At 39.1% G+C, this 288,358-nt stretch overlaps 1 protein-coding gene and 1 long non-coding RNA gene across 2 annotated transcripts; one reads left to right on the top strand and one right to left on the bottom strand.

The window, feature by feature from the left end:
* Positions 1–1,750: 1,750 nt before the first annotated feature.
* LOC148184393 (uncharacterized) lies at positions 1,751–4,156 on the bottom strand. Its single transcript, XR_015772364.1, has 3 exons — positions 4,048–4,156; positions 2,755–2,822; positions 1,751–2,004 (listed from the first exon to the last, which is right to left on the bottom strand). It is a non-coding gene; the product is annotated as an uncharacterized LOC148184393 (long non-coding RNA).
* Positions 4,157–45,360: 41,204 nt separating this feature from the next.
* On the top strand, positions 45,361–276,374 carry EDIL3 (EGF like and discoidin domains 3). The gene is made up of 11 exons (XM_088054435.1): positions 45,361–45,570; positions 111,042–111,170; positions 140,246–140,275; positions 161,429–161,557; positions 179,828–179,941; positions 206,488–206,669; positions 221,528–221,683; positions 222,776–222,920; positions 227,747–227,931; positions 262,592–262,747; positions 272,483–276,374. Exons 1-11 carry the CDS (start codon positions 45,504–45,506, stop codon positions 272,630–272,632), a joined length of 1,443 nt encoding a protein of 480 aa, XP_087910561.1. The 5' UTR covers positions 45,361–45,503; the 3' UTR covers positions 272,633–276,374.
* Positions 276,375–288,358: the final 11,984 nt, after the last annotated feature.

Below are 288,358 nucleotides of genomic sequence, written 5' to 3'. Positions count from 1 at the left end.
CATTCACACAGTTCTGAAAGGTCTGGAGCTTTCCAAAATGCCATTTGCACCACAACTCTGGGTCTCAACTCAAACCTAATCTTGCAGTCTGAATAAACAGAACAAGAATTGATAAAGGCATTTCAGATTATTACTTTAGGGTCTGTGTATGACTTGAAATTGGTTATGGAAAATGAAGTGCAGTGAATCAGTTGAAGGTAAAGGGAATGTGCCCATGCTCATATGAAGAGAAACAATGTCACAGGAGGAAGTGGCTCTAAAAAGACTCAGGTCGTGACAAGAAACATAAAAAGTCCTTCCATTTTTAGTGGTGATAATGCATATTTTCACTAAAAGGTACTTTTTCTTTCCTGGATTTGGGTATCTCATAACTGTCCTCAGCCTTTCAGTCTGGACCTTGAATCAGTGCAAGGGACACTAATTCATGAGTCTGTGATAATTTAGTAACAATCCTCATTAGCCGAAAAAATAACCTTTAAGTTTTCTTATCAAAATTATTATATGTGCAGTTGTTCTAGGATTTGTGCTCGGAGTTTGCATAAAATGTCTGCTGCTCTTCTGAATGTTCAAAGAAGATAATTCCTGTATTACCCATCCCTGGAAGTGTCCAAGGCCAAGTGAGATGGGGCTTGGAGCAACCTGGGAAAGTCAAAAGTGTCCCCATCCAGGGATGGCACTGGGGGATCTTTAAGGTCCCTTCCAAAACAAATCATTCTGGGAATTTGTGAATGATAACATGAATCTGTGATTACAGGATTCCATGATATTTGGGTTCTTTTCAGCTTATGTGAAGCTCAACTTCAGAACAAAAATATACTTGTTTCGTTATCCACTTTTCAAAATTGCCCCTAAGAACTCTGACAGTGACTAAATGCAAAATTCATTAATCTCCTATATACAGAAGAAAGAAACAATAACTTGGATAGAAAATCAAGATGTAGTTTTACATCATTTTGGCCTCAATTCTAGGCATTCCCTGCATATAAATTTGTATTTACCATATGACAACATTTTTTGGCACAATGCTCACAGTTAGACATCAAAAATTCCATTCACAAGAGGATTTTGTTATTTTCCCACTTGATTTCGCTTGGAATCAAATTATTTTCAGAATTCCCGATAAATAGCAGCCCTAAACTTTGCCTTGATTTATATCATAATAAAATCTTTCAATGAATGAAATACCTAATGGTGTGATTAGGTAAAAAAAAGCAGACAGAATCAATGGTATCAGGGACAAGAGGCAGTGGGCACAAATGGAAGGACAAGAATTTCTACTTAAGTGTAAGAAATTTACTTTGAGGATGTTAAAACATAGAAGTTTGGATAGTTTGGAGACTCTCCATTCTTGGAGACCAGAGTCATGGACAGTGTGCTCTAGCTGACCATTTTTTAACAGGGAAGTTGACCTCAACATCTGGAGAAATCTCTTCTAGCAGCAGTAATTCTGTGATTGGAAGAATAAACCCATCAACCCCAGCAAATAATTTGAGTTGTGCAGATTTTTTCAGTCAGGAAGACATCTATTCCTGATTTAAAGATTACGAGATGTCACTTCATCCTTGGAAAAAATTCTTATTTAATTAGTCATGCTCTTTTTCATAAAATTGTATTTTATTTCCAACCTATGTTTTTGTAGGTTTAAAAAAAAGTACTTGATATCACAATGTCATTCAAGACATTAAGGTATGCTAACTTTTGCTATCATTGTTGTCATTCTAGGTTTCATGCAAAGAAAGTGCTCTAATATTTTAATAAATTTTATTGTTATTTTTAATTTTTTAATGTCCCACCCATTTCTCCAATTAGAAGATGCAAAAAGCTTCCCCTATCTTTGTACACAAAATATGAGCATACATGCAGAATAAAGTCCTACATGACAAAATATTCTGCAGGTAAATGGGGCCAGCTGGGGCCTCAATTTCCACTGGATTTTGAATTTTTGTCCTTTCCAAGGAAATCTGTCTTGCACGTCAATCCAACTTCCCTGAAATGCTTTAATACCTGAAATGACAAGAAATTCTACCATCAAATGTAGGAAGTTACAGCTTTTCCAGACCTAATCACAATCATTATTTAAAGGCTTTTATTTTCTGTACAATGGAGAGGCAGATAGACATTATTTCTAAATCCAAACATCTCACTGACTATCTTTAGTCTCTTCACACAGACATTTTACCATGTTTTTTGTGGATGTTAATTTACTTTTTCCTATAGTACATTTTTACTTTATTTTTAAAGCTTGTTGTAAACTTAGAAATTCAATTGTCCAAATACTATTACTATACAAAAATGGGATACAAATTAAAGATTGCTCTTTTTAGGTCAGCACTATGTTTTAACCTCCAGAGAGATTTTAATGTTGCTTATAAAACTCTTAATTTTCTTCAAATTAATGTAGAAATAGCAATCAGCTAGTAGAGGAAGAATTTACTCTTAAGGAAAAAAAAAATCTTCAATTCCATAAACAACATTTTAAAAAATCCAGAATGGATCAAAAATTATTATTGTAATAAGATTGAAAGACTACAAAATGAAAAAAACCCAAATATACCAAACTAAAACAAACTAAAAAAAAAAAAAAAAAAATCCAACACACCAAAGCAACCAGCCAATGAAAAAAATCCAAAGCCTGTAGTTTTGACTGATGTAAATTACTATTACTATAATTCAGCTCAGAAAAACTCCAGCTCAGCTCAACTTCAGGAGAGCTACATGTCTGTACACAGCAGCTGATAAACTGGCACTGCTTACCACATTATTTTATTTCCTTGTCTCATGCGACTTCTCATTAAATATTATTGTCCTCTTCTGGCACTGAGCTGTGATAACATGAAAGCAATACAGATAAGAAATTCATTTGTTAAGGATGAGGGATTCTCCTAATTGGAAAGGAATATTCCAAAGAACAATGTTTCGTTGACGTGGGTTTAATACCTGACTGGTTTGATAAGGTAAATAAGACTCAGAACAATTTAGACTGCCAAAATGTAGGCTTCACAAAGGATGTGGTTGAATTCAGCTGAAGTTAATGAAACTCTACTTATAATTTAAGAAAAAAAAAAAAACCAACAACCATGCCATTACTCTTTAACACATCAGATGTAATTGGCTGTAATCCACTCAAATGAGTAAGTATTGTTGTGATATAAAGAAAATTTGCCATCATGCATAATTCTGGCCTGCAAAATTTTCACAGTTGCCTTAAAATATGCTGCTGCATTAATAGCCAAAGGGAATACGCCAAGTTAAAGATACAGAAATTTTATTTTTATTTAAATGTTTCTTGAGTTTCGACTCAAAAATTTCCAAAACACTGTGAAAAACTGTAGGTCAAAAGTAAGGTTATCTGAGCTATGACCTACATATTTCTACCTGTTTGCCCATCATTTCCCCATCACAGCTGTAATGAATTAAAGAGAAAAAAACAGAAGCAGCAACTCATTAAAAGAAAAAGTAAAATTTTTCTTTTACCAAAAAAAAAATTTTGTTTTACCAAATGACTGACTGAAACATTTCTTTTCTGAAGCTGCTTCCTGTTAAATTTTTTTTTAATTGTGTTTCAGTCAATATAATTCTTCACACAGCTTACTGCAGTGTGAGGAATACCTGTGGAACTGAGACTTGATAACATAGCATTTTAATCTTATACCAACATGGAATTGTCATGTATTCTTAGCCTTTAAATAGATTTATATGTGAAATGACAGTTATTGATGGTTCAGATACATAACTTTAAAGTTTAGGTCTCTATTTCTTTTTAAGCCTGACTTACTTACTAGAAGTAAAATTACAACTTTGCAATGATAAATGATTAAAAATTAAATTACTTTCAAGCCCTTTTTTCCAAAAGTCATTAAGTGAAGAAATCACAGTATTTTAAGTATATTTTTGGTTTTAGCAGTGGAATTAAAAAAAATTAGCTTTAAAATCTAAATATGTATTTGTAATAATATTTCCTTTGAAAACAAATCAAGGTTTGCTAAAACAAGAAAACAGAAGACATAGATCTCCATGCATAGGTACATGATTTTTAGATGTTATTACCTGGTAAGTGCAAATATTTCTGTCAGAATACACAAAATCTTCAGACTATTGGTGAAAACAAGCGATCTGAGAGGAAAACCAAAAATCACTGAATTCAGCAGTGAACAAGAGCATTCTGTGAATGAAGAACAAGAAAAATTAATTTAACCTGTGCTGCTAATCAAGGTGAATGAACAGGCAGGAGTGTGAGATGGAGCAATAAAACCACCTGGAAGCACTTGGGAAGGCTTTTCATGCAAGCAGCAAAGCATGGCCCTGCAAGACTGCAGTCCTTTCCATGCTGCAGTTTCTGATAGCATAGTAAAATTCTGGGTTTAATTCACTGGAGTCATTGTGGAGACCTGTGAAAATAATAAAATAAACACTTGTTCATCAGCGTGGAGAGCAGAAACCATCTCTCAACAGGCCACAGGATTCAGAACCGGTTGCTATGATGATTCAATCCCATGTTACTGGAAAAAGTCTTCTCAAGTGGACTGAAGGGACTTTTTTTTTGTCATAAATCCAGACTTAGAAATTACCACGGAGTTTTTTTTTTTTTTTTTCCCAAGAAACAATTTTCCTGTTGGCCTGATGCTTCATTTTATTTTACACAATTTGAGGCAATATTTGAGGCAGTGGCAGCACCCCAGACCTTACAAATTGAAGAAGGTAACTCCTTGCAGAGGGGATTACAAAACACCTTTTCATGACCTTCAAGAAAATAGTAACATTATCCCTGGAATATGATTGTATATAAGTAGAGCTATATTTAAAAAAAAAAAAAAAAAACCAAACACCTTCCTCTCTATGACTGAACAAGAAGAAAAAAATAAAATAAAATAAGGGTTTTGTTTGTTTTGAACTTTTCCATTTTTAACCTAGGTTATACTTATCTGTAGAGCTGTGATGGGTTGACCCTGACTGGACAAAGCTGAAAAATGTGCTTGAAAGCTGCTTCAGGCTGTGGCAGTACACAAGAACTGATTTTAAAAATCACACTAATGCACTGACAAAATTGAGAACCATTTTTCCTCTCAGCTGCTTTCTTTTACACTTAGTGACAGATATATGCATAAGCCTATCTTTGTAAAAAATTAGCAGCGAAAACAGAATGTTGCTTCCCATCTTCAAGAGCTGGAGTGCTGCACGTTTCTTCTGGGCTCAGAGTGATGATTTGGAGTAGGAGGCTGTGCAAATGTTAGAGGGAAGACGAGCGTTTTGGGATGCTTTTGGTCTATTGAATTGCTGGTTTGGGCACGGAGAAGAGTTATGCTGTGTGATAATGAGCAGAAATCCAGTAAATCGTTGGAGGCAAAGCTTGCACAAATTTAAGAGGAAACTTTGAAAGTATTTGATATCCTGAAGCCCAAAGAGAGAGATACCAAAGTGGTGGTGGTGGGGTGTGTGTGTGTGTGTGTTTGTTTTGTTTCTAGTTTTTTCCCTGCATACTTTAATTGTACGTGGCTTCCCAGGTTCTGTCTGCACCAGTTGCTGATGGTTAAAAGGGGTTTTCTCCTCTTCTTCAAAAGATTCAGCTGTGGTCTCAAAAGAGTTCTGAAAGATAAACACTTTTTATAGGACCAGGAATGGGAAGAAGGTTACAATTCCCTTTGTGGGAAGAGTCATGACCACACCTATGGCTCAGCTGTATTAAATTACAACATGCCCCTAGCAGAGGGAAATTTCACCACCTATAAAGTTTATTAGCAGAATTCTCTTTGCCTTCTGTTAGACTAGTGAATAAGGCTTGGAGGAATAATCAAAATCATAAGGATTAATATGTGAAAAACAGCTTGCACGTTTCATTTTAAATGGAAAATCTTCTTTGTTCTATACTTGTCTGAGTGCAGGTTGTGTTACTGGATCAGAGGAAATCTGCCTGTTCTGCTGGCTTGCATCAGTATTTACGAGGATTTTCACCCTTCTGGTGCCCTGTAAAGCTCAATGTCCTTCGTTTTCCTGCCTTGACTCTAATGTGAGGTTCCTGCTTCTCGCAGAAGTGCAGCACCACAACACCTGCCTGTGAGAAGCTGGCGATAGCAGCAGAGTTCTAGCAGGTCCCCTGAGGTCCACAAGTGTTCAGCGAGGGCAAAGCACTAGAAAATGAACAGGTTGATGTAGTTTTAGAGGTCTCTGATGCCTAATTATTTCAAATGATGTCACTCTCACAGTTAATACTGGAAGAAGTTAACCAAAGTTAATTAACATGTGCTTTGGCAGTCTGCTCAGTTTAATTACTCTGCTGCATTCTGTTAGGGCAGACTATCCAGATAGTAATGCTGATAAAAATTCCTTGTAAAATTGCTATTTTGGCTGAGGGTTCTGTACCATGAATGACTGCTCTTGTGCCCTGGCTGCTGAGTGGGGCATTTTTTTATGAGTTACCAGCAGACTCTGTTTCTAGGGATACAGCTGCCAAGGAAAATAGTAGGTTAAATAATGCTGGGATATGAGGAAAGGCACTGGATGGCCTTTAAGGTCCATTTCAACCCAAACCATTCTGTGATTCTTCAGCTCCCTGATCTTGATTCTTACAGCTGAAAGAAAGACAACCCCACCAATATTCCACGTCTTATAGACAAACCAAATGGAAGAAAGTGATGTTTTAATGACACAGCAATCTGTTTAAAGTTTCAGGAGGTCTTTTGGGCCAAAATCCTATTCAGTTACCATTTTTGCACCACTCGAAAGAGTCTCATTTTTTGAGGAAAAAAATTGTTTTTGTTGGTTTGGGGTTTTTTGTGTTGTTGTTGTTTATTTGGTGTGTTTGTTGGGTTTTTTTGGTTGTTTGGTTTTTTGGTTTGGTTTTGGGGATTTTCATGCTATAAGGTGAAATACATCTTTTGGGAATGGTTACTTCATGAGGGTGGAAATTCAGAACAATTCAGTATTTTGCCAGCCTTAGCAAAAAAATAAATATTTAAATTTTCATTTCTTTTTCCACCTGTAAACAGTCCAAAGAATTTTTTTTTCATTAGTCACAAATAAATTACATACAACTATGATCCTAGTAGAAAAAAAACCCCACAAAATAAAACATGTTTTTTATGTGTTTCTTCTGGGTCACACTGTACAGATTGCCTTGAGCTGAGTTTCTGATTTTGCTTTCACTGAAAGCAAAAGAAACCAAAACTTTGCATCTTACCCTTGCACCTGAAGACTCCTCAGGAAGGTTGTTTCTATGTTACACTCCTCCTCAGGGCAGATAATATGCTTTTGTGACACAATAATGGACACTCACCAAATCTTCTCTATTTAGAGCAAAAAAGACTGCAAGATTTCTGAGGAAATACAAATGAACCTTAGAATAATAAATTTACCTGGCAGAATAAACACTTCCAAGCTCTGTGTCTCAGCAGTTGAGGTTTTTGAGGGTTGGTAAGTGTTGGCTGAGGTCTTCAGCATTCCTCAATGTTCTGTTTTCCAGTGAGAAACGTAGATTTTTTTTAACTGAAAAGATGGCTTGGCTGTGTATTTCAGAATTTTCTCAGTCTCTCCTGACATCCAGGCTGGAGTGATGAAATTTTCAGAGTTGTTAATCCCCCCAAAAAAAATTAAAAATAAAAAGAATAATAAAAAAAAGATATCTAGGCAGTGTGCCTGCATCAGTGAGTTTGCATGCAAAATTGAGGACAGAATGCTACATGGTGCCAAGACAAAACTGTTCGGTGTTTTACAACAGAATAACGCCCAGAAGAAAGTTAAATCTGCAGCTGACATGTGACAACCTCCCACAGCTGAAGATCCTGCAAATTTAGAGGATGACCAAACCAATTGATCTAGATCAGAGCATAGATAGAAGTGGAAGGATATTCACCACTCCATGGACCTGGCTTTGAGAGATGATTTATGGTCTGCAGCCTTGAGTCCAAAAGAGTTTTCATGCCCAAAGAGGTGTCAGGGAGGTGGTCTCACACCTGCCCAGTCGCACATCTCAGTGCTGACAGGACAGCAGAGTTTGCAGCTGCACACAGAACAGATTACAGAAATGTCGTGGGTTAAACCCAGCCCTTCTTTCTCAGGCAAAAAAAAAAAAAATACTATTTCAAGGCACTTCTGCAAGTGAAAATGTATCTTCTTCCTGCTTATTAAAGCTCCTTGAAATTCCTCACCAACCCAACACGTAGCAGCTGCAAAAGACCTCTTTTGGAGAGTTTCAGCTCTCTTTCTCACCCACAATGCCCTCATCAACTGAGCTTGTACCTCAACAATTGAAATGAATTACTTTTACTCAAATTCAGATAACTTTTTCCATCTGGCATCCACTGCAATCTTGTTTTCCCTGTTGCCCATTAACAAAACACATTAGGAAAACCTCTGGGTACCTTTAGGGAATAAGTATTGATTTACAAACTTCTATGGAAGAAAAAAATTGTTTCTTTCTGAGAAAATGATCCCCTCTGAGATGTCAGACTGTTTTGACACTGAATTGATGGATAACCTTGTTCTGCTCTAACAATTACAATCTAAAAAGCCTCACTGATTAAAACATGATTCCTCTAATTTGGATTTGGGACTGCCACATGTCTCTTATTCAGTCTTTGCAACAGAGCCATCGAAAGTCAACATAAATACCCTTGTAAGCATGAGAAGAACATGGTTGTAAATTTCCTTTGGGTCAAAAAGATTAATTTGTTCTATTAATTAGCATTCAGGCCACTGAGATTTAAATACAACTTGTGGAATGCTAAGCAAAACAGTCTACAAGGATCTAATATCTACTTTGTTCTACTTGATTAAACACAACACAAGTGCCACTAGACCTCTTGGAACTACATAATATACTTTTATACCCAGATGTCCCAGTTTCTCCTTCATTTGCATTTACTCAGACTTTTAAACGGCAGTAGTTGCTATCAAATCTCCCATGCAGAGAGAAAGTCTGAGAGAAATTAGCTTTCTTCAGCCCACTGCTTTTCCCCCCCTTTTTCTTTTCAATTTTTTCCTTTTTATTTCCTTTTATATTTTTTTTTTCCTTCCTTCCCAACCTTCCTGGATGGCCTAAACCTCGAATTAACATCAGAGAGAACAGATAAGCTGTAGACTGGCTTTATTGGTATCCAAATATATCTATACCTATATCAATATATATATATCTTTATATCTATATATCTATATATTGATATATGTACATTTGGATATATACATATTATGTATGCATTTATACTTATCTAATTGAATAAGTAGATTATGTCTGCTAATTCACATTGAGAATCACACAGACACAAGCTCGGCTTGCCATGTCTTAAGTGTTTTATCCACTGGAAAAGTATCACTGCAGGACTTTTTCTTTTTTTTTTTTAACTTCTTATTAAACATTAAATAAAGCAATTTTAATCATCTTTTTCTTGCTTAAAACACATTTCCTATTATGACAAAGCCTTTTATTGTTTCTCCTTTCTTTGAAAAAAAAGAAAAGTCACCGTTTTACCTTCAGGTTCATCATCTTTTATTAGCATATAATATAGTCAATCACCTTAATTGTTTATTTTTTAGTTGCATGCCATAAGTAAGATCAGGTAAATCCTTGTTGTCTTGTTGGTTTTGTTTTTTTTTTTTTTGTCCCTCATTTTTCCAGCTGTTCTACCTACATTGCAGTAATATCTGCCCTACTTTATTCAGACTCCTAAATCCAACATCATCCCTTTGTAACAGCTTGTGAACGGATTCCTGGGAACACACAAAATAGGCCAAAGGTGTAGGGTGAGCCCTGGGGCAAGTAACTGAAATAACCACGCAAATATGTGACAAAATAAGTGTAAAGTGTCTGAAATTATTGAACTGTCTTATATCTGGAGAGTGAATAAAGGTTATATGCCCATAAATTTTTCGTGAGATTTTAGTGTCAAGGCTGTATTTATATGTTTTCATGGTCATGTGCATCAACCTCCTATGCAGAAAAAGAAAAAAACTTGTTTTCATTAAGAATACATTTTTTAGTTTGGCTATATTAGTTATAATCCCTAACTTTGGAAACTGTAACTTGGAATGTTCCAGAAACAAAACAAAATAAAATTAATGGTTAAGTGAAACTGAAAGGTGAGCACCTCATCTGCTGAAAAACTGAACTTGTCAGTGAAGGGTGTAATCACTACTAAGTAATTCAGGTTTCACATGTGTTAGGACCTAAAAAAAAATCTCATTTAATTACCAAATCCTTCATTTCAACCTGAGTGAGAAGCAATTCAGAGAAAATTATAGTGTGTATATTACATAGTTCAGATTTTAATCTTAGGCAAAAATGTCCTTGAAGATGTACTCAAAAGGACTCAATATCAATGTTTCACTAGTTTTTAGAGCTGAAAGCTAATCTGGGCAAAATCTAGCTAAAATCTAGCAAAAGCTAGCTGGTCAAAATAGGTACAGCTCTACACTGTCCAGCTTTGGATAAAATATATATGAAGATGTAAGACCAATATGTAACTCTCCACAGACCAGTGCCTAATTATCTGTGTGATCAGGCATGAAAATCTTATTATTCTCACCAAAATTAACCAATGTTCTTTTGGCCTTTTAAAGTCACAGGCTTGCACGACTGTATTAGCTGGATGTAAGTTCCTCTTTCAAGTGCAAAAACACCCCCAAAAACCCCATGTGCATTTAAAGAGGATTTCCATTTTTTTTCAGCTGTACATATTTTGTGAATTTTCATTCCCCTGACTGCAGTGTGATTAGTCGACTGATCTTTTCATTTCTCTTGGAAGAGACAGCAAAACCAGGGAAATGTTGTTTATTGATGTATTGCTATCATTGCTGCAGTGGCAGCTTTAGTCATACTCTATGTGAGAGAGTCATTAGCCAAATGGAAATCTGAGGCCAAAAAACGTTCCTGATGTTCAATGAGATAGCTCAGTTATTTGAAAAACAGCGTGTATTTCATCACAAAAGCCTCAGATTCTTTACCAGGGTAATTTATTTTTCAGGCTTTAGAATTCAAAGTAGTGCTACCCAAAGCCTTCCAATTGCTTCTCAATATTTAAATGGATTGTGGTGGAACATTTTTTTCCATCCAGGTCTCTGCACCTGCAGCAAACCTGTGTTGTTTGGACACTTTCATATCTGTGGGGCCCAGTTCCATGTTCTCAAATAGGTTTTATATGTGTGCAAAAGCAGAGAACCAGACTGTAAATTTTTACAGCCTGCTGCAAGTGAACACTTTGAGAGTTGATCTACAGCAGCCTAAAATTAATCTGGAGCAGAAATAAGCTCTTGATATTTTGCACTGAAACAACCAACACAGAGTACCTCTTCTGAGTGGTACTGGTACTAAATTAATTTTGTTATTCTATTTTCTGATTATCTGAAAAAGCCTTTCTACCCCAGTCACCTCATGAGTTCTGTCTTCCTTTGCACAACTGCAGGTTTAAATGTCATAAAATTAAATGTGAAAATACTCCCTTCCTTTCATTCCAGCATTTCAGTGCAACTTATCTTGAACAAAATTGCTTGGAAATGGATTGTATTTATATAAAAATAAGAACCATTAATTTTTAAAAACCCACAAAAAATCCCCCACAAACAAACAAAAGCTTTTAATAAAACAGTTGTTTGAGACCCACCGACTTTTTGATGCAGATGTAATACAAAAGTAGTTTCTGATTATCATTCTCCTTTAAAGTTTAATTACTCCTCAATCCATTTCTCCTATTTTTGTTTCAATATTTTCTGTTAATTTCAATAACTTTACTAAAAGTGCTGTCCACACTTTCCCATCTTACTCCAAACACGCACATATAACTTGTACATTTGTACTAAAGAATTGAATACCTTTCCAATGATCCAATTACTAGAATTTGTATTTTCTGTCAAAGTTAAGAAAAAGAAAAAATACCACCATATAAGAGTTATTTTTATAATTATGGACTTTGCATCATTCTTAGATGCAAGAATGTTAGATGCAAGTGTTATAAAATTATCAAGTTCAGTGAACTAATTTCATATATTCATTAAAACCCAGATTATAAAGCTTTCAAGATTTCTGATATCAAAATAAAAACATTAATCTATTAGAATACAAAGACTGTGCATGAGAAAATTCTCGTGAATTCTTGATAATGATGAAAAATTTCTTCCAGTGTGGCCTTCCGCCTCATTCAAAAAATTTCAGCCACTTCATTACAGACATTCTCATGGGTTTCTGGCTATTTGAAAGGAATATAATGCTATAAAACATTAATGTTTATAGTAGAGGTCCTTAGCAAAACAGATTTAACACTAAAGAATCAACCAATGTAAGAAGCTTAGGGTCTTATCCTTCAGAAAGCAGATGCTGGTCTGCAAAAGCTCAGACTCTCACATTCCCTGGGCCTACTGCTCTTTCAGGCAGATCTACTGCTTTGGTATTGACCATAAAACATTGCCCTGCTAGAGGCTGGAAAGCGTTTTTCCCCCAAGCAGTTCATCCCCACTTCACTCACGAGGCACAGAAACTAATTTACGTTTGGGAATAAGCGTGTGCAGGTGTACTTTTCTTTAGGTTAGACACAGGCTGATGGCCGGGCCCAGAGAGAGGTGGGGACTGGTGCAGCAGGCATCTTGTGGATGGTCACTTCTGCTGCTCCCTGGGGCCCAGCACTGGCCCAGCTCTGTTCAATTTCTTTATTGATGATCTGGATGAGGAGATCAAACCCTTCCTCAGTGAGCTGGTGGGTGACACCAATTTGGGTGGAAGTGTTGATCTGCTGCATGGCAGGGAGGTTCTGCAGGGGGACCTGGACAGGCTGGACCATGGGCCTGGGGTGTGAGGTACAAGGCCAAGTCCCAGGTCCTGCTCTTGGGTCACAACAACTCCATGGAGCGCTCCAGACTGGGGGAAATGTTTCTGGCAAGCTGGGGAAGGCCCTGGGGGTGCTGGTGACAGCAGCTGGAGCAGGGCAGTGCTGGCACTGCTGAGGCCACACCTCGAGTGCCGTGTCCAGCTCTGGGACCCTCCTGACAGGGAATTGAGGGGCTGCAGCGTGCCCAGAGAAGGGAACGGAGCTGGGAAGGGGCTGGAGCCCCAGGAGGGGCTGAGGGAGCTGGGAAAGGGGCTCAGCCTGGAGAAAAGGAGGCTCAGGGGGCCCTTGTGGCTCTGCACAAGTCCCTGGCAGGAGGGGACAGCCGGGGGGGGTCGGGCTCTGCTCCCAGGAACAGGGACAGGAGGAGAGGGAACGGCCTCAGGCTGGGCCAGGGGAAGCTCAGGGGGGACAGCAGCAGGAATTTCCCCATGGAAAGGGAGCCCAGGCCTTGGCACTGCCCAGGGAGGTTTGGAGTGCCTGTCCCTGGCTGGTGTATTCTGCACCCAGTATTCTGGGCTGGGGACAAGGTGAGCATCAGGTACAGCTTGGACTTGGTGGCCTGGGAAGGCTTTTCCATTTTCTGGGATTCTGAGGTAAATAACATATCAAAACACACCAAGCTGCAGATATATGTTGGAAAGTATGTGTTTCTGTGCTGGTATCACCTGTAATTGTGAAGTATGACTAAGGCAGGCTTGCCGATGTAGCTGAGGAAAATGAGGATGTGTTACCATCAAACCAGGAACCTCCTACCACATGTGGACAAAAGTCAGAATCTCCCAAACTCATCTCAACGAGTCATCCACCAATGCAAATTTCTTAAGCAGGCTTTGAAGGTCAGCATCCTAATGGCAGAAATCCACATGTTCTCTTTTTCTCTTTTTTGACCTCAAAATCATTTGTAAGAACCTTCTGGAGAAGCTGGCACTGCAGACAGATATCTACCCAAGGTGGTAGAGTATCTTCTGTCATACATTAACAATGGTTAATTCTTAAAATATATTTGGCTTGGAATCTAAATTCTGTATTTACATACTGGTCAATGTTTATAAAACCCCATTTCTTAGTTTTTTTCTCTGAACTATTTTCCACAAGATTAAAGCTCTCCAGGGTGAGAATTCCAATTTTACTACTGTCATCCATTTTCATTACTGTCATTTTCAGAAATAATTGAGGGAAACTATTAAAAAAGATGTACAGAATATCTTATTTACTGCTTCCGTGAATACATTTTAATCATTTCACAGGAAAAGACACTTTGCAGGGTACATTTCCAAAACCTACTTTTATTATGGTACATTAAGAACTGGTTAATTTTGTGAATCTCTTACAAATTGTAAATTCACTACTTATGTCAACCTGTAAATTAGTAAATATTTCTTAGATTTTACAAGGGGAAAAAATAATGGAATGATGTCACTGCTATTTAATTTGAGGTTATTAGGAAATATGTTTGGGGAAGGAAAAATATTGCTCTGGTCTTAAAAATAAATGTCAGGGTAAAATTTGTCTGGTACTTTCTTTGTCCATTATTGAATTTCCTTTTAACATTCCATATAATTGGCTTATTACATTACTTATATTTTCTTAATAGTCAAAATCCTTTTATTTCCCACAATAACAGAAGAGCCATGTATGACTTATAAAGAGCTAAAATCAACTTCAATAAAAAGTGTGCAATCCTGCTGATTTCAGAACTAGCTGCAAAAACCAACTTGGCCAGTTTGAACAAAATTTAACTTTGACATAATAAAAGAAAGAAAATTCCTAGAACCTTGGCAGGATGGTGGTGAGTTGAACTAGTTTTAACGGAAAACTTAAGGACTGTCAAAAGTAGGTGCTTAAGTTTATTTTAATTGTAATCTTACAGTGAAGACAAAGAAGAGTTTTGTTTCAGACCTAGATGAGGTTCAGTATTGGGAACAGTGGCACATTCAATATCAAGTATGTGTTACCCTACAGCACTGGTATTTGACCAAATCTATTTTTTATTACAGTTTAGGTGCCCTATAAGGTTGAAAAGTCTTTATGTGATTAACATATTTGCCTTGGGATCCAGAGGAAACCTTGGATTTCTGAAAATAAAAATTAATGAGAAAACCTTAATCAAAATATCATAATGTCCAACAAAGGCTTGACCTAAATGAAGAAACTAATGTTTTGGTCAGGTCAATCAATTTTTTTTTCTCAGCTCTGTATCACAGTGCCACTACTTAATCAGTCATCCCCTGACAAAGAGCATTTGGAAATTTCTTATTAGGACTGAGATGCAAGGCTGCCAAATTAACGTCCATCAATTTCCCCAAAACTTCCTGAAGCAGCAGCAGAGCATGAAGAGAGCTCAGTTTGCAAGTGTGCATGCAATGATGGGATGGCATCCCGAGGGACCTGGGCATCCCAGGAGTACCCCAGGGGATCTCAGGAGGTTTAACCCAGCCAGGGGCCAGTGCTGGCCCTGGCACAGGGTGCCCAGAGCAGCTGGGGCTGCCCCTGGATCCCTGGCAGTGCCCAAGGCCAGGCTGGACATTGGGGCTGGGAGCTCCTGGGACACTGGGAGCTGGCCCTGCCGTGGCTGGGGTGGGAATGGGTGGGCTCTGGGGTCCCTTCCAACATAATCAATTCTGTGATATGTAAGTTAAAGACTGCATTTTAGAAACTGAGCTCCAGCTCAGCACAGTGGACTCATTTATCCCAGTCTTGTCCAGAAAAGCAGATTCCAGCTGCTTGGGACCTCAGTGCTGAGGTCCCAAACTCCTGCCTCCCCTGGGCATGAGACACCACTGACCCCCTCCCCACAGGTACCCCGAGATGGAACTACATGATTAGCTTTGCAGGCTTTGCAGCACAAATGAGAGAAACAATCTACAAATAATCTTCTTGATAACACAGGTCAATTAAATATTAAATAATCTGCTTGTTTAATAATCTACTAAGGAATTTTGATGTTTTCTGCTGCTCAGTTTGGCTATCTTAAGGAAATATGAGAAGAGGCCAGAGATTCAAGAGTGGTGTTTTAAGGGACGTGGAAAAATGTCCTGTTTACTTCCTGTTAAAGGCTGCAATGCAAAATTGTAACATCTCCCGGGCTAACAGCACTTGAGAAGGCTGTTACACTAAAATAACACCACTGGTTGGTTCTTACATTTCTCTACTTCCAAATACTTAAAAGGGGCTCCAAGGATTTACTGTGAAGTCAAAATTTGTAGGAGCAGAAAGGAACCTCTGCCAGCCACGTTTCATTTATCCCCTGTCCATAGCCCTTATAATTATTATGAGTGGAAATGTGACAGTCCTGCATATTTAATGGCCTTGTTACATAGAGGATACTCTCCTGTGCTGTAGTGGTGCTATAAATCTCCTTTTGGGGGATTATTTGCATATTTATATAATTTATATTATATTATATATATTTATAATATATATTTTATAATATTATATATATATTTATAATATTTATTTATATAATTTACAATACCAAAATGACAACATTTGGAAGATCATTGGGAAGTTCTCTAAAAAAGAAAGAACTAAAACTTTACACCCAGCTAAAAGTTTTTTAGTATGAGAGATCCAGCTCCCATTTGGTACTCAGTAAAACAATAGCATTTTTAAATGTATGAGGAGGAAAGGTTTCAAGGCCCTACAGATACTTAGGGGAAAAATCAATTAAAAACATAACCTGAATTAAAGCATTTATTTTCAATTATATATTTTTGTTAGTTATGCTTATTTCTAGCATTCATTATATATATTTTAAGTAACAGGAACATTAAGTATAAACATAGTGGTTCAGAAACTATTTTCATTTTGCATACACTATTAACAGCTCATGATTGCCTGCTTAAACAATTTCAAGGTAATCCAATAAGCACAATTTTTTTTCTGCAGACATGGAAAAAAAGAGTGAATTTGACTTCATTCAACAGTTAATTAAAAACAGTATTTTCATAGGTCTAAGCTCAAGCTAGGCAATATCTTCAAAATGGAAATATGCCTTTACTTTGCTATGTGATTAGGGAAAAAAAATTACAACAAAAAATTATTTACAGTAGTCACTCTCTTAACAGTAAGAAAATTGTCAAAGATTTTTACATGAGAGGTAAAGAAATTTTTTTTTCTCTCCTTATCCTAAGTTTTACTTTCTTCCCTCTTCTTTCATGCTGTGTTTTGCAAGGCTCTTTAAATAGTGCCCCAGAATCCTGAATTCAGTGGGAAGTTCATCACTTGCTTCAGCAACAAATGCTCAGTAGCTGAATCATTGTGAAAATCCCACTACACTTTAATTATATTCAATAAGCTGAAAACTTTTTTTTGCTCCTTTTTTTTTTTTTTTTTTGACTATGTGTCTTTTTAACTTGTAGGTGTGAATCACACACTTGGATTCCACAGGTGGTTGGTTCTCTTGGTGAAACAGAAACAGAAATAAATTCTGCTACTAGGAACATGATCCAGAGATTTTTATGTTTTCAGGAAAAAAAAGAAAAAAAATTCAGATTTATTCTTTTCCTGTTTTAATCCCTGTCAGTTTTTGCTTATTAGAATGGTGAGGGGGGCATAAACTCACATTATCTGAAGCTGAGGAATAAGCTGTTCTTTAAACACAAATAAAAAAAGGAAAATAATATCCAAACAACATCAGCATCAAGTCTGAAATCCTTTTTACAGAGTTAAAAATACTTGGCAAAGAAAGACATTGTTATATGAGCACTGAATTCTGATTCCTTACCCACACTTCAAATCTTGGTGTCTTTTTGAATGCTCATTTTTACAAAAATGTAAAAATAAATAAAAACACATTTCAGAATATTTAGCAAACTAATTTTACCTATAGTATATGGTACAAGATTCATCCAAAGCATATAATACTTTTTTTATTAAAAATTGAGCCAAGTTATCACTGTGTGGTTTGTTCTGTCAATGTAAAAGCCACTTACCAGTCATATAACTCAGAGATACTTACTTTATTTAAGATTAACATGTTCTAAAGAAACTTAGTAAGATTTTGAGTCTTTGGATAAAATCTAAAAAGGGATCTATGAATCTTCATGGGCATATTTATGTAATTAGTCATGGTTAAAATTTAAAAAATTTTTGTCTTGCCTTTTCCTAACAGCACAAATTAAATTCATAATTTTCCTGCTTTCCAGAATTTTAACAACTTACAAAAAGTTTTGAAACCCAACTTTAATTGTGCTTTAAAAGTGTCATACCAGGCATTACAAAGAACCTGTATGCTGGGTATTCAAACCATAGAAATACAAACCAAAATATTTCTTCTGAATATGCATTTCTCAATATAACCCAGAAGAATAATAGAGAATGGAAATAAAAGTATCCTGCAACGAGTGGACCTTTGGTCAAAAATAGCACATTTTTCACTAGGAAATGGTATTACACATTGGGATTGTGCCACCTGAGGGGAAGGCATGGGCCAGCTGAGCAAAGGGGATGGGAATAGTCTTCCAGAAAGAAAATAGAGGTGGGTGAAATTAAGAAGAAGATGATGCAAAACTGATTTGCCTTGACAAGATATCCCAGTGATCATGGTAAAATGAGATGTAGAAATACTAATTTTTGCTGACCTGAGACTTATCAGTAGATGACCTACTTGTGAAATCTTTATTTTTTTAAATTACTGGAGGAAAAGTTGTCATTCAGATATTTATATTTTATATATATATAAATAAGAGAAGAGAGGGAGGATTTCTGAGGGTGGAATGATATGCCTGGAGCACATTAGGAGCTTAATTTTTAATTTAGCCATACTATATTCATTTAAAAAAAAATGCTATTTTTCATGGAAGAATACTCTGCAAAAGGAAAAATAAAATGTTAGAAAGGTTTCTAAAGCCAAAGGGTTTTAATTCAAGTCACCCAGAAAAAGAAAGAATAATGCAAAACTTTCAAGTAAAAGTGATAGATGTTAAATTTAGCAAATATTATTCTGGCCATAAATAAAGTATCTTCAAAGTTCAGGTCTGATATTCTAAAACAATTGGAGAAAAATAAAATGTGGAATCTGATAAAGCCATTAATTCCGACTTATAGATAAAGAAAAGAATGTGAATTTTTTTTTCAGGTGAGCCCAGAAAATGGAATCTAAGAAGGATTTTGAGATTTTGTCTTCATGGTTTTGATTGTCTGATCAATTAAATATTAAATTTATTTATAAATTTATTATATACTATATAATAATATAATAATATATACCATATAATAGATAATATTTATATAATATAATATAATATAATATGCAATATATGTAATATGTAATATATCATACATAGTAGTCTATAGTAATATAATATATATTATTATTTATTTCTATTTATTTAATTTATTATATCAATTATATCAATATAAAATATATAAATTGATATTATATTAATATTATATCAATTAATTAAAAGAGCAGCGAGAATTTTACAATGATATAATGTCTTACTTATAAAACTTTCAGCATTCAGATTTCCTTTCCATCTTCAGAGTGGTTGGTTTTGTGGTGCTTTTTTGCTTGTCTCATTTTTCCTTTCCCATGTCCCTCTGCTTCTTCAGGTATAAATTTTCATATGCATAAAAATTTAAAGGGATGCAGTTTTTGCTTTGAGGTTCTGACCAAAGATTTCAGAGGAGGATGCATTTAAACATCTGTTGAGTCCTATCAGCTCAGAATGACTGATATTTTTGTTTCAGAGGTTATATAAGCAAGGAAGAATGTTTTGATTGGGATTTTAGTTTTGGTTTGGCTGGTTGGGGTTTTTTGGGGTTTTTTTCCTGAGATTCTGAGCATCTTGGGGAAAGTCATAAATTCTCCTGACTCTCAGTGACTGCAGAGCTAGGCCCTGGTCTGTTATTACACAGGCTTGATCCCATCAGAGCCCCATAAAGTGAATAAAAAAATCTCCCTGCCAGTGATGGGCTTTGGAAAGTCCTTTTGCCTGAGATTGATAAAACAGCTTTTTCAAGGGCTTTTGGCATGCAGCACTGAGATAGAGATCACAACAGTGAATATTTAGGCACTTCGCCAAAGAGGAGAATCTACTCTGCCACACAGGCACAGGTGCCTTGGAAAAGGGCTCAGGGGAACTAGCAGAGATCTGCTTTGACTTTTCAAGAATAAATGAAGAAAGGATGCATAAAAACGTAGGATTTTCCTTGCTGTATCACACTAAAGCTATTGACGTTAAAGAAGAAAGCCAAGGGTGAAGGATAACAATTGCTCTTCACAGCTAACCAACTATCCTGTAGCTTGAAAGTGATGCCTCAAAATGCCTGCCCAGCTTTTAGCAAAGTTTAGGGTTTTTCTGAGGAAGAGACCAGGTTACGTCTTTAGTTTGAATTGCTTTCAAAGAACTTCTCCACCACATATCTGTTCATGCTAGTTTTATTGGTGGGCGTAGCTTCCTCCCCACCATTCCACCCTAGGTGTGTCACAGGCAGAGGAATGACATCCAGAAGGAATTAAAATGGGTGATCTTTTGCCTTAAAATTCTGTGCCTTGGGACACAGAGATGGGGTGATATCCTGATTCTCTACCTGGAGTGTAAAGTCACCTTTCCCATCAGTCAAATCTCCTCACCACAAGAGCACGGACTTGGGTTGCAGGAGCTTCAAACCCATCCTTCTCTCTGTCTATATGCATAGCCATTTAATTTCAGATAACATCATATATTTAGCAGCTAATAATCTGAAAACACCTGACAGATCAGACCTATCCCATGGACTTTGCTGGAGCTCTGCTGATGAGCTGGGCACGGGGATTTTCTTTACTGTGGATGGCAAGAAAAAGTCAACAGTTCTTCTCGTCCTTAATCTAAAACCTCATCCAACCTAAAGCAAATCAGATCATTTAGACTAAAATCCCTCTCCCTCGGCTAAGGAGGGGAATGTCGGTGTCTAACCCTGCAGCATTAAGGATGTGAAAAGTGGTTGGAATGATCTGGGTTTTTTTCTAAATAATTTTGTTGCTACAAACATCTTAAAACTCATGAAAACAACGTGACTTATTGATTTTTTTCTTCCAGTGACCTTATATTTTTTCATATATTTTTGTATTCTTGTCTACTTAAGCAGTTATTCACATATTTGAGTGCATACAGGGACTCAGCTCTGTATGAAATAATTTATGTCAAAACCCACTTGCATCAATTTTTTTTCTTTACTTCATATTTTTAACAACCATTACTGTATTCTGAGAATACACGAAGATTTCATCTTAGATAAATATAATTCTGATTTACTGTTTTCTATGTGGTAAATTGCTAATTATTATTTTTTTCTGGACGAGTAGAGTAGATTTTGTTTAGGATTATTTTAGATTAATCTTCTTCCCTGGGGAATCTTTTATAGGGGGAACCATGCTTGTACTAAAATAATGCCCATTAAGTTTTATAAAATTAATACTTTTAATACAATATAACATTTAATAATTATCAGAATTTACATTATTTTTGTAAGCCATTGAAGTGTTTTTCCAAAGTGTAATGGGTTATATTCACTTTTCTGACCCAATTCATGGATTCATAAGGACCAAGTTTTCACTAACTTGGATTATATAAACTGAACACTTTTACAATCTTAAACCAAAGCCCACTGAAGTGGATTAGTCTCAAAAATGACAGAAAGGGTAATATACAGAAGAAACAAAGAAAGAAAAATCTTAAGGATTCTATAAAGACTACAGAGAAAAAAGGGTTGGAGATATTGATTTGCAATAATTAAATGATGTAACCAGGAAAAAAAAAAAAAAAAGTCTTTTACTTAGGCAAGTTTAATTTAATAGCAAATAGGATTCTTGACCCCGCTAGCAAACTCTTGAACATTATGAAGTATATCACACAGAAAGTATTCTTGATTATTGACTCAATAAAAATGTTAAGAGGAAGAATGTAGACAGAACTGTGAGAAATAAGCATGAAAGATTTTCTGTCATAAAGATTCCTGACTGTGCATAAATGGGGATGTGTTTACCATGAACACCATAGGCAAATCTGCATTCCTATAATCAGAACTGCTCACATTACTTAATTTAGTAATTGATCCCCTACCCCTACATTTGATCCCCTTGATTTGATCCCCTACCCCTACAGCTTCTATATATACTGTAGAAAGAAAAAAACAGTGTTTGAATCTTTCAGGGACATTTTTTTAACTGGCAAAAGTGCTTCTTCCCAAAATGTTCCTTTGTTATAAAAGCAGTGGCAGTGGATTCCTATTGTTCTTTCATAAAATGTAGCAATTTTGGCTAAAATATTGTTTGGGCATTTATTTCACAAATTGTTTTAAGAATCAGAGTTATTCAGAAGAAAGACCATTTTTTCTGTTTTCCTCAGCCTCAAGTTACCCTCAGAAAGTATTTATTTTTAAAGTTAACAGGGGGTTATAACATAATCTGAAAATTTAATGTTTGTCTTTTATTCCAATTCGATGATAACCAAACAATGCTTAAAAAAAAAAAAATTGTTTATATCACTGCAGTATTTAAATCCCTGCCACAGCCTGTCATGATCTTTGAAATCGTGTTTTGAGTCCTGTCATTATACAACCATGTTTCACCCTGAGAAAGGGTATTTCCAAGATGTAGATAATGCTAAGATAATACTAAAATTATATCTTTTAGAACTTCTATTTCATTTCATAACTGCAAGAACAAGGGAGTAACTTTCAGTATAGGCAGAATTTTATTTATGTGATTGTTCTTCCAGTTCCCCTGAGAAAATGAAAACTATACACACACAAAAAAAAAAAAGCAATAAAAAGTAAAAATGCTTTTTTTCTTTTTTCCTGGTGATATAATTTCATGGAATGAAAAAAACCTTCAAGTATAGAACATAATAAGTAGGCACAGATATTATGCATTAGAGTTTTGGGGTTGCTGAAATAACAGTTATATTCCACTGCACATTACAAGGGAAAAAATTCAGGAGCAGGATATTATGGCTTAAATTAATTTCAGGCTACCTTAAAAAAATACAGTATTACATATCAGTAATTGATTCTGAGTTTACTTGCAAATATTAAAAAATCAGCTTCGTTCCAACAACTTGAATTAAAATTAAGACAGGAGTGTATGTTTAGGTTGACTTAAAGCTCAAACCACACCATCTCAAACTCTCTGCCTGTGCTTAAGTTTTCCAGTCAGTGATGCTGACTTTTTGATTTTTCGCCTGCTCATTGAGAAGAGGTTGGGTATGTGTAAAAATGGGTTTCTTTCAACAGGTGTTCAAACTTTTTTCTTCAAGTAGCACCCAACTTATGCAACAAATTCAAGAATTTACTTTAAATATACCTTTTCAATCAATAGCTATTCCCCCAGGAATATCAACACAATCTGTCTTACCCATCGAAGACTTAGATTTGACAGAGGAAACATGACAGAGTACACACTACAAAAGTAGCTAAATTTGTTCTAAATTTACTTTATAAATAACTTTCCTCTAAAATGTCAGGTATAAGAAAAAGATTAACAATACAAAGGGAAGGAAACAGGGAAGGGAAGGTGCGGGAAGGTGCGGGAAGGTGCGGGAAGGGAAGGTGCGGGAAGGTGCGGGAAGGTGCGGGAAGGTGCGGGAAGGTGCGGGAAGGTGCGGGAAGGTGCGGGAAGGTGCGGGAAGGGAAGGTGCGGGAAGGGAAGGTGCGGGAAGGGAAGGTGCGGGAAGGGAAGGGAAGGGAAGGGAAGGGAAGGGAAGGGAAGGGAAGGGAAGGGAAGGGAAGGGAAGGGAAGGGAAGGGAAGGGAAGGGAAGGGAAGGGAAGGGAAGGGAAGGGAAGGGAAGGGAAGGGAAGGGAAGGGAAGGGAAGGGAAGGGAAGGGAAGGTGCGGGAAGGTGCGGGAAGGGAAGGGAAGGGAAGGGAAGGGAAGGGAAGGGAAGGGAAGGGAAGGGAAGGGAAGGGAAGGGAAGGGAAGGGAAGGGAAGGGAAGGGAAGGGAAGGGAAGGGAAGGGAAGGGAAGGGAAGGGAAGGGAAGGTGCGGGAAGGTGCGGGAAGGGAAGGGAAGGGAAGGGAAGGGAAGGGAAGGGAAGGGAAGGGAAGGGAAGGGAAGGGAAGGGAAGGGAAGGGAAGGGAAGGGAAGGGAAGGGAGCGGGTGGGCAGGACAGGAGAGGGAGGGAAAGGGAAGGGAAGGGAAGGGAAGGGAAGGGAAGGGAAGGGAAGGGAAGGGAAGGGAAGGGAAGGGAAGGGGAGGGAAGGAAGGGAAGGGAAGGGAAGGGAAGGGAAGGGAAGGGAAGGGAAGGGAAGGGAAGGGAAGGGAGGGGAAGGGAAGGGAAGGGAGGGGAAGGGAAGGGAAGGGAAGGGAAGGGAAGGGAAGGGAAGGGAAGGGAAGGGAAGGGAAGGGAAGGGAAGGGAAGGGAAGGGAAGGTGCGGGAAGGGAAGGTGCGGGAAGGGAAGGTGCGGGAAGGGAAGGTGCGGGAAGGGAAGGGAAGGTGCGGGAAGGGAAGGGAAGGGAAGGGAAGGTGCGGGAAGGGAAGGGAAGGGAAGGTGAGGGGAGGGGAGGGAAGGGGAGGGAAGGGAAGGTGCGGGAAGGTGCGGGAAGGGAAGGTGCGGGAAGGGAAGGTGCGGGAAGGGAAGGTGCGGGAAGGGAAGGGAAGGGAAGGTGCGGGAAGGGAAGGTGCGGGAAGGGAAGGGAAGGTGCGGGAAGGGAAGGTGCGGGAAGGGAAGGGAAGGGAAGGGAAGGGAAGGGAAGGGAAGGGAAGGGAAGGGAAGGGAAGGGAAGGGAAGGGAAGGGAAGGGAAGGGAAGGGAAGGGAAGGGAAGGGAAGGGAAGGGAAGGGAAGGGAAGGGAAGGGAAGGGAAGGGAAGGGAAGGGAAGGGAAGGGAAGGGAAGGGAAGGGAAGGGAAGGTGCGGGAAGGTGCGGGAAGGTGCGGGAAGGTGCGGGAAGGTGCGGGAAGGTGCGGGAAGGGAAGGGAAGGGAAGGGAAGGGAAGGGAAGGGAAGGGAAGGGAAGGGAAGGGAAGGGAAGGGAAGGGAAGGGAAGGGAAGGGAAGGGAAGGGAAGGGAAGGGAAGGATAGGGAAGGAAAGGGAAGGGAAGGGAAGGGAAGGGAAGGGAAGGGAAGGGAAGGGAAGGGAAGGGAAGGGAAGGGAAGGGAAGGGAAGGGAAGGGAAGGGAAGGGAAGGGAAGGGAAGGGAAGGGAAGGGAAGGGAAGGGAAGGGAAGGGAAGGGAAGGGAAGGGAAGGGAAGAGCCTCTCTGTATCTATCTTTAAATATGTCTTCACAATTGGCTTAAGAAGCATAGTGAACTATGGAATTCCATATATTTTTTGTGGAATCAAGTCAGCTATTTAGCATGAGCTCAGTAGTCTAGATATTCAAGATTACTGTTTTTCTTTGTATTTATCCATAATGATGATTTAGAGTTTGGATTCTGTTCTGAGTGTCAAAGGAAAGAGAGTGCATTTTGATAAAAACCTGCTTTAAAAAAAGGTCTTACTCTTTTTAATATGTTTTAGCACGCTATGAATTTACTCAGTTGGCTAATTAGCATTTCCCAGGGAAAGTAATTAGCATCTATTTGTTACCCTGTATTTCTGTAGGCATCGTAAGGGGTGGAATGGAAAGGAAGAAAAATCCTTAAACAATATACTCACTTTTCTCCAAAGCCATTCACTGTATATTGGAGAGCTCACAATTTCTACAGTCATAATGATGATAAGAAAGATATGTGAGATACCAGTTTTTCCACTTCAAAAAAAAAATCTGGCATTACAGCTTTTATGGCTTTTAACACTTAATTCTATCCCTTGCTACGAAGATACCCTTTGATCCCAGGATCAGTGTAAGAACATTTGTGTGTCATGGAGTTTGAACAAATTCATCCCTCTGAAGCGTAAGAGCTTCAATAATAATAAGCCCAAAATAATAGCAACAATTTCATTATTTTGGGTGTGCACAAGCCATACCAGGCAGTTTGGGAACTGCAGTGGCCTCCTCCTGGTTGGGGCAGAGAGGGAAGTGCTGTGTAAAACCCAAAATTAAACCTGCCATTAAAATTTAAGTAGTACCACCATTAAATGCCATAAAATGACCATTAAGTGCCATAAAATTAAATTGTTCCACATCATTAAAATGCTTCCTGCAAGAAGACTGGAGGACAGGGATGCCTAGAGTGCAGCACCCCTACACTGGAAACTTCTGCAAGACCTGAGCTGACAAAATCTTAGGAATCATCTATAGCAGAAGCTGTATGATGGCACACAAAAGAACCTAGGGCTCTGTGAAACGTAATTTCTAAATATTGTCTGAGAGGAAAAAAAGAGAGAGGCTTTTTCCTTGTTTTTTTTTTTTTCCTCTCTCTCTCTTTCTTTTAATAATGAAAAAGAACTTGCTTCAAAAATTTACTTCTAATTATCTAAATATTATCACCCAAATAGGAACAAATGGCAAGCTACAGATGGAAGAGACTGCCATATCTTCTCTCTGTTCAATAAGAAGCAGAAAACCAACTTAGAGTGCTTCTGTAAAGCATTTAAAGTAAGTAATAACAGCATTTAGTCACAAAGATTATTTTCTATTGTAGCCTGCATCACTGAAAATACAGATATAAATCTATTATAATGTCTATCCCAGTGTCTCGATTAAGTGTTCTTAAGCTACTGGAATGGAGAAAACACCCTTAAACAGTAAATACTTTTAAAACTGCTCCATGGAGACTACTTCAGCCTCAAAGAACAAGGAGAATCTGTTGTTCCAAAGTCCTCCTCCACAGGGTAACAGGAGGAAGAAAAACACTCTGTTTTACCACTAGAAACACTACTGCATGCACTGCTCCTCTCCCAAATATCAGGAAAAATGCCAAATTGCCTTTTGAACTATCAAATTAATGAGCAACTCTTCCACAGGCTTGGGTAGGAGCAGAATTTAACATCTCTGATTCACAATATTAGGCATTTACAGCTAATGTGGGACTAAATTAATTAAAAACAAGTCCTTCACCTAGAAGTGAATCCTTTAACAAGCCTAACCCTCAAATTTTATTTCCTTTAATGTTAGTTTAGCAATATTTCTAGGACTGCAGCTAGAAATCAGTCTCTTTTTCTGCATGTATAAATTCTAGTTGCTGTCTGTATTTTCCTATAAGTAATGCCTCATTAGACACTGACGTCAGAGCAGACAAGATATTTCCTTATCTAAGCTCACTGAATTTTTAGAAGCCTGGGAATTGTTTTCTAACCTGGCTGATGCAAGTTTGTTTTTTGGGTTTTTTTCGGGAGGGGGGGGTTTAGAAAATATTTGTGATTCTCAATGAATTATTCAATGATAGGAAAGAGTAGGTAATTTTTTTCTACAGATCAGTTTAACAAAAAATTGTTGTTGGTTTGATTGGGATTTTTTCCCTTATTGATGGCTTTCAGGTTGCATTAATTAATTGTTATTAAAAGCTTCCATAATATTTTAATTTCTCCTGCAAAGCCATTATTTCTTCTATTATTGAAAGAAGTTAGAGTTCTGTCTTTACTGAGCTGTGGGAGCTGGGGGAAGCGATGTTTTTATGTCCTTTTTGAGACTTTTTGGGGATGCAGGGTTGCAAAGGCTGAATGTGTCATATGGTGTAGGAAGTCTTACATTTCCCAGATATACATTTTTGAATAAGCAATCCTTTATCCTTTATAAAAATTAATTACTGTTTCTCTTTCCTTGCTTTTATGGCAAGCATAGGCCCAGTATAAGATAAATCAAGTTAAAAGCTTTAACCTTCCTTCAAGGAATCCATTTCTTTCTCATCCAGAGGAAACCTGCAAAATAGGACCAAAATGGCACAATAAAACTAATGAAATTCAATGGTGTGAAACAGATTTCTGTACTAAAAATCTGCACACCATCTATTCCAGTGGTTTATATGGTCCATGAGAGCATGAGTTAAAATGTGTAACTCAGGATGGAAGGGGAAAAGGAAGGAGAAGGGGCAACTCCAAACATAAATCTAAAGATGTTTAAGTGTCCTGTGATTTTTGTATTAAAACATGGTAAATCTTTTCAGAATTATCTGTTTAAAAGATGAAGGGACAAGTTTTGGTGGGCTGCTTCCATTTCCCTGGCTGCACATAACCAAAATCTCTTTTCAACTACTTTTATTTCAGTTTGGTAAATTTTAATAGATTATAAGAAGTCCAAGAAGCTCTGCTTCAGGCCACAGGGGAAAAAAAAAAAATTAAAAAAAATATGTCCTTTATCTGTGAAATTGTTTTCTGTTTGGTTTGGTTTACATTGTGGTTTTTCCCCACGGAAAAGAAAAGACATTCAAAAGGAAAGTTGGAGGTTGGAATCCATCATTTGTGTTCATAGAGAGGATTAACAAATGATAATTACTGAATGCCTGAAAGAAAAATGTACAGGTAGTAACTCGTCTTATCTACACTAATAAGGTGTTTCAATGAATCTCTTTGATTTGACTTTATGACTGATGATGAATTTTAATAATCACAGCCAGGATAATTTGTCAAATTAATGAAAGATATAAGATTTTATCTTTTATCTTCTCTATGTTAATTTATTTGTCTCAGAAGTAGCAAAACTCTGGCAATACAAGTTAGAAACCCCTTCAGATTGAGAGAACCTAGTGAAGAACTGCCAGTCTAAATTTAATGTAGATAATGTCATGATGAACGGCTTGTTTATCAAAGTCCTTTCCTCCTTTCCATGGTGAATATCAGGATCCGAGGAAAAGCCTGAGTTCTATTCCCAGATACACAGCCCACACTTGACACAGAAACAATTTCAGTTCCAGCAATGCCATCCACTTCAGAGCTCAGTATAATTTTGATCTTTATTATTCTTTAATCCTGGAGGACGGCTGTCCAAAGCAAAAAAAAAAATAAAAATCATTCAATACCCCAAAAAATCCCCAAAGCAAACAAAAACAACCCACTAAAACTAACAAGTGAAACTCAAAACAAAGATACAAAAGGAAACCAAAGAAACATATGTTTTAAATCACTTTTCTCTGCAAACTATTTAATAACTTCCTTGCACTATTTTTAAAAGTAAAGAAAAATTTTCTATATTTTGCACTTTACAATATATTATAGACAGAATTTAACTAATGAAGAATTTTTACACTCACTTCTCCCTCATGTTTAATAAATAAAGCACAAAGTCCTTAATATTTTGTTTATGCATTTCTGAAGAAGTTTGACACACGGTGTGTGTGTGCTGTTTGACAAGACATAGCTGAGAATGTTAGAAATAATTCACTAAAAATCCATTCATCAAACATATAACATTTTTGGGCAGAGAAAATGACTTTTAAATGAATACATGTAGCTGTCACCATTTCCTTCTTTATACAAAAAAGCCTCTTAAAGGTCACAAACAAGTTTTTAGCAATAAACTTCCTTCATATTTCCCAGCATCGTTATGAGTAGTAGCACCTAACTGCTGAAAATAGCAAAAGATTTTGAGTTTCATTCTAAATTCCACCTAATAAATTAATGGTATTTCAAAGAAACCACTGGCTAAGGATTCACATTACTTAATTTCCCACAGAAAAGAAACATATGGCCTTTTAATGCAGCTTGCTAGATGATAGTTCCAGTTTGGTATTTGACAATATTTGCAAGGTTGTTCCTCTTTCTGCGTTGTTCCAGTCCTCCTGACATTTTTGCAGTAAATATCTACAAGAAGGTGCTTCAGCATTTCATTTAATGTCACTTCTGAGAGTCTCCCACGTATCTATTACACTTCAAAGTTGTTTGCCTGGTCAGGAATCACTATCACCCCATTTACAAAAACAAACAAACAAACAAACAAAAAAACCACCAAAACCCAAAAAAACCGAAAAAGCCACATGGGGGATCCATTTATTTTGCCCAGAGTGGGGTGATTTGAGATCACACTGGTGTTTTTGACCTTTATTGTGTAATTCTGCAGCTAACAGTGTCCTGTGGGATGTGCCACCTTGGGCTGCACTGTCAGAACATCAGGAGCTACAAGCAGAACACGTGAATCAGGTGAGAATTGCCTCTAGGAATCTATCACAGTACATTGAAAGACAAAAATAAAACAGAAAAATAAAATATAAAATAAAATAAAATAAAATAAAATAAAATAAAATAAAATAAAATAAAATAAAATAAAATAAAATAAAATAAAATAAAATAAAATAAAATAAAATAAAATAAAATAAAATAAAATAAAATAAAATAAAATAAAATAAAATAATTAAAAGAGAACTGAAAATTATGTAATGTTTTCCTCAAAGGTAGGTCTGTCATCAAGTCAGTAATGGAGGAAATTGTGTGATGGGACTCTGGAAATATAACAGGGAAAATTTGGGACAGGGAGCTGAGCTCCCAAGACCACAGTTTCTCTGAGCTGTCAATGAAGAGGGAATTCTGCCTCAGAAAACAATCAATCCCAAGGGCCCCAAACACCCAATAAAAACTTAGTTAAGTAACCTAAAAAATAAGACCCCATGGCATTAACTTATTAGCACTATTTAAATGACTTCCATTTAAGAGACATTTACGTTTTTTTAAATGGTAAAACCATGAGAATACCTATCTAAAACTTTCCTTCCTGCTTGTTTGAATTTAGAAACGTGCCTGAACCCCTGAAAAGGCATGCCAAGGGGTCCTGCAGGCAGAAATCCCTCTATTATCCCTCCTGCAGCAGCTTCCAACACAGCCCCAGCACTTCAGGTGTTTCAAGTGCCATGGAAGTGTGTTTCAGTTCAGTATAACAATTCCCAACATACAATATTAGCTGCAGGGAAAAAGGTTTTACACAGCATGTGGAGATCTCTCATTCCAGGCATTTCTCAGCTGCTTATATTCTTCCTATTCTAGACAACTTTTCACACACCTCAAAGTTAAAACATAGAAATGATATTTAAAAAAAAAAAAAAAAATAAAAATAGTACTTTTTAATGGGAACAAAACATCTTAAAAATGTCAATTTTGGGTTGCTTTCTACTTCTGAGAGGGATGATCTGAATTATTTACTTATGTTTTACTCTCAGGGAGAGTAACCACAACAAATGGGGAACAATTAGGTCTTCATTCGCTCCAGGACAAGGCATTGTGAATTCTCTCTTTATATGCAAGAAACAGAGAATCTAAAGATAATCAATTCAGGCTGCCCATAGTTAATCAACCCAATGTACATTAAAAAACAATAGTAGAAAAATTACAGCATGGGCCAAGTAGTTCTAAATAAACATTGCAAAGAATTTTAAGAACGGCAGCTGAACTAAAGAAATAAAATATTGTGGCATCATTAATCAGGTTTGATTGAATTTTGGAGGTATTCCTGATGGAGCACTGTGTGGGTCTTTGAACACTGATATGGAATGAACTCTACAGCACAATTGTTGTTGGAGACAGAGCGTATAAAAGGATAAATAATCCTTGTTTGGGGATTGGGAATTGATGATGCATTGGAATGCAGCAGAACTGAACGTAACAAGTTACAGCTGCAGGAAGCATATATCTGTTGTTGAAAGCTTTATCTGTTCCTCAATGTATCACACAGTGCCCCTCCCTACTCTAAATAATTTGGACATTTTTAAACAATTTTTCTTAATCTTGTTTTGCCTTAAACTTATTTCCTGTAAATCATGGTTTCAGGGGAAAAGGGGGAGATACTGACCACACAAAATAAATGAGAATAACTGTGAATCTATAGGCATTGTCTTGAAAGGGTAAATCAGTTTTTAAAACAAACAGAGGAAAAGATTTCATGATTCTATGTGGGTTTAGAGCAGGTGGGGAAGAATGTGTTTCTCTTTTATTAATTAATTTTAAAAAATAACATATAAATAATATAAATAATTGAATTATTAATTTGTGTTAACTATGATAATTTAATAAATATTGTATTATATTAATAATAATTAATTTATATTGTGTGACAAAAAAGCTGGAAAATTGCAGATGTTAGTAAATGCACATTCTCTAATCAGTGCATTTCTTAGATTTCTGCCTCTAAAATATTGTATATCATGAGGTTTTTGTTCTTCATTGTTCCTTCTAACTTCAATAGTGTTGAATGAATAACAAAAAAAAATTTCCTGTGCTTAGATTTCAAGAAATTGTTTTGACATTTCATTTCTTGAATATTTCCTGATTATTTTGAGGTTTGATTTGCTTGATTGTTTGCAATCTATTTCTTGCAATCAAATGTAACAGTATTTTTAAATTTCAGTGCTGGGGAAGAAATTATTAAAGATGTTACAAACGCCCTTTCAGTGTAGGAAAAAAAACAAAGACATCACTATGATTTCTTAATTGAACAGGTTATCAAAGATATCAAAGACGGAAGGAAACTGTTTTCTCAGACAGCAAACAGACGTAATAATTACCATTGTGTACCATAATGAATGTTCTAAAAGATGGGGTTTTTCAAGATCACTGTCGTGATGCACAAATTACTCCAACTCACAAAAACGGTGCTATTAAAGGGAATTCTTGCCTTGGATTGTTTACTCCAACTGCTGCCATTTAACACTACAAAGCATTACAAGTGCATTGCAAATTGCACTGTTCTTTGCACTGATGTTTTTGTTGTAATAATAATCATTGTAGGAGGAATTCTTGAGTGTTAGTGTTTATAGAGTTCCTGATTTTGCGGCTTAATCTTATTGGGACAGCAAGAACAAGCTACAGGAGGAGTTCTTTGTGGAAAGGCAAGAAGTTCACACCCCAACCTTCCTATTTTTCTTTTCCCTGAACCGAAATCATCAAGGGAGGGGGGAATTTTGTCCCTCTGCCCTGCTCAGGTGAAACTTCACCTGCAGAGCTGCCTCCAGCTCAGGGTGCCCAGAGCAGCTGGGGCTGCCCCTGGATCCCTGGCAGTGCCCAAGGCCAGGCTGGACATTGGGGCTGGGAGCTCCTGGGACACTGGGAGCTGGCCCTGCCGTGGCTGGGGTGGGACAAAATGAGATTTGAGGTCCCTCCCAACCCAAAATACTCATAGAACTACGACTCCATGAAACAGAATTATAGAAAGTTAAAATATTGTCCTAAAAGGATGAGCTCAATGGGTAACTTTTTTAAGTGTATGGAAATGAGAGGTGATAAACCAAAAAAACAGGCTGCAGATTGAATATATAAAGCATTTGAAGTTCAGCCAGAACACTAATTATGGGCTCCAGCAAATGCTGGTTGTCTGTACTGTTAAATAGTATCTATTATTTTTATTAGAGATTATATCACCAATTTTATGTGTAATAGTTTGGTTTTTAAAATTGCTGGCTAAATGTGTATTTCTGGCAACTCATCAAAGCATTAATGCTAACATTTGTTCATGAATGTATCTCTTTTGTTATTGTAGATAAAGGCAGAAAGAAATGTTTATTTTGCCTTTTCTACAGCCAGTAAGTCCATTTACAAAATGCGCTACATTTCCATTTCCAAAGCATCTGTATTAAAAAGCAATTAAACAAATAATTTCTCTGTAAGCAACAAAACTAATTATGCCTAGTTTTCTACATGTGTTGTGGGAACTTTTTATTTTTTTAATTCTGCCAAAATTAACTGCAATGTCTCTGTGACACTCCAATCATGAAAATATCTGTCCTCCACTATAAAGCCAGACTGCAGTGCCATCAGGTCATCACCTTCTCACAATTTATCCTATTTCTCCTCTGTACCATAATATTTCCTACTCCTTTAAATGCAATTATGCCCTCCTTTCACATTCCTTGGTCTTTGATGATGTTTCTAGTTATTTTCTGTGGCCCTGCAAGTAAAAGGAATGAGTGTCTGACCAGTCTGCTTCTCATGGAAGCATCTCAATTTTTCTTTTTATTTCTTGTCATTTTTATTATTTAGAAAATATTTTTCTTATTTGTATTTATTTTTCTTTTTAATTTATTTTTTTTCATTTTTTCATGAAGATCTCCTTACCCCTGTACTTTGATTATTCTGCACCTTCTCACCAGTGTGAGCAATCGCTGTCTAAATTTGTGGGGTTTTTTCCTCTCCATGGGGAGATATAACTGTCTATATTTGGTAACTGATCTTCCCAAAGTTTTAGGACATATAAACATCTAGACTCTAGAAGTTACTTCAAATAGTTGAAAACAAAAATCCTGAAGTTACTGTGGGAGTGTGGCCTCCCACAAGTCTCACATCAAACAGGAAAAATGCGTAAGAAATGTTCATCAAAGGAAGTAATCTTGTTGAAAATAAAAAAAAACAAAAACAAAAGACAATGTCAAAATAAAGTTAAAACAAAAAAAAATCAGAAACTCATGGAAAAAAAAAAAAACAAAGCAAGAAAAAAAAAACAAAGCACCAAAACGAAACCCCACCAAAACCCTAAAAGACTGAAGAATTTTGGATGAATGAGGGTAAAACTTTGGATGCTTTCTGGGTAGGACTTGCTGCAATTCAAATTCTCTAAAATTTAACAAAGAAATTATGTGTTTGCAATCCAAACTGAATATGTTAAATCAAGTCATTATTTTTTTCCAAAGATTAAAAAGACTTTTTTGTTCAGATCATCATCGGTACGTAATTCTTATCCAAGTATTTACAAAATTACGTGAACTAGGCAGATGCAGCAAATTTCCTTTGTGCAGCTCACAGTGGGGCAGTACAGCTTTGGGAGTCTAAGACAGATCAGGTACAGGTGTGATTTTTACTGTCTGATGAGTTTTGTTGAATCTCGGTGTAAAGGGTGTGTTTTCCTACGTTAGATCCCGTGGATCCACACAAACATCTCCGAGGGCTGCCAGAGGCAGGAGGAAGAACTTGTGTCCATGGAGGGGCAGAGGCCTGGAACAGCTGCCCAGGGAGGGCCTGGAGTGTCCCTGTGTGGAGCCATGGCAGCCCCAGCTGGGCACGGCCTGGGCTGAGGGAGCTCCACGGGAACCTTCCAAAACCAAACTATTCTGGGATTCTGGGATTTGGATCTTGTTTGGTTCCTACGTTGTTTGGTTCCTACGTTGTTTGGTTCCCGTGTTTGGTTCTTTGGTTCTAACGGGATCCCCTCTGGGCCTTCCCTTCTCCGGCCTGGCCGGGCCCGGCTCCCGCAGCCTCTGGCCGGCCCGGAGCTGCTGCAGAGCCCAAATGCTGTGGGCGGCCTCCCCTGGGCCCTGTGCGGCAGCTCCTGGGCTCTCCTGGCCTGAGGAGCCCGGGGCTGGAGGCAGCGCTGCAGAGGAGCCTCAGCTGGCCGGGGCAGAGGGGCAGGATCCCCTCCCTCACCTCTGCCCGCTCTCTCACACGGGCTCCCCGGGGTCCCAGGACACTCGGTCACCTCACGGCCACCTTGGCCCCCAGCGGCACCCCCGGCACCCCCAGGCCCTGCTGGCCCTGCCCGTGCCCCTGTGGGAAGAACCTCACTGGGTTTCTCTCCACCCAACTCTCCAGCCTGGCCCGGTCTCGCTGAGTGGCAGGTCAGCCTCCGGGTGGATCAGACATTCCCCCAGTTCTGTATCAGGCACAATGAGATAAACAGGGAAAAAATAAAAACTCTCTAAAGGACTGGTGGGCTGGGGGCACTTGTTTCATCTCCAGGGCCTTTAGTTGCCAGACGTAGGAATGATATGTGAGTCAACAAATAACATTTGGCATTGAAGCACAACTCTTCCCTATCCAACTGATGGAACGTGACTTTTCTTCAGGCTTTTTTTTTTTTTTTATTTCAGATACAGTATTCTTGTATTACTCTGAGGACTGTAAAAGTGAATTAAAACCTTGTCAGTGCTGAAGAAGCTGTTTTGGCACACAGAAAAATCTGTGTGTAAATGGGTCATTCTTATTTGCATGCGTATGTATGGTAGAAAAGCTGAATTTCAGTTGCCAACTTCTCAAAGTTTAATGATCAAAATTTTGTTGTAAAAAGTATCTTTGGTTGCTCTTACCAGCTTCTGCCCTTTTTTTCTCCTCTTCCATCTGCATCATGAAAAGAAGGATTTTGAGAATTAATGTTGTTCTTTAGCTGCAGTGCTCAATATTGCCAATTTGATTACCAAAGCTACAAAAGCTTACTATTTAATAGGTTTGATACACCACAGCAATTCTAGTGAATGAATTTACCAGATTTCCTAATCTGCAAGATACTGAAATATTTGACTGCTTATAAAAGAAAAAAACAAAGCCCAAACCAAAAAAAAAAACCAAAAAAACCCAAAAACTTGAAAAGTAGTAAACTTCCATATTATAGCCATACATAATTTATAACTGAATTTTATAGAAGTAATTAATCTTTCCTATTTATCTGACTGGGACCAAAAGACTTTAAAGAAAAAAACTACCTTTGTGAAAATTAAAATGATTGAGTAGATTTATGAATTAAACATATGCAGAAACATCCTTTATCGTAAAGAAAATATTTAAATGGGAAGCTTTTTCATATTGAGAGAAATGTCCAATGAAAATGGCCCTTTTATAGTATTCTTGCTTAAGAAACAGAACTCCCAATTTTAAAAAAATAAAGTTTTTTATGTGACAGAACCACCAATCAGGCAGCAATTCAGGATATGTGAAAGGAATAAATGGACAGAAAAATGTACAGACCTAACAAAAAAGGAAATATATACTTATTAATACATCATTATATTAAATTAACATATACTTATTAATGAATACTTATATATTTCAATGCTATTAGGATTTGTCCACGTTGTTAAAAACATGTAGCCATAATGCATTGTAAATTCTGTTGAATTGTATGCCACTGTGCCCCATGACAATGGTGTCATAAACATTGTTCTACATTCCTTTACTTAAATACATGCTGGCTCTCTGAGTCTATTTCCATTAGAGGATGACTACTACTACTACTACTACTACTACTACTACTAATAATAATAATAATAGTAGTAGTAGTAGTAGTAATAATGCTTTGTTGGTTTTATTCTTGTTGGTGGTGTTTTTTGTGGTGGTGGTTGTTGTTATTACTGTTGTATTATTGAAATTGACTGCTAAAGTAGTACTGCAGCACCCTCCTCCTCCTCCTCCTCCTCCTCCTCCTCCAGGGAGAGAGCTCCTGATTTTGAACCCAGAAAAAAAATAAAATAGATTATATTGCTGGTTCTCTGGGGCCTGCACAATCCTCTTGTGAGAATACAAATGTCAGTCTGAAGGCTGAAGGAGATTTTAACTCAGACAACACAAGTCATCCTCGAATTTTTTATATTTCCCCAGAGCTGCGTCCTACACAATTAACAACACAAAGAGAATTGCGTGTATAAATTTGACTTTGTCACAAAAAGTCATGTTTAATTTTACTTTTTCCCATTCACTTTGTTCCTCCACAGCACTTTGTGGTTTTGGCTCTAGTCTGAAGCTGTAAATTCCCTGGGGAAGGGGCTGATGCTGCTGCACCCCAGCCTGTTCAGCAGCTGCCTGGAAAAGCTGCTTTGATTGTCAACTGAGATGAAATCAAATGAGACAAAATGAAGATTTCTCAAAATTATAATGAGAACCAGAGGACTCATTGGAAAAGTAGAGTCCCTGAGGGGAAGGAAATAGTCAAGATATTTAATTGATATACCAGAGAGGCAGATGAAGCAGATGTATTGCTTGAGTTAGAGTGCAGGTCGAAATCTCAGCATCTTGTGTCAAACAAGTTTTCTGGCTGCTGTACCACTAACAATCTGAAAAGAAAAGATGATTCTTGTATCTTCTTTAGATGAGTATGCCCTTTTCCATCTTGGGGAAAAATGTTCTGCCAGTCATAAAAAATATTACCTTTCAGAAATGTAACTGGAACTCGCACATCTCTTTCCCTCAACCTTTTTTTTTTTTTTTCCTCCTCTTTTTAAAATTTTTTTCTGGGTATCTGATGAATATCAATTTATAATACACACTTCTAGCTCTTAACCTGAAGAAGGCAAAAACAAGAACAACAAAACCAACCAATTAAAAAAACCTCAACCGACCCAAGAACACTTAAGAATTACTTCCTGTGGCAAAAAATTTTTGTCACACATTGAGGCAGGATGGCTCTGTCAGCTCACTGCAGTGGCATAAAATTATTTCTAAAATCTCTCACCTTGTCAAATTCTGACATGAATCATCTACAGACTGTCACAATGGACTACCAGGTATCAGAAGAAACCATACTGGTTAGTTGTCTTCTTGATTGATACAGAACTAATAATTGAAATATTCCATGCATATGTGATGTTGATTTGAAATGCATCCCACCACAAGAGAATAAGAGTCAAAAGCTCTTGGCTCTAATAATATTCTCTGATTTTGAAATCACAAGATCTTTGGTTAAATCTGCAGTTAAATGCCTGAAATGCAGGTGGCACCATGTCCTTAAATACTTTATAGTGATTTAATGGTTCCTCCCCTGACTTCTAAAATTCTGAATTGTGAATGAGCATAATGAACATAACTGTGCATGATGAGCACTGAAAGTAAGACAAAGTAATTTCTAAAATTATGTTTCAAATCTTGTTCTCTCCCTCAGAGTAAAACAAATTAACACACAAACACAAAAAGAAAAAAACCCAAACAAAACAAAAAAAACCTGTTATTTATTGCAAAAATCTGCAAAAAGCACACAACCTCTGACACTGTAAAAATTCCTTAAAGTTTAAATGGTTGAAGCATATTCTTGCTAACACGAAAATATGTTTTGTAGGTGTCTGAAATGAACTCTTTCACCAAGTTCATTATATGGTGTTCTCCTTGAAAATCTAGTATAAATAGCAGTAGGATAAAGACCTTGGTGCAACACATTTAACTTTGCAAAACAGCAACTTCAGCACTAGAACCAAAACAGCACCTTGGTTGTTACAAATTTAACACAGCCTCTGAAGAGCTGTGCTTGGAATTTTAGCAGCTTTCCTCTAGCAACAGCCCTTGTGTGGTTTGTAGAAATTGTAGAAAATTGTAGCTTGGTTCGCTTGAGTGCTGGCCAAACCAGGGAGCTCGGATTTCTGAGGCTGCAATGAGAGGGAATCCTTCCACCTTTAGCACACCTGGATCACTGGGCTGCACTTCAAAGATGTTCCCTCAAGGATTCAGGGTGCAAGTAGTTCCTGATATTGAGGCATCAGAGGCAAGAACAGCTTTGCTGGAGATCTCAAAGAGCTGTTGGACTCCTTTCCATAAGCAGCTGTGTGAATGACCCCAAACTCCCATTAATGATGGTAATTTGGCTCTCTTGTAAAAGGGAGCAGAAACAATCCAGAGAGGGGGGCAGAATGAGCTGTACCAGTGCAAAGCAAACACTGTACAAGTGGAAAATTAGGAATTGTGGGCTGGTGGAGAGAGACAAACTTGAGAAAGAGAGAAGCGTGTAAACTTGGTTTTGTAAAAACTGAGGGCTTTTTAGTCAGATAGTCTCTCTTACAGTGACTGATTTCCTTTAAGTACACATATTTGCAGCTGAAAGAGGTGTACAGGCCACCAAAGGCATGGGAATGTGATATCCAAGGTGCCAATCAGTCTTCCTCACTATGGAGTGGGATAGCATTTTAAAAAACGTATAGACAGCAAAGCTAAGGGGTGAAGCAGGACCCTCACATGGATGCTCTGGGTGCCCATCAGTCTCTCAGAAATGCAGGTACTCTACACTCCTCTGAGTTTTTCTGGGAACAGCCATCTCACAGCATCACCACCAGCTGGGGCAAGGTCCTCAGCAGAAATCTGCTCCCATGCAGAAGACCTCGAACTAACTGGATGGGATCTTGGGCAGGAATTGTTCCCTGGCAGGGTGGGCAGGCCCTGGCACAGGGTGCCCAGAGCAGCTGGGGCTGCCCCTGGATCCCTGGCAGTGCCCAAGGCCAGGCTGGACATTGGGGCTGGGAGCTCCTGGGACACTGGGAGCTGGCCCTGCTGTGGCTGGGGTGGGAATGGGTGACATTAAAAGTCATTTCCATCACAAACCATTTCATGCTACTATGATTCCGTAACCCACTGTGTGCAGCTTCCTGCACCTCTCACTTCACTGGGGCAAAACTTTGACTTTTTTACCTTAACTGTGACTCGTCAGTCAGAGGAGTGGCACTAATCTCTAACTCAGGACTTTCTGATGTCTGTAGAGAGTGGGAGAAGCACGTGGCACTGGTGCTGAACTGTCTGCAGAGGCACTGAACAGGCACACAGTGCACCAGCACTCAGCTTCCACATACCTTAGTCCTGCTGAAGGAACCACTATGGATCCCAGTTCCTTTCACAAGCAGGCAGGGAATAATCCCAACTGAAATTAATCAGTTTGTCAGCTTCAGGGGTGTGCAGAAGGCTTTGCAGAGTAAAACATCGGAGTGCCTCATGTCAGGGGTTGTGCTCAAACCTTAGCCTGTGCACTCCTCTCCTGTGTTCTTGTGCACTTCATATGTTTGCATTTTGGGAACATATGCCTTTTTTTTTTGTTTGCCTTTGGGAAGAAAAGGATTCTTTTTAAAACATAATCAGGCATTTAGACAGGATTCCTTAATACTATCCTCTGCAGGCAATAAAAGCTTGCTTCCAAAACAAAATAAATGTAATCAAACCAAACTATGATACTGATTTTGTTATAGCCAAAAAAAAGAAGAAGAAGAAAAACATCTGTGCTGCAAAAGTCTGAAAGATATATATATATATATATATAGATATATATATATATATATATATAATTTTTTTTTTGTAATGGAGTTTGAGTGTTCCCCTGTGTTGCACAGCTACTTTTCCCCCTTTCCTGTGATGGAGCATTACATGACAATGCTTTTGAACCAGAAAGGTTTGAGGGAAGCAGGATCTTCCACAAAACCCATGTTGATTTAATGGAAAACTTCACATGTTCAAGAAGTGGGGGATCAGGCTGTGCTTGGGAAGAGATAAAAGAGCCAACTGTTCCCTTTTTTCAGAGGCAGTGTCAACCCCAGGAATAATTCTGGTGGCGTTGCTGTGGTGGTGACAGACAGATGTATTATCTCTTCCTGAGTCAAACACACAGAGATGACTTGCAGAATCAGAGCAGCCGGTTATGGTGAACGGCGTCTGACAAATCCCTGAAGAACTAAGAACATATTATTAGGGAAAAAAAAAAAAAAAAGGAAAAGAAGAAAGTTAGTTCTGCTGCGTGCAGCAGAGGCTTTTTATAGCCCTAATTATAACGGAGGTGGTAATATAATCCATGCCTGTGCCGTCTGGGACTGTCCTGATCTGTGGCTCTAAGGAGGTTCTGATCTGGCAGGTGCTGTGATGGGAGCTGGTGATAAAGCTAATCTCCTTCACAAAGCCGGTAATCCAAGATACCCTAAAGGTGTTATAGGGTAATTGGCAGGTTACACTCACGTTGACTGGATGACATCTAAAAGTGGCAAGAGGTTGGCAAACAGGAAGGATCAGCTCTTGCTCTCCTACTGCTGTAGCACGGGTGGGAGCAACTTGGTTCACCTTTTGTGCAGCAAATCTTAGACCTGATGTCACTGCTATTAGCCATTAGCCATTATTCTTCTTTTATGCCAAAATCACCTCCATGTTATACATTCACACTTGCTGTCACTGTTCCTTTATTGATGGCTCTTTATCTAAGAACAGTGTGGCTGCCTACATTTCTACATATATATAATTTTATGGCTATAATTTCAATTTCCTTTTCCTGTTTTATGTACTGCAGGACTTCAAAGGGTTAATTGGAACATTCAAGGGAAGACAGGTAATAATGCAGGAAATGTGAGCTACTAATTAAAGTAAGACGGAGGAAAACAGTGGGGGCATTATGAAACATGGATTAGTTCCTCCCCAGTTGAAAATGTGTTGTTTGTTTTTTTTTTCCCTTGGAAAGGCAGCAGATGATTTGTTTCTCCACTCTACCCCTTCTACTCCAGAAAGTCTACAGGAATCCTTAGCCTAAGGGAGGGAGGGATGTTGCAGATTTAGGCAGTCTCCACGGTCCCTGTCTGGCAATCCTATTAGTCAGAAAATTCTGACAAACAGAGTTGATCATTAGATGGAAGAACATTAAAAAAAAAAAATGGATGCAAAAGAGTTCTTGATCCTGAGTGACTGGTAAACAAAAAAAATATGTATTTGTGCATTAGAGTCCAGCTAAGTAAAATTAGGCAGGAATTATCCTGAAGTGTAGGAGCAGTCTGGAAAGTGAAAAGTAGTCTTTGAGTTCTATGGTTGGCAGAAAAAGAAGATAGAAATATAGAGGATTAATATCTGGCAGTTCTTGAGCCCATTTCTCTCTTAAATTCCAAACCACAAAGCATATAATGAATCCACATGACCGGAGGAAGAGTTTTGCCTTAGGGGTAAATATCAAAATACAGATATAAAAATGTGATTTTATATACTGTGTATATATATTAATGTTGATATGAAAGGTAGAACATCAGCTTGAATTGCAATGGCTTGTGACATCCCAGTCCCATTGCACCCCTACTTCAGCAAAGTGCCTGCACCACTGGGAAGACAGTAAGGATTTGCAAATATGTAACCCAAAAAAGGAAAAGAGAACCTTCAGGGTGGCCTGAAGGTCCTCGGGTTTCCCACTCAAAACCGATATTTGCATACCTATTGTACTGATAGAGCCAGAAGGCAGGTTTTCCTGCTGTCAACGCAGCAGCTGCTTCAAGAAAAACAAAACATGGCAAAAAATGAATAATTACTGAACCTTGGAGGAGATTGAAGGACATCAGGTTAGAATCTTCACGAGAAGGTGAGGTCGGGGACAGGTCACTTTAGGGAGGCAGTGCTATGAGATGCTGCAACAACCCCAATGGCAGCAGTGTGAGCCCACAGCACAGCAGCGAAGGAACTCTTGGGTAAAACCTGCTGGGACAGTAAACAGCACAGCCTGGCTTCAGAAAATCCATATTAAGAACACCTAGATGCAGGTGATTGCTACATTTGGGTTGGAAGGAACAGCCTGCACCTTGGAGCCAGCCTCAGAGAGCTGAGCTGGAGTTGTGTTGCCCTGGTCTAAGGGGAGAAACTGGGGTAGAAGGAAGGTGATGGATGAAGGGGTCACCTGAAGCATCCCCCAATCCTTTTGTCATCCCCAAAACACAGGAGAGCAAGCAGGAGGAGGCAGCACAGGAAGAGGGGCCCAGCAGAGTGGGACAGCAAAGAAAGTCTGATTACTCTGAAGTAGGAAGATAGGTTTTGTTGAATAAAACTTATTGAGAACCTAAAAACAAAAAGGCATTGCACTTTTTAAGGAACCAGGCAGAAAAGCCTTTTGTTGTTTCATCCCTTTTGGCTGAATAAACAATGCCTAGCTTTGAAAAAGCTATTTCTGTGTCATTTTAATCAGCTGCTAGTCACAGGCTCTCAGTGGAAAAAGGCCTCCCAGTACCGAGTGTAGTTAGTCCCTTCAGATTTATCCTAATTGAGCAAATAAAGGGGCTGCATTACAGGATTATTCCCTCAAGAAAAATAAAAAAAAAAAAAAAACAAAACCACAGGCAAGGCTGCCACTTGGGGGTGCAGGCATGCTGGGCTGCCACAGCAGCCTCAGTGCAGCTTGCCTTGTAGTTGTGACAGCTGGATTCTTGGTTGTAAAACAGAGATAAGCAGTAAAATTAGCACTGTTGCAGAGAAACGATGCATTAATATCAGAAGCTTTTTTAAGGCTTCCTAAATTTCCACTATCTCTTTATTGACAGCAAAGCAACCCTCGGGGAGAAAGAGAAGTGTTTTCTTTGCTGGCAGTAGTTCTTCAGGGAGATCTCTGCCACGGAGACTGATGTGTAAAGTCCAGGTTGCTGTAGAGGTGGTGATGCAATCGCAGAAATACCTGTGCAATTCAGTGAAGGCCTGGCTGTAGCACACCTGAAGTACTGCCAGGTGAGTTGTGCTAGGGCACCTTAGGAGGGCAAGGAAGAGTTTTGCTGGATGCTACCAAGCTCCCATGTGTCCAGGGCATTACACTGGATTCCACAGCTCATGATAGCACATCTTTTCTGCTAGTGAGCTAAATTAATGTTAGGAGATTGGGTTTTTTTCCTTATCTGTCCTAACCTGCTGGATAACTCTGCACCTCCCCACCACTGCTGGCTGAGGGTCACCAGGAAGCCTTGCCCTGCTGTGATAGGTGAAGTGCACAGCTGATGTGGGCACCACTGAGCTGTATGCAAACAGAAAAAGCTATGGGACTGTGGGTGTCAAATGCTGTTTATCAAGGTGCGTCATTTCTGTTAATTTTGTGGCTTAACCAGCGCAAAGAAACCTCGTCCTTTCAAATCGTTGCTGACAATGTAAGGTGTTGAAACCAAAACACTTCCAGTGTCAAAGAAAAATGTGATTAATTGCCAGCTCAGATCTAAAACCAAACCTTTAGGCAAGCGCTGTCACCCTGTCACTGGCAGGAATTTAATGGCAGACAAAGGGCTTGCAAAATGAAATGCTGTAACTACTGAGAGGTGCCAGCCAAAGTAACCAAGAGATCAGACGACTTAACGGGTCGTTTCCACTCCTAATTTCACGATGTCTCTTCCTGTTGTCATGCAAGCAGCCTGGACTTTTAGTTTGTATCTGCAGAAATGCTTCTCAGCAGCGTAGTGCTGTTCAGTGCATCCTTCTCACTCGGCAAGTGCATTAAAGCTTAATGTAATATTTATATCTGGTCTTTCACTACGAAGGCATGTAGAGGGGATGCAAATTACAGATATAAAATATCTGGAGAGCCTTTTGACGCCCACTAGGCAATTAGTACTTTTTTCACTCTCGTGGCTTTATATACCCAGGTAGGGAAAAGAGATGAAAATAAAAACAAGTGTGTAGTGGCCTGACGTGAGATCTTCCCAGCCTCTACCTTGGGCTGTTTCTGAAATATCGCCACATCTTTCATTCTTTCTTTGACTCCCCTCCAGTTTCGGGTAGGATCCTACCCGAGGAGGGAGGAAGGGAGGTGGAAGAACGGACCTTGAATCTCTTGGTCTGATGGAAAGTGTCCCTGCCCGTGGCACATTGGGATGTGGTGATCTCTGAGGCCCCTTCCACCCCAAACCATGCCATAATCCTATGATTCCGTGCGAGCTCCCTGTGTGGATGTTCGAGAGGGATTTTAAGCAGAGGAAGCACTTGGCAGAGCGCAGGGCTTTGACAGCACATACAAGACAGAAGTTTGCGGAGGGCAAAATTCCTCCGCGGAGGATAAAACACCTTCGTGAACAGCGTCCGCTCCCTGATAGACGAGGGCAGGCGCCCACCCAAAACCAAACTAGCCCAGGACATGCCAGGGGGAGGAACCCCGGCCACGCAGACCTGCGCCCGCCGTCTACACAAACCGGAGCGCTGCGGGAGCATCCCCGGGATCACCCGGGGGCCGCGGGGTCCCGGCTCCGTGCGGGAGCCGCATCCCGCACCCTCCGCACCGCGGGGTCCCGGCTCCGTGCGGGAGCCGCATCCCGCACCCTCCGCATCGCGGGGGCGGGCCGCTGGCGGGGAGGGGCCGGGGTGTGCCCGGCGGCCCCGCCCCCGGGATCCGCGCGGGGCGGGCAGGGCAGCGGCGGCAGGAGGAGGAGGAAGAGGAAGGCAGAGAGGAGAAAGAGGGGGAGGAGAGGAGGCGGCGGGACACGGCTGGGAGGCGGCGGCCGGGCCATGCTGGAGGCGCGGGGGCACCTGGCGGGCGCGCAGGGCGGGGGGGCGGCGGGACGGGCTCCGCACCGCGCGTAGGGGGGTGGCAGCGGAGCGGCGGGGGCTGCGCTCGGCCGGGGGACGCTCCACGCCGCGCAGCGCCGGGAGGGACCTGCGCATCCTCGCCGCACTTCGCATCGCCTCACCGGGCGGAGGCACCGCCGCTCGCATCCCTCGGCTGAGGCGGAGGAGAGCAGGAGCAGGAGGAGGAGGAGGAGGAGGAGGAGGAGGATGAGCCGCGCGGTGCTGGCCTGGCTGGCGCTCTGCGGGAGCCTGGCGGCGCCGCGCCCCGCCCGAGGTGAGGGGACGGAGGACGGCGGGGACGGACGGGGGACTTGGGGTCGGGGTCGAGCCGGAGCTCCCGCAAAGTCGGAGTCCAAGTGCGCGGGGGACCGGGGAGGTGGCTCGCAGCAGGGTGCCGCTGTCTGGGCTCTGCTTTTCTCTTCATGGACAAGGAAAGGAAAAAAAGAAAAATACTTATCTCTGCATTTGAAATAGAAGCGGGCGGACTGTCCATCCTCAGACACGTTCTGTTTTGAAACTATGCTTAATTAGAGGGGAAAGAAATGCCGTGAGAGCTGAAATGTAATCCAGATGAGCGGCTGGGAAGATTTAATATCCGCAGAGCTATCCCCACCGCTTTTCCATTCCTGCCCTCACCCCTCCCCAGCCACCGGTCTTCATTGTAATTTGGAGGCTGTTAGCTCCTAGCCGGAGACCTAGCAAACCGCGGAACAGTTTGCGAACACGTTCGGGAGCTTGAGCATCTCGGCAGCAGCAGCAGCTCTTGCCAGGCGACCCTTTCGCTGCCTCCCTCGAATTAGGTCTTCTCCATCCTAAACACCCCGCAGCGCCTTCTCGGTGTCTCATCCCCTTCCAAAACACAACAACAACAAAAAAAAACTACCAAAACACCTTTCTGAAAAAGAAAAGACCAACCTTACCCCAGAGAGACAACTTTAAATCTCTTGGGAGTTCTCTTTATTATTTATATTCATCAGTTCTTGCAGGATACGGGGGTTTACCCTCCTCGCACTGAAAAGTTGTGTGAGCTCGTCGTGCGAGGAGCTGATGGTGGGCACCGTGTGGGCACGGTTCCCCCTCCGCGGAAGGCTCGGGGGGCTTCCCGGGGCGGTGCACGATCACTCGCTGCCCGTCCCGTCTCGTCCTGCCCATCCCGGCTGTCCCGCCCGGGCACCCTCCGCGCCCCTGGGAGAGGCGCTGGGCTCGGCTCCGGGACCCCCGTGGGTCCCCTTCTCCTGCCCGCAGCCCCCCGAGGACTCTCTCGTCCTCTGCGAGCTCCGAGCGTCGTCCTGTACCGCGGATGTTCTGTCTGTCTGAGTGATCCCACCCGGCGTGGAGACCTCTCTATCCTCCTGCTTGTTAAAACAACTGTTGTCCTAATGAGTACCAGAATATTCACACTGACTTTTAGACCTGTTTCCCTCAATATTAACTTTTTTTTTTAATTTTTTTTTGGTTTTTTTTTTGAGGTTTCAAAATGAAGCCAGCATATCAGTAAAAACTGAATATTCTATTAGCCTTAAATTATTCAGCACGGTGGCTTCTCAAAATCCGGTAGCATTCACACAGTTGCAGTGAGCATGTGATAGCTTATGCAATATGTCCTTGTACCTGCAGCTTATTCCCCAAAGTCTGTTTTAAGCACAAGATAACTGTATCTGCCACAAACTCTGGACTTGTCATAAGTGCTTTGCACTGAGCTTCTTTGGAACTTCTGATAGCTCACGTCTGTGATGTTTTCTCAATAAAGTCAACAGTTTTGCCATGTTTTCAGGTAACTTCAGAACAGAGAGAACTTAATAGGTTTTCTAGCAGAAGTGAAATAGGAAGGAAAAAAATCCATTTGCTCTGTGATTGCTTAAGCTGTGATTGTTCAGTTAAAGGTTTGTCCTTGGCTCTCGGAAAGAAACAGAAGAAAATTACACTGAGTCTTTTTTTTTTTGTGCTGAAACAGAGCAAAATGCTGCTTGACAAGCCTGATATAGCAGGTTAATTTTGGTGGCTGTCATAACATTTACTTTCAATAGATCCTCTCAAAAGTCGCAGTGACTCAAAGCACTGTAAGTAACCAAAACTCTTCCAAAAGCAGGTTTTGAACAGTGCAGAACTTGTCTCAACACTACTCACTAAGAGTCCATTCCCATAATGGTGTAGAATGAAAATCAGTGGAAGTGTCATCTGTGCAGTGGCTGATTCCCACCTGCCTCTCAGGGTAAATTCCAAGTGCAGAAGAAAGTTAAGTCATATACTTCATTACTGACCTGCATTTCAAGCCTTCTGTTAAAGAAAAAGACCAACTGCTTTTTCTGTTGGAGCTCTGCAGAGTTATGGTGAAGGTCGAAATCCTGTTTATTCATGATGTCTTAAAAGCACTTTTTGCTTTTTGTGTTTGGAACAAATACATAGTATGTCAGCAAGTCTGGGGTGGGGTTCTTTTTGTCTTTTTGCTGTTGCTGCTGGTTTTAAGGGAGAGAGAAGGGCAAGAAAGATAGTAATGGATGAAAAAGTCATCTCAGTGGGAGACTGTCACTTTCTTCTTCCTGGCCAGTCTGAGAAATTTGCAGTCTCATGCACTGTAACAGGAGCTTGATCTTCAGAGATGTGTTTATATGCAAGTACATGATGAAACCAACCTTCAAGGACTTTCAGCCCTTAGTTTACAAGAAAGATGCAGGTGCATTTTTAATAAGCAATGTCCTTTTATACATATTTAAAAACAGCTGTAAGCATTTACATTTGCTGCTGTTGCTGTTCCTTGGTTGAATTTGAATGCCGGGCACTCTGGTGCTTTACTCTGCGTGGACAGACAGTAACTACCAGAGTGACTACAGAGACTACAAGAGATTATTTCAGGAGGAAGAAACACAGTGCATCAAACCTGCAGTAATACAGGTTCATGAGTACCACTGTGTTTTTATTTTCAGGGGTAAATAAGCCAACAGCTTTAAGAACAGTCAGTGAAGATTGGGATCAGATGAAAGGAAAGCATGATTTAAAAGCGGTGGCTATTTTGGTTTCAAGATACACCTCTGGCCATGGTGTAAGCTGATCAACAACTGTAATGGGACTGGAGGTGCACAGCAGATCAGTGCATCCCACATCTTCATGATAAACATTTTTGAAACAGGACCTTCTGAAAAATTGCCATTTGAGTTGTCTTTATAGTGAAGCTGCTCTCTGGGTTGCATCGTGCTTCTCCACTTAGCTGTCTGCTGAGTTTTTATGTCTGGTTTGCCCAAAAATGATGTTGACATTTCTGAAAACAGGCAAGTCTAATTCTTTATTTTATCACCATGTCCTGTCAGCCTACGCATAAAACTGCAGAACTTTGAAAGAAGTGTTTCAAAGATGTTGCTTTTTCTCCATTACAGTGGGAACCAACCTTCACTCTCCCTGAGGCTTAGAAGTTTCTATAAAGCCCCTTTTTTGCAGCTGGAATCAGCTGCAAGGAGCAAAAGTGCTGAGAAACAAGAGAGGTAAACTGTAGCTTTGTTCTCATGTGTCTATACTGAAAAGCTGAAAAGATCACAGAGGCTTTTAAAGACCAAGATTCTTCTGTTTTACCAAATGCCTTTGCATCTTTGGACAGCATCTGCTTCTGTACAAAGTGCTGACAGTGTGACCCTGCATAATGATTTTCACTGTTCTTTTAACAAATTACATTTGTATTCAAATTGATTTTCCATGACTGCTTGTATAGCCTCCAGAAAGCATATAGTGGATATGCTGCTGTATTCTGTACGTGTCTGGTCAGCCTAGGACAAAATTTGATGTCAAGCCATGCATTATTACAACTGGAATTAATCGTTCTGGTAGTATTAGTTGTTTTTTTGGTTTTTTTCATGTGCCCAACCTCCTAATTCACTGCCCTTTATGTCCTTATCCTTTATGTCTCTTTTCAAAGGATATACTTCATACAAGGTTGTGTATCAATGGCAGCATAGCAGAAAGGGTCACTGTCTTATCTTCCCTCCTCCACATTTTTTCAATTACCATCCAGTTGAAAATCAAGGAAATGATCCACTGTGGAAGTTATTTCAAAAGACAGTAACTTTTAATTGAGATTCTTATGCCTTAAAATAGCTGTTTATGCAGCACATATCCCTACAACAGCAGTAACAGCCTGATATCCCTTCAGCCTAAGTGGTGATATCTGGGGAAGCTGTATTTAAGAAACTGCAATAATCAGAGAGAAATATCTGTTATTCTAGAATTTATTGTGAGTCACATAGGAGTTGGCGTGTTGTTGTTTTCACCTTAGTCTCTTAAACATCTCAAACTTAGGTAAGCCACAGAGCCAGGATTTCTCAAATCCTAAAGGATGGTCGATGCTGTGTTACAAGTGAGATTAGATGTGATGAAAAAATTTTTCCCTGGCAGGGTGGGCAGGACCTGGCACAAGGTGCCCAGAGCAGCTGGGGCTGCCCCTGGATCCCTGGCAGTGCCCAAGGCCAGGCTGGACATTGGGGCTGGGAGCTCCTGGGACACTGGGAGCTGGCCCTGCCGGGGCTGGGGTGGGAATGGGTGACCTTTAAGGTCCCTCCCAACCCCAGGCTCGTTATGTGATTCCATGATATTGGGCATTGTTGTAGCATACCTGAAGCCCAGCTTGAGTTTGAATAAATATAGGTTAAACAAAAATAGGTTAAACAGCATTAATTTAAGTTTCAGAACAAGTTCACAGTCAAAATACAGTGAAATCTTAGTCAGATGATGTGTTAGAAAATACAAGTCAAAAGTTTTATGTCTAAAGAAGTGTTGTAAGGACATTAACATCTGCAAAATTAAAACCTCTGGAAAATGCTGTTTTATATTGGAGGACTAAAACACATTTTGCATTTAAAGTTCAGGAGGGGAAATACAAATTCAGCCTAAATTTGTTGCATTATGTCAGTCTGAGGAATAATGGGTCTAAGTTTCCTTTTTTATAGGAAACTTGGATCTTATGTTTGAGGGAGAACAGCTCACTGAGTGTAGTGACATCATGGTATGGCTGATTTTCTAATGATCCATGTAGGGGGTAGAACAGCTTTTTTGCCATTCCTAATGTGGGAACAGAGCAAGGATCTGTCCAAACCCATACCTGCAGCTGTGGGTCTGTGTGCTGTGAAGAAAGGGATTGAATGAGCAGGGATCTGGAGGCACAGAAGCTGTACCACACCTTTGTGCTTTGAGGTTTTATCAAATCTCAGTCTTGCTGCTGAGGGAATATACTTAACATACTTGTGAGGTTTTCTATTCATTTGTTTGTGTGGGTTTTTCTTCCCTCTAATCAGCAAGTTGTGTTACCTTTCATCACAGCGGGGGTGTTCTTCTATTTTAAGTTCCGAAAGCTGAGAAATGAAGCAGACCATGATTATCTAATAAAGTCTCTAGCTAATTCAGCTAATAACTGTATGTGGTGTGTGTGTGTGTGTATGCGTTACCCAATGAAACACACATAAAAACATCTTAATTTTACATAATGTATAGCAGCTATGTGCAAATATACTGTACTTCGGGTATAATTTGGGTATATGTACACTCCAGAGACCATACGGAGGAATTGCAGACACTTATGTGCCTCACATCTGGTCTGATACTTAGAAGTGTAGGAAATGTTAGATAAGACCAAATCATCCTATGAATTCTTGATGCACAGCTCTGTGTTGGAAGCAAGAATTTGTTATATGCAACAAAAAGCACTGTCTAGGATTTTTTATTTTTTATTTTTTTTTTTAGGTTTTCAATAGTACTCCTCACCCCATGCACCTAAAACTTGTTAATAAGGGGTCATTTGTGGGCAAAAGGGGGTTTTATGACTTGTATATAAAAGACTTATGTCTATAAGACTTATATATTATGATTTATATATTTACACACACACATATATATAATATATACATATCTATGTATCTATGTATGTATCTATCTCTATCTATCTATCTATCTATCTATCTATCTATCTATCTATCTATCTATCTATCTATCTATCTATCTATATCAATTTTTGGTGAAGTTGTTTGAAAATGGACCAGTAAATACTGACTCAACCACAGAATATACTGACTGGGAAGGGACCCCCAAGGTCCATCTGGTGCAGCCCCTGGCCCTGCACAGACACCCCAAAACCCCACCCTGGCCATCCCTGGAGTGGTGTCCAAACGCCCCTGGAGCTCCGGCAGCCTCAGGGCTGTGCCCGTTCCCCGGGGAGCCTGGGCAGTGCCAGCACCCTCGGGGAGAAGAACCTTTCCCTGATCTCCATCCCAAATCCCTGCCCCAGCTCCAGCCGTTCCCTCAGGCCCTGTCCCTGTCACAGGAGCAGAGATCAGAGCTGCCCTTCCTCTTCCTCCCATGAGGAAGCCGTAGCTGTGCTGAGTCTGCCCTCAGTCTCCTGCAGCTGAACACACCAAGTGCCCTCAGCTGCTCCTCACGCGGCCCCTCCAGGCCCTTCTCCATCCCCACGGCCCTCCTTTGCACATCTCTGACAGTTTAATGTCATTTTTATTCTGTCAGGCCCAGAACCGCATGCACCATTCCAGGTGAGGCCGCCCCGGCCCAGAGCAGAGCGGGACAATCCCTCCCTGGCCGGGCCGGCCCTGCTGGGCCTGGTGCCCCAGGACAGGGATGTCCCTCCCGGCCCCAGGGCACGGCCACTGACCGGGAGCCCCGGTCCCTTTCCCTGGCTCTGCTTTCCAGCCTCTCGTTCCCCAGTCTGTCCCTACACGCGGGGTTATCCCATCCCAGGGCACAGTCTGGCTCCTTCCCTCGTTGAACCTCACACGGTTGGGGCTGGCCCAGGCCTCTCCTTTGTCACGGCCTCTCTGCAGGGCCTCCCTGCCCTCCAGGGAGTCGACAGCTCCCCCCATTTTTGTATAATCTGCGAAATTGCTCAGAATCCCTTCCAGTCCTACATCCATGTCATTTATGAGGATGTTGAGGAGCACAGGGCTGAAGGTGGAGCCCTGCAGAGCCTCACCAGTGACAGGTTCCCAGTCCCTATCACCCTTTGTGCCTGACCCATGACCCAGCTGCTCACCCAGCTCATGATGTGTTTATCCAGCTGTGGGATGCGCAGTTTGTCCAGAATTCTCCTGTAACAGACAGTATGGAAAGCTTTCCTGAAATCCAGAAGTATTCCATCAGCTGGCTTCCCTTGATCCACTGGGTGGATCACCTTGTCATGAAAGGGAATCAAGTTTGACAAGCAGGTTTGCCTTCACGAAGCCATGCTGGTTGTGACCAGTGACTGCCTTGTACTCCAGGTATTTTTCAATACCTCCCAGAATAATCTTTTCCATAGCTTCTCTGGACTCCCAAGACCACTCAAAAATCATCAAGAGAGGTTTTGTGATGGCATCCGCAGCTGTTTGAGGATGCTGGGATGAATCCCAATAGGTCCCATAGACTTGTAGGGATCCAGCTGGAGCAGCAGGCTGGGGTTAACTGGGTGTTGGTCATTCTCACACTCTCACAGTGCCCAGCTCAGGGCACTGGGACCCCCTTGATCCATCTATGTTAAAGGAGGAGGCAAAGGATGCATTGAACACCTCAGCCTTGTCCCTGTCCCTGTCTGTGAGGTGACCATCCACATCATGGAATGGGTCAATAGTATTTTTTTTGCACTGCCTACTGACATTATTTTATTCAGAAAATCTCTTTTTGTTGTCCCCCACAGTTCTGGCAGCCCCAGCTCCATCTGAGCTTTGGCCACACAAATTTTATCCCTCCACTGGCAGCAGTATCTCTGTGTTCTTCCCATGCCACCTGGCCCTGCTCACACTGGGGGGCAGTTTACTGCCTTATTTCCAAGAGAATATTCCCGTTCAGCCAAGCCATCCTTCTGCCTGTGCTGTTTAAGTGGAGAATCCTGGATTATCTCAGCTCTCCCAACTGTGGCAGCAGAACGACAAGTTCTGGGATTTAGGAGTTAGGATTTCAGGCGCAGTATTTAAAGCAGCAAGCTGAAGTGCGCAGATGACAGCAGGGAGGAGCAGCAGATGGATAAGGAGGCTCAAGAAGATCAGCGCTCCTTCAGCGGAGCCAGGGCAGGAGCTTGGCACAGCCCAGCAGGAATCTGATGATGTGAGAGAAATTTGAGGGTTTTGTGGGTTGTTCATGACCCTGGAGGCCACAGGGGACAGGGAGGGGAGCGAAGCCTCCCCCAGAGGAGGCGGGAGGTTGGGTGTGGGATTTTTCTGCTGCCTCCTCTTCCAGGTGGTGTGTGGGAGAGTGGGGTCAGACACAGGGGCATAACCCACCCAGGGTGCAGTTTCTGCATCAAGTGGTGCCTCTTGATTAAAGCTGATGGAGAAATTTCCTAACCCAAAATGCTCTATCAGAACATTGCAATTCTGTGCACACAGTAGTTTAAGCCTCACTATGGAGCGTAGCTTGCACACTTGGGACAGCATGAGCTCAGGTGACTGTTAAGTGCTTCACACTTTGGATTTGAACCCCACAATTCAAATTTTTTAATTTTAATGCAAAGCAGGGTGTTTTCTCAGCATTTTGCAAATAATCTTCTTCTTCCTCCTGCCCCTGACCCCTTGAAAATAATTTTTTCCTTGATTGTTTTCAATTCTAAACAACACAAGGCAATTATTTATGCATAGTCAGATTATGGTCCTGCTGTAGGATAAAGCTACCATTTAGACATAGAGATCTTTTTTACTCATGTCTTTGAGTACTCTCACAATAGTAACTTTTTGACAGGCTAGAAAAAAAAAACCCAAACCAAACGTGAAAGAGATGACTGCATTGCTAATTTTTAGCTGCAGCAATTTTATTCGCTGAGTTTCTGTGTAGGGAGGCTGAAAAAATCTCTGCAAAAAACTGCTTTCTTCCCTATCATTGTCAAGATGCTGTGTCAACCTGCATAATTATGGAGGGCTGTGACAGCAGAGCATAAATAACAGTAATTTCTGGCATCTGATTACCCATGTCTTAGGTTTCTGCAACAGTGATGCTACAACAGATCACACAAGAAACACTTACGGATAAGAAGACTTGCATGCGACAAGCAGAGGCATGAAGAATAGGAAAAAAAATTAATTAGATTTATTTTATGTTCAGTATTTGTTTAGATCTTTCAGTCTCTCCCTCATCTAGGAGAGCTTCTATCACTGCTGGGTGTCATTGCACACAATCAGCCCCTGAAATCCAGATTTCCTTCCTCATTACTCTGTATTACTGTTCTTTAGACCATCCTGCTTTAATTTATTTGCCAGGGTTTTTTTCTTTGGGGTTTTTACTCTATTTCCAGCTCAGGCTTTTGAAGTAGAGATGGAGAAACTATTACAGGCAATGTAACTTGTCGGATTCCTTGCTTGTGTGAGGAATTGCACAGGATTGCTTTGCAAGGTCTTTTCTAGGTTAAAAACTAAGACCCACTAGCTGATTGCTTTCAGATACCATTCCAGAACTATTTTAAAACCATGCAGTGCTATTTATTTGAACAATTTTAAGGGAAGATTAGTTTGATACTGTGAATAATGTACAGTGTGGATGGGGAAATGATGTGCTGTTGTCATGGGAAGTAGCTGAAATGACCTCGTAGCTCCCTTCTATGGTGCATGCTATATATGTTCCTTTAATGATGCTTTTGTGTAATTTCTTTAATGTCTTTTTTTATGCTTTACCTTCAGACCTTGTACAGAATGATACACTCCTTACAGATAGCCCTTCAGGATAAAGATCAACCTCTTTGATAATGACTTTCATTTTCTTGGGTGTGATCAAGCCTATCCTATTCTGATGCCTTGGCTTTCTTCACCAGGCTTCTCTTCAGCCTGGTATCCTTATTCAGGGAGATGAATTCTTTCAGAAATGTCTCTTAGAAAAGCTGCATTTTTGTACTGTAGCACAGTTACAGGAATGCTCTGGTTCCTTCCTAGGATGGTTTTACTTAACCTTAAACTCTACTCCATATGTGGGTCTTGTGATTCAGCTTGTCACTAAAGTAATATAAAAAAAAAAAAAAAAAGAAAAAAATTGAAATAATTGTAATTGAAGCAATGTCAGGCATAGCTGGGAATATAGTGTCAGATGTATCCTTTTTTGTGAAATCCATCAGGGAAGAAAGAAATCAGAGCAACATTTTGAACAAGAGCTCGGAAATCAGCTGGAATAAAGTGTGATTGACTATATATATTGACTTAATACCACATCTATATTGGTTCACACAGCAAGAGCTGTGATTGCTCTAGTATGCCTCAATATCTTTCAGCAAAGATGAATAATTACATTAAAATGTGCATTTTAAACCAGAGAATTATAGAGTTACAGAATGGTTTGGGTTGGGGGTGGGTCTTAAAGCTCATCCAGTGCCACCCCAGGCACGGCAGGGCCAGCTCCCAGTGTCCCAGGAGCTCCCAGCCCCAATGTCCAGCCTGGCCTTGGGCACTGCCAGGGATCCAGGGGCAGCCCCAGCTGCTCTGGGCACCCTGTGCCAGGGCCTGCCCACCCTGCCAGGGAACAATTTCCTCATAATAATTCATCTAAACCTACTCTCTTAGGTTGAAGCCAAAATGCTGAGTGTGAATAAAGGTGGAGCACCAAAAGGTGTAGCTCTGACTTGTGGGTCAGAACAGTTTGGTCAGGGAGGGGTGAAACAAGTATCTGGTCTGTAGGAAACTTCCCGAGTCTCCAAAATATTTTTCACTGCAAGACACACCTGAGACAAGCAACTGTGTGAGGTTTGATGGTTTGGTCAAAGCCCATCTAATTGCTCTTCCTCTGGCTTTTCCCTAATTCCAGCACTGGGGATGGATTTAGATGGACTCTTCCTCAGAACAGTAAAATTCTCTGGTAGTTTGCCTTCTTGGGATGGCTTAGGGCAGGAGCAAGTCAGTCCCAGTGATGGTGCAAGGAAGGGAGATGGGGACAAGGAGGGAGGACCAAGTGAAAAGGACAGGGATGTGGAACACTGTGTGTGTCCTCAGCTGGTTCATAACTCACTGGGTGAGTTATGGGTGGTTTTCTCAGTGCCAGTTTTACACATTTTCTTGCCAAGGTATACATTTCTGCACCAACCCTAAGACACAGGGTGCCAGATTTCCCCTGCCTCAAGCACAGCTGTGTATTCCCCCCCTCTGGAAATGCGCAGAAGTCAGATCCATGAGCATCCCTTGTGTTCCTATCTGCTTTGCCTTGGCATGGATGAAGGCAGAGGAGCAAATTCCACATTTTCCTGGCCATCTCCCAGTCCAAAGTGGCCATCTCACCATCCTGGGGCAGATCCAGTGCTGATTAACTAGTCTCTCCCAGCAGATTATTTTGTTGAAGACAAATTACAGTGGTTTCTTTTTTCTTCCCTAATTATTTTGTAGCAAATATTTATCTTGTGGATAAAGATTGCTCCCGGGCCACGCAGAGCAGGCGAGGCTGAGAAGCTCCCCATGTGCTTTCAGTGGAAACAGGAGGAGCTGCCTGCTTTAGAAATCCTGCTCTGGCTTAATTCCAAGCAGGAAATCTGTTTTAAAACTACCAGGGAATCGATGTGGTTCTGGCTCCTTCATTCAGACCAGCTGAGGACTGAGCAGGAATAAAGAAAAGGCAAAATGGGTAAAATAATTGTAAAATCATCAAAACTTCAGGAGGAAGAAGAGAAAACTCTTCAAAATGTCTGAGACCAGTGACCAACTAATTCTGAGCAATTAGCTCTGCTGCTGATTGGGGTTTTTGATAAAAAAATTCTTGAGGTTTTGTGGGGTTTTTTAAAAATTTACCATGGAGAGTAATAAATAATTAAAAATTGACACATTCATTTCTTTTCCAGTTGAATTCTGGTTAAAGCATTGTAATTGTAGAAAAATCTGAACAGAGTTTTAAATTCTATCTAAACATTTCCTATTTGAGGCAGAGGAGGGAAGGAAAAATATCTGAAAACTGTGCCCCAGCTTCACTGGAACAAAAATCACTGGTATGTAATTATAATTTTTGTGGGGTTTTTTGTTTTTTTTTTTAATCTAGAGGAGCACCATTTGCAAAGCTGAAGAATTACAGCAAAAACCTATACCTTTAATGGTTTCTGAGTTTCAGGAAACCACCCTTTCACTCTGTTAATGCTCTAATAATAATCATGAAGTCTTGTGCTAGCATCTTTCATAGCAATCTTTTGTCATTTGTGTCACATCAAGCTTTTTTCCTGTCGATGCCAGCCATCTCTTATCCTTGATGTGTCTCTACTTTCCATCTCTGAAGTCTGAAAACAGAGGTTGACACATCAAGTAGAAAAAGGTGTCTGCTTTTAAGAGAAATGATGAGTTTTGATGACTTATTCCTGATAAAAGGCATGTTTTGGGTCTCCTGTAGCGCCAGTTCCAGTGTTGCAGCCACAGCAGCTGCTTGAATATCCATCTCTTTTTGTGTGTGTGTGTCAGAGAAGTGTTGGTATACTGGAAATATTTACCCAAAGAGTTTCAAGGATCTCACAAACCGGGAATCATCTGGAAATGCTTTTTCAGGAGAGCACTCAGTTAATGTCATTCAGTGTTATTCTCACTTTATTACTGTGCATGCAAGAGCTTCTCATTTCTTTTTCGTTTTCAAAATGAGGTGAAAGAAGCTTTTAGAATTGAAATTGAAAATGCCTGGCCTGTTTGCAACATGGTATACTTATCTTGTAACAGTTGGGCTAATTTTTAAAAGCCTTTTATATAGTCTTGGAATAAATTTTCTTTAGGAAAAGCAGCTGTGGAACGAGCCTGGTTTTGCTCTGCCCCATTTTTCTGTTAAGATACAGAAGTAAGATTACTGAAGATTTTAGAGATATTACATAAGCTCTTTGGAAAAGAACAACATAAAGGACACAAAATTGCTGTTCTAGTAGATTACAGGCTAGAGTGTGTATCTGCTGAAATTTGCCTTATGGAAGGTGCTTCCTCAAAGCTGACATAGCCTGAAAAATAAAATACCAACTTCTTCTGCCTTGAATCACCCCTGCTCTTTGGCTTCACCCAGGGTTTGTGCTTTGGGGAGCAGTCTGAGGGGTGGGAATCATTCACTAGTGATTGATGAATTCCTGTTTCTTCTGTCAGGGTGAAAAGGGAGAGTATTTAGTCTCGATGCTCTTTGAGGCATAACAGACACCATATTCTCCTGCTGGAAGTGAGGCATTTGATGAAACTGCATCTCTCTGGAGTTTGGGGTGTGGTGCTAGTGTTGCTCTTAGGGCAGCACAGGTGTGTCCTCACATGGTCCTGTCAGACCTCATGGGGAATCTGGTTGAAAATGGCAGTGGCAGGAATTGTACAAGAATGTATTAGCTGGGGAGGAGATGTTGTTGCTGTACTACCATGCAATTTTTTATTTTTTTTTTTTTGGCTTTTGCCTTTTCCTAACATATCTGTAAGCACTAACACAGGACAGATCTCTACATTTTACATTTACATCTTTACAGAATTTACATTCTGCAAGTGTTCACCAAAAAGTGAAGAGTGGTGGTGATGTTTGTAGACAAAACATGTTTCTGCATTGAGAACAGCTATCTCAATCTGTCAAAAAATTGTCTGGGAATGTTCCTCTGCATTAAAAATAACTATATTTATCCTTGTTATCCATGTAGTGACCTAGTTTGTTTATCACTAACTACCTTGAATTTTTTCGACTGCATGTACTGTTGTCAGGCAGAGTAAAATAGAAATTTATTTCTATATTTACTTATTTATTAATGTACTTTTGTGGGAAGAGGTATAATTCTCTTCTGTTTGGCAGCATTTTTTTGTTTGTTTCTTCAAGCTGGAGGTTTTAAGGAAACCCTGATTTCTTCCTTTGCACCAAGGCTTTGCATGGAATTTTTCACTTTTGATGGAACTCTTCAGTTAATTGAAAGCTTTCAAATAGTTCTGATAATTAGCCATGCTACAAGTTATAATGGCCAAGAACTGGAGCCAGGTGCAGCTGCAGTACACTTGGGGCAGGAAATATAGACAAAAAGCTTCACTGTGTCAAACATGATGTTATTTGAAAGTGTTTTTAGGTTTTGGATTTACATTGCACCCTAAAACAATTCTGGCTTATTATTTTAGCTCCTTTTTTTTGTTTGTTTGTTTTTTGGGTTTTTGTTTCCATTCCTTAATTTGAACTCTGTGGAAATTCAGGATTTTTGATTTTTCAGTTGGTGGTTCAACGACTAAGGGCCCTGATAGATGTTAATCCAAACTTGACGTTGAAAGTACGTTGCTTTTCAGATTTAACTTTTTGAGGAATATGGATTTTTTTGTGGCTTGTCTTGATTTTAATAATGCAATGACACTTCTATTGAATACAGCCAGAATAGCTTTACACTGAAGCTGCCTCTAGATTAATGTCTGCAGCTTTGCCAAAACTATTATCTATATTGCAAGCTGTCACTTTATGTTCAAACGAAATAATTAAATCTTCAGATCAGATGTACAGTTTTTTATTATTATAGACATAGTTTAGGATTTTATGGTTTCAAAGAACCTTTGGGAAAAAAAGAACCGTTTTAAAGCCTACTGGAGACTAGGCTGAAACCTTTTTGAAATTTTTGATTGTTAAATTACATTCCTTGGTTTGGATTCCTGTTTTTCAGGCAAAAACAGAGATAAAAACTGCCAGCACTGAAATAGGTGTGCCCTGCTTTAAACACTGGGAGTCTCTTCATGATTTGGTCTGGGGCCCTTACTCTGAGTTGCTTGCCAGCAGTTATGTAAAACATTTACCAATTTATTTATTTTTTTTTCAATACCAAATGGCAAGGTCTTTTGCAATGTGCCAGTTGGGTAACACTATTTGTACCCAAAATGAACATCTCTGTCTCTCAAGTGTAGGTGTTGCAGGCTGCTGTTTGCTTTTGCCAACAGCTCCAGTCATGTGTTGTGAGACAGGAGGGAAATCTAAGGGAGCACCTCCAAATGAGCTGTGGGTGGAAATGTCCATGACAGAGGAAGCTGGAAATTCAAAATTTCTGATGTCACATCTCAGTCCTCTTCCCTGCCTCTGCTTTTGCAGCTGCAAGGGACTAAGCAAGAGGGGAAAAAAAGGAAGATAATACAACTTCCCCTTGGGTAAATGGGACAGGATGGACACGATGGGTTTCATCCAAGGGTAGAGGACCTGGGCAGTCCCTATGCAGGCTGCCAGCTCTGGGACATCCAGGGATGGCCCTGGTGCCCAGACAAAGGTGATTGCTGCAGCCACGTTCCAAAAAGCCCAAAAGGTCCGGGGAGGGGGAAGCTCCGGGCTGGCCAGCCCCGCTCGGTGCCTGGGAAAACCACGGAGCGCTCCCGGGCACGGGATGGAGGAGGCGCCTTGGGAATGTCAGAGGGGGTTTAAATCCCTCCTGACCCACCTGATGTCCTGGGGAGAGACAACTGGAGGTGTCTGGGGGAGAGCAGAGGGGGCTCCTGTGCCCAGGCTGGAGCAGAGCCTGGGCACTGTCGCTGTTGCCACGTCCCGGCTGGACAGGGATGTCTCAGGGGATGGGCAGTGAGACACGTGCAAATCCTGGTTCTGTGGTGGGACTCAGAGGGCAGTAGATGATCAGTCACGTCACTCTGGAGTTTTGTATCAAGTGGGTTCTCTCTGGGGCTTCCTTTGCTTCGTGTCTTCATGGGTGCCCTGACAGGTGGCCAGGGATGCCCTCAAGGGCAGCGGTGCCACGCTGGGGAAGTAAACCAAAAGGACCCGTAAACAACAATAAATGCACGTCCTGCCCTGAGGAGGGAGAACCCCTGTGAGTGCATGGATGTTTAGTTTTTCCATCCCCAGTTTAGTAAAGGGCTGTTTCAATGGGTGTGAAGTCGGGGAGAGCGTGGTGTTGTTGGGGTCCTGATCTCCTGCCCTGCAAACAGAGGGAAGTGTGGGACCAGGGCTGCGTCATTGCAGGGGCAGACGGAGGAGCAATCCTCAGTCCTGAGTCCCTGCAGAAGGGTGAAACTGAGGAGACAGACACAGCAGTGTGTGGCAGGAGAATCAGAGTCACTTTATAAATATGACCCACGTTCTCAGACTCCCCATCCTCACTGGGGGTGAGGTTGAAGTCTCATGCCCCTTGTAACCCCCATTTTTAATATCTGTGTGAGATAAAGCATTGTTCAGTTTCATGCTGCAGAACAGTCTCTCCTTTCAATGGAAGGAATAGGGTTATATTTTATGTAGATGCCAGCAAAATAAAAACTAAGATATGCAGTATGCATCTGGTGTTTTTTGGTTTTGTTTGCTCATTTACTTTGTAATTGTTGCTTATCATTAATAAAGTAGACTAAGCAACATTAAACAAGCTGTGATTTTCATTTTGCAGTTTTCACTTTATAGTCTTGCAGTTGTGTGGGCTGCCAGTAAGAACCCCAAACCAAAGATTTACTTGCATTATTAACCTTCCTTTATTTTTGTTTATGAAATCCAAATGGAAAAAGAAATGGGTAGCAATATGTAGAGATTCTTGTTGCACATGTTCCTCCTAGAGATGGTAATAGAAATGTCCAATTTCCAGATTGTGACAGAAAACCATGGCTTTTTCAAACACATTAGAATGAAGTTATGAGCTTGAATTTTAAAATGAATTCTGGATTTGGCACAAGAGATCTCAGATGAAAACTTCCTGCTGAGATGATGAGGTTTATAGATTTAAGATTCAGTGATCATGTGAAGAGTTTAACAACTCTGCTGAGTGTTGAGGGAAGAAGTTAAAATGAACTGAATTGGTGATTAATTTTGGTTACACTCTGGGGAAAGAACAGACATTTTCTAATAATTAATTATCTAATTTTAAACCTCCCTGTTTCTCGACTGAGGTAAAAAATGAGGTATTTTGTATAATAAAGCAGCTGATCTTTAAAACTAATGGAAAGTGGTTTTGTATTTTTCACAAAAACTATAGGCGCTTCAGTTCACTGGCTATGCCTCAGGAAATCAGTTTCAAGCAAATTAGCTAGTAAAATGAATGTACCCTGCACTGGTTTATTAATGAAAGCAGTGTGTAAACACAGCTGATCAGTATATGGCAACCTGCATAAGCAGAGAAATAAAAATCTGCGTGAATTAAATGGTTTTGATTACTGACCGTTGCTCATGAGCTGTATTTGGTATTAAATGTTTCTTTTGCTTGAAAAGTGAAAATGTGTCGGTCCAGTAAGCCAGGCAGTTTTCATTGCCTGTGATTGCCTTCGTTAGAGATTGAGAGAACTCAGCAGAATTTAGGAAAAGGCACAACCTTGCAGTGCTGTGCTTTGGGGAGGTGCGCCCTGAGATGTAAACATTGAACCTTTTATCACAGAAACTCTCAGTTGAGGATTGTGTTCAGGTTTAATGTTTGGTTTTCTGAACATGCTTACACACCAGGATACCCTCTCGGAGGGAGAGAGTCCCAAATATCCTGACCCATTTGGTAGGGGGCAAGATGTTCATTATAAATTCTCATTAGGCTGAAAAGAAACACCAGTCCATGTGAATTCTTATGCTTTATCTAGTTACCTTAACTCCAGCAATTAGCCACTATTAACTCTCAAAAGCTTTGGTTAACAAGCCCTTAAATTTTACAACCTCCAGCAACAAACTTCAGGTACCAAGATCTCAACTTTTACAATTACAATTATAAGCTCCCAGTCCTCTAAATAAACTTTGGTATGGAGTAAGGGTTAGAATAGGATAATCAGGAGAGATGTAAAGATGGCAGAGACAAAAAGAGAACAAGGATCACCAGTCCTTAGATGCCATTTTGGCCCTGCCATGTGAATGGTCCAGGTCTGGGCTCAAAAATGAGAATGAAAGAAAGAGGGAACTGATACACTTCCTTTCATAAGGTTTCCTTCCTTTCCCTGGTGCACATCTCAATTGTAAACCAGATTTTTCATGCCACTCATTTTTCGTGTTCCTGCACGTGCAGCTCCTCTGAGTCCTGCAGGAAGTGAGGAGCTGCTGCAGGTGCAAGAACGAGAATGTGTTTTATTTTTCATCCATTGGCTTGAAGTCTTGTTGTGCAAACATCCCATTGCTGCTCACACCATTTCTGATCTTGAGCACGAAACTGCCTTGCAAATGTTAAGAGCAATAATTGGGGTAAGTAGCACATCTGTCTTTCTTTTTTGCAAGAATATATATTGAATTCTTGTGCCAGTGATATGGCAAAAGCTCTCATGGCACTTCACTGAAGACCATGGTTAAGTAAATCTGTCTAATTCTGTGTTCACAGCATCTAGGGACATAGACATCATGGACTGTATTAGCCAACCATACCAAAAAAAAAAAAAAAAAGAAATGAAAGACTGCCCAAACCTTGCAGCCACAGCATAAGAGAAAAAGCTGCCTGAGCACAGAATGGAGCCTGAAGAAATGAGACTGTGATGGTCGAAGTGGCTACAGCCATCCTCTGGCAGAACTAAAGGTCAGGGGTATAGTGTTACACAGAGAGCTTTAAGGATGGGTTCACAGAAGATGAAAGGTAGCTTTGTGGGACCTCTTAAAAACATCTTTCCAAAGCTAAAAGGTGACGTGGGAGAGAATGAAACACAGGGTGCTTTGGTGACAAATTTTCAAATACATGGAAGGTTCTGCTGGACTTTTTGTTATAGAGTAATGGATGATGCATTAAGAGATGCTTCAAAGAGCTTTGAAAACGCAGAGGGGATACATGTGTGGGATGTGGTAGGAGACAGAGAGAAAATGGACACACAAAAGGACATTAATGATCAAAATGAAGAAAGAGCCCTGTGCAGCAGCACAGCATTTGGAAAGCTGCTGTCCCATTTGTGAAAGCCTGAGTGAGAGATGGCAAATTACTGTAAACCTGAGCAGATGAGAACTTGGGGTGATTAGCTGTGCCAGTGGCTAGGAAAGGAGGTGTCCTGGGCAAATAATTAAGAGGGAAAAGCTGGGAGAATGTCAGCCACCTCCTCACTCTAGCCCTTGTAGAATCAAGTGGCAACCAAAGTAATACTGGTCAGTATTTCAGTGTTATTTTGTTCTGTATAAGCTGTTATAATTCAGGATCATTCATATAATGGCAGAAATTCAAGGTTCCCGAAGGCTTGGAGGGAGTGGTTCAGTTTTTAATGTGCTTCTTGGAGACAGTGAAGGTTAGGGCTCAACTCTTTGTTCTCCATTATCCATATTTCTCTATCCAGCACTTCCAGTGTGTGTGCCAGGAACATGTCTTCTGTCTGCCCTTTGAAGGGTGTAGGAAAAAGGGAGAACTTTCCCTGATGAAGTTTCTAAACCAACTAGTTGAATATGTCCAGCTGGTTCTAATTGTTACAGTGTGGGCGAAAAATCTGCGTTGTAACCACACTGAGCTGATGGAGAGTGAAAAATGGTAATTTGAACAAGAGACAATGAATCTGTTCTAAAGGTCTTGGGGAAAAATCCAAATTTTTGTAGTTCAAGTTCCAGTCCCTGTATTTGTTCAAAAGAAAAGGGTGAGCAGGAGAGACTCTGCTCTAAAATGAGAGATGAGGGGAAATTGGGGAAATTCCACACTTTCAGACCCAAGAGTGTGTACATGTACTGCACTATGCTGGGCTGAGGTCTGAAAATCCCTTACCCTTCGTGCTGCCATGGCATCCTGCTTTGCAGTCATTTCCAAGGACGGGAATTTCCAAGGAATTGCAGATGCCTTGCTCTGGTCTGCTCCATAATTACTCCAATCTATTGTGGCTAATTAGGGGACTGTAAGACTTGGAACCACTCATGTAGTCAACTGAAAGATCACTTAAGATTTAGTTCATGAAAGTCAAAGTGTAAGTCATTTGGGGGAAAAAAAAGAAGTTGAAGGTAAAAAAGTATTTTTTAATATAGTTTTCAAGTGAATTAATGTGTTATATGCTATAATATTACACAGAATGCTGGATCAGTACTGCGTGCAGATCTCACCAGTCTTATTAGCCTTAAAAAAGCAGTCTGGTGTATGATTTATTTTGAACTGACTTAGAGAATTTTTTTATTTACTTCAGGCAACACCCACAAAAGTTTCAGATGGCCATGTGCAAAGACTCAACAAGCTCATTGGGCACTAGAGCATGTTTCATGAGAGAAAGAGAGGAGGGAATGGGATTTCATGTTAGGCAACATTAGTGAAGTTCCAATTTATCCTGCAGGAGGAGAAGCACATCTCTGGAATGGATTGTGATGAACAGCACGTCTTGGTAGTTTGAGGCACTGGTCTGCTAACCTAGGCCACAGGAAGAGGTGATTGCTCCCCATTAGTGAAACTTGTTTTTTTTCTGCTTTTCCAACCTTAGTAACTTCAAACAAACAAACAAAAAAACTGAAGAAACTCATACACACACACCAAAGGCAAAAAAAAGAGCACAGGTCTTTTGGAACATGAAAGAATCAAAGTTCTTACTGGCAGCTGAGACCATATAGAATAATTTTTGTGAAAACAGATCTCTTATCAATTTTGTACTTGCAGAGTCAGAATTGTCCAGTGGGAAACAAGACTTGTGAGTTAATTTGATGTGGGAGCCTGACTTCCATTTGTGTTCTATTTGCAGAGTCTGTGTTGCCAGAGGAAGATGAGGAGCTGTCCCTTTTGTCTCTAGCTCCCTTTCTCAGGCTATTTTAGTGTCCTTAAATAGTATTTGAAGAGCTGCATCTATTAAGACTTGTGAATAATTGGACTTTGAGAGAGCATCTCCTTATATTGTATCCTGACTGCACAAACTCAGGAAGGGTAGGAAAAGCTGCACATTAATTTGTTCAGTTCTTGAAGCAGTTGAAATTAATTTCTATTTCCTCTTTCAGATAAAAATGGCTTGCCTTAAACACTAGCTAAACTATATTTAAACAGCTGTAAATTTTTACCTGGATTTTTGGGAAAAGGTGATGGAATAAATCTTTTTGGCCTCCTTAACTTTTTACATCTCAGATTGTAAAAAGACCTCAAGTTTGCTCTCAGAGTAAACATAGAATGGAAGACAGATCTTGCCTTTTTAGTTCAGTCCTGCAGGAAAAAAATAAAATGGCAGAACATCTTTGTGGAAATAGAGATAGCACAGTCTCAGAGGAAATGAGCCAGAGAGGTAAAAGAAACTTAAGGTTATTTATGCTTTTGTTTCCATACCTTGCTGTCAGCAGTTGCTGTTTTTAAAAGCAGCCCTGCTTGCTTCTGGTTGGGAGCCAGAATTTTGGAGCATCTCTGTCCTCCAGCAGCTGAGAGTCTTGCCCCAGGTTTTTGACAGAGAGCAGCACCTTAAAGCACCTGCTGCTCTCTTCTTTTGCTTTCTTTTACAGACATGAGCTGTGCAAAGTTTGGGTACATGCAGGAAGGTAATTTTTTTGCCAGTGTTTGCTCCCTCTGTACATTTTTGCAGTACCATTCATTAGCATTTGTCTATCTGGGTAACAAAACAACCAACCAAAAAACAAACAAACAAACCACCCGCCCCCCCCCCCCCAAAAAAAACCAACCCCTCAAACCAAATAGACAAACAAAAGCCCCCAAATAAAAAAAAAAATCCAAAACCAAAAAAACCCCACAAACCCCAAGTACACACACACAAAAACCTCCCTAAAACCCATCCCCAAAACAAAACAAAAAACAAACAAAAAATCCCCAAACAAAGCAAAGCGAACAAAAAAACCCCACAAAACTACAAAAAACCCTCCTGTGTTAAAATAATTCCGTGTAACCTTAGGAGAAGAGTCTGGAAATAGGTTAAATAGCTGTAGAACATCAAGAAATGGTAGAATAAAGCCAAGATGCTTTTGACTATGTTGATACTGTAAAGTCTTACTGTATGAGCAATGTTTCAGGCATCTAAAGATGATATTTACTAGAATCAGCCTGCCTGGGGAGTTTCCTGCTGGGGCTGCATTCCCTGTGCTTCTCATATGGATCTCTGTATGTTGGCTTCTTACTCTTCCCATAAGGTTGGAACTGAAGGTGTTGTAATTCAAGGGCCATGATAAATTTTTTCTGTGTCATTCCAGCATATGTGAATTTTGATTTAGCAACAAATGAGAGCAGAGATGTGGTTTGATGTTTTTTTTGATTACAATATACTTATTTTCAATAGTAGATTACAAAAAAAAAAAAAACAAACCACAAACCAACGGACTTGTTTTCATTTTTTTAATCATGTTCCAGGCAAATTATGTGTCTACTCTATGGAGAAAGATGGAGCAACTTCTCTTTGAGGTCATCTGTGTTTTTGAGATCCTGAATGCTATCATGACATAGATTCCATGCTGTTTTCTCCAGTTTCTTTTTGACATTCTGGTGGTGTTCCTCCCTGCCCAAGTCACCAAAGTCAGTAAACCCAAGTAAAACCCATCAAATTGGCATAGACACATGGGATAGTTCCAAGATTAATACCTGAAGGGATTGTTTCTTGATCACCAAGACCTATAGCTTTCAAATATTTGCCCTTCAAGATCAGAGGTTTTAAATACACTCCATTGATTCAACTGTGTTAGAGTTATTTTTAAGCCATTTCCCATTTCTTTTATTCACTTCATAGTTACTGAAGTTTTTAGGAGTAAGAAAGTAAATCATACTGATTACAGGCTTCCATTAAACAGAAATAGTAATTTTCTGCACTAGAATTACAAGCATTTTTCATTTAAAGATAATTAGATGTATATAGTGGATCAGCTTAAAATTTGCAATTAAAATGACTGAGTAATATAATGGAAGATTTTCTTGGAGCAAATGAATTTTCAGACTTCCATAGCTATCTCTAGAAGGAAATGAATATATATATAGTAAATGTTTTCTTACAAAGGGTGATACTGTTGCTCTTCAAAGGCAGAGAGCAAGGAAAAATCGAGAATTTATATTGAGTATGCCATAGGAATTGGGATATTTCCCAAATACAGTGCCTAATCAAAAATGTCATTGTCTGCCTCTCACCAAGGTCTTAATGGTTATCAAGGTTTCAAATTCAAATATTCATCAAGCAGTACAAATCTATTGAAAATTGTTAATATCTGAGTGTATTTAAACCTAAAGGTAAACAGATAAATTCCCTCCCAGATTAATGGACAAACACCCAGTCATTCCAGTATTCCCGCTGTTGGCTGTCAGATGGAAGCTGAATTTTTGGCTGCACTTCAGGAGCAGCTTATTTGACCTGACAGTCCTCTGTATTCAGCAGTGATATCTGAAATGGGAATAATGTGTTTTTCTTTCACTAGTGTCGCCACAAGAGGATTTAAATCATCTGGCAGTATTTCAGTCGAGGGCTACTCCGGCAGGAAAACCTAAGGACAGCAGAATCATCAAAAGGATAGACTAGGACAGAGAAGTCAAAGGGATAAAAGGACTTAATGGTGCAGACAATCATCATATCATTTGAAGTACTTAAAAAATTTAAATGCCTTCTAAGTAAATGCAGTCCTCAAAATATATAAGCTGGGTTTGGGGCTATTTTTCACTTTAACCAGTAAAAAAATTGCAACTGTGTATTACAAACATATATTTGTGGGTGAAACTGAATCTGTTAAGTAAAAAAAAACCCAAAAACCTGACACCAGCAAATGAATCTAAAAATAAATTTGTTAGGTCTGTTCATAAGACCTCCTGCAGCACCTCGCTGTGTTGCAGTGGACACTTTCTCCTTGTTTGTTCACAGCAGAAGGTGGGGCTCAAGGTTGTGCAGAATTCAGAGATTTTTAGGAAAACCGAGGACATTTCAGTTGTGAAGTGTGACTGCTCATAAAAGGCAGGACTCTAATGAAATACTGGTTATCTTACTGGGACATTCCACATTCAAACTGAAACACTCAAACCTGGGTAATTGATGAAAATGTCCTTTTCCTGGATGAGAACCTTATCCAGGGTCTCCGGGTGTCGGCATTTGGGAATACTTCTTGTTTTGTGCTCCCGAAGCATTTGTCATGATGAAGACCTATTTCATTTGGACAGCTCATTATAGCTGGAGCAACAGATGTATACAAGCTGCTGTGGCTCCCTGGGGTCTTTTTGGGGATTGTGAGTGTGTGCACTTTGCAGGATTTTGGTGGACTGGCTATTTGGGGGGGAGGGTCTCATTTTCAAAACCATAAAACTCTTGCAAGTCTCCTCATGCAAGTTGCATCCCTTGCTCCTGGTAATTCTGATGCATGAAGCAATCCCCAGCTTCTTCTCAGCTGTCAGACTTACCTGAGAAACTCTGGGCAGCACAGACCTGCTCTAAAATAGTTCTGGGTCTGCTTTAGTAAAATGTCCCAGTGATAACAGGAAAACGACCTGGGAAGTATAAATTGCATTTTTTTGTCTCATAACTAAACATAATTACTAGCATTAACAACACCTGGATTAATAACAACACCTAACATTAATAACACCTGGAGAAATATTTGATTATATTGAGCATGCTCATTGATTTATGTGCAACATGCTCATTAATTAGCCAGTGGTTAGGAAGGCTGCAGCATGGTGGTCATCTGCAAATGGTCTGTGTGGAGCAGGCCTTTTCTTAAATTGAAGAGCTGGTGTGTCATGGGAGTCTTTGAGATAATCAGATTTCTTGAGTTTGTTGTGTTAAAAAAAAACCACAAAAAACAAACAAACAAGCAGGGGATGTGTGCAGAGACTCAAAAGAACGGATAAGAACATGCACTACAGAAGTTGAGAAGGAAAAGCCAATTTTTCCCCAGCCCAGCGCTTGCTGTGAGCCCAGAACAAAGAGGCTGGACACGTTTATCCCCTCCGTGTTGTCTGGTCCAGAAGTGGCTTGATGGTGCTCATCACTGCAGTGCCACAGGCAAGCTGCACATCCCTGCTGTGGGATGCAGAGAGGAAAAAACCTCACACAGGGCTGTGTCATCTGCAAAAACCAGCCCAGTTTCACTCTTGGCTCGGGGCTGTGCCAGAAGGCGCAGACCACTGCCAGGATTTTGTTCTTTCTGCTTTCTTGTCCCTTTTCTCCCTTTTTTTCCCCCCTGGTTCCTTCCCCTTCCAGTCACACAAACACACACCTCCTTGGTTTAGTATTGAAATGTGGAGGGTGTTTACTGGGACAGAAGGAGCTGGAATAGGATCCTGAGAGGAAATTTGAAAGCTGCCCTTTGCCAAGTGCCTATAAGCCATGAATCAGCAGACAGGAGGGACTGCCATAAAAAAGATGACCAGGTTGTTTTATCTGTGTAAAATCAGAAATGCTTGTCATGTTATCAGACAGCTGAATGTCTGCTGTTAATTCCTTGCTATGTATTAGGTACCTAGAAACCATACCACAGTATAAAATATTTAAACTGAATAATCTATTTCTGTGTAAAATTATCTTTTATATATATATATATATATATATATACTTCACACTTATTGTAGATTGTTTTCCTTCTTTGGAAAAAAGAAAAATTACTTAACCTGATAAATTCTATTTTGAATTATTTGCTTCTTTGTAGTGAAGAAATGATTTGTGTCCTTCTGAATTCACTGTCATGTTCTTGCCTTTCCCATAAACTGATAGTCTTGGTCACCTGAGGGTTGAGGTGTCAAAAAAATGCGAGGAGTTTAATAGCCTGGCTTCTGTGTGCTTCTCACACAGTTCTTTAGTCTCATGTGGGAGTATTTGAAGCGAATAAAGTAAATTCTCAGTAAAATTTTCCACTTTCAACCATGTGGGGTTTCTTGGGATTAATTTTTTTTTTTTATGATGAAAATCACTAAGTAAATTTTAGTTACTTCTATTAGTCATATCTGAAAGAGAAACACTATTTTAGAAGTGCTAAGTAACCCAAAGTGCAAGCTAAATTATTTTTGAAAGAGCAAACCCTGTAAGCATTATTGTATATGTTATGTACAGTATTCCAGGTAGTGGAGAACAGCTAGGCAGGGCAGTTTTACCTATTTTAGGGATTTTTTTGTGTGCATATGGAGGCAGGTCATGGAAATCTCTGTATTTGACCACTGCAAGTGATAGCCTTGTGACAAATTTATTTTAAAGGTCCCTTCTGTGCATTCTGCCATTCTGTTTGGACAGAGTGGAACCACTGTGAGACCTATAATTTCAGCACAAAATGCCTTGATTCGTGTTTGCTTTGCCATCACTCCTTAAATTAACAGGTTCATGAAAGCCAAACTTACAAGTTTAACACACACCCCTTTTCTCTACTCTGCTCTACTCTACTGGACAGCTAACACTCAGGTCTGCTGTCCTTACCCAGATGGATTGCTTATGAGCCAAAAAAAAAAATGTAAATGTATGCCCTTGATCAAAATCAACTGGCTCAGAGAAGACTGGGAAGGTGTAACGGGCACATGTATTTAATTAAGTTGAATATGACATAGATAGGTTGCAGATGCCTTGAGCAGTGTAACTCCAGAGTAGTCTGTGATGTCAAATAGGGACTGTAGGACCTGCACTGGATTTATTTCTTATTGGATAGCTAATATATATTATTTTTTTCTTACTGTTATTTTTATTTAGTGGTTTTCTGGCTTTTGATGTTTTTTGTTTTTTTTTTTTGTAAAATCAACATCATTAGGACTGCTTAGCAGCAGAAGTTTTGAAGGCTTTTGCTCATATAACTCAGGTGTCAGGCTGTATTATCTAAACCACTGTAACATAACTTTGGATGAACAGCAAGTGCAAGTTTAGAGGATTTTGTTCCAAATCAGACTTTCCCAGCCCTGAATCAAATAATGCCTTTATAGACCTGCCCCTTTTGCCAGTGTGTTTCACATAAACATGACAGAAATGTGTTCCTGTCTTCACCTGACTTGGTTAGTACTTGTGTACTGAGCAATAATCCAGCAGTTCCTGAGCTGGGTATTAGTAATCATTGAAAGAACATGCAAAAACCACTTCCAATTTTCAGACTGCTAAGTATGAATAATTTGCATGCAGGAGTGCTTGTGTCAGTACTGAGCTATAAACATGGAGGGAAAGCATCAGGAAAGAACAAGGGTTGAAATTCAGAATGTATTGTTGTTTTATCTATTTATTCAGGATTCCATGTTTGTGTCAAGCTGTCTAGCCCTCTGTGTGGGCCTAAATTCACTTTTAATCAGTGACCACGACTGTATATAATCCAGGAACTCACTGACGTCTTTCAGAAACAGATTTTTGGCATCTCTATCAGAAATGCCTCATTTAATACATCCTTAGTGTGCCACCTGCCTTTTCCATGGAGTAAAACCAGTATGGATCCTATGATCAATTAGATCTTTGAGTCCATAGCTCAGAGAGACACATAAATACCTCCATGCAGAGAACTGGCTCGTTGTTCTTCTAAATACTGTCCCATCTGTATCACTGTGCTCCCTGAGCCTGCCCAATTATTCCTCTTCTTCTGTATCAATGTATTGACTGCATTCCCCAGCTTTCTATCAGCAGCAAGGTTGATAATGGAAATGCTAAAATACCTATTTAGTAGCGTGGATCAGCAGCGTTTCTTTGCCAGAGCCACTCTTTCCAGCGCACTCATTATCCACATGAAGTCCAGATTCACTTTGCATTTCCTGTGCTAATGATGCTGACAGGAGGCCCTGCTAACACAGAGCTGGTGAATACAACTCCTCCAGCATCTTGCACAAAGAGCAGCAGCTGCAATTAAATCATATGGAGAACAAGGATGGAGCTGACCTGTTATGGTAATGATGTATTTTGGGGTCTGCTGTAAAAGATGATGGTTTCAGACACACATTAGACTCATTAGAATTTCACTGCAGAGTGTCTGAGACCAGAGAAGTGACACTTCTAATTAGTCTGGGAGGCACAGGCAGGATGTCTGTTGTCATGGGTGTCAGCATGCCTCTGATAGCTGGGATGTGAGGGGCAAAGCTGAGGGTTCTGATGACTCTGAGAGAGAAAGCATCCATGACATATGACTGTCCCTCCAGGTGTCCACTGCAATTATGGGCACAGCCTGAGAGCTGGTAGGAAAAAAAAAAACCCAAAACAAAACAACCTAAAAGAGCAGTGCAGATGTGCTCATAAATGTTATTGTCATCTGCATTTCAGTGGGGAATGGTGTCAACACAAAATGTGTTACCACACAAGTGAAAGATTTCCTTGGAGGTGTTTTCCAAGGGATGTTCAGACAGTGACACAACAAGACGTCTCCCTGGTCTTCAGCTTGGTTTTACTTTTAGCTCTCTCTATTAATGTGTTGTTTAGTGAAGGAAAGTCATGTGTGGGGAGGAGGAAGTAGAATGGTCTTCCTTCTCCAAGTGAAAGAGCAAAGAAATCGAGGTGGAAGGTAGTTGTGAGTACAACAAAAGATTTCAGCTTAGAAAAGTACACAGGGGAAGTGACAGATACTCACACACCCTCAGTTTAGATTATTTTGAGCCTCATTTTAGGTGATAAATTGTAAGATTTAACTGTATTTTATCAACAGCTCTGTCCTCTTAATAGACGCTTAGCTTAGGTATTATCTCAACCAGATTCTTCATATCATTCTCCATCACTCATTAGGAATATTTCTCTCACTTGATTCATCTTCTTTTTTCTTCCATGCCTACTCCTTTATGACATTAATGCATAACATTGTAAAATTCCATGTGAGGCTGTTTTTTTTCCCCCCTTTCTGATAGCATTTCTTCTCTTCCTTGTCTTCCTGATCCAGCCATGGGTCATGTCGGCAAGCAAACATTAAACAATTGAAATATACCATGGAGTATCACTGACAAAACAGCCACAAACAGTGTTAAAGAGCTCTGTAGAATGAGTTCCCACTTTAAACCTAATCCTGGGCATACTTCTTGTGCTATAAAGGGTCTTGCTGAGTTCAATGATGTGTTAGGAAGGCTTTCAGATGTCAGAAAGCATTTACTGCTTTCAGTGTTTGCCATAATATATTGGGGGAAAAAAAATCCCTTGCACCTTTTATTTCTTCATGGCTACAAGAAGTCCACAACAAACCAGTGAGTGGTGACAGTGTTTTACAATATATGTGGAAATAATATTTGAACTGGAATCTAACAGCTTTAAATTAGAACACTATTTTTTAACAGTTGAAGGAAGTTTAATGAAAAACAGGAAAATAAGCATAAAATAATCAGTGTAGCACATTCTTTTTTAAAACCTCGCATTTGTATTAGCATTTGTGTGGATTCCTGAGCTTCACCAAATTGCTTTTTTTTTGTTGTTTTTTCTTTTTTCTCTTGATCTACAGAGGACTGGTATTTGGCAGCTTCTGGAACATAGTCATGGGGTTTATACGTGTGGAAGTGAAATGTAACATTCCATGTGGTTTAATATGCTCAGACTGGGTAAACAGTGTGGAGAATAGACTGGTCAGACATTTTTTAGAATGTACCACATACTTATACTTAAAGAATGAACAATAACAGACATAAAGACATAACAGAGATCCCAGCATTTCTTATTAATACATTATATTTAATACAGAAAAAACAGAAGGCTTTGAAACCAAGGAGCTTATGGGTGTAAAACATGTTTTGGTACATGGTTTTATTTATGTGTATTTGGTCTATGTGTGAATTTTAATATTTCCAAGGCCAGAGTTTTTGAAAGGTAAAAATATTTCCAAGGTACTTGAGATCTTTGTTGCAGTAGTACAGACTCTGCCTCTCTACATCCCCTTTATAAACTGCAGAAAGAAATAATTTACCTTAGAAAGGGTAGGACAGCAGTGAAGCTGCTGTGTCTGTGGCTTTCACTTTTGATGTAAATTTTCAGCATTTTTTTGTTCTCTCCTTCAACTGTTTGAGCATGTAGTCAGGACAGATTCTGGAAGTGAAGCACATGAAAACAGACTTCTGTTCTCTGCACTCACATTTGCTAGACTATGCTTGAGCATACCTTTTTTCTCTCTTTTTTTTTTTCTTTTTTTTTTTTTCTGAATATCAGGATTTTTTTGTTTGGTTTCTGGCTTTCTGGTGCAGGTTATTTTATTTTATTTTTTTTTTATTTCTTTTTACATAGCAGCTGTGTTGCAGAGCCCCACTCACATAACAGATTGAGCTGCTGATGTGATTGATGTGAGGTTGCTGAGCATAAAGGATCCCAGGATGGTTTGGGATGGAAGGGACCCCAAAGCCCATCCACTGACAAGGCAGGGCCAGCTCCCAGTGTCCCAGGAGTTCCCAGCCCCAATGTCCAGCCTGGCCTTGGGCACTGCCAGGGATCCAGGGGCAGCCCCAGCTGCTCTGGGCACCCTGTGCCAGGGCCTGCCCACCCTGCCAGGGAACAATTCCTGCCCAAGATCCCATCCAGCCCTGCCCTCTGCCACTGGCAGCCATTCCCTGGCTCCTGGCCCTCCAGGCCTTGTCCAGAGTTCCTCTCCAGCTCTCTTGTCTGTGGGCTCCTGATGTTTGATAACTACTGAATAGAGGGTGGAAGGTGCTGTTTCCCCTGTTTCCTTCCCTAGCCCTGCACACTCAGCTGCTTCAGAAGTTGTGATGTTCCTTAATTCCCTCATCTACTCACTGGAGCCTCTCTAGCCTCACCTGGCCTGCTATGTAGTAATTCCTCAGAGAAAACTGGGATTTAAAAGCAAGAGAACAATTAACTTGGAAACTTTAGCTCAGGAATTCTACCTGCTGGAATGGAACAGATTTATTCCGCTGGCTGTTCAGCTTAATCATCTAGCCCATATAATTTCTCGCTGTGTAGGATTGTCTTCCTGCTGAACACACATTAGTTCTTAATGAGGTAACTAATTTTTAAAATTTAAATCATGTGTCAGGCACTGTTCTCTATCAGAGACGGTTCCAAGGCTTAATGTCAGAAGGAGCCTTTTGATTTAGCTCTGAAAAGACTGTCAGGTTGAGAAAATCTGCTTCTGGTCATTTTAATAAAACTGAAGAGAGGATATTATGAATTCTTGTATGACCCTTGACTGTCACCTCACAGACCTTTGACAGAGAGCTGGTAACAAGCCATCGTATTTGTTAGGAGCTTGCACGGGGCTCTGTTCCTTCATTTAGATATCAGCAGCATATCTTCTTCCATTTAAATATCTGTATCATTTCAGATGTCATCTTGTGAGTAACAAATGTGAATATATTTTCTAGCTTTTCTTCCCCCTATTTTTAACCAGCTCATAGTGTGTGTTCTTCTGTGTCCCCACTGCAAATCACATTTGGCTTGTCAAGAAAGCATTCTTAAAATATTTAAATACTTCAGTGAAAACTTTTCTAGTTAAGTATTTTGATTGCAAGAACAGATTTTAAACTGTTACTGGTATTTAGCATATTTATAGAGTGGGATGGCTGATAACTGATGATGGGTAATTGGGCTGTATATTTTGGCATGGAATGGGACACGATGTGGAATAAATTTTCTAGAGCCAGCTATTTTCGCCTCCTAAGGAGGTAACTATTCTGAATTTCTTAATATTCCACTCAGTGAACTGATGCACATTTTTAAAAATAAATTCAATTAAAATGCATACATATTTTTGTTTGGGAAAGCAGATGAAAACAGTTCTTGGAAATCACAGGGGGATGTGGGAGTGCCTGACCAACCACACCAAGGAAAGGTGCTATTTATGCCCAGGAGGGAAAACACCCAAAAGGAGCTGTAGATCCAAGGTCTACATGTTTGTGTGGGCAGGGGACACTGCACAAGAAATTGAACCAATTCTGTACATATTCCCCTCTCCTTCTGACTTAGAAACTTTCCTGGAAGAGGCAGCTTTAGTCTGTATGATGATGAAAATGTGTCCAATTTCCTCCATCCTTCTTTCATCCTTCAGGAAGGAGGGCTACAAGCAGAAGGAATATAAAGCTGATGTACAGGTTTATTGGCAGGTCAGCCCTGGGGGAAGAGAGGGGTGGAAGGTGGAGATGAACCGTGTGGGAAGAGAGGGCACAGCTCTTTGTGGTGAGCTCTGAAACAAAGGAAGGGGAAATCAAAACTCTCTTTTTTCCCCGGCTCGTGTTTGATGCGGAAGAACCAAGGGAGAATCCTCCTTATGAGCAGGGAGATGTGGCAGGTCTGCGTGAATGAAATTCCTGCCTTTGGAACTTGCAGGGAAATCATGCAATAAGGTAAAAAACCCTTAAAAGAGTTGGAGCTGGGAGAGCTGGGACCAAGCTACTTCTCACATTTGAGTGGAACAGAGTGGAAGCTAATGGAATATTTCAGTTGTGAGGAATCCACAACCATCATTTACTCCTGTTGCCTTCTTCTTGGCACTTTCCTCCTCTTCCTCTTCCTCTTCCCCCTGCTCCTGCTCATTGTCACTTCTGTGTAACTCAGATAATACTCCTTGCTTAGTGGTAATTCTCTTTCTTTAGTCTTTGTCATAAATAGGGTTAATAACATAAAATATTAAAAACAAAGCATAAAATGCTCTCTCTTACAGTAAAGAGGAGTGTGGCCACACTGGGGATAGATTCCTTCCCACACAGGTCTCATGATGAATGGTATTTCCAATAATACTGGAATAGAAACTAAAAAAAAACAAACAGTAATTGGATATCTGAGGATAGTTTTAACTATTCTTCTGTTAACTTTAAATTTTATTTCTGATAAAAAAATGTGTTTACTCTCTATCTGTGGCTGCAGTGGGAATCAGTGTCTAAAAATTCACATTATTATTTGAAAAGGCTTTGAGCTATAGACAAAGGTTGTTTTATTTTCTCTTCCTGAAATGCTGAAGTTAATAGCAAATGCCTTCATGCAATTAGCAGATTAATAATCAAAGTTTTTAAGACTACTCAAGATTAGGAATTTATCTCTAGGCTTCTGAAGTTCTCAAATGTAATCAGTTTAATTAGTTAGATGATTCCACCTTGAAGGATGTTAAAAATCATTGAGCATTGGGCTGTTCCTGCTCTCCACTTCAATTTGCTTCTCTTCAGAAGTGAGCTCTCAGTTGAGTGCTTCATTCCCAGTGAGCCACGCAATAATAGTAAAGTTTAGAGATTATTTTAATGGTTTTTAAATATAAGTCTAAAGCTAAGGCTTACCAAAATAACCAAATTTATTAATTGAGGAAGATTTTTAACTTGTTCTGTTCCTGGAAGAAAGTGTTTTCTGCTTGTCAGTGTTTTTCAATTTTTATATCTTTTGGTAAAGTCTGAGTTGATGCCTCTTTCCTGTTCAGCTGCAAAATATCTAAAAAAAAAAAAAAAAAGCTAAAGGAATATTAAATTTTCAGTTTGGCAAGCACTACAGATGAAGGAAACACAATGTTGTCTGTATGGCCTTTACTTAGCTTATCTTTGTCTTGTGATGTAATAAATGATTCCATGCTGTTTTCTGTTTTAAAAGTGGATATTTTTCTTTATGCCACAAAGCAGTGGTGGATGTTTTTTCACTCAGCAGAGCATCTCCTCATTCAGTAACAGCTGATTCTTCAGCAGCTCCTTGCATTTATTATTCTACTCATCATGCAGTGATCTCAGGAGCAATGCAGAATTCTTTTGAATATGAGAATAGAAGACAGCAGTTGTGTTCAGTGATTACAGATACAACCAGACATTTTTGTCCTCCCTTCCTCTCAAAAATGTGAGCTTGTGTACCTGTTGCTCAAAAAGTGAAACTTCTTTTTAAGTTCAGTGATTAAAAAAAAAAATAAAAAAAAAAAATTAAAAAACAATGAAAAGTCCAAACTTACTCAAAATTCTTCCTGGATGTAAATTGATTAATTCTTCCTGGATTGAAGTTGATTAAAAGTTTTGGCAGAAGATAAAAGACCTGAAAACAGAGACAGGTATGTGATAAAATATCAGAGTGGATTCAATCATTGTGTTGTGAGCACACATCTAGTTAGTTCCCCAAGATCTTGGACAAGATGGTCTCATTTTAAAGCAGATAGAAGTACTACTTAATCCAGAGTTTTGGTAAAATGTGTCCTTTTTGTCATGTTTTATTGCCTTAGGTTTATGCCTAGGTTCAAAAAGCAGTACAGACATACTCAAACAAGAAAAGTCTCTAACTGTAAATTGGTGGAAACTCAGAGTGTACAAGTACTGGGTTGCTTTTCACTGATTTTGTAAGCCTCTGCTCTAAACTGCTGTTGATTCTGATGAGAGCTTCTTTCTGCCCAATACTGAGCCCAATTCCACCTGAGCAGTGATTTTTCAGCTCCATCAAGAAATGCTTCTCAGACTGCCCTTCAGACCACTCTGTGCAATTCTGGTTGTCAGACTGGGACAATACCTGTCCAGAGCTCAAACCTGCATGAAGCTGGGCTTCTTTTCCCTGTTATTTATCTCAGAGTTGTGTCTCCAAACCCATTTGCCTTGTAATCACAGCAGAGTTAGGCTTTATTTATTGCACACTACTCAAAACCTGCTCCTGGAATAGAATGATTAATTTCCTTGCAGGCCTCATCAGTGTTTATCTCTGTAAAACTCTTTTTGCAAGCTTCCTGAATGTGTCTGAAAATATTTACATCCAGGTAATTGCACCTGCTGGAGAAGGAAACTGAGGCAGGGCAAGCTGGCTGCCTGATATTGTCACAGCATTCCACTTCTTTAAGGAGAGTTTTAAAAGTTCAGCTAACAGAGCTAACATTTACTGCAGGGCATTCACATTCTCATCAGTCTTGTCTGTAACATCTGGAGTTCACAAAATGAGCATCACAGGTAGCAACCCTTAAAGAGCAGTCTGGGTGGAAGACAAGGTAACTCTGGGGTTTAATTCCACTGTTTTAACCATGAGATATTTTTTTCCTTTTCCTGTAATTATCTGAGCCAATAATTTTGTATCATGTGGCACTTCCAGTAAATATAAACCCAGTGGTATCTCCAATATCTTTCACCACCGATTCATGATGTTGGCTTTGTGAATTAAGTGTTTTGCTGACCAAAATGGAAGGAAAAAGTTCCCCCTCCAAACTGAAAATGTGGTCTTTGTTTCCTGTAATAATACATTCTGTGGTTTTGGAGTGTTTTTTCACTTTGCTAAGGAAACCACAGCAATCACATTTCAAAATGAAATCTTGTTTCAGGATACAAATTGGAAATACTTATGTCATCTTGAAAACATTAAGATTTTTCCTCAGGGAGTCCAAATTCTTATTGAAGTTCAATTGTAATAGACAATTTTCAGCCCATTCTGTTTTGCCATGAGTAGTAATCTATTGCAGTATAACTCAGCTTGCTCAGCTATGATGCACAGGAGCTCCAGTTTGTGTTTTCACCATGAATTAACAAATCATATTCTCACTCGCCTCATTGGCATAGATGATTACAAGGTTTTCCTTCATTTAAATACTGTCTGAAGTAGAAAACCTGGAAGACCTCAGTCCACCAGAAAGCAAGGTTCTGTGGTTGTGAATGAGTGGTTGACCAGGACAAAGACAACAGGAAGGAAGTTATAAACACAGATTTATCACATATCATTGCAGAGCTGTTGTTGATACAGACACTGGGGGTCCTTTCCTCTCTTCATTTTGACATTCAGGTGATTTAAATATTTATTTAAAGATTTAAAGAAAGAAAAGATTCCATTTAAAGATGGAGAATAATTGGCACAACTTCCTGGTAAGTGCTTCTGCATTTCAGACTTTGCAAACAAGAACTTGTTCTTGTCAGGGCACTGCATAAAGCCACAGCACCTTATCCCTGATGAAGGTTCTGCTTCCTTCCATGTGCATTTGAGACTTCTCCTATTAAAAATCTGGACTGACTTCCTTTTAAAAATATTAACTATCAGTACTTTCTTGGCAGAAACCCATAGTTTTTCCACGTGTTTCCACTGACAGATAGAATCAGCCTTTGGGTTAATGCTGGTAATGTTTGTTACCCACAACTTTTAAATCCATTATTATTATTACTATTATTACTTATTTGATTGCTGCCTACCCCATACTTTATAGGGTGTTTCCTTATGTTTCCCTAAGATATCTCTGTCAAGAACTCCACACCTGAGGTGAGAATTGTCTCGAGACTCTCTAATTTTGTGGTATTTTTTTTGTTGAAACACCTTGGTTGTTCACCAGCTTCCAGATTCAGTGTGTACCAGCACAACAGCTCCAGGAGGGCAGTATGAAAACTCCTCACTTTTCAGGCTTTTCATTTGCTTTTTGTTGCAACAAATGACAAAAAACCCCACAAAATCGTGCTGCAAAGGGTAGAGCTCCACCCAAGTCTTGTACATGGAAGGCAGTTTGTGTTGATTTGTCTAAATGAATGAGTGAGAGAGAAATTTTTTATTTACCTTTCCACTTGCCCAAGATGGCAGAATTTCTGGGTGTTTTGGTTTCATAGAGGCTGTGATCTCCACAGGTAGCTGATACCAGAAAACAGGTAATACACATTTGGATTATTTGATGGTGAGTTAGCAGGAAGAGTAAAAGGGTATTAAAATCTTACACTCTTTTATGTGACAAAGCCTTAGAGGAGGATTTTGGAAATCCCTGTCATAATGTTTCTGCCCATATCAAACAGCTCTAGTATCTAAATCCAGAAATAAGAATTTATATCTTGCAGCATGCTTGCTTTCACATAGATATTCACACTCATTTCTTCTACTTAATAGTACCAGAAAGTAATAAACTGCTTTTCAACAGAGAGGAAATAACCCACGTTTTCCATCCAGTGGTGAGAAGGGGAGATATTGGAAGAACCAAGCTGGTTGAAGGGTGCTGAGGGATTGGAATCTGTGGACTCAGATTCTTTACAGACAAGGACTTCTCACATGCTTTTATTCAGAGCATCAGCAAGAAAAGCTGCTAGAAACACCAGTAAAAGCACAAATTCAGTGAAATTACTTTGGCATTTCTATCTCCAACCTAATATGGTAAATTCTACTGCATATTTTGCATTTATTTTTATGTTATCAAATTTCATGGTGCTACAATACGATTAACAAAACCAAGTAGTAAAAAAAACCTATTTTTCTGTATACACATAACCATATACTTCTGCTTCATCTGCTAAAAAAATAAAGTTATCCCAGAAACTCACGACAGCAAATATTTATCTTAGCATCAAGATTAAACATGAGAGGAAGAGCACAGAGAATAAGGAAAGGCTGTTGTGTGTCTCATCATGCTGAGGAGTTCTCTGCACATTAACTTGTATAGCAATATCTCTTACAGATTAACATAAAAATATTGCCCATGCATGGAGTTATCTGTTACAATTAAACTTATGATGGATGTGCCAGTATGGACAAACTGCAAGCTGCAGCAGTGGGTATGATGAGTTATCTCTTAAAAGTGAATGCAGTGAAAATTTCAGGGAGGTGATGCACTGTGAAGAAAAGAAAATGATATTTAGATAAAGTAATCATGGGAGAGTCTGTCTGGTTCATGAGTAAGTGCCAATCAATCCCCTGTTCTGCTCTCAGGTGGCAATTCAGAGTGTTGCCATGGCTGTCAGCCACTCAGGTGTAGCATGTACTCCTCTGTCTCACTAATTTCCAAGGGATGCAGGGAGGTTCTGAAATGATAATTGAAATATGTATGACAATCCAAGAAGGATCTCTGATGAGGAGGTGCCACTTTTGGAATGAAACCAGGATTAATTTACTCTCTTTGACTAGTGCAAGAGTCAGGATTGAAAGGATTTCTTCTATATTCAGGTACTGCCACCACTACCACCAAAAATACCCAATTTGCTGCACTCAAAAAAAAAAAAAAAAAAAGGAATGAAGAACATAGGGGGAAAATATCATTTGCTTAGAGAGACAGGAAATAGGAAAAAACAGTAAATATCTGGAAGCTCGAGGTGTAGTGTCCAATATAGATTTTGTGATAACCTCTAAGGCAGAGGACAAGTCTTCCTTTACAAATGTACTCCTTTCTAAAAAAAACCCAGCAGGCAAGAGAAGAACAAGTAATCTGAGGGGAAAAAAAAGCTATGAAAGCATTTTTCTTTCCTCCAAGGATTTTGCTTCTGTCTGTCTCTCTGTAAAGATTCAGTCATGGGGATGGAGAGATCTTACTCTGCACTCAATATTCCTTTTTTTTAACCTGCCCTACTGGGATTTTTTTTTTTCCTCATCACTTTGTCTCTGGTGACAGGAATTGCTGAGACAGAAACATGAGAATGACCACAGTGGCTTGTTGCTGTTTATTTGAAATCAGGTTACCTTGCAAATACCCTCTCTATTCCATATTTTATGTCCTTTCTCCCTGTGCCTGCCAGTCCCACCCAGTAATCCATGAAGAGGGAGAGCAGGAAGGGAGGAAGCAATCTGCTTGGGGATATCAGCAGGAATGGGTCTGAATACTTGTTTACTCTCCTAAATGGCAGGTCTGGGTGGTTTAGTGTTTCATCTTCTACGTGGACCACTGTGTAGAGATTTCAGAGCTTGTCAGGGAATGTGGCAGAATGAGTGGGAATGGGAACAGGCAGTGTTGTACGACACTAATGACTACCAAGTCTGTTTCCATTTCACATCTTGGGACTCTAAAACAACAAGGTTCCAGAGATCTGAGAAGTGCTCAGAGAAAATTTTATTTAAGTCTTCTTTTTTTTATCATTTTTTCCATCTGCCCTTAATTAATTTTTTCATCGCACAGAACCGAGGATATGCATTAAATCCAGAAGCATTTTCTAACAATATCAACATTCAATTCATGCATTTATAAAAAGCAGATGTTTCAGAGTAAGTTTGCATTGTTGAATAGCCAGCAGTGATTAAACTATCACAGTAAGTTGTCAGGAGGAAATACTCATATGACAAGCAGTGAGCTATCTATGCTGGGTGCAAGTACACAGTTTTGACCACCACAAGACAGAGCCTAAATTTCTGAAAGAGGTATCTTAATACTAAAATCAAGGCTTAAGTGTTCTGGAAGACACATTTTAGGAGACAATCAGCTTATTGCCAGTGCTGGAAAGTGATGTGATAACAATGTGTAAGAGTCCAGAACCTATTAAGACAAGGTTAAGTGATAATAGCAAGACCCCTTTTATGATTTGAATATTTCCATTTTCTTAAATGTTATCTTACTTTCATCTGCTAATGCATGAGAAAGTTATAATTAATGTTCCCATGCTCCACAACAAATATTTGTTACCAGGAGTAGCTGAAAACTGCAAAGATCAGCTCCTGAGCCCAGAATTGTCTAATCCATGGCTCTGTCTTTAATTTACATCCCAAAGACGTAAGATTTACATCCCACAATCCTATTCAGCCTTGTGTAGTTCCCTTTTTCCCCCAGTCTGGTGGAAATCTCTTACTGGTTTGCTGTCAGCATCTGTTGGTACACAGCAATACTCTTTAAGCTATTTGCTAGACAGATTTTAAAATGGAAACTGGATCTCCCAGAAGGCACAATCAGCAGAGATAGCAAAATATAATCTACTAAAGTATGTAATCAAATTTTTACCTGAAATAGACTGCAGCTTCTTGGAAAATGGGTATTGTTCTCATTCAAATGTTGATGACCGTGGAAATGAATCCACATCACTAATATTTATATAACTTTATAGCTGAGGAAAAAAAAAAAAAATAATTAGGGGAGCTTAAATACCCTGCCAGTTTGGATTATGCATCTTGAAGTAGGTAACACAGATTGGTTTTGTGTGGAAATTTTTAAAAATAGAAAATTTGTGCCTCTTACCGACCTTCCAATTGATGAAGATTTTTAGAATGGAATAGAAAGAAGAACCCGGGGAGCCCGTGTGAGAGAGCGGGCAGAGGTGAGGGAGGGGATCCTGCCCCTCTGCCCCGGCCAGCTGAGGCTCCTCTGCAGCGCTGCCTCCAGCCCCGGGCTCCTCAGGCCAGGAGAGCCCAGGAGCTGCCGCACAGGGCCCAGGGGAGGCCGCACACAGCATTTGGGCTCTGCAGCAGCTCCGGGCCGGCCAGAGGCTGCGGGAGCCGGGCCCGGCCAGGCCGGAGAAGGGAAGGCCCAGAGGGGATCCCGTGGATCCACACAAACATCTCCGAGGGCTGCCAGAGGACGGGGCCGGGCTCTGCTGGGCGCTGCCGATAATAAAATAAAGGGCAGCGAGCGGCAGCCCGGCAGGAGGAAGAACTTGTGTCCATGGAGGGGCAGAGGCCTGGAACAGCTGCCCAGGGAGGGCCTGGAGTGTCCCTGTGTGGAGCCATGGCAGCCCCAGCTGGGCACGGCCTGGGCTGAGGGAGCTCCACAGGAACCTTCCAAAACCAAACTATTCTGGGATTCTTATAATTTGTAAATTCAGGTTTTCAGCCTTGTGGAATGCTGTCTGACAGACCTGAAGATATCTGGGGGTATTCCAAATAGGGCTTGTTCCCCTTGTATATCTCCACACCCTTAAGAATGTTCTTTCCTGTGGTTTACAGCCCTTACGCCCTGGTTTGTCCGATCATGTCTTGCACTTTCTACAGTGTTTTAATTGATTACTCATTTTTTTCTTACCGCTCATCCTGTGGGGGAGGCTTTGTGGACATTTTTTCCTGTTTTCACATGGGACTGGTATTTCTGATATAAGTGACAGTGAGACCAAGGAAGACTAAATGATTTCATGATCAAGTATTGGATTTCTGCCCCTTCTTCACTGGGTGTGATGTGGACTAACTCTCTTCTCTCTAAAATCTTTTCTTCCAAAAGGACCGTGGAGTGCACTCTGGACGTCTGCTTTTTTCTCCTGGAGACAGAAATTCTATAAAATTGGCTTACTTTCTTGTCAGGAGAAGCATTTCTTTCAAATATGTCCTTAACTGTAGTGAAACAAGATGATTAGGAGGAAAAGGGTGAGGGAGATGTGAATCTGCTATCAGTGTAATTCAAAAGAAAGGGCCATGGCAGAGAAACTTTTTGCTTGTAAAAATGGTTTATCTGTGCAGATATTCTGATGTTCCTACTATGGTTTTGCAACTTTATTTCCTGTCCACTAACTGTTACTCTATTACTATTATTCTTACTCTGTTTGTCTGCTCTTGACTGTTGCATACCTGAGGAATTCATGACATATTAAATTTAATGTCCCCAATGCAGCAGTAATTTTATCTAAGTTCAGTTTTAGACTGTTTTCTGCTTGTATCCTCATGTTTGTGTGCCTTCTTGCAAATTAAAGACGGAAAGAGTGAAGTTAAATAGCAAGCTGCTTGCTTCGTGTCCATCTATGCTTTGACAAATCACCTGAAGACTATTTTGAGAAGCAGAAACACTGAAAAATATTTTATTGACAGCACTGACAAAAATAACATTTCAGTGGAGGAAGTATAATTTATTTCTTGGTTTTATAGTAAATAGTTCCTCTAGCAAGTCCTGCCATCTCAATGCTGTTCCTGGATGTATGGCTTGGGGTTTCTGTGCACTGAGTCAGGTATTTGTATCCTGTTGTTGTTGTTACAAGGTAGAAAATGTTAGACACACAATATAATCATCAAATAAATGGATTTTTGTAGCGATTTTTCAGATTGCAGCACCTGAAGGCTTATTTTGACTGGTAAGAATATCTCTGAAAAGTCAAAGCAATGTTGCCAATGTGGAGTGACACAGCTCTAAATCTACTCTCTTGAGAAGGTCAGAAATCTCAGAATTCTATCAAGTAGGATTTTTTTTTCTTTTTTCTTTTTTCTTTTTTTTTTTTTTGAGAGAGAGAGATACAGGCATTTATTTTGAATCTAAGAGTTTTGCTCATATTGCAATGACCTTTGTGAGTTTCTGTTAGTAAAAGGAGTCTGGCTTTACTTGTGCAGTCACACTCTTCTGTAGAAGCTATTTAAAAAATACCTGAAACTGAAATCTAGGCAAGCCAATGTGAGGTTTAAATGGGAAATAATTAATTTTAGAAACATTTCAGTAAGGCAGTGACAACAAAATAATTAAAACTGTACTGAGAAGCCACCAGACCTACTGACCTTCTCACCGGCAATTTTTGGCCATGAAAGAGGAAGAGCAGGTTGATTTGTCTGAGGTAGGGTTGTGATTTATTTCTGTAGAGTAACTATCCCGAGGCTCAGTCTTTCCTGAATTAGAGCTGTTACCACCACCTAGATCTTGATATACCCCTGAAAAATGAATAGGTCAAATAAGGACTTAGTAGGAATTGCATTTTAGAAAATGTGAGGCTTTCTCCACCTAGATAAAATGACAGTGCGTGTACATTTTAGGGATCCTTGTCTGTTTTTAGAGGTGAGAAGTGGACACAGAATACAATTCAGCTGAGTATCTGCTAATTAAGCTGATTTATGCAAGCCTGGAAAGCTCCTAGGGAGTAGCTGGTTAGAAGTTGTGGAAAACTAAAAATAGAGAAGTGAGTCCAATCTCATATGTTTAACGTATTTGGATGAGGACAGTCATTGGTTCTGTGGAACTTGTGGATTTTGATTAAAGAATATAACTACTGCACCTCTACTTGAATTTTCCAAGCTTGTGCAAATTTACCAGGTTTGTTATTTGAAATGCAATGCAGCACTTTAAAGCATGTAACAGCAGTATATTTTATATGCTAACATTTGTATGTTAGCTGGGAATCAGTGCTGTATGGATTTTAAAAAATATATCTTTAAAACCATTTCTTATAATGGCTGAATTTTATTTAAAATACAGGTTTTCACATTAAAGTAACAATAAAACTGCGTAGTATCAAGTCAAGACTAAACCCTCCTTTGATTTGCTCTTGCAAGCACCCAAAAAGCTGTGCCCAAGATTTTATGATGGATTGGGTTGTAATTTTCACTAATTCTTTCTCACTGTTTTCCAGAGTATTCTCAGTGGAATCTAGTTACCTACCAAAGCAGAAAAATATCCCAAATGTAGTTTATTGATAGGTAATGTATTTTGTTCTGCTTAATGGCCACAAAATAGGAAATGCTTCATTTGCCATTAAAGGAGATGGACAACATCAGGTAGTTCAATACATTTCTGTGAAAACAGATAGCATTTTGTTTTCTCTGTTCCAATGCTGTTAGATATCTAATTTTTTTTTTAAATTGAGGTAATCAATTTATATAATTCATCTGCATCTCAGACAATATTTAGATCTTCAGTTACTTAACCTTTTACATATTTTTATTTCTTATGCAGCACATTCTCACTCTAAAAAGTGGCAATTAATCTCTAGTACAAAACAACTTACACAGCTCACATATTCAATATTTGCTGAGCACCTGGGACATAATTTCACATTATGCTTGTCTGCAGGTATGCAACTGACCTAAGTGAGTTGCACAAATGAATTTGGGGCAGATACTTCAATAAATGTTAGTTTTCTAATTGAAAAAAAATTTTAAAAAATTGAATCAAGGAAATGTTTGTTTTGTTTCACTGTGGATATGACATTGTAGGTGTTCAAGGACTTGGTGCAATTCATAGAATCAAAGAATTATAAAATGGTTTGTGCTGGAAGAGACCTTAAATCTCATCCAGTGCCACCCCTACCGTGGGCAGGGACACCTCCCACTGTCCCAGGATGTTCCAAACCCCATCCAACCTGGCCTTGGACACTTCATTTTTTGTATATTCAGAACTAAGCAATTCTTAAAGGCTCCGAAAACCTCATGGCCCATACCTGCTCAGAGTAAATGATGTTTTTTCAAGCCAGACTATCACAGGTGGGGTGCTGGATGCAGCACTCACCAACGTGGGGTTTTCTGCCAGGGGGTTTTGTGCAAATTGTCAGATTTACTCTCAGTTCTGGAAAAAGTGTTTTGCTAAATAAAGACATTTCTAACACAAAAAAAAAAATAATAAAAAAAAATAAAAAGGAAATAAATCTAAGCTACAGTAGAAAAATCAGTTGAATTTTGCAGGTGTTCCTGGTTGCAAAATTTATTTGAGGGCAGAGCACAGACAAGCAATTAGCTGTAAACATTACAGCAAAGACTTTTGAGGTCAGGTGAGATTCATAACACCTCAATGTCATGTGGAGGGAACTCTGCCTGAAATCCAGGCTGCTTTAAAGGAAATTCTTGTAGCTCAAAGAGTCATTATTGCAGGTGGGACCCCTGATACCATTTCATATTTGTTTTCCTGCATGTTTTCCTAATTCCACCAAGTGATAATTGTTCTTAGCTCAGCCAGAAAGAAGCTCTTAAATGGATGTAATATTTCAGGCTGAGCTCAGAGAATTTGAAGCAATGCCAGATTCTAGAATTTAGGAGGCTCTCCTTTGTGGAAAATTCCTCGCAAACAATATTACACATGTAAAGTTTTGCTGGGTGAGTACTCACTTCTGTGGCAACCCCATTAAAATTTCCTCATGAACCACCTGAAGAGGAGGGTGAGGTCAGGAAGTCAGTCATGATCCTTGGGCATCCAGATCTGTATTAAATAATGTTCTTTTAGATGTTGTGGTAGCACAGAACTCTGTCTCACTTCCTCATCTTCCACAAATATATTTCATGTCTTGAAAGAATTATGGAAGTTTTTAGATTAACTTCAGTAAATGCAGTTCTCCCTTCACTGAATTTGAGAACAATGATCCTCAGCAACTATTTCCTGAGTTTCTTTAAACTGCTTAAATCCATGCTTTGTGAGAGTTTCAAAGCCATGACAAGATATTTTAATGAGAAAATCTTCATGTTTGTATAGTATTTATTTTAATGGTGAGTGGCCCAGACAAAAATAGCAAAAATCAATGGATGACATCTTTGGATTCTCTTTTATTGTGGCATGCAAAGTCCTGATGTTCTGACTGTGGCAAATTTTTTCATTCTCTTGGGTAATGTCACATGAATGTAGCCGTGTATATTTTGCATTTTGGATGTCTTTTTTATTGGTTTCTTTTGTTGTTTTTTTTGGTTTTTTTTTAATTTGGCTTTTTTTTTAGGTTGGTTTTTCATTTTCTTTGGAAGAAGACACTGTACTAATGAATTGATATTAATTGCCAATTAGTAAGGGGAGTTCTTTAGAAGGTATTTAGTCCAGCACATTTGCATGCTCCATTTACATTCCTGTCAGCCTGTGGAGGTCTTCATCTTGCATAAATAACCCAAGAATCTGTATTTACGGCAGACATTTCAAAATAAATGCTGTATCATAGCATGAATATACCGTACCTGTACTTGTGATTAAGATAACTTCATAATTAAAGACACAGATCCCTGAAATTCACCACAATAAAACAGTTTTGTGAGGGGGAAGAGACAAACCCCAAAGCAAGCTTGCAAAAATTAGAATGGATTATACCAGTCTGATTGAAATGTCTGGTGCACAATCATAAAATCCAGTCTGCAAGTTTGAAGCCCCATCAAAACCTCATTAGCTTTAATGAGACTTATAATATGCATTCGAGGAGACAGATTGTAAGGTTGAGGCTCAAATTAATACAGAGTTGTTGTATGACAACTTACTAATAACATTAATCTTTCCATGACCTGTTCTGACAGGGTATTTTGTGAAAAAGACAAGACTTTTATTTTATTTTATTTTATTTTATTTTATTTTATTTTATTTTATTTTATTTTATTTTATTTTATTTTATTTTTTTATTCCCCCAACTGGAGGAGTTTTTTGCCATGCACCTGATTGCCTAGGGGTCAGATTAACTTCTGGGAGGTTGTGTTTTATTTTTGTCTGTCTGTCCAAATTACACTCTGTGTGCTCCTAAGTAGATTCAAATAGCATGGTATAATTGTAATATTGTAATATTCCCCTCAGAAATTCTTGTAATATTTGCTGAATAATTGTGAACTCTGCACAATCAATCCCAAGGGGTCCTGTGTAGATTTAGAGTGAAATCAAATATGGGCCCTACAAAGATCATCCTTATAAGACTTGGAAGTCAGGATGTGATCATCTTGATTCTCCCAGTTTTTCCTTAGAGTTTTGTTTTGGCCAATTTTGGAACCCTCTACTTCAAAATAAGAAGTAGTAACTTGAGTAACCAACCAGTAGGACTGTAAATGATTTAATTTTATTTAATCTCCTTTATTTTTTATTCCTATTTTTTTATGATTATTATTACTCTCACCCCATTTTTTTTTCCCTGATCATTGACTGCAATGTTGAAGCATTCTTGGATCTGAGGAGAGAAATTGCATTCTGGTAGCACGTTTTGCTTTCTTCCACCCTTCTTACTGCAGTTTTGGTAACATATTGGTATTGCATATTTCATGGGGCCTCTAAATTAAAAAAAAAAAAAAAAATTGTTTAAAAAAAAAATAAAATTAATTGTTTTATTTTTTTGTGAAGTAATTATTAAGAAGAGGGTGCCCAGGAAGGGGTCTCTGTTGTGCCTGTCACTCTTGCTATTACAATGACTGATGCTGTGTAACATTCCCTAAATCTGTTGGTTAATGGGGGTGAATGAGCTGTTAGATAAATTACATTTGTGAACTTGATTGTTTGTTTGACTCCATGGGTCTTAGTAAATATGACAAGAAAACTACAGAATCATTTTTTGTCTTTGAAAAAGAAACAAAAACAAAAAAACACCCCACTTTTTTTATTCCTGAGTTGTGTTGGGTTTTTTCCTGACCCTTTGGTACGTGGCTGCTGTCTCACTGCTGCTTCTTTCTGTGTTTAATTAGCACCAGAAGAGTTCAGTCCCTACTTAATACAGTGTACAGCACCAGTGTTTCTGGAAAAAAAAAAAACCTGGAATTGAAATTGAATGGTATTGTCTATCTCAAAGCTTTTTAAAAATCATAAAATGTTTCATATCATGACTCAAGCTTAAGTCATTATGTGCTCACTTTGAAAAACAGAGTACTCTTGATTTTCTTTAATGTCTTGATTCAGTTTAGGATCATCTCTGCTCTCAGAGATTCACATGTGAGCTATAAATTTAATGTTATAAAGATGACTTCCAGACCTGAGAGGTACACTCAACTCCTTGCTTGTACTGAGGTATTTAAATAAAACACTGAAACCTCTAAAATTTGGGACAAACATTTCAGTCAATGTCATGTGGGAGGACAGTCAATAGCCACAGCAGGCTTTCATTGTCTGCCTGACAGAAAACTGAGTCATATCTGTATTTTAGCTCTGGCAAAGTTTGGAAATTGCATTGCTCATTTGTTTGATAGTTGCATTTTCTTATGCTGTGGTTTGAGTGAGCTGGGATTTTTATTAATTTACGTATTTTTTATATATATGCATTTTCTATATACATTTTTTTTCTATACAATTTTTCCAGTTCTTTAAAAGAAGTCTGTCTTAAGAGCTGTTTGCCTGAAAGGGCCAAAACAAAACAACAATGCGAATATATGATAATTTTGCTGCCTAGAAATATATTTTGGGTAGGTGCACTGATAAGAAAAGTATGCAATATTTAATTCCACGCTTTCACTTAGGTTGGGTGGTGCTGGATTAACGTTGAAAGAGCTGGGATTTTAGCATTAGTAGTCCACATGCTTTGTCTGTGGTGAATTATCAACAAGAATCATTCACATGCAGAGGATAACACATTAGATTATTTCTTTTTGTGTCCCTGCTTGTCTCTAAGAAAAAAATGAAAAACCCTGTGGAAAAAAATGAAATAGTTTAAGAGTTCTGCACCTGTATCTACAAAACACATTTGGGTGTGCTGTGCAGAGTTTCAAGGATTAAGAGCTCACAAACAGAATTTTGAATAGCTTAAAAATGTAGTTAATGCTGTGCTTTCATCTCACACATCAGGCTCTCATGGCAGCCCTGGAGAGTTATGAATTTCATCATAAATGACCATGATTCATCATACTAATTGTATTTCATCATAAATTACTCTGATTGTTCATTATTTCAGCTGTAACTTATATGTTTTTTGGATTTCACTGAAGATGCAATTACTTACAGGAACTCACTTGTCGCCTCTTATTGTATTAATGATAAATTAAATTTTGGACTCATTGCAGTGAATTGTTTTTACACAGCCTACCCTTTGCAGAATTAAAATTTGGAGAAAACTAAGAACTTGAAAGTTTCCATCGCCTGAATCAAAGCTAGTTTCTGGCATCCTAAAGGACCTTATTTGAGTAACTTAGACATAAGGCCAACGTTTCTGCAATCTCTGGAGCCACATAAATATTTAGATACTATTAAAGTACTTAATTATGTCTCACAGTGATGCAGTTTCTTGTGAAATACAGACATTTTATTAATTCAAATGGAAAGTCAGCTAGATTCCTTGAAAATTAAACTAGCAATCTATTTATTTGAACAATTAAATATATACAATTTTACACTGTATAAATGCAGTCTATTTATAATGCAATTAAATTTTGCTAGCTATGAGAATTTGTATCCTTTACATACCAACGGTGCTTTTCATTTAATTAATTTCTTAGCAAGGTCATTTAACTAAATTTCTAATTAAAATATTTTGTCACAGTAAGACTGAGCTAATAACAACATCAACACAAGTTTTAGAGTGAGACATTAAGGTTTTTTGTTTTGGGTTTTTGTTTTTTTTCCAATCCCAAAATGAAGTAATGGCAATTTAATGTCAAATTTAAGGGAGAAAAAACTCTTTTCCAAATAATTTCCATGTGGGACTTTTTGCTGACTGTGTGTGAGGTATATTGAGCAATACTGAATTAAAAACTGAATTAATATTATATTTATGTTGTGTTGTAGCAACGTTCATGCCCGTGCCAGAGCAAGATCTCAAAACAAGCTGCCATTCACCCATGATGAATTCTCACACCTGCTTCTTTAGAATACTCTGCTACCTTGATTTCTTCTCTCTTATTTTTTTTTAAATAATCCTCATTGACCTTTTAAAGGAAGAGAACAACATGATCTGACTGCAAAAAGCAAACAGTTTTGGAATCTATCCCTAATTATGGCCCAGATAATCCCTTTTGATTTTTGCCATGGAGAGGGTGATAATGACAGCAAACCTGTTGGGTGCCTGAAAATCTGTTGGTATTCAGACCTTGGCTTATCTGATGTTATCTTTTACTGCCTTCTGCTTATTTTTTCTCTCTTCCCTTTTTATTTTCTACATGCTTGAAGAGAAATTGAAATTTGAGATAGGACAAGAGATGAGAGAGACGTGTTATGGGTGGAAATGATGCTGTTGGCTCATGACATGAGATACATGGAGGGATTATTCAAATTGTATTTTTCCTACTTTAATGCTCTGCCTGGGAAGTGTTCTTGGACGGACTGAAAAAAAGGCCAGGTGTGAGTATGGTGACTTACTTGCAGTAAATGTGTGCTTAGTAACACTGCTGAACATCTCATTTCCCACGCAGGCCTGAAGAGAATGAGTTCAATTATTTTCCTCTTATTATTTATTCTTGTGTAAATATCTTTTGATGACTTCGATGGGGTTTTATGACTTTTTATATTAATATAGAACAAGTGAAACATCAAGATATGGGTGAGTGTAGACATTGCATGTGTCTTCATGCATTCTGAAACAAACAAAAGGATTTGTATTGCACACAGAAAAGGAGTTATTGAGTTGTTCATAATAGAATAATTGTCTTTATAACTTAATTAAATCAAGCTTTTGGCTTGTAGAAGTGTAGCTAAAGCATCACTAACCTGCCAGTAGCGCATCCCCATATTTTTGCTACTTTTTAATCCCTTTGGCCCTGAAGTGGAAAGTAACAACAGACTTTAAAGTCTATCATGTATAATTAGCACTTACTGAATGTGGTGGTAAAAGTGATAATTTTTTTGCCATTTTAACACAAAAATGTGTCCCATGGGATTACATTGCATTACATTACCGACAGAAAGTCTCACAAGAGCATTCTTATTGAAAAAACAAGTTTCAGGAGAGCATTGCAAACTCTGTAGTCAGTTTTTAGCCTCGTGAATAAGTAATAAAAACAAAGACACTAGCATCTCAGTGCATTTCATATTAAGAAACTAAAATTATTATGCCTTCTCCCTTTATTTTTTCATCATGCTAATCACAAAACTCCAGGAAAGCCCTGGAGGAGGAGATGTTATTTCACACCTACTACCTTCTGCTGTGACAATGAGAAGTGGCAGCATTTCTTGCACTACCAGCTGTTCCTCTGGTTGCTGGTGGCTTGGCAGTGTGCTTTTTTCTCTTTTCTTTCCATCTGATCCAGAAATTCTGCCTGTGGAAGGCCTGGCAGCACAGGATCAGCCACTGCTCTGCTAGTGTTTTCCACAGGACAGTTTTTTGCTGTCATTTATCACGTAATTAAGGGGAATATTTAAAGATGGTCTGGAATTCTCTCTGAAAAGGGGGAATTAGGTGGGAAAAGGCCAGAAATTCAGAAGCAGAAGGCCTCTGTGGAAGTGCTTGTGAAAGAAGATGACCAGGTAGCAGGAGTGGTGTTTGATTGAAGCTGGAATTTTGCATCAGGTTAGGCCTGTAATGAACATTCCAAACCCACTTCACAATATTGCAGAGAGAGAGTGAGGTGTGATGTTTCTAGGAGGCCCAATGCCTGCCTGTGCTTGTGGTTCCCAGCTGGACTGCAGGGAGCTCAGAGGACAAGGAGAAGAGGAGGACACAGAGAGACAGATGGAGAAATGGATGTGTTCCCTCTGTGCAGCTACAGGGAAGAGCAGAGAGAGAGAGATGCTCCAAATTCAGTGAAACCATAAATTACCAACCCCACAATATTGCTCACCCATTTGTTACTCACTATTTTGGGGCTTGTAAGCTGGAGTTCAGAGTACAGTCCAACTTAAATAAGCAAAACATTTCAGGTAGACAGCCTGCTTTCTTTTCTAGGAGGGTGCAGCCAAGTGGGTGTCACAAGCAACCACTGACAGGAGGAGAGGGGATGGCCTCAGGCTGGGCCAGGGGAGGCTCAGGGGGGACAGCAGCAGGAATTTCCCCATGGAAAGGGAGCTCAGGCCCTGGAACTGCCCAGGGAGGTTTGCAGTGCCCATCCCTGGAGGTGTCCAGGGAATTCCTGGATGTGGCACTCAGGGCTCTGGGCTGGGGACAATGTAGGGATCAGGCACAGCTTGGCCTGGAAGATCTTGGATGTCTTTTCCAACCTAAAAAATTCTGTGAGTCTGTGAAACACGATGGACATCCAAAGGAGATCTTGACACATCCTGACAGTTTTGTTTGTTTAAAAACAAGCAGCGAGGGGGAAGGAGGGAAGTGAGAGGAGCAGTGGCACAATTCCTGTGCCCAAAGAGTTTAGCACGCTGGCATTTGCTAAACATCTTCAATGCCAAAATGGTAATAAGCACCACATTTCTGAAGGGTTATGAATCTCAGAACTAAAATCAGCTATGTGTACATAGAAGTGGTTTGATTAGGAGCACCTGTAAGCCTGGTTTCCATTTATTTTGATGTTCAAGCCTGGGAGCACAAAACCTGCAATTTTTTACAGGAGGCTGCTTTGTATTTCAAGAGCCCCTTTGATGTCCACAGAACAGATTGCACTTTGAGTCAGGCAAATGTCTGAAATATTAGGATTATAGTGAGGCTTCTCCTTCAGCAGAACTAGAATTGGAATTTCACATTCAGGAGTCACTTGTGTGGCCACTCTTCAGCTGATTGTCAAGGCATCTAAACTTATTTGAGTAGTCTTTCTCAAATGCTGAACTCTATACCTTCTAACAGCAGTATCTCAAACAGCATTCTTTAAATAACCATCTAAAATAATACATGTTTGGATGTTGATGGGTTTTTTATTGGGACTTTTTTAAAATTTTCTCTGAAATCTTAGCAATTGATGTCTCTTTTTCTGCTTGGATTCTGGAAGGGCAGTGATCCATATCAAAGTGCCCCATCATGTAGGAGAATGGAAATGGTAGACCGGCTTTAATATCTTAATTCTTACAGAGATTATATTTTCCCCTTTGCAAAACAAAACAAAACAAAACACAAACAAACAAAGAAAAAACACACACACAAAATGAAAAATCAAAACAAATGAAAACCCTAAAACCAAGCAAACAAACCAAAACCCAACAAAAAAAAAAAAAACCACCCAAACAACAAAAAACGTCAAAAACCCCAAGCAAAAACAAACAAAAAACCAAAACATACAAAAAAAAGTGAAATAAAAAACCACCAAAACCACCCACCAAATAAGCCAAAAACATCCACAAAAAACAGCAACCCCTGCCAAAAAAAACCCATAAAGCAACCAAACAAAACAACACAAAACAACACAGTAAATATAAACAAATTCACTGAACTTTCAAACATTTCCACAGAACTATAGTAGAAATCAGTCAGTTTAACTAAAAAGTTTCACTTTCCTAGGGGGAAATAAGATGACTAATAAGGGGTGATCTCCTTTCTTTATGGCTACTGAGATTTTTTGGGTTTGTTCTGCCCTGACAAATGCCCTGCTCAGATTCTCTGCTGCAGTCTGTCACTGAAAAGATGAATGTTTGATACTTTTGCTCCTGTTTTATGCTCACCTGGAACTTTGACCTGCATGGCAATAGTGAGGTGCAGGCAGGAAACAAAATGAAACAAACACACCAAAAAAATGCCTTAAACCCTCAAGCTAACAGGAAACATCCAGGCTCTCACCAAATTTGTTCAGAGAGGAAAAAAAACACAGTTAAATCTCTAAAATCTTGAGGTTTCATTAGCAAAAGTGCTTATTGCACTGCTAGAAGAGGAATGTAGGGAGAGCCAGTCAGTTCTCCCTTTGTTACAAAAGCAGCAAGAACTGGAGGTAGAATCATGCAATCATTGGCTGTGATATCACAGAAAGGGGATTTTTGATGTCTGGAGAATCTCTGTCACTCACTTAATAAAATAGGTTCATTACTTAGAGCCAGGCATTATCCAATCACAGCCTCTGCTGCTTAATTTTTGATTTTCTTCTGGTCAGAGCTGGGTGATATCACCTACCTTTGGTATATGAGAAGTGTATCAACTCTTGGGCAGTGGGGTTTAAAGACTTGGAAGCAGAATTATTAGATAAGTAACCTGTGGGGACTCAGTACTGGATGTCATGTAGTTTTTGTGGGGTTTTCAGGCCTTTTTTGGTTTTGTTTGTTGGGGTTTTTTAAATTTTTTTTATTTGTTTTTGGGTTTGCCTGTTTTGTTTTTAGGATGGCCATAAGCAGAGGTGTGTTTGCTGGTTCCACAAACCATTTTTAATAGTCCTTGTTTGGTTCTGTTTACTCAGATTGGAGTTGCAGCAGGAGCAGGGCTTGGTAACAAAAATACAAAACAAACCCAAAACCAAAACCACACCAAAATAAACAAAAAACAAACAAAAAACCCTAACACCTCCCCAAAAAATCCAAAAACACCCCAAAACCTTCAAAACAACAACAAAGCAAAACCAAAAAAAACCGAACAAAAAACCCCACAACAAACAAACAAACAAAAAAGCCCACACCAAAATCAATAATCTTTGGACCTGATTTATTAGAAAGTATTTTTAGAAAGATTCATTTGGGTCCAGGTATCAGATGGATTGATGAGGAAGGGGATGATTGTGGAAAGGCACTGATAATTTTGCTGTTAGAAACAATGCAAGACACCAGGAAATAAAATGTCATGGAACTTGCATCTCATGCTGCTGAATAGATAAGCATTTCCAGAAATGCTTACAACTGCAGTCTCCAGCCAGTGATTTTGAAGAAAAAACACAGAGATCTCTAGCAATGATAAATGCAATGCTTTTCATGGTTTTGTTTACTTTTAAGTATTTTGATCCCAGTTTTTAATCTATTTCACTCCTGACAATGAAACTTACCAAATTTACTTCATGCTTAACTTTTATTTATTCATTTATAGCTTATTTCAATAGAGCTGTAGTGGAGGGCAATAGTGCCTGGCTTTGATCTATAATGACTCAAGATGGTTTCTATTGTGATGCCTCGCAGATTGCTTTCAATAGCTGAGCTTTTCAGACGCTGTTGTCAGCCTTCCTTGGCAGCTGCTGAAAGGAAAATATTCATATCACATTGTCTTCCTTTCAGTCACCTACCAGGGTAGGTGAATAAAGAAGAAACAGGTTGCAAAATGCTGAAATTGTTGTTTGAGCTGACTTTTCTTGAACTTCTATAAAGTATCCTGGTAGTTCAAATGCAGCTTTCGTAACCTAAATCACTTTATTTCTGAATAACATAGGAGGAGAATTCAGCAAATACTTTTGTCCAGTATAATAAATGTCTGCTTCCTTTTAGGCTTCCTTTTGTACAGCACAAGCAGGGGATTTTTATTTTATTTTTTTTATTGATTTCTCCAAATTGTCTTGCATACCTCTTGCATGTTTGGTTTAGAGCGAGACTAGAAGGAGCCATTTAGAGCAATTTCTGGGTTAGTAACCTGGCATTCTGAAACACCACTGAGACATAATTGATATGCCACTGGAATACACTAAAGGACTTGAGAGTTTCTGGATGCTTCTTAAAAATAATAGCTTTAAACTGCATAGCAAGAAGGCTGTAGAAGTAACAAGGGGAAAATGATAAAAGGCTGTACACACTGAAAGGCAAACACTGCCAACTGAGGCTGAAATAAAAAAAATTTTAAAAACCCACAAAAAAAAAAAAGTCTGGCTAAAAAGTAAAGAACTAATCAGAAACATATGAGAAATAGAAAATGTGGTTTAATCTTTGCTGGATGGAAAAATGAGACAGGAAATTGGAGGAAAGGGTAGAAGGAGTACTATGAGGAAATTAAAGCCCAAGAAATTGTCTTAAAAAATTGTGGTTCAATTAATGGAGAATACAACTCAAATACTGCTGCTGTTGGCAATATCGAGCTGTAGTAACACTACGGAGTTAATGGATTTAATTTGGGCTGTCCCCAGCATGAGGCAGGTACCCTTTGGATTTAAATGGATTCTGCTGATCTTGTTAGAAGCTGTTGTGTAACAGCTCATGGCCCAGCACCAACACTCTGATCCAGCTCCCTGGAAGAGCTTTTTTTTTTTTGCTTCCAACTTTGCTGGGATATTTATTGGTCCTTAAACCTGCAGGGGTGCCAAGTGTTACGCAAACAGTTATTTTATCATCCAGGATGATCAGTGGTGCCCTCGTCTTTGTGGCAGCTCCACCTGGGGCAGCAGTGGCTGCTGCCAAACAGAACACCTTTTGGGGCAAAAAGCTGAATTTAGGGCAAGGGTGGTGTCCTAGCCCCACCGTGGTGACTAACTGTGGGTGTAGCTGCCTCGTGGTCTGGGACAGCTTACTGGAAAATGAATTTTCAGAGAGTTAGTTTGAGGTCAAGATATCAAAGCAAGGAGATGGCAGCAGTTAAGATGTTTGTAGGTCCCAGCAATACAGAGAAGTGCATATATATATATATATATATATATATATGTATGTATGTATGTGTATATATATATATATATATATATAACTCTGTACTGCTGTACTCCACTAAATAAAAACTTCCAGTGGCAAATACATAACAACAATACACACACACAATAACAGGTGATTCCTTTAATGAGGCTCACAAATGGAGGGAAAAAGGAATTCCCCAGTGAGCCTCTGGGTGGTTTTTAATACCTTCGTTTGAGAAGAAATACGTTGAAATTCAGACTGGAATTTTATAATCTATTTATCAGTCATTTTAATTGTGGTCTCTTTGTTTGTCAAGATCAGGCTGCAGCAACATATTTGTGCACTCACAACAACTCTTTTATATGTTCTGTTGGTGAATAAGGAGGTTTCTCTAATCACCTGGTTGTGCTGTAACTACTGTGTTGTTTGCTGCTGGCATAAATTGTTGTGCAGCAATGGCAAAAGACAAAAAAATAAAATTTGTAAGTGTAGGGTGGGGGCTGAACTGGTGTGCATTTTGTTTTCTGGGTGAAGGGAGAAAACTGAATGAAGGTAATTCTATCAACACATTTGAAAATAAGCTGAAGTAGGAGGACAGGGAGAAGTAGGAGACTGGTGGTGATCACAAAAGTATGCATACCTAATACACATATTCCACTGGTCTGGTGCTAACCCCATACAAATCCATATACAGACATTGTTCTTAATCTGAAAAAAACTCCACAGTCTTCTGTTGTGGCATCCCATGTTCACAGATGAGGAAAGTGGAAAAGGATCAGTAGGCACTGATGCACACTTATAACTTCATTTGTACCTATTAAACTGTAATCACCTTCCTCCCTTTGTTCCTGTGCACTGGATGAAGGAAGGAATGAATTTGGTTGTTTTTATTTTTATAGCTTAAATTTATTTATGAATATCTATTCATAGTATTCATTATTCTCACCTCCTTCTTTGTATTTTCCCCTCCCTTTTGGATTTACTCTATGCTTGGTCCTGTGTTTAAAAAATATATATTCTGTGCAGATACAGGGCTGAGTTAAGTGTCAAAAAACAGCAATTGCATTTCAAACATGAAATGATGTGGACATCCCCTTCTGATTAACAGGGTTCGCATTGCACTGCTTCACAGCCACACCACGTTACCTGGGTGTAGTTAAAAAAGCACAGCTGCAGGGAAGAAAAAAAAAAAACATACAAACAAGCAAACAAAAATAAAGAGACCAGTTAGATAACCCTCCCTGTGCTCCTTCCCGACTTTTAAGTCAGGGTGGGAGACCATGTTTGCTTCCAGGACTCATCTGGGATGAGTCTGGGATGCTGAAGGGCAGGTTAATGACTTGGCCTTGTGAGTACAAGCAGTTATCATGCACTATCCTCCACAGAGATGTTTTGGCCATCTTGTGACGCCAGACGACAAACTGATTGCTTTAGGAACATTTGTCTGTGCTCAGAAGCTGAAAGAGAGTGGTTGTCTGGCTCAGTAGTCGAGGATCTATATGTACTGTTTTTAAAATATCATTTAAGCTCCCTGTTATGGTATAGTGTAGTAAAAGCATCACATTCTTGGTCACTCCAATTGTGAACATCTGTAATTTACTCTCTTTTCTGCCTCACTTCTCTCTTTTTCATCCTTTTTCAATGACTCTGCCCAGCTTCTCATTTTCATATGTTGCTCCATAGAAGCAGCGAAGATTTCCAACCTCTTTTAGGTTTGGTTTACAATGTACAGCAGATAATAAAAATAAATTAAAAAACCACCAGCAGGAATACAGGTTGGTTGTGCAGTGTGGCGATACTGAGATGAGGTTTTGGCACGTATAAACTGTTTCCTTACTTCATATTCTTGTAAACCATCCTGGTGTGGTTTACACCAAGTGGCTGTAACAGGGCGAGGCAGCGCCTACAACGTGGGAGCAACAAATGGATTTATCATAGCCCAGTTCACACCTTGGCTAAAGCTGTGTTTGGGTGTCTTCATGTCACGTGCTGCTGCGTGGATTTTGTGCCCTCAGAGGTTCACACTCAGTTCTTGGAGTGCAGTGTCCAGCTCCTCAGGACAGGAGGGATGTGGAGCTCCTGGAGCAGGTCCAGTGGAAGGGGGGAAAAAGGTGATTCAGGGCCTGGAGCATCTCCAGGAGGATACCCCTGGGTGTCCTCAGCTGGCACCAGATGAGCCACTGTGGTCCCTTCCAAGCTGACTCACCCTGGCTAGATTCAATGAACCTGGTAGATTCATTATTTAATCCAGTTTTATATCATATTTGAGAAAACTCCAGGAAGAAACCTCATTTACAAGTATTTAGTAGAATCTATACACGGGTGTTTTTAAGCTTAAAAGTTTTGGACTTCATTCTGTTTGTGAACAAGTTGGGACAAATGAGGCAAGAATTGCATCTGTCCTTTCCAGAGGCTCTTAGCAAAAATGACCTAGAGGATTTTCATCACTCATCCACAGAGCTTACATGGTACTGCCAGCTGCATTGTCCAAAACAAACAGAATCAGTTCTTTATTGCAGCTGATTGGTGTAATGCCCTTTCTGTTTCGTATCCCTCACACGAGAGGCACACATCTGCAGTGCCTAATTGATATTCTGAACATGGCCAGTAACATCACCTTCCTGTGAAGTCAGGAAGAAAATGATGAAAAGTGGCACTTCTGTTCTATCTCTTTAGGTGACGTGTCTTTTTTGAGAGTGGCAGGAATTCCCTGGCGAAAAAGCTAAAAATCCATGTGACCAAAAAAAAATGTGTGAAATGAATGTAGTGAGAATGGTTAACTGCAATGATGAAAAGCCACAGAATATTTTATTTTGTTCTCTTTATGCCCAGGGTTTGGTGTAATGGAAGAGGTTGTTGTGGAGGGTGCTGATGTAGGAAAGCCTGTTCAGATGAAATGTCCATCTGGAGTGCTGGTGGGCTTTGCAAGGAAATCTCTTGCTTGCCTCCACGTCCTCCACTCCTTTTACTCCTGCCTGCAGAGGGATTCTGGTGGGGATGAGATGGATTGATTCCCAAAAAAGGCTGAATTCAGGTGGAGGTTCTGATTGTGAGCCAACGCCTCGAGATGGCACGGAGGGAAGTGGTTAGACCTGAAGCAAAATCCACAGTCCCCATGTGGTGTAAATATGAAAACCATCATCACTTCAAGAGTGTTGGCACCTCTTGTAAGAACATGCTGCCAAATAAGGTGTTTAAGGGTGCATATCCAAAACTAGGAATCAATGAATACTTTTCAAAGTGTAATGAGAACATGCTTAGAACTTATATTCTATAGTATTTCATTTTGGTGAAGATAGAAGTGTGTAATGAAGTATAATCAGAGTTTTAAAAACTGTTAATGATGACTTTTTAATTGCTCAACTTTCAAATTTGGATTTGCTTAGGATGGGAAAAGATAAATTCACCAGTTCTGAGATTAATGATTGCCTAGCAACCAAGGAATGAATACATCTAATGTAGGGAAAACAAAGGAAGAACAAACCCCTTTCATTTCCATACACATAAAGTATGTATAAATATAAAAGTATAGAGATAAATATATGTGTGTGCGTGTGCACAAACATAGTCACACACCCTGGTTCTTCCAAACTGCCAACATGAAATGCTGTGGATAATAATTTAAAAAAAAAAAAAAGGGAATCTAAAGGCAAAACCAAGATCTAAGATGTGGACAAAAACTGGGAATTTTCATTTAAAAGTGATAAATCCACAGTAAGTGTTCGGGTTTTGTTTTAAATTGCCTTGTTTCACTGATGAAGTGACAGTAGAAAGTGGGAAGAGTCAAGATCAGTAAAAATATATGCATCTAAAAGCTCTTAAGTCTGTAGGGATAAGAAGGAAAGGAGATGTCACCTGTCTAGAGAAGATAATAATCAATTAGAACTCTTAATTTTGAAGGATTGTGCTAATGATTAAACTACATGCATTCATTTTTCCTCTGTGGAAAATGGGATAGGCAAGAAATATGAATATTTTATCAACTGAGACATTTCAAGTGAACACAATGCTAAAAATCTCCTGATCAGCTTTATAATTGAAGGACAAGCGACTGGAAATGATAAGGTATTTCTGTCATGACTCGGAATATCTTCTGAAAATTTAAATTGAACAAAACAAATTATCGGGGAGACAGTTTGGCCCAACTGCCTCATGCAGAAAGCCTTAATTAAGGTCTTATTCATTCCCTTTTCATAAGCCTTTTCACCCCACAGACATGAAATTCAGCTTTATTTACCTGAGTCTCAAAAAGGGGAAAAAAAAAAACCCTGTATGAACACAACTGAGGTGAGCAACAACCAGAACCAAAGGAAAGCGTGGGGGGACTGCCTGGGTAATTCTTGCCAGCTTTGTTGAGCATGCAGAGAGAAGAGATGTGGGGGACTGTGCTGATGGGAATCAGGGCATCTTCATTAAAAGCATTTTTCTTCCCTCTCCCTGGCTCTCCAGGAAGCATCCCTGCTGCTGGCTGGGGCTGGTGCTGGGGGTGGTGTCACCAGTGCTGTCATCTGAGCAGGCAGGGGAATAAATCTCTTTTTTCCTTTGATGAAACACTGTCTCGACTGATGGCAGCTTCCCTCAAATCCTCACAGCAGCCTGTGCATGAAAGATTTCCCACAAGTTGTAAAAATATTCAGAACTGTGTTACATAACCACATTCCCCCTTTAATCGTTTTTGATCCGTTTTTTACTAATGAAGATGTGAAATGACAGGAATAGTTCACATTCTTTTTTTTTCCCTGCAGAGCCTGTTGGCATAGAAATGAACTCTCTGTAACCTATGGAAGAGAGAAGAGTTTACTTTTTAAGCTGTTTTCTGTATCTACTTGTGTTTCATATTGTCAAACATCAGATGCTTGAAAGGTCTATAACACAGCAGGCTGAAGTGCAGTGACCTGCTGCTCTTTCACATTCAAATTAATAAAGTAGCTCATAGTGTAGACCTTTAGAAAGGCAAGAGATTATACTTTTTTTTAATGCAGGAGGGGATTTATGATGACAGGAATTAATCTCTGCAGACATTACTTGGGGGCTTTATTCTAACTCTTGAAGTAGGGACACACTTTTACAGTACTGTGCTGTTAGATTAAATCCAAATCTTAGGTCAGCACTTCATCTTCACCCAGGATTTATGTTTCAGCCCAGTCCCAGAGTGGGATTCAAACAGTAATTCTCCGCTTAGAATAATCTGATTTTCTTTTTGTAATGCCATCTCAGGTCTCGTGAAATCAGCTGCTGCATCTCCTCAGATTACAAGACCAGAAAAAGTTAAAATTAGAAAAAAAAATTTTACACCTGGTTTTACACAAGTTCATTGCAGTTTTCCACCACAACTACAAGCTACCTCCTAAGCAGAGTCTCCTGATCACAGAGGCTTTCAAAAGTAACCAACTTGATTTTCATGAGACCTGTGATAAAATAATGAATTTTTTTACTCTGAGTTTTACATTCTCCTGTAGTTTTCTTGTCCAGCAAATGGGCATTCAAAGTTAATATTAACGTTTCATGCATTCTCTAAATCCATTTAGACACTCTGCCAGGAGTATTCTAGCTAGAAATTTACCTGAACTTTCTACCTGCCTAGTAAGCAGATCAGCCTAGAAAAGAAGCAGAAGGAGGTAGATGAGCTATTGGTATCTAGAAACCTTATTTTTCAAATAATAAGCGAGACAATTTAATTATTCCAACTGTCTTTTTTACCTTAGGAGAAACAAATTAGCTGCCTCCCCATTAAATCTGAAGAAATGGCTTACAAATTTCTTAAAAAGAACTGCAGAGCTCATCTGTTTCCATGCTCACACTCTGCATCCCTGCACAGGTGTGTCCTCAACATGATTTATGGTTCTGCTTCTCAGTAGTGCTTCAGCTGTGGAGAAATAGGTGTGAACTTGGGCACTGTGCAGATGATTCTGCAAATCAGGAAGCTATTAAAGCTCTTTTTCTGAAAATTGATTTTAACATGAAAATGCTACAGATGGCAAGTACTTTCTCGGTCTTCTTCTGAAGTTTAGGTGCTCTTCTTGGCTTCATAGCTGGTGCTTGTTTTTGCTACATCTAAACCAGATTTCTGTTGACTGGCTGTTCCCTGGGCTGTTTATTATTTTTTTGGAGCTGCCTGGAGATTTCCCCTTTGGAACAAGTTTTATTCTGGTGAAAGCAAATGGCCATTATTTTCATTTATTTTGAAGGAGCTTTTAAAATAAGCCATATTTCTTGTATCTACACAGGAAACTGAGTGCAATTATGGCTGCTGCTTTAGACAGAAGTCATGGCCCTCCTCTTCCCATCGGTGGTAGAACCAAAATCTTGAACTTTAAAACACACACTGTATAAAATACAGTAAAGAGCATTGTGTCTCCCTAAAAATCTGTGTTTCTAACATCATAAACTCATATGTCATTCTCTTTGCAGCTACAGCATCAGCACATTTACCCCAGTATCAGCTGCTGTGAATTTCACTGCCTCATTATATAATGTATACTCAATGTGTTCATATTTATATTTAATGTCCATTACATGAAAGAATAAAGAGGGTTGATTTTCTTCCATGCTCACTTGCTATTTCACAGATTGTGCTCTATTTTTTAAATTACAGAAGGAAGCATGGCCCAAACACCTGAATGGTCTTTATTTAATCACTTCAATCATTACAGCTCTGAAATGTGAATTCACACTTTTTTCTTTTTTTTTTTTAAGGCAGGTTTCCTTCTTTATCATCATGCCATTGTCTCAAGCAGATGTCTCTCAGAGCAGCAGTTCTGCCAGAAACCCGAATAGTTATCATTCTAGGTGTTATAGTTGAGGGAAATTCTCTCCATTTCAGGCTAATGATGATGTGGATGGGGACTGGAATGTAGGCCTAATTCAGGATCCTGTACCTGAGCTTTCAGAAAAACTGTAACATTAAATAGTCAACAGCTTTAAGTCAGAGTAAATAATTTTTTTTCATGCTTTTCACTTCTTTTCTTTCATTGCAAATTAGTAAGTGCATAATAAGGGCAGCTGGGTGGCGTTTCTACTTCTAAAATGAGTGCTTTACAAAAGTAAAGCAGGTGTTTGTGGGGTGGAACTTCTCCCCCTGAACATCTCCTTCAGCCTTTACATCACAAAAGTTGTTTTCATAAACTGTGAATTTCTGCTCTTGACAAGGATTGATGGGCTAGCTGTTAACATCACAGAGTGCTGCATTATTTATACACACAAGGGTTGGGCTCCTTCTTTCAGGCTGTCCTTCGCTGTCAAGCAAAGAATTGAACTCCTCAGTCAGGAATCACGCAGTGTTCCGTTTTTATGGGGTTTTATGGGATCAGAAAATATGTTACATAAATGTTTAAAGTTCAGCAAAGAGAGGGTGTACAGCTTCTACTCAGCTCTCCACCTTTGACTTGCTTGTGGAAAGGAGTAATAGTTGTACAATAGTTGTAAAATTCAGAATTTTAGTGAAAAACGTATGGCTTAAAAGTAGTTATGTGATCACATGTAAAGCAGCATGATGGACTTGCAGAACAGCTTCCCTCTGGGTGCTTTTAATGAAAAAGATACAGGTTCATTGACTGAGTTACTCATTATGGGCAAAAAACCTTTTTATTTCTTAAAAAAAAAAAATCCTATTTTTTATTAGAGAGCAAATGCATCTCCATTTTATTGGAGTTCTGCTGTATAATTTTTCCTGAGTTTGGAGAATTAGGGAGAGTTCCTAATTAAAATTCTAATTTTGAGTTTGCATGGATCTCTTTGATTTTATTATTTTTGTCATGCCTTTTTTTATTCTTAACCAACCAAAGAGTTTCCGAAGAGAGAATGGATGATTTGCTCAGGAACTGATTTGACTTCAAAATCTTCTAAAGAAATTAAAGATGTGCCAAAAAATAGTAATAATAAATAAAATCCCACAGATTTAGGACCTCTTGATACTAAATCAAGTACCAAAGGTTTAGGTACTGTCTTCAGACACATTTTCACACTTCAGGTACACTTTTACACTTGAGTGGCCATGCAAAGAAAAGTGCAAGGTTAGTCAGACGTAGGAAAGACAAACATGAATTACTGGTTTTATTTGACAATGAATCTTACTGGAATAAAATTCAGAATGTCTTAACAAAATTACAATTATAATTTGTCTTTTTTTTTATTTTATTTTTTTTTTATTTTATTTTTTTTAATAACTGAATTTCTCCTGGAGTGTTTGTTCAGTTTTCAGAAATTTGTCAAATTATTCAGAAATTGAATAAAAAAATTCAGAAATTTGTCTGTTATACAGACAGCATATAGCAAACCACCATGGAAAGCCATCATCCTGCAAGATTTATTGGAAATGATATATTTCCTTTTTTGCATTTATTTTACTGTTCCATTTGCAAAATCTCTCAGGTTAAATTAAAAAAACGCTATTTTGGTAAAAGCTGTGTCGCATTTTAATGGCAACAAATCCCTTAATCAGTTGTGTTGAGACAAAATGCACCCATATCAGCTTTTCTTACTATTGACAGAGCCTTCAAAATCAAATTCTGTTCATCAACCTCAGTGGAATGCATAACAAATTAGATTTCAATATTTCAGCATGAACATCCTCTCAAGAGGCACAAAATGTAAATTGGAGAAGATATTTGTTGATTCAAAGGTGATATTTATTTTGTTCAGCACAATTTCACAGACAATAAGCTATAAATAAGGGAGAAAACATTTTATGTGATTTTTGCTAATTTAAGTTTCAACATTTGCACAGCCTGCTACCTCCTCTTAAGCATAATTGTGCAGCTTCTCATTTGTCTGACTGCATGATATTTGATTTTATACTATGATATAATTCAACCAATGTTGTTTACAGTGCAGACTTTTCCTCTTTAGGTCCTTGTTACCATTATGTGAGTCAGACAGGATAGGTTGTTTTCTGCTTGGCTTTTTTTGTTTGGTTGGTTTTGGTTTTGTTTGGGTATTTTTGCTGGGTTTTTTGGTTGTTTTTCTTTGTTTGGTTTGGGTTGGGTTGGGTTTTTTGGTTGGTTTTGGTTTTTGGTGTTTTTTTTTTTTAGTTTTAGGGGTTTTTGTATTTTTTTCCTATTGTTTTTGTTTTGCTGTTTTGTTGTTTTGGGCCATTTTTTTGGTTGGAGCTTTTTGTTCCCTGTGTTTTCTTCTTTTTCTTAACCCATTTTCTTTAGATGTGGTCTTTATTAATTTCATTTCTGTGATGTGCTATAAAGACATTACAGAAATCACACCAGTGACTGACAGGCCAAGGTGGTGGGTCAAAAGGGCAATTAGTGCAGTTATTTCCTGAACATGGAAATAAATGGCTGTTGACAGGGAAGAACATCTGCTTTATTAGTCCCAAACCGCAGGTCAGGTCACTTTATTTCAGGCTGAAAAAGCCAACATGAATTTTCAGGCAAATTAAAACCACTCAGTTGACTGTCCAGACTTTGGTTATTTCAGGAGATTTCAGTTTCTGGAAATGCCATGTAAAATTTGTGTGTGAATTCTTCTTGCCATTCAACATAAAATTTACAAATCCAAACAGTATTTTGGGGTTTTTTTGCCTTTTAAGCCAATGGCATAATGGAAATCAGGAGGACACCAAATCAGGAAATATGTAGAAAAAGTATCTTCTCTCATTTTAATCAGAATATCCATGTGGATTTGCATAATAAGTGTTCCTGCTCCAGATGCTATTTAGTTTAATAATTTAATTGGAGGTATGGGAATACAGTTGTCAGAGCATTCATTTAATAGTAGCTGTTCTTTCACAACCAATTGCCTAATCCCTATAAAGCAATAAACAAGCATCCTTTGCTACCCCAATAATGCAACAAAAGCAGAAAATGAGAAGTCTTGGCTTATTTAAATTCAGTTAGAAAATGTCATTTACTGTTCTCAAATAGCTTTACTTCTTCATCAGCTGGACAGTCTTTAAGACAAAACCTAATACCAAGTACATGACAGCTCTCTGTGTCACCCTAAAGCTGACAAAAAGTTAAAAAAATCTACAAATATCCCAACAAACTGCTGCACAATTCCATGAGTTCTGTGCAGCTGATGCACAGAATTCATAAGGGCATTTTCGTGCATCAGTTACATTCCTTAACCAGTGTTTAGATGGAAATTCTCACACCAAGGATTAATCTGAAATTCATGTGCAAGAAAGGTGTCGAAATCCTGAGCTGAGTTTACCACCAAAATAATCCAAAATATTCTCTAATGTCAGTACTGCTGACATAAACCAAATTCATTTCTCTATATCTTTTAAATTACATGGGAAAAAAAAACCCCAAAACTGGCAGTTTCCAATTAAAAAAAAAAAACACAGAAAATAATCTATTTGTTTTCTAATAATTATCTATCTGTAGATTGTTCCTTCAGATGCATTTACTGCACAAAATACAAAATAATGTATTATTTTATTTATTATATATTTATTTATATATTTTATATATTATATAATGTATTTTTATATATTATCTAATGTATTTATAAATGCTTTTCTGAGTAGTAGAGGGCACAAACCTGACTTTGAAGATGGAGACAGAGATAAATAAAAATGTATGTGAATATAAGATAAACTATCTGAGAAAAATTATTAAATTAAAGTTGACCAAAGCCTATGGGGTGTTCTTTAGGATTGCTTCCAGTTACCCCACTGGTGGCAGAATGCAATCCGTAGATATCCTGTGTGTCTTCAGCTTAGAAAAACTAAAATTTACTGTTTGCCATTGTCTTTTGCAAATGGATTGAGTGGAAGGCAACCACATTTTTATGGGGTGGAAGATTAGGAAAAGACAATTACGTGGAGTTCTGCTGTTAAATAAATACAAAACTGAATCAGCCAAAAGTCATTCAAAGGACATAGGAGTTCTTCATTTATTTCCATACCAAGTTACCAAAAGTCTGACTTGCTTAGAGCCTGTGGGCAAGTTTTGGCGACTTTTCTACAAAAGGCCTTGTTTTCTTTTCCCTTATCTGCAGCGGATGTGTGCGACTCCAACCCCTGCCAGAACGGCGGCATCTGCCTGTCGGGGCTCAATGACAACTTCTACTCCTGCGAGTGTCCCGAGGGCTTCACGGACCCCAACTGCTCCAGCCTTGTGGAGGTTGGTAAGTGCAAATCAAATCAAATTCCTGAAAATTTAATTGGGTGCCCCGCTAGCCCGCGGCTGGCCAAGCAGCGATCCCTCCCGTGGGCTTTTGTGAGGTGATGGTGATGCCTTTTTGGGCTACCTGAAATCAGAGGGCAGGCCAAGTGAAGGGAATAAAAAGCAGCTGTATTTGCTGAAGGGCCTTCAGGTACATTTAGGGCAGACAAAGCCCCCCAGGGCTGCACCCAAAATGGAGCAGGCCTGACGGGTTTCCCACTTCTCTAAGTCTGCTCCATTTGCACACCGGGGGTTGATCTCCCAATTGCAGCTGCAGGAATTGATGAAGCCATTCAGCCCCAGTTTGCTGCCCCAGCTCCCTTTTGTTTGCATTTCTGGGGCCTGAGGCACTGAGGTGTCCTTGATTGCCAGGCCTGGAGAGGAATTGCTGGGTCTGACCCCAATGGGGAAGCAGCAGCTGACCCTGCACATGGGGTTTGGGGTTCTACCCCAAAGACCTGCAGGGTTACAAATGCATGGGAAATGTAAAAGCTGAAATCCCCAGGCATCAACGGGGTTGTTATATTGATCATTATCGGGGGTTTTAACCCTGTATCTGTGCCACAGGCATCTCTGTAGTAATTAACAGTTGAAATGGCATCTGCAGAACGTAATTACTCAGAAAAGTCCAGTGCTCCACCTCACAAAAAAGTCCATGGTGGTGACTGAGAAGTTGCCAACATTTTTCAAAGATCAGTTCTAGATAATTCTAGATCATTCTAGATAATTCTACGATAATTCTATGTATCCTTCTTCAACTTATGGCCTTCAGATCTTCAGTTCTGATAATTTCATGCTGATATCCAGAGTAAAGACTAATTTCTTATTTAAATGAAGAGACAGGAACAGCAAAGGAGAAAACCAGAATAACACACAGTGGTTATTTGGTTGAATTTCAAAATAATTACCCATCTGGAGACTCTAATTAATCATTAGATGAGTGCATAGAGCACAAGTCAAATGTACTGAAATTTTGTGATGTGCACTTGACTCAAAGTAAACCTAAATTTGACTGGCAGATCCAAAACATCCAGCAGGTCTGGCCTCCTTAAGGAGGTATTAAGTATTAAGAAAACTTATGGAGAAAATCAGAATCTGAAGGAAAAGATAGCTCACTGAAAGTTAACTGAGCTCTTGTATTTTCCCAAAGAAGGCAAAAAAAAAAATATGTTTACAAAGCAAAATGGTGGAGCTGCCACAGCTGGGCTCAAAGCTGCAACTGTCCTAAATCTGTGTTGTTCTCATTTTTTAATAATGAATTAATCAATTTAATAAATACATTTTAAGAAAGCTACACAGGGAGAACCAGGGTTCTGTGGATTAAGCATATCTCTGCAATTAAAGGGAGCAGAACTTGGTCCAGCAACAAAGGGCTCTTCTTTTTATGAAGTTTTTTGGTGGATTTTCTTTTCTGAAAATGATGCTAGTGCTGTTCTGAGGGTGAACTCTAAGTGTCTGCATTGCAGTTTTAAGGGAATTTGGATTTAATTTGGTTCTTTTAAGTTAAACTTTCTGTGAAGAAATGGACCTAGATTCTCTGGGAGAATAATCAACCTCAGACACAAACTGTGTTTTTTTCTGGCTCTAAAATGTCGTTGTAGCTGGTTACTGCCTAAAATTTGAGTTGCATAAGGAGGTGCTTGTTGCCTTGGTGCAGCCACACAGGAAGCCAAGAGACACTGCCTCAAATCTTATTTTCCATCCCTTTCCTTATAATTTTTACCAGTGCTTGAATTTGTCCCACTGATGTAGGTCATGCTACCCTAAAACAGCCTAGACATGGCTTCACTTCAGGAAAATTTTGGATTTATTTTGTACTTGGCTGGTGGGAAATTGCATTGCACATGGCTGGGAGGATGCCAAACATGACTGAATCTGTAGAAGAAAATCATATTGTGATAATTGTCACTGTAATTAGCAGATGAGCATTAATAGGGCTTTAAAAAATACACATATACTTAACTAAAATCTTCAAGCACTTCAACAAAAACTCAGTTTGGTAAACAGACTAAAGCACAAGTAAATAACTTAGCAATATGTGACAATCACAGCACTTACAGAAGCAGGGTGTTACATCTGTAGCTTGCAATCCATGGGGAATATCTGCTGGACAACATTGGTTAATTAAATAACTTATTAATATTCTTATAGGATCTAAAATCCAGAATGTTAATTTAATTTGTGTTTGCCTTGTTTGAAACACATATGGATTCAGTCAAGCCTTGTTAAAAACTTTAAAAATTGATTTGAAAATAATCTTTTATGTTTTAGGAAAAGATTATTCTGCATTATGTAACCCTAGAACCAGTCACATAAACCACTGGGGAAAAAATGGTATTTCAAAAAAAATAATTTGATTTTTTTTTTCCTATGAAAATGATGATGATTGGCAGCCAATCAGCTCCATTAATTCAAATATTGAAGAGTTTAAAGGAAAATAATGTTGTAAGATGTGTCTAGAGTGCAGAACCCAGGAGTGCAAGACCCTGAGTGATCACTTTTACTAAGAGTGTTTATTGGATGTAAGATTTAAGAAGGAATACTAGCAAAGGTTGCTTCTCTTTGGCTTTTTTAATGAGTGTTTGCCCAAAAACTAATCTCTTAATCCCTCGTATCTCAAAAAAGGCTTCTTGGCTATTTTCTGTGTAGTTGAAAACACTAAATTAAACATTGGTATTTAGGATGTCAGGAGGTACCACCTAGGAAGAAAAGAGGAGGGTGAGAATAACAAAAAAACAAAAACAACCAACCAGCCAAAAACCAAAAAATAACCAAAATAAAACAGAACAAAAACAAAAACCACAGAAAATAAAACAAAAAAACCATCCAAAACCCAAAACAAACCAACAAAAAAACACAAAGAGCCTGTGTCATTCTGTCTCCCTCAAAAGGGCTGCACAGAAAATTTTAAAAGCAGCTGGGTGTTTGCATCCCCCTCATTAACACTCCACCACCAGACTTTGTGCAATGACAGGATGCTCTGCTGAACCCTGGGCACCAGCTGGGAAACCATAAATTTTTCAAGGGACATACCTTAAGCAGGAGGATGTTCACAGTAGAAGACAACAGGGATTTTACTTAATCATGCATTAATGTGGGTAAATAAAAGGCAATCCCATTCAGACAGCGAGTCATGAACTATGCAGTGGGAAACAAAAAAAAAAACCAAAAACCTAGATGCGTACAAGTACCCAGGAAGATCAAAGATTTAGGTAGAAGTCTTCCCTAAATAGATCAGCAAATACTCATGACAGTTTGGAAGCTGCATGGATACTCAAGAATGTAACTCCCTTTATTACCTTAATAGAAATAGGATTTAAAATAACCTGATATTGATAACGGTACCAATTTCAAGCTAGGAAGTTCAATTAATAATGTGCTTTTATAAATTTACTGATGGAAAAAAATATTACTTTTCTGCCATACTTCATTTTTTTTATCTGACCCTGTCATTTTGACTGTGTCTAAACCAAAATTTGTAAAAAATGGTTGTGACACTAATTTGTATATTTTAATTTTCCATTCCCATTCTGACCCTACTCTTTCATTAGTGGCAATCCCACTTTATTTCCTGTGTGCGCTTCTATCCCAAACTTTGTCGTGCTAAAAGAATTGAGATGAGGTGATCTGCAATACCACCCTATTTTGCAGCCAGGTTTTTCAGTGCTCTAACAGATTTTAAATATCTGATAAACTGGCAGAGGATAAGATAGGAAAATGTATGTTTTAGTTGTTTTCAGTACAGCACATCCTCTGGCGAGGTGGAAAAGGATTTAGCTAAACAGATAAAAGGTGATTATATCAAACATTCCAAATAGCAGGATGTTTTCCAGAGATAATAAGAACACTACAGTCCAAGTTAACTCTTCAGCAGACTCCTGCTTACATGTATGGGAACATTAATTTTAAACTACATTGGAACAAAATAATTTTCGATTAATTAATATTGGCATCAAAATGCATCGCAGAGAAGTTGACAGACTTGTAAATAACTCACAAGTAATTCTCAGGAATCATGTAAATTATTGAAATGCAATAAACAACAACTGTTACAGACAATTAATAGGAGTCCTTAATGAATTCTGTTCGGGAAAATTCTTAATGTGCTGCCTATTAACTTGGGTGTCTAATTAGCCATGGACAGTGCACGAAGGGATCTATAAAATGACACTGAGGGAAGTTTTCTTTGAAATAAAAATTACTCCTATTTTTTTTTTTTTTTGGTGTGTGCATGAGGGAAAGCACACAACCTTAATGACAAGAAAAGGAGTAGTTAACTTTTTTTATGCCATAGGGCAACGAGAGTGTGCTCCATGAGTTGACCATGTTCACATTTGAAATCTGATCATCTGAAAACTACTCAGTATTGATCTTCCAAATCTGAAATTCAATAACTGTCTGAGAGGATAAACTGGTGAACATGTTTAGTTTATTTAAGTGAAAAAAAAAAAAAAAACAACAGATGTCAAATGGGCTGCCAGCATCCTTTTGGAAAGTGTCTGTACCTTTTATGTCAGCTCTCAGTACTCACTGAGAGGATCTCATTATTGAAAAACATGGTTAAAAAAACGCCTGTGTGCATTTTGGAAAGCTGGAAAGGCAAGTTAATGATCTCATGGTTAATGATCAAGGGGAGCTTGGTCTAGGTACAGCGTGGAGGCTGAGAGAAGGGAGAAGAGTTGAAAGGTGAGCCAGAGATGCCAGTTTGACATCTTTATTCTGCCAAGTGATTAAGAAGTGATTTTAGGGTTCATTGCTTAGCACATTGCAGCTTTCCATATCAGTTCAGTCTTCCCAGTATCCAAAATAAACTTTTTCTTTGACAGCTGCTGTCTCTCGGCCAGGGACGCAGGAATCAGAGGGGTTCTTCCCTTTTCAGGCTGTTAAATAAAAATTCAGTAAGATGGATTAGGCCCAGAGTGATCTGATCTGTTTGCTTTGTGGCTTTATTTGCACAACCTAAGTCTCCACTTTTGCTTTCCTGACCTCTGCACTGACAGGACAAGGGCTTCTGGAAAAAAATTAGTGCAGATAAAAGTCCTGTCACTCAGTTCCTCTCAGTCTTGAAGATGCTTTTCAATGCCATGATTAGAAATGACTGAATGATTTCAAAGATGCTTTTATAGACTTACAATATGTGATTTTTAATTTCTTTTTTTTTTTTTTTTATATAGGAGGGTTGTTTGCACCACACATTAAACATGTGTAGTAATGGATTTTCCAAGGTAGAAATAGTGAAATGAACCTACTCTTACCAAAAAAAATTCAATTACTTACTGTCACGTGCATCTAGTATGCAACTGATATGAAGGTGTTCGCCTTAACTGTAAACAAGGTAGCCTGGAATAATGCAAATTAAAGCTCTAGCACTCACAAAAGCAGAATAGTTTAAGATGTGAGGCATTCATGGAGGTCTATATCCTAACCCCACCTCTCAGTGGATGATTCAGGGCTGCAGGTTTCTCAGGGTCATTTCCAGCTGAGTTTTGAAAATTTCCAGGTTTGGAGACTTCACAGCTTCTCGTGACAATCTTTGCCAGTCTTTGATCACCTTCACAGGAGGAAAAAATAAATAAAAAAAAGCAAGGAAACAAATGGACAATCCCCAAAATCCCAAATACACTTAAGTGTAATTTTGTGAAATATATTTGTTTTCTCATTGTGCTGTCACTAGGTACCAGTGAGAAGTCCCTGGCCCTGGTGTCTTTATTTGTATTTTCTTCTCCAGATTTGATTTAGGGAAATCATCCCTTCTCTTGGCCTGCTGGCATTCCTCTCCCTAGTGCAATACAGTTCTAGGTGCAGATTGCACAGGATATTGGGAAATAGAGTGTGGACTCCAGATTTCAGCATCTATTGTCACTTCTTTGGGTGTAGTGTCACCCAAATTGAATGTATTTATTCCTATATTAGCAAAATCTACGTGAAGGCACTTATTCACCACTTTTCTTATTGCCAGCAGGAAGACTTTATTATATGACTGTGAATTCTTCTTCAGTGAACCAACATGCTTTACTCTTGATACTGATTCATTGTTTGAAAAAAAAAAAAATTGCAAAGGAAATTATTCTCTTTTTGCTGATATTGGCAGTCTCGAAAAAAACCATTGCAGTAGTTCTGTTGTTAAAAGAAGATTAAAATCAGAGGTGAGGTGGGCCTGTGTTTATTTGAATTCAGCAAGAATAATCAGGTTCCATGGTTAAAGGGTAGTTTCTTCTGGGAAAAGAGTGAGAACAGAGTGGGAAGGGAGGGACTGAAAACAAATTCTTCCCTGCAGGGCTTCAGCATGTTGAGGGCATTTCTCAGTGCTCTATTCTGAAGCCTAAAACTTCACATTTCTGTTACCACAGCAGAGTTTTAGGCGGAATTGACTGCAAAACACATTTTTTAATCAGAAATTATCACATAATCAAGATGTTCTCATAGGTTATGGAGCTCTGTTAAAAGCAATCAATGCATATTAATAAAAATAATTTGACAAATTAGCCCCTAATGTTTAGTTTCTGAGTATCCAGAAGAGCACATAATGCACAGAAATCTAAATTGAGTATCTGAATTCATGCAAGCAGAATAGCTTGCTAAATGGCATTGATTGCAGGGCAGAAAATGTTGTTAGCCATAATTTACAATATACATTATAAATGTACAGAAATATACATTATTTCTCTCAAAACAATTGTCTTTGGTCTTGATTGCCAGTAAATCTTTTGTGAAAATAGGGCTTCAAGTCACAATTGGTGAGGAGGGTGCAATAATGGGAGTTCAGAGTCGTAGAATCCCAGGTTGGAAGAGACCTCAAGGATCATCTGGGTCAAACTTTCTTGGCAAAATCTTGGTCCAGGCAAGATGGGCCAGAGCCCTGTCCAGCTGATTTTTAAAAATGTCTAATGCTGGGGAGGGAATCCATCATTTCCCTGGGGAGATTATTCCAGTGGTTGAATTTCATGGTGAAAATTTTCCCTCTTCTACTCAGAGCTTCCTCAGGAGTCCCTTGGAGCCCTCAGCCCTTGTCTTCTCCATGTGGCTCCTTGCACAAAGGGAGTCTCCACCTCCTCTGAGGCCACCCTTAAAGCAGTGGAGCATGAGGGGAGGTGTCTCCTCAGCCTTCTCTCCTCAAGGCTGGGGCACCCCAGGTCTCTCAGCCTTTCCTCACAAGTCAGACTTCCCAGGCCTTGGATCCTCTTTGTGGCCCTTCTCTGCAGCCTCTCCAGCCTGCCCAGCTCTGTTTGGCACAACAGGGACCCAGCCTGGACACAGTGCTCCAGGTGTGACCCCAAGGAACACTGAGAAAAGTGGGGTCATGACTTCTATACCTCTGATTTTCCCTTTTTGGTGCCTCCTTGTGTGGGCAGTCCTGCAGTTAATTCCTTCTCCATCTCTGTGTTCCTTTGCTCCACGGTTTCCTCGTGCTTCTTTGTCCTGTGGAGCCCCAGAACCCTGCAGGTGTGTCCAAGCCTGCTGGCAGTGCTCTTCCTGATGCATCCCAGAATGCTGCTGGCAATTGTAAAAAAAGGTGGTTTTTACCCTTTTACCCTGCTAGGTTTCATCAGAGTATTTCTTTTTATCAAGCACTTTGAAACAGGTGACAGGAAAAAAGTGGCGCTGGTCAGTGTGACCGTGCACAATGTTTGTAGGCAGAGAAAACTTGTAACACCTGAATGAGGAATGTCCTGTTGAATGGACCCCATGCTGGAATTCATATCACATTTTCTTATTTTTCTGCCCACAGATTTGTTGTTTGAAAGTACAAACTGGCAAGGGATAAGCAGCTCTGGACACACTCTAGAGGGTGAGCAGTGGTACACTCTGAAGGAGATGTTATGCATTTTATGCATCTAATTAAAAGGGCAAATGGAAAACATCCAGCCTCTTGTTGGCAGGCCTACTGCTCAGGATGAGACCTTGCAAAGAAAAATAAGGTTTATGAGCAGGGTTTTATTTGCAAAAACACATCCCCAGTCCCTGCTTTCAGCTGGAGGGATGAAGGACTCAGTAGTGCATCGTGTTTTGATTAAAAGCTCCAACACTGATGCCAAGCCTTGCATGCAAAAATACTGAGAAAAGCGAGCATGTAGGTCATGGAGAGATGTGATAAACTGTGAGACTTTCCATCTAGGTGTTATTTAACTGGAAATTCCAAGTACACAGAGCTAGCTAAAGTCAGGGTGCCCCAGAAACAAGAGTTGGCACCTGCCTGGGCTGTGGGTACTGGAAGGGGGGCATCTCTGGTGAGCCAGGTCCATTTCCATGAGGTTTTACCCTGTTTTATTGGGTGAAGAAGAGGAAGAAAAAAAGAGCAGAGAAACAAAAATGAGAGCGGTTTCCCCAGAAATGTGTTGTGTCTATGTTCCTATATATTTTTTAAACCAACTTCAGAAGAAGTATGTAGAATAAACCAGTTATGTTTTGTCAGATCTGCCAGTGAAATAGGCAGCACATAAAAATGTGGAGAGCTCATGCTGACAGACAGGGGAAATTGCTCTTTGGATAGGTGCTCTTAGCGTTGTCTGGAAAGAGAAGTGTTCAAATAGTTCAAACACTCTGGAGGAAAGGAGGTCTTGGTGGGCAGCAGCTGCATGGGATTAAAGCAGCAGAGCACGTGACACATCGAGATCCAATGAAATAAATATTCTGGTGCACAATATCCTGCACATTTTCACATCCATGAGTACCTCTGGAGTGGTCTGAGTGCCTGTGAGAATCGCTGACACAGCTTCTGGGCTGTTTGTCGTGGTGTTCCATGTCATGTTGACTTTGTGCTTTGGTCTCCCTGTCCTGGTGTTTAAAATGAGTTATCATTATTATTACTATTATTTCTTTATGTAGCACTATTATTATTATTATTATTATTATTATTATTATTATTATGCCATATATATTTTTATTATAATATATTGTATATAATATATAATATATAATACATTGTATATTGTATATGGTATATTGAATGTGGTATATTGTATATTGTATACAATATATAATATATTGTATATTGTATATTTTATATTGTGTATTGCATATTATATGTTATATGTTATATATTATACAGTATATTGTATAGTATTTTATATATTAAATATATTATATATAGGTATATTATATATTTATATATAATATTTTTATTGTTCCTACTCAATTGTTACTGCCTTCTTTTAAGACAGTTTCTATTACCAGATAATTTTTTTTTTTTATGTTTGCCATTATCCCTGACAAATGCTAGTGGTCTTCAAGTTCCTGTCCAGTTCCAAAGAAATTAATCATTGCAGGAGTTTATGTACTTTTGAAATACACTACTCATTAGGAATTATTAATTCTTATAGATTAGGGATCACTAAGCATCATCATGCTCAGGATTAATTACTATTTGGTTTTGCTAGCAATGGGGTATTAGCTTTATTTTTGTGTTCCTTTAGCTTCTTGGCTAATGCAAAGTAAATAGTTTTGGTGATTTTTAAGAGACCAGACAGCATAATTTCTTATAAAATTTTGACTTAAGAAATGTTATTGAAGCACTGCCTCTGTTTGTTTTCCCATTTTATATAATATAGTTTTCTCCTGGATTTTTATGTGGAAGCATGTGACTCAACAGTATGGAAGCAACTTGCTAAAAAATAAAAGTGCCAGAAGGAAGCTGATTCTTGAGCTGAAAAAGCAAATTGGTCTTTAATGAGATGTTAATTCTGGCATCCTAGGAGATTCAGATTAGAAGATTTTATACTTAGGAAAAAAACAATCAGATGGAAAACCTGGTGGTGTTGAACTTAATGCAAGTTCTAAAAGCAATTTGGTTCCAGAGTAAAAGAAACACAAATTAAAAGCTGAATATTCAATCCAGAGACAGATGGACATTATTGTTTCCTTCTTTTCCCCTTGAAGTTTTTTACCAGATTTTTTTAAAAAATACTCTTTCTATAAAGAGCTCATTAAGCAGAGCAAAATACATCATGTTTTGGCACCACTTTTTCTTACTTTTTTCCTCTCCAGGTATGTTTACTTGTTGTTAAATAATGAATTAAGGATTATTTCATTGCTACTAAAAAATAGATGCAATAGTTCAGGAGCCCTTTTGCTTTTCTCCAGTAATAAAAATACTTCTGTTCAGAAGCAGAAGAATAAGAGTACCCAAATGTCTCTCCTAATAAATTTCATATTTCTAAGTGGGAAAAGTTGCTATTTAGACACTCAGAAATGTCTTTTCACTGTGTAACTCTCTCTGTGGTTCCTTTCTATGCCTATTCCTTTCTTTGATTTAAAATCTCTGTTAAGTCACTTGCTTAAGGGTCTTTGGTGTTCGTCATCCAGGTGCAAAATTCCCTTAAGCATTTAAAATACTGTGGAATGATACATCTACTGTCTTACAATTTAGGGTTTTTTTTCAGTTCCAGAATAATAAATGAACTTGTTGAAGATTTTAAACTGGAATATATAAAACTGGTATTGTCTTAAGCAAATAAACCTTATTCTTTAATATGTTGAGGACATTGAGCACTGTTGGTAGAGGTTTTAAGAGAATGTAGAAGAATTAGGGTGATATAGATTAGATGAGGCCTTTTAACTTTTTGAGCAAGGGATTAATTTATTCCCTTTATAAAAATCACATTTTTCCTAAGGGGAATAACTTGGGAAATGCTTTCATTCTTGATTGTTGTTTTTGCTTTTTTTCTTTATTTTTTTTCCCCAAATATAAGTGTAATTACAGGAACTCCATAACAAGTCTATGGCTGTATTTTTTTCCTATTAGGCTACAAAATTAATGCATGTTTTATTGCAAGGAATCAAGAAGACAGGGGAATTATAGATGAGATAATATCATTAAATATAATAAAGAATAACTAGCTATGAAAATTGTCAGTCAAAGTAGCAGGAAGAAAAATACCAGAGGGGTGTCTCACCTTTCCTACCCCATTTCAGGTTTTTAGTTTTTTTGTCTGAATTTATTGCTATTTAGACAGATGTGCCTGTGCTGTGCCAGTTCTTGTCAGGTGTTAATAACAACGCTGAAACACCCCCACTTTTCCCCCTTCATTTACCCTGTGAATTATCTGGGATAGTTCTTTTTGGGGTGAAAAGACACTACATGCCATGTGCTTATCTTTTTGTGCATTCATGGATAATGAGGATAATGAGTACTTGAGTGAAATGCTGACAGTATGAAGCATATGAATAATTCAACTTAGAGATACTGGTTTTGAGGCTGGTTTTTTTTTTTCAGGTTATATCACAGGTGTACAGCTTTCTCCAACCTGATGATGCTATAAAATAATGATTAATAATAATTAATTTATATTTATGTTATATTAATGGCCAGAATTATAAAAGCATGAGGTTTCATGCTGAATTATGGTTGCAGAGCTAGTATTTCATAGGCATTACTTGAGCTGAACACCTGCTTGAGAATTGACATTGCACCGTGAATTAGGAGAGTCAATATATTATTTTCTGTGGTAGAATAAATTAATCAATGAGATTGAAATTAATGTTTCAGCTGCTCCCCCGTGGCTATATCTGTAATATTAGAATACTAATTTGAGGGAAACATGCTTGAGTTATCGATACCTTCTTCACTTGGAAACATGCACTGGAATAGCTCCACTCTAAATCAGGGAATTATGAAGTCTGGAAAATTCAAAAGGTTGACTCAGACAAGACCTTAATTTTTTTGTCTCTGAAGTTAGGGAAAGAGTGAGGTAGAATTCAAGAGCTTCACGATTTGATGAAATCACGCTTCAGCTTCCTTGGTATTTATGATTCCTTTCGGTTTATGTGTCACTTCATGCATATTTGGTGCAAATATGTGTAGTTCCACTCTTCTGATCGTGATTTTGACAGACATCTAACTCCAATGTGCATGAATGCATGCCAGCTTTTAGTATTTTTCTTTTCTAATGGATGGGTATGAGACATGCACATGAAATCTGCTTTGTTTGCCTGTCCATATCCACAGCACTCTGATCACAGAATCCCAGGATGGTTTGGGTTGGAAGGGACCCCAGAGCCCCTCCATTCCCACCCCAGGCACGGCAGGGCCAGCTCCCAGTGTCCCAGGAGCTCCCAGCCCCAATGTCCAGCCTGGCCTTGGGCACTGCCAGGGATCCAGGGGCAGCCCCAGCTGCTCTGGGCACCCTGTGCCAGGGCCTGCCCACCCTGCCAGGGAACAATTCCTGCCCAAGATCCCATCCAGCCCTGCCCTCTGCCACTGGCAGCCATTCCCTGGCTCCTGGCCCTGCAGCCCTTGGCAATTGTCTCTCTCCACCTTTCCTGCGGCTCCTTCGGGCCCTGCGAGGCCACAGGGAGCCGAGGCCAAAGCTTCTCCTGTCCGGGCTGAGCAATCCAAATTCTCCCAGCCTTAATGATGTCCTACACTTACCTCCTGACAGGCTAACAGAGGTGGTCAAAATATCCTGGAATATTTAGTTTTGCCATTCAAAACATATCTTTTGCATAGACAGTGGGTTACAAAAGCTCAGACTTCAAATCCTCATGGATGTCCTTCACATACTGCATTTCCATTCATAGACAGCTCTTCCTGCCCCTTTCCCGCTGCATCAGTGCATCCACACAAACAGAGGTTATTGCAGGAAGATGTGTCTTCTGGGTAATGCGATTTTTTGCTCCTTTTATCCAGCCAAAAAGATCACAGGAAGAAGTTCCGGGGCTTGCAGATATTTATCCTGCTTAGGATCCCACATTGGGAAGACAGGGCTGGGAGTGATGTGCCTGTGGATTCAGAGTTTCAGAGGGGAATTCAAGATATCTGTAAATTCCAGAGTCCCCTCTCTAAATCCCAGCCAGTATTTTTTTGTAGCTCCTCATGGCTTGGAACAGCAATAATTTGGCTTCTGTTGAGTCTGTTTGCTCAACTGCTCTTCTTAAAAGCAGGTGTAGGGAAAACTAGGGAGGAAAGAGCTGCTGCTGCCACAAATCAGAGTTACTTATTGTTCTAAATATTAGAAATATTATTATAAAATAATTAATATTATATATAAATTAAATAAATTAAATATTATAAAATAATAAATATTATAAAACTTGGGAGTTTTCATGGAGTTTGGTGAGTTTCATGATGCAGACAGAACCAGGGCAGAAGAAAAAAATTCTCGTTTGCTGACGATGCCTTTGTGTCATTTCCAACACAGACTTGAAGCAACTTCAGCTTCAAATGCAGACTTAAAGTTGAATGAATTGGCATTAATTAATTAATAATAATTAATTAATGTTATGAATGAAGATTTTATGCCTGTGATAAAACCAAACCAACAACAAAAAAGCAGGAAGTTAAAAATATGTTAGTCCTCAGATTGTCAGATGTGTTGTTGCAAAAGCCATCAAATGGGGAGGTGGAAATAAAGGATGTACCTGAAGAACTGAGATATTTTATGACCATTTATTCTCCAACATGATACAAACATATTATTCATTATGTTATCCATGTTGTCATTAAAAAAAAAAAGTCTTGTTTCCTAATTTATTCAGCAGTTGCTGTGACTTGAGCTTTAGAAAGGGTGAAAAGCTCAGTTACAGCAACTTGCATTTAATGAAGATGAAAATTATATTCTCACAGAGAAACTAGAGTGAGTATTATGGGACTCAGCAGAATGTACTTGTCTAAATGCTAATGTTGATTAAAAGACCATAAAACACAGCCACACCATTTTCAGATTTTCCAAACCATGTTTTTGAGCTCAGTTCCGCACACAAAAGTCACGTTCTTATGGCAGATGTGACTTTCCCCTCCATTAACCAGCTTTCTCCTGTTGGGACAGTATGAGCTAAAAACATTCCTGCTGTGGCAAAGAGGAGTTTTCATCATTGGTAAAGACTCTTAACTACTTAGATGAACCTGAGAAATGTCTGTGAGATGTTTTTGCAGCCCTGTGCTAGCACAAGATCTGCATTTGCACAGGCAGAGGTGACATCAAGGCTTGCAACAGAACTGTGGTTGTGGACCAAGACTTAAAACCCCGAGAACCCAGTAAGAAAAGTATTTTTAAGAGCTAGATCTCAGTGTATTATATCACCATTATCTAGAAATACAAAGCATCCGGTTCATATTAAGCATCCAGTTCTGTCAAACTCAATTTGAATTTACATTAAATCAAACAGAAATAATTTTTTTGAAGTTGTCTTGGTTTTCCTCCATGTGTTAACTATGAGGGCAGTAAGGGTGTGAAATAACATGAAGACAGATGTATGCCAACATATTCAAGTACAAATGTAATCTTGCTGCAATTGAGGGAGAGAAGCATGTCTTGATTAAAAATTTCTATTACTTTCCTCCTCTTCTTAGGCAGGTCAACTTTTTAATCATCAGTTATATTGCTCATTATGAACAGTCTAATGAGGCCAGAATCTGGTGCTTTAAGATTAATTTTTGCAGATAGGAAAACTGCGCTGTCAGTGTCATTTGATTTACTCAAAAATATGACTGAATGGGCTGTAATTTATAAGGGGAACGATGACAGTCATAAAAAGAAAATATTTAATTTCAGCTTCTGCTTTTCCTGGCATGAAATAAGAAACATCTGCAGTAGTCATTAGCTTGTAGCTGAACAATGCATCAGCCAAAGTCAGCAACAAAAGTGAGCAGTGGATTAACTTTGTCCTCACTGGTGGCAACTTTGGGATCAGTTTTACTTTTATTAAAGCAAGAGATCCTGACCAATGTAGCATAGAGTAAATAAATATACCAATCTGAAAGCAAGGTGGTGGATGCTTCATCAGTGCCATCATCACTTGCCCTCTCAGGGTGGAAGAGGGGACCTGAGCAATTTAAAAGAATCAGTAACTCAAAATAAAATAGATTTATTGTGCTCCAGGCGTTGCACATGAATAAATGAATGCCCAAAGAGCATGAGATAAAAGTTTTTCTAAAACAAGGAATGTAAATATTAAACTATCAGGCTATGAATCTTGGTACTGATTTGAACTGGGATGTGTCAAGCATTTCTTTCATGCATCTTGCCATTAAATACAGAAATAATTAAATTACAGAGGTTTTTTTTCTGGCCTTGCTGAAATCAAACTGGTGGCAATACTTTAGGAGAAATACCTGACCCTTGTTTAGGAAAAAGATAGATTGGAACTACAATAATCTGGTTAATCAGTATTGAACTAAATGGCATTTTTTTTTTACATAATTTCATTTTCCACTGAAGTTAATTTCGTACTCTGTAACGGGGAGCGTTGCATCTGCATTTCTCATGAACTGTGTTCATTCAAAAATGGCCCACAGTGGCTGCACTGCTCTGCTTTGACTTGGCAGGCCTAAAATCCACATTTTCTGTGCTGAAGGCACTTGGCTTGGTGTGACAGTTCTGCTTGGAGCCTGAGAACTCTGCAGGTTGAGTAGGAGAGGAGACAGGACTTGTAGGTAACACCATAAATCTAGTTCATTTTCATTTTTACAGCAATTTTCACCACCACGTTTGGATAGGAGGGAGACGATTTAGCATCATAAACACAGAAAAACAAAATTTACGTGGGTTTTTTTTTTCATGTTGTTAGCCAGCGTGTGGTACCCGAATCACAGTGTCAACACCCTGTCTGGTGAGAACTGGAGCAGCAAAGAGGATGTGATTAATAGAAAACCAGAGTGCAGTGAAACATAGCAGTGATGGCCTGCCTGGTGAGAACAAAGTGATGAGGGGAGCCTGATTAAAAGGAATCAAAACAGCCTAGCAAAGCAGCTGAACAGCATCACAAGGGAGGGAGAGGGAAGTGACAGCACAGTTCAAGAGAAACTTCAGGGAAATTGAGGTTTTTTTTTTCCCTCAGTTTAATGGGATCTGTGGGATTGTATCAGCTTTTCCACTGTTTGGGAGCAGAGGAAGTATCAGGCTGGAGAAGGGCTACCAAACCCTTTGGCAGAGGAACTGAGGGCACAGGTGATGCATGCTCACAGAGACTAGAGCAAATTTTAAAAAAAATGCAAAAAATACTCTGTCTGCAGTTTAACACTTTTAACAGGTGTCCAGGGCCCGTTATTCACCAGCCTATAACTTGAATAGTTAGATTTGTGACTGCCTGTGCGGATTCATCAGCTCCAGGAGCAGAAGTGGCCATCATCACGGGCTCTGTGCCTCACAGCCCAAAGAGCCACCCCCAGGCTTTGCCTTGCTCACAAACAGGATAAATCCAGCCAGGGGAGGGGATTTAGAGAAGGGATTTTGATAAGGTGAGAGAATCCCATCTGATCTAGCTGACAGTCTCTGCTCTGGAAGCAGCTGGGAAATGGCATTGTTTAGATTATGCATATTTCTTTTTTTTTTTTCCCCCCCACTCTGTTCATTTATGAGTGCCATTTATGAGTGCCACTGTGGTACAATCTGCAGTTAAAACTTCTTCTAGAAATATCTCTTCTTGTTTTGAGGTGGACATCAAGAGTTAAGCAAAAGAACAAACAAAAACAGCCCTTCAGCGCTGGATTTGTTTTCTGTATATAAATTTCTGTATTTATTTTCTATCCTTTCTTTGTTTTCATCAACCAACAGAACACTCTAACCCTTCCTTCTGAGCATTTCTACTGTTCCTTGTTGTGGTAATTTTCTCTTTCTTTGACAATTTCAAGCCTTTGCTGAAATGCAAACACAAGAACCGGAAAACTTAACCCAAATCAGTTTTAAAACCATTTTAGGAGGCACCAAACTAATTTTACATGTTTACTTCAATTTTTTTTTTTAACATGTTTTATATATCAATTTTCAGGAATCTCACGTTTATTATGACATTATTTATCTTCATATTATTTATCTTCATATTTATTCTTCATATTTATCTTCATATTTATTCTTATTGTTGGAAAAAGAGTTGGGTGAGATGATGGAAAATGGTTGGTATAAAAAACAGCAGCAGGATTTGTACCAAAAATAGTGTGGCCAGAAAGACCAGGGGTTAGGTCACAGATTAGGCTCTGTAATCTTGAATTCTTTTCCAACCTAAATGATTTTGTGATTCTGTATTTGATCAGTGGGTAAACAGGAAATATTTACAATATAAAATATTATATTTACAATATAAATTGCTGGTGGACAATCCATTGAGCAGGAAAAGATGTTAATCTGGCCTGCAGACACTCAGCAGAACCCCTGTCATGTAGAAAACTGGAAGCTGCAGATATTATTCAAACCCAAATATTAGCAATGGCTGTAATTCAATTTAAAACTGGACAAGAAACTGTAATTTTTCAGTACTATTGAGCATTTTCAACACATTTTAGAAGGAATTCTCAATATAAGGTCATGGGAACTTGTAAGTATAATTTTATTGCAGAAGTAAGGAATTCTGATTTTCAAGGTTTTGATCAGAAGGATTTTTTTGATCAATAATTCAGATGGTTTTAAGGAAAAAAAAACCAGCATTCCCCTACACCACTATGTGGAGAGCAGGAAAATTGATCATAAATATCCTTTAAAGGCCTCAAGGTGTGTAAGAAAGGCCAGAGGATTTTAGAACCTGAAGAAGAACGAATATGGACAGAAAACACTTCCTTTTCCTTAAGTTTACTGGTTCAGTTTTTTTTGGGTAACATGAATAAACCATTAAAATCTTTCCTCCTTAATGTTCTTTGGAAACAAAGAGCATCTGCTATATTTATCATTATAATGGTATAATTATAAATATTTATATTTATATTTATCTGCTATATTCAGTTTTTACCAAGATATTCAATTTGCTGTCACTGTTTAAGTTGCTTGGTAAATCAGGTATAAGAATGAAGAAGAAAAGGAAAGTTCATCAAATTGAGCTTTCCTGTTCCTCAAGGAGAACAGAAGCTTCTGGAAGTATTTAAAAAACAAAAAAAACAGAAACAAAAAGCAAGGAAAAAAACCAAACCAACCAACCAACCAACCAATCAAACAAAAAAACCCCAAAAACCAACAACAAAAAAAACCCCCAAAACCCACAAAAAACAAAATAAAAAACCCAAACCAACAAAAAACCCCAAAACCAAACAAGTGAAAAACCTCAACCAACCAAAAAAATAAATTAAAAGAAGTCACAAAAGAAAACCACAAAAGATCCCCAAAACCCACAAGAACAAAACCAAACCAGCCAACCAACCCACCAACCAAAACCCCAACCAAAAATAAAAAACCCAACAACAAAAAACCACCAAAAAACCCCCACAAACAAAACAAAGCAAAAACCCAAACAAAAAAAAACAAAAAAAACCAAAAACCAATGAAACAAGCAAACAGAAAACCAAAAAAGGGGGAAAAAAAAATCTCTTTTCTTGGGACCTGATTGACGACTTTTATGCAGAGATGCCAGAAACTGCTGGCCTCCCCCAAACTTTTGGGGCTGCATGTGGAGAGAATATTGAAAATGTTTTGGGAAACAGCTAGAAAGAGCCTCACTGAGCCTTATCACTCACTGAGGTTTGCATTAGTGATGGCAAAATGGTAGCAAAATTTACATGATGACTTTCTACTGGGAAGGATTGACCTAATTGCAGAGGAATTAATTATCCTGGCGGTGTAAGCCGGAATTTGGTCCTGGCTAGGCAAAACTCTGGTGATTTCAGTGGGTATCTACATTTTAAAGCAGTGTGAGGGACCATTGGGGTAATTCTTGAGCTGCAAGGCAGTACAGTAAAAGAGGCACAGCTAGTGGAAGGTAATATAAATGTGTATTTCATTGATTTATTCCAGGTCAGCAGGAGACAATAAATTCAGTCAGTCACTTTTTACACTTACAAAATGGATCTCACCTAAAGAGCTTTGTGTGTTACAGAGAATCAGGAAGAAGATGGATAAGTGAAGAAAACCCAGCCAAATATTGGCTTTTTTAGTTTTATCAGACACTTTTCTCTGTCAGCTGACATGGAGTAGGGCATGGAGGTTTGTATGTATGTTTTTGTGTGTGTTTTTTTTAAAACCCATAACATGTCATTGTGTCCTTTAATGCAGAGTCATGGATAAAATTCACTAGGTTAAAACATGGAATATTTATGAAGTGGAACGATTTGTTCACTGGATGAATATTTCATGACTGCTGTTTTTTATTTCTGATTTCTTCGACGTGCCTTCTACTTAGTCACAACAATCTTTGATGTAGAAAGAGCTGGCAGAGTGCTGTATTCAGTAATTAACACAGACTTTAAAACAGGTGGTTTAAGGTAAATTTTAATATTCCATTGGATTTCGTTAAGAGCATTATTTTCTGTTTGGTGAAATCATCATAAAATTCCCAGTGAAAAGAAAAAAAAGGGAAAAATTAGAGTTTGGGATTAACTCCTGCCTTTTGCATTTTGTCTTTGTCTTGAAATCCTTGTTAGATTTCAGCAAGTCATTGACTTAGTTAAGTCAGTATTTCATGTTAACATTAATAATGCTGTATAAAGTTGTGCAATTGACAATGCAGTAAAACTGCATCTGTTAGCATTTGGATCACCCAACTCTGAACCTGAACTTTTCCTTGCATGAATATTAACTGGAAAGTGCCACGGGGGCCATGCAAATTATTCATGAGCGCGTGTTAAATTCAGAAGGAATTTTTAACTTTAAAAACAAACACATATCTTTGACCTAAAAACTAACAGAAAGAAGTGTAGCCTAAAAAAAAAAAAATAAATTGGAAAATATTTATGAACATTTGTTGCTTTCATTTTAATTTTTGAGAAAAGTGTTTATTGATGCTTAATTCTGAACTTTTTAAAAGAAAGAATGCTCTAAAATGGGTGAGTTTTTCTTTTTTTTTTCTCTTGAAAGGATTGAAGTTGAGTTGATTTACTACAAGCATGGAAATTTTTTTGGTTGACCCAAATAAGAGTTTTCTACTTCTACTTAATAGATAGTTCTTTTAATATATAGGTTCTGGGGAAAAAAAAACCACAAAACAAAACAAAACAAAGAAAAACCTGAAAAAAAATCAGGAAAATAAACAACAAAAGATTATTTTTCAGGTTTTTTTTCCTGAGCTAAGGGGTGGATGGGGAAGACAAGCTAGTAATTTCTTTTTTGTTAGTGTACTTAAATGTAATGGAAATCAATCGAGTTCCAGCCCAGGCTGTCTTGACCGTGTTTCTGCTGGTCGTTTTCTCAGATCTCCAGGATCACACACTCCATGTATTTACCCTGAATGCCTGAGATGAAGGCTGTGGAAGCAGAAAGGAAATGAGCCCTTTAAATTTAGCGTATTCCAATACCCATAAAATCCCAGGATTTTTTGGTTTAGAAGGGATCTCCAGGATCTCATCCCACCCCAGGCACGGCAGGGCCAGCTCCCAGTGTCCCAGGAGCTCCCAGCCCCAATGTCCAGCCTGGCCTTGGGCACTGCCAGGGATCCAGGGGCAGCCCCAGCTGCTCTGGGCACCCTGTGCCAGGGCCTGCCCACCCTGCCAGGGAACAATTCCTGCCCAAGATCCCAACCATCTTTTTTAGTTTGAAGCCATCCCCCCTTGTCCTGCAGCCCCAGCCCAGCTGTCTCTGCTCATGTCCCATTGCTTTGACGAGCACAAGCCATTACTGAACCCAGGAGCAAGGACAAAAGTATTGATTTCCATTGCTCTGACCTGAAACGACCCAAGTTAAAAGCATTTCCAACATCACCAGTGCCAAGGAGAAGAGATTATAATAGTTCTCCGTGTTTTTGTGCCGAGCTGCGGCAGCGTGCGGTGAGACGGGAGCGTGTGGAAGCGATGTAGCCTCCATCCAACGTGAGCTGGAGTAGTGCAAGGAGAGGTTTTGCCATCTGTTTACAGAACAGAAGAGAGCAAAATCCAAAATGAAGGGCAGAATTTTAGCACAGCACTCCAGAGCCTGGCAGCTCTTTCATTTTTTTATATATATATATTTTTTTTTTATTTTTCAGAGTGGGAGGTGCTGCTTGGGAAGGGTTTTGAATTGCAGCCACAAGAAAGGGCGCTAAGCACCCCTTGGAAACCCAAAACCCTGCACTGAAAACGAATAAATGTGCTCTGAGAAATGTGTGGGAAAGTAGGTGAGAGGCAGAAAAAAATCCATAGGCTCAGGATGAAATAAAAACATCTTAAAAATAAAAAAAAAATAAAAGAAAAAAAATGGAAAAACTCAAAATCAATAGGCCTGACTCCTACACTAATGAAAAGTGAAGGGCATGGAGGAGCACTGATGGATGCTATGAAAATGTTTCTTTCAGGGGTGAATTCAGAGAGGCTGATGAAGTGTTGGCTTCCAGTCAACAGCTTCATTCACCAAGAGAAGAGAAAAATCAGTGTAAATGATCCTTCCTTGTTCGTGAGAAAAGGCCTCCATTTCTAGTTATTTTCTGAAAAATTAGGAATTATATAGATGAAAAATTAAGAGGAAAAATGCAGCATTTCTGAGAAGAATAAAGGAACCTCACACCAGGTGTGTTTTTTCTATTTCTCATCACAGTCCATTTGCCTAGTTTGCGCCTTTCAAAGCCATGCTCATGTGAGCAGGAGAGAAAAAAAATCACTTTCTTTTACACTTGAGCATGTTTCTCCTTTGCCATTCCTGCTTACTGAAGTACAGATGTCAGCAAAAAAGTTTGTGTGCTCAGTAAAACTGGATTTGGACTCAGAAATTTGTTTAAATTGGCCAAGGTTTAAAGTAAGTTTCCTTGCCAGTCGTATTTTGGGGCAGAACAATGCATTATTTTTGAAGGGCTCTGGCTTCAGCATGGCTTCTGCAGATATCCCTTGACAAACTGATATATGGCTTTTTATCACTGTTTCTAACCCCAGGTCTGTGGTAATGAATTTTTGAGGTATAGATTTTACTGTTTTAAGTATTGAAATACTGTTTTATTGAAACCGCGTATTACTGACACCGTTTTGCCGCGCTCTACGTCACACGTGATTTTCAACACACGTTTTTCAGTGACAAACAATTATGGATTCAGACAGATATTTATTCTGGTTGTACCAAAGCTGAAAATAAACCCAATACAGGCTGCAAAGTTCATGGGATCTTCTTTTGTTTCTGCCCAATCAGAAAAGTTAGAAGAGAATATTTGTGTGTCTGTTATTCCTTAAGCAGAAGCTTCCAGTCTCCAAACTCTCCCTGAACAAAGAAAATAATCTTTTATTAATTTAAAAATATCTTCTTTGCCTTTCTTGTGCCAGGGCTTGGTTCTTCTCCCACACCTGTGTTCATGCTGTGTAGCTTTACCGTGGGGCATTTCCTTTCTTCCTGAATTTACCAAAAAAACTGTTAAAAAGCACACACTGCACCAAAGCAACATTTCTCTCTGCATGGGACCCCTCCAACACCACATCTCTCATTTTATCTGCCACCTGCCCCTGTGAATTCTCATTCTCTTGGCAATTTATGCAATTTAGAGCTCAGGTTTGCTGTGATGGAGATGGTGTTGTGTGGAAGTTTTTATTCAAGCAGAATGCCAGCCCCCAGTCATGCTCAACAGGGCACTATAGACTTATATGTGAATAAATATAAATAAATATATATATATATATATATATATATATATATATATATATATATATATATATAAACCCAGTTAATTCTTTTGCAGAACCTATCATGAAGCCAGTTATTTGCACCAAGAACTCCCCCTGATCCTGTGCAGTTTTATTCATTAAACAAATGCATTTATTTAACAACAAATAATTTTATGCATTTTCTACGAAACTGTGGCTATTGAATCCTTTCTGTCTCATTTCAAACTAAAGACTTTTAATATTTAATTTAATATTAATGTAATATTTAATTTAATATTAGTGGCTCGCTGCTTTAAGAGGTGTTGCCCAATCTTAATGCTTTTATGACATTTTCTGCCTGCTGGTTTGTACAGCTTCATTGCCTGGAAGGGATGGCAGCACAATCTTTGCAGCTGCCACAACAAATTTGCCAAAACTCACAAAGTGGGAAATCACTGCAATTTGCAGGATTCATATTTAGCCTGAAATTTTAGGGTTTGAAGGCCTCTGGGGTTTCCTGGGTATTTATTCACCTTGCCAGCACGTGGAGAGTCTGGGTGCAATTACCTGGCCACAGGACAGCTGGTTGAAGTTATTTTGGGGTTAAAAATGGCAAATTCTGCCACAGGAAGCTCAAGCATTAAGGTTAGTGTCTGATATTACAGGACTGAACAGAGTTGGTGTTTATTTGTCTTAGCTGCTATTTTCTCATCTGTTTGGGGCATTTTTTATTTATTGCCTTCTGAATACTTTTTTATGCTGTTGGATGTTGCGCATTGAATGTTTTCAAGTGTGGTACAGATAAAAAACCACATGGAGAGACCTAATCCAGCCTCCTTTGCCAGTCCAGAGCCAGCAAACACTCCCTGAACATCTGAGTGGGCTTTTATTGTGCTTTTTTGGTTTTTTTTTCATCCCCCAGGTGGGAGAATAGCCATATAATAAAAAGTATTAACACCATTATTATTTTGCAGTGTGGTGTGTGATGAAATTTTAAAATTTAAGATTTAAAATTTAGAATTTAAAATTCCACCTTCACATAAGAACAGGTAGTAAAATTTCCCTTAAAACACATAAAAAACCGAAACAGCTTCGGGCAAGTGATTGAAATACAAAAGAATGAAATTGTTTGGCTTGAAAGACAAAGCTTTCTATCTGTGACTATGGGGATTTCCCAGGTAGGTTTATCCTCAGCAACAGGTGCTGGAAGGTGCCTCCTTCTATAACTGTATTTTACAGCCTTTTTTTAGCATTTTGTTTTCAGATTTTTCATTTGGTTGCTGGAGAGTGCTCTTTGACACCTAAAGAAGCAAAGACTTTTGCACACTGGTTTGAAACCTTACCTAATTTTACCTTTTCAAGCACACTTACTTTTATATTATTTTTATATTTTTATATTTTTATATTTTGGTATTTTTATATTTTTGTATTTTTATATTTTTCGTGATTTTTTTTTTATCATATATTTATATTATTATTATATTTTTATTTATGCCAGGGACACCTTCTCATTACATTTTCTGCTCTTCTGGAATATTCACATATTCTCAAAAGTGCGTGGGGCATCGTGCATGTGTGTAAAACTGGGTGATATTTCAAGCCCTGGCAGACTACTCCTGGTTTCAGAATTACAACTTTCAGTAGTGTTGTGCCTTTGGCAGCGGTGCAATCCTTGGCAAGAGCTGGAGCTGACTAAGAACTCAAGAACTGCTTTAAAACTTAATTTCTTTACACTCTTTTCCACAAGGATTATGCTGCCAAATACCAGGGCTCTCCTGCCTTGCTCCAGAGAGGTGCAAATGTGAAGGCACTTACAAAACAAACCCCCCCCAAAACAATCATTACCTAATCCTGTCTTCTGCAAAATGTAGTATTTCACCTAAATAAATTTTTTATTTGATATTTAAACATGTTCTCAGTCAGCACTGATGGCCTTGGTGATTGGTAAAAAAAGTGAGAATTAATTAGATGCCTTTTTCTAAGACTGTCATTTTAAGACACTGGTATCCTAGATTTTAATAATACATGGCATTTAGCTCAGACAACCACTTTTTTATTAGAATTTATTTTTCTTGAGAAAAAAACAATGAAGAGAGAGCAAGTTTTTCATAGGTTTTAACTGTTTAAATCGATGTAAACCTGTGAAAAGTGATACATCTTCTCCACTAAGCGCCAAGGGCCATTTTTAGGGTTTCTTAATTAATATATTTGTTTTCCATCGAACATCTGTCACCCAAGCAGAGTTTCATCAGCTCATGGAGAGTTATCTCTGCCATGCACTGGTGGGGGGCCTGGTGTCTTCCTTCTGGCTTGGTTTTTGTTCATTTCTCTTTGTTCTGCTTTCCCTTTTTTATCTGTTTCTTCAGGATGTTTGTTGCAGTTTTTGTTTTTTGGGGGTGGTTTGGGGTGGTTTGTTTTTTTTTTTGTTTGTGTGAGGTTTTTTGGGGGTTTTTTGTTTGTTTTTTGTGGTTTGTTTGTTTGTTTGTTTTTGGGGTTTTTTTTGTTTGTGTTTTGGTTTTGTGGGGTTTTTTTAGTTTGTTTGGGTTTCTTATTTTTGGTGTTTTTTTGGTTTTTTGGTATTTTTTTTTTTAATTTTGGTTTTTGTTTTGTTTAGTTTTTCTCATGAAAGACTGCAAAAACAGCTTGGCCAGCTGAAGGAAGCAAATGCTGCTCCAAGGGCCTGTGGATGCTGAATTCTGTCAGATGTGGAGAGATGGAAGAGACAGGATTCTCAGGCACATGTTTTCAGTGAAACATCTGTAGCATTAAAATCACATTCTTAATGACTACAGCTGAGATTTTGGGAAGTCAGTCAGTCTTCCTTGCATGCAGGTCCTCTCAGACCCCTGAGATTTGATGCTGAGCAGAATATAATTTATTTTTGATGTCGCATTCAGAAAAATGTTATTTGCTCTTGGAGCTTACTGTTCCTTTGGATAATTCTTTGGACCTCTTGCACGGATTTTCCATAGGGATAATTCCATGTACAAATCTAGGTCTACTCTTTTGTATGTGAGTCTTACATTTTATTTGAATGTTGAAAAAAATATTTCACATTAATATTAACTTAACACAAGCTTTAATGTAATGCAAAGCTGGTGTAATGTGTCATAAGATATAAGGTAGCATAGCAGGCTGTTAGACTGGATCTGTCTAAACTGAGATATTTATGCTCCAAAATTCACTTTTTTTTTTTCCCCCACACCTGTCAAGGTTTCTGCCATTGTAACAGAAATAATCAGGAGTTTTGCATAGATATTCAGATATTATCCAAGCACTGCCTTTCTGCATTATCTCTCCTAAGCCAATGTAGGATGAAATGTATCCTGGTACAGGCTTTCCAAACCTGCCCCTGTCTTCTTGGGGTTTTTTTTTTCTTAATCCCACTTATGCCATGCAGCATTATTCACCCCTAAGCAAAACAAAATTAAGTTTTCCCAAGTGAACATCAGATTTGGTTTTTTTTTTACAAAGAAGATAAAATCCAACATTTCTCCTGCTGTATATCTTATTAAATTTTGTCAATGGTGCACTGAAAGGGGAAGAAATGTGCTGTGGAACATGCTTTAAAGCTCTAGAGTAATTCACAGCTTTAGTGCTGTTATCAGACCATGACTTGGGGATGTCTGTGACTTTTTTGGGGGCCTTTTATTTTGTTTTTTTTTGTTAAGTTTTGTTGAGTGGGAGTCAGAAGCCAGGCTGATGGGGACCCACCACCCACAGCAGTGAGTCACCAGCTGAGCAAGGCAACTCCTTCTTACTCCCTCCCCACTCCTCTGAAACAAGCAAAGAGTAAATTACAGATCATTACCCCGAGCATGAGTCACTATATAAAGAGATTTTTAAAATAGCTAAGTGTTTTAAATCACTGCTGATGGGAAAAAAAAAAAAAAAAAAAAGGTGGTGTAATGTAGGAAATTTTTGGTGTGGTAATTTAGTGCATTTCCTTAAGAAGTGGAAAGCAGAGTGCTGATATTGCATTTGAGCTGGTGTGATAAAGCAAAAGTAGATATATTCTTTGAGCACTCAAAATCTTACTGAAGGCTGGCTTTTTTTAAGCACGGTTTATTAATCTAAAGGGAGGTAAAAATATCCTGTCACAAAAATCAAAAGGTTAAGTTAATTTAATTGTTTTCTAGAAGTCTGTATGAATTGTGAACAAGTTCATAAGTGCATTTTCACCTCCACTTTTAATACTCATCTTTAATTTCTGTCTAGGATTAAGAAACACAGTATTGACAAGAAGAATTAGGTCTTTTTTTGCAAAAGCAGTTCTCAGTAACTCTAACTGAGACAAGAAAAGAACATAGTCTATTCCTGGATGAGCTTAAACCAGCAATCAAATAGCCAAAATTAATTGAGCAAACAGAAAAATAACATTATTGGCGTAGCCATCCTGGCATCTGAGTGATATATTCAGCTGAGGTTCAGCTATCCTGTTTTATTTAGATGTGTACCTAAGTGCAGAGTGGTCCCTCTGAAACAACCACCAGAGCAATAACAGAATCCAGCTTTGAATTGCTAATGCTGCTATTCATCCCCATAATTAAGTCTCAGAATATTATTCAAATAGCAGTCTGAAGGAAATGGCTACTGGAATAAATATTCCTTGTATAATTGGACAATTTTGTTCTACCAGTTTTAGAGCAGAGTCTCCGGCTCTTTGAATTATTTCTCATTCAAGCAGCAGTAGAGCTGGAAGCAAATATGGATTTGGGGCATTTGTAAAATTCTGACTTCCAGCTTTCATGTTCTCTTCTGTCTGTGTAGTTGTCTCTTCCACTGGTACCTTGAGAAATTGCAACCTACTTTATTGGCTTAATTTGCAGTTTGTTTGTCTACTTCAGATTTTACTACAGATTCTTTCTCTCTAAGATTTAAATGTTCCAAATATTCTGGTTTCAGGGATTGTTGTTGTTTTTATGGGGTTTGGGGGAGCAGCATTCTTTGGCCTTTTTTATTTTTTTATTGGTCAGTTGGTTTCTTTGGTTTTTTGGGGGTTTTGTGTGTGTGTGTGTTTATAATCAGCTGTCATGCTGTTAAATTAAAGATTCAGCAGATTAGCTCAAATTAAAAGCAGTGGGATGCTATCTTCCCTCTTTCCTTTCATTGCCTCGAAATCCCCTACTACCACAAGCACATTTTATTTAAATTTAAGTAGTAAAAAACCATCTTCAAAGGTTGATGTGATCTCCACACCTCTACACTGCATAACGGATTAATCCTGTTTTGAAGCACACATTCAGACATTAGATGAGGAGCTGCAGAAGTACCATGTTTAGGCCATTTTAAATTATGTCTAACATAAAGTTATGTTGTTTCTGTGTAGCCTTCCTCAGGGCTTATCTGAACACCAAAAACTTTAGAAATAAAAATCACCTGTTTACCTCCAAGGACTGTGGTTAGAGACAAGATGGTTGGCTGGTGCTTGAGAGAGTAATTCATTATTTCCTCTCGATTACATTTGACAGTCCCCAAAAGGACACCATGCTCCTCTGCAATTAGGAATAACTGATGTGTGGTTGTCACATACTTCTGCATACAGAATATTCTGCTGAATTAACCGAGGTTTGTGGCCTCTCTCAATTGCACTTGGTGTCTGTTGACAATTTCTTGCCACAAAAAACAGGGAAGCTGCTCCTCTCCCAGTTCCTCCCTGAATAAAACACGGGGTGATAGCAAAAGAGGAAATAAAAAAAAAAAATAAAAATAAATTCAGTTAACCAAACGTGGTGGTGGTCTTTGAGGAGATGTTTGAAATTTTTACCCATGCCATGTGCAAGCTCTGTGGGGATGGATCAATGCCTGCCATGGCTGAGGGAGTGTTGTTTGAACTGGTTCTGCAAGAAATCAAAACAGGAGGAGCTTCCATTTCAGCTGGCAGCAGGCAGTCATTAAAAGAGAAAAAGTGAAAGTATGGATTCACGTGTTTAATATCTCAGGAGGGCCTCTATATCACGTTTATGGAGAGTTCTCTCATGTCTAGGTTCTTTTACAGTATCCAAGTGAGAAACACTTGAATTCAGCTTTTGCTGTCATCCAAAAGATGTTCAAGGCTGTGAAGAGACTGTTTTTGTGATGCATGTGTATATAAACCACACTGACTAAAAGAAGGGAAAGAACTAGGTCACTGATGTACTTTTAAAATGCACTTTTGCTGGGAATATGTCTGTTTCCCTCTTTTGAATGTGAGGGAAATAGATAGTCCAGAGCCATCAGTGCTTTTTGATGGTGACTTAAGGCAATTTGATGGTTATCTGTCAACAAAAGGGAGAGGTGAAGACAGGATTATTTTTTTTTTTTTGCTTTTCCCAGAAAAATAAACATCTGGAATGGAGAGCCCAGTGCTGTGTCCCTGACAGACACACACACAGCCCACCCCAAAGCTGCCCAACTGCTCAGTTCCAGAGTCAGCAGTTCCCACCAGGCTGGGAAGAAACTGAATCCAACAGAAGGGGTGGAGGATTATGAGAATAAAGGCTTTTGTTATATCTAATTGCATTTATATTAAGAAAATGTAAATAACACAGCCATTAGCATTACATGGCTTTCTTCATTTGTATTTTTTTCTCTTTCTCTCTCTCTTTCCCTTCCTTCCTCTTCCCATTCCCTGTCCCTGCCTCCCTCCCCACTCCTGACACCCTTTTGCACAGCCTCCATTGAAGAGGACCCAACTTCAGCAGGTATGAATTATTTACATTACATCTGCATTGTGGTAACCATTTCTTGAGAGCTACCTCTACTAAAATCATTTTAGCCTGTTTCATTTTGTGTGTAACTTGGTAAATAGACATATCATAGTTGGGATCTACCCTCTTCTGTCTGTTCCCCCTTCTTTTTTCCTTTTTTCCCCTCAACTTGGAGTCAGTAGGAAACATAATATTCCTGTAGAATTTAAAAATATCAGTGGCATGTTCCTTCCTTGTTCCATGCTTAAGCTGGCACATCCAGCTTCAGATAACAAAATGAGTCAATCAGGACCTGAGGGGGGGGGGGGGAAATCAGTTGTTTTTCTTTTAATGTTAGATTTTTCTCTGTCTTTATGCTGGCAAAACTCAGTCACCTGGATGATTTCCCAAAACTGACATCCTTTAAAGACCTGGGAACAAGCAGTGAAGGAAGGGAAAAGAGAGGCAGCAGATGCAGAAGCATCCTGATCAAAGAAAACATTCTCCAAAGGATGGCTTGGGTATCTGCTCAGCAAACTTTTATTTCCATTGACAAGCTGCCAAGCAGTGAGAATGGTTACCATCACAGTCATAAAAATTAGTTTAGGAGCTCCCAAAGAGGCACAAACGCATCGTGTTTATTTTATTGAGGAGATTAACTATTTCTAATTAATTGGCAATCCATTAGCTGGGGAGTATTTAAAGAAAAAAGAAGACAGTGTACCAGAGAAGAATGCCACTGAGCAGCCTAACATATTTGAAATGGCACTGAGTTGTACAAACTCAGCGAGCTAAAACATCAAATAAATGGGGAATCACTTTATAGTGGCTTGTTAAAAGAAGGAAAGGTCTCCAGAGGAGCAAAAGAGAAAAGGTGAGGAAAGTGAATGAAGAGAGGAAGATGGCAAGGAAGGATTGAACACTGTTTACAACGCTAACCTACAACTTGGGAGCAATATAAGTAATTAGGATACAGCAGAGAATAATAAATGAAAGGACAGAGAACAAAGCCAAGAGCAGAATGTGAGAGAGGGAGAGTAGTTAAGACTAGGACTGAATACAGAAAGAAGCAAAAGGGAGTTTTAAACACTAATGTAGCAGCAAAATGAGCAGGAAGCAGGACTGAGATGGGGAATAACACTGCAAAAAGGGAGAAAAAAAGAGGAATTTGGGGAAAAACCGTGGAGTAGTCACAAACCCCTCATGGACTATGCATTGTAATTACAAAACATCAACTTTCAACTCCCCATTTCTTGAGAGATCTGTCAGTCTTGAAGCTTTCAAGGAAAGTGTTTTAGCAGAAACCTCCTGCAGCCCTTCACTAGAAACGTTAGTTAGAAAAGGATTTTGTTTTACACAGGAAAGAACAAAACCCCCAGCCTTTTTCCCTGTAGGGAAATGGTTTAAATCCATTTTTTTTTAGAGTATCTCCTGAAGACATGGCCTCCCTCTTTGAGCACCACTGCTGTTCCTGTGAGAGCCCCTAATTGTGATCTGGCCAAGCTGCATCAACTGAGAATGGTCAGGTGGAGGGAAGTGGAATTTATAACACAGCCACGTGGGCTGCACTAAAGATAGGATTTATACAAAGGGAAAAATCCATGTATAAAATGCAACCTAACATTAATTTCTATCTTAAAACCTTGGAAGCAATGCTAGCTCTTCAGATGCTCCACAAGTTACAGTTTCTATTGATTTTGCTGTAAGATATGACCAGATGTTGCTGTTTTGAAAGTAAGAGGTTAGTTCTGCGCTCTTACAGCGTTGTTTTAATACAGCTTATTTCTCAGATTGTAGTGGCATTTGTAAAAATGCAGGTTCTGCTTAAATCAGAGTCCCCTCCCTCAGGCTAGGAATGCAGTTGTGCAGTTTGGAAGGGGCAGGGGTGCAGAAAAATAGATAGGAACTGCATTCAAAACTCCTGCACTCACCTAGAGCCTTCCAATGGCATGTGCCTGGCAGAGGCAGTTTTATCCAATAACAGATTTTGCTCTTTTCCACAAAAAAAGTGCAGCAAGTTCCCTCCAGTTCATGAAATTTATCTAATCTTTATTCATACACATAGAATTTTTCCAACAAATGCCTTCATTTATGAAAGAACATGAGGTAGGAGAAAGTGCATCTAATACTTTTATGAAGACTATAAACATTACTTCAACATTTTATGAGAATTAGAAACTTTTAATTGACCTGTGATCAGGACCAAAATTAAAATTTCCTTTACTGTTTAACCAAAGGGATGAAACACTGCTATTTCCCACTGCTTTTTTGGGATTGGGTCTAGCTGCTCTGGCAATGCCATATGTGAGGAATCTTGTAGAAGGAAAGTCACTAAAATTTTAATTTGAGCGTTGTAACCAGTAAGTTTATTTAATTTTATTTATTTATTTATTCATTTAATTAATTATTTAATTATTATTATATTTTATTATTAATAAGATTAATAATCCTGTAATAATAACTGCCCTGTAGTTATCTCTCTGTAGCTATGGAAATAATGTTTCACTGGTTTTCCTTCAGTTTCAGAAAGCTTCAGACTAATGAACTCTAATTATTGCCTGTTGTTTCTTACCCAAGTTGCTTTATAAACAAAGATAAACCAAGGAGTTTTTCCAGATACTCCTCACAGTTTTAAAAATTTTTCCTTAGCAATGCCTCTGGGTAAGCATTTTTCTAGGTCTCTTTTTTCTTTTCACAGTTAAATACCTGTGAATTTGTGTCACTGTGGACATCTAAACTCCGGTTTGAGTCACTTCGCCATCTTTCTTCATTATTCGTGACTTATTTAAAACAAAAGCTAATAAAATATTTTATTATCTAAAATATCTATTTATATTAAAATATTATATTATATAATTATTATGTATTAAGAACATATAAATATTATAATATGCTAGAATTTTATTATACAATAATGATACTATATAATACACAATAATTATAATATATTAATATTATTTTTATATGATTATATATTATATATTATTATTATTATATATATCAGGTTCCAAGAGCTGATGAGACAGAGTACAACATAGCACACAGCAGTTTGTTCACTTGTCTCTACACAGTGATTTTGGCTAAGTAATAAGATGATCTCTCCTTTGAGACTGTCACTTAACTGGAGCCATTCCTTGCCTCTGATTTATTTTTTATTTTTAATTTTATTTTTCATTTTAATTTTCATGTTTTTTTATTTTTATTTTCATTTTCATTTTCATTTTTTTCTTTTTATTTTTAATTTTATTAATTTTATTTTATTTTTATTTTATTTTTTAATTTTTTATTTTTTTGTTTTTCGGTATTTAACCAAATGCTTTAGGAAACTGGCATTTTGGCCTTTGCATTCCATCTGTATAACATATGCAAACACATTTAGGGTTTCATGGCAATAAAAGCTCTTCTGCAGTGTGAGTTTTGCTATTGTCTTAATTAAGTTTAGGTGTTGTAGAAATTTAAAGATTCCCTACATGACAGGGCCTCCTTCTTCAAAGACATTACTAAAAAATAATCCCTTCAACAACCTTGTTGCAGAGTATGCAAGCTGCATTGAATATTTATGTATCTATTATTTTCCCCTGGAAAATTTTATTGAATTGCAAATATTAATGTATTTATTGCAAAATTGCAAAATTCCATGTGGTATCTAATCTGTTCCCTCTTTATTTAGAATTTCAGATTATACAAAAGTTATTTTAGCATGGTTTCCCTAAAGAAGTAAGTAACATGGGAGGGAAAATTTACTTTTTAGGGTGAATAAAAGTTGAAAATGCCATATCAAATGAAAGAGACGTTTGATGTAAAATTTATAAAACTAAGTTTATTTCCTTAAAGGAAATTAATGGAATTTTAGAAAATAATTGGAATGGAAGAGCACAAGTTCCAGGATGAAAGTTGTACAAGACATAATATTTACATATATCAAAAAGTCATGAGAAATAGACATCTGAAACTATTAGGAGTTTACATTATTCTTACTCTAGGAGCCTGGTGTCAATCAACACCTGAAATCTAAATTTCAGAATAAAAATCAAAGCACATGCTGCATGCTTTGATTTGTTTCTGCTAGGAGAATTCCAGGTTTCTCTGCTGCTTGTTTTCTTCCCTGAATCTCCTGTATTTAAAAAAAACTTTTTAAAGAGGGACACCAAAACATATTGCCTTGGTGTTTGCATTCACAGAAAAAAAAAAATAGAAAAAGAAGAAAAATATTTAGAGAAAGAAAATAGATTTTAAAAGATGAACAATTAAAGGTAATATAAATTATTTTGGTCAATAGATATTTCAAAGCTGACTTGCTTGGCATAGCCTTGACGATTCTTAGGAGAGTATTTCTGATGGAATTATTGGATCCTCAGATATATAATTGTTCATAAGACATGCAGAACTTAAAAAACACTCCAAACAACAATGAAATTTGTATTACAGAAAAGTTATAAAATAATTAGTTTTCTCAGTTTTAATATTTTTCCATTTTAAAAAATTACTGGATTGTCATTTTTTATGGTTTTAAAACACCAGACATATTATTATTATTAAAATCCCAGGTTTTCACACGTACCAGTTTAATATTAGTTTGATATTCAAAATATCAAATTTTCATTGTTTTGATTTTTCATAACCACGTAAAGTGAGAAGTAGGAGGTTTCCATTTGGCACCAGTCTTAGACAGTTTAAAATAATTTTAATTTAGCTTAAAGACGGGTAGATTTGGATGGGATTTTGGGCAGGAATTGTTCCCTGGCAGGGGCTGGGAGTACCTGGGACAGTGGGAGGTGTCCCTGCTGTGTCAGGGATGGCACTGGATGGGTTTTAAGTTCCCCCCCCCCGACCCAAACCAGCCTATAATTCTATAATTCAAATATTAGCTAGGTATTTTCTTAGACATAAGGATACTGTAATCAGTTTTTCCTTATCTTTCCCTGCTTCATGTCACAAAATGCTTTTACCACGAGGTGCTGCCCTGCTCATCACAGGACAGGTGAGGTTGAAGTGCTGGGCACATGTCCCTGGTTCTCAGAGAATGAGACTAAGACTTGAAATGGAAAACATTTGAGATCGTACTGGCATTCATATTTACATGAAAATTGTCCTTGTAGCCTTATATAATAACTACACCACTTGTTTGTCCTTAAAGTAATTAACTGGTGTGGGTTTGAAACTGGATTTCACAAAAGGTCTCTCTTCTCCTTGACAATAATGGCTTTTATTGATTGAAAATAAAAATAAAGATAAAGATAAAAATAAAAATTAAAATTAAAATTAAAATAAAATAAAAATAAAAATTAAAAAAATAAAAATAAATTTAAAAGTACCTTCTTCAATGGTTACTACCATGAGTTTTGGACCTGGATGATTTTTTTGGTCCCTTCCAATCCAAACAATTCAATGACTGTGTGATGATCAGGAAAGAGAAACCAAACGGGATTTTTCTTTTTATTTATTTATTTGAAGTTATTGAAATGAAACTTTCAAAATAAAATCATGTTTAATCCTCCTCTGAGCATCAAGGATGTGTCTGGTCACTTCTCAAAGATTTCCTGCCCACTGCAGAGCAGGATCTGGAGCTGTGGTTGTGTGACAGCTCCCAGGCTGTGTTTGGGGCCACAGTGATTTTGCTGTGGTGTGCAAAGCTCTTCCATTTCACACATTTCAAAGAGGAAAATCATCTTTCAGAATTATTCTAAGGGAAAGGATTTGCCATTCCCCCAGGGACTGTACCACAGATTTACTGTCTTGCTGAACTTGGTTTACGCATTTGTAGCAATTCCTTTTTTTTTTCCTCTTCTCAAACTGCATATCTTATTTTTTTCCAGTGCCTGGAGCTAGCTTGCTAATTGCTTTTCCATCTATTCCAAGCAAAATATAGACTATACCAGAAAATTATATAAAGGTCATATTGAACCCCATTCTGATGGAAATGAGGCTTATGCAGTAAAAATAGTTCTGGATGCCAGGTGGCACTGAAGGCTATTAGAGTAGCCTGTCACATTTAAAAGCTGGAAATCTTGCTTAGGTCAGGAATGAAAATTAATTAGTATTTTTAGCCTATCCCTTAGCGACTGTCCGTCCATGTATATCATAAAAATAACACAGTTTGGCAAAATCACTCACTTCTTTTCAAGATTGACAAAAAAAAGGGATCTAGGAGTTTGAAATTAGCCCGCAGTGCTGGCAGCTGCTTGAGAAACTCATACATGGGCATTTTTGCATAATCTGCATAGTTTCAGAGAGTGGTATTTGTGGTGGTTATACAATATTCATCCCAGTGTACAAATAAAAAATAATAAAGTGGGAGATCACATGGTATCCTCTAAACTAGATATTGAGTTATGCCATGAACTTTTCCTTCTGTCTGCTTTTCCCTTTCTTACCTGAATTTTGGGGCAGAAGTTTTCCCAGGTGAAGATTTTCATGCCGGGCACCTGCCTCAGACTGAGCTCAGCTCAGATCTAGGCTAGGTTGGATGGGGGTCTGGGAAACCTGGTTTAGAGGAAGGTGTCCCTTCCCATGGCAGGGGGTGGCAGTGGGTGATATTTCAAGTCCCTTCCAGCCCAAATTCCATGATTCCATGAAACCAGATGAACTCACAATCTCTTGGTACCTGCTCTGTGTCAATAGGGTGGCTCCACACAGGAGCAGCTGTTCCCATCTGGGAAGTGGTGCTCCCCAAAAAGAGGTTTTGCAGGTGTCTAGTCCTTGCCAGGACAGACAAAAGGGGCAGGGCTAGCTCTAGCTCTGACCAGCTAAGAGAAGTGAATAAAAAAACCCCAAAGATTATTATTTGGTATTTACTTCTTCAACCTCTGAAGATGGAGAAGGAACGAGAAGATGAATTAGCTGCTGTTCTTGTTGCTGTAGGGATCTCAGTGGACCCTGCTGCTCCTTGAGTCCTCAGTACTGACCAGCAGAGCTGAAACACAGGAGAATTGTGCAAAAAAAGCACCTTTTTGGGGGGAGACACAATGTTTTGGAAGTGAACCACTTCAAGGACGGATGTGGCACTGGGTGCTCCGGTTGGTTTGACAACTCAGGGATCGGTCACAGGTTGGACTCCTGCTCTTGGAGGTTTTTCCCAACCCCACTGATTCTGGGATTCTGTGACAAGGCTAAACATGACAGAGAAGAGTTGACAAAATCCTCTGCTGAAAGGAGAGATTTTCATCCAAGAAGTGCTGAAAACCCAGACAGGAAATTCTCGGGGAAGGAAGCTGACAGGCAAAAATCTGGGACTGACGAGTTGAGCATGGGCACAGAGGGAGTGGGTCTGAAGGCAGGGATGCCGAAAGGCAGCTGTGGGATGATCTGCACGGGGTTGGCTGCTGTTGCAAGGGTTGTTTCCTTCACACATTTCTGGCTCCCTCTTCCAGCACACCTTTGTGCTCTCCTTTGTGCTTGTGCTAGCACTGCACAGCTCCTGCGGAGCTCCATCAGGAGGCTGCTCCAGCTGGAAGTGCCTCATCCATAATGCAGTTTTCCTGACAGAGTCAGTGCTCACTTCATTCAGCTCCTTGATCCATCCTGGAAGAGGAATTTGTGGGAATGTGCATAGGAAGTTGGAGTGAAGATGAAGGAATTGTCTCCTCTGGTAAAATACTGGGATCACGTTTTACTAAAGGTTCCCATCCTGTTATTAGGTACATGGAAGGTGAAATAAAAAGAAGCAAAAACTAATGAAAGCAAACCAAGCAGGATTAGTGGTTGGTTGAGGATTTAGAAGCAGGTTAACAAGCCCCATGAAAAAAGGACTCTAACCAAAAAATAGCATCACTAGGAGCCTTACTTTATGCTTACTTTGGATTTAAACAGTCTTATGACCACTTTTAGAGCACTGGACTGACTGTGAAAACATAAAGAACACTGAGGAAAGAATTTCACTCCTTTACAGTGCAAATTTAAGTGACTTTCAGTTGCCAAGGCTCTGTATTGCACATCAATTCAGGAGGCAAAAACCATGTTGAATAATGACCCATTTGTAGGAAAGCTGCTCCTGTTCAAAGACAGTACAAGACAGCAAAGTTAAAGAGCATTAAACAAGTGTGCATTTAAAGAGGCTAAGTATATTTTTCATGGATGACAATCCATGCAGACAACCCAAATATTATTCATTATTGTAAGGTTTGAGTGGTGGATTATGTGTTGTCAATGCCTGTTTTAGCAGCTGTGCATTTGACACCAAACTGAGCCAACACAGTTTGTTCTGTAACCTTATTTTTGGGCAGAAGATCAGCAACAGAATGGGTAGATGTCACCCCACCCTGTTTCCTCTTCAAGAGGGAAGGGTCCAATTTAACTCAGTCTTTGAATTTAACTCAGCAGTTGAAGAAAACAAACTTTAACTTGTAGAGGAAAAGTCTTCCAGTCAGATATATATAATACAGATATATATAGATATACATATATACATATATATATATAATACAGAAAAGTATTCCCAGTCAGATATTAAAAATAAAGACAAAAAAGCTTTTAAAGCTATTAAAAAAAAGCTATTGATGTTTTTTCTCTACATGTAGATGTATAGGAATGTGTTTGGCTATAAATTGAGAATAAAGTCTTCATTTAATAAAACCCTTTTTCTGGTTTCCACAGGAAGAACCACAAGTGAACCTGGAATTTGGTGTCTATACATATATGAGTACACACACATTTATGACTTCTCTCCTCAGGTTTCCAGGCCCTCACCTTCTGTAAAGCTGTTGATTTCTTCTTTTTATAATTTTTCTTCATTTTAATATTCTATGCTATCTTTTTCCACAACATATATTTAACACATTAAATGTTCTGTGCCTCAAAGTTTTTCAGGCTAAAAAAATCTAGATCCATTTAAAACTGCACTGGTACAAGATGCTGAAGACCAGGGCGCAAATAATTCAATATACAACAAACAAGAGTGGCTGTGGTGAGGCTTCCTGAAATCCAGTGATATTCAGGTGGAAGCTATACACTCTTCTTCCTGATTATTTTAATGTAATATTTGTAGATTCTCAGCCAATTTAACCAATGTGAGTCCTGAAAGTACCCTTGGCATGACTGCAGCGCTCCAGTGTCATGTTTGAAAAAGGTACCAGGAAGGACTTAAATTGGAAATACAATAAAATCAATAAATAAAGAAACAATAGAAAAAAAATAATCAGTTAGAAAGAAATGGGAAAGTTTAAGTATTGAAAGCTGTCCAGCTGTTGGGTTAAAATAAGCAAGAGAAGGAAAAGAAGGAAATCTCAATATTTTAGTACTAAAATAACAACAAACTGCCACTGTAAGTGATTATTATTAATAAAATCCCCATGCTCTGATATTAATCAGCAGGATGAACGGAAAATATCACTTTCTAATAACACTCTTGGAATTGCCTATATTGCATAATCACTACAAATTTTTAAATAAGTTAATATATGGAATCATGCAAGGAAAACCTTTAATGATACATTCAATAACGTACCTTGAATGTTTGTGGTCTTAGGATCTTTTTCTATAATTCCATATCTCTTGTCATGATATTAATTAATTTTTTTATCAATAGCTCTTTTTTAGCAAAAAACAAGAAAATCAACACAAAATCTATTCTGACTCTTGGAAGAAAATATTAAATCTTACAAACACATCTTTTCAGTAACTAATATTTTATTATATCAGAGTGTTAAAAAAACAGTTTAAGCGGGTTAGATGGCTGCTAATGAAAGCATGGAGGAAGTGCCAAGGAAAGCTCTCTGGCAGGTGGCAAAGTAGAGAGGGCATGTCTGAACTGAGAGAATTTGGTGCTTCTGTAAAATTCAGCCTCCCTTGAGGCTGTCTGCAAAATCAGGGAAAGATTTGTATCTTGTATTTTGAGATCTTTAAGTCTGTCATAGCTTGAAAAGAGAAAAAAAAATGTTGAAGGAAGATTTGGCCTTACTATTTTAATAACTGGTGAAATGTTGCTTGTCATTAATATTGGTCAAGACTAAACATCCCTCTTTAAGTTGTATCACTGTGAGCAACGTAACAGGTAAAATTCAGATGTATTTCTTATCATAAAGAGAGTATAAATTGCTTTAGGGGCATGGAAGTATCAAGCAAAGTCTTGAGTGAGTTCACTCAGACAGGACCATGGGGATTTGTGCACACATGCAGCCACTTCTTTGATGATTTCTTGCAGTAAAAAATATGTACCACTTCATTCACATCATTTTTACTCCTATATTGACTTTCCATATGGCAATGACTCTTTGCAAGAGCCAAGACCTCCCTACATTTTTTTGTCTTAGAAATGGAATAGATTCTTTTTTTTTATTGTATATTATTTTGAAGTTTTGCTAATGCAATTAAAATGCATTTTACCTTTTTCTGCTGGAAGTCTTTATGATAAATTGTGCTTTACCTGAGACCATGAATGTTTGTTATTAGGTTTGATGAAAGGATGATATGTGGAATTCAGCTGCCTACGTATTGAGTAATCATATATATACATTTTTAGTAGTTTAAAAATTATTTTGGAAACAAGTATTTTTGTATTTTTTCCTTTCTCTCTATTTTTTCATTTATATAAAACTGTTGTCTCCAGTAGTCTTCTTTACAAATAAATGCCACGTGACTTCAAAGCGAAATCGTGGCAAAGACATTTTCATAAGACCCATAGTGGTGTAAAGCAATGAAATGCTAAATGCAAATTATCAGAGTGGCTGAAGATAAGTAAAAGGCAAAAAGATTTCCCAGTCCAGTCCTTATTCAAGACACAACTTCCTCTGGCTGCCATGGGATTGGTGGCTGTGTTACAACTGTTGGTATAAAAATAACAATTATGAAATTGCAATACGCTCCAATGGTGAACACAATTTTAATTTTAATTGCAACGTTCTCCCATGAATGTCCAGCTGTCTATTACTAAAAAAACATTAACATGAACTCTGCCTTTATATAGTTTGAAAATAACCTGAGAAATGTATTGGGATCCCTGAAGTTTTATTGGAATGGCTACAACAGATACAATGAAGAAGGCACAGCCCAAGAACAAAAAGGTGTGGGTAGAGATTTATGTATTCAATTTGCCTGCAGCACTGTATTTTAACAAAGCATGAATTAGCACTCTACAGTAATATTACAAGTCAGTGTTACAGTTATTCATGAATTTCATTAGTTTCGACTTTTCGACAGAATTTCATCCCGTTCAAACTGCAGAACAGTTTATTTATTAATATACACTAAGGGAAGGAGAGAGAGTATTTCAGTATCTTTTCATGTTAACCAAAAATGTCTCAATTTTATTGTTTTAATCCAGCCTCCTAAATGACAAAATATTTTTTTCTGTGTTTGTTTTCCTGCAAAGCAGTAACACTGGGCTTTTTTTTTTTTTTTTAAACAAAATACAAACCAAACATCCTGCCAGGTGTGTGCTCTGCTCTAACCTCCCATGAGCAGGGGTGGGGAGAGAACATGTAAAGCAATGTATTTCTCATCAGGTCTTGTTTTCATCTCAAGTTTTTCTAGCACAATACAGGCTATGTGATATAACATCCTAAGGAATTAAAAACAAGTTTTTTGCCTCAAACTGTTTAAGTCACACAGTTGGATGTGTCTGGTGAGCAACCTGTGTGGACACCAGGAAAGGCTCTGTGGCTTTGAGGCCAAAAGATTTTTGCTTCTTATATGTTTTTTTTTCACATATTTGTACCTTTGTAGAATACTATTGTACAATTCTACAGTTTATTCAGTGTGAGGCCAAAAGAAGGAGCGGGGGGATTACCTCATTAAATTTACTTCTAATTGGGGGTTCTCATCAATTACACTGATTTGATAAATTGATAAAAGTGTCAAAGCCCTGTATCACATGTGTTTTTGGCCATAAGTGTACCTGGAGGACCTTCAATAAGCAGTGACATATTTTTATCACTTTAATCTCATTTGGATTTTTAAGAGCTATAGGGCCAGTGGAAGTCTGCCATGCAATTCCCTAAAGAAATAAATTATTTCCCTGGGGAGTGCTGCAGCTCAAGCCCCAGCCCTGGAAGGCAAAATTTACCTGTGCTGAGAGCTGTACTTGAACACATTATTTATTACAAACTATTTCATTGTGTGTAATGGCACAAGCAGGAATTTAAAGTTAAAGCTTTGCTTATCAGAAAACACCAACCTGCAGTGTTGCTGTGCCACCTTTAACCAGTGTTACCACCATTAACCACCAAAGTAAGCCAGTACTTCCACCCAGATGCAAATGACTTCATGTGAACCGCATTAATCACAATCAATTAATTTGTATTTGTGCTGTGGAAGCAGCTGGTGCAGAGGAAGAAGATCCTGAGTGATCCTGCTCTGCGTCTTCCAAACTGAAGGCTCCTGACTGCAAACATGGGCTGTGATTTTAAGCTGGGATTCTCTGTCACTGTAGGTTTCTGGGCTGACAAAAACACCAGTGTGGAGCAGGAGTGGGAGGTGAAGAGAAAAAAGAGAAGAATGATCTAGCTAGGACAGGAGAAAGAGCTGGAGAACAGTGACAGGATCTGGAATTCAATGGGATTTAGGGTTGGGGTTTTTTTGCATGGAAATAGCAGCGTTTGATGGCATCTTGGGGAAAAAAAGTGGAAGAGGAAAGGATATATTTCCTCTGTCCTACATCCTCAGGAAAATAAATGACTGGTGTGTAACTCTTGTCTATTTCCCCTGGTTTCTGCTGTGAACAACTTTATGCCTGTTTGGACTATATATATTTCACATTTACTGATTCTCTTTCATCACTTTTTAATAATATTTCATGTCCTGAGGATAACCACCCTCTGAGGTTCTCTTCTGCTGTTTCTGTGTCATTAATGCAAGACTAGTAATTAGGACCTGACTCACAAATATGAATAGCCTAAGTTTAGGCTGTAGCATTTTTTAGTTCCCACTGGAATCCTCAGCAAGAGGACTAACTGGATTTATTCTATTTGCTGTTATAATTAAGGTTCACATCATCATTGAAGGGTTTTTTTCCCCCCATTTTCCAGTTACAGACACAAAAAAGGATGAGAAATCCTGATCATTGGCAGTTTAAAGTGCAGTGAAACAATGCAAAATGACACCTTCATATATGATGACAAGAATTACGATGATAAAAATAACACTGTTGCACAGAAATCCCAATTGCAAGTGAGCTTCTGCATTAGGTACCAAACAATATACAGTTTCTTTATTGCTGGCTCTGTTTTACTTAGGCCATTACCAGTGCAGTAAACACAGACATGGATTTGTTCCAACCATGCAGAAAATGGATTTGTTGAGTTTATTTTAATGCAGAATCTGTAGACATGAACCTTGTCAGGACTGCACTTTTGAACTAAATCTTCCAGACATCCCAACTGAAATCTGATATTTCTCCAAATATTTTAGCATTAAAAATTCAAGTCTGCAGTCCTTCAGCAGAGTTTTTACAAAATGATTCTGTTTGCAGAGGGTTTTTTTGGTTTTTTTTTTTTCTATTTGATGTAAACCAGAATCAACTGAAAAATAAATTTGGAAAATATTTCAAGTGTAAGTTGGAAAATTAATCTGGTTTTAATGAGACAAAGTAAATCAAAAAAGGAGTGGGGCAAAGAGGATGCCACACCTGGGTCAGGAAGAGTGGGAGAAGTTAGTGACAGGAAAAGGATCATCTATGAGAAAAACAGCAATGATTTTGAAAAACAGCTGCCTGGGTGGAAAGTTAAAGGAGGAGGAGGAAAAGACCTTGAAAATGTATTTTCTGTAAACTGATCAGGTGTTCTCTGGGAAGATAAAATCCTCCTGTGAAAGGTGATGCAAAGATGCAGACCAGATCTCACATTAACTCTTGTCAAAGGAGGATTTTGGGAGAGCTGGTGGGGGAAGAATACTGTGGGCATGATTCAGAAACGCATATTTAGGTGGCAAAGGGTACAAAGAGGTGAAAATCAACAGTGAAAATTGGCAAAGAAAGTTCTTAGCCTTGTAAGCTGAGGAATATGAAGAGAAATAATGGAAGAAGACTTGAGGAAAATGTCATGTAGTGCATTGAACACTTTCCCCAGCTTTTAGAGTATTTTTATGTCTCACCCTCTGTAAAATCACTACAGTGCCCACTACACTCACCATGCATCAAATTTGGGTATAATTTGTCATCAAAGGCTTGGGTGAGAAGTTTAAGACTCTTAAGGAAAGGCACTGTATATCCATCAAGAATAAATTGCATCTTTTCAGAAAATATTCCATCTATTCAGCTCAAAAAAGGTTGGGAAAGGGCTGGACAATCAGGTTAAATTTCTTCCCTGTAGAAGATTTCTATGGAACAGAATTGGAGGGAAATGTGTATAAATGACCCAAAAACATTTTGCACTCAGGGGCTGAACTTTATCTTTTTCTGCATCCAGATGGAGACACCTTGATCATTATAATCAGCACACTCCATTTGCTGCATTAAAAACAAGATAAATATTTAATCACACTGCAATTAAGTCTGGATTTCTGCCATTAGTTTATAATGAATATATAGCCAGATAGAATCTAATACACTACTAATTCACTTACGAGCCAGGCTGAACAGGTTTTTTTAAATTTTTTTTTTCCCCCAAAAGTTGGTATTTTGGGAATGTTCATGAGATGACAGTGTGTGTCATCTAATTACTTTTTCTGCTTTCCTGCATTAACATGCAGCAATCAGTTATTGTTATCAATATCCCACATGAACTGTGAATGATGTTCTGCAGTGCTTATCATTTTCAGGTTGAAATAACCAAACAAAAAGCAAGGTGTAGATCAATACAGATTTGTTGATTCAAAGTACATTTGTATCCTAACAGTGAAATAGAAGCAACAGCAGAAAATTCAAAAAGGAATAGATAAATTAAAAAAAAAAAAAAAAAAATAAAAGAATAGAAAATAAAAATTAAAAAAAGATAAAAATAAAAAAAATAAAAATAAAAATTAGAAAATAAAAAAATAAAAAATAGGAAAGGATAGGAAGGAGCTGTTGTGGTTTGGTTTATTTCCTTTTATCTTTACTTTGGGAATATTTGAGTTTGCTGGAAAAACAAGAATTTCTTGATACACTTCAGAAGCTTTGAGGGATGAGTTAGTTCAAAATGCATCTTTATTATGTTCATCATCATTAACTGATGATAATCAGTTGATAATCAGTTTGTCATGATGCACCAGCATAACCAGAGTTGGGCCCTAAAACATTTAGATGTTCAGGTATATTTTTAACACAGAATTACTTTCAAATAAAATAAAAAAAAAAAAAAAAAAAAAGAAAAAAAGAATTTCTGAGGAAGAAGGAGGAAATACTGGACTACAAAATATTAGCTCACTACTGCTGATTATTCATACTTTAGTGGCAGAATGAGCATGTTGTCTGGAAGACATTCTTGTGATTGCAGTGCTTTCAGAGGGTCACAAGCACATCAGCTGGGAACGTGCTCCTCAGATGTCCCCAAACTCTGCACTGCAAGGCAGGCACCTGGGGACATTCCAAAACAGTCTCTGTGCTGGGTAAAATCTTCACAATAATACTGAATTAAAAGCAGTAAATGGGAGGAAGATCAGAGACCCCAGCTTTTGTTACATTCCTGACCTTTTTGTGCAATAAAGCAGTTCTCTGTCAGAACCTGTAGGGACATTCCTGATGAATTTGAATGCTCATCTGCGTGTCTCTGTGGAAGATGGTCCCTTTTAAATAGGATTAGGTTATCCTTTGGATTTCTGTCTGCTGGAGTGTGAATTCTGCAATCTCACATTTGAAGGGGCAGACCTTTCAAAAATCCATTTTGAGTTTTTAAAAGGGGGATGAGGAAAGAAAAAGGTCAATGTACTTCTGAAAGAACAGCGCTCTATCATCTGTGTGTATAATGGTGGTAAAACTTTTAACTGTGTGAAGAAAACATCTGTCAGTTAGAAAATTATGTCAAATACAAAGACTCGAAAAGTTAAGCTCAATTTTTACAATTTTTTTTTTTTTTTACAATATTTTTTACAAATATTTTTAAAATACCTACTGCAGACTTTTGCTCATTTCCATGGTGGGATGGTTCAGCTTTGTCCTGAGGTTGCAGGAACTGCTGAGCAGAGCCAGTGGAACATTGGATCCCCTGGGCACTGATCCTAATTCAGGTGATAATCCTTAACTCCCTCACCATTTTTGCCATTCTGCTAGCTCCTGCAGCAAGGAGGCTGATTCCTGCCTCCCCCTAAAGTGAAGATAAGTTGTTTGTGACACTTTGCACACACTAATTTCAAAATACAGGAGATCCTGCTAAGTGAGCTCTGCCTCAGCTTATTTTGAAGATTTTGCTTTGGCAAAAGTATCATGCATTACCCAAACACAAGACAAAGGAAAACTTCCAGCTACTGACGTTAAAACTGTGTGAGAGATCTCTGATGAAGATCTCAGTTTATCAGATGGGGAAAAACCTGATTTGACATTCGTGTAAAGCCAAGAGGAACTTAGGAAAAGCTGATGCTACAAAGGCAAGCAGCTGGAGAGTACTTTTCTTTAAAATAAGAAGTAAAACTATTTGATACCTCTTATTAGTTTGATGATAGCTCCCAATATTTGTTTTGATGGGATTTGCAGCTTATTATATCATCAGAATAAGATTATATATTAATCCTACTTCGGTAATACTCCACAAAATAAATGGAGCAATTAGATTTGTATCTTTGCCTTGATGTATATTAAGGTCAATATCTAATCTAATAATTTTCATAAAATTCATATTATTTCTATATGAAGAGAAAATGGATTGATACCATCAAAAGTGCTAACATTTTGTATTTCATTTTCCTTAATTTTACTTGTAACAAATGTAGTTATTTAACATGGAGTACACATTTTTTTCTTTATTTTTTCCTCATATTTCTAATATTTCCCACTTAAGATTGACTTTGTGGGAAAAGGTGGGCTTTGATTTTTGATCACCTTTTTTAGCACACTTTCGAATTTGGGGAATCCAGCTGTATGATGAAGATGGGCTGACACTGATTTCTTGTTTAATGACATCCCCTGTAATTTCTGAATGTCTTTCCCACCAAAGCATCAGCAGATTTTATATTTGGCAAAACAAATGCCTATGCTGGATTTTTAGAGGCAGATGGCTATCACTAAATTGGTTTCCTTGCTTTCCTGGCTTTATCTTCTGTAGACAATCTCATGGTTTCTCTCAAATACGCAGTTTTCACTGCAGTATGGCATGATACAAGATTTTATTATGAAATTTTCGTTGACTCTACTTTTCAAAGGAGAAAACCGATAACATGGTTCTGCCTTGAGCCCCTTTGCAGCTCTGCTGAGGATGCATTTATTTGATTCATACATCTATGAAGTCTCAGAGGTTTTAGTAAGAACATCTAAAATTTAAAACCTGCTACGCTTTAAGTTAACTTTCAATATTTTTTCAAAAACAGCATGGGATTTCAATTGAATAATAGAATGATGTATTTTGGACTGTGCTTATTATGTTGGCTGATACCCCTGGAACTGAACAAAGAAGGACTCAAAAGAGCAGCAAAGTGAACAGATCTATTACTTTGAGTGCACAATTAATCTTGCTGACATTATTTTATAAGAACATGGATAAAAATGCCTGGAAACCATACCATTGAATTCCTCTGCTCATTAATATTGATCAAATGTTGTTGTTCTCTTTGTATTGGAAGCCACTTAAAGATTACCTGTAGAAGTATTACAGGACTATTGATTTAAAAAAACCCAATCCCTGAAGTCCACTGTTTTTGAAAATTAGTTGGCATATTTAGTTTGTTCTTTTGTTGGTTTGTTTGGGTTTTTTTTTTTTTTTGTTGGGGATTTTTGTTTGTTGGGTTTTTTTTGTTTGTGTTTTTTGGGTTTTTTTATTGTAAAAAAATATATTTGTGGACTTGCAGCTATAGATCTGATTAACAGACATATTAACCAGGCTGTCACAGAATTAATTATCCATAAGTTAATGCCATGTTGTTTAAAAACCTAGACATTCTTTTGGAAGTTGGCTGGGACTTCTCCTCATGGGCCACCTGTGCCCAGATCTTACACATTTCAATTTTGGTGCTTCAGTGGAATGATGACAGGATTAGGCCCCAGACCCTTCAAGACACTTAAATCTGCAGAAATTGCATCAATGGTCCTGTACACTCAGAAAAAATTGATTAATTAACTAATTAATTCATTTTAAAGAATGATATGTTAGGGTGTTCATGCAATTTAAATAAGGTCAAGATGTGTGAACTTAAATTTAGGCCCTTTGAAGAATTAGGAGAAGCAATGGCAGGGTGGCACAGGCTCTTAATTTTCAATCATTCATTCATTTAGAACACAGAGTTAGTCTAACCCATTTCTTTATCAATTAAGAAGTTTTAACTAGTCAAAACTAGGTGACTATTATTTTTTAATTTGAGCACAACTAATGAGGATGCTTTGTTGCTCTAAAAATAATTTTTGAATTACCAGTTTCTATGAACAACAACAAAAAAAAGCAAACAAAAACACCCAATGCAAAATACTCAACAATTATTTTGAAAAATAGTGATATTATTTGTCCATAACAACCATAATCAGGAAAAAATTGTTCATATTGTTGGTGTGGGTGTTGTTTTTGTTTGTTTTTTCCAGAAGAATGGCTTCATAGAAGAAAAACATTAGTTAGGAAAAACTATCATGTGCCAGTTTATTTATCACTATGCACCTCAGATGAACTTTCAAGCCTTTGCAGTTTGGAGTGATCTGAGAAAATGCAAAACAGAAAGAAAATCGGTGAAAGTAGGCTGAACGTGTGCTTAACAAGCCATACAGAGAAAGCAGAAAGCAAAATGAGAAAGTAATTATTCAAGGATTCATTGCTCTTGGAAGATCAGAGATCTTGCTTGCATAGGAACAATTAACATATGAGGCTGCCTGCAGGTGCTCCCCAAACTGCAGCACTGTGATAGGGGCTTGGAAAAAAAGTGCACAGTTCATGTTTGTTGGGAGGCTAAAACTGCAAATTATTAGGATTTTGTTATTATTTTTATTATCTTTATTATTTTCTTATTAAAGGTTTTCTTCCCAAATTATTATGAAGGAGAAGTAGCATGAAGCAGTAACACTTGGAAATATGCAGCAGCCGTTATCCTTGTTTTCATCTTCACGATTTTTTGCCCTTTTTTTGCGACTAATTCCATGTGGGATCATCTGCAGTAGGTTCATGTCCATTATTTTTTTGGTTCAGTGAGACATATCCCATGTTTAATGATGTACACAAGCAAAACCTCTGCAGGGCTGTGTCTTGGAACAGGCTGATGACAAAAGCTGTAATAGAAATGGGCACCTGCGTGGCTTCTCAAATTGCAATAGCCACATGGGCAATAATAACTGGGGAATATGTTCTGACATCCTCATCATTCAGTTAATTTTTATGCTTTGCAAATTAATATTTGCTTGGAGAGCGTGATTTTCATTGATGTGACGTCTGGATGCTGCTGTGAGAATCTTTCAAACCCGGCCTTGTAACTGAAAACATGAACAGGCAGACACTCAGGAACACTGAACTTGCAGCTCTTTCAAGTCTAAATCATTCCATTTGACCATTTGTTGGTTCACCAAGGTGGACTTGTCAGGTCACAACGACCCCATGGACTGCTCCAGACTGGGGGAAATGTTTGTGGCAGGCTGGGAAAGGCCCTGGGGTGCTGGTGACAGCAGCTGGAGCAGGGCAGGGAATTGAGGGGCTGCAGCGTGCCCAGAGAAGGGAACGGAGCTGGGAAGGGGCTGGAGCCCCAGGAGGGGCTGAGGGAGCTGGGAAAGGGGCTCAGCCTGGAGAAAAGGAGGCTCAGGGGGCCCTTCTGGCTCTGCACAAGTCCCTGCCAGGACGGGACAGCCGGGGGGGTCGGGCTCTGCTCCCAGGAACAGGGACAGGAGGAGAGGGAACGGCCTCAGGCTGGGCCAGGGGAGGCTCAGGGGGGACAGCAGCAGGAATTTCCCCATGGAAAGGGAGCTCAGGCCTTGGCACTGCCAGGAGGGAGGTTTGGAGTGCCCATCCCTGGAGGTGTCCAAGGATTTCCTGGAGGCGGCACTGGGTGCTCCGGGCTGGGGACAAGGTGGGCATCAGTCACAGCTTGTACTCAGTAGGTTTGGTGGTCTTATTGAACCTCTGGGATTCTGAAATTCCCAACCCTGAGTGTCAGTAAATTTTGCTTTGAATTTATGATTTCTTTCCTCCTTTGTCTGTTTTGGGTTTTTTTTCCCAAATGCAATTTAAAGTGAGTGAATGTTTATGACATTGCATTTCAACAAGCAGCAGTTATCGCCTTTCAGGGTATGTGGCACAGGCTGCAAATAACATACATTATATTGAATGTACAAATCACAGACAAACTTGCACATGGGGCTTTCTAAACAATGTTTACCACTTCTTTAAAATGAGACTGGAAAAAAAAATCATCAAAATAATGGTTTCTTCTGGTAGGAGTCATGTTGTGGGAAGTATTAGTAAGATAATAAAATGTAAGTAGCTCTTTTACAGTGCTGTTAAATGAGTAAACTCAAGACCTCCAGTCAAACTATTCCATTTTTCAAAGGTATTTAAAGTTATAGTAATTGCAATCCTAACAGATCTCCATGCTGAAATTTTATGCATCCTAGCATGTGGCATGTTGGTTGAAAGGAAAATTTAGTCAGAAGAGCTTTTTCAAATCATCTTGAGGTGGCTATGCTGCAAAGGCACCGAGTGGAAAAGAACAGTTGTTTTGGTAGCTGCTAACTGCTGGCCCAGATACTCAGATTCCAGAAAGTCACCTGGAGCCACAGCAAAGATCTCCTCAGACTGCTAACTTGACATGTAGTGATCATTCAGGGACATTGTACATGTCACTCCGTGCATGATAGGCATGTTTGATTAATACCTATTTCCTCAGTGGTGCAAAAGTTAGAATGCCTGTTATCTTTAACAGAAGAGCAAGATTTAGCCTCACTGTCTCTTGTCTTCTCTCACATTAAAAACTAATGCCGTGATTAATGAGTAGTGACACGCTTCATATTTTTTTTCTCGTTCATAAAAATCCTTGCTGGCAAGTTATCTGAAGTAAGTGAAGGGTGTATTTTACTGAGTTAGTGGAATATAAAGGCCCAAGTAAGGCATTTTATTTCTTTAATAAATGCTTATAAATGGCTGGAAGTATTATGGTTGTTTTTGTGGATGTGTACATACTTCTGTCTCTCTTTTTTTTTTCTCTCAGGACCCTGCCTTCCTAATCCATGCCATAATGGTGGGATGTGTGAAATTAGTGAAGCGTACCGAGGCGACACGTTCATAGGCTATGTTTGTAAATGTCCACAGGGATTTAATGGGATTCACTGCCAGCACAGTAAGTTCCACATGGTAAATTTTATTGTATTTATAGATAGGAGCCTTTTTATTACCTGCACTGTTAAGGATTAATATCGGATCTGCTTTTCTGGAGTATATATCAGACTTTGGCCTTTATATTATGAGCAAGCTAATGCCACAGAATGCTGCTGCTGCCTTCAGAAAATGACCTGACTACCAATCCACTGGACACAACAGCACATGATTTGCTACACGTTTTAGACCATGGCAAGGACAAGGTAAACATATTTTGCAGGGATTTAATGCCTATGTGTGTTTGAAGCTGAAGGACTATCTTATCTCAGCAGTGTTTGCTTTGATTAATGATAAGAAAAAAAAGAAAAAGGAAAAAATAACTGAGATTTTTTGAATAAATAAATATGTCTTCTACATCTTTCTTTAGCTATGTCTTTATAAATAATGGAGAAATGTTTTGAATCACAGCATTTAAGTTCAAGGGCAGAACCTCCAGACTTACATCAGATGTAAATTTAAACCTGTCTAAAATACAGTTTCAGGGTCTCTTTCTAATTCTTATCATTTATTTGGAGAGTATTTCCTGTTCTCAGGTCAGATTTGGAACAGCAGGTCAGTATTCTCAGAGTGTGTAGGTAGAGAACATGAATGTCACGGGGAAAGAAATTTTGGGTGTGCTGGATTTGGCTGGAGCAGAGTTAAATGTCTTCACAGTAGCTGGTGTGGGAATTTATGCTGGAGCCATCATTGATAATTCAAAGATGTTTTAGTTATTGCTAGGTAGTGCTAACACGGAGTCAGGAGCTTTTCTGCTTCTCACTCCACCAGCAATCGAAACCAATATTGAGGGATAGTCATCTGCTAGTGACTGAGCAGTGTGTGCTAACCTATAAATGTAGTCTTCATTGTCTGTTACTTAAATAGAAACTGGTTTTTTTTTGTTTTTTTTTTCAAATTCAAAGCTCATTTAAAACAAGTGCTTGCCTGAGGAGAAGCTCACAAGATAAATTTTGGGGTTTCCGTTTTGTGCATGAATGGTTCTTAAACCAAGAGTAGCGTGGCTCTTAGAATCTTATGCTGTTGATGCATTTGGAAGCCAGCTGTTACTCAGAAGGTAAAAAACTCAAGGAAACAGTCAAGAATGCAGTTCCACTCACATGTAAAAATCAGCTCAGTCATTCAGATCAGAGTGAACAGGCACTGAATCTAGCCTACCTGAATTAATTGCTCCTATTAGACACTCCTCTATAATTTGAACTGCCAAGGACCAATACAGTCCAGCTCAGCTAACATCTTCATGTTTGTTATGTCACTTAAATACTCAGAGGAACGTGTCTCCAAAGACTGGAATGTCATTAACTTTGTCCACCCCCACAGTTAATTGCATGGGTAACGTGGGCAATGCCACTGACTTAATCTAGTGAAAATATACACCCTCCTCCTCCACTGGGAGCACGGGAATGAGTGGCGGATGTCCAGCCACGTGGATGAGCTCGTGTGAAAACACATGGACTCATGTGCTCAGGGATGCTCCATCACAGGACCTGTCACCTGGCACACAATGCTGCTTCCATCAAATATCAAGGAGCTGACCTTTGTTAAAGAAGTAAATAATACCACAAGTTCTCATTGAGAAAAACGTGTTGCTGAGCACGAGCTGTCTGTGGAATGCCATCTTTTGTCAGCTAATTAATGAGCAAAGAACTTACAGCTGGTGCATCGTGGAGTGATTCATCAGAGTTGTTTGCTGGGTCCACAGAACCCTTTTAAAAATATTGAGGTAGATAGGGTTAGCTAATGATCCTGATAATCAGCACAGGGTGTTTGTGTCAACTTCAGGACAAAATAAAGCTCTCACAGAGTTGATCCAGGCTCACCACAACCCCAGAAGGCAGCTGAAGTGATTTGAGGAAAGACAAGTTTTTGTGAAGAGTTATTTTTTGGGGGAGAATGAAATTTAGTCCTTTTCAGATAATCTGATTTAAGATGGGATGGTAAGTCAGAGTCCATATCCAGGTGTTCAGAGGGTCTCTGGAGATGGGAGCTGTGAGAGGCAGCCACAGAACTCTCTGCAGTCAGGGAGAACTGTGGGGTTTTCAGAGGTGGACTTAATTTAACATTTATATACAACATCACCTTAGCTGAATTCACAGTGTTCCTTTGATACAAATTCCTCTGCTTCATGAAATTTAGCAATTCAATTCTGAACTCACTGTAAATCAAGTAAGAAGTCTGCTGAATTTATCATAAAGATATAAATTAAAATGACCTTATTACAAGGCACATCCCTTCTACACTGTCAAGAATTCCAAAAACCACATTCTGGTTCTCTTGTACAAAGCTTTTTATCTTGGATTCCTTTCATGTCTAATATTTTGTTTCCAAATCAATTAAGCCAGGTGATTGATTCTGCAGTCAAGATTCATTCTCAAAGCTAGTACTTTATCATTCACCTCAACAAACACCCTGACTGTTTTTCTAAGATTTTTTTGACCTTTTACCCATGTAAATAATATGTAAACTAGAGATCATTAGCAATTTTACTGACTGTATGTTCTTGATTTATTGCAAAACTGATATTAATTGGCTGTGGTTGCCTAGAAAGATTGTGATTACCCAGTGGCAAAAAAAAAAAAAAAAAAAAAGTTTCCCATTTCAAAGCTCATAAATCAACCAAAACCAGGAAAGTAGGTAGAGGCAAATCCTAGACAGGATTTTGTGTCAATACCTACATCAAATCTATTCCTTAAATATTCCTCCATTGTTTAAGAGGATTTTATTCTTCCATTTACTTCTGATTGGAATGAAGATTTATCTCAAAGTCTCTCCTGGAGACAGGCTGGGAGAGCTGGGAATGTTCCCCTGGAGAAGAGAAGGCTCCAGAGAGACCTCAGAGCCCCTTCAAGCCAGTCTGTGATTCTGTGTTAAAATAGCCTAGAACAAGTCAAAATCCATGGAAATACCCCAGAAGTTGAAATGGGCAGCTTTTTCACCCCAAAAGCAAAAATGAAACCAAAATAAAACAAAACACAAACACAAATAACCAAAACAAAAACCAAACTAGCAAACAAACAAAACTAACCCCCCCCAAAAAAGCAAAACAAACAAAAAAATCACAAAAAACCCCAAAACAACCAATAAAATATGAAACCAAAAAAAAAAAGTCATACAAACAAACATGAGAAAAAAGAGAAAAAAAACCCCTTACAACACAAAAAAACCCCCCAGAACTTAGAAAGATATGTACAGTATGCATTATTGTGATTATCACGTAGAGACTGCCTACCAGAAAAAATAGGAATTTGAGACCTTAGACATAACATGTGTTACTGGTAGCTGAAAGGACAGAGATCCAACCAGGAAAATTCACGTTTGAAGCAATACAGGATTCAGATTTAAGGATTTGATTTGCAATTTTCTTTATTTTCTGCAAGTGATTTTATTTTCATTAACTCTGCCAGACATAACTAAAATCCTTGCACACCAAGAGTAAGGGGTTATTAATCAAGCACATTTAATAATGCAATCGAACCCTTCCTAGAGTTTTACTGAGTTTTCTGCTTTCTTTCTCCACATCATGGATGGCCTGTGATGTTCACATCTGCTACAAAAATGTGTTGGGAAACTGCACAGTGGGACCCTGTGGCAGAGTAGATTTCCATTATACCTTGGGACATCATTCCAGCTATCCATGGGACAGTGGATTTTCCTGTGGTGGCACAGCTGGAAAGACCAGTGGCCACACGTTTCTGGCCACCTGACCTGATGCATAATCTCTACCAGCAAATTCCGGTATAAAATCAAGGAATCTCCTCAGCTGGAAGGGACCCACAATAATCATCAAGTCCAAACCTCATTCCTGCATCCCAAAACCCCACCCTGGCCATCCCTGGAGTGGTGTCCAAATGCCCCTGGAGCTCCGGCAGCCTCAGGGCTGTGCCCGTTCCCTGGGGAGCCTGGGCAGTGCCAGCACCCTCGGGGGGAAGAACCTTTCCCTGATCTCCATCCCAAATCCCTGCCCCAGCTCCAGCCGTTCCCTCAGGCCCTGTCCCTGTCACAGGAGCAGAGATCAGAGCTGCCCTTCCTCTTCCTCCCATGAGGAAGCCGTAGCTGTGCTGAGTCTGCCCTCAGTCTCCTGCAGCTGAACACACCAAGTGCCCTCAGCTGCTCCTCACGCGGCCCCTCCAGGCCCTTCTCCATCCCCACGGCCCTCCTTTGCACATCTCTGACAGTTTAATGTCATTTTTATTCTGTCAGGCCCAGAACCGCACGCACCATTCCAGGTGAGGCCGCCCCGGCCCAGAGCAGAGCGGGACAATCCCTCCCTGGCCGGGCCGGCCCTGCTGGGCCTGGTGCCCCAGGACAGGGATGTCCCTCCCGGCCCCAGGGCACGGCCACTGACCGGGAGCCCCGGTCCCTTTCCCTGGCTCTGCTTTCCAGCCTCTCGTTCCCCAGTCTGTCCCTACACGCGGGGTTATCCCATCCCAGGTATCACAATGACTTTTCCAGCTGCCAGGAAGGAATTGCTGTGAGGAGGGAGCAGAATGCGGCATGGGTTTTTGTGTTAACAATGAATGGGTGCTCTTGTTAAACCACTCCTGGCTGCAGCTGGGTGGCAGGGCACTCCAAAAACCATTCCCCACAGATGGTTTTCATGCAGCTGCCCTGTTTTGAAGACTGAAACCCATTGTTTTCTTGCACAGATGCAAGTTGCTCCAAGCCAAGTGGGCAAATTTAATGTACCAGTCTGCATGTAGTTGCACCACCCCAGATTTTCATCCCATGCTCCTCCTGGCACACACAAACTATGGTTCCTCCATATTATTTGGAGAAAAATGTCTGTTTGGGGTGTTCTAAATGTAAAACAGATGTTCCTTTTTATTCTGGAGGGGGCAGGTTAATCTTTCATCACAATTAGCTCTATGAATAGTTTTAATAAATTATACTGTCAACAAGACACTTAATGATATAGCAATAAACTCTATAGTATAGTACCCAGTTGCATGAGTATAATCCTTGTCAGCATTATAGAGCTGAAATTTGAAAACTATTCCTGTGTTTGACCAAAAGCTTGGACAAGAAAGGAAGGAGGAAGGATGTATCATTATTTGTGAAACTTCTAGACTTTAACTCTATTAAAACGTGAAAGGAAGTGGGCAATTTGAAAGATATCTAAGAGAGATCACCCACCAGTAAAGAATATAAAAACAAACAGCCACTGAAGGGTATTGGAAGAAAAGTCGGTAAAATGTTCACAAAATTGAAGCTGTGACATTGGGCTGAAGGAAATGGCAGAACCAAAAAATTTGGGAGCCCTGGTGGCTTTCTCCCATTCACAGAAGTCCAGGAAAACTTGTGTGGGAACTGCCTGGGAAAAAAAAAAATACTTCTGATGAGGTACAGGTTTTTCAGCTGAAAATGGAGGATGTTTTACTGATGGATCCTCTTACAACAAATGTGTGTGAGATTGGACAACAGTGACACCAATTTTGGGGCAATTGGAAGGAGGTGTTTGTTTTCCTTGAAGTCCTCAGGCAACTGGGGCTTGCCCCCCTACTTGAAGATTTTATTTGATTCAGTAAGAGCCAGAGATTGCCTTAAAGTCTCAGGTAGGAAGTATAATATCCCCACCAATTTTGTTTCACTCTTCTTAGAATTTGCTTGTATAGCATTGTTCATTCTTTTTATCCACACACACTTCAAATAGCTTTTTTTTCCTTGTTGAATTACTGATCTTAACAATTTCCTCATACATAGTATATTGAGTTTCAAAAGTCTAATTTTGCTGTATATTGAAAAGAAAAATCCCTTTTCAATTTCAAGCCTGCTGTCTTTCAGCATCTTTAAATGTTTCATCCTTTGTCTATTATAAGACTGGAAGAAAAGCAGATTCTGAATGCCTTGTGTACACCACCTGTTATTTTGCAGACATTTTTTATGCGCCCTCTCACTCTTCCCTGTGCATCCAGTTAAAATCGTTGCCTTTTCTGTGCAGTGTGTTGGTTTTTCTTGCACTTTTAAATCGTTTCTCAATGGCCTTCTCAAAACCTTCTTTGTTCAGTGGTGTATTTTACAGCAACAATGACCTATACTGAAGAGAAAGCTGTAAGATTTATTTGCCAGAAGATCCTTACAACACTTTCTATATTGTTTATGCAGCATTTTGTTGTTAAATTTCTTTCTTATATATATTTTTTTTTTAATCCCTCTTTTAACCAGAACTGGGTATGGAGCTGAGGCTTTTCTTAAGCAGCCCTTGGTGATGGCTAAGTTTGTTTCATAAGGTGTCATAGTGGGAGGAAATAGATCTTCCTGATTGTTTTGTGGTTTTATGGCAATATTAAGCAGAGGGGTTGGATTCCTTCCAGCCTAGGCACTGACTGAATTACATAATGAATGGTGCTTTTAAGAAGATCTGTGTTTCTATGGTGCAGAAATCACTTAGGTTGTCAATAGCCATTACAAACTTTTTTTGTAGGTGGGTAAATCTGTCTTTCCTTAATTAGTGTCTTTCTTAAGGACTAGTTTGTTTTGTTGTGTTTTTTTATTGTGGAAAGAAATTAATATTCCAAAAATGCAGGACTTGCTGTTTGATTGCAAAAGAGATTAAATTTGTTCATGTTCTGCATTAAAAGAGATAGCATATGGAGATGTTTTATACATACAAGTTTCTCTTTATATTTGAATAAAAAATTAGAAGTACTGAATGAAAGGAATCCATTCTAAATTTGAGAATAGTTATCCCACTGTAGGTCTACATCAAACATTCATTTTTTTATAACAGAAATATTGAAATAAACTATCTTAGGGTGGACTGAGTCCCAGGGAAGAGCTGTTGAACAAGAGTAGAGAGGTATGGTTAGGGGAAGAACACATGAAAACTTTGGCTGGACAAAGCATCTATTTTGCTTTTTTTTTATTCCACTTTTTGTGCCCATTTAGGTAGACACCACAACCCAAAACTCAGTTTCAGCCACTGTGATGATTTAGGGTCAACACAGCCACCTGAAGATTTAAAAGAAGAACTGCTTTCAGTCTTTGTTGCACCAGCAGTTTTCTAACAGATACACCAGCACATTCCTGTGAGGAAGATAAAGAAATAAATGAAATCTTGAAATCTGATTGTTTAGCAAGACAGCACTTATCACTTAAAATTTTGTCATACAGGGGTGAGGTCTGATCCATCTGTGTAGGAAGGAGCTGTTAGGGAAAAAAAACAAAAAAAAGAACAGAAAAACAAACAAACAAACAAAAACTTTCATAATTCAGATATTTTTCTTGGTTTTATTGTTGTGCTCCTGTAAGAGCTACTGTGCTCAGCCATCTGAATGTGTAGGTGTGTCAGGGATGCAGAATTAAAATATTGTATTTGTGTTAGGAACCCGTGCTGGCACATGGCTGTGCAGTTCTCTATTACTATATTAAACATTGGTACTGCTTGTTGAACTAGCTGAAAATTTTATGAGTAGCTTTATTGTTTGGAAAGCAAACAATTTGCATTGCAACTTTTTCAGAAAAATTAAGAGAATGAAAACTAATTCAGTTCTCAGGGCTTGTTTTTATACTATAGTTCCAGTGAGAAGTTTGAAGAAGTCAAAGATCTTAGAAGGAAGATCCAGGAGTACATTCAGTAGTCTAGCTACTCTTTTGAAATTATAAGCAGTATTTTTTTCATGTGGATACACTTTTGAGATCAAGCAAGTGTACAGGGGGAGAGAAGGATATTGCATCAGACTCATTGCCTGTGTAAGCAAAACTTGAAAAATCAGTCCTTGTGCTTGAAGCTCAGTATAAAGATAAAATGGTCTAGTGGCAGAAACCAGTCTGCATCACAAATTAATCCCTTTGTATTCATAAAATATCTCAAGCAAAACCCACGGTGCTGTCACATTTTCATGTGAATACCCAGGATATTCACGTAGTTTGCATTTATTCTGCATTTATTCTTAAATAACGTACAATTATTTCTGTAGATCATCTGGCTGAGAGTTTTAGTTTGAGTCAGGAGTGCATTTTTAAATAAAATCTCTTGATCATATCTACTTACTGCACTTTGCTTTGTGTGACAGCAGGCTGAGAGCACAAGAACTGGATCCCTGTGAGATTAAAATAATCTAAAAGAAAATAGCCCAGCAGGCTGAAATTCCTGGGATGTGACATACTAGGAATCAACTTAAAACCTTCTGGGGGGTAAATGGAAATTCAGGCCACCCAGACATTCTAGAATTTGTACAGAGAAAACATGCCTGGGACCTGTGTAGGGATGTGCAGACCTTGTGTGCTCAGCTCAAAGGGTTTCACTCTGCACATACAATTCTGTTAGACCATGCTTCTTACAAATGTAGGCATAACTTTTGTTTTTTTCTCAAAGTACACTGAAAACTACTAATAGATCTCGTTTTTCTTCCTTTTCTTATCATGTGCTAAGTGTCTGATGTCATGAGACACCCCTGGCTTTCTGACAGCCGTGCTTTGGCTTGAGATTTGTTCGGTCCTCTGGTGTGATTGTCTGATTCTGCCAAAAATAATGATGCTCTTCACTGAAAATTTATCCCCATCAGGATTCTGTTTGAATCAGATCACCAGGATTGTCTGGAAACTAACTGCACTAAGGGACTTCCAGTGGGATCACAGAATGTGGCCAGTGCTAGGTCCTAGAGAAGTGAGGAGATGGGACCATGCAGAGGGACATGAATGGCATTACTTGTGGCTGCCCCATCCCTGGAAGTGTCCCAGGCCAGGTTGGACAGGGCTTGGAGCAGCCTGGAATAGTGGAAGGTGTCCCTACCCATGGCAGGGGTTGGAATTAGATATCTTTAAGATCCCTTCCAACCCAAATCATTCTGGGATTCTAGGATTCCTTAAGAAGTGAAACCACCAGCTCTACATTTCCAATAAATTCAATTCAGGAATTACATTCAGAAATTGTCCCTGTTACAACAAAACATTAACAGTGAATTGCTGTTCCCTGGTCCAGATGTGTAGACACTGTACCATAAAAGAGTATTTAGATTGTTATTTACCTCCAAATAATAGGTAAGCTTTGTAATCTTGTCAGATCTCCTTTTACCCTCCCCACAAGTCAATAAGGAGGCACCTGGCTCTGAAAAATGTATTCTGTGTGATCCTTTCACATACCTAGCAGAGCTGTTTATGCATACAGTCATTACTCACAGGTAGTTTTTAGTTTGCTTAAGAGCAACATTATTTTCCATACCAGAAATTGTCACTCTTAGAGAGAAATTAATCTGCTCCCTTCTCATCCTCTCCATTTTCCTTGTCACTAAATATTTGAGAGCTTCAGGATAATTCTCCAGAGGACATACACCAAAATTAGGAAAAGAATGCAAGATGAAGAGAGCCTTTGCTCAAATGTAAAATTAGGAGTTTAAAATGCTTATTTCTGACTTCATGATGTCAGTGCTCATAACAGGGAGAGAACCTCCTCCCATTTCTCAGCAAAAGTAGAGATTTTTACAGGAATTGTAGCACCCACACCATTAGGTTATGGCACAGATTCTATGTACAGACTGAAAGAAAAAAATTTTTCTTTCTGAACCAGACAGTCATTGCTGATGTGATGGAACTGCTGCATCTTTTGTTGGGGTCTTCCTTGTCACCTTTGCAGAGGAGACAAGGAAATCACCACAGTCCAAAAGGTAAAAATGGTGATGAGTGTTTCTTTCCTTGGTGACATTCACCAACCTGCAGCTGTAGATTAAATTTAAGATCCATTAACAGTAAAACAAACACATATTTATGAGCAACTCAGACTCTGAATTCAAAAACTGTCAGCAAAGAGTAGAAATTACCTCTGTGCAGCACATATATGTGCACTTATGCAAGTGCCTCAGAAAATTTTTTTTAATTGTTTAAATGAGATTTATCCAGATTTGCCATAAATGAATACACTTCACCCTGCGTATATCAAATAAAGACATGTGTTAAAAACATAACCATCTGGCTTTTTAATTTCAGAACATACATCTTTGTATCTTCTAGGACTTGTTTGTCTAATGACATTTTTAAAAACCTGTGCCATAGCCATGCTTATGTAAGAACAGTGCAATCCTACCCTCACTCTATTCTGAAATGCATAAACAACTGCATTTTGAAGTGTTACAATTATTTTGAGATGTCTGAAGGGAAGTAATGCTAATTTACTGGTTTGGGTTCAAGCTCATTGTGAAAATAATTGGACTTACTGCCACGTGCCCACCTACACTCTCTTAGCAAATCATCCAGTTGCTCCAATGCTGAATAATTTAACCTACTCCTGAAGCTGAGATTTTTCGGAGCATTGCATGTAATGAAAAATGATTCACCAGTTGATTCACTTTTTAATAAGATTTTTTTTTCTTTTCCTCAACTACAGTTTAAATGATTTGTCAAATGCTTGTTATATATAAATAGCCAATTATTTTAATAAGGTTCATTGGAAACGCCAGGAATAGTTGCCCTGAAGATGTACTTCTACAGTATAAAATTAAATGGTAAGTTACTTAATGGGATGAAGGCTTTCATGCCAGTATTCATTAAAAGTAATTAAAAATGAAAAATCTGCTTCAATACATATTAAAACTTTTAAAGTACCAACCCCTTTAAAACTAATAAGGAACGTCCTGGCTAGGCTATTGCAAAATTCCATTAGATTAAAATTACCTCAGATGAAAAGCCATTAAATAGCCATTTAAACAGGTAAATAGAAGATCAGGAAATACTGACTTGTCCAGTGTTGGAAGTATGACTCCACAGAGAACATTGTAATAACTTTTCAGTGGCTATAAGGAAAAGATAAGTATTTTGCATAATAGAGAGTAGGTACCTATGCAGAGAATAATTTCACTGCATGGTCTATTTTATGAGAGTTCTCAAAAATGAAATAGGGATGAAAAAGTTTCTAAAAATACAAAAAAAAAAAAAAATCTTGTTAACAGCACAAGATATATAACTATTGTGGCAAGGATTCTTGTAAAGCCTTATTTTAAATCCTTTGAAGTAGACAATTTAAAGTGAAAATATATTCTGGAATACACTCAGTTGTGTCTTTTCCTTGATTATTTTTTTAGTTATTATTTCTCTGGTAGTTTTTAATTTAACCTTAGCATTCTGAAACCTGTGATTATAGTTACTATTGTATGGAAATGAAGTCACTTCAAAACTTTAAATTTCATTTCAAATTTTCCTTTAAGCGAGGGTAGCGTAGGGGAAGTGCCACTATAGAATGCAAGGAGAAGTTGTAGAATGTGGTAGATAATAAATAGATTTTAAACTGGATTTCTAAATACATTCCACTACTCATTTCACTGATGCTATAACAGAATAACTATAATATGGAACAGAAATGTAAATTATAGGTAGAAAAGCTGACAGAGTGGAGAAAAAAATTAGTCATCATGAAAAATGCTGGTTTGTCTAAATTGAAGATTTTACTTATCATACAAAATTTAAAAAGGTATTAATTAAAATAAAACTTAAAAATAGTCTTTTCATTTTCTCAGAGCCTGTATTTTTTACAAATCAAAGTGAAGAGGATCATACTATATATTCCAATTTTCTAGAAACAAGTTGACCTAAATATATTTCAGAACCAATAGGATGGAAAACACCACTGGATTGGTACCAGGGGCATTAAATATTTTCTTTTTTTATTATTTTTAAGGAGTCTAGTTACAGAAGTATATTTAAAATGTGTAAATTAGAATTTTTAAAGAAGCCTAAGAAGAGCTAAATTTGCTCTGAAAAAAGAATGTAAGAATGCTTGAGGAGCAGATTCTGAAGGAATTCTAGACAGGAGCAATTGAATTTTTGCCACAATTGGTTTTGCTTTGTCTTTAGTTGGTGAAGAATATTAATGGTGCGAGGTATCTCAAACATTCATGCATCACCAAGCAAAAAAACTCTGAATTTTGCCCAGATATTGTTTTTATTTCCGTGGCTTGCTTGTTTAGAAGGTTTCTTCTGAGTTTAGAACACAACTATAGTAACTCTCTTGCCTGCTTGCTGCCTTCAAAAAGAGCCACAGGATGGTTTGGGTTGGAAGGGACCCCAGAGCCCCTCCATTCCCACCCCAGGCACGGCAGGGCCAGCTCCCAGTGTCCCAGGAGCTCCCAGCCCCAATGTCCAGCCTGGCCTTGGGCACTGCCAGGGATCCAGGGGCAGCCCCAGCTGCTCTGGGCACCCTGTGCCAGGGCCTGCCCACCCTGCCAGGGAACAATTCCTGCCCAAGATCCCATCCAGCCCTGCCCTCTGCCACTGGCAGCCATTCCCTGGCTCCTGGCCCTGCAGCCCTTGGCAATTGTCTCTCTCCACCTTTCCTGCGGCTCCTTCGGGCCCTGCGAGGCCCCAGGGAGCCGAGGCCAAAGCTTCTCCTGTCCGGGCTGAGCAATGGCAGCTGTGGCAGCCTTTCCTGGCAGCAGAGCTGCTCCGTCCCTCTGCTCATCCTGGAGCCTCCTCTGGGCCGGCTCCAGCAGCTCCAGGTGCTCCCTGTGCCGGGCCCCAGAGATGGAGGCGAATAGAACGTAAAATATTTGTACTGAATGTTTCGGCAAGAACCCTAACAGTCCTGTGGTGGATAATCCTGGAGATTTACCACAGTATCTTGTTCCAAACACTCTCAGGAGGAGGAAAAACCCATACAGAATTAGGAGAGCAGGGGTACAATGTTTAACCTCTAAGGGTGGAGGAGAAAGAGGTTTGCACTCTTTTTGTCTCAAGTGTTAAGCTGTTTTCTTCTCTTTCTGAAGACCACATAACAGGGATATCTGAACAGTGAATGACACATAACACTTGAAGTTTCCTGCAGGTTCTTTTGGCATGGTCTTTTTGGAGTTTTCTGTGGTCACAAAACTGGCTTTGAAGAAGCAGTGAAGCCTCTGAATTCTAACACATGCCCTGTCTTGTGCTAAATGTTAATACATCCAATTCAGATTTAATAATATATACTAAATTCCTGTATTTCACAGATACATGCCACTTTTCTTTTTATAATGTTTCACACCAGTGTTGAGCCAAACACGTGCTAGTGCTTCTTTTTGCATCATCTTAATTAAATCAAGGATCAGTTTTAGCTGAAGTTACAGTTTATCTGTTTACATAAATTACAAACAAACATTCATTTGGAAATGTGTTAGAGACTTTCCTAGACCTCTAATTAAGATTATTGAAATAAATTATTATCATGAAAATTGTTTCTATATTCTGAATCTCTTAGCCAAAAATTGAAGGTTATCCACCTATGCTTTTTCTGATGCTTTTACATTCTTTTTAAATACATTTATTTACTTATTCATGTATTAGCTTTTTAGGGAAAAATCCAAAACTAGAAGTTAACCTAATTTAGGAGACCTTTACAATTTAGGCTTGTTTTTATAAACCTTATGAATACGAGGAATAATTCTTTAATTTGGGGATTTTTTGGTAAGTATTTTAACAAAACTGTCTTACTCTTAAAAAAGATGTGTCTTTCTATGTGTGAATTTCTGTAATCCTTCAGATTTTATGCTGTCACTGAGTAGCTCACTTTTAAGGTAATTTTATTAAATTTTAGTTTCTCATGAGTCAGATTATTTAGCAAATAGAACCAGTATAATTTCATTATTTTCAGTGGAGCTTTGCCATTTAGTATTCCATAAAAATATTTGGTGCTTGAGCAGCTTGGTGCAAATAAAAAAAATGACTTATGCAAGCTGAGTTTTTGATATTAGAAAATTCATAGTGAAAAGTTTGACTATCTGAAAGCTCAAGCTTAAACAATAACAAGATACTTCAAAATTCTGCAAGCAAGATCATACTTTTTGTGTGATCTTACTGATTTAATATTGACTTGAGCAATTAGATCATTCAGGATCAATATACAATACAGAAAAGATACCTAGAATGCATTTTAAAAATCTATAAAGAACCATCAGGCAACTACAAGAATAGCTTGGCTTAAACTCCAGCTTAAAGATAATTATTCTGTATTACCTTTTTGTCCACATTATGCCAGTTTCCAAAAGCAAAGACATTTGAACACATTGTCAGCTATATAAAAGTTTTATTTTGATGTAGAATTGGGTAGGGAAGTATTTCAGGTTTTCTTTAAAAATATTAAAATCTGGGGCACAGGAGGGAGTGTGAAATTACTCAGACTGGGAGTTGATCTTTATCCAGTTTTTGGCTGTGGGTCTTCACAGCAGCCAAATATGAATCAGATATAGCTAAATGATTTTTTGTTCCTAAATTATACTAAATTGTATCCTAAACTGACTTTATTATGGGGAAGAAAAATATTTGCAAAATACTGTATTATGTTTGATCAGTTCTCCTAATAAAGACCATGTCTTCCAGTGAAGACTCTTGAACATAAATGCTGTTTCTGTGATGGGCCAACCACTTTATCACAAAGATTGAAGACAAAATACAGAAGACTGGTACACAAAATCAGAAGACTGGTTTTAAAACGTGACTTGGAGTTGAGATGAGCAGCCTGAGTGTGTTCCAGCAGCCAAAACGAGGACAAAACCAAAGGATAGAGAGAGAATGTTCTGGTCGGCAGGAGGGAGCTTCAGGAGGCCTGCATGGCAAAAGGCAGTGCTGGACCAGAAACAAGGGTTCAGGTGGCAGGAACCAGGAACTTGGGCTGTGAAAAGAACAAACAGGCAGGGGACAGGAACAAGACACTGGTGTGAGCTCTCAGGCAAAGCACAGGATATGTTGGCAAAAAAAAAATACCCAAAAAAACCTTTAAATTGAGCTTATTGGTCCTTTCTTCAGAAAAGGTCAGGTTTATACCAAGTACCTTGCTGAAGGACTCAAATGGCTCTATGTAAGAGTTGATATTTTTATTATGACAGCTGCATAATTTAAATATTCATTTCATAGGGGGTGATTTTTCAGGAAAATACATGTGACTATATTTAACAGGTAAAACCCAAAATGGGGGCTAAGCGTTATTAATTACATTATATTTGCAAGTACTAGTTTTTATTCATGTTTTATTAAATACTGAGAGGATTAAATAACTATATATATATATATATATATATAATCCATCAAAGGAGGACAAAAGCACAGAGATCTGCCCCTTGATGGTTTTCCAAGTCACTGCATGGTGTAGTCAAGTTCTCTATTACTTTCCTAGTTTCTGACGGTGTAGTTTTGTTCCAGGGTGCACCAGGACTGTGCTTCGAATAGAAGTCTGCTTAATAGCTTTGTGATTATGGATTGATCTTAGGAGAAAGGAAATTTAAATTTAATCATCTGCAGCGAAGAAACCTTAGCATAGCCTTTGCTTCCTGATCAACTCTCTCAGCCCTTCAAGCTGTTTCATTCAAGGAACAATCTATTTTCAGGAAATGGTCGGTTTCCATGTCCCTGCATCACCTTGAATTTCAGAGTCCCTTTTCAGTGCAGAAATTTTGGGACATTGGGCATTCAGGTTTTTTGGGGCTGGGGATTTTGGGGTGGTTTTGTTTGGGTTTTTAGTTTGGTTTGGGTTGGAGGTGTTTTTGTTGATTTTTTGTTTGTTTGTGTGGTATTGTAGTTCCTCTTGGTTTTCTTTCATTTTCTTTATTGTTTTTTGTTTGTTGGCTTTTTATCTAACCTGGACACTATCTAGAAACCCAGACTTTCCCTCTGTCTTTGATGAGTCCTGTTCACTGAGTGTTTATCAGTTCTTCTACCTCCCTCTGTGAGGAACTCTGATTTCTCTGGCAGCACCCATTTCTCTGTATTTTATTTGGTGCAAAGCAAAAGAACCTGCCTTGAAGCTAAAACTCAACCTTACCTGAAAAATCATGAGCAACCTGCAGTGATTTTACTGTGCATTATTAAATTACATCAAAAGAAAATCTCTGTCCTTCTTATGTAGGTTATGTGGTCGGTGAAGAATTAAAATCTGGTAACAGAGAGTTTTCTGTATGAGTCACTATTGCTGGTAGGAACAACTGCTCAAGAAACTCTGGCATTTTAAAATTTCTAGTGAAATTCACTTCTTGTCCTGATAATATGACAAAGTTTATGTCTTTCAGAAGGAAGGAACACACCAGCTGGTGTAAAGTGTGGTATCAGAATTGGCACATCTAGGAATTTGAGCATAATCTCACCACAATTCCTAGGAACCACCCTTAATTAAATATTCTTCTTCTGCATGTTCAGTTAAATGAAATAATAACAGGAAAATATGTAATTCTGTAGAAAGCACTATTTAACACATGTTCAAGAACATGTTCAAGAATGTTCCTTATTCTTTAACTCAGTTTAGTTGATTCAGTTGATTTTCTTTTCAACTAAAATGAAATGATGATGAAATGAACAATCTTTCCTCGTTCACTCATCAAATATGACATATTTGTTTGAGCTGATGGGACTCAAGGTTCTGATATTACAGGGAAGAAATCACTGTAGAAGCCTAGTAACAAAGATAATAATTAACAACTTTCATCTTTCTGATGCATCTGATCACTGCTGATTGCTTTGAAAGGATGTGGTGCTTCAAGCTCAGTTTATTTTCTCCACCACCACACAGACAATATGAAATATTCTGAAAAGCTGTGCATTTTCTCCTACATATTTCAACAGGAATGGCAAATTGGGGAAAAAAAAAAAAAATCTTGAGAAGATATTGTCTTTACTCAGGAAAGCTTTTAAGAGGATAAATTACCACCTGCATCTCACCAAGAGAGAGATAGTTCATATGTTCACTTAATGTTTTTCAGTTCACAGTGACCTTGATTTTTTTTTTTCCCCACGAATGTGTTAGCCTGTATTAAAGTGATGAATAACCAGATAAAAATGTAAGGTTAATGGGCTTTGCTTAAAAACGAAAATAGGAAGCCAAAGAATCTTGTTAAATTTTATAAATACATATAAAGAATTTAATTTAGAACTGAGCAGGTCTGTTCTTTGGTCATTTCCCTTGGCAGGTTTTATTTCTTGCACTATAAGCTGTTACTCCTCTTGTTCATCTTTAATAGAAAAATCTAAAAGCTAACTCTAGAGTTTTATTATGCCAGTATGTAATATCTTTATAAGTGAGAAATATTAAAATATGAGGGGTTAAAAAGAAGCCCAGGGATCTATTGCCATCATTAATTTTTAGCATAAAAATCAGAAATTTTTCTAGTTCAAACAATTGAAACTAGCCTTCATATTTCGCTGAAGACCTGTCTCTGCATTTCTATTCAAAACAATGGGAAGATTATCTATTCACTGTATAAAAAAACTGAGTTTTTGAATTTAGATTCCTGGAAAATGGAAAAAAAAAAGTCATGTTGAAAGCACAGAAGTCACACACTGAAACTACCAAATATTCAGCAACTTTGTTGACAGAACTGAATTATTCTCCTGAGCAAAGCTGTGTTGCATAAGATTTACACGTTTTTGTAACATTTTTTGTATTTTGTGTATGCCAGCAGGGAAAAAAAAAAACATCATTTTGGGGACAGAAGCAGATTCAACACAACAGCAAGGAGGGCGACTTCAGTTCCCAGTGATTTCCCATATTATCTACCATGTCATCTACCACATTTACCACATCCTCTACCCTTTTAAAAATATTTAACTGCAGCCCCTTTGGACAACGACGTATAAAATCTATGCAACATTTCAGCTCCATGCAGAATAAATATAAATGTGGAGACTGAGAAATTTAATTATGGCGCATCAATATCTCCCCTCTGCCCATTTAATGGTGACTGAAAAATTCTGTGTCACATTTGAGAGAAAAGGAATCTGATATTATACTTTAAAGCTGCTATATTGAAAGACACAGGGGAGTTTTATTCTTGCGGCGTCTGACAAAGCGTTGTGCAAAAGAGGAACTCAAGTGAGATTACCCACCGTTTCTCTTTTGAGTCTAATGAAATTTGCTGGCTTCAAGACTGAGTTATTAGTTTCAATTTGCCCACTAACTCGTTCACAGGAAGGGAATTTTTTAGCTGGTTAAACAACCTTGTCAATTATGTGTTTAATGAATTAAGATGAACTGAGACACATCTTTAACTGGCATCTGTTGATAAAGAAGTAGCTACATGCTTTGAAGTTTCAAGAATCACTACTGAATGCTCCACTGGAACTACTTCAATTTGCTGGGCTTTTTTTTTAAGGCCAAACTGTGACTTTTGGCTGTGATACACACATGAAGTTACAGTGGAAATCCTGGAATAAAACTTTAAATTATATTGTACAACTGGACATAATAAAACTTCTCTCTCACTCTTTTTTTTTTTTCTTTTTCCAGTTTTTTTTAAACGTATGTTTATTGCTTTTACCATGCTAATCCTGGCATCCTCCCCTGTGCTTCTTGCAGATGTGAATGAATGTGAAGCTGAACCCTGCAGGAATGGTGGAATCTGCACAGATCTTGTTGCCAACTATTCCTGTGAATGCCCAGGTGAATTTATGGGAAGGAACTGCCAACAGAGTAAGTACAGCATGGTTTTAAAACTTTATCTTTTAATAATATAAAAGATAAGATTTTATTTTTTACAGGGAAAAAAAAAAAAGAGAAAAAAGAAAATAAAATGTTTTAATGTACTGTGAAAATACTTCTTTACAAATAAAGAAACCTCAAAATAGCCATCCCATTCCCTTCAAAACTGGAGGAATTTCAGAGACCAGATCTATCACTCGTTCAAGTAGAACATCTGATACGATGGAAATATTTGCAAAAATGTATAATAAATATCTACAGTTTAGCAAGAAGTAAAATAGTGTAAAGTAGAAAAATACAAAAAAATTATTCAGGCTGGGGTTTCATCTCATTAAATATCCTGTCTTCAGCAGTGTTTTTAGCACAAATCAAGTGTAAGAAGAGGGAAAAAATATCAGTTATTTGCTCTGATGTGTCTCCTAGCCTCTGAAATTTGGACCACTGCTTTCTGGGGAAGACATTAATAGAATTAATAGTCATTATTGGACCTGTCCTGGGAACAGTCTCACATGATTTTTACAGTAAAATTGATTGTGGATGCACCATAAAAGTCTGATTCCTAAAGCTCTTCATGGATGATAGACCAGGTAGTCCTGAAGACTAGCAAAAATAAAATAAACTTCTTTGCCACAAAATGCAATATACCTTAAGAGTTAGATATTAGAGGCTGTTGGGTTTTAAATACTGTAAAGATGAAAGCTTGTGTGTTATTTTTTTTTTTTTAATAAAACATGTTAAAATGATGGTATTGTGGATAAAGCTAATATAGTTCCAATGTATATTACCATAAAAAGAAACAGGAAAGTATTTGACAACTGGAGTTACTAGTGTTGGGTATTACATTCAAAATACTTGAAATACTGGGCTCATCCACATTCACATAAGAAAGGGAGTTTCTAGTGCAAGGAAAATCCTACTTTATGTAGCAAAAAACGAGAAAAGGTGTTACAAGTTGAAGGATAAATAAATGAAACCATAACAAAGTCGAAAAACATGGTTCTCTTTCCTGCATTCACATTGTGGATGCATGGGGGAGAGTAGAGGGGAAAACAGGATGGGCCAATAACAACAAATGTTTTTTTGAAGTAACTTCAGTGAATTACATTTATACATTATACATTTACACACCACAGAAAAAAAGATCTGAGGCACCCAACAAAATGTGTATGTAGTCCTAGACAGGAATAAAAGACAGAGATTTGCTTTGAGGAAGTCACAGGTCTCAATGGCTACCTGAAAGAATTAATAAAAAAAAAAAAAAAAAGAAAAAAAGGTGTCTATTAAAGTGTTTTTCAGAATTTGCTGGTGAAGCAATTCATGCATTTCCTTATTAGGTGCAATTGAATTGCCATTTGGAATTCTGCCAGGAATCTCATCCATCTCTTCAGAGTTTATCCCTTCTGTATTTTGGCTGCATCATGAGCACTGCTCAGAAAATAGATCACATAAACCCAATTTCCTGTTTTGCTGGAAATGGGCTAGTCAGAGCTATTACTTAAGTGATCATTGCATTTTCTGAACCATCATCTGTTATTTTATATTCCTTTTTTTTTAATAGATGAATATGTAGCAATATACAAAAATAACTTTGTGTCTGAAGTTGCGTATCTTAATATATTAAACTGAATTAAGTTTTATGTATGTGCATAGGCACAGACACATATTTCTGGTTCTGAGAGCATAGTACAGAAAGTATATGTATGTACAAAAAAATTCAAATTTTCCAGTTTATTGAAATATTGTAAGGACTCTGCTGTTCTATTGCAAAATCTGTTACCCACACTGTCTTTCTGGGTCTTATTTTGGGGGAATTCATATTTTGGGGGATATATAAATATAGAAATAGATATAGATATAAATATAAATATAGATATAGATATAAATATAAATATAGATATAAATATAAATATAAATATAAATATAAATATAAATATAAATATAAATATAAATATAAATATAAATATAAATATAAATATAAATATAAGTAGTTTACCATCTCTATAAATCTGCACTACACCATTTTCTATAGCTGGGCTCAAAAACAAGGGTTTTTTTCCATTAGAGGTTTGGTTATGTCATCACACTTAATTACGTAGTTACAAGTAGTTATTACACATTCTAATTACACCATCAAAGTTTTACACATATTTACAGTAATCATATAATTAAATACTGTTATGCTAATTATGTAAATTACTGACTGCTGTCTCAGAATTACCTCACAACGCTCAAAGATTCCTGAGTCACATCACAGAATATGTAAAATATCCTAGATGTAGAGTAAAAAAAACCTGCACAAATGCATCATGCAAGCTACTTTTCCAGTATGCATTGTCTAATAATTCATCTAGTTTGTTATAGCCCAAATATCATGCTTTGCAACAAGCATTTTTCTTGTTACACATCAGCCTCCTCTACTTTATGTCAGGTTTTTTTTTTTACTAGACCTTCACCTACGCTTTCCCTCTTTTTTTAATTCCACCATTTGATTTCACCACACTTAATTCCTCTTTGCTAATCTCCTAAATAATTCCCATCCATTCTATCTCATTTGTAGCACTTTTCAGGTGTGAGACAGCTGTTGTGCTACGCTCAGCTCCTGGGAGCCTTGTGTGACACCCATCCCAAATCCTTCTGAGTAGTCCCAAAAGTCTCTGAAATAACTAGTGCAGGTAGTCTCAGCTGACCTGAGAAGGAAAGGGTTGAAAATGAGTATAAAAATTAGAGTAAAATGATATTTTAATGTATATTTGTCATATTTGGACCACCTTAACCATCCTCTGAGTCTGTGTCTGACATGGATGAGATTCCTTTCCTTTTCCTTTCCTTTTCCTTTCCTTTTCCTTTCCTTTTCCTTTCCTCTCTTTTTTTCTCTTTTTCTCTCACTCTCACTCTCACTCTTATGAGCTATGGCTGGTTTTACCAATTTGGGCATAAATGGTATTTAAACCAGCTGCTTCTCATTTCTGGAAAGCAAGGATGTGGCAAAATCAGGGTAAAGTGGAGTGTGAGAGCACTGACAGCCTCAAAACATATTCAGCCATTCTGGGATGAGCTTATCAGCCTGTTAAGAGATACTTCAACAAACATCTGGTATTTACAGAACCCACCTGCAGATGTTTAGCAAACACAGAATGGGAATAAAGCACCTTTCCCCATCTTCTGAATCCAAAATTTAAGCTATACTGATTCCATATTACTTCCCTGATTTCTTAAGGCCTCTGAATTTCCTTGGTGCAGCTGCATCTCCTTCTGCTCCCTCACTCTCTGGACCAATTCCTTGCTCCTGTGCTGGATTCAAACTATCAGTTATGATCATGTCCATTTGCAGCTTTCCATGGTCTTGGATTGTCCCTAAATAAAGTGCTGCTTCCAAAACAGTTTCTCCTGTGGTTGGAGGGTCTGATTTTGTTTTTACTTTGTGGATCACAACATTCTCTTGCAGGCACTTTCATCACAGTCAGGCTGTTTGCATTATTCAGTGCAAATCTATATTGTTAAAATCTCCCATGATCAGCATGGGTAGTGAATTACAGTAATATATGAGCAGTTCCACAGGTGATTTTTCAATCCCTTTCATTCCCATTTTAATGGTTTTAATCAAACAGATGGTAGCAGACAGTGGACACCTTACAATTCCACCACTGTGCATTTTGGAGCTGTGTTTTGCTAATTGCCAAGAGTTGCTGCCATTAAAGCATATGGCAAATTTTCTCGTGCTTTTTTCTTTAAAGAACCAGATCAAAATAGTCACTATAAATATTTCTTTACATATACTATGCCCCCTTCACCTCCTTTTCTGTGGATTCAACATGCCCATATGCAGGAGAACTGCATTCAAAGCAAGTGCACCAATTTATTTGTCTAGCATGTCAGAAATCCTGGCAAGCATTGTACCTCCACCTTGCTCTCATTGATTTCCTCTGCTTTTATGGTTTAGCACACTATTGTGTCTCTGTTGCTCTTGGTTGCCTCCTGCCTTCCTCTCTGTGGAAATCAAAGTGGCATTTTCTTTCCATTCACATGGAAATGCCTGTTCTTTCAATGTCTTTTTGACTCAAAAAGCTGTATGAAGGTCTGACGGATCTAGGCATAAGGAGATGTTTGAGACTTCTGCTTACGCGCAGCCTGATACTCCCAGGCTAGGTGGCTTCACTCAAAGCACACTAATGCATTATGACTTTGGAATTTTCCTTCTCTCAAAATGATTCCCAGGGCGTGACCCTGATTTGTAGTTTGGGATAAATAATTTGTTTTACAGTACCTTTTCTAATAGACCCTTACTCCTTTTCATGCTGTCTGTATTTCACTTGTGTGTTGTCAAGGCAGCGTGTTGGGTCTTTCTGGCTTCAGGTGCTTGTTCTTTGAACTCTTCTGCTTGGTGCTCACAGCCTTGGGTGAATTTTGGATTATCTCTGTCTTACAGATCCAGCTCTGACCAACCCTGGCCCAGCAAGGTCCAGGGTTCATAAAGCCTCCATGCTTAAATTCAGAAAAAACCTTCTCAAAACAGACATAAGGGCATAAAAAGTGCACAGAAAATCAGAACAGTTTATGAAACATTAAAAAGCTGTGTCTTCGGGGGGAAGGCTTATGGCTGAATAAAATTTGCCTTCCAGGGAATCTGTGTTTTCAAAATATGGATAGGAATCAGAATTTCACCAATTTCTTAAATCAATGAACATGGTTAGAGGCTTTCTGGTGAGCTCAGTTCATGGAATTGCCCTGTTAAAATTAAGATGTTAAGAACTGAATGGCAAAGGAGATCCCATTGCATATATGCCTTATTTCCAGATTAGCTTCTGGGGAACCTTGGTTTTGAGACCTGAGCTTCTTTATTCACCTCCAGGAAATACTTTGAGCTTGTGTTCAGCCACTGTGAAACTCTTCACCTGCCAGGAATCAACACAATATCCAGTTCTCCAAACCACTTATCATCATAAAAATCTCTGTCAAAGAGATTTAGGAGGGTCTATTCTTCCCTACAGCTCAAAATATCAGTTTGATTAATTCTGTGAATAATGCTCTAAGAAGTTTGAGTTTAAGCTTATTCTTGATTGTTTGGAATGTGTGCCTGTTTCACAATCTCAGATACCGGAGTTAAATATGAAGTCCAAAATCATTGGAGTACAAAGCTGGACCAATTTACTAATGAAGGATTGGCAAGGGGGAAAAAAGGGAAGGCAATTAATAAAGCAGATAAGTTCTTTGATCCAATGAACTTCACAGCCACGTAGGTATTGGGCTGGTAGAAAGGAGAGGCAGGGGAAAGAGCCTGGGCATGAAATCAAAGCTTGACACCAGTTAAAAAATGTTAATCAAACTGTGGTCTAATCCAGAAAGTGGGAACTCTAATTAACTTTTAAGGCAAAGAGAAGGGTTTGTTTAAATTTTAATATTTTTCTTGCTTTGTTTCACTTCAGAGATCATAAAATTTAAAAGCCAGCATTCTCAGCTTATTGTCAGCAGGGGATACAAGGCAGAAAAAGTCAGTAAATATGTACATTCCTGCTAGTCATTATTTAGATGACAAATTCAGGGCTTCCACGGAAAAATTAAGGAGGTTTTATAGATAGGATGTGTGTGCTTGTGTAGATGCATGTACACAAAATTATTAATCATAGAGAATTAATTTTTAATGTCATCAGGGTAGTTAATTTATCATTCACTTGATATCCTTATGGATTTATGGGATTATGTGTGGTTAATCTCATACAAAAGAAATAATGGAAAGAAAATCGTGCCTACAAGAATTTTATCCATTTAATATCAAGTTAATAGAACTAGTGTGAACTCCCTGGATTACAGTAATATCTCAGAGCAGAAACATATCAGAAATACACTCTGAAAGTGCAAGAGGGAGAATTTTTACATGTCAAATGTGACTTCAGGCCATGTAATTCAACTCAACCTCAGTAATTTGTCCTTTTCTGAACATGTCATAAGAATAGAAGCAAAAAATATTCTAAAAGTTCAATTGCTACTTCAAAGAGAGGCTAACATCAGTAACAGGAATTCTGCTTTGTACACATCTTTAACTATTTCAGCTAATCTTGAACGGAATACAATTTCTATATTTGCATTGGACAAAACCCCTCTGGAGTGTCTTGCTGAAAATGATGAGTTTTGCTGAATCTGCAGCGCTCTGTGAACGTTGTCTGGCAGGCATTTCTGCGTGTCGCCTTGGTATGAAAGTGCAAAGAGGCAGAAAATGTTACAGAAACGACAGAACACGTTGTTAGCATTGAAGTGTTCTCCCAGGCATTTCAATGACCTAGTGAGAAGTATTAATCAAACTCCCACATTTCCAACACCAAGTCTTCAAACAAAGCACACCCTGCCCATTCCACTGGAGACTTTCTCTGTCCAGGCATCCCGAGCAGGGCACAGAGGTGTTTGCAAATCTGGGCTCAGCAGATCAGAACTGTAGTTCAGCAAAAAAAGGGAAATGAGATTGATCTCTCTGTGTTTGATGTTGAAACAAAGTCCTCAGCCCTGTGCCTTCGGGTACATTTTCATCTTGCTGCACTGGCACTGTACAGAAATGTATCCTTTTGAAAACTAATTTCTTGATATCTTGTTTTGATTAGGCAGGGGAGGATTCAGTCTTTACTGAGACACCTGGCAGAATCTCGGTGTAAAATACTCAGGCAAGCCCTGAAGGCCCAATAGGAATATTTAAAATCCGTAATTGTTTCCTTGCTCCATGAGTCATCAAGTTCAGCAATAGATTTTATTGCTCAAAAACTCAAAATATTATCTCAAGTCTGTATTGAACCCTGTGTTGTTGACTTGAGATTGCACCACCTTGTTGTGGCAACTTTCTTGCCATGTTTTCTTACTTAAACCTGTGGATCTGCTTTTTTTAAATGGTTTGTGTCATTCTTGACTCAGTTGCCCTCAGCAAAAAGAGGATGGAGTCAGGGATTCCTCCTGCCTCTTTTCCTACTGTGGGAGAGGTGTGACCCTACCTTTTCACAGAATCCTAGATACTCACAAAGAGTAGAGGAGAAAAAAAAAAAAATCCTCATCTTATAAACATGATCCACTGTTCCTTTGTTGGAAGAACTTTTATGTGCATTTTTATGTGTGGCAAAGCCTATGACAATGAATATTTCAGTGTTTCTAAGCCTTAAAAGAAAAATTACAGCACTCCATTATTCTCGAAGTAGACCTTATAGCTCTTAAGTTCCTGGTCTGGTCAATAATGCACATTCTTTTTTTATGTCCTGGCAGAAATGAAAAATAATTTGCAGGTAAGAAATTGGTACTATAAAAGAAATAAAATCTGGACTGTAGACTGTAGAAGGAAGCTCAAAACAAATCACAGGTTATTATGACCAAAAGAAGCCTCCTAAAAGTATGGAATGAAAAACTGCTAATGATTATAAATGTATGAAAAGGATATATATTAAATATAAACAATAAGGGTACATTAAATATAAAAATTTACAGCTGTAGCCGGTTTAAAAAAGTTCCCAATAGCCAAGTCACAGGAACATTTTGAAATACCTTATTTCAAGGCTTATTATATAAGAAATTGGGTATTTATTTACAAACAGATTGATTGTGGAGGGTGGTTTGCCATAAGAATTAGCCTGGTCTTGTTTGCTGCTACCCTTTGGTGGTCACAGGAATCATCAATTTGAGTACAATCATCTCCAGGGCTGTACAAACTCCTCATAAGGAAACTGTCTCCAGCTCTGCAGTAGTTAACAAGCCAGGCACAGGAGTGGAATTACAAGTGAGCATGGCATAAAGCTTGCAAAACTTGGGGGTTTGAAAGCTGACTCACATTTTGGAGCTTCACTTAGCCGTGGAGCACGAGTGAAGCTGTGAAACATGAAAATCCATCTGAACGACAGAGAAAAAAAATAAAATTAAAAAAGAATAAAATAAAATAAAAAAATAACACAGTTACACGAGCCCTAAATGAACTAAAATCTCCACGCTGAGCTCAGCTCTCCCACCTGCAGCTTTCAGGAGGAGAGGGAAATGTGGTATGTTGAGTGCTCAGCTTCCCACAGAGGGAAGAGTGGCCGCTCCCGCTGCTCCGGACAGACGGACGGTCCTGCACGGCCGCGGTGCAGCCACGGCTGAGGGACCTGGCAGGGGATGCTGGGCACTGCCACTGCTCCAGTCCCCAGCTGCCACCACCTCCATTCCATCAGAGGATCCCAGGGCTTCCCAGGGGATGAGCTGATGTGAAAGATTTGGTGGCGGCGCAATGGGGAGAGAGAAAAATTTTGTTTTCTTTCGGCCGTGGTGATGGAAAGGAGGGACTCAGAAGGGTGCAAGCAGGTTTTTGAAATGAACTAGAGCGAAAAATTTAAATATCCACAACTGTGATAGAGTGCTTTCCAAGAAGAGCTGGCAGAATTACCTCTTAATTCAATTTTCCTTTGTACCACTGACTGTTTTCCTGTATTAGTGCGGAATGTAACTTGACCAGCTCTTTGTTTAATGCAGATAAAAATTTTCTTCACAGAAAATATCATGCAAAACTTTTACCTTTTAAAACACATTAATACCCATTGCTGCTCCAGAAAAATCTGATAGACCTCACCCATAAATCATGATTTCCCTCCACTGGCAAATCTCCCTATTTAATACTAACATTGCATGCCTTCACTGAAGATCAGTTTCAATGTGTAGTTTGCAATATCATATTTATTGCTATTCTAATAATATCAATTCCCATTTATGCTCCTGTTGCTGAAACATAATTTTGTAATTACACTCTTCCTGGTTTTTACAAAATTCAGTTTTACCCATCTGTGATGTGAGCTTTCGTCATAGATTAGCACAAAAAGTAAAGGTGTTGTAATTCATTAGTTAGTCATTCTTCAAAGTTAGAGAAACAACAAGCAATGCTGGGAAATTTACAGCTTTGAAAGCAAATTTGAATCCTCATGTCCACTCTCAGAAAAAAAAGGATTATTTTTCTTCAGTAATTCTGAAAATTCCCTTATTCTTCTGGATAGGAGCTTCCAAACAGAAAGCTGATTATTAATTTTACTGTTATTATTGAAACCTCTTCATCTTCTTTTTCTTACCGCCTGGTCCTTCCACAATATGTTTTACAATGCCTTTTTCCCTTTCCATCAGACCTGAATTTGAGTCAGTGTTTGGTTTCACTCATATTTAGACATAGGAAGATTTTTTTTCATGATAAAAAATGTCAGGTGGAAAATCCTCAGGAGTTTCTTTCCCAAAGTGCACGATGGAATCAGTTCAGCCTCATTTCTGCTGAAGGTGTGGTGGGTTTTCCACTGAGTTTTCTGCAGGTGAAATGGGCCACAGGTCCTTTGAAAGCTGTGCTTAATCTTAGACATAAAGCTGTATCTGCTGGAAGTAAAATGTGATTTAATAATGAAGTGTAACGTGTTTTCCCCCTTTATTTAAGTTACACTTCTCCAGAATTGATTTTACATTGCTTTAAATATTTATTAAATTAATTCAATTTATTAAATAAATAATATTTAATTGCTTTCAGTATTAAAGCACTATTTTTTAGGTTGCTTGTTATTAGCATTTAGTGATGGAGAGAGTGCTAATTTCAGAGACTTTCCACACTTTAAATAAATGGGGTGGGTGAAAAGCCTAAATTTTAGCCACCAACTAGCCCAGTGACTACAGCTCTAAGTGCAAGGAGAAGCAGGCCCAAGGGATTCACCAAGACAAGTTACTGGGTAGGGAGTTTGGGAAATTAGTGGGAAAGAAAGCTGGGAGAGGAGTAATTTTTGTGAACAGCAAAAAACTTTACCTGCCCAATGTGCCCATGTGTAAGAAATGTAACCCTGAGGAGTGTTTCCTTTTGGGAAAGCTGGGAGGCCACCATCCTCCTCCGTGGCTGGAGAAGGGAAAAGCAGATTCCAGTCTCTGATGTAACTGGAAATTTTTATGCATGTTGGAGAACCTTCAGAAGGCAGTGTGAGAGTCCTGGACGAGAATTCCCAGTACCCTGGGAGCTGGGGCATGGATAACATGATCAGACAGGGAAGGAATTTCTTTCTCTTCTTCCTTTCTCAGGCACTGGTCTTGTTCACTTAAAGTTTACATCTCCTGGAAGGGACATAAACTTGCAGCTTGAGCTGCCCCATTTCCCTTCAGTTCATTTTTATTCAAAGTTTTGGGTGCAAACAGGGATGCTGAGGAGACCTCGCATGCTCCCATCCTTCCCTCGATCCTGAGTTTTGCTGAGATTAGGTCTCCTTGCAAAAAGACATCTCAGAAAACAAATTTCCCTGCTCTGGCAATTCCTGTTGCAGCTGAATTAGCAAAACAGCACCCAGTGTTGTGATGCTTTGGTCCCTGTAAACCCCAAAGGGACTGGAAGTCACAGGGAATTCTACAAAGTAAGACTGAGACAAGAAAAAAATTAGGAGATGATAGGGTGAAGAGGATTTTGGGAATTTTAACTTCTATATTTTTTTCTTTTTTTCTTTTCTTTTTTTTTTTTTAGCTTTTTGATCAATCACTATGGATAACTAATAGCTTAGTTTGGTGCTATTGTTACTTTTTTGAGTCAAAAGAACTGAATAGGTTGGCCCTGGCAATAGCAGTGCAATTTTGCCTTGTGCAACTTTATATGGAATTTATTAATAGAGATATTATTGCCACAACAAGCCCTCCTGGCTCTCATGCAGACATGAGAGTATAATGAATCAAGGGATATTAGTGGAGTTACACCTATTTATGTATTACTGACAGGTAACTTCACATTTGCCTTTTGTTATAACCTTTATGAACAGTTACTTTTGCATAGATAGTAGTGAAATCAATCTACAAAATCAATCTATGCCACTTCAAACACCTACAAAAAGCATTTTGTAAGATCAGGTGAGAAGATTTTCTCCACAATAAATTCAAATATTTATATATATTTTTTACTCTTAAAACAAAACTGCCAAATGATTTGAAATTATTTAAATGATGTTACCTAAACACTTGAAAATGTAAGTGCCACAGTTATCTACTGGCTTCAGTGACCATATTTATTTTTATTTCAGGAAATTATGTACTATAGAATATTATCATAGTATATATTATATTATATATTATTATGTTATTATATATCATATATTATCATATTATTGTTTACCTTTTCAGCTGAGAAATACAACCTTCTTCTTGATAATCCCCTAGCAAACTTTTTTTTTTCTGTATGAAATTAAATTATTGGATAATTAGATTTCCTACAGAACACAAAGAGCCTGTAAACAGCATTAAAAGGACATGTTTTTGAAAAAGTAGCTTTTTAATGCTTAGTTTTTATTCTAATGAATGTACTCATTATATATGCAAAGTGTTTTCTTGGAGAGTTTATTTTTAAATATGCTATTTATATGAATTAAAAAAGGGATTCTTAGCTAAATTTCACTACCATGTTGGTGGGAAATTCTTGAGAATACAAAAATCCTTCATATTAGGTCAGGTATTTCAACAAAGGGTGGCTTAACATTTTGTCTCTGGCTGTGGTAATGACAATCATTTCACAGGAATATTAAAAGTACACCCCTGGTCAGTGTCTCTTTAGTATCATCCTTGGACCTGCAGTGGCTGAATTTGTCCAGCTCCTTTTTGAACTGTGCTGCATCTTCTGGAAGGCTCCAGGAGGTCACAACCCCCCATGCCAAGAAGAACATTTTTTCCTTTTAAAAATAAAAAAAAAAAAACAGGCTAAGCTGATTTCTTGTGAATTTCAGTGAGTGCTCCCTAATTTCAGCAGTGTCAAGGTGACATCTTGCCCATGTTTATGTGAAGTTGTATCTCTCCTCAGTCTCCAACTTGAGCAATCCTGTGCTCTTTGCAGCTCTAATGGCCATTTCCAGGTTTGCTACAGTGCAGGCACATTTTAGGGATTTTGTCTCTTCCCTTTGCCTACATTGAGGCTCATCTGTCGCCCTTTTGACCACTCACTCAGTTTTCCATGTCCTCCTGGAGCTGCTCATCATCAGAGTGGCATTTGATCCAGAGAGCTTCAAATTGGACAATTTCCCCATTCACAGTTTCCTCCTGGCCACTGATGAGTAAAACTGACTCTAGCAATGACCCTAGGGGAATGACACTGCTAACATTTTGTCCTGAAAAGACATTTTCTGTTCTGTAATTAGACTTCTGGCTATAGCAGGGCCATTTTCCCACTCCCTGGCAAGATCCTTTCATGTGGAACCTCATCAAGTGCCTTCTGAAAATCCAAGTGTGCTGTTTCCACTGTATTTCCTTTATCCCTGTGCATATCATCTCTATTAAAGGACTGCAAAAAGTGAATCAGAACTGCCACTTACAGGGGGAATATTGGCTCTTTTCCACACCTTTTCCTAGGTTCCTTATGATCTTAATTACAGAACTATCTATTAGTACACCTCTGTAGTTCCTGAATCTTTTTTTGGCCCAATTCTTAAAAACACTATGCTATGAAATCACTTCACTAGAAAAAGTGATTTAAAAAAAACCAAAAAAACCAAAAAAACCAGAAAGAAGCCTCAAGTTCTTTCTGCTTCCTTTTTTATTTTAAGGTTTTTTTACTCTCAGACTATCTAAGGGTTGCCCAACTTCATTTTCAGTCTGGGTCCTCAGAGTGGAGTTGTAGAGCACATAAGGGCCCAAAGTTAATTTTATGACCTTTTTATAAAAGTGTGAGAGCATGTTCGGTAATGGAAACCCATGACAGTCACTCTGCAATAATGGCACTCTTGAGAAGCAGAAAGTAAAATTCAATTTCTTTTAATTTGATTAGTCCTGATGGCCACTGCTTACACACATGGACCATGCTAGGTGGTAACAGAATAATGCACTGCTTTTGGAGGAGATGCTACATCAGCACAAAAAGTGTTTAATCTCTTTGGACATATCAGCAAATTGGTGGCAATTCTTCCCATTACTGTCTAAAAAGCTGTCTTCTGCTGCGTGCAACGTAACTAATCACCTCATTTTCATGTCACTTCCTGCAGACCTGAAGCTCAACACAGCATCCTTTGAAAAGTTTTGCTTGTCTGAAAGTGTCTGTGTGCTCGTTAGCTGCTGCCGATGCAAATTGGTGAAGATGTTGCCTTTGACGTGCATTATTTTATGTGAAGGCATGAAACAAGGTTAATCATACCCTGCACCTCAGTGCTGCAGTGCCACACTGTCTGCTCACATCCTAGGGAGTCACACTTCAGAAATCAGAGTAATAATAATTAAAATGTTAATAGGTCAAGGAAATCAGTTTTGTTTTGTTTTAAATCTGTGGAGCTTGCTTACGGACATAAATGTCTTCTGTTAATCAGATTTCAGAGGTGAATAGATTTATAGAATTACCACATCCAGGAGTGTGGAAATGTGATGTTTCATTGTGTAGTTAGGAGTCACCTTGACGTTACAAAGCCTGTGACTTCTAATCAAGTCGTAGACAAAAAAAATCTGACATAATCACTGTGTGTTCTCCAAGTCTACTGAAGTGAAAAAAAAAGGGAAAAAAAAAAGGGGGAGGTATTTGTAAATTCTATTTTGCTATTTCATTTGCATTGTGATTGACTAGAAGGAGGAACACATGATCTGCTTGCTGCCTTGTCCCAGTGGAAATGCTGATTAAATTTCTTCAGTGGGAATGAAAACATCGATTTGGTCGTGCCCGTAGGATGAGTCCTCAGAACAGCAATTAGCTCGAGTCGTTACAACACTGCTGCTCAATATCTCTCAGATCAGGACATTGAATTGTGGAATGAAAAAAGAGTTGAGCTACCAGGACTGAGCAAACAATTTGATCAAGCTTCAGAATGATTGAAATACCCGGCGGCTAAAATGCGCAGGGCTGGGCTGTGCTGTGGTCACGAGGATTCTCCAAACACCAGCCCATAAAATGAGAAGCTGAATTCTCAACTCCAAAGCAGCACCAAAATGCTGAAACCAGAGATTTTTAGTTACTGGTAATGGTCTGATTAGCTGAATCAGGTTTATAGCTCCCGTGACTGTGGTATTATACCATCTCCATTGGGCAATGGTGATTTTAAATTCATTTTAGAGATCTGCAGAGTTTTAAAATTTTAAGAGTTAGTGTTCCATGCACAGGTCTTGCACAACTTGGAATTAATTCTGAGTGAAAACCTGTCTCTGTGTGGGTGGGCTTAAGCTTTGCTTATATTTAAAAGTGATGTTTTGAGAGGAGGCATAAAGAAACAATAGCTTCTGGTGGGGTAAGAGAAAATAAACCTGTCATGAACTTGAGAGCAGATGAGGTGGCAGTAAGAATGTGCCTAAAAATAAATAATATTTTAAAAATATATATATAAAAAGGAAAATGCATTTCAAAAAAGGACTATTTAGGAACATACCTGCACTGGCACACTGAAATGCATGCTGCTGGACCACTGCAGCCCAGCCATGAAACAATTAATGGGATAATGAGCTGGGATGGATGACTGTCCTTCACACAATGTGTGTGCTCAGTGCAAGCAGGACTGAAGTCAAACTGAATGTACCAAGCCAAGCCAGTGCTTCAAATATCTTCAGATTTTAGCTCCTCTTCAGTCTGCCGTGGTGTGAGCTCACACATATGGTCTGCACACACTTGCAAAGGCAGCAGCTTCTGGTAAAATGAAAAGTCTCCTTGGCCCTCTACCTTCTCCTTGAAATGAAGAATGTAACTCCTAAAATTCGAACTTCTACTTTTTAAAAATATGCTGCTTATCCATACAGCTACCAGGAAAAAAATGGTTTGGTATAGGAAAAGAAGCACAGTTTTTGTTTGTCAGCTGTCATTCTATGAGCCTGGGAATGGTTGGAACCGAAATACTTTCATATCTAAATTTATTTTAAAAAATTGGAACAGCGAGCACATAATAAAACTGTACACAAGATGTGTGTGTATATATATATATATATATATATATATATAGACATATATATAATCTGCCTATGACTGGCTCCCAGGGGAGAAAACCAGTTCATGAACAAACTATGTATTATTGTTTAGTGTAAAACTGTATAGTACTAGATAAAGTCAAGTACTTCAGGGACAAATCTTCACCCATTTTAAATAAAAGAAGATGTTGTTCCAAAATCAAGAGAACAATGTCAGATTATTCCTGCTTGGGAAGGAATCCTCTGGGCTGGTTTGGTGCCAGGATTTTTCCCTCTGTCAGCACTGATTTGAAAAGAACTGGAGCTGCAACAATTTGAACATCTCAGAAAGGAAGAGATTGGCAGGGCCAGCTACTCCAGCCACCCTCCTTGAGCAGGGACATCTCGAGCCAGCTGCCCACACCTGTGTCCACTCAGGCTTTTGGGTCTCCAAAGATGGATCTCCACAGCCTCCTGTACAGTTTTTTGGTGCAGTGTTTGACCATTCCCATGTTAAAAACTTCCAAACACTACCAAGAAAAACCCACCAAAAGCAAAACAGGAAAAAAAAACCCAACAACATTACCAAAACCACAAGACTAAAAAACTCCACAAGCAAACAAACAAGCAAAAAAAAAAACAAACCTCAAACTAAAGTCACACACATCTAAAATGTAAAACCAACCCCGTTTTCCTGTGTTCAAATGGCATTTCCCCATTTTAAAACTTGTTCCCATTGCCTCTTGTCCTGTTAATGGGCTGACCCCTCAATGTTCACCCATTCCCACAAGACATTTTTACACATGGATAAGATCTCCCTGAGCCTTCCTTCATCAGGCTGAGCACTTCCACCTCTGTCAGTGTCTCCTTGCAGGTTAGATGCTCCATCCCTGCCAGTTCCAAAATCACATCAACATTTATTTGATGATTTTTGTCAACAGGAAAACCAAAATCTGGAATGTTGGATTTTTTTTTTTTTTTTCTTATTATGTTTATCTCCTCCTCAACATTCCTTCTTCAAAGACCTTTTTCTGTAAAGCCCAGGCATGTTAACTGCCCAGTTACCTCTAGCTTTGCAGAAAACCAGATCAACATGTATTTTTAAAGCAATGTCTTTCCAGTGGTTTTAAAATTCATTGCATTCATTTCACTTGATTTTATCCTCCTAAACCTATGCACTAAGTTGAAATAGTGCTCTAGGTTTGTTTTTGGTCAGTAAACACAGAAAAACTAATTACATCTATCTTGAATGCTTTCTTTATAAATGATGAAATGATGAAAATTATGGTTTAGGGTTGCCTGTTTCCTCCCACAGACAAACAGAGCCTGAGCATCTAGTCTGGGTTAGACATAGAATTTTCAGATGACTGTAGCTGGGTCATGAATTGCATTCCTTACATTTGCTTTGTTTGGATGGATATTTTTCTAAACAATTCAGAATAATGCCCTTTTTATGGTTAAATAGATGTTGATAAGGGAAAATAAGGGGGTAAAAGAAAAATAGGGGATATTCAGAAAATCTGGATGTAGATATTTATGCCTAAAATACACTACAGAATCACAAGTAAAACATGTCCTTTTACTGCACTGCTATACTAATAAAACAAATTCTTCTACTGCTTATATATGAAACCAGCATTTTCTGAATCTTCATTCTGATTTTTTTTCCCCACCCTAATAAAAGTGCATGACCTTTAAATTAATTCTGTCTTTTTAACAGGGCTTCAAGCCCTGATCCTTAAAGCTGCTTTACATTAATATAAGGTTATATCTACACCAAATGGCTTCCAGGAACAAGATTTAAGTGAAGATATCTGAATTTCCAGTTATTAAGATGTTGGATGGGTTATAGAAGAAGAGGGAAACAGCTTAGAGACCATAAGAAGGGTTGTTTCTGTGTAGCCAGATTTAAATTACTGTCGTTTGCATGCAGTTTGTGTCCAGTACAGTGAATATAGCTCATATTTAGCATATCACTTCAGCAGTATATTGTAGGATATTCCCATTCTTTTACTACTTTCTGAAGAACATGAACCCCATTGTAATTCAGAATTCCTATGAGTGCCAAAATGTAGTTTTTTAAACTATTCCAATGGATCCCTCTTATAACAATTTCAATGAACACATCTTGTAACAAGCAATGCTGTCACTTCTAGGAGCAGTTGCTGTTCTTCTGGAGGGGGGAGTAAAAACAATGCCAAAACCACAAAAGGCAGAAAGAACATCCCCAGGCAGCAGCAAAATAAGAATTGCTTCTTGAAAAGCACACTCTCCTCTCCTGGCAAATGAACATGCTCATTGTCAGGCCAGCTGGCAGGAATGCTAATTACCCTGGTTCTGGGATCCCACTGATTTCTATTGTAGACCTGCTAGAAAAATACAGATTGTCTTTCAGTGTGACTCTATCTTGTCATTGCAGTTTCACTCGCAAGAGAACCTTTGGGTTTGGGTTGGTTTTTGGTTTTTTCCAAAGTTGCTTTTTGGAACAGGCAGATTTAAGGCTCAATTACTAACCACGTACATAAATATGTCATGAGCTGCCTTCAAATTGGCAATTGTTGTAGTTGGTTATCTACTTCAGGTTAAAATTATTAACTTTTCTAGTAAAAATATTGCATTGTGACCAAAAAAAAAAAAAAGAAAAAAAAAAAAAAAAAGAGGAAGTTCCTTTGGAGTGAATTTAGGGATAATAGAAGATACACTGCAATATAATGCAACTAGCCCACAGGCAGGGTTTTGTTTGTGCTGCACACTCCATAAACAAAAACATAAAGAAACCCACATGCCACTAAAGATATATGAATGGAAATATGAAGCCAAGAAACTGTGAAAGAAGTTGTCTGTAGTTGTCAGACCAGTGTCTAATTAGCAAATTTCCTAAGAAAAAAAGCTGGAAAGCTGTTGAGTTTTCTTGTATTGTTAAAAGAAATATTTCTATCACTGCCTGAGAAGAGGAGAAATGCATGGATTGTGCAGGGGCCAGCAGCAGCAAATAAATATTATTTTTAAATGCACCCTGGTTTGTAAATGCCTAAGTTATGCTTAAATTGCTAATTGGCTTGAAGCCTTTGCTGCAACCATTTGCAACAGCTAGAAATAAAGTAGAACAGATTACAGAGAACTTTTCTTCTTAAGTTCTTACTTATCTAGTTCTTCTACTAGAGCAGATACAAGCATCATAAAGTCACCCCATGACATTAACTGTGAGATCCACCACAGCACAAATCTCCTCCACGCACATCTGTCCCAGTCCAGGCCCAACAAAAGATGTTGGGATTGGTAAGAAGAACTCAGGGACATGTATTTTTCATGTCATTGCACCCTAAGTTAAAAACAGTAATAATGAATTACTGTTATGTGGCAGTTAGGCTTCTTGTCTGTCTTCTCATATGTGTGTAAGCATGACAGTTATTTTACTTGAAAGTTGCTATGATTTTGATTTTGCCTTCTATAATATAAATGTAGTTTAATTCTTGGGAGGATGGTTTGTTTTTTTTTCGTGTTGAACCATCATTTATTTTATTCAAATTAATTTTAGTGGTATTTAAGTGGCTGTGAGTTATGTCGATGGTTAATGTCAACACTCAGACATGGCAGAAATGTTATTTTTCAGTGTCAGTTTGAAAGGTAAAAATCATTTTTCACATAAAGAAAAATGTATTTCTACATGAGAGCCCAACAGAGTTTGAGAGACTAAAGGCCTTACTGCAGTATAATTTTTTTTTTCCCCAAAGATCCAGATTTGCTGCTTGAGAACAAAATAAAATAAAACTCATTTTGTCAGTGAATTGTTAAATGCTATAAGTTAAATAAGTGGTAAGAACTCATAATCACAGAATCACTGGGTTGGAAGAGAACTGCAAGATCATCGAGTCCAACCCAGCCCTAACACCTCAATTAAACCATGGCACTGAATGCCACATCCAGTGTTTTTTTAACACATCCAGGGATGGTGACTCCACCACCACCCCAGGCAGACCATCCCAGTTCTTTATCACCCTTTCTGTGAAAAGCTTTCTCCTGACATCCAACTTGTATTTCCATGGCACAGCTTCAGGCTGTGTCCTCTCCTTCTGTCAGTGCTGCCTGGAGAAAGAGACCGACCCACACCTGACTGAAACCTCCTTTCAGGGAGTTTTGGAGAGTGATCAGGTCACCCCCAAGCCTCCTTTTCTCCAGGCTAAACACCACCAGCTCCCTCAGCTGTTCCTCACAGGGTTTGTGTTCCCAGCCCCTCACCAGCCTCGTTGCCTCCTCTGGATGCACTCAAGTGTCTCAGCGTCCTTCCCAAACTGAGGGCCCAGAACTGGACACAGCACTCGAGGTGTGGCCTCAGCAGTGCCGAGCACAGGGGAAGAATGAGCTCCCTGCTCCTGCTGGCCACACCATTCCTGATCCAGGCCAGGGGCCATTGGCCTTCTTGGCCACCAGGGGAACTCTGCTGGCTCGTGTTCAGCTGCTGTCACCAGCACCCCCAGGTCCCCTTCTGCCTGGGCACTGTCCAGCCACACCTGTAGCACTGCAGAGGGTTACTGTGGCCAAAGTGCAGGATTTGGCACTTGGATTTATTAAACCTCATCCCTCTGGACTTGCCCACCCATCCAGTCATTCCAGATCTCTCTGCAGAGCCCTCCTACCTTAACAGATGGACACACATGCTCCCAGCTGAGTGTCATCTGCAAATTTACTATTACAAGACTCGATTCCCTCATCTGTGTCATCAATAAAAACCTTGGCCCCAGCACAGACCCCTGAGGGTCTCCACTGCTTGGGTCTGATACCCTGGCCATCCTGTAAGTGCTGTGTGATGACACTCAGCATAAACTGCTCCATTATCTTATCAGGTACTGAGGTCAGGCTGACAGGCCTATAATCACCAGGATCCTCCTTCCCACCCTTTCTGTGAATGGGTGTCACATTGGCCAGCTTCCAGTCATCTGGAACCTCACCAGTGAGCCAGGATTGTTGGTAAATGATGGAGAGCAGCTTCCCAAGCCCATCTGCCAGCTCCCTCATCACCCTGGCATGGATGCCATCTGCTCCCATAGATTTATGAACATCCAAGTGTCTCAGCAGTTCTCTGACTGCCTCCTCCTGGATAACAGGGGGCTGTTCTGCTCCCTGACACCATCTACCAACCAGGAGGACAGCTGACCTAAGGACAAGCCACTTTCCACTAAAGACTGAGGAAAATAAAGTGTTAAACATCTCTGCCTTCCCCTCTTCTGTAGTTACTAACATCCAAGAGAGAACAAAATTTGGTCTTACCCTTCCTTTTACCATCAATATATTCGTAAAACCATTTTTTATTATTCTTTACAAAAGTTGCCAATTTAAGCTCAAACTGAGCTTTGGCCTCCCTAATTTTTTTTCCTACATGCCCTAGCAGTGTAGGAAAATACTTAAATACTTTCTGAGAGACCTGACCCTCCTTCCAAAGATGATACATCCTCTTATTATTCTTAAGTTCTTTGAAATCCTCATTGACTCATCTTTTGGCACACAGGGAGTGTGCTGTGGAGTTTGGGTTGTACCTCCAGCTGTCCAGTATGGAAAGAACATGTGTGCTGTTCAAAGAAGAGAACATCTTCATCCACATTCATAGAATCAGGACCCAACAAAATCTGGAATAATAAAGATCCAAGTTGTGTTAACCAAACGCCAAGTGGGGTTGTTGAATGTTCACTGCCAGAGCTTTGGAAAACAAAAAAAAAGAGATTCAGGAAACACCTTGGGAGTGGTGTTGCCACAATGTAGTTGGGTGTTTCTTTGGATAGAAACTTTTCCAGACAGTTTGATCCTACGGTTTTCTCAGTGGGGGATACACAAATCTTCATTCTGAAATCCTTCACAACCCAGTTCTGTTAAAATTACTTTGAACATGCCGAGGGATGATGTCAGTACTTTTAATGTGATGGGGTCCAACACAAACGCAACCACCTCATGGAGAAATACAAAAAAAATATTTAAAAAAATATTACCAAAAAAAAAATCTGATTGCAGCTTTTCAGATATGAGATTTTAGATGCACCCTTGGTTTTGAGCACAATAGTAACAATGCTTGGTCTGGTGACAATCCATGGGCTGTGTTTTAGACAGTCATCAGAAGTTAATTATTGATGAGTGAGTGTAAGACAAGGGCAAAACACCAAGAAATGGTTGTCCCAATGTATTGTCACAGCTTCAAGGAGTCTTCAGTTTAAGGATCTTCCTAAACCAGAAGTCTTCCTTTAATTTTACTCCTCTTGTATAGGTCCCTTCAATTTTTTTCTCTGTTGCAGTTCCCCAGCATTAATCTATGAATAAATGGGTTTTGATGTGAAATTTGCAATTCTATCCATCCTACTTGAGGAGCAGATTGGAGGAATTACCAGACTAGAACTAAGCAAACCAGTCCTGAATAATCACCCTCCATTTCAATCACAACATTATATAGAAAAAGACATAATCTGCTTTCACTGCTGTCTCCATATGCTCCTGTGCTATGCTGGAAGTAAAATTTGTTTTATTCATCAGAGAGATGTGAATCCCAGTCTGGGGACTGCAGCATGGAAAACTGTTCATAGGCTGGGAGTGGAAACCTGTGTGTTAAAGAACAAGAAGAAATAGGCAGAAGCTTAGATTGCCTGTGTGTCATCTATGCAAGCATCATCATTAATTAATGCAACATCAGTCCCCACTGCCCAGTGGTAAAGTTGGCATTTGAGGGCTGTCACATCACTGAAACTATAAGAGGGTCCACAAACACCCCAAGAGGGAAGGAAAGCTGTGTCTCCAACCACCTCTCTGCAAAAGTGCTTTGGGTAGCATTTGTAAAGAAGATTTTTGTGTTATCATGAAGTGGTTGTGAAAATCCAAGCCCTGCAAAAACATCACTGGGCACTTTGGTGACAGACTCTCAAATACCCATCTAACAAGCTCCTGGAAATCAGACTTGCTGTTATCTAAGAGTTGCCCCTGGCAGAACAAACTGGGCAAGGGTATTTGTGTGTCAGGAGAAATAAGAAGAAATGGGAGCCTGGGCTAGATGGTGGGGAGCAGCAGGACCAGAGGTCATCTGTAATCCCATTTTCAGGGTTTGTGTTCAGCACCATTGCCAGGCCCTCTCCTAAGCACAGCCAGGGTAATCTCATTCCAGAAAATGAGATGCTTGGAGGAAGAAAGGATTGCAGATGTCTAAAGCTGATTTGTTTTCTCAATTTTGCATCTGTTTGTTTGGACGAGATTTGGATGACGTTAGCTAGAGGCAGACCAGCGGAGGAAATGAGAGTTATATACTCATGCTGCAAAAATCCAGCATGTTTCATCATTAATAACAGAAAACCTTTTCCTTCTAGTTGCAGAGGAATAATCCTCACATTTTCAAGCAATTTTTAAACCGTTTGGGCGTTTTTCGTAATTTGTGGACTGACATAAATGTAAAAAAGTTCAAAATAAATATGCTCAAGTAACATGTTTACCCAGTGCTTTCTGCTTATTATCTCTTGCTGTAGTAACTCTTCATCTTAAATTAGTTTGTCTTTTTGCTGTAAAGGACAGGAATCAGCTACTTATTTCCCTGTTTTAATGTTCTTCTGAGGAGGTATCAAGTAAGCTAACTGTCATTTACTTTGTTTTTCTCCAAAATTTTTCAGCTGGAGGGATTTGCTATTGCCAGAGATAAGGGTGGAAGCACAGAACTCATCTCCTTTCTGGGGAGCTGTTTGATTCCCATCCCCTTGGTCTACAAGGGAAATCTGAACTAAAAAACAATTGGTTTGTGGCGCAAAATGGTGCATAATGTTTCTAGATCTAATTAAGGATGTAAAAGAAGCCTTCAAGGCAGGTTTATAGCTCTGGTGACTTCACACGGTGGGGACTCTCAGGAGAACTGACAAATTCACTTTTCCTCTGCTACTGACTTTTCCCACCTTTTTCTGGATCCATTCACATAGTTTTTGGTACACCCTGGTATTGTTATTTTCATGGATAGTGAGATTTTATGGGAGTAGATTTGTGTTTGGTGAGAGAAGGAGAAGTATTCAATGGGTGTTATTTAGTGCATACCCATAATTGTCACCAATATTACTTGCCTTATTATCTTGCTTTTTAATGACCCTGAAATAACACCTCCAGATGACAAAATCTGCCTTGAAAATCTGTTTCATGTCAGGCAGCTTAATTGCTGTTTAATTTTTTCTTTACTTCTTTGCATCAAGTGTATTGTTATACCCCAATGTGTCTGCCTTAATAAAAATATATTTTTTAAATTCAATGGCTAACATTGACCAGCATGAATTGTACAATTGTACAAATTGTACAATCACTATTGTGATATTATTATTATTATTATTATTATTGTTGTTGTTGTTGTTGTTGTTGTTGTTGTTGTTGTTGTTGTTATTATTTCCCAAGCTGTCATGATTTCTGTTTAAAGAACCATGGATTTAATAGAAGCAGAGGTATAGCAATAAGATAATACACATCTTGCACTTGTTCTACAAAATATGCATCTCAGTTTTTTTAAAAAAAACAAACTGAAAAAGCTCTTGTTGCCTGTTTTCATTGTTAGTAGTCAGTAGTATATCACAGCTGTTAAACACCTAAAGAAGTAATTGATAACTTGAAGAAAAGTGGGTTTTGTGTCTGAAACTTAATATTGTATGCAGGAGATGGTCCATAACCAGTCTTTTAGTGATAAACCACATTTAGTGGAACCAGAGATGGGTCATTCAGCTGGGAGTTTTCAGGAAAAACAAATTTCATGTGAATTCAGAGAGTTATAGCCCCATTAGAGTTTTTAGAAGAAGAAAGAGTGACTTGCTGATGTAGTGGAGTTTTTTGGAAGAAATTAATGAGCATATGGCTAAGGAAAGTCCATTTGCTGTGGTATTTGACTATCCAAAAATATGTTCAGTAATTGTTTTTAACTGATAAAAGAAAGTGAATTGAAAGGTTTTCTTGTAGAAAATGATGTCTGATTAAAATAAATACATAAAGGGTGAGTAAAAGGGCAGATTTAACAGTGGAAGGACCTCACTGACAGTATCCTAATGAAACTTCTACTGAAATCTTGGTTGTTCAATAAATAAAAAATAAGTAAATAAATAGGAGAATGTTCTGATAATTTAAGAAATATAAAATTGTTTAGAAACTATTAACCGGTCACATGCTTTCCACGCATCTCATGTCATTAGGTCTGAACTGAACACCAAAGTAGAAAGTATCTTTAATGTGGTAATTTTAACTTTTAGGAGTGGTAAATTTTTTGTTTAGCTTAGATTGAAAAGCTGACAAATGTGACAAAACCATGACTGGAACTGCAAAGAAAATAAGGAGCTCGTACAATAAAGTACCTGTTCCCTGAAGGTAGCGATTTTCTCTGGATTTCAGGAATAATCCTCCTAAAGCTAAGGAAGATAAACACTGCTGAGCGTGTATGGTCATAGCTGAAAAAACAGAGTTAAGTGCTGTGCTTGGTAATTAAACCTAGAAAGGAAATTGCCTTCAAGTTATAAAGGAAAATTCAACTTTGTCTTGTCAGGATTTCACACATATTTCAAATAGCATTTAATGCATCTCAGACACGAGATGCACTAACAGACACGGCAAATATTAACACGGCTCCAGCATGCCTCCTATTTAAGGTCCATTTGGAAAACCTTCTGTTTTCTCACATCTCTATTTTTAAATAGTTACCATTCTATGATTGCAGCTCTTAAAGATGGTTAATTTATTTCATGCATGTGTCCTGTAGGTATGGGTGTGTTGGTGAGTTACCCATGAACACAGGCACATCTGTGTGAACCTTCTTTTCCATTATGGAACAGCACAGATTTTTTTTAATAATTAGCTATAAGAAACTTTTAAAAACATGCACTTCTCTTAGGAGAGAGGAGTCATTTCCCTCTGTCTTGCAAGCAGATGCAGCAGTTTACACACCAAAAGATTTCATTCTGCTTCGATGAAAATACTTCAGAATCGGCTAAGGTTTGAATAGGCCTTTCAATCCTCAAGTAATGCTTGATGAAAACACAATGAGGAATGACACTTTCCCAGCATACATGGGTTTTCTGAGTGTGTTCTACATTGTGCCTGCCCATCCTGGTGACAAAGAGTTTGTTTTCTTCTGGCGCTGCCTTGCACCTGGCACAGCAACAGGAGAGAGCCACGTTTCGTTGTGTTTCGTGCAGTTATTAGTCAAGAGCTGAGGGCAAAGCTTTTATTTTTTGGCTGATGAAGAGAAGTAGCATGAGGAGTTTAAGTTCTAGCTGAGCTTTGCAGGCTGGTAAGAACCTGTGGGAAATCATTCCATGGTGCAAGTTGGTTGTTAATTGGAGCGGGGCCAGGATTCCGTTTGTGCATCTCCTGGAAGTTTTGGGCAGTTTTTGAAGGAGGAGCTCTCCCTGAAGTCCACCTGCACGGGAGCTTTGCTTTGCCTTTTCAGACCACGAGCATGTGTTTGTCCATCAACATAATCAACATGAAACTTCAGTTTGTCTTTGTCTCCATCATCAGTGTCACCCCACGCCTGGGGACTGTGCTACCCTGTGCCATCTCCTGGCTGAGAGGAGCAAATTGCACTTTTTCTTCTCTGTACCTTTAAATTAACGAGGAATTAAATTATTTGTGACTTTCTGCACGTGTGGTGCAAGGATTTCATAACAGTACGATTTCAGAGTTCATTTTTGGGTCCTGCTTGAGGTGAAACACTGCCAGGTTTCTGGGAAAACCTGAAATGTAAGTAAACATCTGTCCTGTGGTGTTCAAAATTGCCAAAGTGCAGCTGACCTGCAAAGCACAAGATCTTTTGGGCAACAGAGTAACACTGGCTGCCAGAGTAATTCCTGTGATTACCTTCTCTCCGGATTCTGCATCAGAAATGAGGAAAGGAAAATCTCAGATACTCCATCGGGTGTTGAATAGTAGATAAACCGCCAATTGTTTGTATATAATGAATTTTCATCATTTTCTCAGTTCGGATTGCTCACGATAGCTGAATGCTTTTGTTCCTGTGCCCAAATGGAGTGGTTTCAAAAAACAATGTATGCAGAAATATCTTGCTTTTAAAAAAAAACAAACTATTAGGTCTACAAGTATTTCTGGTGAATAAATTAATGATGAATACCATACATAAAATTATGAACACTAGAGCATTTCAGTTAAATACATACTTTGAGGCTTGCTGATTAAATGGATAAAGCTTTAAACATTTTTAATGTAACTGAAAGATAACTTATGTCTATTGTCACATTTCTAGAGCTAACTGCAATAACAATTTTTAGCAGATTAGTTTAATGCTGAACTTTGAGGCAAGAGCAACAATATGGAACTTTGCAGTAATTACAGAATTTTAAATTTACTCTTAACAATCATTTCAATATTTGAATCTGAGAATTTTTTCTTTCCTCGTGTCCACACAACCCAAACTCACAAATCTTCAGCTAGAACAAGCTAAAAGAAATTGAAAGTTTAATCCATTTCATTAATTTTATTATGGGAAGAATTATTTGCAAGCAAAGCTTCTGGTTTGGGGTTGTTTTTTTTTTAATTTCTACAAAAAGGTGATATAGTCAAGTACTTTAAATTTCTTCTAAGCTGCATTTGGCATGACATTTTGGATCTATTTGCATGCTATTGTAATTACGGCGACGTGGGACTCAGAACAGTTGATCGTTTCAGTTTAATCATTTTTTTATTTTTTTTTTTTTTTTTCCTGTTCCCATTTGCAGGGTGCTCTGGCCCACTAGGCATAGAAGGAGGGATTGTGTCAAACCAACAAATCACGGCTTCATCCACTCACCGAGCTCTTTTTGGACTCCAGAAGTGGTACCCATACTATGCACGGCTTAATAAGAAGGGTCTTGTGAATGCCTGGACTGCAGCAGAAAATGACAGATGGCCATGGATTCAGGTAACAGATGGAGCTGAGGAGAAAAAAAAAATATCCCTGATTCAATTGCCAGTGTCACTTAAGAAACTGATGGAGACAAGTGGTTAACGAACAGCTAGATTCTTATTCACTGTCAGAGACATGGGCGAGGCTAAAAGGGACTATTTAGTTGCAAAACAGTGGTAATCTGGACTTTACAAATGCACAGGCCATTTTTTTTTTAATCTAAAACCCATGTGCATATGTTCCATTGTGGCTCTAAACCGTGGAAGCAGATTTTCTACAGGCTCCTTTCAAAGAAACTGTTTTCCACATATGTTGCATTTGGTGTTCAGGTCCTTAGAAGCATATCACAGCATTATCTCTTGGTGGAGATATCATGACACATGCTAAAGGTGCTTGAAGTGAGGTTTTGGCAGTGCCAGAGCGTGCTGGAAGAGCTGGTCCTCTTTGCTGAGCTGCTCTGGGCACACAGGTTAAGTACTGCTGGAAGTAACATGAACTGTTTTAATGAAGGTGGAAGCAGCTATTAGTTCAGACACATCCATGGGGCTGAAAGCACACGTTTTCTCATCCCACTCGAGGATGTTATTGCTAGAGTGATTCAAACAGCAATGGCCTCACTGTGAAGTGGATTTCAAAACCCCAAAAACCAAGTTCAGCAAAAGCAGTGAGTAGGAAGTCCTGCAGCAGTGTTCTAATGAAGGTAATTACCTAGTGGTTGCTGAAGCTCCTTGCTTGGATGGTGTTTCCATGATATATGAGGTGGGCAAAGCTTTGGCACTTTTAGCTTTGGTTAATAAAGGTTAGTGAGTTAGATACATATGGGAAAACTTCCTGCACTGATCAGCAGTGTGAGGAGGATGCTTCTCTTCCAGGGAACCCACTGTAGGATTTAGTAAAACATTTTGTGTTTGGGCATTTTATTTTCCAGCACTAAGCTGAACTGTCCATAATGCCCTCAGCTATGTCAGACACACTCTGAGGCTACCTTGGTGTACATGGCATTAACATTTTCTCATAATCAATGGTTTTTCCCTGAGTACCATTTTTTATCCTTCTGAGAGGCTCCTAAATATCTGGGGGTGGGGAAGTATACAGAATTACCAGCTCATTTCTCTTGTGTGGACAGCAGACACAAAGCACAGTTTGATGAACTTTTCTGAAACTGGTGCAGTGGGAGTGCTGCATTTTGTCAGCTCTGAAAAACGAAAACTGGTGCTACTGCTTGTTATTTATTGCAGAGTGAAAACACAAAAGCCCTTCAACGTGTCGTAAGTCAGTTTTCCTCCATAAAGATCAGAGTGGTTAGGAAAGTCTGTAAAATTTATACATTGAAAAGCACTGGAAAGGATCACGCAGGGGGACCTGAGCAGAATTGCTTCCATGGGAGTAGAAAGCTAATGTAACTTTAATGGATAATGGAAATGTCAGCTTTTGGTCTGTGTTAGAGCGTGGGCTTCACTAAATGAGCTGGAGAAAGATTTCAAAATCATTTAGCACTGGCCCCCTAGACATGTCTTTCTGAGGAGGTGAACTGGATAGGGATGTCTAATGGTCTGATGATTCCACATTTGTGCTTGGCTCAGCTGCCAGGCTCCCTTGGACTTTGCTCCCTGGGAAATCTTCCCTCTGCTCTCACCTGCAAGGAACATCGGGCCAGTGGAGAAAATGTGACTAAAATCTCAGCCCATGGCATCAGGTCTGAAGAATTTATTCTTTCTTTTGGAGTTTTGGAGGTTATTCCAGTTCCTTACAGGTTGTTCTGTAATTTTGACCACCATGGGGTGTAAGGACTTTTGAGAAGCTTACATCATACAATTAATGTGTTTTAAGCATTCCCTTCTTTTCCTTCTCATTTTTCTTGAAAAATAAACTTTAATCTATCATTTTCACAAAACCTGACAAATGCTTTTTTTTAATCCTCTTTTTTTCAGTTCAGGGCAAATTTTAAAATATTCTTTGCAATTTCAGAGCAGAGGTCTTGGGAGGATTTCTTTAGAAACATCTGGAACCAGAAAAATCTGAAACTTTTTAGGGAGATGATAGTTGCAAAGAAAAAGTGCTTTTCAGAAACTCTGCAGAAACTCTTTTTAGATCTGGGAAGGTGGAAACATCCACAGACTCACACCTTATGCACAGCAGTTCTTTACATCAGAGCACTGCCTTGTCCTTCAAGCATGAAATAAGCTTTAAAAGACAAACACTGACTGACCCTCGTATGGGTGAGCAGTTTCTGATGGGAGGAGAAGCAGAAATCCCATGTCATATTTTTGCACAGCTTCTGTAATGCCCAGGGAGACGCTCCATAAATGTTTGTGGAGGGGTACAAAAAAAAAAAAAAAAACACAAAAAAAAATCCAGATTCGGGCAAAATTTCTGGCTGCCTTTGGTTTAACAGGAGAAAAGATCTCAAACCCTCTACTTGGGTTTTTACTCTGTTGTGTCACCACCTCCTTCCCAGACCCTACTGGGAGCAGCCTGCACATGGAGCCTTTTCCATGCTGTTCCGAGTGACAAAGCACCTGGTCCGCAGGAAGGCACTGGAAAAACGGCGTGAGTGTTTGGCAGAGATTAAGTGGAAAGCTACAAAGCCAGAAAATCCATTTTTAGGACATGCAAATTAACATTTAGCGCAGTGAACCTGAAGCAATCGCCCGCTCCCCTCTTGTAGCTTCTAATGCTAGATAAATTCTAAAGCAAGCCGTGTATAATAGGCAAAGTCCCTCAAAGTGTGATTATATACAGGCCTGTAGCTATTTTTACCTTGTTCCATTATTATCAATTCTCTTTGTCATTTAATTTCTTTACTTACATGCAGCCTGGCAAATAAAAGGTTTGAGTGTTCTGCTTATAACTCACTTGTAATGAGTGCAGAAGTTGTTTTTTTTTTTTATCTAATCTTTCAGGTGTCTGATACACATGAACTAATTAGTATGCAATTTCATTTTCCTGCATTCTCCCAATGATCTGAAAATTGAAATTGCCATTTTAAATTTACACCCTCAGCATGTAATTAGTAATGGCACTACAATGCTTGTAATTGGCTGGTGATTTAAAGGGTCACTGACCATGTTTTTGGAAGCAAATTAAAGCCTGAGTAAGTCATATCTGGCTTTTAAAGTTCTCCTGACCTCTGTTTCTCCTCACAGGTTGGCTGTGATAAAATAACACCTGTGTACCGTTTGCCACTTTATTGGTGATATTAACTTTTATTGTTTCCAAATACAATGGCAAAAAAAAAAATCATATACATCTATTTTTCATTAATTGGTCCTGAACTATAACCAAAATGTTCACATTGACTGTTTCAGTAATGAGTCTTCCTTGTCAACTCTTTTTTTTTTTTTTCTTTTTTTTTTAACAGCAGTTTCCCTTTTCCCTTCTGTCCTTTTGCATTTATGGTTTTAAAATACAATGGTTTGTTTTATTCTGATTTCGCTTCATCTCTGCTCATTCCTTTCATCTGTATTTTTCTATTCCTGTATTAGTTATTCTTTTCAAGGCAGTATGAATCAGAATAGATATGGCGATGGGCAGGATTATTGTTTCTGTTATCCCTCTACCCTATATGTCCAAAATCATAATGGCAGCTAATCTCCAATACAAACTGCCAGCAGGAGTTTGTGAAAGTTACTCCTCTCTAGTGAATTCTTACCTAGGAATCCATGCCTGTGCCCTTACACTTCTTCTCCTCTCCCAGTTCCATCACTCCCAGGTTGGTCTCCCAGTTTTAACCATCCTATTGCTTAATTATATTTCTATTTCTATTTCTATTTCTATTTCTATTTCTATTTCTATTTCTATTTCTATTTCTATTTCTATTTCTATTTCTTCATCCTATTAACCATCGTATTCCTTAATTAATTTTTCCCCCTATCCACAACTTTTAAGAGTTTTCTGGTCTTTTGGACACGGAAATCATTTTTACAAAGTGTTAGCCCACAACCACAGAGAGCAGATTCGAGCACAGCTTACACCTGGAGAATTTTGAGAAAATGCAGTAATTACTCAGCATCATGCCAACTGTGTGGGAGATGTGTTTGAACACCTGGCCTTTTGCTGAAGACTGTTGTGTGTAAATGTAAAATATTAAATAGAATTATAAAACCCCTATTTTGTCATCCCACACTACAATGGCATAAACTGTTTCTCTGGAGACATTGGCATGGTTAACCCTTTTTTTTAAAAAAAATAAAATAATTAAGTATTTATTTTATTATTGTGAGTAGTTGGAGGATTGAAGGATTAATCTACAAAACAGGTAGACTGTTCATTTTGGTTGCAAAATCAAAAAGTAGGAAATAAAGTTGATTCAGGCTGATTATTGGTTTTTTCCCTCCAGTTTTTATTGCTAGATGACCCCAGATATTTAATTTGGGGTTTCTTCTTCAAAGACTTCATACCTTTCCGTCTATATTTCATTTTTTAAAAAAATTTCTGGAATCAATTTTTGAATGGCAAGTCATAATTTCAAAATGGAAAAGCTACAACTTTTACTTAGAGTATATGGAAAGAGAACTATAATTCTATCATTTTTCAAATTTATTCCCCAGATGTTTTTTTCTGAAATTATGCACTCAAGTTCAAATGAAACATAATAATGAGAAATACAACAGTTTGAGGGAAAATATGCCCAACTTCTAATTGGCAATTTGAATATATTAGTACTCTAGTCCAAAGTAAAATACATTTGGTTTATTTACCATCTCAGTGTGTCTGTTGTAAATGATACTTTTTGCTTTTTTAATTTAACTTTCTTAATAACTTTGCACAGCTTTAAGAAAATTTCCTCACTCTATTTCTTGAAATGATGTGTAAACACTTTTGCTGCAGAGATTTTTAAGAAAAAATATGACCTGTGATGGAAAGGGACCTAGCCCAGCAGATTCAGGGCAAAATATTTCCCTCACTTCTGAAATCAGAATTAATTTATTTAGTCTTTTTTTTTTTTCCTTGAAAAACACAGAGAATGCTTTCTCTTTGTTAAAAAAAAAAAAAAAAAAAAAAGTCTAAATATATTTAAATATATTGCAATTGCTGTTAGGTAGAATTTATATTCTGATTGAAGATTAATTTGTTTTTTACACAAGTGTCTTCACACCAGTTTTGGTTTCAACCCCACCTCTGGTGCTCAGCTTCACCTTTTTGGGACTTTCAGTCCCATGGCATAAGTAAGTCTGTGACTACGAATCTCACAAACCTAATCATAACTACTATGACACACACAAAAACTATTTGTATAAAAGTTTCAATTCCATCATTCTTATCCCCAAGCAGAAAACCATAAAGTATTGTGTGGGGCTTTTTCCTCAAAAAAACAGGAAAAAAAAAAGGCAAAGGAAAAAAGTTAACAGCTTCCTCATCAGGAGTTTACAAAGAGCAAGTACACACCAGGTGATAGCTGTTTGCTAATGAAATGATAAAACCCAAAATACACAGAGGCCTTGCAGAACATTCACTCAAACATCTGTTGGTGAGAGCTCCAAGCAAACTGCCATCTGTGAAACCATTCATTTTGTCAAAGTTCATTTCCTCATTCATGAGCACTCGTGTACAGCTTCCAAAAATACCTGTCACTACAGCTTAAATGTTTTATATCACTTAATGTAGCTCTCATCTCAGTGTCAGGTGAACTTTATGAAGTGCAGTCTCAGAGTCATCCTGCAAGGTGATGTGCACCGCATAGGAAGATTCAACCTGCTGAGTTAAATGCTAAAAAGTTGTTCAAGTTCTGCATTTTTTTTTTATTTTTTTTTTTTTGTCAATACTTCAAAATTTGACTCAATGTCATAGAAGGATTTCCTTGGAGGAGATTGATGAGAGGCAGTAAGTACCTGAAAGCCCTTAGCTGTGGAGAACAGAAACTAATAAGGAAAGTTGAATTAAAGCAATGCCATGCAGGACATTTGATCTGCAGGAATTAGAAGAGGTTTTTTGCTAGCTAAAATCTGCCATAAATTCATTGACTTCAGTGAACTCAATACCAATGTCTGCTCCCTGCAGACCTCCCTCAGCATCTGTATATTTAGCTTACAAGCCAAAGATGTAATTTGTGTACTCAGAGCAGAAAACAAAGGGACTGGGAGCCTATTTCTTAATGTAACCATCCACAGACTCCCTGGTGCCCCACATCTTGGTATCCATTTCATATCACACCTCCTGCTTCCATCCCACGCACAAACACGTTCAAACAACTTTGGGCTGAGGTTTTGGGTGCACTAAAGCACTCAGTTCAGAGTCAGAATTCCCATGGCAACTGGAGCTTGATGCTGTTATGAACACCATCCATAACATGCTCTGTCAGCCCCCGTGCCAGCTTTCCTTAATTACTCTGCCTAATGTGGCTGAAGGACTGAAGCAACAGGACCTTTAAACACTTTATTCCCTGCATCTGCAGCACCATCCATTTCAACAAGTATTTATTTATTTTTTCCCATTTGCCACTCTGATATTAAGAGCAATCAGATCTTAGGGAGTGGTGACACCAAAAGGAACAAATGTGTGTCCACGTGGTTTCTTGCATCAGGGAAGAAGCAAGTAAAAGGTGCCCCAGCACCTCTGTGGTGGTCCATAATAGAACAATGTGAGTATCATAGTCACCTCATGGGGTGGACAGCATCCAAATCTGGGAGATGATGCCATGCTGTTGTGTGATAGTCAAATGAGTCATTTTTGCCTCCTAACCACTCGCTCAGAATCCTTACTCACAGTTACCATCCTGCTAGACTTGACTTGTACAAAAGTGTGGTTTAAAGTTGTTTCAATAAAGCTAAGGTTCAGGGAACAAAGTTCAAGAAAAAGTAAGATTACATGCCAAGATATTAAGATTTTTTTTGTGTGTGTTATGCAGGAATATATGTGTACAATCCCAGCGAGTGTCAGCTCAGAAGGGACCTGCTCCTGTCTCCCTGCTCCAGCAGGGCCATACCAGACCCCATGGGATTGTGTCCAGGTAATTCTGGAATATCCCCAGGGAGGAAACTCCACAGCCTCCCTGCTCAGGGCTGGGCACTGCCCAGGGCAGAAGTTCTGCTCCTGTGCCAGGGGAAATCCTGAGATAGTCCCATTCCTCTGGTGCCATTGCTGGGCCTGGAGCAGAGCCTGGGCCTGCTCTGCCCCTCCCTGTGCCCAGGAACACACAGGGACAGCCAGGGACAGCCAGGGACAGACAGGGACACCAAGGGACAGCCAGGGACACCCAAGGACACCCAGGGACAGCCAAGGACAGCTCCAGGCTGAGCAGCCCCAGCCCCCTCAGAATTTCTGGTCATGGAGATGCTCCAGGCCCTGAATCACCTTTGTCCCCCTCCACTGGACCTGCCCCAGGAGCTCCATGTCCCTCCTGTCCTGAGGAGCTCTGCACTGCAGATGTGTCCTCATGAGGCTGGGCAGAGGGGCAGGATCCCTTCCCTGACTTGCTGGGAGTGCTCTTCCCAATGTCCCCTCAAATCCCATTGACCTTCCTCGCCCCCAGGACACTCATTGCCCAGCAGAACCCCCAGGTCCTTCCTCACAAGAAGGTTTTCAAACCTGAAGATTCTATAATTCCATGACTTCTTGGTCTGGGAACATATGTAGAACCTAGACAAAGCCCACTGAAGCCAGAATGGGAATTTTTCCCAGTTGTCCTTTTGGGGCTTGAGAGGAGATTATAATTTTTTTGGCATTTTTACCAGAGTACATCTGCCAAAGTGCCATAAAAACAGATGGAAAGCACGTGAAAGAAAGTACCTCTCAATATCTGAAATTATTTCACAACCAGAAATCTCCCTGAGTGTATTTTCATGCTGATTTTAATATTGCACATTTTTGAATTCCCTTCTTTTCCCCAAGGAACACGGTTTTCATGTAGGATAAAAAGAAAAGTATGTGGTTTTGACCTGAGTCTGACATCACATCTTCTAGATCTACAAGCTGTTGATCAAAGCTGTTTTACAAGGGGAAATACATGCAGATATTTCCACTGGCATTTTTATTTACCTATTCTTAGGATGATTTGTCAGGATGTCTTCTAGACATCATGGGGAAGTTCGTCCTGAGACCCATTAACATTCCAAAGGCAGGAAGAATTTTCACAAGTTCAAAGCATATGAAGAAATTAATAATAGCAATAAATGACCTTGGTGTTTCTTAGGTAACATTCAGTTTCAGATAGTTAATACTCATTTGATCAATACTTTGAAAATAAGATGATATTTTGCAGGGCTACGAACCTCTGAACAATGTGAGATTGATTATGGGCCCTTTCTTAAGATGACAGTCTAAACATGCCAGTGTTTGAATAATTCATATAATCCCGTTAATGGCATTCATAACAACTACCTTTGGGACTAAAATAATGACTTAATAACAAGAAGGAACAGACTAAGCAAGTTTTTAGTCTGTCTAATTATGTAAACTCTCTGAGGCATAAATTGAAAGTTCTCAACAAAAGCCAAATGAAGTAGGTGCTTTTTGATAATTCTCATAACATATGTTCCTCCACATTAGCATTTCATGGGCCGAACAATCCTTGTATTTATGTTTTCCATACAAGTGGGGTCTAACCCATATTCTGATCTCTTCACAGAGAGGCAAATTAAATTAGTGGTCCAATTTGCATCTCTGATTCTGCATGACTAATTTAAAGAAGGTACATGAATAAGTCTCACTGAGGATGACAAGGGTGATGAGTTGTTTTTAGAGGGCTGTCTGAGGCTGAGTTGCAGTTGAGTGCAGGGAAGTCCTGAGAGGTGTTTTGTTCTTACCCTGAGGTGTGATAGACTGGAAACAGCAGGAGGGTGAGTTTGCAGAGGATTTAACAGCAAAGTTATGAGGATATTTTGCTGGATGGACCTGCATCCACGTAAGTGAAACAAAATGGGCTGGGATCAGAAACAAACCTGAGTGTTTAATTGGTCTGTCCTCAAGGCGCAATCCCACAGTCACGCTGGGAATCATTATTTTCAGAGAAGCCTGTAACAAACATTTGTTCTCCTAGCCTATTACAAGACAAAAATTCACACTATCATGTGAATATTTTACAACAAAACCTGTTTTTATTTTCTCCACGGGGCAGACCCCCTTCCAGCGAGTCAGCAACAGCTGCGGTGCTGCTGTGGATAAATCACTGCATTTCCTTCCTGTGTGCTGCTTAAAACACACATCACTGCCACTGTGCTGACTGCATTAATGCCCTGAACTAAATCTGGGGGAGCTCTGCTGACAGTGCTGATTAGGAGAGTATCAAAAAGCCACAGACAGGCAAGACAGATGAGCACCTCGTGTGCAGGTGCCAGTGAAGCTTTGCAGCGGGGAAGTTAATAGTGACTGACCTGCTGTGCCCTTCCTCATCACCTGCCCAGCTCTGCAGCTGCTGTGGCACCAGGGTGAAACAGCGGCTTGTCCTGCTCAGGTTGGAGGAAACAATCCTGGAGACTGAACAGGAAGCACAGGAGGGAGCTTTCAGAGTCACTGACTTTGCCAGTATTGAGGGAATTGTGTCAGGTTGTTCATTTCCCAGGTTTATTAAAAAACATTTCCATTGGCAAATGTCCCTATTTTTCATCAGAAAATGTTTCTCTCGGTGCTTTCTATCTAGCTTTGTCAGAATTATGGCTTTAAAAAAAAAAAAAAAAAAAAGAGACAAAAAAAATTAAATTTCAATCCTTCAAAACCTGATGAGATCAGCAGGGAAGGGTTGCTGTAATAAATCTTTTAATACCAGTATAACCTTGATCTCTTATTCAACCCCATTTTTATATGAGTAATGGTGAGTAGCAGTAAAGATATATTTACTTTGTGCTAGAAAAGATGAAGAATTATTTATGACAACGCTATTCCATCTCATAACTGAAACAGGTAAACACCTTTGTTCTCCATAAAATGCGTTTCTGTTTATGAACCTAAAACTACATTTAAGGTCTCAAAGATCCAAGATTTCATGTAGGCTTTAATTTGAGCATTTCTGGAAAGCTTGCTCTGGAGGAACACTTCAGACAAGGCTGTTCTGCAGGAAATGTTAGTGCAGTTATTGCTAGCAGTGAGATAACAAATGAGGGGAATATGGTTATGGATTCTGTCCAGGAGCATCATGTAGGGGCCTTCCTAAAGTCACTCTGTCTTCCCATCCCTCTTCTCCTCTCCTGCCTGGAATAATGTAGATAAGACAGATGCAGATGGGTGGTTTTTTTATCTTTTTTTTCCCAGTTTATAGCTTCTGCAAACTGAATATGCTAACATTTGATCATAAATTGTGAGAGGAAGATGAACACCTTCCACTGGAGCTGTCCCAGTCCCTGCTGTTCCATTACACTCACACATTACGATTCTGAATTTAATCTTCCTTTTTCCTATGGTTCTAAGGTTTGTAAACCATGCTGGGAAGTTACCAATGGCCTTTTCTTTGTGGAGCCCTTTGGACTTGTTCACGAAAAACAAGCTCCTACATTAACTCACGGCTACAGTGGAGCTGCACACACACCATTCAGATTTGCAGGACTGTTTCTGAGTCACCTCTGAAAATGGTGCACTGTACAATCAACAGGAACTCATAAAATTGCCTTGTTCATATTACCACTTTCTCCTAGAGAAAAAGTCTTCCTTGTTTATTTCCTTTCCAATATGGATTTTTTTTTTTCAGGTTACGTAGATTGTGTTTGTCTTCATCAGCGTAGACAACAATTTAGCATCCCCAAACAGATCTGTGTGAGTCGCTGGAGCCAAAAGCATTAGTGAAAATTGTTTAATAGATAATCACTCCTACAGGATCAGTGCTGAGAGCAGTGAACACAGCACCCTGTGTTTTTCCCCTCCTGTGGAGAAAGGCCACGGCTCTGTAACCTGCTGTGATCATCAGAGTGCTCTGTGTAATCATGGAGTTGGGAGGACTTTGGTGGTAGAAACAAATAAGATTAGAAGGAATCTCAGGGACTTCTTAAACTAAAAGAGTTAGTTTTTTCCCCCAGCTCTCGGGATGGGGAGATACCTGCCTCAAATGATTTTATTTGATTTGTTTTGGCTACATGGATGAATTCAACTGTGTACCCAACAGAGGACTTGAGGTGGTGCTTCTTGTCACAGTCCCTGAACTCACATAAACTGAGCTGACTCCGTGCCTGTGCCCTCCCTGTGCTTTCCTCAGCACCAGCACAGTGACTTTGCACCATCCACCCTGTGTGTTCTTGTTCTAACCCAGTTCTTGTAGAGTCAGATTTAAATGCATTGGTATCCGACTGCTGGCTTCATTGCACACACAGTTTTACCTGAGCAACTCAGTGTTCACCACTCACTCCAGACCCAGAAATCCTCCTTATTGACATGCAAAGGCCATCAGAGCAGATTCCACAGCCTGCAGGTGTCAAACAGAACCTTATCCAAGTTTCAGAAAGTTCTTTGTGCCATAAGGTTTTAGGGCACTGGGTGTTCTCGGATTGCAGCCAAATCCCTGGCATATCCTGGGTGAGTCAAGTCCCATGGAAATCACTGGATAGAGGAGATCCCTCTGAGCTGGTGCTGAGCACAGGCCCATGAGCAGAGGTTGAGTGTCAAATCTGAATCCATTTGTCTTAAAATAAATTTAAATGGTAAATGTTAAAATAGTAAAACTGATCAGCTTCCTCTTTCTTTCTTTCTTTCTTTCTTTCTTTCTTTCTTTCTTTCTTTCTTTCTTTCTTTCTTTCTTTCTTTCTTTCTTTCTTTTTTTCTTTCTTTCTTTCTTTCTTTCTTTCTTTCTTTCTTTCTTTCTTTCCTCTCTTTCTTTCTTTCTTTCTTTCTTTCTTTCTTCCTTTCTTTCTTTCTTTCTTCCTTTCTTTCTTTCTTTCTTTCTTTTCTCTCTCTCTCTCTCTCTCTCCCTTTCTCTCTTTCTCATCTCTCTCTATCTCTCTGTAAGTCGATTCCTTAAATGTCTATGCCCACATCTTCTTCTTACAAGGCCTTTACCATGCCTTCTTACTTAAATTACTGAGGTAAATCACTCAAAACACTATTGATCTTCTTTCATCCTTGATTTCTTTCCAGTTCATCTAGGTAATGATAAGGGATCCTTAATAGGTGTATCCATTAGCTTTCCTAAAATGATATGTTATTCTTTTCTCCCTGTCCTGGTGACTTCCACCTCTTTGCTTTAAAACATCATCACCTATGTAATTAAAATATATAAGTTTCTGTCCTGGATCTGAAGCAGAGCTTCCTGAGCTGTTTTCCCCTCACAACTGCCACAGAACAACACATTTGAAAAAGCTTTTAGCACTAAAGGATGTAGTAGACATTTCTTCACAGCTTCCTACTGATGTATATTAAATAAGAAAGATTTTGGCACCTGCTTTGTTGCAGCCATTGCTAAAGTTGTAGCATTTTCCACATTTTTGTAATTTTTGCTGAGGTCAAACTTGAAAAATTTAAAGCACATACAAAGATACAAAGGGAAAATTAATTCCTGGTGTATCCATATTCACTGAAAAGCATTATTTTAACCCAGAGGGGATTTCTATATAAGCAGGCCATGGGAATTTGAAAGCTTTTTTTTTTTTTTTTTCCCCCTTTTCATTGGGATTTTTCTGCTAACCTTGACAGGATATGTAGATCTTGGAAAACAAGGCAGCCTGGTTTCATTTCTTGTGTTGTATCAAGTTCAAAACTAATTAAAAATAAAGCTCAGTTTGTCACTCAAAGGATGGATAACAATCAAGAAATTGGCTAAATGGAAGATTCCACAAATGGGAACAGGACATCAAGTAGTTAAAGCCATGGTTTCAATAGAAATTATTTGAGAGCAAACAGGGAAGTAAAACCCCCACAAATTCTCATCCAAAAAAGCCCTCCCAAAGATAATAACCTGGAAAAAGAAAAATTGATAATTAAACTGAAAAAAATAGTAGTTATCTGCATCACTGGCTCAAACAAAGTTCGTTTGGTGTTGTGTTATACATTCCTTTCCCCATGTAGTGAAATGTGAAGATTCTACCAGTCAGCAAATAATCATTGTCTAGTTTCTGTTTCACTGTGCTTTCTAATTTGGTTTTGCAGATGGTATTCACTTCATTATTAGCAATTTTGTAAATACATGGAAAATTGGCTTACTTGACTGTTAATTAATATTCTGAAATTCCACATAGAGAATGAACTACTCATAAGAGACTTTCATAAATCTTTAACTGGATACCATTCCATGTTAGCTACATTTTTAATAAGGGACTAATCGTAGTCTCTGGAGCTGTCCTTCTACAAATATAATGTATTTATTTTATTTTGTTTTCCCCTCTGGGGAATCAAGAATTTGGGAAAATAAGTTTTCCAAGGCTGAAAAAATTCATGAATCTCTTCTAATTTATACCTGTCTTAATTCCTCTTGTGAGTCCATTCTCCCCAGTGGAATTCCACATATTCCTGAGCTTTCCTGCTATATGTGGAAAAGATCCTGTAAAAAAATCTGATGTTTTTTATAGGAGGCTCTTCCCCTCTCAATGGGTCTAAACCTTGAAAATGCACATTGTTAATCCGAAAGTGTGTGAGTGTTCAATAATTTCTTATAAGGAGAACTATGGTGAAACTACACCAAAAGACAACTATTCCAGAAAAGTAGCAGAGAAATAGCTAGACTTATTAAAAAAAAATAAATAAATCCCAGAAGAAACCACAAAATTCTATAGTTTGGACAAAGAAACCAGAGGTTTCCTATTGTGCAGAAAGAGAGATTTTGAAACACCAAAGTCTGATCACCTTGCATCCTTCACAGAGGTTAGATTTTATTACCAAGGGGGAGAAAGTCTTCAGGCTTCACAGTGTAAAGAATAAAGCAATTAAAGTATTTGGACAGCAGATCTGCCTCCCATACCCCTGCTCCAAACAGTGGGGACTGCACTGGGTCAGCTCCAGCGGCTGGGGAGCAAAGATAAAACTAATTTTGAAGAGACAAGGGCTAATGTAGTGTAATGTGTTGTTTGCCCTGTCCCAGTTGTTTGCTCTCTAGTACTCCCACTCATCTCCTTGCACTGCACGTCTGCCTGCACCTTCACACAGCTCTCACGGTGTGACAGCTCTTGGCTGAGCTTCATTTGGTGCAAAAGCCACAGATTTCAGCTCTCAGCTGCCACAGACTCAAGTCGTGGTTGACTTCATCCCAGGGACGAGTCTGACACCGTTGGGCTTGAATATCACACTCTGGGTTGTCAGAGTCCCCATGCCACAGGTGGGTAAAGCAGGCAGAATTAAAGCTGCTGGAGTCATGTTGAATCTCCTCACTCTGAACAAATCTTCATTTTGTACTTTAAGGTGTTGCGTTCAGCTCAGACAAGCACACGAGGAATGTTCATATCCGCTGATTGATATTTTGCTATTGACTGCTTTAGCATTAGCATTTCAGCCTTGATCTCTAGGTATATGAATTTTCAGTCAAGAGAGTCAAGGGAAAGTCTAATTTCTTTGCTGTCAGGACTTCCGTGTAGTTTTAGTTTCACATAGAAGTTTTACTTGATGCTAACTTCAGACCTTTTGCTATTGTAAATTAGGTTCTAACAGAACAGACGGTACAGCTTTTGGTAAATTATCACCCTGTTTCATTTCCCTTTCAGGCAGGAAATGTGTAGGAGTAACCCTACATGCCAAAATTAAGCAGTATCCCAGTAATATTCTGTATATCCATTAAATATATATATATATGTCTGCACACATACAGGAAATAAGCATAGTCCAAGCTTTTGGTTCAATTTTTTCATTCATTTGCTTTACACACTTGCACATGAAATTCATGAAAGATCAAAAGAATTAATGCAAGTGTAAAAGCAGCCATTTAAATGTAACTGCTACGTTTTTTCCTCATTTAAGAAAAAAATAAGTAAAAGAGAATTAAAGGAATCAAGGATTGTGTCCCTCAGATTAACAGTGTGCTGTTATTTCAGATAAACCTGCAGAAGAAGATGAGAGTCACTGGAGTTATAACCCAAGGTGCCAAGAGGATTGGAAGCCCAGAATATGTAAAATCTTATAAAATTGCCTACAGTAATGATGGGAAGTCATGGACAATGTACAAAGTAAAAGGCACAAAGGAAGACATGGTAAGTTTAAGTCATCTGTATCTGAATGCATCCCATGGTTTATCTGCCTTCAGAAGTATGAGATGTGTCTGGTATTTAAGCCTAATTGCATTGCAGTATGATATAGGTTTCAATGTTATTATTTTTCTCTGGAAAATAAAAAAAAAAAAAACCAACAAATTTGCATTTTCTCTCTGCTAAGAATTTCTTATACTCTAACTGATGGTTGCATAAACACTACTTCCCCAAGCTAGAATAATCCTGTTTATTACACTTAACTGATTTTCATATTAATTAGTTTACCAGTAATTACTCATCGCTCTGTTTTCAATTTAGTTTTATTGCATTGGCAGATTAGCGTTAACCCTTGGAAGCACAGAGCCCATTCATCAATGCTAATCTCTGTGCTGCACAAACACTGTCATCCAGAGGGGTGTGTGTGTGTGTGTTTACAGTTTATAGTTACCACTTATATTTTGATGGAGCTGTGCACGTGGAGCAGGAAAAAAAACTCCTTTACTCTGTAAATTCGCATAGAACTCAGGCACGGCGCAGCTTTAGATGTAGCTTCTCTACTAGGAAATTGAAATGCTGCGTGAAGAGGTGCATAATGAGGTGGGGAAACGCAGCACAGGGATGTCTGGTTAGAGTGAGGGGTGAATAGGAAAATGCTGATGGGTTTAATTCATCCCCCCTGTGATCGATGGGAGGGTTGCAGTGCACTTCAGTGGGAGCTGGAGCAGGTTCTTCAACCAGAGGGGGAAAAAAACAAACGTCAATCAGCGCAAATAATTGCAGGCTAAATTGAACTGGGACTATTTTATACATTAATCAAGAAAAGAAGGCATAATTTAGTTGCACTAGGAGCTTCAGTTTCGAAGAGTGACAAGACAGAGGCCTTGGTTCGGCACAGGTGGCAAACCCATCACGATGCGGCACCAAGGCGGGACTGAGAAAACTTCTCTGGGGCACTGGAATCTCTCAAACCTCAGCAATCTGGGGGAAAACCTCACAGAGACAGAACAACACAGGTGCTTTCGAGATGCAGGGCTCCAGGGATCCTCCTGACACCCTTTTGTTTGTTTGTCTTGTTTTTATTTTGTGCGGGCGCAGGTGTTCCGCGGGAACGTGGACAACAACACCCCGTACGCCAACTCCTTCACGCCGCCCATCAAGGCCCAGTACGTCCGGCTGTACCCCCAGGTGTGCAGGAGGCACTGCACCCTCAGGATGGAGCTGCTTGGCTGCGAGCTCACAGGTGGGATGCCCACAGCCCCCAGCCCTCCTCCCCGGACCACACCATTTCCACCCCGCCGCGCGGTGCACCTGGCCAGCCTGAGCTCATCCGGCGGGACAGACTCTTTTGAATTAAATTTAAGTGAAATCTAAGGTCTGTGGGATGGAAATAGTAGTGAGGCTGTGTGGTATTAGCACAGTGACACTTCAAAATTTTCTTCTCTGTGTGTGAATCTCCAGTTGGTCAGCCTAGGAAAGGTCATTTAGCAGTTTTAAAGTGTATGGATGGCTATGGGGACTTGTAATGTACCACCCTGAGCAGACCACAAGGCAGGGAGCCTAACTCTGGTCTACAAATGTTTCCTGAGCCCCAGAGCTGGCTGTGCACTGCTGTGGACCCATGGCAGCAGCACCTGTCACACCTGATTTGGGTAATTCCTCCTGGCTGCAGGGTCACACCACCTCTGTGCTATGTGACAACCTTGGAGGGACGAGCCTGCTTCCCCTGCTGTCGAGGACCAGCCCAATAAAATACAATTTGGTTGGGCTGCTTTAATCAAGATTTCAGTTTGGATTTGTTTTCTGGGTTTAGCACAAGCAGGGAGAGCATCTTGTAGCAAAAAGTAAATGAGTAAGTGGACCCAGTATAAACTTTCCTGAGATTTGTGTTAAAGCTCTGAAATGTAAAGCCTGACCTCTAGCCACCTTCTGCAAGAACTGTGTTCCCTTGCAAATACAGAAAAGCATGTAAATTTCTTATACTTTTACAAGAGATAAACCTTTTACTGGTGGGAGCACTCCACTGATTCATTTAGGAGTGATTTTTATGTCGCTGCCTGTTTACTCTACTAACAATAGTCATCCAGTTCAGGAGTGATGCATCAAAGCAGCTGGAGTTAAACAATTCTCAGTCAAAACCAGATTCAGAAATGAAAAGTTAATGCATTAATCTTGGTGTAGCCCTTTTCCAATACAGATAGGTTTAAGAGTAAATAGAAAATCCTGTCTAGCTGCTTTGTTCTATTAGGTTTGCTTTTTTTTTTTTATGTCTTCCAGTTCTGGAACCACAATTTAGAGTAAGTCCTTGCCAGAATGACTAGGAATTGTTTTGCTCAAAGAACTGTGAAAGCTAGTGAAGTGAATTAATTTCAGTGGTATCCTAGCAGTGTCAAGGTCATCATTTCTTAAAACTGTGGACAGCCAAGGCTCAGCAGAACAATTTCAGCCTTACTGAAAGAAAGGTGTAATTACACAGACTAATTCACTCTTAATTCCAGGTGGTTTGCCTTGGGTGGAAAAGCACTTTGAGAGGTCTGCCTTCTCTAACATGCCTGGTGAGAGAGAAGAGAGTGATAAATTCAGAGAGGCTTGCTGCATTGGATCATCAGAAAAGCTAACTCCTCCTTAGGACAAACTTCAGCAAAATGTTCAGTGCAATCTGCTTTAGTCTCATAAAGCGCTTTACTCTCCAGGACCCACAGTCAGATCTTTCTGAAAACCAGGATCAATGCTAGTGGACCAAGCCATCAATAAATTAGGCATTAATTTTCATGGCCGTGTGTTCCTGCCTTACTTGTGTTCTGCACATCTCTGTGTCCTGCCCTCCCTCCCCTTCACAGAGTATTGATGTGAGGGGAGAGGCAGATCACAGCTACTGCTTATTAGAATGCCTTTATTCATTGAGCTGTTATTAATAGCAGCATCAAGCTGTTGTTTTTAACAGCAGATCAGTGATCACATAACAGTGTCACTCACTCTTGCACTCAAGCATCTGCCTTCCTGCAGGCAGCCCCTAAAATGTGCTGCTCAGTCGTGTTGGCTGGTTCCTGTGCACCAATTCAGACAGCTCCTGGTGCTGGGGGTTTCTCAGTTCCTGCAGAGGGATGTTGGCCCCCAGAACCTGAACATCCCTGTGAGACTCACTCAGAGAAAGCCCCTGAGTGTGTAATTTTCATCTCCTTTGGGCATGTTGTTCCCTGGCAACTATTTATTTATCTTAACAGTCCCTCTAGGCACCATTAACACAGAACTGACACACAGGGGGACTTTACCACGCCTGCAGTTAAAGACAGGTTCCCCTTTCCTCATTTGTCCTCAGAAATGTGCAGTCTGGAAAGGAATCCTGTATTTGGTATTTATAGCCCAGGTTGGACGGGGCTTTAAAGCATCAAGGTTTTAATTAAAAGTGTCCCTGCCCATGGCAAAGGGGTTGGAATTAGATTTGCAACTAGATGATGTTTAAGGTCCCTCTCAACCTGAACCCTCCTATGATTCAAAAATATGAAAAAAAATTTTTAAATCTCTCAATTTTTAGAAACAAAAGATATGACAGTATGAACCAAAGCTAAATCACCTTTGCCCTCAAATAATTGACATCTGTTGCTTTTGCCAACACTGCACAAATCTTTATTGAGGACAAGATTCACGCACACTGTTGCATGCAGATCCATTTGTGGGTTTGCCTTTGCTACATTGGATGTTGAATATTTCCTTTGAGGGTCTGAGCATTCTCGAAAGAAGAGACAGATGAGGGGCACAGTATAGGATGCAGACTGAAAACTAAAAGATTCTGCCCTCTGAAGAGACAACAGAGAGGAACCTTTGTGCTGATCCTTCTCATTTTCAGGTGCTAATCCCCACTTTTTCTCGTTATTTCCCTACTCCTGTTTCATCAAGCTAGACCAAATGAGACCTGCAAACTCATACCTAGTTAGATTTAAACATACAGAGGTGTGGGGTGTAATTTATGACAGATGGAGGTACTCGAAGTGCCTCAAACATTCTAGCTGAAGATGCTCCAGTGGGTGCAGCTGTGAGTCTGCATCAGCTATCTCTGACTTTAACAGATTTTAAAAAAGACAATGGAAATTGAATCCTTTTAAAAGCAAATTTAAAGGTGCCATGCAGTGGGGAGGAGATGTTTCTGGCAGACATAAGCATCACTTCTGAGGGATGACACAAAGTCCTGGTTTGATGGTCCTGTCCTTTGTGCTGCAGGTTAGGGCTCAGTCATCCGAACAGCCACGATCTCCTGTGGCAGGGGCTGGGAAGCTTCTGCTCTCTGTGACACAGCACCAGGACATGCTGACACCTGTGTGCATCACATTTGCCTCCTCAGATTCTCCTTGTTCTTCTCACTTTCTCCCGTTACCTTTAACAACTGCCTTCCCACCTCCTTTGGGGCCACGGAGAAGGCAGGCGAGTGTAAAATCCCATTAATTCATGCACGCACGCACAGGCACACAGGCAGGCACAGCTGTTGTTTCATAAATCAATAATAATACTCAGAAAAGATAGAAGTGGTTTTGATGGATTGGGCCAGCACTGAATCACAGCTTTGACAACCCATGGTTTTGTGTCAGGAGCCTCCTTCGGCTCCCTCGGATGAAACGCTCTTGCTGACAGTCCTTGTGATTCTGGAGTGATACTTCAGAATTTAATAATAAGAGAAGTCCTTCTCCAAAGCAGCAGATTAGTCTCTCTTATTTATACTATCAATTGCTCCCTCCCACTCCCAGGAAAATTGTTTTGTTGTGTTTTCAAATGAGTCCTCTCTGCAGACAAGGCTGTGCCATTTCCATTTGTGTGCTGAGAATCAGTTATGAAAGGCTGGGTTTTTTTTTTCAAAAGTTAACAGTTTTCTCTTGGTTTCTCATTTGTTCGTTTGTGGTTTTTTTTTTTTTTTTAAATTAAACATGAAGCGTGTTCAAACTTTCAAATTTTATCTAGAGGAGATACTGCATTAAAGATCATGTTGTTAGTATTATAACTGCACATATGCAGGTTTTTGACACTGGGACAGGAAGGAAATGAGAAAACAGCTTGTTTTTCATGTTCCCATCTCCATCTTTTCCATCCTTCACTTTACCTCAACTGTCAAGCATCACTCCACCCCCTTATAGCCATATATCCACCTTTCCTGTCCTCTTAGAAGTCTCCTCTCTCTCTCAGCCATTTGACTTTATTTTTCTGTTTTGGTGGGGTTTTTTTTTTTTAAATCTTAAAACCATGCTGCTCATCTGCCTTCTTTGGTTTCCAGTCCTGTAGTTTCAGTGGTGTCTCAGCTTGTTTCTTCCCTCTTCTGCATCCAAATGTACCTTCCACATTCCCAGCACACAACAGCAAGGCAGAGGAACACAGAGCCACTTACCAGTTTTTATTTTTATCTTTTTTCATGCAGAACAGAGAAGGGAGAAGCCCAAGATCTATCTTTTCTACAGTCAAAATAACTCAATGGTGTGGGATGTCCACAAACAAATAAGCCATTAGCTATCGATTTCTCCTAAGTGATATCCTCCTACTATTCTCCCTCCTTCACAATTGTTTTTCTGTGGTCTCCCCCTCTTTCAGTGGGATTTTGGGCTTTCTGGATTATTACCTAGATGTCAAGTAATTTGAAAGTGTAAAAGAGCTGAGTGCTTTTTAACGTTTTACTTCAGCAGAGGTTTTAAGAAAAAATAATGTTTCTTCAGTAAGCAAACACATGGTTGATGTGAGGTGGCATAAAAGCATGAGGAAAATCAAACTGAACAGGGGAAACAATATTTTCCTGCAGGACAGGAAAATAAAAATAAGATAAGCACAGACAAAAGCCATCTTTTCATTTTGTTTCACTTCATAAATTTATGCCAGGATAAAATATGTTGAATTCTCTATCTTGATTTTGACTCACCCAATTGTTGAAACAAAGTGCCTTGAATTGACTATTTTTCATTTATTTGTTTTCGAGCTCCTTCGACAATAGTCCTGATTACATCTTTTTCTTCAAGTGCTGCAGGTTTTCTCCTAAACCTAAACCCCTGACAGAGATAAGCAGGTACTGCCACTGATCTTGCCCTGCTGTTCCAGGTTGCTCTGAGCCCCTGGGGATGAAATCAGGACACATCCAGGACTTCCAGATCACTGCCTCCAGTGTTTTCCGTACCCTCAACATGGACATGTTCGCCTGGGAGCCCAGGAAAGCCCGGCTGGACAAGCAAGGCAAAGTTAATGCCTGGACCTCAGGCCACAATGACCAGTCACAGTGGCTGCAGGTAAATTTTCACCTGGATTTTCCCAGGTGTTTGTCTCCTTTGTGTTTCAGGCATGGGGGACGGTTCTCTGGTTCAGTTTTATATTCAAATTCTTCTGTTTCTGAGTGTAACCATCCCAACCCTGCCACAAGCTCTGAAAGCCCAACACATCTTCATGTTTTTTGTTATCACAGCTGCAGAAAAATCTACCTGGGGATGCCTCCACTAGCCCGGGTTTTCCTTTGCTAATGAGCAAAAATGGTAGTTGCATATCTGTTTCACTGAACTTCTGTCATTTGTTGAGAGAGATGAGTTTATTTTCCCCCCTTCTGCCCTTCCAAGGCTCCCTGGAAAAGCATATTTGCTTTCAGCTCTGTGCACCTCAGAGGATCCCACACGTAGAAATTGTCTTTGTCTAATTGAGGCTGCCCAAAATTACCTTCCGACAGGACTCTGGAGCCAGCAAGACTGATTCAGCTCCTGAATTCATTATAAACCTGTGCACAGGGGTTGTTTTCTGCCCAGGAGTGATTTATACAATTCACTAATGTGAGGCATTTCAATAAATCACTGGTGTGGAAGCTTGTTTGACCAGCCACTGACACATTTACATTTTTTGAACTGTTGAAAATAGCAGTGTTTTCAGTCAGCTGCCACTTTGCAGTGCAGCTCTCAGTGGGAAGCCTCAATAGCACCAGACGTGGCTACTAACCCCCTGCAATCTCTTCACATATAAATTATGACATATTAGCCTTTTTGCCTACAGTTGCTAAGCAAGTTAGGAATAGGATTACTGCTGGTTTGGGGTTATTTCCCCCCCCCAAGTTTACATGCTTTCTGTAAAAGGAAGGAGAAATTGCCCTACCTATTTAACTTTGGAATGGCTGGAGATCCTGGAGTCTGCTGAAATAGTTTCTGAGCAGCATGTTGGAAGAGCAGTTAGTAACTTCTGGAGAGGATGAACATTTCATTGCTGTGTTTTATGGTGGAGAAGCAGATGAAAATGTTTCTCCACAGGAAAGAGAGGTGGTTGCATAATATTTCAGCCCCATCAGTCAAAACAAGGGTGTGCAAAGGCTCCACAGAAATTTCCTGTTGTGTGTTCCTGCTCCTGTGGATGACAGTGTGTTTTTAATTAGCTGCAAATGGCAAGGGGCTGCATAGTTAATCCTCACATTTTCAAATTTTTCATGCTGTTGTAAGTCTTTCTATATTTGAATTTACCTGAACCTGCAAATTTTGTCTGACCAATTGCACTGTCTCTGCAAGTCCTTGAACTATAAAGAATAATCTTTTATTGTCTGGTCAAAAAGGAAGTTATGAAGAAATGCTCATCTTTTGGTAAGTTTGCCATATGGCTTTGCATTGAGTTCAACAATTTCACTGGAATATGAACAATATGAACAAATTATTTTCCTGAAAATCATTATACATGAATGATATGTCCTCAAAAAAGGATCCTAAGGTTTCATTTTTGGGAAAAAGGAAAAAGAACCCACTAAAACCCAAAAGGCATTAAATCCACTTGTTTTTTCAGTGCTTAAGGTGGTCCCTAGCTTCTGCCATAGGCTGGTTATTCTGAATTCAGGCCATGAGTTGAGACAGTCTCATATGCTTCAAGTGTAGGTAATGATTCCGTAACAGAGACATGTCTATCATTTGAATTCATCTGCTCATTTTTGTTCTCCCTGCTGGTAGCTCTCTGGTAGCTGGTAGCTGGTAGTGGGTTTTTTGTGGCTTTTCTTTTCCTTAAAACTCAGGGTATTTTATTGAAGCCTTACAAGACACTGACTGAAATCAGCTTTATCATCAACATGTGGAAGCTGCTGCTTCCACAGAGTTTAGTCAAAACACATTTGTAAGGAAAAGCATGTGACAGCAAATGTGTCTGTATGCCCTGCTCCCTCTGACATTCCACAGAGAATTAGGCCCAGAGTGATTCCACAGAACCCTGAAATGAGCTTAAAGCCAGACATTTAGTCCTGATTCCTGGATTTTGCTGAAGTAGCTGGCTTACCAATTTCACATTTACCATGTCAGCTTTCCATGCCTTCTGAATGCTCCCCACATGCCTTTCCTGCTTTATGTTCTCTAATTTTCATGAGAAAGGCTGAAAAACTGGGGGGAAATCCTGCTGTTTGCCTTTTGGGATTATTGTTGGGGTATGTGGATGACTTGGACAGATCTGTTCTGACTAAAAAGTTGCTGTTGGGGTATCCTTGCCTTAACACTGTTGCTATCAACAGTTTAAAAGCTGGTGTGCTGACATCCATCTCAGAGCACCTGCTGTGATAATGTTTGCTGAGAGGTGATTGAATCATGCATCAAATGCTACTTGCACTTTTGGATGAACTCTAGAGATAAATTCTCCTCTGTCAGGAGCTGGGACTGTTTTACTTAGTTTTCTCTCAGAAAGGATAACTCTGAATCTCCTATGTATTCTAAAATGCAGCTATTAACAATTAATCTCCTTGTTTTAAAGTGTTTTGGATTGCTGCATCCATAATTTAGGAATATAAAGTATTTCGTGTCTCCAGGCACAGAATGTGCATTTCTGGGGACAAAATACTCACCTCAGTCATGCTGCAGTTGTTGAAAATTTGCTGTGACTTAGACTCTGCAAGCACCAGGTTCCACAAATAACACTTATTTTCACCAAACACCACGATTAGCAATGAAAAAATGTATTTTCTTGACATGGAGGGAAAGTTAAATAGATGCGATGGCTAAAATTGTATTCTTCTAGCTCTGTCACAGACCTGGGGCTGAATTCCCCACATGCTTCCTCAAATATACCCTTGCCATTCCCTTGAGGAGGATGCTGCAAGTTTTTGGAGTGCTCAGGCTCCTTCTGGACCCAATCAAGGATTGCTCTTCCATTTGGTCACCCCAATTCCCATTTCTCCAGTTATCTGGCATTAAAGGAAGTGATGGACAGCTCCCTGCCTTATGCCCAAAATGAGGCACTGAGGCTGTAAAGATTATTGAAAAGAAGTGCAACTGATGTTTCAGATGCTTGGAGAACGCTCTGGTAGATAGATTTTCACCACTCCATATCTCATTTTCCTAGCAGAGGGTGTAACTCAAAAGAATTAACATTTTCCTCAAAATCCATGCCCGCTCTACTGCTAATTTTCTGCTGTTATTGTGAAATCAGGGCAGCAGCTTGAACTACCTTTTCTGATTTCCAGTTAGTTAAATTCTGGCATGTCAGTTCATTTGGAGTCTCCAAACACCTGGAGCTTTCTCCTCCCACTCAACCATCCCCTCTGCATAAATTGTTTTTTGTGCTGTCCTAGTCTTAACTTTGCAACCATACCAGGATATTGTCAGTATTTTATCTTAAAACTGATGATGTGTTGGGTTGGGTTTTTTGTTTTTTTTTTAATGCAGTGGCAATGTCAAATTACAATGTTTCTCCTGCTGATTGTGGAACCAGCTAAGCACTATTAGAGAAAAAGCAGTTGGTGATAAGCAGATTGTTGGAAGACTGGCAGAGCAACTGTTGTACCTACATGTTTTAAAAATGTGATGATTGCCAGTGGTATAATAGATTTGGGTTGGGTGTTTTCCTGCCAAACTAATCTCCAGTATTAGACAATATTACTGAGATTTTTTTATCAACGCAGTTAGATTGTCTCAGAGCTGCAATCAAATTATTCTTTCAGTTTAATGCATAACCATCTTTTTCGCATCAAAATGCCTCTTGTTTGAAAACAAAGGCAAAATTGCATTCCAAATAATTATCCTCTCTCCGTTATACATATACAAAACACATCTCTATCATTCCATCATAAGATCTACTTATATTCATTTTCTAGCATTTATTTGCAGTGTTTAAGCTTCCAAGAGATCAAATCAAAGAGCTGTTGTTTGAAAGCTAAGCCAAACCCAGCTTCTACTCTTTTTTTATAGAGTAGTTTCCAGAAGTGGAAATGTGTCTTTACTCTGCCAGCCTCAGAGAAAGATGGACTATTAACTTAAATTATAAGAGAAATATTTGAATCAGAAAAGTTACATGGGGTGAATCTTTCATTTATTTTTTTTTAATATGGGATGAGAACATTATTTTTCATCTAGTATTGGTTAGCTGAATTTGTTTCAATGCTGGCATTCATCTGTCATTGAAGAATAAGGAATTTTTTTACTTTCTCACGTGGTATTTGCTTCTTGTCCTGTCTGCTATTCCACCTGACCCTTTCCCCCCATTTTTTAATGTCATTATCTGTCCTTTTGCAATGAATTCTAGACAAGAAATCACTGCACCATAGCAATTCAACAGTTCATCTGGAGATCTGTTCAAGAACTCATAAGGAGAAAACTCTGTGGATTGTTAAATTGCATTTTTACATTTTGTGTCCTTAGCAAAACATATATTAATACCAATACTGGTTAAAGTAGCCAGATAAGAGATTTATGTGTGGCCTCCAGTTTTATAGTTTTAACACCCACACTGAGTAAAAAACAAAAAAAATGAACAGAAAATGCTTAAAAACACCTTAATTAAATAAGGGCTTGAAAGACGCAGAATTAGAATTGTATGAAATGTTTGTTTAAGACCAATCTGGTAATTAACATAATGAGGAAATTGCATGACTTCTGGAAGGGTTGGGTTGCTAAGTTGTGCCTTGTGAGTGGGCTTGGAGGGACAGGGTCTTCTGCAGGAGCTGTGAACTGAAATATATCACATTATAAGCAGAAGACACCTGTACTTCTCTGCAGCTTTAATAAACCACGGCTGTCACCACTAGGCCATGAAAGGAATCAAAGTTCCTTACAGGAGCAGCAGCAAAAGCAGCTCCTGCTTCTCCAGATGCAAAGCTGGTGCTGTTTATTTACTAAAATTTCTCCAAATTCTAAAGTTCTCAGATTTCAGATAGCAAAATGAAAATTGTGCAGAGGTGGGCCTTTTTTTTTATGCTTTCTACTGGGATAAAAAATTATGTTTACAGTCAGTATTGACCATTTTATCTTTCCAATGCAAAACCACCTCTTTTCTGGCAGCTGTCACTTCTACATGAAGGACTTATTTTGGACAATAAGTTTTGGCACCTCCTTGTTCTTGTGCCTACCTGGCTTCACAGTGTCACATTCTCTTCACACAGGTTGGTAGCTCACAGGATGCCGCAGCATCTCAGGGCAGGTTGGGAATAAATGATTAACACAGATCTTTCCCACTCTTTGCCAGACACTTGCTATAGATAAATTTTCCTGCAAAAAAGGCAGCCAGTGGTGGGATAAGGTAATAATGGACAAAGAGCTCTGAGTGATTTAGGCAAAGACAAAAGCAGATAGAGACTGATGCCCACTCCTAATCTGCACACTGTTGAATTTACTGACTTTGCATTGCCTAAGCTAGAATGTTAAACAGGTCACTTTATTTTGTTCTTCAATTTCCCATAAACCACAGACTTAGTTTTTCAACCAGATGGTCACTATTTGCTTTTAGGACAGTGTGCAACTCAAGATGACAAGATAAACAAAGAAGCTTTTTTCCTTTTTTTTTTTTTTTCCTATTTTTATATTTTTTTTATTTTTTTTTAATCTTAGCATGTTGCCAATCTATTTCTAGCAGTGCTATCAAACACATATCTTACAGAAATTAAATTAGGAGGTATGCCTTGATTTCCTACTCAGAGTTGTCTTCCAGCAGTATTTGACGGCCATTCCGTGGGTTGCACTCTAACTTAGTTTTTTTTCCTCAAATCATTTCAAATTAAATGCATTATTCACATTAATAATGTTACTAAATTGCTCATTTCAGCATTGCCCTTCCTAAATTGCTTTTGACTTTGCAAAGCTTTCCTCTGCAATTCATTTTATGGAAATGTTTATAGTAGTAATTGAATTTAAGCCTAGAAATTAAATAAGGCGGCATAAAATCTTGGTTTATTTTGCCTTTTAAATGCTCTTTTTTGGGCTGTATTCTATCATTCAGGTAGCAAAGTCTGAAGCATCTGTAGGATCATTGATTTTACTCTGGCAAAATACAGAGGGATTATGAGAAGGACAGACAGAGTATAGGAGCTCTCTGTTGCAAGCTGTCCAGAAAACAGGCATCAGACAGACATGGCATGATTATGTTTGTGACAAAAATTTGTGTGATGTCACCTTCAGAGAATCACAGAATCATCAAGGTTGGAGGAGACTTTTAAGATCAACAGGACCAACCATCAATCCAGCACCACAGCTGTAACCCCTAACCCATTAAACCAAGAACAGGAGCCAAGACCCTGCCTGAGCTTGTAAATTAGCTGTGGACAAGAGTTCATAGTAGGAAAAAATGTTGTTTTTCACAAAGTCCTGCTCTGTTCCCTGAATTACATTCCCCACTCTCTCTGTTAAGCCTTCAGTAAAAACTAAGGGGTTTAAGCAGTGCTCCAGAGCCGCTCTTTGACACGTCACTCATTCATCATCACTACCAAAAAATTACTTGGGAAGTTTCCCCAAAACAGCGGAATCCTGCGCAGCTCTCAAGCACTGCAAGAGAGCACCGCCAGCTCCCTCACCGACTCTCAGCTCCTCCGTGACTACCACCCCCCTGCAGATGAAACTTAAATTGAGTAATGACCCATTTCCTATTACAATAACAGGTTTTGATCTTGCCTGGGAAAATTCTGGGAGTGTAAGCAAAAACCTCCTGGTTGTTGTGAATTTTGATGCGCGCGGGATCTGAGGCTGAAGCGGTTTTTTTTCTCCTGTTGCCGCGTGCTTGCAGTGGGAATGTCGGTGTTACTTGAGTAGCAGCGCCTCCTGGAAAAGTAACACATGAAATTTTAATGGAAAGATGTTAGTTTTTCATTGTTTCAAATCCCTGCCTGTTTCACCAAGCTATCATTTCCGCTGGCCTGCAACAACGTTCCGTCTCAATTTGTGAAGCAGAGGCGTATTTTCCTTGCCCTCCCTTAGACAAAGAAAATAGATGCACGTTTTTTTAGGTAGGAATACAGAAAAAGAAGGGTCCAAATGTGTTTCTTATTAGTGCCCTCTTCTATGGTGGTGCTCCAAAAGAGAATCCACTTTTTCCTAATAAAAGTGTTGTTTTCAGAGCTGCTGAATTGGTTTTTGACTCAAGCAGAGCTGGTCACAGTTGTTGCCCTACAATGCTTTGAGCCTTGACAGGAAAAAAAGGATGGCAAAGAAAATACAGATGACGGAGAGAAGCAAAACGACCTTGTCAAGGTCAGCTGTCTTTAAGTGGCAAAAATACCTAGTGTAAACACAGATGAAGCAAAAGCCAGAGCAGAAGAAGGGTGAAAGAATGGAATGGAACTGTATCTAGTTCTGTTTTCCAAGAACGTGATGTTTTATTAACTGGGAGGTGATATTTTTATTATCCCTGCACATATTTTCCCAAATACTGCTATTTGACTAAGCAAGATACTTAATATTTTCCTCATGTGTCTGTCAGCATCTCATGAGTAAGATATACAAGGGTCAAGAAAATCTATTCTTCTCTGAATAAGACTCAATTTTGCATTCTTTTTATGCCTCTTTGAAAACACAGCAAAGCTTTATTGTGAGATTCTAGTTGATCTGGGAACATTTTTGTTCAAAATCTCCTGTTCAGTTTTGTATTCCGTTTCCTGCATAAAGAACACAGAAACAGATTGATTCATATCTTGTCAGATGAGGGGCAGAGATGGTATCTTTCCAGCTAAGTAAACAATGAAACTTAGACACGAACACAAAGAAAGAATGGTGGAAAAGGAACTTCAAATTAATCTAAATTTGAAGGCAGCAAAACATCTTGCATCCTTCTTCAGAGGAGGGGGAAATGTGCTTAAAACCAGGCTGACATTTATCTATCAGTAAGCAGAAAATGAAATAGCCATATCTCAGCATGTTAAAGCATCACATTAAGTAGATATAAGCATCTGCCTGTTGGTTTCTGAATCTTAACCTATTCATTGGTTTCATCATGTATTTTTCCCTAATAACACCCCACTCAGAGTCAAGTGTTGATCCAAGCAGAATATTTGGGTTTTTTTGCTGTCTTTTTCTTTTTGTTTTTGATTTCCATGTTAAGTCAGGTGTGTGTCTACTGCAATGTGCTGTGCAAGACCCTCTTTGCACTCTGCTTAATAACATTCATGCTGCTCGCTCCTCAAGTAAAGAAAGAGCAGTTTTCCTGTCAGAAAACATGACAGAAAAGAAAAACCTCAGCAGAGGAGAGACTTTAAAAGGGAAATCACTGTAGACACAGAAATACTGCAGCTAAACCTTTCCCCAGTTATCTGGGTCTTGTTCAAGAGCACCTTGAGATTTGTAATATAAAGTATCACAGCAGACTTTCATCAGAATTTCTTCACTGGCTTTTTTTTGGCTTGTGTTTCTGTACATCTACTCACTCAACAGTCATAAAGATATAAATAGAGACTTTTTTTTTTCTTTTTTTCTTTTTCTTTCCAGAACGGAGCTGCACTTTTTAATGTTGTAATTCATTTATGACATTAGAACAGAGCTGAGAACATACCTGAGTTGAGAGAACATACCTGACCTGACAGTGCTCATACTCACATTTGATAGTTATTTCTCTAAAATAAGCCAGAAAATAAGGTATTTTTAAGCAATGCAAGCTTTGAAAGTTAGTCCTTGGGATTACAAGAACTTCCTTCTTAATTATGTACTCTACATAACCAAGCCTTAATTGCTTTTGTTGCTGGAGTGATCTCCTCAGAAGCTTCATGTTTAATTAACTACAAGATATATTAATCCTGTTTCAAGCCATCCTTTCTTTGTTGTATAATTAAGCAGAAAAGTATTTTCACAATTAGAAATTAATTCTATGTATAGCTAGTGAAAGGAAAACGCCTCTGTAAAAAAGACACAGATCTGGTTTTTCCAATAACGAAAGTAAAAATATTTAGACCCATCTTAATGGGTTATCTTCATTAAGAGGTAATGAGAGTTACAACACACCTTAGCTATTTTCAGCTAAAAATTATTCAGAATATCACTTAATGACCTCACTGCAGATGGTTAATGACCTCCCTTTGGCAGCATCAGAAATCCAAAGGCTTGATATGTTATTTATAAATATTGGAACAGACCCTCCCTGCATGCTCCTTTATCTGAATCTGTTTTTCTTGACTTTGAGATGTTCTTCAGTTTGTCTTGTTTACACTTGGGCTGTGCTACCTCAAACACTGCTGCTGTAACACAGGATGAAAAAAGCATTGTGTGTTCAGTTTTGTACTTTGCAACAGAGCATCCTCAGCTTTTAGAAGCCTCAATAGCACATTGGAGGAGAAGTTAAGATTTCTCTTTTTTTTTTGAGAGAGAGAGAGAGAGGTATCATGCAGCTTTAGCTGATGCAGTTTCTTGGAATGAAGGAACAAAAGGGAGATTTTTAGGGGGCATTTGTTTGACTCACGAGGTGCCTTACATGATGATGATGATGATGAAGATGCTGAGACTACAAACATCACTGATCAGCTGAGTTTGGGTAGGTGCCCAAGGAGAAGCCTGGCTCCACCAAAGACTGGGATAGATTGGGAAGGAATTGTTCCCTGGGAGGGTGAGGAGACCCTGGAAGTGCATCCTTGGAAGTGTCCAAGGCCAGGTTGGACACTTGGGCTTGGAGCAGCCTGGGATAGAGGAAGGAGTCCCTGCCCATGGCCCTGGTGGAACTGGGGGATCTTCTGGGCCCCTTCCAGCCCAAACCATTCCATGCTTCAACAAAGCCTTGCTGTTTCCAGCAGCTCTCACTCAGCCTCCTCACCCACCCCAGCAGTGAAACTTTTTTTTTCTGTTTGGATTCTTCACTTCTCAAAACTGGATTTCTTGGTCTCTTCTGAGCCGAGCTCCTTTGAGATACTCCCTCATGGGGAGTTCCTCTTAGTTCTGTTTCAGAAAGGATTCTCCAAAGGCTCCTTAGCTTCTTGTTTCTCATGTTTATTAGGATGTTATCAAAGGACTCAGCAGGCTTCTCCAGACTTTCTGCACAAGTTCAACCCACCACTGCATGGCTCACTTCAGCTTGAAAAGCACAAGATGGCCCCAAACTACGCTGATCTTTTATCTTTATACTTATTTTTACCCAATTAACAATAGACACATATATTATTCTTCTTAATGACCCAATGACCCAACACCTGTGTGCTGCACTGCGACATTTTCTAACCAATCACTCACTATCACCCAAAAACCTCGAGAAGAACATGAAGAAGAAAGAAGGACAAGAGACTACATCATAAATCCTCCATCTTGTCTTCTGTTTTCTAAACTAGTTTAAACTCTTTTTCACCCAGTGACTTAAGAAAACTCTCTAATCTGCACACTCACACTTTTAGCTTTTCTATCTCACTTTAACAGTTGTTTTCATGTATCACCATGAAAACACACCCATAAATTTCATGTGATATGAAATTCAGTGTTCTCCTGGATCTCAGAGACAAGGGCACACCCTCTGTGTCTCAGACTCCAACAAGCAGAGCCTCTGAAATCACCACGCTTTCCCCTGGCTGTGAGCAGCATCCTGACCCTCTGCCAGCGAGTGGGGCGAGTTCTGCCCCTTGGCAGGAGCCCCCCAGCTGGGGCACACACCACGAGAACGTGAGCCCAAAGCAGCTGATGCCAGCCAGAGTTTTGTGCTGGCTGAAAAAGGAGAAGGGCAAACTCACCCTGCACCTCAGACAAGCCTGGCTGCGCCTTCCATGCAGGTCTGCCTCTGCTGGGATGACCAAATTGACTTAAAAAAAGCACCTTAAACTTAAAACACCTGCCTCTTTAATTACCAGTGCTGAACCATTTTTCTGCCACCAAACCTTTTATTCTTTTGACTTCCTAAATGCAGCCACACATGTAAATTGCAGGATTTGCCCTGCTTTCCACAACATATCAGGAGGGTTTGTTTTTTATTTGAGAGGAGCTTAGAAGTCTTGTTTTCCGAGGTTCACAGCAATAATTCATAGTCCTAGAAAGTCTTTTGATATTAAAAATTAAATCTCTGTTTTATGAGAATTTAAAAGCTATTTGGGGGTTATTATTAGAGAGTCTTAACATTATTCCCATTATTTTCTTTATTCCCAATCCTACTGTATGCAATTTTGTGTTGCTAAGGGAATATGACCCTATAAATATGAACATTATTTTTATTTTTTTTAATAATTCTAATGTAATTTTCTATTTAAAATGTACATCATAGATAAAATACAAGAGAATGAAGGAAGGGTCTTTTGAGAATTTTGTATGTCTGAGTTACTTTCTATCTCTGCATATGCACCTTTTTTTTTCCACTACAATTTTTTCAATTTTCTGATTGTGTTTTGCTCCACTGGAAGAATGTCATAAAAAGTTATCTGGTTTTAGTTCTAATGAAATAATAATGACACTTTCTATTAGAGCAAGAGAGGATGGGTAGTGAAGGACCACAGCACTGTAATTTTCTGACCCTCTGAAAAGTTAAATTTCAAGTGGAATAATGGCATTCTGGGGTAAATGGAGCAATTGTAAATAAGTGCTGTCATGTTCAACAGCATCTAGCTCTGTGATTTAAAAAAAAAATATATAAAAATCTGTCATCTATTATGGTATCTCACTCAGAAGGTGGAAACTGTGGCTAATCAATTTGCATTGCAGTCCTCCCACACTGCACAAGCCTTTCCATTTCATTTTGGCTGAAATGAGAACTGAACCCTGGGAATTCGGTTTTATTTCTTGCATATAAAAGATATAAGCAAGTTAAACTTTAATGCAGAAGAAAATAAATGAAAACATTAAAATTAATTATTCAAATTTAATCTGCTCCTCAGTTTTCCAGAGACCTGTAAATCTCATTTTAGCATGGCAGTTTATGCCATTTAGGCAATGTGGTCTTTAAAACTGAAATAGGGACTCTACCAGGAGCTTTCTGGACAATTTGATCATCTGTCACTTAGCATTGTTTCGTTGCATTATTTCACAGATTAAAGGGAAGAGCATATAAAGAAACTCAATGCCATGGCTCTAAAAAGGCACTGCTGTTAAAACACAGATCTCCTCACTGCACTTGATTTTAATTGTCATGTAGCAGGGCTTAAAATGAAAAGGCAGGCAGTTCTCTTTGCTCTATCAATTAGTAGATCACACCAACTTTAGGACCACGTTGCTGTAGGAGCTATTTAGGAGGTTTTTTACAGCTCAAGGGCTGCCATTGTCTGACACATTATACAAAATGTTGGGGGGATTTTTTGTGGTTGGTTTGTTGTTTTTTTTTTTTTTTTACAGAAAGGTCAATATCCAGGAAAAAAATGCTCACTTGAACTGGAGGTAAAAGTAGCTAGCTGGTGTATGCTCAGATATGGGTTAGTTTGGGGTTTTTTTCCAATTTGATTCAAATCTTCTAAGTTCTCTGTAGCTACCATAACCAAAAAAATGTCAGAGAATACAGGAAAAAAACAGGTTTGGTATGCAGTATGAAGCATTTTTCACAATATAAGAATTAAAAGGTGACACAGGAGAGTAGAAGGTGGCAGGTTTATACAAATTAAAGAAATATTCACACTAGGAGCTCGCTCCAGTAGTGACATACCAGCAGTCACCTACAGACTCTAAGAATTAAGAAATTTTATGCTTTCTGCACCTCTTTTTTTTCTCTGTGCTCCTGTTAAGGAATAATGAGATGCTGCCTGATGTGGATAAAGGGTGTGCAACAGGAACTAGAGGGTATCAACAGCCAGGGGCTTTTTTTAGTGGGGCTTTTCCACAGGGCAGGAGGAACTCTGACAAGTGATTTTGTGGCTGTGAGAAGAGGGTTTGTGTCCAAGGGGAGACAGGACATGACGACACCCAGTACTTACAGGATGAAACCCATTAATTAAGGGACAGAACACACAAGGCTCAAGGAATTCCTTTATCTGAAAATTAATGAAAAATGCCTCTGTGTGTGCTTATATATATATATATATATATATATATATATATATATGTATATATTTATATTTATAGTTATAGTTATAATTATAGTTATATAGTTATTTATATAAATTATATTTATATTTATATACATATTTATATTTATATTTATTTTTATTTTTATTTTTATTTTTATTTTTTATTTTATATTTATATTTATATTTATATATTTATATTTATATTTATATTTATATTTATATTATTTATATTGTTTATATTATTTATATTTATTTATGTATGCATGTATGAATGAATATAGTTTGCCTTGTGGATATGGGTTTTTTTGGTTTATTTTTAGGGATTTTTCTGGGGTTTTAGTGAGGTCTTTTTGGTTTTTTTGTGGGGTTTTTTTTTATTTCTGTGCACATATGAAGCCTGGCAACTGAAATAGTTTTCCCCACTGAGCTTGCATAAGTTAATTTACTCAGGAATAAAGTAAAAATGACTGATTTGTGGATGCTACTCTAGTTTTATGGAGCTCTCAGGTTTATTTCTGCAGAATCATGCCTTGCAATTGTTGTTCTGGTTTACCATGGGATGTTCCCTGGAAAAAGATAACTTTGATACCATTCTTTACTGTGCACAGGTGTGCATGCATTTTTCCTAATCCCCTTTTAGGAAATATAAGCAAGTCACTCCACCCCTCGAGTCTCACTTAAAGGGAGGCAAAGATAAATCACCTCTTACCTGAGGTACCTCTCTGGGAGACAAAAAATAAACACATTGTTCCTTCCATTGACTCTGCTGAGCTGACATTTTGTTGCCTTTTGTTAGGAGCCTGCCTTTAACCACAAAAACAAGATCTACCCAAATTTGTCATGCAGTATTTTCAGTTGAAATCATTTTAATATAGCTGGACGAAAAGTTTTTTGGTTTTTTGTTTGGGTTTGTTTTTGGTTTTTTTTTTTCTGAAATATATCCCTCCAAAACAATTTCAATTCTGCAAATGGCCTAGTGCCAGCATCCCCTGAAGGTAACATTCTCTTTTTCCAGCCAGCCCTTAGGAAAAGGAGAAAATCCTGGGGGCTGGCAGTGAGGGCAACCTGATTGTGTGGACAGGTTACACGAAGCACTTGGGATTTGCTTTTAGCAGATCTGCTGGTTTCATCCATACCACTGAGCTGAAAAGTTCCCTCAGGCACTGGCAGGTGGACAAGGAGGGTGATAAGTACCTGGTTTCTGCCAAGGAGCTTCCTTGTATCTTATAAATCCTCTGTGTGCATCTATTCCTCCTTTGATTCCTGCATTTTTCATCCCAAGCACTCTGCAGTATTTCCCATTCTGTGGCTGACATGCCTTCACCACAGAATGAATCACCTACATGGCAATTAAGCAGGTAGCCAGGAGGATGACACGTTTTATGTTATTACCTGATAATAATTGCTTCATTATCAGTATTTCTAACCCCTTAAATTACCATTATGTGTGTTAGTGTCAAGTGATCCTCACAATATTCTTTCTGCTATGCAGTAAAATTGCACAGAGGAGAGCTTGGACTTCATGAAGGAATTGAAAATTACTGTGTAGATGGACAGAAAATAGTTTTCCACAGAAGAATTTTGGAGAGTTACTAATAATCAATCAGATTTTAAAAGTTCTGGCAGCTGCTTTGATTTTACAAATGACAATAGTTTTCAGGCTGGTTTAAATACGTAGCTGGAGAGTAGACAAGATGCTCATATTAAAATATCTACAAAAATCTTAATTTAGCATCCAAACATGGTTTTGGCACATTGATGAGTAAGTAACCAAGGCACAGACCACAGCTGGCTCTGTCCACTCCAAATGCTAGCAGGGTGAAAAACTAGAGATTTAAAATGTGAGCACAGCAAGAGCCTCAAATTTTGCCGTGAGAACTCTCAGGAGTCTCTTGCTTGTAACAGAGGGTGGAAAATTTTGCACCCTGAAGGAGGTGGAAGCATTTTGTGCTAGCTGAAACCTTCAGCAAGTAGCAGAAATGAGTGATTTAGGCTCAGAAGTGGTGAGGGAGCCCTGGATGCTTGGCACTGCATCACAGCAACACAACCTGCTCCAGCTGCTGTCAGCGAGCACGAGAGGCACCAGGAAAGTGGCACGGGAACGAGAACTTGTCCACCCAAAAAAGAACAAGCAGGTGTTTCTCTCTTGTCAGCTCTTGTCATCACCTGAAGGAGGAGGAGGAGGAGTGTTACCTGCAAGATACACTTTCCTAGGTCTGGTTTTTATTTTAACCCCCGTGGAGGTTTAATTTGTCCAGCAGATCAGGGGATATCGCATTGGTGATGCAGGTTATTGCTTGAAGACCTGTTTAGATACCCTACTTTAGAACTCAAGGTCTCTGTCATACTTAACTTTAGTTATTGTACAAGTTTCCCAATTAGTACACATGCTCCAAAATATAAATATTTACCGATTTCACAGAATCCCAGACTGGTTTGGGCTGGAAGGGACCTTAAAGCCCATCTCATCCCACCCCCTGCCATGGGCAGGGACGTGTCCCACTGTCCCAGGTTGCTCCAAGCCCCAGTGTCCAACCTGGCCTTGGGCACTTCCAGGGATCCAGGAGCAACCTCAGCTTCTCTGGGCAAATTGCCATTATAAATTACATATACATATAGACAGACAACTTCAAATACTTCAATAAATGCCAAAATACCTGTAAAAATATTTATCCTTTCCTAGTGAGATCGTCATTGCATCTGCATTTTATTTTTACTGATTTTTTTATGTGCACTTAACATGGAGTGTGCTGCAAGAGCTAATGAGCTGTTCTTGATTAGCTGCATCACGAGGGGTGAAGTGGCAACTTGCTTTTGCAGGACCCATCTAAAGCCCCACATGACGTTCAGAGCCATTGATCTGAGGCTGCACGTTAGATTGGATGTTCTATTGCAGTCATGCACTGCTCACCCTGCCAGAATAAAAATTAAATCAGAATTACCCAGGGGTGGTAATGTTGTCACTAATGGTGTCTGTATTTCTTTTCCAATTCATGGGGAGATTTTGCTCAATAGCTGTAATCCACACCTTTGCACTGCTGTCTTTCCGTGCCAAAATTGTGGGATTTAGCGAGCTGATAAGGGTGTCCTGAGGTGCATATTGATTTTATAATATGTGTGTCACTTCCAAGACAAAAAAAGGGAGAATCTTTTAAACATTTTTCCAATTAAAAGTATCACCAGTACCAGACTCGTGTTAACTTAAAAGTTCAGTCAGCCACACTACAGAAATATAGCCTGCCTACCTTGAAAAATAATTCATATTAAAGATAACTGTGCCATCCTGAAACAGCAGCAGCCTGGGTTGTGCTGTCCACATTGCCATTTAATTTTCCTGTTCGTGTTTCATCCCCTGAAAAACAGAGGTTTGCAATTTACACGCCCCTGCCACCCGTCCTCCTGCCATGGCTTCCCCCACCTCAGCGATGCCGCATTTGGAGGTGCAGGGTTTGCCAAAGTTCTAAGAACCCTGCATCCACATGCACTAAGCATTTATACATCAAAAGAGGAGCAAATTATGAGACCTAGAGAAGCTTGAGCATCAGCCACTCCAGCTCAGGTAAATTTGATATCAGGGAAACCAATTGCGGAATGTTGGATGATAACTGCTCTCGCCTTGTATTTCTTACTTTAATGACCAAATGCAGTTACATTTATTTAATCCCTGGCTGTGTCAACACATTTCTAACCAGTTTTTGAAATCAGGTGGGTGCCTGGAGTTATCAGCTCTCTCTGGGATGGTTTATGGTGGTGAACACGCTTGTGAGTTACATTTTAAGCAGGAAGTCAAAAATAATGAACAGCTCTTTTTAAATACTTTCTTTTAGGAAGTACTGAGCAGGTTTTATGTTTCAGTGGAGTAAAAAAAAATAATATCACAGACTTTAATTTTTAAGATAACTAAGCAGGTTACAAAATGGTTGAAGAGGGCTAGGTAACTGCATGGCTATCTTTCAGCAGTAAAACAGTTTTGGAAACAAATTGTGAAACAAATAACAGTCTGATGAGAATAGTTCTAACTGAGCAGCTGTGGGAAGCTTAACCTTTATATTTTTTTGCCTGTCACTGGTGGTGTAGCTGCTGCAACAGCTCCCAGCATTGTTCCAGGCAGTGGAACGAGAGGCAAGCAAGGCTAATCTGTGTGCTCATGGGAGCTGAGGGAGTAAGACACAACACATTCCCCTCTGGAGCCCATGAAAACCACACTAATTTAAGATCAAAGGCAGAAGAACATTTGTGTCTCACAGTTCCTTGCATCAGCTTGTGGGAAAGAGTCAACCTGAAACATAGGTGATATATACCTATAGGTTTTATTTTTAGTGCTGCTGTTTCTAGTTAGTTAATCTAGTGGATTAAATTGCAGTTTCTTGGGGTGGTCTGGCAACACATCAGCTCTGTACATAGGTATGAATTGTTTGCATGCATGCAGAGATACCCTTGGAACAACAGGAGTGTGATTTAGTGCAGATAAAATTATCAGCATTTAGGAAGGAGAAAAAAAACATATGTCATATTGCTTCATATTGATTTGATATTCTGCTTAGAAAAGGCTTGGCTCCTGGAGGAGTTTGTGCAGATAAAAATATATATGGCAGAGCTCTGCATTAAGTGGTACATAAAAAATACTGGCAAGTCCCATCTCATTTATTTTGATTCAGCGCTTTCCCCTCAGAAAGGTTAGCCCCATATTTCTCCGGGATCATTACATTTCATCTGCTGTGCAGAAATAAGCCTGACTTTCTCTGATACGCAGCCTGAGAAACCATAAACAAATAAAACACAGTGTTCCATGTGCAGAACCCTCCTTGCCGTGGCAGTGGCAAATTTAAGGCTCACAGGACGGGACTTAAGTGTAGGAAGGAACTTGTTAACAGCTTAAGGGCATCTTCAGTCCCCAGTAAAACTTTATTTGTCTCATTTTGGCCTAAAATATTTTGGTTGGTTTTCAGAAAAGCCAGCATACTGGTTAGCTGGGGTAAGTACATGCAAAAATGGAGCAGGAAGCAATGATAAAAGGAGGCTATTCCTACAATATTCCAAAAATTATTTGAGGGAGCACTGGTGTGTATAATAATAAATAACATATCACCTGCATGCATCAGTGAGGATGCAGCTGAGACAAGGTTTGCAGAGAAAATGGATATTCCTTATGGGGCCAGCTGATAGGCTTGCTGCCACCAGCAGGAAGATCATATCCTTAATTTCCCCTACTTTCAGGGAACACTGAAACATTCCCAGGTACCAGTGGGGTAGTGCAGGCCTAGAGAAGGAAACATCAACCTCAGACTAAATAAAAGGAACGTAAATGGAAGTTTTAATATTTCACATGGGTTGTTTCTGGGCTTTTTTTGAAAACTATTTGAGAATTAATATCACCCAATATGTCCTTGGCACCAAAAATAAAGATCTCAAGTTGTGGGTTTGAGCTCTTTGTTATGATGCCTCAGATACAACAGCCACAACAGTTTTATTTTCATTTTTTCCTTATATCACCTGAATTACATCTCCTGGTCTTTGATTTCCTCTACTCCAAGAAAATCACTTTTCCTGTTTGCATTCAGCAGTGTTTTTCTTTTTGAAATTTGCTTCTATTTCCACCTAATTGCAGTTGAATTTATTGAAAATACATTTATAACTTTCTTCAGAGCATAAAAATCTATATATTTCTTCCTGGCATGGAGGACCAGAGTGCTGTGGCAAGGGCTGGTTTCAGTGCACAAATAGTTTAGAACTTTAAAAGAAAATAAAATTAAGGAGTATTTTGGGGAGAATGCATGTGTAAACTCAAGAGCAACCTTACAGATCAGGAAAACCATTAGACAGACATATTCAAAACACAGTTCTAAACCATTTAGGTTATTTAAATAAATTTAAATGTGCTTTAAATATGTATGTCTGAATATGTGTAAGTATATATTCCTCTGTGTGTGTGTGTGTGTGTGTGTACATCTATGGATGATATAGAACTAGATAATATAGATATAAATTAGAGATAGAGATATAGAGCTATAGAGATATAGAGATAGAGATGATAGATAGAGATATAGAGATGAGATAGAGATAAAAATAGGGATGATGATAGACATAGAGAAAGACATAGAGGTAAAAGCAGAGATAGAAACAGAGACAGAGATAGATGACACATATTAGATATAAACATGAGTATTTCTATAATAAAATTAAATTTTTTTTTTTTAACTACAAAGCACTACCAGAAGGCAAAGGAGAGTCCTCCAAATGTACTGAAAGAGTTTTCTCACTCAAATCTCTGTTTTTTCCCAAAACTTTGTACAAGAATTTCTGCCTGGCTTTTCCATCCACCCTGCATGAGTCACCTGTGCAGCACCAGGGGTGAACTGTGTTCCTGGGTACCATGCAAACCTGTGATGTTCCACCCTGCTCTGCTGAGCTGCAGCCACTTAAAGAATCTCCACAGGGTGCTTCTCCCACCCCCTGTCCAGAGCTGGTGCCACCTCACAGCACCCTGGAATAAAAGCTCTTCCAGGATCCTGCAGGTGTTAAAGACTCCAGGCAATCGAAATACAGCCAGGCTGCTTCTTGAAGATTATTTCACTGCCAACCCCAGCCAGTGGGGCTTTCTGTGAGGTGTCCCAGGAAAATGGAAGGGATTGTGTGAGAGTTTTCTCTGTTTCATTTCTTTAAAAAAAAAACAAAAAACAACCATTGTTCATTTCAAATGTGTGTTGCTGAGACAGGAGAAATGCATCTGCTTTTTCTTTAAGGTTATCTTTGGCAGCTGAATGTGAGATCAAAAAATGGAAGTAAGGAATGTAGTAAAGGTAACTTTAAAAGCATGAATGCTGATCTCTGATTTATCCTCTGATATTTGTGCTCTTGTGCAACAGCAAGGACACAGCATCAGGGAATTATAGAATGGTTTAGATTGGAAGGGACCCCAGAGCCTCTCCATTCCCACCCCAGCCCCGGCAGGGCCAGCTCCCAGTGTCCCAGGAGCTCCCAGCCCCAATGTCCAGCCTGGCCTTGGGCACTGCCAGGGATCCAGGGGCAGCCCCAGCTGCTCTGGGCACCCTGTGCCAGGGCCTGCCCACCCTGCCAGGGAACAATTCCTGCCCAAGATCCCATCCAGCCCTGCCCTCTGCCACTGGCAGCCATTCCCTGGCTCCTGGCATTTCTGATCTTTGCAAAGAAGTCCCTTTCCCGCCCTCCAAGTATCTCTTTCAAACCAAAGTTCAAAATTCGCAGCCATCATATGAATCATCATCTCAACCTCTAAAACAAATCACTGGATGTAAAAGATAATATCAGCATCCGTACAGCCTGGTTTCTAATCTGGAAACACTAGTTAAATCTCATCATGTTTATGTCTGCTGTGAATTTAGGAATTATTTACTTGAGCCACAGCGCCACAAGTAAACCCACTGCTGTGAGAAAGCCACCCACTTTCTACTAAGTGAATCGATGCTTTTTGTAGTAGAACTTTACTTTTTTTTCCTCCCAGTCTGCCCTTGATCATAATATGGACCATGGAGAGGTACAAGGTACTTCTTCTAAATCAGGGTGGCCCTTAAGTGTTTATGGAATCAGGGAATCACTGAGGGTTGGAAAAGAGCATTTCCAAGGACACCTCTGCCCCATGTCCCCAAAAGAAACATCCAAATGGCTTTTCAATCCCTCCAGGGGTGGGGGCTCCACCAGGGCAGCCCTTTCAGGGAAGAAACTTGTCCCCATATCCGATACAAACCGCCCCCGCTGTAAAATCAAAAATATCTGCAGGAAAAGCTCACTCACCGCCTCGTGAGTGGCTTTGCAGCTTAAAAGGACTGGAACATCTCCCTCAGAAGTCCTGGGGGGTGATCTGTACCTCGGGGTGATATGAGAAGGTCAAGTTCACTGAGCTTTGTAACTCCTTGTGATCTCTGATGCCTGGACCTGTGCGCCTAAAGTCAACTTTGGGTTTTTTGGTTTATTTTTTTGTTTTGTTTTGTTTTGTTTGGGGGTTTTTTGTGGGTTTTTTTGTTTTTTTTTTTTTGCTGGAGCTCGTGGGAACAGCTACACTGGTGCTTGTTCAGGAGGTTAATCAGCCCCTTTTGTGTGTGTCTTTGTGGCTAAAAGGGAGGCACTTCAATCCCAGCTGAAATGGGGCTGGCTCTGAGCAGAATATTCTCTACTCAGCTCCACAAAGGCTTTAAGTCTGGTTAGTTTAACGTGACATTTGGGGAAAACACAGCACTTTTATTCCCCGTGGGTGTACCCCGGGCAGGTGGTTAAAGGCAAGGCTGGTGGCAAGGCATTTCTGCAAAGGCTTGCTGGGAATCAGTCAGCGAGGAAAAATATTAAAGGTGATCTTGCTCAAAATATATGAATTTTCTATTAAACCCCGTGCTTTTTTAAAATGCAGGTTTTTTGGGTTTTTTTTATGAGGAAAGCAAACATTTTCGCTCTCAGATACCACAGCAGATTTGAAAAATATGTTCTTTCACTGAGTCATCTGACATAAGCACAATAATCTGCTGCAAGACACAAATTACTGCTGATTTGTGTTATAGTAATAGGGGTATATTTTCTGCTGCCTACAGAGCAAATCCTGAGGGAACACTCCACTCCATGGAGCTGCAATGCATGAGTGAGAAACATCTACTTACAGGCAGTGGAGAAAATACAAACTTTTATTTTAATTCTTGACGGAAAACGCACCTGCAGAAAGAAGCCAAAGATATTTTATTTCTGTCTGCCTGACAATGTAGTTCCTTGCTCTCTGGTAGAAGTTAATTTGCATTGACACACATGTTTTATATAGAATTTTTGATGCAACAGGCAATTGGTAGATAGTCAAGTTTATTTCTCTGATTTATACACCTAAAACAAATTTTTAACCCCCATAGTAAGACAGTGGATGTGTCACTGCACCTCCCACATGCTCAAAGCTGACTGAAAAATTCTGGGTTTCAGAATTGTGGTTGACTGTGAAATTTGGTTTTTTCCCAAAGAGTGCAGATTCTGTGTTGGTAAACACTGGGTTTTGGTAAACCTGACTCATACCCACCTGACAGAGCAAGGGCTTCAGGAGCTTGTTTAAAATACTAATCTTTTTAATCCCAGGAACATTGGGAGCACAAGGGGAAAACAAAACACAACAAAACAAAGCCATAAAATAAAAAAAAAAAAAAAAAAAAAAGGTAAGAAATATCTGATGGATCTACAAGGAAAACACACCACCCAGAGCTGAAAATATGTTCTTTTCAGATTTTTTAATGCTGTGATTTCACAGACTTCTCTGTGTGCTCAAAACTTTTAAGATTTCGAGTTTGTTAATAATTTATCACCTCCCATCTCTATGCTGTTTCACAGCAGAGCAGAGTTCCCTCTCTGTGCCCTTCTTTGTTGTGTGGGTATATGCAAATATAGAATTTGCAAATGTTTTGCATCAGATATTACTTTCTTTGGGATCCAGCCTTGTTGGATGTAAGAAACAGTTATGTTCTTGAGAGGAATGTTTTACACTTTTCCAGCTGTAGCTGTACATTTCTCCTCGTCTCTGGTTCAAGAAAACTCTGCTCTTTTCTCCTTTCACTAAAATATTGGTTGCAGTAAGTTTTGGCCTAAGTACTCCTAGTGAATTTTGTAGTATATGTTTAAAACAAAATATTTTTACTAACCTGCTCAGCGACAGAATGGCCTATAATTTGTTTTTATCTAAATCTTTATTAAGCCACTCGCAGAAAGCAGCAAGCATGATGTTGGAAACCTCTGTATAGTTATTTATACTGGAAACAGTGGTTATTTAATTTATTAATTTAATATTTAATATTTCAATAACCACAATTAATAGTGGTTATTAAATTATTTAATACTTATTAATATCCACAACAGGATTTTTAAATATCAACTCAAAGATGAGGCCTTTAACAGTCATTGAATCCATTCTGTGTGTTCCAGGAGGGCTTTTAGAGGTTTTGTGTGCAGGAACTTACTCAAGGTTGTGTTTGGATTGTGCTTCTTTTTTTATTTTCTTTTTTATTTCTTTTTTTAAATTTATTTTAATTTTTTTTTAGCCTTAATAATCTAGTTCCTACCATTCTTAGATTTATAAGAATATTTTTAAGACTCTATGTTGAATGAAAGGCTGAGATGGGTATATTTATATACCTATATATATATAAATATTTATATGGATATATGTGTCTGCATTATTTTCATGCTTCCAGCTGGGTTAGGGCGCAAACAGAGCGAACTAATTTTTAAAAAACTGAAGAGAAAATATTTTTAAAAAAATTACTCTGGAGTTAATCTGAGTTTTAGGCGTCATTCACAGAAACCCTGCAATTTCCCTGGGGAAGTAATTTCTACTGAGGCATAGGAAGAGATCCCTAATTCCAAAATAGACAAAACTTCAACCACCACACTCCATGCCCACCTCCAGTTTTCTGTGTCAATTTCTTTTTCTGACTCAGAAGAGTACAGATAAGTCTAGGAAATAGTTTGTCTGCATTGATTTACCCTGATGCTTATGCAGTAAAAAATCAGAGCTCCTTTGATTAATTATTTAACAGTACAAAGGATGGAATAGATGGCATTCTTCTATTTAAAAAAAAAAAAAAAATCTTGTAACAACTGAGGTGTTCTTATTATTTATATGAAAAGGTGTGGAAAACATTCTAGGTGAAAGTCCAGCATTTTCAAATTTGCCACTAAATTTAATATCTTTTGACAGCCATATTTTTACCTTTGGGATTCATATTTCAACTTTCAGACCTGTTCTTGAGAAAATGAAAGAATTTCATGTATAATTTTGAAATCTCTTCTATAGAAATTCATTCCACTATTAAAAGGGTCAGCCTTTCAATTATATGAAAAGTGACATGCACATTGCCGAGATAAATCAGTTTTATTAACACTTCTGAGTGCTAAAGATCTGGTTGCAGACAGGCTTTAGTTAATATTTAATTTAATATAGTGCATTTTGAATTGGCTGGTACTGCATCTGTGGGCTGTAGTTGAAAATTTGGGTTTGAGCAGTTTGAAAGCAGATTTAAGCCAAGCTTCATGTTGAAAATTTTTATGGTACATCCCAGTCAATCGGTTTTTGTGGAGGTTCCATCATGGAGGCTTTAGAATGGAATACATATATATTAAAAATGGTAAAAGTTGCTCAGTTTTTACTTTTCTCTGGAGTTTGAAGTCCATTCTCATGGCCCTTCTTTTTCAATACCTGGAACCAAAACCCAACCTGAGCCAAGCAGACCTAATGGACAAGATATAGATCAGCCCTTTCAAAACCAAAATACTTCACTTTTTATCTCAGAATATTTAGGGATTTTGTTTTGTCTGGGGGTGTTTATTTGTTTGTTCATTTTGGGAGGAGTTGGTGGGTTTGGTTGGTTTTTGTTGCCTGGTTTGTTTGTTGCATTTTTGTTTTTGTTTTTTTTTTTTCACTTCTGCCAGCAGGTAGAGGTTTGTTTATTTCTTTTTTAACTTTATGGAACAGGAAAATATTTTCCCACCTATCTCCACATCTAAGCAAACAAAAACAACAACCAGGTAAATAATGAATTTCCATCTTAACACCATTACTTTTCATTATAAAAACAAATACAAAATGAGCTGTTGGTGTGTAGATGAGCCTGTTGATGATCCCAACACTTTTACAAAGATATTTATCAGTCCTGCCATAAAAGCTATTGCATTTTAATAGTGGAATGAATTTCTACAGCAGAGATATCAAAATTATATATGAAGTTCTTTCATTTTCTCAAGAGCAGATCTGAAAGGTGAAATATGAATCCCAAAGGTAAAAATATGACTGTCAAAATATTTTAAATTTAATATCAAATTTGACAACACTGGATTTTCACCTAGAATGTTTTCCATGCCTTTTCGTATTTGTATTGTCCTGTCTGCTGAAAGCCAAGGAGAAGATGTGATATTTCATTTGTAGGGAAGGGTTTTTATCTTCTCAGGTCATCACCAGCCTTTGATTTCTGTTTGAAACCCATAACACACCAAAAACCCAAGAAAAATGTAAGAAAAGACACCTGTATTTCTCCTGGAAATAGCCTTTGGGGGTGTTGCTGTGAAATGTCAGCTTCCCCAGCCCTCACATTTCCATCAGGTACATTCTGAAATTCGTGGTTAAATACACCCCTTCTTCCTGGTCAAGGCTTTCAGCAGGGCATGAATCCCAAAAATCAGCCAAAGAAAAAAGGCCAAGAAAATAAATGTGTGCCACATCAAAGTCCCAGGGTTGGGCCTGTCCTGCCAGGCTTGTTTTGACCAGAGGTCTCTTTGCCAGGCTCTGAAATAGGGGCTTCAGGGTGTCCTCTTGACTAATAACAATAATCTCTCTTGTGTCCTGCAGAATGAAGATTAATTGGCCTTTTAATTCCATTCAAGAAAGTATATTATGAGATTATTGCCTTGAAGTGACAAGATTCAGTCTAAAAGGGAAAAGAAATCTGATTTATTCTGTAAACTTGGGAAAAAACTTCTCTGGCTAGAATTGCCAGAGCTGTTTTCTACACTATCCTTCATTTTCCATTTCATATTTTTGTGCTGGTTATTAACACTGGGTTAAAAAAAAACCAAAAAAAACCAACTTGCTCTATCATTTCAAAGGGAAGCTCAAAATTGAATAATTAAAAAAAAAAAATTAAAAAAACCTTAAAAAATTTTAAAACCAAAAACAGATCCAACCAAACAAAAAAACCAAAAAACCCAAACTAAAACAAAAACAAACAAACAAAAAACCTAAATAACAGCAACCAAAAAAAAAAAAAAAGACCCAGCTTCCTGTTGCTTTCAAAGTTTAGTATCACAACTTTATTTTGACATTTTAGTTTATAGCTACAGCAGCATAGCTGTATGGAACATGTTATGCATAATAATCCCTGTAGACAGATGGGCAAAGTCATTCTTAGAAACAATGGCTGAATCAATGACAGTGATGCTGTCTTGGCTACATTTCCTATGAAAATAAGAATTATGCAGTCAGAGCTCTTAAACACAAGGAGAAACTTCCAGCCTTAACCCCACGTATCTTCTAGGCAGACTGAACTTTGCTTACAGGCAGGTTTTTTGTTAGTGTTTCAACAGTTCAGTGGTTAAATTAATTATTAATCACTTTGCAGTATCTGGTGTGCAAGCTTATCTTCACTCTGCTCGTCGATCTGTAGCCCAGACACCCACAACATTATTGAGACATTTTTATGTGCTGCAGAAAATACTTTCAACATTGTTAATTACCCTAGGGGAGAGAAAAAAAAGCAAACAGGTAAATAATGAACTTCCATATTGCCACCATTACTTTTCATCTTAAAAACAAAATGAGCTGCTGGTGTGTAGATGACACTACTGCAAAAAAAGAAACACATTTTTACAAATATATTTATCAGTCCTGCCATAAAAGGTGTTGCCTCATCCTCTCTGCTGAAAGCCAAGGAGAAGATGTGATATTTGATTTGTAGGGAAGAGTTTTTGTCTTCCCAGGTGTTGCATCACCAGCCTTTGATTTCTGTTTAAAACCCATAACACACCAAAACCCCCCAAAAAAAATGCAAGCAAAGACATTTCTCCTGGAAATAGCCTTTGGAAGTGTTGCTGTGAAATGTCAGCTTCCCCAGCCCTCACATTTCCATCGAGTGCCATTCTGAAATGTGTGGTTACATACACCCTTTCTTCCTCTGCTTGTATCCCAAATTTTCTCCTCTATACTTTGGCCAGTATTTTGCTGCTGTTTTACCCACTCCAGCACCTGAGATTGGCAGTAATGCTCTTTAACAGAAAACTAAGGAACCTCCACTGGGACAGAGCACTGGCATGCAGGAAATTTTACTGATCCATTTCCTTATCAACTTGAGGTATATTTTAGTAAAATGAAGACAGGCAGCAGAACTCCTGTCTTACGCTTCTCTGTGTCTGAAGAGTGTGGAACAATCCTGTCATCTCAACATGGTTTGTTCTTTACTTAAAAGTAAGACAAGCAGAAATGCAAACAGTCAATATTTATTTTTTCTTTAACTGTGTAATTGTTATTTTCTGTGCTATATTTTCATCCCTAGTCACAGACACCAAATTCCCTCAAAAGTTCTCAGTAACATTATTGTAAGTTCAGCAGGAACTACTTCAAATTACATTTTCCAGAAATAACGCTACTTCTTATTATCATACAGGATGACAAATTTTTTTTGCAATTTTTGCAATTTTTGGCTGTTTTACATAGAAATTAGATTTGTTTTCTCATTTCCTTGTCTGTTTCTGTCCATAAATAGGTGCTGGGATCACAGCCACTGCTGGCAGTAGTGTTCAGCTGAGGAGTTCCACAGAAAAGCAGCACAACACACAGTCAGTGCATTGTGCCACCACCATATTCATATTTTTATTCTTTCTGCTTTATTCTAATGGCTAATTTTTGTTCTGCCCTTGGCTTTCCCACAAGAATTCCAAGAGATTGACCTCACACAGGACAATGCCCCAGATTTTATCAGCTCTTGGAGTGCACTAAAGCAGCTCAAAGGCTTCTCTGAGCTCCACCAGATGTCTAAGCCTGCTTAATCACTGGTAATTTAATGGGCTATTTTTAAATCTCCTGGCAGTCCTGAGAGCTGATGGGCTCTGAGTGTTCCACAGCAGAGGGACAGACGTTTTATTAGTGATTTCTTGACTGTTGGTAACCAATGTTGGCAGCCAACTGTGCCATCCCTGAAAAATATCCTCTCATCACGACTGCAGCGAGAATATCCCGTGCACAGATGTGAAATACCCAGTGGCAGCAGAAAAGGTTATGGATTTAATCATCTCTGATGTTATCATCTCAAAACTCTAAATTTCCTTTTACTTCAGCCCTTAAAGCACCTGGTACTAACATTTCCCTTGCGAGTACTCCCTGATAAGTTGTGAGAGTTATCCAGGTCCGTGGAATTCATTCTGGCTTGCAGGATCAGGAGGAAAACAGCATTACCTTGTGTGTGCTGTGGGCAGGATTTATCAGGCTTGCTGATACAACCACAGCACATCATCAGCCTCAAATGTCCCAGAGGAAATGGGAAAAAAACTCCCCCTGGTGAAAATACAGAACTTAACACTAAAATTTCCTTTTTACTTTTTTTTTATTTATTTTTTCTTTCTTGTTTTGCTCTTTTTTCTTTTCTTTTTTTTTCTTTTCTTTTTTTCTCTTTTTTTTTTCTTTTTTTTTTATTTTTTATGTTATTTTTAATACTTAAGTTTTGAAATACCAATGAAATGAGATTATTCACAGCTTAGTAAAGTGTGGTTATGAAAAGCTAGTCTGCAATAAATAGATACTGCTCTGAAAATGGCCATGCAGTTGATCATATATTTTATATATGATCATTTATCATTTCATATATATCATATCTCAGATATTATATAAATTTTTATATTATATATAATATATCTATATAAAATATATCATATCTTTCATATTTTTATATATTTATATTTATATATTTATATATTTTATATACAAATTTATATATTTTTGCACCTATTTTATCTGAATTTTTACTGAAACGCTGGAAAAAATATTATAGTCATTTAGCTGGGGTTTTTTCCTCCTTTTCCAGTAATAGCTATATAACATGGATTATTAAGTATGTAAATAAAGAAGGAATCACAAAATCTGTACTTTTTTAGAAGTAACAGCCACTTAAGAAGTTTCTTGTGGAAATAAAGTAACGTTTTCAGCCTGGTTGTGGGTTCTGCTCCTAACTTTTCAACATAATGGCCTGAGAGGTATTTTTGGTGGCCCATGAAGAATTCAAACAACAGGCTTCACCCTCCTATTTGTCACTTTTAAATGGTACTGCAGACAGCTGATGGTACCTGGAATTCTTCCTAACCTGTTTCTTTAGTGCAGACATAAAGTCATTCAGAGGAAAAAGCAATTAAGAGCAATAAGAAAATAAGACCAGTATTTATTATCTTAGCCTAGAGCACTACAGGTATTAAAAACATAGTGACACAGTGTTAAAATCTTGTTGAAGGTCTAAGCTTAAGTGAAAAAGAAGCCAGCAAAATAAATTCCACATTTTTAAAGGAGAACTTTAAAGACTCTCCAGCCTTATTTTATTTGAAAGCAACCCATCTCTACCTAGGTTTGAGGGGATGTTTAATTTTAAACATATGACAGCTGGTACAGCTAATACATACCAAATTAAATGAAAACACTTCTTTACTTTAATTATTTTCATTTTATTTTACCTAGGAAGCATGAAAATCCTATATAGTGGAATATTGATCAAAATGCTAAAAATTGCATCTTTCTATCAAGTTACTATGGCTTCTTCTAGAGCAATTCATTTTCTGTCATAACTTACTTTAACTTTTTTCAGGTGGTATTTTTAGATACTTACCTTAATAATATATATTTAAGGGACTACACAACAAAATCCCTCTCCTATGTAAGATGATGTGATGAAAATAAGATTTCTCTGCAAAGAGCATCTAGTTGCTCAGTTGGTTTTTTTCCCCCCATAAAAGTTTTTTAGATCCAATTGGTCATGATGGATTATACTTTAGGCTTGGTTTGGGGTTTGGGATTTTTGGGGGTTTAGTGTGACCCTTCAGGGAAAAAAAAGAAGCCTGAAATGCTGAATTTCATTTTACAAAACGGCACTAGTGGTGAAATTTAGTTAGAAACACACATAAGTTGCACCTTTGCAGCAAGCCTACTGTACCAGCACTAATTTTCCTTTACATCCAGATTTTGGGTATGGAGAAGAGTGCAAAGCACCTTTATCTGATGCAGTAAGATAAGGAGAGCTGCATTTCTGCCTTTTTTGCTGTGTACACTGAAATCCTTCTCTTAGGATAGAGGTAACAGCTCTGACTGTGCCAGTTTACCCTGGAAAAAAATCAAGGCAATCATGAGGTCTTAAATGAAGAGTAAATAACCTGCTTAGGACAGGTTATTGACTTGGGAAGGAAATTGGACTCTCTTGGTGGGTTTGGTGTCCAGCCATAAGTTCCAGCTGTTATCTTAAGCATCCCAAAATAATCTGAGACCTAATTGCAATATCAGGATATTTAATAGGCAGGTCTGTACTTTGGTGAATTAGCAGCTGGAGACAAGAGTGGCCTTCTTTTTTTCAGTCTCTTAAGGGTAAGAACTGTCCCCACCTTGGCAGTGCCTCCCTCTTATCATCATCTTCATTGGATCCAGGTTTATTTATTTCTTATCCCAGTGATTTTATATTATTTATATAAATTATATATATTATAATTATTATTATAATATAAATTATATCATAAATGATGTATATTTAATATATATAATAAATATAAATTATTATAAATATTATATATAAATATTATATTTATATTTGCCAAGTGGATTAAGATTGCCCAGCATGCATCAGTGTAATCTGATGAGAGATTTTTCAAATATTAAAAAAAAAAAAAAAAAAAAAAAAATTTAAAAAGCACAGGCTACAGGATCACAAAAGTAAATACAAGAAAACCTGTGGGGAAAAAAAGGCATGTCTAAAATTACAAGGCAAGCTGAATTTAGGATTGGCTATGCTGGGAACAGAACCATAATGTCTGTATAAAGACAGGAACAAACTGAAGATTTTAAATACTCCTGAGATGATGAGCAGATGAAGGTCAAGTGAGCCATTTCACCATTATCTTCACTGGGAAACAGAGCCTGGCACTCCCTGGATCCTGAGGGCTCTTTCTCCTCCCTTGGCGCTGCCAGGTTGATGAGGAGTGCGTTATTTTTAAAGACATCTTCACTTTTCACGCACTGGCTCACACCATGGGTTATCCTCACAAAGCATGGGCTCCCTTCAGATCAAATTAAGCCAAAAGATGTGCTGCAAAAGCTGGCCCAGGGTATCTGGCAGTGGAAGCCCCTCAGCACAGCTGTGCAGATGCCCTGTTCTGTGGTGTCAGCGTTGCAGGCCTGCTCCCATTCCCCTGTGCTGTCTGCCAGTGTGAATGCAGAATAACTGTGCTTATTTCCCAGTCTCTGGCATCTTGGGCAGAGCATGGTTGGGTTTTGCCATGTGTTGGAGAGCCAGAGGATGGCTGAAGTTGCAGGGAACCTCTGGTGAGCACCCCACACCGACACCGAGCTGGTGCTGCCCATCCACACAAGCACCACAGAAATATTTCACACTCAGGTGCATTTATCTTTCTGTTTTCCTCAAAGTAATTCCCCTCCAAAACACCCTGAATTGTCTGTAACATCCGAAACAAGGTGGGAAAAGGGAATAGTTACAGCTCTGGAGAGTTCTTGCAAATACAGGATGTTAAACTGTCTTTTGATCAGCTGCTTGTAGAAATGTACATTAACTGCAGACCACAGCTCTTCTTGTAACCAGATACTGATTCTATCAGTTGCAGACTAATTGCCTCTACCTCCTTCTAAATTCTGCTGCACTGAAAAACCCAGAGTCACGTTCTAATCCTGTTAATCACATTCAGCTTTGAAGGGTACACACCGGTTGTGTGTTAATTCAACTTCTCTCCCTGGTAATTTGTTTGATTGCCTGTTACTTGCAGACTGCATTAACTGAATAAAAGTGTTCTGTGTCCTGATGGGAAGTTATGACTTTCATTTAAGCTACTTTAGTGCAGATGTTTTACTTGGAAATTTACGCACTAGAAATCGGTGTAAACTCCCCTCAACTTTCTGCTCTAAAGCAGTTTCAACACAAAAGAACGGAAAGCAAGGTGGAAGGTAATGAGGCTACAAAGCAAAAGCTGCATTTCTTTAATTTAAATAATGATCTTTCTTGCCTGAAGACTTCTCATCTGCCTATGAATAAATAAGATGCTGAAATATGAGATGAAAATGCTGGTGCTATATCCTGCATTCTTTTCCTTCATCTCCAGCAAGACGTGCGGTCTGTATCGTCAAGACCTAGAAGAGAGTAAATTTATTCATTATTTCTTTTTCATTTTTTTTTTTAAAGTCCACACACACATATTCCACACAGTCCTATATGAGTCCTACTGAAAGAAACCTGAGCATATGCCAAATTAGCTTCCAGCTTCACACATAATTTTCTGAACAAGAGTGCAAGGCCACCAGATATGTCCCATATAAGCACAAAACAATCATTACTAGGACATTTTTATTAACACTGGATCTATGTGATAATAAAGATTTATTGTGGTTCTACCTTTGGAATCCCCTGAATCTTAATGAGAATTTTTTTTTTCCCTCCCTGTTCTGAATTTCAATGAGGAGTACTCTGAGTGTCATGGCCATGTTAAATATTTGTCAAATCCTCTCAGTTCACATTCAACATTTTAAAAATAAACAACTGGTTTTGTGAAGGCATTTTTTTTCAAGTTAACAGCAGAGACGTTGACTTTTAGTATAAGAAGCATTCTCTGCTAAAAAGAGGTTACGCTTGTAAAATTGCTAATGTCAAAATTATTTATAAAGAGAATCTAAAGTTGACTCCGAAATGTTTAGTTCAAAAGCTGCCTGAAAGAGTGGACCAATTAGTAATTCCTTGCCAGATCAGTCTTCTTAGAAAAACAGACTATCCATTTAGACTCCAAAATATTTGGAAGCAAGGTCTGGAGACCTGGTGTTTATTAATTCATGAAAGACTTATTCTAATTAGCAGCGCTCATTTCCCAGGGGCCCACTTAGGAGCCCAGCTCCCCTGCACTCCTTGCAGAAGAGAAAAGCCCCTTCAAGCCATCCATGAAAGCTCCCAAAGCAATGTCCTGCTCTGATTGAGTGCCTCTCTCTCCCACCACTGAAAAAAGAGCAAACAGAAAGAGTTCTGCCTGCCAGGGACACTTCCCTTCATATCCTGGGGTGCCCCAACATTGCTACTGGCAGTAAAAGGTGGCAATAAATTAGCTGGTTCTGCTAAAACCAAAATTCTTGAGCCATTTACAGGCCCTGACATTTCCCCTCGCTCTCTTGGTATCTCAGTATTGAGCATTTTAAGTCGTTCCTTTCCTGAGAAGGATTTACTACTCATTATTTGCTACTCTTTGCTCCAGTGTTGGGACCTCCATGCTTCCCTTGTTTGATTGCTCTGAACAATGAAATTTTCCCCTTCTATTCTTATAAATGTACTCTTACAGGTACTTTTACCTGTAAATAAAGGTACTTTCTTTACCTTTCTGTGCTTTCTTCTTTACCTAGTCACAGGATCCCAGGATGGTCTGAAGGGTTGGAAGGGACCCCAAAGCCCACCCAGCCCCACCCCCTGCCATGTGCAGGGACACCTCCCTCTATCCCAGGTTGCTCCAAGCCCCATCCAACCTGGCCTGGGACACAAATCCAAACCCCAGAGTCCCTCTTCCAAAGGCACTGTCCAGGACCAGCTGATTTCTCAAGCTGGTTTTTGTTTCTCCTCTCTTTCTTAATTTCTTACTCTCCACATCACATCAGTTCTTCTGCCCAGCCCCACATTCCATCCAACACCAGTTTGCTCAGAGGGCCTCAGCTTCCCAAAAATCCACCACTGGGTCGTCAGCATTTGATCAGCCAGAGATTCTTTATTTCTTCACTTTACAATTTATTTGGGTTTTTTTTCCTGTAAAAACATGTCAATCACCTGCTTGTGGAGTTCAGCACTCCTCTCACTTTACTGTAATATTTTCACTCTGAGTCTCTCTCGCCTGATTTAAGGGGCAATATTAAAAATGCCAACTGCTCCACAGCCATTTATCGTTTTAAATAAATCCACCTTTTTTTTCTTTATTATTTCTCTTTTACTGACTCGCCACATCACTGGAGGACACAGAACAAAACCTCAGTTATACTCTCAAATTTCAAGAAGATATCAGTTTTGATAGGGAGTTCAGCTCCTTCATTCTGCCTCTGAAATTACACTATTAGGTCAATTTACTTTTGTTATTGCATTCTCTTTCTTGATGATTTTAATCCAAGGCATCTGGCCCAAATCTGTTGCATTCAGTGTTGGGTTCTGGCTCAAAAAGAACTGATCACAGACATGCTGACTCACGTGGAAACCACTTGAAAGATTTTATTAGGCTTTAAGACTCCTGTCTTGCATTTTTAAAAAGCCTTGTGCTAAGATTACAAAATAAAGAACTCAAAAAAAAAAAAAAAATTAAAGAAATGAGAAACTTTGAGCTTTTGAAGCAGAAAAGGAAATAAAGGAATAAACTGAGAAGGAATTTCAGGAGAAAAGAAGCATGAGAACAAATGTTTTAAGAGACTTACTAAAGCATGGGCTCATGAATTGAGAAGGAAATGGAAAGACACTTGGGGAGTCAGCCATGTATTCTGATTATCAGGAGCACATGGAAGAGTTTTTAGCTGCAAATCATTCCCAGTGTTGATTAACTGTTTTTTTTGGGGCTATGCATGATACTCAGGAGAAAGGTGTGATGTTACTCCATGTTGTGTCATTAGGTGGTATCAAAGATAAAGTGAAAAAAAAAAAAGGAACCTAAAGGTAAATTGATTGACTTAGAGCTTGGAGAAGTAAAATTATTGTCCACAGTGTCAGCACACACTGGGAGGACAAAAGCTGAACCATTTTACTTTGGTGTATTGCAAAACCAGACTGAAACTCTTCTAATTATGTTCTCCTCTGTTGGTTTTTGTTTATTTTTTAAAAAAAATTGTTTGTTTGTTGTTTTTTTGGTTGGTTGGTTGGTTTATTTTTGTTTGTTTGTTTGGGTTTGTATTTTTTTTCTTTTGTTTTCTTTTTGGATTTTTGGGGGTTTTTTTTGTTTGCTTTTTGGTTGGCTGGTTTCTTGGTTGTTTTTTTTGTTTTGTTTTGGGGGTTTTTTGTGGTGTTTTTTTGGGTTTTTTTTTTTGCTTGTTTTGTTTTGTTTTAATTTTAAACTGTTCTCTTTAGGTTGACCTGCTCATCCCTACAAAGATCACTGGGATAATCACCCAAGGAGCTAAAGATTTTGGCCACGTCCAGTTCGTGGGGTCCTACAAGCTCGCTTACAGCAACGATGGGGAGCACTGGAAAATATACCAGGACGAGAAGCAGAAGAAGGACAAGGTAAAGCAGGGGGAAAAATGGGAATTTTGGTGCTGGCAACACCACTGGTTATTATTTCAGGGGGTTCCAAGTGCATGGATCTCACACACAGGGTGAATAAAAGAGTCAACACTCACAGTGTTATATCACAGCCACCAGGGCCATGCACCTGATTTAGTGCTGTCAATTTCACAAATTAACACAAATTTCATAAATTTGGGGGCATGAAACTTCACAGTTCTCCATTAATCAGAGATATTTCTTCATTTAACCCTAGAGCAGAAGGTGGGTAAACAGCAGTGTATTTGTATATTCAAACAAAGAGTGTTTCAGTGCGTTTTTTGGTAAGTATGGACTATTTTTAATTATTTCCTGTGAAGCACATCCTTGTTACCCAGACATTTTGGACTGATTTTTTTTTTCCTGGAAATTAATGGCTAGGGTTTCAAATACCCACTGAAAATATTATTTTTATTATGCTATAAAATGAATATGAAACATAAAAAAAAAGGTTTCACAACTTCCTAAGCAAATGTTTAATGAGAGGCATAGGGAAAGTACAGGTTTACTGATTGATTTACCTGGAAGCATTTAACTTTTCTCTCGTTATTCATTATACCTTTCCTTTAAATTGAATAAAACTTTTATACTGCAAATACCTGAATTTCATAATGACATCTGCTAAGAGAAATACTGCAGCATGTGCATCGCTTAGGGACATGTTAACCAAGACAACAAAATGTGAATTATTTATTAAACGTCTTAGTGGGGTTATGTCTGATTGAAACAAAAGACAAATTTATTGAAATACCAGATGGCTGATGTGTCTGATAACTTCTCAAATCTGGGTATTCAGGGTGATAAATGTTCAGACTTCCTCTTACATTTCTTAGTATAAGTAAAAATTTCTCAGGAAATAAACCAACAATATTCTTCACGTAAGTCAATTAATTTTATTTCAAACAGTGAGAAAACCTTTGATATGCACCGAAATTTACTGTGTGAGTACAGGGAGAGCTAATGATGAGGGAGTTAGACAGCTGCATCTCCCACATTTTAGATTTTAGATTTAGATTTTAGATTTTAGCTGATTGATTAAATGTCTTTGATTAGGTGAATGTGTCCAAAAATAGTGGACTGGGTATTGGCATGACTGTAAAACGTGTCTGCATTGTCAGGCCCTGCCATCCCCACACTGTGAATTCCCACTCCTGACACCCAAATGTCACCTCACCGTGGTTTCAACCCAAAATGAGACTCTTTTTTCCGAAAGGATTTTGGATAGGGAAGACAAAACCAGCTGTTTTGGCCACCTGGCAGAGGAGGTTCTGACACCGGTGGCCCTGGATGTGTCTGGTGTAAATGGCTATCAGATAAAAATTGTAAACAAACAGCTCGCCTTTCTCAGGCATTCCAGGAATACACCCAGTTAGTGGCTGCAGTACACATCCTGTTTTAAATCCCTGGTGTTTAAAAAGAGGGGGGAAGTGAAAGAAATGACTTCTCTAGGCCAAACCTGCGCTGTGGATGCTTGCATTCATTTTATTGTAAAGAAGAACATGGGTTGGAGTCCCTGGTGATAACACAGTCGCAGCAAATCTAAAAGAAAATGCACTCTGACTTAAAGTACTCTTCTAGTCTATTTTTATTTTTTTTTTTGGTCAAAGCAATTAAATTGTTTTTGCCTTCTTCATCAGATGGACTGTTAATTGCTGCAGACATATTCCATTAGGAAAAATGGAATGCTCTTAAGCGTGGTCTCGTTTGAACACGTCACACCCTGTATTAATTTACATCCCTGAGAATAAAATAGTTGCATATTATTATAATTCTTTAACAAGTCAAGATCAATTAAAAGCACAGCAAGATCAAATGCACTTCACTGGAAATTAGAAGTTAGGGTATTCTGAATCTAAATTTGTACAAAATAAACAAGTTCACTGGATTTGAGTCTAGACCTCAGCCTTTGATACACAAACATCAAACTAAAATATCTGCCTTTGGGGTGTTTTTTATCTATATCACAAACATCCAGAAAAGCTAAAAGTTTGATGACAGAGTCTGACTTTGCAGAAGTCACTGAACTTGGCAAAACTTTATAGGATGTAGGACTGGAAAGGGTCTCAAGACAGCACTTAAGCACAAACCTTTTGACTTCCAAAGGCACTGTGGTCCTCTCCTCCTGTGCCCTCAGCATAAAATGGGATTCAGGAACCCCCAAGCCCCTTCCTGGCACTTGGAGTGGGTGCAGAAAGTTAAATTTCAGGGCTAAGGCTTAATTTGTTCACCTGTCCTTCACCTCAGACAAGGCTGTACCATCCTCCATCAGATTATCATTTAATATCTTCCAAGAGACAGATTGTGATGAAAATTCCATAAACAGTCAGCTCCATTGTTAAAATATCCTCCAAAGTGGGAAGGTGGTTTATCCCCCTTGCTGCCACACACCCACCCTGTCCTCAGAGGACACAAAAAATATACGATTTTATCTTCATTTTTTTTCTTTTTGTTTCGGTTGGAGCACTTCAACCTATTCCTTCTCAGTTTCCATCATCCATTTCACGACTGAGAATACAAAAAATTTCTTCAGCCAGAGGAATGGAGTGTCACCCAGTAAACCCTTTTTGACACCCAACCCCTCCTCACCACTCCAGCTGGGTGGATGCAGCGTTCCCATGGGATTTTCCCACTGGACAGAAACCCAGGCCTGCGTGCACTGGGACAGAAATATAAATAAAAATGAAATCACAAGGAGAAAAAGCAATGCTGCACCTCACCCATGAGGAACAGGAGAGGAACAGCATCACTGGTCCTGTCTGACATTATCACCTTTGCACAGGATCCACCACAATTTCTTTATATTAAGGTTTAACAAGATTTAAGGATATTAAGGATAATAAGATTTGCTCCCAAATGCAAGAAAACTGTGAAAGAAACCAACTTTTCATAGCAAAAAGTTCTGTGAAAGGTTACATCTGTTTTCAGGAAATACAGAAGGGAGGTAAAAGGTAGATAGCAACGACTATCAACAGCAGCGAGCATTAATTATTCATATTTTACCCTCATTAGCTCTATTTATCAGCTGAACATCTTAATTTATTCTATGAAGGATAGAACACAAAGATTTCTTATTTCTCCTGCAGGTGATTTAGTCCCCTGAAATCATCCTGTGGCCCTTGTTTAACCATCAAAAAAGTTTAGGGGAAAGGTGACTCCAAAACATTTCAGGGAAAGGAAAACAGGGTGAAAGAAATTAAAAAAAAAAAAACAACTTTAAAGTCAGAGACACAAAAATTATGGAGATATTGGTAGGGTATTAACAATGACTTGTGGCTGAATATTGTGACTTTAGAATGAAATTGTGATTTTATAATTTAGGCAAGAGCTGAGAACTTAATCCCATCTGGTGCTTAGCATCTCACTGCTGATCTGTTTGCAGGATGAGTCCTACAACATCAGCAGATCTTGCTGAGAGCCTGGGGCTGTTCACTTATCCCTCCCCATCATTTTCTGAAGTTCATTTACAAAGGAGAAAATTACTGGTCTCTTGTATTATGTTGTATACAATGCATTAAGTTTTATTTATATATTTATATATATTCTATATTTATATTATATATATATATAAAATATATTTTAATCTATAAATATTTATACTTATATTTATATGTAGATATATATATTGATTAGGTATAGATATAATGTGTATATATATATATATATATATATATATAAAAATACATAAAATATAATCTCTTGCACACTGCAAATTGGGTCAGTCCTTAACAAAACAGTGACTTAGAGGAGAAGGAAACAGGGTGTTCTGTTTTTGCACTGTTTTACATGGAATAGCTGTTCCAGGAACAGTGTCTCCTGCAGCTCCTGCTTGGCTCCTTCTATTTTAATGGCCAGTCATTTCATTTCACATCTATGCTGATGTGACAAATCCGTGTCAAAAAGTTCTGGGAGGAGGAAAAAAAAACAAACAACCAAAAAAAGCACCACAAATGGAGCCTTTCCCATTCATTTTAAATAGTGTTTGAATGAGTTGCTTGGAAAAAAAATATGAAATCTTTGCCTGTGGCCTTCAAGGAGCAAAATAAATTACATTGCAGGCTGTCACGTAGGAAGAAAATGTATTTTAGAAACAGGACCAGAGCTAATAGCTATCTTGTATTTCTCAACTAGAGGTCAGTAGCTCACTGTGCCTCCAGAGCTGAGGACGTCCAAACCAAACCTGACCTTTTTCTTTTTTTCCCTTTTTTTAATCACATTCCACATGTGATTTATAAATTGCACAGCCTGCTGTAGGTAACTCAAGGCCAGCTGCAGTGTCAAATGGCATTTCAGAGGCTGTTTTTTTACAGGAAGATGAGAACATTTGAAAGTAGCCTAAAGGAGTCTGGCAGTCTGCAGCAGTGCCAGACATCACCACCAGCCATCAGAAGTGCAATTAACTGCAGGTAGACAATATCCAGTATGCAAATGGACACTGAGTTTGTGCACAAAATGATGAACCAGTTAGAGTTTGTACATTTCTCAGTGTACAGTCCATTGCCAGGGCGAGAGGAGACAGGAATCTGCTTATCAGAGAAAAGTTAGATCATGCCAGGTTAAAAATCTCCCTGCTAGTTTTGCTAATGTATTTCTTCTGATGATGTTTAGTTATTATAATGCCATTATAATGTGTTTACACAGATAGATTCAATTCCTACATATAATCTACATACTTGTCACAGGTAATTAATTTTTTTGAGTAATACAGCTAAAATTATTAATATTTGATAGCATTACCTGCAATAATAGTGGTAATTTCTAATCTAAGTGACTTCTTATCTGCACTGGTTTAAATTACAAGTGAATTCCACCACTTTGAGCTGAATTATCATGATTTGTGTCAGATGAAGATCTAGCTATGCTCATTTCAGGTGTGCCCTCAGCACACACCTCTCTCCCTCACACCACACCAAAAGCTGGGGGGAGACAAAATGGGCTGACAAAAAGACAAAAAGACATAATGCTGATATTAGTAACTTACCTTGAATTTCTGTAAGCATTTCTGGAGGCAGTTTAGTCTTCAAAATATTTCTCTTTTTGGCTTTGAACCTCCTGCAAGCCATGTAGAGTGGACTAAATACCCTTTTTTGTAGCATCAGCATGTGGTTCAGATGGGAAAGACAGTGTGAGAATGTGAGAGCATGTTTCATAAGTTTAAAAGTTTTATCTCCCTCTATCTGTTCTGAACAGAGAAATAATGTTTTTTTCTCCTCTTATTTGTTCCAAAAATGCACGTGCCCACAAACACATCCATGTGTCACCTTTATTTTTCTAAATATTGAGATGTTCTGCACTGAAGAAAGCTCCAAACAGGCACCATGACTGGATACTCTTTATAAAATATTCTTCCTCTAATATGAGCAAGATTAACTGCTCCATGAAATGACATTTTTAAAATATTCTGCTCAGTGTGAAAAAATGTTGTTAAGGTACAGCAGACAACATTCCTTTCCCTGAGCTGCTAATCTTCAGGTATTTCTCCTAAATTATTCTGTCTTAGAGCAGTTTTCTTTTTAAAATTCTAATCAGCTTACATTGTCATTATCTGGATTTTCTGCTAATGCCATAAAACACTTTGTTTACGTTGAAAAATCTCACTGATTGTTTGGAATCAAGACATTCAAATTGCTTGCTGGACACAAGTATAAACGATTTTTGTTTGTATTTCAGACTTTTCAGCAGAGAATATCAGTACCTTTCACTCTTTTTTCCACAGAGTAATCATGAATAAAGTTATCATATTTAAATGCAGCATGCATTTTCTGGCTTTTTTTTTTTTTAACAGCAGCCACAAGAGACTGGGCTACAGAGGAGCTACACATGGGTGTGGAGAGTCTGTATGTGTAAAGCTGCTAGTTTTCAGTAAATATCCCAGATTTACAACTAGGACTGCTAGCACTGAGTAAATATCCCAGCAAGTTACACCTTTTGAGTGGGCAGGCTGACATAAATAGATAGAGACACTGTAAAATCTGAAACGCTCTACAACAGGGTTGTCAAAAAGCGGGAGCTGTTTGATCCGCTTGTACAAAAGAAAAGTCACCTTGTAACGTGGCAGCCACTGGCAGGTTTCGTCCAAAGGACAGACCATCCTGTAGTAGATGACCAGAAAATTAGAGTGATGCCAGGGGATTTCAGCTTTTACATTTCCCATGCATTTGTAACCCTGCAGGTCTTTGGGGTAGAACCCCAAACCCCATGTGCAGGGTCAGCTGCTGCTTCCCCATTTGGGTCAGACCCAGCAATTCCTCTCCAGGCCTGGCAATCAAGGACACCTCAGTGCCTCAGGCCCCAGAAATGCAAACAAAAGGGAGCTGGGGCAGCAAACTGGGGCTGAATGGCTTCATCAATTCCTGCAGCTGCAATTGGGAGATCAACCCCCGGTGTGCAAATGGAGCAGACTTAGAGAAGTGGGAAACCCGTCAGGCCTGCTCCATTTTGGGTGCAGCCCTGGGGGGCTTTGTCTGCCGTAAATGTACCTGAAGGCCCTTCAGCAAATACAGCTGCTTTTTATTCCCTTCACTTGGCCTGGCCTCTGCTTTCAGGTAGATCCAAAAAGGCATCAGGAAAAGTAAGGTTATTATTCTTCCCTAGTGCCCTTTCCCAGCTCTTAAATTTTTATTTTTTTTCTTTCCCCTGTCTGTATCCTTAATAGCCCCAGCTGTTTTTCCCCCCTCACAATTTACCTGATCTTTAGCAGTGGTGAAAGGCTGTGGAAGCTGTGCCACGGTTTAATTATGTGTTGAAAGGGGAGCTGTGACCTTTAGATGGCTCTGGACGACCCTGCTATCATTGCCTGTCGCCTCCTGGCCCTGCTGAGGGGACACTGCACTATTGCCTGCTATTGATTTTCCCCACGCCACTTACGGTTTTATAGACATCTACAGTATCTCCTCTCAGCCTGGAGAGACTTATCTGTTTAACAACTCCCATAAAAACCTTCTTTTTGCTGCTTCTTTCTCTGTGTTTGCTGTTTTGGGATGAGGCAGGAGCAGACTCGCACTCACCCAGAGCTGAAAATGAGGGTGTGCACTGACACGTTGGTAAGTTGCATTCTGGTCTGTGTTTCTTCAGCAAAATAGGGTTATTTCATCACTGGGATATTATTTTTTTTTTTTCCTTTAATAGAGCATTGTATTGTAATTCCAACATCAGCCTCTGGAAACTGACAAAATCATGGCAGTCTTCAGAGCTGTCCTGAAAAATACTGCTCAGGAAAGAAAAAAAAGTGTGAGGAACGGGCATTGAGAGGCATCAGCTTTTCAAGGGTTTTAATTGCTTTGGTGGCTTATTTAGTATTGACTGCTTGGCCATAAAGCAGCAGGTAAGTAAAGAAAAATTACTTTTAGCTACAGGAGTAGCTCTTTTTTCTACTAATAAATCATGTGTTGTCCTTTGTCCTCCCCACTCCTTCCAAATTCCTTGACTCCATTAGTGAACTGAGGCTAAAGGAAAATGAAGAGTGGGAAAGGACATCGTTTTTCCCATAAGAAATTTGCCATGAGGCCATAGAAAAAGAAGAGTAGATTTCCTTTAGAATGTTGTGTTTCATGCAGGTCACTTTCGTAGATGCTGACAGTGCTTCCCTTACTTTCTGATTAATTTATTTCCCTAAAATCCTTCTTCTGATATAGTACATTTAGTTAATTTCATGAAACTAGATCTTGAATTTTGAGGGAAGGTGTACTTCATATTTGCATAAAATAACATCTGAGACAGATCAGTTAGGCTTCAAGCCATAATGATATCATGCATGAGTTAAAACTAAAATTTAATTCTTGTTTTCCTGCTGTAAGTAGATGACATAATCTCCCTCCTTCAGCTGTATTTGTTGCTGGTTTTGCATCACATAATTTTATTTACCTTGCATATCTACATGCAGATATAAACACTGGGGCTGTAGAAATGTTCCTTTGTCTAGCCTGGCAAAAAATATCAACAGATACTTGTCTTGCATGTACAAGAAATCAAATTAAAAACAAAAACCACTTTTAAGCTTTCCTAGCTGCTTTTTGGCGTTTGGGAAGTGCCACTATAATATCAATTATGAACCTAGTGCCTTTTATTTTTTTGATACAAATTAAACTGGACTTAAGGTGCAAACCTTGTTAGCCCAAGCTCTGCTGATTTGTGTATCACCACTATACTTGGGCAGCAAACAATTTTCCCTGTGCTAAATAATTTGGGTTTTCTTTCCTTAGAGCCACAAACCTGATGTTTCTGTGGCCATTTTCTCTGTTACCTTATCCATCTATCAGAACTCCCACATCCCTTCACGCTCCCACCTCTGATGGCAGACAAGAAGGGGAATTCTTCACTTCTAAAGAGCATCACCTGAGGAGGGGACAGATTTTCAGATTTTCACTGGAGAGAAGCTTCCAAAATCCAAAGAGGTGCAGCATGGGGACCAAAGAGCTTTGTGAACTTGCCACAAAGGAACCAGAGTCAGGGCTAAAATTTTAGATCAGCCACCATGGACTTCAAACTCTGATATATTCCCAAGAACTTCTAGGAAAGCTGTAATTCTACATTAATTTAGTCATATAAGCACTTCTCCAGGAGGTCCATATTCTTCTCTGCATGATGCAAATGACAGTCATTCATTTCAAGTTGAAAAGCCATCAGGTCCCTTTTTTACAAATGAGAAGTGAATTGGCTGACATTTTAAGAGAATGAACATTTCCCATAAAAACTGAAAATAACCCAAGGGGATAATCCGATCATTTTGCCAAAAATTGGTGCTGTGGCCTTTGAAATTAAATAGTGGCTTGCAGGGGAAAAATCTGGCACTGATTTATCACAGACAGGAGTTTTATAACTCACTTTTGTGTGAGTTAACCAATACAGGTGGAAATAAGATTGTAACATGCACTGTACTTGCTAGGATGTTTTACTTTTATCACAGCTTGAACCCCCTAATTCATCTGCTGACTTTTGTCTGACATGAGAACATAATAGCCTTGATAATCACCAATTTCATAAGGGTTTATATAGTTGCATCCCAGCTATAAGTGATGTAAGTGATACAATAAAAATTCTTAACCTTAATTATTAATGTTATTTTCTCAGAAACAGTAACAGGATCTCCTGGGATTAATTTGAGGTGGTACAAATGCCAAGTGAAAAGACATCTAATTTTTTAAATGTTAACGATTTTTTGTGTAACTTGCAGAGCGTGGCCCTGGCAGAACCATGAGTGAAGCTTTGAGTAGAAGGCTCTACCTGCACCTTGGGCTGAGTGTGAATGAATCACAAGGTCTTAGCAGAGGCAGAGGCTCATGGAATCACAGATTTGGGTTGGAAGGGACTTTAAAGCCCACCCATTCCCACCCCAGGCACGGCAGGGCCAGCTCCCAGTGTCCCAGGAGCTCCCAGCCCCAATGTCCAGCCTGGCCTTGGGCACTGCCAGGGATCCAGGGGCAGCCCCAGCTGCTCTGGGCACCCTGTGCCAGGGCCTGCCCACCCTGAGAGCGAAGGATTCCTTCCTAAAACCTAACCCAAACCTTCTCTTTGCCTCTTCAAACCTTAAGTTTAGACAGCACTAAAAGTTGTGCGTCCCGACAGTAAAAGCTCAAGGCGGATCCAGGGCCGTCGGAGTTTCACCGCAGGCCGGGCGGCCTTAAAGCACCTCTCCTCTGCCTCCCCCGCAGATGTCCCAGGGGAACTTCCACTAAAACCACCCCGTTGCTTCCCCCACAGGTGTTCCAGGGGAACTTTGACAACGACACGCACCGCAAGAACGTGATCGAGCCGCCGATCTACGCCCGGCACGTGCGCATCCTGCCCTGGTCGTGGTACGGCCGCATCACCCTGCGGTCCGAGCTGCTGGGCTGCGCGGCCGAGGACTGAGCCCACCCTGCTCCCGCCGTAGATGAAGAAGCCTGTAGGATGCTGAGTGGGGTTTTTCCATGAACCAGTGCTCGCTCATTTTTATGGTAGGCCGCTAGCTGTCTTTCGCCAGGAGGTCTAAGCCTGCCCTTTTAAAACGATCCGAGTTTTTTTGCCCTTGAAATCTGTTGGTGTTGTCCCTTCTGCTGTGGAATTATCCTCCTAGTTCTCCTTTGAGTTGTTCACCACCAGTTGAAACGCGTTGAGGGAAAAGATGAAAAAAAACAGCAGCATCCTTTTTACAAGGGAAGAGAAATAGTGTGACGAAGCTCATTTGCAGCTTCAGGAACATTGGGCTGAGTTCTCCATAAACCATACCACCATCTTACTTGCAAAAAGTGATACTGCAGCTTTTAGCAATAAGTTTACTTGGGGATGACTGCATTATAGTAATTGTGCCTATATCAAACAATGTCAGTTCTTATGACAAATATTTTGGGAAATTCTCCACGGTACTGTGAAACACAGTACCTGCGATGTTTCAAGCTACCTTTCACCACTTTCATCCAGACAGCAGAGTCCACGCACCTGGAGGGTTTTCCTAACTGCCCCATTTTCCTTCTCTATTTTGCATGCTGTAGACACGGCCTCCATCTTTTGTCTTTAGTATAGCACTGCTGGGTGTTGTTTTCCTTGGAAGATGTCACCTCCTTGCATATGTAACCAGCTCAGTGTAATATGAAGTTGACTAACTTGCCAAAGTTTATGGATTTTTGCAAAATTCCCGTGCTTTTTCACGTAGACTAAGGTGAGGCACCAGGGTGCTTGTGGTGCCTCGTCTTGGCTGCCCACACAGCGCATCAGAAATCCCATTCCAGGATGATTTGTCCAGGGGTGAGCTCGCAGCCCCGGACTGTGGTCTGCCCACCCTTTCACAAATACACTGCTTTCACAAATGCTCTGAATTCCTGCGAGGAGGAAAATGCGGGGTGAAGGAACCAGGTGCTAAAAGACACATGGGGAGGAATGACTCCCTTACTGCCAGGAAACCCTCTCTCTTTAGGCTCTTCCTAAAGTCACAGCTTTCCTCCCCAAAAGGTAAGAGGTGACCTAGGAGCACACGAAAGCCTGGCCCTTGGCACGCTCTGCTCCTAAAAAGTCTTTTCAGACACACACCAGTGAGCCACAAGGAGCCTGTTTCCTACCATGCCCCATCTACAGGAATGCTTCACACACAGCACGATAGCAACCCCAGTCTAAAAATTAGTTTTTTAGGAGGAAAAGTGGAGCAGTAGGCAGGGGGGCATTCTCCCCTGTGCCTCAATTTCCCCTGCTAATTGAGATAACAATACCAACCTTTGAGGAGCAACCCAAGTTCCCTTGGAGTAAAGTGCTCTGTGACCACATTAGAGCAGCACCTCAGCCCAAAAAGGATCCCGGGACAGGGAGTGAGGGGGCATTTTATCTGTTACCTGAAACAACAGCACTTGGGATTACTGCCAACCTTTTAATTTCATAACATGCTGACGTGGAGAGAAAGAGAGAATGAGAGAGAGAGAGAGAGATGTGCAGCTGCATGTTTTAGCAAACGTCACCGAACTTATACTTTCTGTCACTGTTCCATTCTCACCAAAACTCTGAAGTATAAATTTGGGCACTGCTTCCCAGGCCAGCAGCTAGCTGGCCCACAATCTGCAAAAGGGCAAAGTTTACCTTGGAAACAAAATGGTTTGGATTTCGAAAAAACCTGCATTTAATCACACATTCTCCACCACAGACTAAATATATATTATCCATTGAACTGTGAAAGACTCTAGAATAGCAGCCAGGAATTTTACATACAAGAATTGGGGATATAATGGTGGCGGTTTTCTGATAGTGTCACTTAAACTGTCACATTTTAGCAAACAGAACACCCTGCCTCTACAAAATGACTTAATCCTTAAACTGTATTTATACAAGTATTTATTTTATAAGGCTTAGACATTTAAAGACTTCTAAAGAAGAGTCCTGTAAAGGTAAAAGTATGTGTAAGAAATGTTTAGGTCCTGTGCAACACTGCTAAGTTTGTTCTTTATTTTTTACTTTGTGCTGCATAACAAAAGCCACTAGACTGTTACTGTCTTGTCTGTAACTGTGTTAACAGCATTCCTTAATGATGTATATATGGAGTGGTCTTCAAGCAAAAGGAGCAATTTTAAAGAGAAAGTCAACCACCTTGGTGGTACTTCTAATGTAAAAAAAAAAAAAAATTAAATCTGAATAATGGAGGACAAGTCTATCCCCACATTAAATCTGCCTGTATTTTGAAATTTTGGTTTTTGGTTAAAAAAAAAAAACCAAACAAAAAAACCCAAAAAACTAGTTCCATTTATCTCTTTAGGGTGTTCACACACAATACTTTAAGTGTTTTAAATACATTTTTCCTACTATGGGAGAGCAGTTGACCCTGAATTTAATTACAGGTATGAAGAATAGCATGCAGATATTTCACTAACTGATTGTATCCAAAAATCAGACAGCCATTTCAGAAAATTAGACTTTTTGCATTAATGTTCTTTTGAAATATTTGGTTTATATTCTTAATGTTGGTTTGGGTTTTTTTTTTCATGTTATTCATCTTTTGCCACTTCAGTTTTGCTTTTGAATTAATATTTCTTGGTTTAGTAAATTAACTGTAATCCCTTCATCTGCACATAGAGTTTTCATGTGATGTAACACAGTAATTTTAATTTGGTATTAATTTTTGTGCTGAGTATTTTCACCCTCAAGTCCTGAGTCAGCTGCCAGCAGTCTTCACAGCCTGCAAGGACAGCTCCACACCTTGTGATAATTCTCCATGACAATACATTAAAAAAATCAAATATCCGATGTCCTCACAATTTCAACCAGCATGCTAGTGGTTTTTCCAATGGCATTATTCCTCACCTACCAAAAAGCCATCTTGGAATGGCATTTCCAGCAGCAAATTCTGCTCCCAGGTGTCAGCAGGATCAGTCTGACATGGCTCTTGGTTTAAGCAGAATCCTTCAGATTTAACAGAACAGGTAGGAATCAGATTAGGGGATAGAATTAAACTTTTTCCCTCTGATTTTATATTTTTGTCTAGGTGCATACTATTGCCATAAGGGGCACGTTATAAATTAACACAACTGTTCTCTCCCAGTGAAAGCAACCAGCCCCCAAAAAACAGAAGAGCAGGACAGGAGACATCCCTTTAAGAGGGGACAGAGGAAAGCTCGGAAATGATCCTTGACTTCTGTACTAATTGCTAACAACGGCATTGAGCAAGGCCAAAAGTGTTCTCCTAATTAAATTTCACCCTGAAGCAGTTAAGTATTTGCAGGCAGGCTTCACCTTTATGTTGCTGGGTAATGTGCTACATTTACAGCCTGGGAAATTTAGCACTGGCACGAGGCTCCTTTTTATCCGCGCTAAGGGCCCGTCGCCTCAACTGGCTCTGGATCTGAGGTTGACTTTCTCTTTTGGAATGGCTGCATACAAATTAAGTGTCAGTTTTGAAGACTAAGGATACTAAATGAGTGTATCTTTGCTATACAACCAATGTGAACTATAATATTCAGTGCTGGCTTCTGATGTGTCAGTAAGTACAGAAGTATCTCGGACACAAACGACCTTTGCAACCTTTCAAGCTGTGTGGTATTCAAATGGTTTTGTATATACCTAAATCATGTAGAGCGATGTAAAACCAGTACAACCTTGTCTAGTCTTCAAACTTAACAATAAAACTTTTGAAAAATGAGGCAGTTTCCTTGGAGCTGTTATGTTGCAAGACCTTGAAGGAGACGACAGCTAATCTCACTGGCGGCAAATGTGGAGCAGAGATATGACGTGGTGTTTTCCTGGATCCATCCACGGGGTCTTTGTGGTAGGTTAAGTTTGTTCCTGGCAAAATCAGCAGTTGGTGCTGTGCTCCCCTCAATGTGTTCCCTTTGTTCTTCCAGATTAAAAAAAATAAAACAAAAAACAACCCAAAACCCTTTAGGTTTGAACGAGTCTAAAAATTTCTTTTTTTTTCCCCCTATCCCTCTGCTCTCTGAATGAGCAGCAGAAATGTAAAATGACAATTTAATTTCCTGTAAGTCAAATTTCTTGGGATATTTATCAGTCCTTATCCATTCTCCCCCTCTCCTGCATAGGCAAATTAATTTCTGAGAAGCTAAGGAGTGGCTGCAGGCCAGACCTGCCATGAGATGCCACAGCAGAGCTGGTGTTTGCTCACACCCTTGCCCCTTTTCTCCTTTATTTGCTCTGCAGCCTGCTCCCCAAAATGTATTACATTAGTTAACTCTACAATTTCCATTTCTGAAGAAGCTTAGCAATTAAAGTAGCACGTGGAAACACCACTCTCTCCCAAACAATTAAATGACATAAAAATATTCTGTTTACTGAAGAGAGATGGCGCTTGGTTTACACCTTGAATGAGCCCATAAATCACATCCTTTTGTTTTATAATGGCTTCACCTTGTGTCCTTTCTCCAGAAACCATCTTTTAGAGACAAAATAAGCCACCCACAAGCACTCACTGGTGACAATGTCTGCCCAACATGCAGTCTCAGCACTCAGCTCCCACTACAGCATGTTGTCCTTCAGCAGAAAAGTCACAAAATTGCAATTTTCCCTTATTTTATATATCTCCACCAGTCACAAAAAATGAGAATATAATGCTGCACACAAGAGGAGACATACTTTTGTAGAATGATGGCTGAATATTAGCACTTCAGTCATAAATTTCTGCATCTTGAAGCTTTCTGACCTTTGGTTATAAATTGCAAATCTTTCACGAAACATGGGGACTTCTCCTGAAGAACTGAAAATTGGGTTTTTCCTCACATTCTTCATAACAGGAATTCTAGTGAAGACAATGAGAGAAAATAATGAATAAATCTCTTCAGAATAGCAACTGTTTATCAATGCCCATCCTCCTATATCTGTTGCTAATGAGTTGAAGGGATTAACATGAATATCAACACTCTGCATCATCATGAAATAAGTAGTCTCTGATACTTCTGTGAAAAACACAATGACATTTATTTTATACCTTAGATTTAATAGCAGGAGGTCAATCTGTTCACTTAGTGATTACTAAGTGACCTGTGATCACTTAGTCTTAGAAATCAAATAGGACAAATTAGAAGATAATTTTTAAATAGGACTAAATGAAGATAATTTTACTGATCCCAAAGTATTTTTTAATGCAATTTGTATAAGTTTCTTAATAGAGAGATACACTTTAGAATGCAGACTACCGCTTTAGATTAAGAATCTAAAATATGAAAGGCAAAATTGCAAAAAAAAACTTTGTTGTGGAGCTTTAGGATTGCATTTATTGCAGATTAACTTCCAGCGATACACATATCATTGTAAATATGTGTTTTTAAATTCCTCTGAACGGGAGAACATAGGAACATGTCCTGGTCGCAAAATTTAGCTTGCTAGGAGTGCAGCAAAATGAATTTTACCAGTGTAGGTGAGTAAGAATAATTGGGTTTTTACGTGGTTTGTATCAAACTGGAATTAGTCTCCACCTGTGTGGGAGTGTACAGGAAGCATGGACTACCTGGTGAAACACAGGTGGGGCACAGGAGGTGGGGAGGATGGCAGATATATATATATATACATTTTCCACCATAATATTTCTTTCTCTGTTTGCCATCTGATGGGCTGCAGTTATCCGAGGCCACACATCAGATGATTGGGTCAGCGGGCACACTTCTCACTAGATGGAGGAAATCAGCCCTCAAAATACACTGGGAAAGGTCACCAATCATTTGCATCAGACTGGAAAATCAAAAGCAGGCTAAATGAATGTGTTTGTTTTCTGGGATGCTGTGAGAGGTCGGTAGGAGCCGTGGAGAAATGCATTGTGCTGCCTCGGCCACAATAAATGCAATCGAGTGCACAGACCGCATAAAATGCACATGTGACGCATTGAAGCAAGACCGAAGGGCCCCTAAAAAGTGATACACACGCTATTTCCTGAGGAAAGTGTGGGACAATGTGATGGTCTGACACACTCTGGGCTCGCACGAGCTCCAGCTGGGATGGATTTACCCTTTGAGAGCTCCTGGGGAAGGGGAGCCTCAGCCTCAGGCTCTTTAGGAAGGACAGGCAGGGCAGACAGGAAGGGGTGTCACCTCTAACCAAAGACCATGGAGTTCATGGAGCTCTGCTGGGATGGGTGGGGAGGTGACAAAGAGGGAGGGCAGGGACAGGCAGGGTGGCAGGGATGTGCCACAGACTGCAGGGAGAGTCCACAGGCCCCTCTATGGACAGACAGGAGCGGCCTTGTGTTCACAAGCCCTGGTCCAGAAGGAGGACTTCATCCACCCCAAATGAGAATCATGGCTTGGCTTGGGGTTGGGTTGGGAGAAAATTTAAAGATTATCTAATCCAACCACCTCCCAGTGTCCCAGGAGCTCCCAGCCCCAATGTCCAGCCTGGCCTTGGGCACTGCCAGGGATCCAGGGGCAGCCCCAGCTGCTCTGGACACCCTGTGCCAGGGCCTGCCCACCCTGCCAGGGAACAATTCCTTCATAATGACCAAAAACTAAACCCACCTACCTTTTCTTCCTGACTTGCCAAAAACTAAACCCACCAAGAGGGGCTGTGGTGACTGTGAAATGCTGGAATTCAAGATCCTTTTGGTGGTGAGGAAGGCGCACGAGTTCAATGGCCTGGACTTCAGGAGAGGAGAATTTGGCCTCTTCAGGGATCTGCTTTGGTCAAGTATGATGGGTTTAAATCCAGGAGGGAATTGGGCTCCAATAAAGCTGATTAATATTCAGAGATCACCCCCTCCAAACTCAGGAGCAAAACATCCCAGCAAAGAGAAAATCAGACAAAGATGGCAAGAGTCCTGTGTGGGTGAACAAGGAGCTCCTGGACAAACAGAAAACACAAAAAGGAAATCTCCAGAGCGTGGAAGCAATCACAGCTAGCCTGGGAGGCATAGAGAAGTTGTCCAGGGTCAGATTAGGAAAAGTAAAGCCCTGATGGAGTTAAATCTTTCCTGGGACATCAATGGCGACAAGAAAAAATTCTGTAGGTATGTTGGTGACAGAAGGAAAAATAGGGAAATTTGTGGGCCCACTCCAGAAGAAAATGGGAGACCCAGGACATGGAGAATGTTGAGATTCTCAACAGCTTGCCTCAGTTTCACCAAGAAGTGCTCCAGTTACACTGCCCAAGGTGCAGAATGTGGAGAGAGGGGTTGAAGAACTGCCTTGTGTAGGAGGAGACCAGGCTGGAGACCATCCGAGGAACCTGAAGGTTCCCAAGGCCTGGGGACCTGACAAGATGCACCCATGGGTCACGAGGGAACTGTCAAGGGAAGTGGGTAAGCCACCCCTTACGACATTTGAGAAGTCATGGCAGTCTGGTGGGGGTCTCTGTAAAAGAGGAAACTTAACCCCAGTTTTTTATAAATTAAGGGACACCCAGGGAATCACAGCGCCTGTAGGAAGATAGATCCTTCTGGAAATTATGCAGTTGGTGCTCTTCCCTCATTTTTTCTCTTAAAGGATGTGCCTCTACTATTTTTTGACTTGGAGAAATTCCTTTATTACATGTGACTCATGCTACTATAACAGGTTCACAGCTTCTCTAAAGTGTGTGTTCACAGCTTCTTTCTAAGAGTGAAAAGGCAGTAACAGGGAGCTTTTTTTGATTAAACAATTAAAGCATGGGTTGTTTGTGTAAATACGCGGTGTACATTTACATATTTCTCTATATATATATGTTTATATATCTGCATTTTCTACAGGTCATGTCTATATGTCATATTTCATCTGAGAACAGAGAGAGAAGAGTGGAAGCAGTATTACAAAGATGTTGATTAAGCACATCAACCTAATCTAGCTGTTCTTCTGATGTACACTGATATAATTTTCTTCCATTTAAGAAAAAAAAAAACTGATGGGGATGGGGAGAACAGTGCATCTTCATAGGTGTTTTATTTACACCCCCAGTTTGCTGCCACAGAATCCCAGAATGGTCTGGGTGGGAGGGGACATTTAAAGGCCAAACAGTCCAACCCCAACAGGGCAGGGACACCCTGAACCAGACCATGTCACTCAGAGCCTCATCCAGCCTGACTTGGGTGTTTCCAGGGATGGAGCAGCCACCACATCTCTGGGAAACCTCTTTCAGTGTTTCACCACCCTCACTTTAAAAAACTTCTTCCTTATATCTAATCTACATTGACCCTCTTTTAGTTTAAAACCCTTTTCCCCTTTGTCCAGTCACAAATGGCCCTGCTGAGAAGTTTGTCCCCAGTCACCTTTCCTTAGGAGCTCCCATGGAAACTTTTCAGCCTTACTTGAAAAGTCAGAAGTGCTTCTTTATTTTGAAGCCACTTTTCCCTTTACTGAGGGATTTGCAAGTATCTAATTTTCATATTTTTCAGGAGCCGTGGCTGACCAGTGAATGAGTGAGGAGGTTTTCTGGAGCACAAAGCTGGGAGTCAGAGCGGCTTCCAGAAGAATCTGACCCAATATTTATATAATATACACATATAGCACATGCCACTCACCACCTGCACTGGCTGCTCCACCTCCCCGTTCCCTTCCAGCTCCTGAGCCGTGACAGAAAGTGCTGTTCAGCCGTGGCACTGAGGCCAGCTATTCACAAGTGGCTTTTTCACTCAGTAACGGCCACATTCCCCAAATATTTCTGGGAGTCCGAGGCCAGGCTTCCAAACCAGAGCTGCCCGGGGGCTGGGTGTGATGTGGTGAAGGAAAACTCGCCCCTGGCCCCCGCTGCAAGAGCTGAGCTGACTGAATGGCACGCACAGTTTGCATCTGCAAACGTGGAGTGGGCAGCAGGAATGGCTCAGCAAACATGTCCCAGTTAATCCCTTTGTGGCACAAAATACTGCACTTCAACCACTACAGTTTGGGCTTTTTAAAAAACGTTTAGCAGTCTTTTCCCCTCGCCTCTGCCGCAAGCATTCCTCTGGCCTGCAGGAAAAAAAATTGCATTTGTGGTTAATTTCTGCTCCAGTGGGTTACTTTCTACTTGGGTTCAGGTCTGTCGTGCATTTAGACCGCCTGAATGGGTGAATATTCTCCTGAAGTCAGGTGATGGAGTGCTGAAACTCCACAATAAGGTGTAGGGTACGGGCCTAGCATCCCCATCACACCAAAGAGAGAAGGGCTGCCTGTTACCCCCCCTTGATGCCACCAGAAAATAGTCAGATGAGCAAACACCTCAGTTTCAAGCAGCCACAGAACTGAGGGCCTTGTTCAGGCTGAAGGAGAGTGAAATTGATGTTCCAGTGTGAGTGGTGGTGTGGTTTCTGATGGTGTGATTTCCTTCGGGCGCCCACCCAACAGCTCTGTGAAGGAACACCCCCTGGTTCCCACCTGATATCTTTCACAAGTGATGATGAAATCATCTTGCACTATCTTGTGAAAATGTCCATTGGTACAATTTGTTGTTAAATTATGGAGGACCCTCTCAGAGCTGCCTTTTTTTCCCTTATTCTGAGCCCCATGTGCACACGGATGATCCTTTTGGTTGTGTTCCGATGTCACAGTGCATCAACTGAATGTATTGGCAGTTTTGCAGCCCAGATCATCTCCTGAACTGCAGCAAAGGAGTGTTTTGATTGAACAGGCAAAGGCTCATTAGCATTCCTTCACTATCTCAAGACAGTCTGGACTGGTTCTCCCTGGCCAGTGCAACAGGCTTCAAACCAGGCAACGTGTGCACCAGGCTGTGCTGGGGAGAGGCACTTTGATAACCTTCCCTTTTCCTATTTATCATCCTCCACAGGGGCCTTTCCTCTAGCTCTGCAGTAAAAATATTGATTGTGGCAGCCCTCACACAGATCCTTGTGCTTGCTATCTCAGCCGCGGGGCAAGGTGGGCTTTCAGCTGCCCAGCAGTAAATGAGCTCACATCAGCACCACTCCTGGCAGAGATTTTTAGGAGCAGGCAAGTAGTGCTGGTGGAGTCACACTGCAGCTGATTCCAGCTCCCATTCTGACTCAGAATCTCTGAGCCTCCCCGTGGTGCTGGCCTGGCATTCTCTCCGTGGTTCAGAGCACACAGAAAGTGAAGCAAGTGTGGAAGGAGGCAGGGCTGGGCTGGCCCCTGCACTCAGCTATTCCAGCCACGAGGATCTGGGAGCACCACTGCCAAAAACAGCATGGGCAGAGTCAGAACCTCCCATTCCAAAGGGCTGTCCCAACCCTGTGCAGCACAGAATTTGGTTTTGTTTCTTTCTATCCAATTTATTTGGACTGAATATTCATTATGGAGGGACGGGAGGGGGGAAAAGAGTGGACCTTCCTCTGAACTTAATCCCCCAGCAGTCCTGTGACCCTCCAGGTCTCTCAGTCTCTAAGAAGTGTGGTCTGGACCTGAGCACTTGAGTTACCCCTACCTAAATTAACCTAAATTAATTTTATAGCCAACCTGCTTGAAAGACTCATTCATATGACACAATTCTGGCTAAAGTGATTTCACATGCCAACTTTGCCTTTATGCGCACCTCAGCTGTTTCACAGGGGCCTCTTCTTTATCTGTTTTCATCTTGAAACAACCTGATTGCATTCAGGGGAATTAGTTACTTTGAGAACAGGAAAGATCATTCCCACGAATACTAACACACAGCCTTTATTAAATTGGAGTTAAGGGGCAGTGGTGAGGGCAGGTGAGAGAGGAAGGAAGAGAAAGGAGTTTCTGAACGTACGAGCTGGAATTTGCCATAGATTTGCAGAAGCAGGAGGAGCAAAGCTGCAAGAGGCACCTTTTCCCTGCCCTCCTGAGGGCTGCCCAGCCCCACACAGGTGTGTGCAGGTGTGATGGGTTTTATCAGGGCTAAGTGCTCAGGTTTGCCTGCACAGACTGCAAAATGCAGAAGCAGGCACAGCTGCATGACTGGCATCTCTGCCTGCCTCTTCACCATGACCTTTTTTTCTGTTCCTATTACACTGAAGTCTCTTGGCTAATTATGCAGGATCTCAGCCTGCTATGTGATCCTGTTAGCTCCAGGCGTAATTGCAAATGAGACAAGAGATCTCAGCTGTGCTGCTCCTTACAGTGCCACTCGTTCCTTGTCCGATGTTAATTATTCCTTGCAGCCGACAATGGAACAAAGACCAAAGAGTTAATTCTCAGCACAAGGAAAACTCCGTGCTTGATAATACGTTCTGTGTTACTCTGCTTATTTACCTAGAAAACACTGTTTGGTTTTGCAATGTGAATACTTGAAAAACAGGCACGAGATAAAAGGTAAGAAGCATGAAACAGGAAGAAAAACATCAGATTTATCTGCAAGCCACAGAGAGGATGTGCCACAAGCTGTTCCCAGGGACTGTACCAACAGAGGCACAAACTTTTTGGGGGTTTTTCTCCCTTGTGCCCTTTCCACTCTGGCACATCCTTACAGTGGCACACAGGTGAGTGACCTGGCGGGCAGTGGTGAGGACAGGAGCTCACCACCCCCATGCCAGCCCTCCTGGACAGCCATGGCAGAGGGAAATCCTCCCCTTCTCTCTACAAGAGGAGCAGAAATCTTCCCCTTCTCTCCTGGAGAGGAAAACCAGCGTGGCACAGCAGGATGGGTCTGCTGGTGTGGCTGAGGCTGTGAGATCCTCATCATGTGATGAGCCCATCAGATGAGGATTACTCCTCCACTGCACTGCCCTACCTGCCTTCTTCTGACACAATTACGTGGGCCTCATCATCTGAATCACATCTGATTCTGAAATACAGCCAGATGTGTGCTTTGCACACCTCTAGGTGTCCCTTATGCCTGGTCTTCACCACCAAAGAGGAAGACAACAATATTCAGCTTTTCCGTACTTCTACATTATTTAGGTCGGGACTTCTTGCCAGATGTGGGAGTCCCCCAGAGACATACAGGTTTTTTCCTCTAGCCTCTGCAGTGCCATCAGCTCTGTGTTCACCTCTGAGCACAGTGGTTTGCTTCATGCCCCTCTGTTTTCTGCTCTGATTCCACCAGCTTTCACCTCAAAGACAATATGTACTGCAGGATTTTAATATACTGTGGTCCCTGAAAGGTGTCTGTTGATCTTAATCAAAATTAAGTTGGAAGTAAGGGAGGGGAAATGTTAGATATCGCCTTAGAGCAGCTTTCCTGTACCTAAAAGGGTTCTGGAAAGATATTTTTTACAAGGACATGCAGTGACTGGACAAGGGGGAATTTGCCTTAAGATGAAGGTGAGTGGATTTGGATTAGGTATCAGGAAGAAATTATTCCCTGGCAGGGTGGGCAAGCCCTGTGGCTGCCCCTGGATCCCTGGCAGTGCCCAAGGCCAGGCTGGACATTGGGGCTGGGAGCTCCTGGGACACTGGGAGCCCCTGCCGTGGCTGGGGTGGGATAATCTTGAAGGTCCCTTTCAACCCAAAACATCCTGTGAGTCTGTAACCACATTTTTTCTGAGAATATTGCCTAGAATGGATGCACCATGCAAACGTACCAATAAAAGATCGAATGTGCACCTAATTCAGGCCTTCCTTTTACTTTCAGTAACGTGGTTTTAAATTCACAAAGTGTAGCATTTTCTAGTCAAATATTATGCAGACAGCCAACGCTATTAATGCAGAGGGTGGTTCTGGCAGTTCTGTGGAATGCTGTGCAATATTTGAGGATAGGGCTTGCTCAATCCCTCTTGCTTGAAGCTATTCCTCTTCTTCCATCCTTCTTCAGCCACATTTTTGAGAGGGAGGGAAAATGAATGTGATAAATGCAGCGAACAATTACCACCAGGAGAGAGGTTATGCCTTATCCTCGCAGCCTGAAGGAAGACAATGAATGCTGAACACTTAAGTCTTTTTGCAGCTCAAGTGTCTCTCTAATTGAGGCAGTATTTTGTTCTCTACAAGGTAAGTGAAATGCACATCATAAAATTATGCTTGTTATTTGAAAAAGAAAATAAAGACAGAAATAGCCTGTACATGGTGAAAAGCACTTAAAAGCTGGGGTCTCCTCGGGGTTTATTTCTGGAGGTGAAGTTCTACATCATTAATAACAGAAACTGGGAAGGGGGGAGTAAATTCAGATTATTATTTTCTGCTTCTAATCATAATTCTTAATCATATTTTCAGAAGTGTCTGGTTCTGGGTATTTCATCTAAAAATATTGAAGATTCTTTTTAAGAGAGTATCTGTTCAACATGAACACATTTCCCCTTGTTTCAGATATGTTTTTAATATAACCAAGTGCAACTCTGTTTCAGTAAATTCAAGCTCTACCTAAATAATAAAGGAGTGTATATTTTACTTTTGACTACTTACCATTTTTACACAATTTACTGTTCTGAAGTCACAAGGAAAAAAACCTACTCAGAGGAGAAGCTTAAACCAGAAACTGCCAGCATGTGTTGATCTTCATTATTTCAAATACTATACACTTTTATTTTTATTAAATATTGAAGAATTCCCACATGCCTGGGTGGAAACATTTCCCTTCAAAGTGTAGAAAATGTCTGGCACCATTTGCTCAACATTTTCATGTGCAGTCACACTTTCAGAAATACAGGAATGAATTCAAGTGGAGGCAGAGCCAGAAACTTGACTGTTACAAAATGGACAATTTGTGAAGGCCCTGGGACACTCAGGAAAAATTGGGATCCATGAGGGAAACTAAACTCTAGGCTGATGATTAGGAAAATGTTCTCAGCACCCAGACTGGTCGGACCACGTGGGCATGACAAGTTCCAGGTGCGGAACTCAGCTCACCTAACCAAAACTGTAGAATTTATCAGCTGTTGGGTTGGGTTTGGGCAGAACACAGGTGCCACTGCAAGAGCAAGGCAGAAACTCAAACCCACACAGGGCACAGAGCTCCTTTGTTCCACCAAGGGCTCCGTTTGGCAAGGAAAACATCATGGAAGTGCCACGCACGGTTTGGTGATTGATCCATGTAGCAGGTGTAATTATTGACAAAAAGGCAGCTAAGCCGCTTCACTTCAGAGGATTTCATTCAAAGGCAAATCCAGCTGCATCCCAGGTGACTGCCACTTCATCCCTGCGAGGGCATGACACGAAAACTGTGTTCCATTTTGCCCAGGTGCACGGAGCTGCCGGGCTCTCTGAAGCACGAGGAGGGATGCCGTGATGCTGAGCCTGGATGGGCAGTAATTAGAGTGACCCAGGTTTTCTCAGAGTTACTGCAGCTTAAGAAACACAGCTTTGCCTCCCCTGACCTTCTCCACAGCTGCCAGAACGAGCACCATGGGATGAAAAGCATAAATTAACTCAGTGGCTCCTCCAGAGCAGCACTGATTCAGGAAGCGCAGCAATGGACAACTGCTTCCCCCAAAACCTCAGGTCATCAAATAAAGGTGTGGGACACCTTGGATTCAGTGGGTTTTATAATATGGTTTAGCTAATGAAATAGAGACTTCAAACGCATGCAATCCAGTATGAGTGTTTAAAAAGAAATAAAATAATTAGCACAAAATCACATTTCATCAAGGAAAGGGAGTGAATTGAAGTCAAAAGGCCAATCAGGACAGATAGCAATCCACAGTTGCCTGTAAGATCTGTGCACTCTAAATTTGCACACGATAGATGGGTGTCACCTCTGATGCACAGCCATAAAATCCTTTCATAGAAAAGTTTGTCTGATGGCTCCAGCCAGCACACCTCCTTTAGCCAATGTATTCCCACCCTCAGACTTTTCCTAAGCAGTAGAAGTTTCTGAAATGTATAGCTTAAATGCACTTTACACGCACAACATTGCTGAGATATAGCCACCCATGAAGAGTGAGACCACAAATTCAATTTTTGTTGGAAGAAAACCGAGGGGCTCAAGGTCAGCCCTGCAAAACGACGAACTGCGCTTGTTCTTGACGAGACCTTCCCTCAAAAATACCCACAACATCTAAATTCGCCACCTCTGCCCTCCTGCACGCCTTGGCTTAGCACAGAGCCCTCGAAAGGATGGTTTGGGGAGGAAATTGTCAGGCTGCTGACAGCACTGTCACGCTGGAGCTGGTGGCAAGCCCCCACCGAAGTACAGCGGGGTTTCTCCAGTGCTGTAACCAGTGACCTTCATCTGTAATGCAGGGTTCTGACACACTTCTGCTCTCCACGAGGCTGGAGGTGTGGAGTTCTGGGAATATCAGCTGCAGGAACCTCGGAAGGGACGTGATGCTGTGATGTGAGAGCTGTGGGAGGCTGGGGCTGGTGTGTACCTGCCAAAGCACCGTCGGGGTGGGGGGCACAGAGCTCCTTCCAGAGTTATCAAAGTATTGATTTTGGTGGTTTAACTTGGACCAGTTTCATGTCAAGGTCACCTGGGTTGGCTTTGACTGCGCTGCTTTGATGTTATGCTGACATGAGAAATGTTCTGATATTTCCCTTTTCTTGACAGGAACATCTAGATGGCAAATGGCCACGTGGATGGTATTGGGAAGAGTAAAAGCAGCCTTCTCTTTGTTTTCTCTTTTGTTCTAGTGAGACTGAATCTCTGATTTGGAAAAAAAAAAAAAAAAAAGGATTAGTTTTGCTTGATCTTTCCCACATAACGCTGAGGATAATTGCTAAATATGTTTATCTTGAAATCTTTGTGCTACCAGAGTTCACTCTGCTTTATACTCCCCAGTCCCTAAAGACAAGGAGCTCAGAGGGCACACTATGCATTTCTTACTCTTTGACAAAGAAATAACATAGCACAGCTGGAACAAGATTACTAGAAGAGATGCAATTCAAGAGATCCTTTCAATTGTCACTATGATCTCTTTTCTAC

This window comes from Pseudopodoces humilis, chromosome 4 (assembly GCF_049639895.1).
Source record: "Pseudopodoces humilis isolate 2021_Gansu_Grassland_sample_001 chromosome 4, ASM4963989v1, whole genome shotgun sequence".
NCBI lineage: Eukaryota > Metazoa > Chordata > Aves > Passeriformes > Paridae > Pseudopodoces > Pseudopodoces humilis.
Note: the sequence above shows the minus strand (reverse complement) of the source record. Positions and strands in the feature narration are given on the sequence as shown.

Excerpts from the sequence above, each read along its gene's own strand:
- EDIL3 (XM_088054435.1), top strand. The coding sequence starts at position 45,504 with ATGAGCCGCGCGGTGCTGGCCTGGCTGGCGCTCTGCGGGAGCCTGGCG. Across the intron at positions 221,684-222,775 it reads AAGGCACAAAGGAAGACATG|GTGTTCCGCGGGAACGTGGA; the intron begins GTAAGTTTAAGT and ends GTGCGGGCGCAG. Across the intron at positions 227,932-262,591 it reads ACCAGTCACAGTGGCTGCAG|GTTGACCTGCTCATCCCTAC; the intron begins GTAAATTTTCAC and ends TGTTCTCTTTAG.